This window comes from Pelobates fuscus, chromosome 8 (genome assembly GCF_036172605.1).
Source record: "Pelobates fuscus isolate aPelFus1 chromosome 8, aPelFus1.pri, whole genome shotgun sequence".
Taxonomy (NCBI): domain Eukaryota; kingdom Metazoa; phylum Chordata; class Amphibia; order Anura; family Pelobatidae; genus Pelobates; species Pelobates fuscus.
The window spans coordinates 55079502-55339587 of NC_086324.1; the positions used below are offsets into that span (position 1 = coordinate 55079502).

At 42.8% G+C, this 260086-nt stretch overlaps 1 protein-coding gene across 2 annotated transcripts; it reads right to left on the reverse strand.

Moving 5' to 3' along the window:
• Window positions 1-17843: 17843 nt before the first annotated feature.
• Window positions 17844-238374, reverse strand: CDK15 (cyclin dependent kinase 15). 2 transcript variants are annotated; one of them, XM_063428701.1, is made up of 15 exons: window positions 238132-238374; window positions 210671-210702; window positions 204361-204510; window positions 201553-201650; window positions 171690-171769; window positions 164399-164493; window positions 158526-158588; window positions 155833-155956; window positions 122962-123082; window positions 107660-107753; window positions 106666-106729; window positions 81784-81832; window positions 62888-63027; window positions 30756-30874; window positions 17844-18271 (listed from the first exon to the last, which is right to left on the reverse strand). In XM_063428701.1, exons 1-14 carry the CDS (start codon window positions 238175-238177, stop codon window positions 30765-30767), a joined length of 1266 nt encoding a protein of 421 aa, XP_063284771.1. In that variant the 5' UTR covers window positions 238178-238374; the 3' UTR covers window positions 17844-18271; window positions 30756-30764. The 2 variants fall into 2 exon arrangements, with proteins under 2 accessions (XP_063284771.1, XP_063284770.1); XM_063428700.1 differs by lacking the exons at window positions 210671-210702; window positions 238132-238374 and adding an exon at window positions 205442-205581.
• Between the last annotated feature and the right edge of the window lie 21712 nt (window positions 238375-260086).

Consider the following 260086-nt stretch of genomic DNA (forward strand, 5'->3'; position numbering starts at 1 on the left):
AGAAAAATCTCAAAGGCAAATGTGTTTACCCCATTAGTCAGCTTTCATTGGTGAGTAATATAAATATTCTATTATTTCAATACGGTACAGGCATGACCAGCTCTTGTATTAAACATGGGCATAGCTGTAGAGGTCATACATTACTTAACTATAACACTTGTGCATTTGGTTTCAATTTACATAACACTGAATAACCATACAAGCATATCATGAAACAAACAAAACGAGGAATGAAAGAGGCACTTAGTTTGGTTTGTGGTTCAGAGTTCTGTTCGTCATGATTGTTGGAAAAAAAGATGATCGATGGCTAGGGTACTAAATGTTGATTTTATTTAAAGGGACATTGTAGGCACCCAGACCACTTCAGCTAATGGAAGTAACTGGGTGCAAACTCCCATCACCCTTAACCCTGAGCATGTAATTATTGCAGTTTTTATAAACTGCAATTATTACCTACTAGGGTTAACTCCTTCTCTAGTGGCACTAGAGGGACTTCCGGGTGGATAGACGACTTTTTGTCTCCTACACGACGTTGGACACCATGCATGAGGACCTCCAGCGTCACCGGAATCCCCATAGGAAAGCATTGAATAATGCTTTCCTATGGGGAAATCCTAATACGAGCACGGCTGACATCGGTGGGGGAGGAGCGTGGGCAGAGCCAAGCCTGTGCCGAGGGACATCTCTGCTGGACCCAGGTAAGTGAGAGAAGGGGTTATTAACCCCTTTTGTACCACTTGGGAGAGGGGGGGGGGGGGGGAATTTGACAGAGGGGGTAGCTATAGTGCCAGGAAAACTATTATTTTTCTGGCACTATAGTTTCCCTTTAAAGATTAAGATTAAAGAGTTGGGAATAGTTTTATACTGCTATCAGGATAGAATGGTTGCTATTATACTATTATTACCATGTTTCTTGGTCCCACCAGTATGTTTTGTAATATACTTTTTTTCAGAATGCATAGTATCCTGTTTAGTTATGTTGCTATGTACTTTAGTACATCATTGTGGCGAAACCAACTTCGCCACTGTGAACTGGAGAAGCCTGGTTGCTAGCCTCCTGCCCTGCGACTATGGCCCCTGGACATATTGTACTGTAAAAACTATATTTGGGCATCTAATAATTTATATTGCTGCTACTGGGCCTTTAAGGGCCATCCGTGGACCTATTGGGACTTTTGGGATACTGTACCTTTAAGACTGTGGAGCGTATTACAGTAATCCTGCCTTTAATCCTTTAATGTTATGTATGTATTTATGTGTGCAGTTAACCTGGGTTATATATATGCAGCATTCATCTGATTGTTCGGTAGAATCACTCCATTCATTGTATTGAGGAAACTACCGAACAACCAGACCACCCAGGACTAAGTGTGCCTCCAATTACCGTTTGCAACAATGTTGCAAACGGGTAATTGGCAATCAGTGCAGTGTGGTCTTTGTCCTCTGGGTGGCCGCCATTCGGGAAACGAACACGTGGCGGCGGCCATCTTAAACTACCAAACAGCGGTGTTTTGCCGTCGAGCGTCTGGAACTGAAAACGGACACTCGACTAGGCAAACACCGCTGAGACCTCCAGACTTCCAGGATTTCGTGGGGAAACTACCGAACGGCCCGCCGTTCGGTAGAAAGAAACTCACGAACTAGGGGATTCATGCGAATCCCCCTTAGGCTCCATAACCCAGGCAATTCGTCTGTTTCGTTCCCTTTTCTGTGACCGACCGCAGGGCCAAAATGCATGGAACTGTTTTCGGATACTTTACCCATGCGGTCGGTCAAAACTTTGCCTGCCCATAACTCCCGAACGCTTTATCCGAATGGGCTGATTTTAACATATGTTGTTCCTCCAGACTAGGGCTATCTGGAGATATTGGATTTGTGGATGTACCCCAAGTATTTAGGGTACATCCAAAACTTGGGTAAAACTATGTCCTTGTTAATTGTGTTAACAGATATGTTGGAGGGAGGAGATGTGTGGGTTGTACCTTAAACTGGATTGGTGTACTGTAAACCCCTCCCTTGCATGGGAGAATCTCATATAAGCCTGTGTGTGAATAAATCAGTGTTGTTGCTGTTTAACCCTGAAGCTGGAGTGTGTCTCTTTCTTGGGGGGAAAGGGGACTGTATGCCGACTGCCAGGAGTGTAAGCTGTTCGTATTGCTTTTCCTGTTCGGCTGCTTCCAGTGTTCGTGTGTCTGCTGTTCGAGAGTTGGTGAATTCGTGCAGTTTGGGAGTTCGGGAAGTTGGTGATTATAGTAGCTGCTGGTCTATCTAAAGGGGATTATCGCCTAAACTGATTTTTCCCCTTTTATGCTGAAACGGTCCGCAACAATCATCTACCGTAGTCCTGTTTTATGTTAATTCTCAATTTGTCTCCTTACCAACCTCTACCCTCTTTTAGTTTAATATCGATCCTTATCAAAACAGACAGCCCCAGGAATACAGGTTACACACACCTTTACTGTTCTTAGTGGCAGAATTTTTACTGATTTCTTGGCCTGTGCAGTTGGCAAGCCATTGGGATCTCTATGAGAGCTTCACAACCTGGTGCCAACAATACAATCCTGAAAGCCGTGTAGTGACAAATTTATGTTGTCCTTTGACTGAATGGTAATCCCCTATGGAATTTTTTACTAAACTTCTCTTGTACTCAGACATAAAAACCTCCACACAGTCTTCATTCCAAGGCCAACTATCAGCACTGCGTACATATCTGTGTGATTTATATTATGCTCAGGAAGGAGAACACACTGTTAAACTACTCAAACTGTTCAGAATTTCCCTTCAGAATGTTTGATTAGTATACTTTAACATACCTGTCCTAACTGCCTGAACTGCACTACACCCCCTCATTGTTCCAATATAATGAGATCACAACCGTCACTAACATTGGCAAAGGTGGTAGAATTACACCTGCTTGCAATACTGACTCACACTGACCAGTGTCCATTTGTTGAGATTGTAACCATCCTGGGACCAACTTTTATAATTTCGGAATCACTGGGCCACTCACGGTAAACTCACACCTACAGACACCCTGGACTTAGAGCACCCCATCTGCATATTCCTACCTCCTTCACTAGGGTCCTTATAATTCCCTCCCTCCCTTAGTTCACTATGTTCCCCTCATAAATAGACCGATAAACAAGAGAAAGGGGGGGCGGGAGAAAACAAAACAAAAAACACTAATAATAATCAGCCAAGTAGACCGAATCGGTTGGACTCTATCGTCCTGTCATTTTCTTATCGCCCTCCAACTCTACTTAGCATCTATCCCGCTAACATTCCTATCTCCCTCTTTCTGGTTCTATCTACCGTGGATAGGTTTGTAGATAAATCCTCATCGAAAAGATCTATTACAAATGCTCAATAGCCTGCAAAGAAAGCCCATTCTTCAGACCTATCTGTCCCGCAAACACAACCTACTCAACAATATGAAGTGGAGGATAACCCATTACCACACTTCTCTCAGCACACGTCAATTTCCCTACAGTATTCCGCAACAGCCAAAGAAGTAACAGCAATATTAAAACCCATGTTTGAATCACAGTTCCAACACCTAAAAGGTTCTGTTGACTCGGCAATACACTTACTAGAAACCCATTGCTCTCAACTAACCATTCTAGAATCCTGCCAAAACAATACTGAAGACGATTTATACCATCTTCAAGCCCCAGTCTAGTCTCAACAATCCTCAGTAACAACTTTACAAGACACACTAGACAATTTTGAAAATCGCAGTAGAGAAATAATCGCAGATTCATAGGCATTCATGTATCAATCAGATCTCAAGAACTCCTACAGAACTCCTACAGTCCCTCAAAGCCTGGCTTCCAGAGTAGCTCCCTAGACACACCACTGCCCATTGAAAGAGCCCTCAGGGTGGGCCAAGAACTGACCACCCCAAGGCCTGTTATAGAAAATATTTCCTAAGCTACATTAATGGTATAACGTTCCTAAGACCGGTTAATACTTGGAGGGGATTTCAAGTTAATCCTAGAGCAACACAGAGACAGGTTACATGATAGAAAACACACAGCCACAGATGATAATACTGGCAGAGGTGTTACCTACTAAACACATCTGCGACCATCTGTGTCTCCATGACCCTTGGCATATCTACCATGGTACAGAAAGGGACTACAAGTACCACTCAGCAATACATCACTAGCAGTTCAACATAGAGATGTTTATGGTTTCCAGATGCACTCCCATACTTATATGACATCCATAGAATCCCAATAACTCTAACCCTGCAACATCCTTCTCCCCAACTGTACAGTATATTCCACGTTGGCAATTTCTGTCATACTTAGCTAACAATCTCACCTAATAACTAGTTGGTCAAACTTCAAAGATGAAAACTTGATTCATGCTGATGACCAAAAGTTACTCTGAATGACCTTTAAGGCAAATCATTTCGTATGTAACGGGATTAGCAACACTCAAGGGAGGAAAGAACCAGTAGAATGCAGAATCTAATTTAACGAAATTATGGAGGATGAAAAGAAGTTGCTGATGATCAACAGTGTTGAAAGCAGCAGAAAGGTCAAAGAGAATTAGGAGAGAGTAGTGACCACTGTACTTTTCAGCAATTAAATCATTGGCTACTTTGGATACCAAATTGCTCATAGAATTAGAAGGCAGCGTAGTTTTGGCAGACACAGCAATGCCATGTGAAACCTGGAGTTAAATGATTGGTAGAACATACACTATTTGGCAATCACTTACTGTCAATGCATAATTTAGTAATGCTGCCCTTCTTCCTTTCACCTGCCCCACAGTTCTCCATGCCGCCTCACTTTGTGACTTTAAGTTAGTATATGCCACTTCACCCATTGCCACTTTCTTACTGTTATATATGCTCTCCAGGTATGCACCCAATGGATTTTAAAATATTTGAAAAATAGGGAATTTTGATATATCTATATTTCTTCTGATGGCCACTTCCAAGTCTCCCTAGATACCTTCAAATTCTTTTTTTTTGTTGTTACATGCAATTACAACACCTTGCTGGTCCAACCAAACTTAAAACTGATTGTTACCAACATTTCTGCTATGTGCTTCTTAAGTCTGTGTTATTTGCTAAGAGGAGGATTGAAAATATGGTATCTTCCATCAACTTTGTCACCTTTTGAAAATAAGAAAGTTGTCATACACAGCATGTATGTTCATTACCTCAATTCTTCTTCAACAGTTGGAAAAAAATGATAAACATGTTAAATTATACCTTGGATGACACAATGTGATAGGTACCCAATATGTGACATAAGGTTAACGAGTTATAGTTAGAAAGAACCTGGGACTAGTTCCTACAACTGACCAAAATGATACAAAGTTGTGTTTAGCTTTCTTTCATCATTCAACTGTAAAGTTCTTGTTACGCACATGATTCTGTTCCCACCAGGCAACTCGTATTTAAATTGCAGTACAGTGGAGTCGTTCAGCCAAATAACTCTTCATTGTTACTTTAGTAATATTATGCTTAATTGATGTGCGACTTTAATCATTGTTGGTTCCTCAAGCAATAAAATGGTTCACTGGCAAGGCTATACAAACAAGCTAATATTCATGGACATGAATATAAATCCTGCTCAGATACATTAATTGGGGTGATATGTTCAAAAGTCACTTTAAGTATAAAAGGTTCAGCATCCATAAAAGGATTTAGACAAATGGAAGAAATAGGAGAGGTCATTTTTTTGTAAGAAAAAGCACAAGGACAAATTGTATGTATTTTCTTTTAATTTGGCTTTAGTTCACAGGCTTCCCACAAAAAAAAGAAACAGTCAAAAAATGATATTTAAAAAACAAACAAAAAAAACCCGTCCTCAAAGATGTTTTCCAAACTGTACACTATTACATTGTACATTATTTGTGGTACTGACATTTTTTAAGTTATTAGATATATAAAAATGTTTATGTCGAGGGGCGGAGCCTGGAGCCGGAGCTGAATGGCCGCCAAATCCTCTCACTCCTGAGACTGCTGCTGACAATCCACGAATATCCCCTTTCCACGACACCATCCGACCCCGAAACCGGGGAAACCGACACCGGGACTCACACCCGCATCGCTAGATGCCTTTCTTTCAGAGCCCGAAGACCGGGAGAACGAAACGGCAGACTCGGGCCTACCTTCCAGCGGCATACCGCGACCTGGATTTCCTCCTAGGCGGGACGCCTGAGCAGAGCTGCCCTGCAGTACAGAGCACACCGACCTCTCCCGGCGACAAGACTCCGGTAAATATGGGGCGCCGAACGCAAAAAACACAATCAGGCCCCTCAGCTGAGCATCCAGACATTGGAGCCATGCTACAACGGCAGCCACAACCCAAGATGGCCGCCGCAGAGGCCCCAGCCATACCACCACAACCCCACTCGGGGGCTCAGCCCATTACACAGCCCAGACCAGATCCAGCACAGGTCGAAATACCATCACTGGTGACTCCAGATGATAACTCCCTAGCCACAAAAAGGGACTTACAAAACTGGGTGCTTGACATCCAGAAAATGCTCTCTGCTGACATAGGGACACTTAAAGCTGACATGCAGAAGGCTACTGACCGTGTAAGGGCGACAGAGGATCAAATAACGGATATTTACAACAATATGTCCAATATGAATAACCACATGCAACACCTGCACGCAGTACAACAAACACTCACGCTGCAGATGTCCACCCAGGAGGACCGCGCACGACGCAACCATATTAAAATCCGCGGCATACCGGGTGACATAACTGCGGACGAACTGCCACATTACACAAGGAGACTCCTGGCCACCATTGTACCCCCGGCAACAGCCCGTAAAATCACCCTGGATGGGATATACCGTCTCCCGACTCCGACAAATGCACCTACCAACGATGCCAGAGACGTAATCCTCCGCTGCACCACAACACACGAGAAGACTCAAATTATGACAGCACTTCGCGGCAAAACTCCCCTCACATTTGAGAACTCACAGCTCTCCTTTTACCAGGACTTATCTCGAGCAACACTTCAGTGGCGGAAATCTCTAAGCCACCTTACCAATCAGCTACGCACCAAAGGGATACAATACCGCTGGGGACTGCCAAGAACCCTTACGATCAATCACGCCGGCAATGTCCACAAGATCACCACAGGGGCGGATATCCCTGCTCTGATGTCCACACTGGGACTCACACCGACATCCACGGAGATACCACAGCAGACCACCTCTTGGAACCCTGACGCCGCAGTGTCCTTTGTCCCACGGGCAACAACATCCTTGGACTCACCCACATGACTGGACTTAAAGTCGACCAAACTTACGGCAACATCGAGAGCTGTAGCACAGTTCCTTTTTGTTCGCATTTTGTGTTTTCATTTATATTGTCATTTGTTTTACCATTTGCTGTTAATGCATGCTCACACTAGGGGAGACCGGAATGGTACCCAGGTCCCAAGAGAAAGCATTCATAACCTTCACGGGCAGACCCTGCCCACCTCCTGGAGCCTAACTTGTAAACACCCTAAGCAGCAGTACACATACCCTAATAAGTAACCTGCAACACCCTCCACCCCCCGCTACTCCCTTGGTTAGGAGTAAACACAACTCACAAATGCCCTAAACACCACACGAATAGTGTCTACAAACGAGGAACCACATATAGATGCATTTGGGACCACCCACACAAAAGTGACCGCACTTAACACCTGAACTCCCCACCTGGCACATAACGCAACCTATAGCGAGCTACGCCCAGACACCTACAGTCACGAGGAGTCATGAGCAAACACTCAGGAACATGAGCAAACACTCCGACGCCTGAAGCTCCGAACCCGTGACGCATAGCTATACACCTCACGATAGTGCCTACATAGGAGTTCTTACTTAAGCAGACCATCTAACTTGTTAAAATATAGTTTAATTCTCAAAGCCGTAATGTGACATGTGTTTCATGACTGCAGACCTCTATTCTTAAACTACCTTACCACATACGGCATACCTAACCTGTAACCTACTCCCATAAAAAGAGGCTGCATAACAAATGTATGATGTATGAAAAAAAAAAACACACAAATTACAATTGTAAATGTCTCGTGTACCATGCATATATATGATCGTTTTGTTCACTCATATGCCTCAAAAATAAAAAGAGATTTACAAAAAAAAAAAAAAAAAAAATGTTTATGTCTGCTCATGAGTGAAAAACTATATTTATCGGTATTGACTCTATGAACATCTTTTCTATGCTCATACCCATCTTTCGTAAAAGCTTAAAATTGCTGTGGTGTATAATAGGACTTCACAGCAATAAAACCACATTAATGTGTGTTTAAACTACAATAAAAGTGATTAGAAAGTATGTGTTAATAGGATACTCTGGTGTTGTAAATTAATCAGTGTGGTGCTTCTATGGTGGTGTGGGGGGTGCACCGAGGGTTTAAGTATGGGGCCCAAAGATTTCTGATAACATTCCTGGAGGTATATGTATTTATACAGGATACATAACAGTGAACTGGGTGTAATGGAAAATAAAAACATCAAATGGTTCTGGAGACATCAAAAACCACAAGACAGAAGGCTGACTATGTTATTATAACCATATTTCAGCATTATTTATATTTTATATTACGTGATTATTATTTTTTAATATCCACATCATCTAGAATGCAATTATTGTCCGTTCTCTTCCATTCTAGCTGATGTGTGTATTCCATGGAACACACACACACACAGACACACACACACATAAAGACACAAAAAATATATACACACAAACCCACATTTGTTTAAATTCACCTTCAGGCTGGACCCCCAGTTTCTGCCTCTCTATGCCCATTGATTCTCTCCCTCTCTCCTTACAAACATGCCTCGCATGTAGCTGGAGAGAGTGCAACACCGTCACGGTTTTTCACTAAAGTGAGAATACAAAGGGAATTTAACCCCTTAAGGACCAAACTTCTGGAATAAAAGGGAATTATGACATGTCACACATGTCATGTGTCCTTAAGGGGTTAAATATTAGCCCAAAGTAGCCTTAAATTTGACCTTCTCTTTGAATTTACATTCTGTACATAATGTAAAATAAATGTTTAGTAAAGTTAACATTCCCCTCCATATTACACCAAAACCAGACGCATGTGCTGGAGTGAAATAAGATATATTGCAAATTATGTTCTTTGTAATTTTTATTCTAGTGGTTCTTTCATCCTTCATCGCTTTTCTTTTGAAATATAATCACTTTGCATTAATATGTGTACATTTTAGACTATATAAAATAACTTCTTTGTGATTGACAGTACACTTTTGTGCAGGGGTTTATTCGTACATATTGATCTTGATGCAGATTTCCTTATAAGATGGTGAGTGGGGTGCGGGGGCTATGGAGGAACATATTTAAACCAGGGACTGGGAAAACATACTGGAGGGACATTAGGATGGGAAAACATACTGGAGGGACATTAGGATATCTGTTGATACAACATGTGGCCCACAACTGAGACGAATCCACAAAAAAGGAAAAAAACTGATTGGTACTTCTCCAATATAGAAAACCCTTCTATTGTGATAACTTCATAGGCAAAGGAACGTTTCAACCAGATATGTGGTCTTTCTTAATGACATCCCATCTCCACTTCCTGTTAACAGACCACAGGACTCCTGCCGAGGTGGTTAAAAACCCCCAAATTACAGGACATAATTTATAGATATGCCATTATCCATGGCAATTACAGACCCTTAAAATGTGATCTGCTTGTTAAAATAACCATCAAATCATGGGGTACCATGAATATGTATACATATATACGTTTGAATACAAATAAACACGAACGAAGGTGCACTAAAGTAGAAACATGCTTGGACAAATTGCCACAAATGTACGGGGCATTGGTTTAAAAATACAAGGTCCTTTAGTTAACAATACCTCTGGTCCTTGTGGGGTTAAAGTATGTAAAAGTAACATTACTTTGATCTATTTGGAAATGTAATCCTCCCAGATGCATAGTTGGAAGTATATGAACCTGCTGCGTTTTAATGTTGGTTTCAGTAATTTTGCATTGTCTGTTGGACAGGACATTGTTAGACTGTGGGGAACACACATTTTTATTCAGGTGTGATCAAGAGGTTCCCGTGCCGCTGTCAGCAAGCAGACATGTTCAAACACTAGGAGGGAGAAATCGTCTACAACTTTCTCTCATTATCCCTCGAATATTATTAACGAGGAAGAGGGAAGAAAATGGTGACTGCCGTTTCCGACCACCTGCTGAGGAGGTAATGAAGCAGTGCCATGCAATTGCTGTTTGATGGCTTTTATCTTTGGGATCCCCCAATCACCTTTTAAATCCAGCACCTGTCAACTGTCTAAAATAGGGGGATTTTAATCTTTCAATAGGGCTTCTTTTTCACATCGGCCCCTAACATGCCATTTCAAGTTGGTGACAGAATGTGACAACAAACAATAACAATCTAGAATCCTGCAGAGCGAGATTAACTCCTGGGCCGCTAATGTAGTAATTCACTGTGAGAGTGGATGGGTAATAGCTAAAGCTTCCACGATTGAAATGCATTAAAGAAACTGAAAATGATAACAATATAGTAAATAAAAACGAACGCCAGGGACAAAATCAGCGTGTGATTTATTTATTTGCGTATAGGACCGGAGTCATCGAATAAAGATGGGCAAACATTGGCTCGTATGCAGGAAAAACATGAGTATGGCTTTGGCACAAAGACTCTACATTAACCTCTATGGGTATATATTGGTGTGAACTAAGTTACACATAGCAAGAGCAGGCTTTCATGGTTATTTACTACATCAGAAATTGTGGAGAGAAGAATTAACTGGTCTCAAAGTAGCTGAACCGAAAAAATGCCCAAATCGCCTAAATTCCCATCTTGGCGGTATACTTCCCTTTTCAATTCTCTCAATTCTCTTTTCAATTCTTGTCAATTTATGGTTTTAGTGAATAACTCCACCAGTGTTTTGTGTGTCCAAACAATAACAACTGGCAGGGTTGTTCACTTAAAGGGGCACTATGGGCACTAAAACAGCTTTAGCTTAATGAAGCAGTTTTGGTGTGTAGATTATGCCCCTGCAGTGCTCAAATCTCTGCCATTTAGGAATGAAATCACTTTTGTTTTTCTTTATGCAACCCTAGCCACACCTACCCTTGCTGAGACTCACACAGCTTGCATGAAAGAAATGTTTCATTTTCAATCAGATGTTAACATGTTTTAGAGGTTTATGTCTTGCTCTGTAAATGTAACTTTAATCATACACAGGGGGCTCCTGCAGGGTCTAGAATGAATTTAGAAATTATAAACTAAACTGTACATGCAATAAAGGAATGTTAAACATTAGATCTCTCTTTACTGGAAGTGTTTAGGGGGGCTGTATATGTCACATGCAGGGATGTGTGACTAGAGCTGGATACAAAAAAAGTGATTTAACTCCTTAATGACAAAGAGTTGAACAGAGAAATTGCAGGGGCATGATCTATACACCAAAACTGCTTCATTAAGCTAATGTTGTTTTAGTGCGTATAGTGTCCCTTTAAGTATGAATTGTCAGGAATTTCTCATTTCTAAATTTCAAATTTTAGGCCACAAAGTTAAACAGAAAATATAGATAACGTAAAGCTTTTTTCTTTTTGTTACGGTGTTACAAACAGTTGCAATCTACAAAAAAGTTGCAAACTTAGTCTAAGGCAAAGGAAAGATTTTTTTGCCATAAGAGCAATAAGGATATGGAAACAGGAGCAGGATATTAACACAAAGACCGCCCGCAAATCAAGCCACATCGGGTTAAGATACATATGATTGGACGAGACACACGGCAGGCGGGACCAGGTCGCCGAACTGGCCCACCAGGATACCGGGAAATTTCCCAGTGGGCCGTGGCACCTGGGGCTGGGCTGAAAGCCCTATTCATCACTGGTTAGCCTCCTGTAATCCCGGCCGGCCATTTGCGAGCTGTGCCGCCACACAGGGCCCCATGGAAGAAGGGGGCCGACACAGCTCACACATGGCCGGCCGGGATTTAAAAAATAAATTAAATTAATAAATAAATACATTTTGCGGTGGGGCGGAGCTTAGCGTGTGGTGGGGCGGAACTTACGGTGCGGCAGGGGCCCTGGTAACTGCAGCATGGGAAGCAGGAAGGAGTCCCTGCTTCCCCAACAACCAGTCTCCAGGAGCTCCAAGTGAGTACTTACCCATACAGACACACATACTGATCCATACAAACTGACACACAAACATATTGACTAACACACATTCTCTGACACACATCTTGCCTCCATTGCTGCTCCTATGCTCATCTTGCCTGCGCCTGGCGGCCCATCACTTACTCTCTCAGCCTGCCTCTGCTATCCTCCAGCCCACTTGCCCCCAGGTACAGGGGAAGGGGCGGGAGCGAGCGCTTGAAGCGCCCTCACGCTGCTTTGGCATTAGATGCCTTGGAGGGGGCCTGGCTCTTAAGGCTGATGGATTGGTGTTCTACCAGGCGCTAGTGAGCAGCAGTGTAAGTGCTCCCTAGCGCCCGGTAAAATGGCCGGTGGCACGCTCAAAATAATAGAGGGGCGGCTGTGGGCCAGCGCAAACTTGATCATGAAGTCAGGGCCGGCACCCCCTCTTAAGCAGGGCTGTAGGCGGCCGCCTTGTTGGCCTATAGGAAGCGCCGGCCCTGACCACACACCTTGTATCCCTCACACACTGTACCCCTCACAAACAAACTGTATCCCTCATACAACCTGCCCCCACACACAAACTGTACCCCTCACGCACAAGCTGCCCCACATACACACACACTGCACCCTACACACAGGCACACTGCACCCCTCATACACACACTCCACCCCTCACACACACTACAGCCCCTATCAAAGCAGATCTCAGGTAAGTTGTCAAACTAATCTTAAACAGTTTTACTGCTTACTCTGGGAGGGTACTACAGCACTAGTGACACCATAACCACTACAAAGTGCTGTAGTGGTTATTGTTCCTGGATTGTTTCTTTAAATAATCTACCAGTGCCCCAATATAAGGTTCTGGATCTGCGCTTGAACGGCAATTATTTCTGCCGAACAGGGGCCCAGTATATGCTGCTGCGCTGTACATATATACAAACTAGAACATTTTTTGGGGCGCTTTGTAAAAATATTAAGGGCACCTTGAACCTAAAAAGTTTGGGAACCACTGATCTACCCCATACAATAGACACAAAGCTATTCAACTTGGAGACAGTTCCCAAAAGGCTCCAAACCAGGTGAGCAGTTTTGATTTTGGTATACCACCCTTATCCACTTAAATATCAAATACTGCACCAAGAAGTTTCTTGTCTGTGTTTATTTTCTCAACATATTCAATTGGGAGTGACTGATTTATTAAAGAGAGGTTGTGTATGCCACCTTAAGGCACAAATACCTGTGTGTTTAGAGCCTATACCCTGAAAAGGCTTTAATCTATGTGAGTTAATTTTCACTCACTTCTATCTGTTTTGTTACTTTATACCAGTGGTAGTCAACCTTTTTCTACCTACTGCCCACTAATGCATTTTTGGTTGAAAACATTTCCTTACCGCCCACCAGTTTTCGCGCAAGTGCGGAATATATTTTAGAAAGGAGGGTGTTTTAAAAAAAAATAAATGTACGTACATTTATCTTTTTATTTCTACTTAATGCATGTTTATAATGTTTTTAACTTTATAAAGTTTAATGAGAAAACAATAAAAAAAAATTGAAATTACATTTACTAGTGATTAATGAGATCCTTGAGGTTGATGCTGCAAGACTAAATATTTGATATCTGGTTCGATTTTCGTAAGGAACAAACGAAGGTCTCCTCTTTCGGTGATATTCAGACGACTTCTCTATTTGCGCATAATATGATTTCTCATCTGTGCGTCAGCTCCCCTCCTAACCCTCCTCAATTCCCCTCCCCACCTTTTTCCCCCCTTTTTAAAAAAAATGTTTTAACCTTCCTTATAGCAATGCCCAGTAGGAAGGCTGAGCTAGGTATCCCACTTACTATTACTTACTATAGCCCACTATAACAGACAGGCACACATACATACATACAGACACACACACACACACAAGACACACATACATACAGACAGGCACACACATACATACAGACACACAGACAGGCACACATACAGACACACACACAAGACATGCATACAGACACACACATACAAAGACACACACATAAGACAGACAGACACAAAACACACATACATACAAAGACACATACACACACAACACATACATACAAAGACAAGACACACATACATGCACACATATATACAGACAGACACACACACACACACACACAATACACATACAAAGACACACATATATACAGACAGACACACACAAGACATACAAACACACACAACACATACATACAAATACAAGACCCACATACATACACACATATATACAGACACACACACACACAAGACACATACAAAGACACATACATACAGACAGACACACACAAGACATACAAACACACAACACATACATACAAATACAAGACACACATACATACACACATATATACAGACACACACACACACCCGACACATACAAAGACACACATACATAAGACACACCTACCTTTAAGGTGCAGGAGGGTGACTTTCCCTGGGGTCCAGTGGTGGCTCAGGTGGATGGGAGTCAGAGTTCCCACTCTGACTCACTCCTCCTCCTTCCTCCCGCGCAGGCTCTCTGAATGCTGGGAGGAGTGACCGGGGAATCACTTCCTCCCAGCAGAGATGATGTAATCACAGGGGGCCCAGTCGCGCTGTAAAGCTCCCATCGCTGACCGGGCCCCCTCACAATCCACATCCATCGGGTGGCCCTGACAGCATGGGCCACCCGATGGACCCCTCCATATGCGGCCCCGGTGGTTTGCCGTGCGGGCCGGGGCCGCAGGTGGTGGTGGCGGTACCCGGTCGGCTCGCGCCCGCCCGCTCACCCAATCTCTCAAAATTAAAAAATCCCTAACGCCCACTAGTGGGCGGTAGGGACCAGCTTGACGACCCATGCTTTATACAATACTGCACTATATACGTCTTTTATTTTTCTATTTTAGTTTCAACAATTTGAAAACCACATACTATGTAAGGGGTAAGTCCCAATTAGTTAATAGTGCTGCACTTGCACTTTCTGTTGTTATGGGGAATATCACCCTAAACATTAAGTGTTTGTTAAAAATTAAGGATATGGAATTCTCTGCCTGAAGAAGTGGTTTTATCACAGTCCGTACAGATGTTTAAACAGCAACTAGATGCATAATTTTTCAATGTAGGCTAATAGATTCTTGATCCAATTATAAATCTGACTGCCATTCCTGGGTCAAGAAGTAATTTTTTCCTAGTTTGTTGCAAAATTGGAAGTGCTTCAAACTGTTTTTTTTTGCCTTGATGGACACATATCTCTTTTCAGCCTATGTAACTATGTAACTTTGAAGTCACTACCATTTCAACTTTGTTGCATAATATTGTCTATGGTTTTTTTTTTTTTTCCCCCCACTAACCCAGAAATTGTGGAGAATAGACAAGGAAATTTTACACTCAATCAAATGAGGTAGGGAAAAAGATGAGTTTAAAAATATGCTAATTTGTCCTACCATTTGCTGGCCAGTTCTCCACATCTACTGATTTATTGACTCACAACCCAAGGATTTTTCTACTGAACCTTATTTTTACAGAATAGTTTCTATAGAATGTATTGATATTTTATTCTTTTCAGGTTGGGTGTACTACCTCTTTATATAGCAAGAGACATGTTCACATGCATATCATTACCCAGAACCCTTGTCTGCGCTGGTGATTTGATGACCAGTAGAGATGTTTATTGTAACATATTTAGTAGTTTAAGTCTGGCTCTAATTTGGAATCGATCGTGTGCTGCCAATATCCTTGGGCTGTAGTATGTAAGTAACTCAAGCACACAGGGTCTTATTTTCCACTCTCTAACGATAACCCTGTGGCTTTCATGGAATTTTGTTTATTGAGATTCCAGATGTCATTTGAAGTGACATGGAGACAGGTTCCAATACAATGTTCCATGTACAAAAAATGACTCCTAACCCTTTGAAGATTAGCAACATATTGCTTTGCAGCCTGTCCCTCATTCTGCACTAAAAGATCGAAAACTATTTCATCAAGAGAAAAATGTGTATCTTTGTAAGTTACACCCAAATATATTAATAGTGTTTTTCATTTTTTTTTGCAAAGGTCTTGTTTTTTTTTTAATTTCCTCTTTGTATGGGATGAATTTGGGGTCTATCACAATACAACTTTAGTATCCAATCAAAAATGTTTTCTGACCTATGGTCATGTTATTATTTGTACCTCTGCTGACATAAGAAAACATTAGTCAAAGCCAGTCTTAACCTGTGAAATGTCAATTATCTGTTATATTCAAAATTGATTACGATGCAGTGTGTGCATGCGTTTCTTTAAAAGGATATGCTAAACCTCAAAACAATCGTAGCTTGATGAAGTCGTTTTGTTGTATAGATCATGCCCCCGAAGTTTCAATGCTCAATTATCTGCCATTTAGGAGTTCAATCACATTGTTTATACAGCCCTAGGCACACATCAGCTTGCTGTGAGTCACACAGCCTCCCTACACACTTCCTGTAAAGAGATATCTAAATGTTAAACTTCCTTTATTGCACAGTGTGTTTACTTTAGAATTTATCTCCTGTTCTGCTCCTGTTAGTGCCTGCAGGAGCCTTAAAGTTCAATAAACAGAGCAGAAAATAAAAACTTCTAAACTCAATGTGTAAGTAAACACACTGTGCTATAAGATCTACTTGAACACTAAACTAATTAGTTTCTTGTTGGCTGTGTGAGTCACATGAAAGGTTAGGCTAGGGCTGCACGAACAAAGTGATATACCTACTGAATAGCAGAAATCTGAGCAGTAAGACTGTATGAGCATGATCTGTACACCAATACTGTCTCATTAACCTTTTCCCGATGTTAGGTTGTGCTATGACATCCTACAACGCCATTAGGGTGGCATAGCACGCCCTAAAAAATCGGGTCCTCCCTGCAGCCAGCATACTCATCCTCTTCAACGGATCTGATTGGGGGAGGCCGCCTGACAACCAAGGCAGTCCTCTTGCAGTCAATCCTGCTGGTCCGGGTCATGTGATCCCAATTATACCGCAATCACATGTTTGAGATCTGCCGGATTGCAAGACTGACTGCAGGGGGACTGCCTGGGTTGTCAGACAGATCCCTCAACATACAATTGGTAAAATCACTGTATTATGTATAAATCATTTAGAAAGAAAATTAAATAAATAAAATATGTGAATATTTATGTATTATTTTTGCAAAACAATGTAATTTTATTAATTATATATTGGGGGACCTGCTGTCCGTAGAATTTAATTTGCAACTCCTATATTTGACCCTGTAACTTTCCAAAACCTCATAAAACCTGTACATTGGGAGTACTGTTGTACTTGCGAGACATTGCTGAATACAAATTAGTGTTTTAGAGCAATGTATAATATTGAATATATCATCTGTGAAAGGGCATTTTTTTGTGTGAGAAATGCGAAAAACTAATATGAACACTAACTTTGGCCAGGGTTTGTGACCATGTGGCTACTAAAAAAGACTGGAAGGGAATTGGGGGCACACCCAGAATATGCATCTTGCAGAAATGGTGCTGCCATAGTGACCAAAATGTATACATAATACAAATTAAGGAACAGCTTTAGGACTTGGAATATTGGCAGGTATATGTAATAAGACCAATACACAGCAGATTACACATGTATTATAGTTTATCAGAATATAGTGCATACATCAAAAAGGCTGGTGGCAGGACATAATCCATGTGTTACAAAGGTAACTAGAACCAACTTATTTATTTATTTGTGGTACAATTTCCCTATACATAGGGAATCGATCAGAGGTCAAATAAATATCATGAAGCGTTGTTAATATGTGGCTAAAAGACCACTACTAGATCTTTTTTTTTTCTTTTGTGAGAAGCCATTTTATTAATTACTTTAGTGCCAGATTCAACAGCAATGCATTTGGAAAGCAGAACAATTATTTGGATGTCCCATTGGCACTCAGTTAAAACAATATTCGGCTTTCTATTTATTTGTATATAAGGTGCAATATTCTTCCAGTTGATTCCACGATGGCTTCTTTGTTAAAAAGGCAACAGGAGGGGGGAGGTTTCGTTACGCTGAGCTAACATGGAAAGAGAACTGGTACATTCAATAGGATGCATCCGGAGCGGGACAAATGTCCTAATCTGTAAGTAGAGGGTGAGAAGAACGGTAGAAATACGAAATAACGGCATTCAAATAGGAATATGTGCAGATAAATAACAATAAAACAAAGTAGAGGGTTGTTAAAAGTTTGGTCAAGAGCTCTATGTGAGTAAAAATATATATATTGGCAATATAAGGTAGAATGATGAGAATAAAGGAGAATAGATGGACAGACATACTGAGGAGACTGGTAGAGGAAACACAGATTTGAGAAAGTATCAAAAAGCAAAATGGAAAGTGGATAACTAGCAGGGTGGTGGAAAATAAGGATGTAAAGCATAATAGGACAGGAAAAGAGAGGAGGAAACTAGGAACAAAGAGGCGAGGTGGACAGAAACGAGAGATAGTAGATTAGGAACTGAAGAGAAGTGAGATTGAGACAAGAAATGGACAATGATGAATCAATTGATGAACAAATGGGGACGTAAAGGAGCTCTCCGAACACCTACAGCTTTTTTAGCTTGCTGAAATGTTGTAGGTGCTAATTGCCGGTCGATGCAGACTTATGATATAAAAGTGACAATAAATGACAATAATATCCTTATCGATCAACGTTTCTCTCGAGGAGAGTAGAAGCAGAAAAATATTTTTAAAAAGCAATGCAGCAAGAAAGTGTTTTCTTTAAAATTTGAAATAAAACATTCCTTCTACATCACGTTGTATTCATTACATTCTTTTTTTTTGTTTAAACACACTTTCTCGCTATATCTATTATTTTGTAGACAATTTATTCTGCGACTGTGCATTTCTCTTTTTGTACGGTTTCCAAGAATGGATAACTGATGCATGGAAACACTTAGTAGTGTAATGTGTAGACTGCGTGGGTCCCAGCTGTAAAATGTTTTTCAGGGCTTCCCCCCCAACTCTTCTAAAAACGAGGCACCTTCGTATTCACTTATCTTCCACACAACAGAGGCCTGCATCCCTGACTATCTCGTGGCAAACGAGCCAAGCTTTGTGCTTGCTTGGGACAGATACCTGTCAATGTTCCTTTGCCATCTTTCATTACGTGAATATTGAAGCGTAAAATCGTGCCTCAGTTTCACTCACTTGGCTCAAGTACAGATGTGACGTTACTTGTGGTTTTATCATTTTATGCCAATTGCAAGAGGGCGATCAGTGGTATTTCAATATTAATTTTCAGGTAGTACTGAACTCAATAACTGAGAAATGTATATATTTACATAAAAAACAAAAAAAAGGTTTTAAACTTCATTGGAACGGAAACAATGTTTAATATTTAAAATTGTCTGCGCACCACTTTCTTTTTTTGTCAAACATGACTAATTCAGAAATAATATCACTGACAGGAACCATGAGTCCAAAGGGAATCTGCATTTTAAATGTTCAATTATTTTGTATGGCTAATTGTACTTATTGCATACATCTATTATTTACCAGCAATCCAGAAGTGAAATTATACCCCATACTTTGTTCTGACATCATGCTTTGGCTTTAGAGAGCTGCCAGGAAGTGTCACTACCAATACTGGCAACTCCGAATTCACAGAAGTCTGTGGGAGCGGCTGAAATGTGATGATATTTCAAAGATGGCAGAGGACTCCACTGGGAGTCTTGAATGGCAACGCTATAACAGCTGTTTGGGAAAAGGAAACTAAGACATTTATAAATGAAAATTAAATTTCAGTCAATTAAAATGCCCTTTAATATTTCTATATGTTTAAGCACATTTTGCTTTCGCAAACTTTAGTATGAACATAAGACAGAAAAATAGTCACCTTTTCTCCAAACTAAAGTCAAGGTTTCAAAATACAACACCAGAGGAAAATAACTGTTCCAATTTAACATGGACCCATCTCCAAAAGAAAAATTGCTTTAACCTGTTTTTAATCTGATGAGGGAATCTCGGAAGGGTGTCCAATACACACATTAGAGAGTTAGAAATGTCCACTCAGCCTATCGCCAGTATCAAGGGGCAATTGGCAAAAGAGATCAGACTTACCCTAAGGCACATATCAAATGTTATTTAGTAGTAATGACGCCTGGAGGCTCCTGGGCCATAATCCTTGCTGTGGTAAGTAGCACAACGTGCACTTAATCAGCAACTGAGGTGAGTATCAAAGTATTCAGAAGGGGGTTGTTAAGCCAAAAAATGCAAGGTTGGAAAAATAGGTGAATTTGAGATTTGCAATTTATTTTCAGTTCTCCAAAATTCAGAAATGCATGGTTTAGTGTATAACATAAATTTAAAAGGAAATGTATAAATATATGCCTCTGTTTTGGTTAAATACAGTCATATAATGTATATATTATATATTTCATACAGACGTTGGTTAGATATCAATATCTTCCTAAATATAACCTGAAAACATTGCGCCTAAAAATAGCTATTACTGAAATATAGGAAAATCCTTACCCATACTTACCGGAAATTTTTTTTCCTGTCCGTTTCCATGGCACCATCAGTAATGGGTTAAATCCCCACTCAGCAGTTAGGACAGTATGTATCAGTAAACAAATCTTAATAAATTCCCCTCACTTTGAAAAGCGTCCAGAGAAGGGTGGGAAGTTGAAGCTGCCATGGAAATGGCCAGGAAAAGAACATTCAGGTAGGTATGGGTAAGAATTTACCTATTTCTTAGCCAACATGGCAGCATCACTAATGGGGAACCTCCAAGCATGAAGGGAGACCAGCAGTGCACTAAACATGGCTATGCGTTAAGTAGTATTGGAAATATGGATGAAACTCCAATGAATTTTGATATGGTTGGAAATAAAACTGTCCATCAAAAAGGTGAAAAAACTATTTTAATTAAAACAACAGGACATGAGAAGTCCTGTTTTACAGTGGTACTAGGATGCACAGCTGATGGCGCCAAACTGAGACCAATGATTATTTTTAAAAGAAAAACAATGCCGAAACTCATGTTCCCTGTTGGTTGTTTTGTACATGTGAATGAAAAAGGCTGGATGGACGAAGAAGGGGTAAAGCTATGGCTTGATAATGTATGGCGCAGGCGACCAGGTGGACTTATTCAAAAACGTAGTCTACTGGTGTGGGATATGTTTAGGGCTCATTTAACTCCCAGCACCAAGCAAAGGCTTGCAAGACTAAACACAGATGCGGCAGTTATTCCTGCAGGATTGACAGCGTTGGTACAGCCACTGGATGTGTGCCTAAACAAGCCATTTAAAGATCGCATTCGAGAACAGTGGAATGAATGGATGGTTAGCGGCGAAAAGTCATTCACAAAAGGAGGAAACATGCGTGCTCCACAGTTGGATGTTTTGTGCAAGTTTGTCATTAAAGCCTGGAATGATATTGATGCAGAAACAGTAATCAAGTCTTTCAAGAAGTAAGGCATATCAAATTAATTAGATACAGAATTCGATCCATACGATGACTGCCTTACAAATGTATCACAAGATGTCATTGATGTACTTATGATATCAGATGACGAACAGGAGGATTTTGAAGGCTTTTAAAGGGAAACTGTCACGCCAGCAAAACCTGTAAAAATACAGTGGCTTGCAGTTATGATGGGCGTTGCTAACTCGCCAGGGACTTGCTCTCTCTCTCTATTGTTTGCTATCTTCCTCCTATCATCATCAGTTCCAGTTTGGTTGACAGCTTAGAAAACAAACAGCATGGCAGCTCCCATGGGTTTATTGTCTTATCCTTCCTTTCAGCTTTAGAGTGAATTAGGAAAAGTTGAATCCACTTGCACCGTTTTATGTTGACATGTTTCATGACAAACAGCCTTATGTTTATAAGTGACAGTTTTCCTGCTAAGTACCTGCATGTCATAAGCATTTGAATTAAAATTACCATATTGAAATCAAATCTGATGTATTTTTTATTTTTATTTGGTGTGCGTTGGAAGAGGGGTAGTCTTATACGGTGAGTAATTTCCAAACTATATTTTAACTGGAAAAGTTGGGGGTCGTCTTATACGCCCAGTCGTCTTATACGCCGGAAAATATGGTAAATGTAATGGTGGTTGTAATGACCACAACTCCCAGACACCAGACTAAATTCCTGTGTACGATAATGTCCATGCCCCTGAGAGTTCATTTGCTTCCATATACTTCACTGCTATTATATCAGTGTAGGACAGATGATAGAAAAAAACAGAGCCCGGCATACAAATACTCCCAACAGACAACGGTCACCTGAAAAGACCAAACATTAAGTCCTTACAGGAGAGGGTTAGGTCAGACCCCCAGTCACTAAAAGGGGTACACAAAGGTAGTCACCTTGCAGACCTTTGTTTGCTGAGTCTTCAGGAACAAGAGACTGAACCCTGGCCAAACCTTCAAAAATATTGGCCTGTTGAGCATAACATAAAATTTAAGCATGCTAAGCAGGCTCCTTCCTAACTGCTGGAAGAGGGAATAAAATATAGATAGAAGATCCTACAGGGTGAGGGCAATTTATTAAGTTGTTACTTAATTTGTTAATTGATACTTCCTGTTCTGACTGCGGAGTGTGGTTTTAACACATTAACCCCTCAACGCCGTTACGGCGTTCTATGCCGTCGCGGCTTTAAAGGGTTTTAAAGCCGTTGCGGCGGCGTAGAACGCCGTAACGGCTTGCAGCCCCTGGAGGTCCGGCGGTACTCACCTCCGCCGCGATCCTCTTCTGGGGGGCTGCCTGAGAGCCCAGGCAGCCCCCCTCCGGCAAATGAGGCCCCCGGGGGCCATGTGATCGCTCTCAAAGAGCGATCACATGGCCCCCTATAGCTGGCTATGGATCTGCCAGCAGGGGGACTGTCTAAAATATTAGACAGTCCCCCTGCTGGTAGGAAAGTATAAAAAAAAAAATTAAATACACATGTTAAAATAAAATAAAAGTATTTATATATATATATAATATATGTATATATATTAGATATATATAATATATATACATATTATATATATGTAACGTCATACGTAATGTATTTTAATATTAATATTAGTATATATATTAGTATTAAAACACACTTAGAATGACGTTACATATATATAATATGTATATATATTATATATATAATAGATCTACATATATATATTATATATATATATATACGTATAATTACAATAATAAATAAAATAAATAAATAAATAAATAAAATATTGAAACAAAATGTAAAATAAATTATATATTCATATGTAATTTCATTCTAACTGTATTTTTTTTATTAATATATATATATATTGGAAACAGAATACACTTAGAATGACATTCTATATATATATATATCTATCTATATATAAAATACAAATAACCGCAAATATATATATATATAGATAAATACATATAGTTACATAAAAGATTACATTAGTATACACGTGGAATTTAAATACCTATAAATGCATATATATTAAAATTCTACGTGTATATTTAAGTAATTTTTTAACATAATTATGTAATTTGATTAATTCAAATTTGATTGACATGCCTGACAACACAGGGAGAAAGTGCAGAGAATTTAATTCGCAAGCACTATATTTGACCCTGTAACTCTCCAAGACACCATAAAACCTGTATATAGGGGGTACTGTTTTACTCGGGAGACTTCGCTGAACTCAAATATTAGTGTTTAAAACTGGTAAATTGTATTACAACAATGATATTTTAAGTAAAAGTGAAGTTTTTTTGCATTTTTTTACAAACAAACTGCACTTTTATGGACTATATTATTGTTGTAATATGTTTTACTGTTTTAAAACAGTATTTGTGTTTAGTGAAATCTCCCGAGAATAACAGTACCCCCCATGTACAGGTTTTATGGTGTTTTGGAAAGTTAGAGAGTCGCATATAAGGCTTGCATTTCATTTTTTTGACATTGAAATTTGCCAGATTAGTTATGTTGCCTTTGAGACCGTATGGGAGCCCAGGAATAAGAATTACCCCCATGATGGCATACCATTTGCAAAAGTAGACAACCCAAGGTATTGCAAATGGGGTATGTCCAGTCATTTTTAGTAGCCACTTAGTAACAAACACTGGCCAAATATTAGTTTTTTGCTATTTTCACACAAAAACAAATATGAACGCTAACTTTGGCCAGTGTTTGTGATTAAGTGGCTACTAAAAAAGACTAAACATACCCCACGTTCAATACCTTTGGTTGTCTACTTTTTCAAATGGTATGCCATTATGGGGGTAATTCTCATTCCTGGGCTACCACACCGTCTCAAAGGTAACATTACTAATCTGGCAAATTTCAATTTGAAAATGGAACGTTCTATATTTGACCCTGTAATTATTAAATTTACATCTAAAATGTGAGGCGGAACTACAAATTAAAAAAAAAAAAAAATTCTCACAGTTTTTTTTTTTATTTTATTCATAATAAATTGTTTCATATATAAATATTTTATATGAAATGAAAGCCCTGTTTCTCCTGAACAAAATGCTATATAATAAGTGTGGGTGCATTTAATATGAAAGAGGTGAACTACGGGCGAACAGACATATAGCGCAAATTCCAGTTTTTGTTTACGTTTTGTTTTGATCAGAATGTGTACTATTGACTCCGTCCTGAAGGGGTTAATGATGCTGCCACGTTGGCTAGGAAAAATAAATATGAGGCATGCTTGCTAAAAAAAAAGACCATTATATATTGTAGTATACGTTTTTTTTTTACAAACATTTTAAATTTATATATCCATCTCCCGCAGGGCCGGCCTTAGGCTTCTAGGCGCCCTGTGCGAAAACCCCCACCCTCCTTGTCACAGAGCTCCACAGCAATACAACTCTCAGTAAAGTGTAGTGTATGAGCTTGTCACAGAGCTCCACAACAATACAACTCTCAGTAATGAGCCTATTAGTGTATCACATAGCTCTCCAACTATAAAAGCACAGAGTAATGTGCATTTTGTATGCCAGAGCTCTACTGTAATAAATCTTACTATATTATGATGTAGTGTGTGTGTTGTCTGTGTGTGTGTTAGGCATGATGGTTGTGTGTGATATGAATGCTATGTGTTGGCTGTATGTGATATTTGTAATGGGTGTATTAACTGTGTGTGATATATGTGTGCATTGGCAGTGTGTGATATTTGTGCTGGGTTTATTGGCTGTGTGTGATGGGAACTTAAGTCAGATAAAATTATGCATGTTCTATATGTGAATGCAGGTGTATATGTTTGTAGTCACATGTACACAGTCCCACAGTTATACATATACACTGTCAATTGAAGCCACATGCACACTGTTCCAGGCACATAGTCACACACACAGTTACAGGTATATGGTACAACACACAGTTACAGTCAGTCACACACATGCAGCCACTCACACACTGTTGCAGGCAGACAATAACAAACACACACAGGTACAGGCAGACAGTCACATACATACAGCCACACAGACAGTTACATAGTTACATAGCTGAAAAGAGACTTGCATCCATCAAGTCCAGCCTTCCTCACATATGTTGTTGCTGTTGATCCAAAAGAAGGCAAAAAACCTAGTCTGAAGCGCTTCCAATTTTGCCACAAACTAGGAAAAAATTCCTTCTTGACACCAAAATAGCAGTCAGATGTCTCCTTGGATCAAGCAGCTATTACCCCACTAATTAGAAATTATACCTCTGTATGTTATGTTTTTTGTAAGTATTTTTCCAATTGCAGTTTAAACATCTGTAGTGACTGACAAAAACACCTCTTCAGGCAGAGAATTCCATATCCTTATTGCTCTTACTGTAAAAAAAACCTTTTCTTTGCCTTAGATGAAATCTCCTTTCTTCCAGCCTGAATGTGTGACTTTGTGTCCTATGTATAGCCCTGTTTATGAATAGATCTCCAGATAAAGGTTTGTACTGGCCCCGAATATATTTGTATAAAGTTATCATATCCCCTCTCAGGCGCCGTTTTTCCAAACTAAACAGATTTTATTTTTTGTTTACCTTTCTTCATAACTAAAATGCTCCATTCCTTTTATCAATTTTCTAGGTCGTCTCTGGACTTTTTCTAGTGCCATGATATCTTTCTTTAGAACAGGCGCCCAAAATTGCACAGCATATTCAAGGTGTGGTCTTACCAGCAATTTATAAAGAGGCAAAATTATATTTTCATCCCGAGAATTTTTGCCCCTATTTATACATGACAAAACCTTACTGGCCTTAGCAACTGCAGATTGACATTGCATATTGCTGCCTAATTTGTTGTCTATAACAATTCCCAAATCCTTCTCGTGTGTGGTTATCCCTAATTCACTACCATTTAGTGTGTAAGTTGCTTGTGCATTCTTTTTTTTTTTTTTTTTTAATTCTTTATTTTGGGTGTGCACAGAATAAACAAATAGCTGGAATGCGCCACAACAGCGACATCCAGTAGAATAGGTAGACATTGGCATTACATGTCATGGCATTCGTAATATACGAAAGAAGAAAGGACCACAGGCACTCCAAATTGAAACCGTATGCAGATTTATTAGGAAAAAATGCAACGCCAAGCAACGTTTCGACCAACAAAGGTCTTTTTCAAGCATTCGTAATATAGGCACATTTTTATAGTATTAATAAGCATAGATCAGCTTAGCAAAAATAAAATAAGAGTAACAGTCAGGTAGTACATGCTGTCTAAAAACGGTTTAACTTGAGATTATATTAGTACAGTTGGTCATATGGAAAATAAACATTTAACACTTTACAAGCTAAGGTTTGGTGTCTATCCATTGATTAGAGCAGGTGTAGTCATGTGGAGAGAAATAGTGTAGACATGTTGAATATGTGCTGCTGCTAGGGTCAGGCTGTGCGAGCAAGTGAATGCTAAACATACATGCTAGTTACTGCCATCTTAAACATACCAACAGTTTTAACAGGTGGGGCACAGGTGTGCTCAGGGTTACACTTTGTGTCACTGAAGTTTGCCTGGTATATAGTGATTTGTTCTAATAGCAGTTTAACAATTAACGCTATGTCTAGCAAGAGAGATGACATTTCTTTTACATATGTATTTTCATGTTAAGTACAAGCTCTTAATTCTAACAAGCAATTAGACCCGAGTTTACCCTGCTTAGCTAGAAAGTGTTTAACAAGGTTCCCTGTAGGCATGGCAGTCAGTCAGCAACCTATTATCATTAACTGGACATGAATTCGATGCAAAGCAAACTGAAAACATAAAATTAAAATATAAAATAACATGAAGTGGCATCAGTTCAGATGCATCTGAGGGGTGCGTGCTAGGTAAGACCTGATCAGCAGTGTCAGCAGGGGAAAGTCCAGGCTTGTGAGTGTGAGTGTGAAGGACTGGTGCATCACTGGTGTGTCCCGTTCAGCCGATGCCCCGTTTGTGTGCGGGTGTTGCAGTTGGCGAAGGTGTCTGGCCTAGCTGTATGTGGGAGCGCCGCCGTTGCTGGGTTCTCGGTTTTGGGTCCTCATTTCCTTCACGGCGGAGGTCATCCAGTGGGGGGTGAGTTAGGGCTGCTGTAAGTGGCGTCCGCTGCATCATCTTTGTCTGCCAGCGTGTTGGAAGGTAGGGTGTTTCCTGCGGCTGTTTGGTTCGACCCAGGCAGTTGCTGGTTGTGTGGAGGGTTTGTAGAAACCTGCGTCCTCGCTTAGATGCGTGCGGTCTCTTCTTGTGTTTGTTTGTAGTCGAGGGGCAGTTTCGCCTGCGGCGCCATCTTGGTGCGCTGTCAGTGCGAGGAGTAACTCGCTTACGGCGGGGTTGCTTGGGTTTTTCACTGTGTGAGTGATTGCATGCTTTGAGCTTCCATGCCCTTTTCTTCAGTTTTGCCCAGAAGGCTTTAAATATGGCTGTGAGTCTCGTTGAGAGGTCCGGCACCTCTGAGTCACACTCTGGTACGCACGTGGCGTCCGCCATTATGCTGATACTGGTGTCTAGGTGTCGTGGCCCAGTTGCTGGGTGGTGGACCGGGATAACCCCAGCCGGTCGGTCCTGGGGGGGGTGGGGGTGAGAAGGCTGATAGTCTGTGTCTCCATCTCAGTTACCCCGGTGCGGGATCGAGTGGGCCGCCGAGTGCCTTTTTTACGTTGTGGTCGTCCAAGATGCCCATGTCTGGTATCAAACGATTCGCCAGGGCGCTCCCTATCTGGGTAGCGTACCCCGGCATGGTTTCAGGCTGTGGTTAGGGTCTTGGTACTCTTTTTCCACGATGTGTGGCAGGAGCTCCCTCAAGATGCGACCATGCAGCTTGCTGTTCCTGCTTGTGCATTCTTAACCCCAAAGTGCATAACTTTGCATTTCTCTACGTTAATCTATCCAAATCTCTCTGCAGCAAAGCAATATCCTGCTCACATTTTATTACTTTACAAAGTTTTGTGTCATCTGCAAACACTGATACATGGCTTTCAATGCCTATTTCAAGATCATTTATAAATATGTTAAATACAGGGAGTGCAGAATTATTAGGCAAGTTGTATTTTTGAGGATTAATTTTATTATTGAACAACAACCATGTTCTCAATGAACCCAAAAAACTCATTAATATCAAAGCTGAATATTTTTGGAAGTAGTTTTTAGTTTGTTTTTAGTTATAGCTATTTTATGGGGATATCAGTGTGTGCAGGTGACTATTACTGTGCATAATTATTAGGCAACTTAACAAAAAACAAATATATACCCATTTCAATAATTTATTTTTACCAGTGAAATCAATATAACATCTCAACATTCACAAATATACATTTCTGACATTCAAAAACAAAACAAAAACAAATCAGTGACCAATATAGCCACCTTTCTTTGCAAGGACACTCAAAAGCCTGCCATCCATGGATTCTGTCACTGTTTTGATCTGTTCACCATCAACATTGCGTGCAGCAGCAACCACAGCCCCCCAGACACTGTTCAGAGAGGTGTACTGTTTTCCCTCCTTGTAAATCTCACATTTGATGATGGACCACAGGTTCTCAATGAGGTTCAGATCAGGTGAACAAGGAGGCCATGTCATTAGATTTTCTTCTTTTATACCCTTTCTTGCCAGCCACGCTGTGGAGTACTTGGACGCGTGTGATGGAGCATTGTCCTGCATGAAAATCATGTTTTTCTTGAAGGATGCAGACTTCTTCCTGTACCACTGCTTGAAGAAGGTGTCTTCCAGAAACTGGCAGTAGGACTGGGAGTTGAGCTTGACTCCATCCTCAACCCGAAAAGGCCCCACAAGCTCATCTTTGATGATACCAGCCCAAACCAGTACTCCACCTCCACCTTGCTGGCGTCTGAGTCGGACTGGAGCTCTCTGCCATTTACCAATCCAGCCACGGGCCCATCCATCTGGCCCATCAAGACTCACTCTCTTTTCATCAGTCCATAAAACCTTAGAAAAATCAGTCTTGAGATATTTCTTGGCCCAGTCTTGACGTTTCAGCTTGTGTGTCTTGTTCAGTGGTGGTCATCTTTCAGCCTTTCTTACCTTGGCCATGTCTCTGAGTATGGCACACCTTGTGCTTTTGGGCACTCCAGTGATGTTGCTGGAATATGGCCAAACTGGTGGCAAGTGGCATCTTGGCAGCTGCACGCTTGACTTTTCTCAGTTCATGGGCAGTTATTTTGCGCCTTGGTTTTTCCACACGCTTCTTGCGACCCTGTTAGCTATTTTGAATGAAACGTTTGTTTGTTAGATGATCACGCTTCAGAAGCTTTGCAATTTTAAGAGTGCTGCATCCCTCTGCAAGATATCTCACTATTTTTGACATTTCTGAGCCTGTCAAGTCCTTCTTTTGACCCATTTTGCCAAAGGAAAGGCAGTTGCCTAATAATTATGCACACCTGATATAGGGTGTTGATGTCATTAGACCACACCCCTTCTCATTACAGAGATGCACATCACCTAATATGCTTAATTGGTAGTAGGCTTTCGAGCCTATACAGCTTGGAGTAACACAACATGCATAAAGAGGATGATGTGGTCAAAATACTCATTTGCCTAATAATTCTGCACTCCCTGTAGAAGTTGTCCCAAAACACTTACAGGTAGACACACACAGTTACAGTCATACACACATGCAGCCACTCACACACCATTACAGGCAGACAGTCTCTCACTCACACATAGTTTGACTGTGTGTGTGTGTGTGCGCGCACGCACTACTGTCTTTGTGGCTGTCCGCATGTACCTGTGTGTGTTTGTCATTTTCTGCCTGCAACTGTGTGTGTGCGTGTGACTGTCTAACTGCGTGTGTGTGACTGTGTCACACACAGTTGCAGGCAGGCAATGACAGAAACACACAGGTACAAGCGGACAGTCACATGCATACGTACAGACAGTCACACACACACAGGCAGGCAGTAACACACACACACACACACAAACAATCACACCATGCCCAGACACTCAACAAGCCCCACCCCCGCTGCCATGTTCTTACTTCTGATAGCCCTGAATGGAGAATACTGAAATACTCCACTCGGGTAGCTGAACATGTGTGAGCTGTCGGCCACATGGCACCCCCTGCTGTCAATGGCGCCCTTTGCGGCCGCACCGCTCGCACACCCCTAAGGCCAGCCCTGATCTCCCCTTTTCAGGTTACTATCCATGTTTCTGTGTCTCACCTGTAATATTCACCAAGGCTTGTGATGGGCAGGTGGTTGAGAGCTCTTCTGGTGTGAAAAGAACAGGTCACGCATTTCTGGTTTGAGGCTTAGTCCAGGCACTGTGAATATGGACCGCACTGAAAAAGAAAAAGTATCACTTTAATTCCTTTTCCCCATTAAATAATACTGCATGCAGCCACTCCATTCTACTTCATTGATTTACTGAGTAGCACTCCTTGTGAATGCATTACACTCCACAACTAAAGTAATACTCTGTTTAAAATAAAAACTTCATCTGCACCCCTCAGTTTCAGGGGCTGGATACCGCTGGGAAACCTGGAGATCCGCGCTGAAGGCAGCCTTTGGGGTTAAACTGTTCAAGGTAAGAGAGTGCCCAGGTGCCTCCTGGCACCATAACAACTTCATTAAGTAAAAGTTGTTATGGTGACACTCAGCTTCTTTTACTTTACTCACGGCTCTTTTCGTACCTTTTCACTTCAATGGTCCTTGCACGTCTTTCCTATATTAGTTTGGATTACATTTAAAACTTTCCACAACTTTTTGGAATTTGCAAGGACTTTGCATCCGCACTGTCAATGGCCTTTTCCTTCTCCTTACCTCTGTGTGATTATACTGCCCCAATTTCTCTAGATTAGTGGTTCTTAAAGAGGAATTTTCACTTTTCTGCTTCTATCATCACCAAATATCCAACCAAAAGCTATTGCTTGTGCAAAAGGTTTTTTTAAATGCATTTTTTTTAATTTAAAGTGACACTGTAGGCACCCAGACCACTTCAGCTCATTGATCTTATATCTTATTATATCAAATTCTAATACTGGAAAGCACCTCATTGAGGGGTTTTGCAGAAATATTTTTTTAATGCATTAATACAGACAAAATATTATTCACTGAGCTTATTTTAAAACCTACAGTTTAGGTCCCTAAGCTAAACGCCATGCATACAATTTGGTCCCTTGACGAAGTTATTTAAAATAGATTATCTTTTTGTCTGAATTTATTTCTTATAAAATACTTGTTAATTTGTTCTGTTTGCACACTGTACAATGCTCTGGAAAACAGTGGCACTGATAAATATTGCTACAATTTGAAAAAAAATGTTTTTTAAATTCTTTATTTTAGTTGTCCAAAGATAATACATACAAGCTTACAATGCCACAACAGCTAGAGTAAGCATATCATCAGACAAAAATAAACAGTTGTATCGCATTAGAGAACTGCACATTTTTTATGGAATAATGTAGTTTGTCACAGAGTTACATCCTAATGTCGAGATGTAAGAGAGATAGTGTAATATAGTACCTCAGGTTTAGCGATAGGCTATAATGCACAATACCTTCTTAATATTAGGTAGCTTAGTGGTGAATGGAAAAGAAAATAAATAACTGAGGTAAACATAACTGAATTAAGATAATGGCTGCCTGCTTTTGAGCGGCTTGAGGGTTTAGGCCCCAGTCCCTTGTTCAGAGTCAGGCTATGCCTCTTCATTCCTGCGTATCCATACTGCTAGCAGCCGCTGCAGTCCGTGTTCGTGAGCCTCTCCAGTCCCAGGCTTGAGAGAGGGTCGGCATCGATGCCCCATAGATCTTGATGTTCCCTTATTCCACCCCTTGCTGAGTGAGTCGTCATTCGCTGCTTGCCTCGGGTAATCTTGTGTCTCCGTGGGTGATGGAGGGCAAGCAAGCCCCTTATGGCTGGGTGGAACGAGCAGGTTTTCTACCCTGTGTGTTACTCTGAGTAGGCCTCTTCACCATCCGCTGCTGGACTATCCTGTCTCCCGACTGAGGGTTGACTTTGGTGGCTGAGATTCGTTGCTACAGTTTCAGCCAGAAGCACAGAAATTTTTTGTCAAGCCTCCTCAAGGAATTTGCTGTGGATTCATGCGGTATCCTCTGCATGGGACCCTCAACCATAAGGTTGCAAGGGAGTCATCCGCCATTTTGGAGCATCAAGGTTAAGGCAGTGCAGCCTGGATGTTGTGGTAAGTGCGAGTAAAGTCTCTGAGCTGCCATGAGGGGACCGGGATGACCCCTGCCGGCTGCCGGTCCAGACGGAGGAAACGGGGGTAGGAGTGCCGCGAGTCCAGGCCCTGGCCGAAGCATCTGCTGCTTTCCCTCAGCCCAGCCCCAGGTAGGTTGCAGCAAAGTTTTCAGGTTCTCGGTATGAGAAACACACAGATGAAGTATCGATCAGCTTGCCTGGGATCCCCTGACTTTAGGTACACATAGAGATTTGCATGGCAGCCTGATCTGCTGGGTTATAGCCTTTATCACAGTGAAATAGTTGGGAGTTCCGGCATACCACGTCTTGCTCCCTCGGAGGTCAGGAAATAAATAACTGAGGTAAACATAACTGAATTAAGATAATGGCTGCCTGCTTTTGAGCGGCTTGAGGGTTTAGGCCCCAGTCCCTTGTTCAGAGTCAGGCTATGCCTCTTCATTCCTGCGTATCCATACTGCTAGCAGCCGCTGCAGTCCGTGTTCGTCAGCCTCTCCAGTCCCAGGCTTGAGAGAGGGTCGGCATCGATGCCCCATAGATCTTGATGTTCCCTTATTCCACCCCTTGCTGAGTGAGTCGTCATTCGCTGCTTGCCTCGGGTAATCTTGTGTCTCCGTGGGTGATGGAGGGCAAGCAAGCCCCTTATGGCTGGGTGGAACGAGCAGGTTTTCTACCCTGTGTGTTACTCTGAGTAGGCCTCTTCACCATCCGCTGCTGGACTATCCTGTCTCCCGACTGAGGGTTGACTTTGGTGGCTGAGATTCGTTGCTACAGTTTCAGCCAGAAGCACAGAAATTTTTTGTCAAGCCTCCTCAAGGAATTTGCTGTGGATTCATGCGGTATCCTCTGCATGGGACCCTCAACCATAAGGTTGCAAGGGAGTCATCCGCCATTTTGGAGCATCAAGGTTAAGGCAGTGCAGCCTGGATGTTGTGGTAAGTGCGAGTAAAGTCTCTGAGCTGCCATGAGGGGACCGGGATGACCCCTGCCGGCTGCCGGTCCAGACGGAGGAAACGGGGGTAGGAGTGCCGCGAGTCCAGGCCCTGGCCGAAGCATCTGCTGCTTTCCCTCAGCCCAGCCCCAGGTAGGTTGCAGCAAAGTTTTCAGGTTCTCGGTATGAGAAACACACAGATGAAGTATCGATCAGCTTGCCTGGGATCCCCTGACTTTAGGTACACATAGAGATTTGCATGGCAGCCTGATCTGCTGGGTTATAGCCTTTATCACAGTGAAATAGTTGGGAGTTCCGGCATACCACGTCTTGCTCCCTCGGAGGTCAGGGTCCACCACCTACTATTTATTTGTAATTTTTTTTAATTTCTCTAATATTAAGCGTTTAAAGGGAAGTGGCAAGGGAACGTTTCTGTTATATATTTTTAAGCATATTGTGAGTACTTAAGATTGTTTTAGAGAAATATAGATGTCAAATTTCATAAAACTGTACAATCTGGGGGGGCGGGGCCTGACTGTCCCGGAGGAGAGATGTGCCTGGCTTGAGCTCCTCACTAATCCTGATATTTACAGCTTTTGTCGGCCCCACACAGCTCATATTGAGTGGAATCCAACGACTTACTAGACCTTCAAGGCACACGGTACTCTATACAGTGCTCCACAACTCGACAAGCGACCACTTGCTACATACACGAGAACATGTGGCCTGACATGCACTGCGCAGGGGAGGCGGCTGCTCTCTTGGCCTGGCGATGCCCAGCACCCGTCAACATCGCAAGGCTGCCCTGCCACCTACCCACCCCCTCTGGACCGGTGGGGGTCATCCCGGTCCATCTGTAGGAGGAATCCCTGATCTCACAACATCAAGGGACATTTCCATAAAGAATGCGGGAACTTTTGGCGACTCTAACCAGATGGCGGAAGGCATGCAGAGTTCCGGCATCGCCCCCAAAAAAGGTATCTTGTCCAAGTTAGACAGAAGCTTTGACGTCTTTTGCCAATGTCTAGAAAGCAGGATACATCAACCTAGCCCGCGAGAGTCGGCTGAACACATACCTCAGTGGATCATTATCTGGCAACTGCAGCCCACGCATCCGGAAGCAAACAAGGCGCCAAAATGGAGAAAGGGCAAGAAGCATCTGCCGCGGTTCCGCAAGACGACACACAAAAAGGTATCGAGGCAATTTAGGACCACAAAATGTCTGCGATACCAGAGGAAACCACACTTATGCTATATGGCTCTGCGCGCTGCGCTACATCATGGCTAGAAGACTGGACACTCTACCTTCTACTATGGGACTCTGATAAGCCCCCGGTCGGCATAGGCTGATCTGGACTCCCAGGCTCTTGGCCATCCATCTTGCCCATCCCCCACTACATCTGTTAGAGAGCCAGCTGGATGCCATTTTGTCACATTAATGAATTCATTTTTTTATTTTTTTTACATTTCAGACTTGTACCTGCCATTATATAATTACGTTATTACATATGTAGTATAGGCATTGGTATTCTGTTATCATTAATGTTTTCTCCCTTCCTTTTTCCCCTTGGATTCCCATCCCTTTATTGAGCATCCCAAACAGTGATTTGGGTTCGCTTCTTTCCTAATTAAAGTTCATCAATAGGGATAGACAAAGGAAGCAAGAGGGAGAAAACTAAATTTTTTAGACCTTATCGAACTCCCATTTATCCCCACCCTGTACCATCCCCCCAACATTTCTTTTAGATCCTATTACAAATTCCATTATTTCCATCCTTCTTTATTTATTTGTCTCTTGGAGAGCGAGATCACCATCCTATCTGCTTTACTGTTTTATAATTGAAAAAAAAAATGTTTTATTTATTTGCCAGATTTTTTCCGGGGACAACTTCTTGTCTCTTTATGTTATTAATTGGGAAGCTTTCTTACATATTTGTGTAACAAAGAGATTCGTGTTTCCATTTTCTTTATCCACATGTCCCACTCTTCTATCTGGATATATATTTTTCCCAAATTCATTAAAATACCCTTTTCCATTTTTGCCTGCCAGATGACTTGTGATATTACCTCTTACTTGGGAATTTTCATGTTTTCCAATTTCGTGCTAAGAGTAGTTTGGCTGCGTTTGTAATGTGTAATATTAACATTAATACATGTTTTCTCATTATTGGCCATCCTAGATTTAATAAGATTACTCCAGGTTCAAAGCCTAATTTCATCTCAATTATTCAGTGTATTACTTTTATTATTTTTCCAATAATTGTTTATGGGTATGCATTGCCACCAAATGTGGATTAGGTTGCCTTTGTTAATATCACATCTTCAGCACCTATCCGATGTCTCTGGGTAAATTCTCTTTTACAGTTTCCCTCAGCCCAGCCCCAGGTAGGTTGCAGCAAAGTTTTCAGGTTCTCGGTATGAGAAACACACAGATGAAGTATCAGTTTACAGTAAGGCTGTTAGATAAGATTTAAATGTTTTTTTTTTTTTTTTTTATAAGCAAAGAGAGAGAAAGCCAATGATAAAGGGGAATTCTAAACACCATAACTACTAATGTTCAATGTAGTGGTTAATGGGCAAACAGTCTTTAGACCCAGTCCCCCTGGTATTTATCAAACTGCTTTTCAGCAAATTGACAAACATTAATATCTTCCAGCATATATAGCCTAGACAGCTGCAACTCGGCTAATTATTATTGAAAATACAACGTTAGTTTGGTTGGCAATGGCTGGCTAAAACTTTGCACCTTCAGCCTATTACTGTTATCCCAAGTTGAACTGGCTGAATAATATCAAAATATAAGTCCACCAACCCCCTTGCCTTGGGAAGAGCTGAAGTGGATCCTTTCCCTGGGATCCAGTGTGGGCTTGTGTAGTCTTTGTGCTCTTCCAGCACTGCTCCCTTGCATGCTGTTTAGTGATGCCAAGCCCGGAGTAACATAAAGACCGGCTCCCAGCATCACCGCAAGGTGCGTGAGGGAGCGGTGCTGGAAGATCAGGAAGAGTACAGCTCCCTTGCATATTCCGCCTCCATTCTTCCCCAGCTGGACATCTCCTGGATGGCGCTAGAATGGCTAGCCTGCTACATATTGGCACATTTTGACTTTGATGTGCGTACCCCCACAGTTAAAGTTACACCGTGCCTATTCCACTTGTTCTGCTTAATGCCACTTCAGGTGCCAGGCTGTCACTCTCAATGAGTTTTGTCATCAATCTGGTAGTAAATTCTTTGATTTTTGCATCATGACCAAGTTGATAATTTGGTTTATTTATACATTTATATATAGTTTAAGAATTAAATGATAAACAGAGTTTGTATTTACTAAACACCAAACTGCAGGGAACTGAAAACAGAGCTGTTACGTTGAATAGTTGGTTTGGTACATATTGGCTATTTTTGCCTAAATTTTGGAATTTAGTTTTTAATTCACTATAATTTAATGTTTAGCCCTAGAGAAAGAGTTACACCATAAGCATTGTACACCCTCTGCAAAACAGACCATAACCATCTCACACCTCCTGCAGTACATATGATTAACATCTCGCATTCCCACCAAAATGAGACAGAAGAAATACCTAAAAGTATATACCGTATACCTGAGCTAACAAGGCTAAGAGCATCTGCAGAGAAAATTCTTCTTTTCATAATTACAAGAAGTAAAGTTTTCAGAAATCGGAGGTTAGTTGGGAGGAAATAAAAAATAAAAAAATAAAAAAAAAGTGGAAGATGAAGAAGAGGAAAAATAAGACAGAAAAGCAAACATTCTCTCTCCTGCGATTCCCTATTAACACCATGAATCTGACAGCCTAATTATCACAAGAGTCTCATGCTTTGAATAAATAAATATGCAAGTGAGCGCTTAGCGGTGGGAAGAAGGGAGATTCAGGCACTTCAACGGCAGACAGGCAGAGAAAAGTTTATTTTCAAATTGCATCCGCTTGGCGTCTTAATATCATATCGAACCTAATGAGGCACTTTGAAAGAACGTGAGTCACTCTACAAAAGTGTTTTTTTTTTCTCTTTATATAAGTTTGCAGCTCTGTAGAGTACACCAAATGTCATCAACTCAATACGGTATACAGACTGCAACATTTTAACAGTAGGGACAAGTTACCAGCAGCCACTAGCATATAGGGTTTGTGGTCTGCAGCCAATAAGCACATTCTTATCACTGAGTTAATAGCAACTGTGGTGATCACCACAGTACTGCCAGAACAATTAGCAGAACGGAACACTGTATTTGATAATTCATCACCTGTTTTTGTATTTGTGGCCAAATGTCATTAAAAAAATAATTTTAAGGAGCAATTGGCTAAGTGATTGCGGAAGTCACTCTTTTTGGCAGAAGGACTGCAAACTCACTTGAATTGGAAAGAAAAAAACAAAAAAACATAACATAAAACAAACACAGATAAGAAAGATAAAAGGACATCTATTATAAGAAAAGTACGGTAATATTTTTACTCACATTGGTGTACACAGCGAGCTTATTCAGTTTCTTTATTGGCATGCCAATTTGTATCTTAGCAAAAATACTATCTTTAACCCCTTAAGGACACATGACATGTGTGACATGTCATGATTCCCTTTTATTCCAGAGGTTTGGTCCTTAAGGGGTTAATGGCTGTTGTATATGATTAACATTGAAAATGGGAAAATGAAAACATCCAGGAATTAACGGATTTAATAGAAGTCCAAGAGGGATTTCGTTATTTATAATAAAAAGTGAAATACAAGAACAGGGTGGAAAGATTTTAAGTACAAGAGAAATATTTTATAGAATAGATAGAAGATACAGTACATGGACTAGCCTTAAAGTGGAAGTTCTAAGAAGAAGAAATACATGTTAACACGTTTAAAGCCCCTGAAAATGCTAAATAATATAATGAAGAAAAAAATTATTTTTCCGATGTTTTAAGGATCACCATCGGAAATGTGGGGCCTTGTAAATACCCTAAAATCGGAGTGTCAAACTAATCATTAACACTGCTTCTGTGTTTTGGGCCGCGTACCTCCAGTCTGAGCCTTTTTCATTTACACTTTTATCACTTTGCACTTTTTTTAGTCTCCTCCTTTTGTACAAGATTTGCATCTGTTTATAATCTGGAGTTCAAAAAAGCGTGGGAGGAGGCAGGGGGGTTTCATTATTTTTTATAAACTGGGGTTAACACGGGTTACGCTGCACACGTGATGCATTTCAGCATGTTGAAGTGCTTTATGGGAGTGGAGTGGTCCTTTTAAGGTAAAATGAGCTGCAATGGAAAAAAATCTCTAAGTCAGCTATGCTTTCAGTCCCACTTCCTTGGTCTTAAAATGTTAGCGAATAACCCTGTAGGTGTCTTGCCCAGGGACACTTACTGGTGAGGTGGTCTGACCGGGATTAAAAACTAGATTTCCTGGTTCTAAGGCAGTGATGTTACTACTGCTCTAACCAGATGATATAGAACATCATCCACATGTCCCTCATCTGCCTCTACCACCCTTTCGCATGTCGCCATAAGTGTATGCAATCCACCATCATTTTCTGCCATTATTTCCATATCCCTATAACTCCATGCCTGCCTCTCTATGTCTCGGATAGTTATTTGCCATCCCTCTCATGTCCCTCTTGTGTCTCTTCCATCTCCCCCATCTGATGCATCAATTCATTCCCCTCTATTATCCTCCACATTCTTTATTCCCACATTTGTCTGCTCCATCCTGGCTATGTAAAAGCTGTGAATGAATGCCTTCCCCTCTGCTTGGTCCCTCCATTGTAGTTTTACCACTGGGTAATATCAAGATAGATATGATATGAGGGGATACGAGGTAGCATCATGCTCTGCCCCTTCCATTCACAATGTACTGATTGCAGACTCAGCTCTTCACTGACATTTACATGAACAGTTCCAACTGTTAAATTGCAGCAGAGTTAATAATGTATGTAAAAAAAAAAGCAAAAACGTTGTAGCAGATGAGGGATTTTGGACATACCATGAGGGAAACAAAAAGGTGTGAGGATTTCCAGCGTAATTTAGGAGACCTAGAGTCCATTAGCATCCAGGAAGTGACTTTAGTGGCTGTCTGATTGACAGTCACTAGAGGTAGTCTTAGTCCTGCAGGGATTTATCTAAAACTTCAATGATTTATACTGCAGGTCTAAGGGGGGCATGGACACTGCACCTAAATGACTTAAATGAGCTGAAGTGGTCACTTTAAAACAGAAGTCATGTTACAGGAGAGCTGCTGGCACATACTTCTACCTTGTCATTTCCAGAGATAACATATTAGTAACCTTGCTGTGGCAAGTAACTTCAGGCTTGGCTAGTAGCATAGGACACACACTGTGTCCCTTTTCCCCCCACTGGTGTGAACAGGCAACAAGTTCATGTACAGAATACAGACATTACAATCTGCATTACTAGTAAGAAGATCACAATTAAACCCTTAAGAACCAAACTTCTGGAAAAAAAGGGAATCATGACATGTCACACATGTCATGTGTCCTTAAGGGGTTAAAGTATCAACTTCTTACCCTACCACGTTATTTTCTTAATAGCAGTGCATTTATTTGAAGCATCAGTTGCCTATATCACACAAACATATTAAAGATAGATTAAACAACATTTGTTATATAAATAATTACATTTTTTCTTCTTTTCTCTTTTTTCAAAATTTATTATTTTCCTTTTTGGAGGTTTTACAAAAATACTCTGTGCAAAATGGCATGGTTGTAAATAAACTAAATATTAAGATAGATGACAGATTCTGATTTAAAGAATCGGAGATCGTAACATTTTTTATGAACAAGAGATCGTCAACAGTAAAGATCTTACACTGAGTGGCCCAACAGGAAAATTTGGATTATGAAATAGGTGCATTCTCGGGGGGGAGGAGTGATGACGTAGGACGTGAACGCATGGGAGCGTACGTCCCCGATCACGGAGATGCTGGCGCCCTAGAGTGATGAGCCGCAGAACGCCCCAGACGGACGGACGGCAATAACCCGAGATTGCTAACCGAGCTGGGACAGAGAGGACTGGGACTGAGAAGAAGTTAGAGGAGGGCTGCAGAACTGCCCACAAGACTGAACTGCCGTAAGAGTGCTCACTCGGTAAAAACCCGCCTGAAGTGAAACCCCGCCGGCTGAGGGTCGGAGGAGGTGTGTTCAGCAGAGGGTGAGAGGAAGTCGGCTGCTGGGAGGATAAGTGGAGCGGCCAAACAGCAGTGGTTAGCGTTTGGGCTCCACTCGACATACCCCGATATACCCCCGAGAAGAAATGTAAGAAGAAGAAACGTAAGTGCAGCCTGGCGGGGGGGGAACGCAGAGACCTCTGGAGTAATGGAGGAATAGCCTTACTAAGTTTATTAAGTAACTTTAAGTGCTGAGCAACTTCAGGGGGGGAATCCCCTATCCCCTATACACAAGGAAGAATACACAAGGAAGAATCTCCTTTAAAACCCCCTATAATCTCCTATAAATCCCTTCCGATAAAACCGGAGTAATGGAGAAAGTAATGGAGAAATAATTTCACTAAGTAATTTTAAGTCTCGTGCAACTTCAGGGGGAGAATCCCCTATACACAAGGAAGAATCTCCTTTAAAACCTCCTATAAATCCCCTCCTATAAAAACCTCTTATAAATGTCTTAATCTCCCATTAATATTATAATATCTATCTATACAACCTATACAACAACCTATATAACTCTGAAAATCTCTGAAAAATCAAGACCTACAAATAAAAGAGATAAAGGGAGAAAAGAGGGAAAAGGAGGGGAAAAATATGTATATATACAGATAAGAGAAGGGGAAAAAAAGGGAGAAGAAAAGGGGGAAAAAGGAGAGGAGGAGTAGCTCTCTGCAGGCAAAGGAGACTATGATAACAGTAATATAGGAAGACCAAGCAATTCTGCTGAAGTAAAAGAAAAAAAAACTGAAAAATCCGATAATTCAGATAGGCAAAAAAAAAAAAAAAAACGAAAAAGAACGAAAAACGAAAAAAAGGGGTTTTAACAAGAAAAGTGAAATAAGTAAGGATTCTAAATCTGCCAATCTATCTGAAATAACGAAATACTGTTTTACGACCAGAACCCAGCACAAAGGCTTTAAAAAGTGATTTTAACATCAAAAGGTCCGTCCGAACCTGGTGTTTTTTTTTTTTGTTTTGTTTGTTTGTTTTGTGTTTTTTTTTTTTTTTTTTTTTCCTCTCTCCTCCTCTCTGGTCTGAAATGGCGTCCAGGAAAGGGCAAGAGAATAAACAGCAGATGAAGAGAGAAAGAGAGAAGAAGTTGGAAAGTAAGACAGAAAGAAGGCTTTCCTCCTCAGTTTCTGTGCAAACACAGAAACAAGAAACTGAACAACAAAATTTATCAGATTCCTCATCCCAATCATTTAAAGAAGTAGACAACCCATCTCCAAAAAGGATAGTTACAAATCCAGGCTTAAAAGAATATAATTCGGACGAAATACTTATGCATCTAGAGTCCTGCTTTGAGCGTCAGTCAGAAAAAATCAAAAAAGAGATCCATGAAGGCTTTATGGAATTTAAAATGGAACTATTACAGATGGGAAAAAAACTCAAGCAGAATGAAGAAAAAATAGAATCGCTAGAATTTCAGCAAGCTTCAACAGAAGACACTCTTGGAAAGACAAACAAAAAAATAGAGGAGATGGAACTTAAAATTGCAGATTTGGAAGATCGCTCACGGCGCAACAATCTTAGAATTAGGGGAATTCCTGAATCCATCAACAGTGACAAACTGCAAGATTACATAATGGAGATTTTTTCCCAATTGGGCATACAAACATCAGATCTAGCAAACTGTCTGGAAAGAAGCCACCGTGTTAGGAAACCAGACTTTGTGTCCCAAAGCGAACCCAGAGATGTAATGATCTGCTGCTCGGCATATAAATTGAAAGAACAAGTCTTAAAAGTATCAAGACTTACTAGGCTGAAGGATCCATACAGTGAAATTATGATTTTTCCGGATATCTCCTATCATACTAGGATTAAAAGAAAACCATTTGCAAGTTATACAAAGATTCTACGTCAGAAGAATATTAGATATACTTGGGGCCATCCCTGCAAAATCATCGTTTCATACGACGCAAGGACATATTCCTTTTCGGAGGTTACAGCAATTTCGAAATGGATCAAAGAACAGCATTTTGAATTGGACAAACCAGCAGATGAGGACAAAGGTCGCAGGAGAGAAGCTGAAAAATAAATAGAAAGACTTTCTTTTTTTTTTTTTTCTCTTTTTCCCCCGGAGGCCATGAGACTGACACCTCTCCCAGGGACTCTCCTACAACTTGATTATATAGATTGTAATGATACTGTGTATTAAGAGTAATGCAATTAGAGGGATTCACTATAGTATAGACATAAGTTAATTGAAGTCATATAAATAATTGAAATTTAAGAAGACATGTTTTTTTTTTTTTTTCTCCTCACTTGAAAATGACTACGACATACAAAATTGGGCCACTTAAAATTCTAAAGAACACACAATCACTAGTGTTTTTTTTCTGTTTTGTTTTTTTTTCAATTTAAACTAGTCAGACTGCGGGATGAAGCTTGGGAGCTAAAATTGCCCTAGATCTGATAAATCACAAAAGTGTGGGGATTGAATAACCAAATTTAAAAATGAGAATTATGAGTATTGATATTCACGCTTATAGATATAGTCCGAGAATTTCAAGGCACAATTAGAGGAATTTAAGGTCACAAAAGACATATTGAAAACTGAATGTAAATCATTAGCACTATTTAAGGATAGAAAGACAATGTTGGACATGATATACCAACTTTTGATAGGGGCGGTTTAGACACTAAGGATCACTATGAATTTGATAATAATATAGGTTAACTAGAGATTAAAGCATTAGAAGGAACGGTAGGACGACATAGAGACATGAGAAGAAGAAAACGGGGGGAAGGGGGAAGGCAGAGGATACAGGTATAAAGAAAAAAAAAATTTTTTTTTTTTTTTTTCTGACATCTAGGAAAGCGTATTATCTTGGGGCCGAATTGGAATATCTGGCTCTTATGCTCCCTAAGAGGGGCAGTTCAGCATCACTATACTGATCCTGTATTGGATCTAATTGGAGGTTATGCGAAAGAGGGTTTATCGCAGGACCATCCATACTTCCTTGAAGGGATGTTTCTTTGTAACTGTGTGTGTTAATGTAAATGTTGTGTGGTTCTCTGAATGGTTTAAGTTGACGATGAAAGATAAAATTCAATTATACAGAGGGGGCGTGGCTAAGCGATTGAACTGCATGGCCGCACGGTCTCAGAGCTCCGAGACACATCGAGACAATCACAAACTTTACCCGCAGTACAGCCGACCCGAAACAACAGGAAAGGCAGGCGGTAGACTCACATCTCAATATGGGTCGGAAAAACAAGAAGATAAAGCCCGACAGGCCCCGATCAAGCCATGACATTGGCGTGCTCCTAAGGCAGGCACAACAGGCCGGCGGGCCCAAAATGGCCGACACTCCTGAGGCCTACTCAGACCTGTCTGAAGAACTATCCCTGGAGGAAGACGAAGACGAAATGCCGACTAGATCAGCACCAGCAGCTCAACCGGTCAGCCCAGACAAGGAGCCGGTAACGACAGCGGTGCTGAAAAACCTGCTGGCGGAGCTACAACATAATATCCTGGCTGACGTAGCAAACCTACGTGCAGACCTCCAGGGCCTGACAGGCCGGATCGGAGCCGTAGAAGCGTCCACAGAGGAGCATACACTACAAATTGCCTCCATGCAGCAAACGATACGGGGGCTTCAGAAACAGAATGCAGCGTTCGATACCAGATTGGCGATATTGGAAGATATGCGGCGCAAAAACAATTTAAAAATCCGAGGCATCCCAGAGGCTATACCCACAGAGGAGCTTCCACATATGATGAGGCGCCTCATGACAGCATTGTTGTCTCCACGACAGGCCAAAGCCATGACTATGGAGGACTGTTTCCGCATACCAAAAGCACCGAAAGCACCAGCAGCAGCTCCGAGGGATCTAATAGTCCGCTTCCGCAATGGCAGGGACAAGGCGGCTATGCTCACGGCCTTCAAGGACCGGGATTCTTACACTTTTGAAGGTACGCACATCGCCTTTTATCCAGACCTCTCGGGAGGGACACTGGCGTGGCGGAGATCCCTCAGACCAGTTACCTCCCTCCTCAGGCAGAAGAGCATTCAATACAAGTGGCGGCTGTCACGCACCCTATTAATACTGCACGGAGAATCCCAGCACACAGTCCGCGACTTCACCGAGGCTCAGGCTCTATTGCATACTATAGGACTCTCTATGGACTCACTGCCACCAGACAGAGCCCAAAGGCCCAATCCTGCACCTCCACGCTGGGACCCGGCAAAAGTGACCGCATTTGTACCGCGGAAGCCTCCTCCGGCCCAGCCGCAACGGTCACCACTTGAACTTTTGAACTCTTGCCTCTATTACGGGGTACCCACCACCCGTAGCTACTCAAAGTTACCCTAAGCTACTATAAGTAATGTTTTATATGTTTTCTTAGCACTTACTCATGTTAGGCTTCACCCTGGACGCAGACACATAGGCACACTCTCGTAGAGCGACCCTCTGACCGCACACCAACCCCCCTATACCCGACTGACTCGCACCAACGATGGACACAAGCAGCCCCTTAACCGGGTGCCAAACTCCTGGCCCCTGCGATAGCCCAAGCGAGACTAGCAAACACTGGCAGTAGACACTTAGCAGACTAGTGCCTGGAAGGTACCATGTCTTCCGTGAACACCCACACCTGTGGCAAGAGCTTAGTTGCCCGGACATCACCCTCACCCACAGTGTTTACGGATGGCATAACTCTCTACAACTGTCACATACCATCAGCAGCATACCCGACGCATCAGTCACCCAATATGACCGTTACTATGTTACATATATCCTGCTTTACATAACGACGTTTCACTTACGGTATCTCTCTAAACAAAAAGAATGTGCAGAATTACTGTTAGCCACGTTGGAACTGTATATTAATGTTTTGCCCTGGAATGCTATTGTGGCACCAAGGGCCCATTTGTTCTTAACCGCACAACAAAAATAAAGAATTTAAAATTCAATTATACAGAATAGTAAAGAAAGTTGCCTATCCTGAAGAGTATGTAACCTTGAGTAAGAGGGAAAGAAAAGAGAAAGAGAAGGAGAGGAGGGAAGAAAGAGAGAGCAGGAGGAAAGTAGGATAAAATTCACATGTTAAATATTGTTTCAATCAATGCGCAAGGCTTGAATTCCCCGCAGAAAAGAAGACTCTTATTTGATCATATTAAAAGGGAAAAGGCGCAAATTATAGGCATTCAAGAGACCCATTGGCGTAGAGCAGATGAAGGGAAATTTAGCTCAAATGACTTCCCCAGCTCAGTATACTCTTCTCTTAAAGGTAAAAAAAAGAGGGGAGTAGCCATTTTTTTCTCAGCGACAGTAAATCTTGTGATTAAATATTTAAAAACCGATGCGCTGGGTAGATGGATTATTCTAGTCTGTACAATAGACGATAAACTTTATACAATTGCCAATATATATGCCCCGAATACTTCGCAGATTCAGTTTCTATATAAATTCTTCTCACAATTAACTAAATTTAAACAAGGAAAAACTTTAGTTATGGGCGATTTTAACTTAGTAATGGACCCCTACATGGATAGAAAGTCTGAAAGGTCCAAAACTCCATCGAGGAATGCTTCAAATCTGGCAAAAAAATTTCGAAATATAATACAAAGTGAAGCCCTCCACGATTGCTGGAGGACATTTCATCCTATGGAGGAAGACTTTACATGCTTTAGCAAGACTCATTGCTCATACTCAAGAATAGACTTTATATTTGCTGATCGAAATTTAACGGAAAATGTAAAATCTGCGAAAATAATTACGGTGACATGGTCAGACCATAATATGGTGAAAATACAATTAAAGAATAACTCTCCAAAGCATAGACCAGAGTGGAAATTAAATGACAAGCTATTAATCCCTAAATCTAACGAGGAACAGATCGCAAAGGCGATAGACCTATACTGGCTAGATAATGACAATAACGAAGTATCCTCAATCACAAAGTGGTGCGCATTTAAAAGTGTTATAAGGGGACACCTTATTAGTTTAGAAGCTCAGGATAGGAAAAACCGTCAGGAATCCCTCTCTAGCCTATATATTAAATTAAGTGAGTGCTATAAAAAAAACACTGAGACACCGACAAGAACAATTTCAAATCAAATTAGGATAATAGAAAATAAAATAAATGAAATTCTGATAGCTAAAATAAATAAGAACCTCCAGTATATGAAAATAAATTATTACTATAGGGGGAATAAGGCGGACAAACTTCTTACTAAAAAAGTTAAAAATATACAAAAAAACAAATTTATTACAAAAATAAAACAGGGAAACGAAATAGTATTAGATCCCCAAAAAATTGGAGAAATATTCAGAAATTACTATTACAAACTTTATAACTTACCAGCTACATCCTCTCAGGAGGAGCTAGATAGTTATTTTCTAAATATTCATCTCCCTAGATTAGATGATTCTCAATTAGAACAATTGAATACAGAGATTTCATTTCAAGAAGTACATGACGCCATTGTCACTATGAAAAAAAAAAAAAGCACCAGGCCCAGATGGGTTTACAGATTTCTTTTTTAAAACATTTAAGGATAGGCTGATTCAGAGAATGGTTGATTGCTATAATTTAGCGATGAATACAGGCAAATTTCCTAAAGAAATGTTGGTGGCAAATATTTTACCTATTCTAAAAAACAATAAAAATCCAGAAGAAATAAATAACTATCGACCAATAGCACTTTTAAATAATGACTATAAAATTTATGCCTCTATCATCGCCAAAAGAATTAGGAGTATAATCTCCTCTTTGATTTCAGAAGACCAGGCAGGGTTTATACCGGGCAGGATGTCTTCCAATCATATCAGGAAGATATTAAATATTTTTACAAAGATCCATATGAATAAAATCCCCTTTTTAACGATGGCCTTAGATGGAGAAAAGGCATTCGACAGAGTCGGATGGAACTTCATGCAATCAACTCTAAAGGCTTTCGGATTTGCAGGACGGATTATCCCGGCAATTATGGCCTGCTACTCCTCACCATCTAGCAGGATTGTGGGAGGGGGGATTAAGTCTGATTGGTTCTCGGTATCGAACGGCACCCGTCAAGGATGCCCTTTATCCCCATTACTATATATTTTATCAGCTGAACCCCTGGCATATGAAATACGGAAAAATGCCGGAATAACAGGGATAAAAAAAAGAGATAAACACTTTAAGATATGCCAATATGCGGACGATACACTGTTAATGTTAACTAACCCAATTAAATCAGTACCAGCCGCTATGCAAGCAATTGAAAATTATAGCCGCCTTTCAAACTATAAACTTAATGTTCAAAAAACGATGGTATTGCCCTTTTACATGCAAGAGGCAGATTACCAGTATCTATCTGAACACTATGCCTTTAGGTGGGAAAAAAAGGGATTTGTTTATCTTGGGATCAATATAGTGAAAAATCCGGAAAACATAATGAAGGCTAACGTAAGCCCCTTGATTGAAGAATGCACTCAATTGTTAAAACACTGGAACTCTATGCAGTTATCCTGGTGGGGACGGGTTAATTTCATTAAAGCATATATTTTTCCCAGGTTTATTTATCTATTGAGGATGATTCCGATTCAGATACATCCCCATCGACTTAAGCTTATAAATAAGATTTTCAGAGATTATGTATGGCTTCAGAAGAAACCCAGATTGGGACAGGAGCTTCTATATATGAAATATAAGCAAGGTGGGATTGGTTTTCCAAACATCTTTTTATATCATCAAGCGGCTCAGTTAATGCATACCCTTCCACTAATTAGACAGGATAAAATTTCACAAAGCTGGTTTGAAATAGAGGGAGAAGATATTACCACTCCATATAACAATTTATATCTAATGTGGCCTACAAGAGAAAAAAAACGAAATAAAAATAGAGGGTGTACTACGGACAACATTATAACAAAACCTCTTGTAAAATTTTGGGTCCAGCTTAAAAATCAACTAGACTTAAAAAACAAAATATTGCCCGCTATGCCCTTCAAAGCGTTAGAGGTCTGGCTAGAAAATTTGGATTCAACAGAATGGCTGGAGAAGGGGATCCAAAAAGTGGCAGACATAATAGAAGACGGCAGGATTCTGCCTTTCTCCGAGATTAGGAGAATATATGGTCTTTCAAATGCACAGACTTTTAATTTCATTAGGATTAGGAGTTTTTTACAAAGCTCCCTCAGTAGGATATCAAAGTCATCTTCAGTAGCCAAACTAAATGAATTAATAGACTCAGAGAAGGACATAAAATTATTAACCAGATGTGTTGAGATTATGAAAAGTGTAAAAGGATATGTGCAGCCTCTAGCAAAATGCAAATGGGAAAGAGATCTATCGATAGAAATTAATATAAAGGAATGGAATAGGGCCCTCCAAACAGTATACTCAACAGTACACTGTTTAAACATAAGAGAAGCCCACTATAAGCTTCTAAATCGATGGTACTTGACCCCAAAACAGATTCAGAAATTTTCGAAGGAAGGAACCGCCAGCTGCTGGCGATGCGGCAGTGAGGGGGCAAACGAATTGCATATATGGTGGGAATGCCCTCCAATTAAAGCAGCATGGGATCAATATATGAGACATATTAATTATCTTCTAGACATCACATGTATCTGGACCCCAGATGCTTTGCTACTGCACATAAATCTGCCGCATTTAACTAAAGATAAGAAATGTTTGCTGATACATGCTCTGATGGCATTTAAGGTAGCCATAGCAAGAAATTGGAAGACAACCGCAATTGATTCCTGGCCATCTATTAAGGCGACTATTTTAACTCAATGCAAAATGGAAAGGGGTATAGCACTATACTTAAATATTAATATTCGCTTATTTGAGATATGGGATGAATGGATAAAGGTTCTTGAAAATTCAATCGATAGCTTACTTTCTGACTAATGGGATTTCTCAGCAAAGAGGAAATAATTATGAATCAGGATAGGCAAAAAAAAAAAAAAAAAAGAAAGAAAGACAAACAAATAATGAAATGTCAACTTTACTATTGGTATGTCTGTTTATGAATGGGTACAGTGGCTGTACGTACGAATGTTAGAAGGGGAAGGAGATTCTGACTCCGATACCCTTGAATCCAGCAGAGTTTATATGGGGGAAGAATTATGGAGATTTAAAAATTTAAAAAAAAAAAAAAAAAAAAGAAATAGGTGCATTCTAGTGGATCAGACAATAGACAGTCAGACGGTCTACTACTACATAAATGGACAGTGAATCAGACAGAGGGAGAGTTAACTCTGAAGCCTGTGAGATTACAAGCTGTAGTGGAGGACAGGAATTTTGGAGGAAATCAGGCTCGCTCTATATCAACCCAACACATTTTATCCTGTGGGATATTCCCAGAGGACTTCTGTCCAGAACTCTGAGAGTTTGAAATAATACTGATGGCATCGAACACCCACATCCCCACTAGACTGCGGATATATAGCAACAAGTCTGGGAGAGATGAGTTTGTGTGTGGTTCCATATAAAGTGAAATATTTAATTCTGTGGTTTCACAATGGCTTGAGATATAAATACTGAGCAAGGAGTGTAAAACGTTTTTTAAAAGATTTGGAGAAAGATATTAATTTAAATTGTAAAAACGTGGCCTAGGCAGAAAATGGTGTAAGGAGTCAATTTCCCTAAATACTGCACCAGTCTCTCAATAAGAAGCCAGAGGCCATGTATATGGTTTTATGCCAGACTAACATGCACCTTCTGTGGGCAGCACACTGTTTGCCTTGGTGGGCAGGCCCCGTCTTGAACATCACCAGTAAAGCTTCGCTAGTGTGTGAACAGTGGCGGTATACAGACTGCAACATTTTAACAGTAGGGACAAGTTACCAGCAGCCACTAGCATATAGGGTTTGTGGTCTGCAGCCAATAAGCACATTCTTATCACTGAGTTAATAGCAACTGTGGTGATCACCACAGTACTGCCAGAACAATTAGCAGAACGGAACACTGTATTTGATAATTCATCACCTGTTTTTGTATTTGTGGCCAAAGTCTAAATACCCCTTGAGCTGCAGTATCTGGTTCCCTATTGGACTACCAGATTATGATAAATATGTAGAAATATACACCATGCACGTGGGATTCAGCTGGTATTTCTAAAAGAAAACAAATAAACAAAACATAGTGTGATAGAGTTAAATACAAGAGACACTCTCTGCTATAGATTGCACTCACTATATATTGAAATAAGAAGCGATCCTAGGATGCCTCCCTTAAAGTAGTGGGGGGCTAACATCTCCTTCTCAGTGTTGAAGTTATCACCATAAATCAGGAACCAGCCAGGACTACGATAGTAGCTGAACTTAAAATGGCTTTTATTTTCAATAAAAGTAAAAATGACAATAAAATAATCCGTCTGAATATGTATATTACCTCTGGATATATTTACCCTCGGGCTATTTGTTTATATTTGCTATAAGGCCAAAATTAGCAAGCTCTCCCCTGGATTGGAGGGGAAAGGACAGTCCCGAAGGATTGGAGAAGCATGGCATCAAATAATGTTAAACACACTCTGGATACCCTTAGTGATAATGCATGGATTATCAGTCAAGGGGGTCAAAATATCCAGTAGCTCTTTGAAGTAGCTGTGGCCTTGTTTCTGTGAGCATTAAAATAATACACAATGACTAGTAGTATGACAACGTGCTTATTAGCACCAGTTGTGAATGATTGAAGGTCAGACTTGAACTGCTGTAGATTTTAATTCCTAGCATTCTCACACAGCAGCTGGCTCTTTACACTGTGTTAAGAGTATCAGACATTTTCTATGCCTGCTTGGTTCCATTATGAACGTTACATTTTATTGATCTTGTCCTTGGTCATTGTTGACTTCTTTTTTAATCATTGTCTAGACTATATTTTTTCTTAGAATCTTGGTGGAACACGGGAACATTGAAGTACTTCCCATAGTTCGAAGAATTATGCAATTAGTAGCTAACCCTACATGGCCTAAACATCTTAACTTCCATCCGTCTACAGCCGTCTTGCATTTTCTCCTGTCTGTCTGTGCTCAGTTTTTATCCCCTTTGCTTTCCTCCCCTATGACTCCTTTTTGATTAGATCCCTTACCTGTGGCTTCCAATGATCATTGATTTCTACATTTATTCAGCATCATTTATCTTCATCCCTCCTCTACTTTTTCAGCCACTCTCCAATTCCTGCCTATATTTATATCCTATCTCTCTCCCTCTCTCACCGTTCCTGTCTGCCGTTGCATGCACTTTCATCTGTTCCCTCGGGGACTGGAGATGTCACCGCGGGATTTGCTTGTCCGCCTCTCATACAGTGGCAGAGCCCCATGGCTTTGACAAACCTCATTTAATTGGGAGGAAGCCAGGAGGTTTTGAAAGAACTCACATGTCTACGGAACTCCTTTTATCAGGCATAATTTAAACTCTGCATGAAAAAAAAGCCTATATGTAGAAAAGAAAGTCAAACTCCCTCCTGCTGTGAAATTCCCCCTCTTTCCTCCCCAGATAGGCAGGTTCATATAAGATTCTATCTTTTTATTTTTATAAAAGTGTCAGTGTACATTTATGTTCTACAGCTGTCTGCGGAGAAGGAGAAAAATGTTAAATATCTGTCCCCCTCTCACCTTCTCCCTCTGTTTGCAGCACCCTATTCAATATTTACAAATGACAGAATTAGCAGATTTTTAAGAAGCATCAAATATTTGTAGGCAGAGTAATTACTTTCAAAAGCTATTTAAAATTGTGTGTTTTCTTTCACCACATAGAGCTCTCTCTCAGCACCTAAATCATTTTATCTAATGCCGATTCGATGATTGATGATACATAAAAAGAAAGGTATGGGTAAGCATATCCTCTTAAGACTTGCAGGATTAAAAAAAAGTTCAGAATGACGATGCCCAGTGTGATTATAAATACATAAAAATAAACTGACTCACAATTTTAGAGCACTGTGGAATATGTTAAATAAAAAATAGTTTTATACATAGGTGTAAAAGATGTGTATTTTATTGCCAGAGATAATACCTCCAATAAGAGGCGTAAATCTATTAACTATTGTGGTTTAACAACTCAGACATTCTTGTGCAATTTTATTTCCAGCGATAAGGCCATGTTTATGTATCATGTGTTATCGCATGTGTAAAGGGTGTATAAAAACTCAGATAATGCTGATAGTTTACACCATAAATCTCATTAACACAAGTTGTAAAGCATTTTGCTTGCAAGAAAATAAACCTCAAAGTATCTAGATTGTATTACTATATGTACACTAGATTGTGGTTCCTACACTTTAGTCAAGCACTTCTTTAAGTCCTTGGTATTTGTCCACCTTTTCATGTCCCTTCTTTCTAATGTTATAGTCACTGGTTATTGCCACATCCACCACCACTACAGTCTTCCATTCCTTGTCTACCACTACAGTGTCAGGTTGGTTGGCCACTAATTGCTTGTCTGTCTGGATCTAAAAGACTCACAGAATCTTAGCCCTGTTATTTTCATCAACCCATATTTGGTATATGCCATCTGGACATGGGTCAAGCCCATATTCTGTGCAGATAGTTTGGTATACAATTGCAACAACTTTTGCCAAGCTGTCCCTGCTAACATATGTGCTGGATTGTGTTAGATTCCTCTTTGCACAGCCTGCACCTTGGGTCTTGTCTGGTATGGTAGACCCTCACTTCTATTGATCTGGTGCTGTGTGCCTGTTTCTGTGCTGCTAGGATTAGTGCTTCAGTGATGTCTTTCAGTCATCCATTTTCCAACCACAGGTAAAGTTTCATAATGTGGGCCACATACACTATCTGCCAGTGATACACCCTATATATTATATATTCCTGTCTGCCTGCACCACCAATGCCTCCCCAATCTGTCAGTCCCTATATTGGCTTCCCATAAGATATAGGGTTCGGGTAAAGATTCTGGTACTTGCTTACAAATTTCTTCATATTGCTGCTCCTACCTATCCTCCCTAATACACAAGCACGTCCTATCTAGGCCACTACGATCTACCGAAGACTCTCTGTTCATACTCTCACCTCTATTCATACACTCATCTCCAAGACTTCTCCAGGGCTGCGCCGTCACTTTGGAACTCTCTTCCCTGCTCTGACTCTCACCCAGTCTCCAGTCCATATTTTGAATTAAATAAATTGTTAATAGGTTTCCCTCTCCTGCAACTGTCATCCAAAAATACCCCACAAACAACAAAACACCCCACTAAGTCCCTAGTGAAAACTATTGTAGCAACCTACTTTTCCACCCTACCCTTACCTTTTGTGTCACTATGCCCCACTCCTTCTCGCATGTAAGCTCATTTGAGCATGGCCCTCAACCCCTTCTGTTTCTGTGTGTCCAACTCTTCTGGTTACTTACAAATACTTGTCTGTTGGTCCACTAATTATACAGGGCTGCGGAATTTGTTGGCGCTTTATAAATAATAATTATATATATATATATATATATATATAATTATTATATGTATATACACACTCTCTCTCTCTCTCTCTTTGACATATATATAACATGAAATAAAGAAAATAACTGTCATCAAGACTGAATCATCATTTTAACCTGGCCATGTACACCTGTTTTGTTCAAATTGATGTATTTATTTTTGTGTGAAACAAGAGCCACAGGTGTTCTTTTTCTCATATATGTCTATTTGGTTAGAGACTGCACTGAGGCGGATGCTCTTACAAAGCAGGAGAGAACAAGCATGCATATACGACCACCCATCTAGTACAGATTTTCTATTACACATTTCCTAAAAAGTATGTATTTTTTAACAGAGATTTTAGAGTAGAAGTATTATTGGTGGCACAAAACTGGTGTCCAGCTATTGTAGAAAGATAAGCCCCATGGTTATTGTCCAACTTAAGCATGACAAAGCATCATAGGAGTTGGCGCTTCATAACAACTGGGGCCAATTTTGGCCTCTTTGGATTAAGCAGTATGAATATGTTAGTACAGTAATAGTTAAAGTTGAACCATAGATGTTTGTGGACAACTTTCCAGTGTTACCCAGCCTGTGCTATCCCCAAATAAAGCAAGCAGTGCATATTGGCACTTATCTCCCATGTATAAAACTAAATTAGACTCCACAAACATTGTAGTAGCATAATGAGTTTATATGGTTTGACCAAATACATAGATTACTCTATTACTAAAGGTATTTTCAAATAGCTTTACAGAAATTAATTACGAACACTTTTATTTAAGAGTGAATCAGTACATATTTGCAAGCTTATTTGAGCAGGCCAATCTTCACCTCTTAAACCTGTTAACATCCCTATTATCTGTCAATTGCTTGCTGTTATATACCACACTGTATAACTGTTAACCGCTGCGGAACAAGTGGATACAACATAAATGCTTATAATAATAATAATTTATAATGGAAACATGACAAGATAGTACACTGATAATCTGGACTACACTGGGGAAAGTGACATTTGTACTACAACAAAGCATGTAGTCCTGAAGAATTTGGCTTTCATATCTTTTGATGTTTTTGATATAACTTAATGGTGAACGCATTAGCAGTGCTATGCATTGGCGGATACAGGGGAAGCATCAGGATAACCTGACTTGAAGCAGGGGCTGTATGAGGGGTCACCCCTAATGGCCTCCAGGGCCACCACTTGTTACATCTGTTACAGATACAGGGGAAAGGGCTATTTAATTGATTTGTCAGGCAGGAGTCAGAGTGTCAGTGTTTTAGCAGAAGCTGCATGCTTAGATGTTTGTAGGTATTGGTCACTGTATGCCTATTTGTACATTAGTGAACCTGTGCTTTTGTGAATGTATGTGTCCATCTTTTAGAATTTGTCACAAAGTGCCCCTCTCGGTGGCCCAGTGTTATGTTGCATTACATATTCTGGAGAGTGCTTCCCATTTCTTTTTTTTTCAGTTTGACGTCATCAAGTCAATACACGTACCAGAGAGATTATAGATAAATAGCCAGCATCATTACAAAATGGACAGATTCTTACAAAAAATTTTTTTTAAATAAAAATATCTATCCACATCTACAGCAAATCCACGCATTTCTTTTACAGCTGGAATGTATATATTTAAACTAATTTGTTATCACACAATGTATGTCTCAACAGTTTAGAGGCTGCACCCATTCCTAATGCGAAAGATGAGCTAATACGGTACTGTTACAAAATGGTCGCTGACTCCTGCAGTTCCCTCTAGAAGAATGCATGTTTATTTAGGAATTCGAAGCCCTAACATGACCAGATGGGGAATTGGAATTCTTTCACAGAGGGTCGAACTCTCCAGAGTGTTGAAATCCTACACATTTATAGGTCTACATACAAAGTGAACTGGGCTGTCTGGGATTTAAGAGATAACCCAAATAAAAAGAGTTGGCATGTCAGGAATTTATGTGGTAATCCTACAAAAGGATTATCAAGGGACCTTTGGTCATCATGTGATGAAGACATTGCCATATTGTTCACAATGAAGCTCTGTTGTAATGCAAGCAATATATACATATATGTATTTATGTGTATAAAGGGACACTCCACTGCCCAAATAATAAACAAAAAATGTAAATCCATCTTTAGTAGATATATCATGAATTAAAACATGCATGCATTTGAATATGTATTTTTGTCATTGGGGGTATATCTATAAACAGGTTGCACAGGGGGGCCCGTCTGACCGCTGAGGAAGATGGCAGCATAAACCTGCAGCTCCCTCTTCCCAGTTAACTCAATCCGCAAACATCCGCACATACGAGCGCTAACAAAGCCAAAGAAAGCCCGGACAACAGCACGCCAAACACCCCACGCGCGAAACTAGTCATGGGTGGCGGAAAACAACGGAAAGATCCCAAAGAACAGACCCCGTCGGTCACCACGCTATTCCGCTCACAGCAAGAGCCCGACGGACCGTCCTTCCGCCAAAACATGGAAGGGACAGGAAGAGACGCGGCTGAACCCACTGGCACATCGCCAGATGCCCCTTTAACCCTGCAAGTAATGCGTTGAATGCTACAAGAAGCCACAACGGACATTAAGTCCCACATGGCATCGGAGCTCAATAAGAGACTCACAGGCCTCCTCGAGGATATCGACTCCCTGGCACAGAGAGCAGACGAGACCGAGGAACATATCACCGGACTCACCTCCAAATCCCAGAAGCACTCCCAAGATATCGCCTACCTCCATGCGAAAATAGAAACCCTGGAAGAAAACATGGAATACTTAAACAACAGGTCTCGGCACAAAAATATAAGGATCAGAGGCCTATCTGAAAACGTCACGCCTGACGCTCTACACACCACACTCACAGGCCTATTCCGAACTATCCTACCGGAGGCCTCCCCGCAAGATCTCCTCATGGACCGGGCCCACAGGGCACTCCGGCCACCAACCCTCAATCCCGACTCACCTAGGGATGTTATTGTTCGCCTGCACTTCTTTGCAATAAAGGAACGGATCCTCAACATCTCCAGGGCTAACCCCCCTCAATACCAAGGGACTCGTCTGGCTTTCTTCCAGGACCTAGCCCCATCCACCCTAAAGAAAAGAAGAGATCTAAAACAACTCACCCTCACGCTTAACCACTATGGGGTCCGATACATGTGGGGTCACCCCTTCAAGCTGATCGTCAGAAAAGAAGGTCAGACCCATATCCTGACAAGTGCTGCAGAAATGACCCCATTCACAGAATCGCTGGGACTCACTCTCCTACCGGTCCAGCAAACCGCCTCCATGAACGCGAGGAGCAGGCCGCGACCACAACGAGACAGACTCTCGGACTCCCCCCGCCGAACACCGCGCAAGAGGGCCTCCGCGAGACCTGAAGACCAGAATTAAACGCAGACCTGTAACCTCCTGGATGCACCTCCGACTGACATGATTGAACGCACATGCCCACCGATGACAGACCACCTGGAACTGGCAAACATTCTTCCCCTGTCCCCCCACCCCAGCCCTGTAGCCCAAGATCTCGCTCTCCCCCCAACAAGCGAGCACCTGACACCGGAGCCCTGAAACTCACTATGACGCACCTCACGGCTATACAGACCCCCCCAAGACCCTCAGGTCTTGCGCCCGATGGACAACTGAACACGCTACCACATCAAATCGCGAATGCCTTCCAAAACTACTATGCCTCGCTCTACGACCACGCCCCTGAAACACGACAGGACCCCACCTCCATGAGAACGAAAATAGAGACGTTCCTAGAACGCATCCCCATGCCCTCACTAACGGAAGAGGGACGCCAAACACTCAACACACCATTAACCACTGAGGAGATTGCGCAAGCAATAACATCCCTGAAGCCAAACAAATGCCCGGGCCCTGATGGCTACTCCGGCCTCTACTATTAAACTTACCCAACGGAACTCCTTCCGCACCTCCTAACACTGTTCACCTCCATCATGGACGGCGATCTCCCCCCCCCCAGACATGTTACAGACAAACATCTGCCTAATACCGAAACCCGACAAAAATCACCAAGACCAAGGCCACTACAGACCAATCTCACTACTCAACACTGACATCAAAATCTTCACAAAACTACTAGCAAACCGACTACACCCATTTCTCCCCAAACTGATACACCCAGATCAGGTAGGCTTCATCCCATACCGCCAAGCATGCGACAACACTAGGAGAACGTTCGACCTCATCTGGTTAGGAAACCGTTGCAGGCACCCCACACTCCTCCTCTCCCTTGACGCTGAGAAGGCATTCGACCGCATCCTCTGGCCCTACCTATTCGCAACCCTCGATAAAATGGGCTTCCCTGGGACTTTCATAGAAATGATCAAGGGATTATACTCCCAACCCACAGCAAACCTTCTCATCCCGAACGCCCAACCCCCCACCTTTACGATCCACAATGGCACACGACAAGGCTGCCCCCTTTCCCCTCTTCTCTTCGCCCTCTCCCTGGAACCCCTCCTACAGACAATCCGACAGAACAAAGCCATAACCGGCATCAAACTCCGGGGCGAAGAATACAAAGTAGCAGCCTACGCGGACGACCTACTGCTGACACTGACAGAACCCACATCCTCCCTCCACCCACTACTGGCCCTCCTAGACGACTACGCAAAAGTGTTGGGCTACAAATTAAACCTTAGTAAAACAGCAGCCCTACCAATCCACATCCCTACCAACACACTAGCGGCACTCAAATCAGAATACCCGTTCAGATACGAACCGCAATGCATACATTACCTAGGAACACGATTACCGGCGGAATTGCACTTAACGTATCAACTTAACTACCTCCCACTACTAACTAAAGCGACCCAAGACCTAGACACTTGGCAACACCTCTCCATCTCCTGGCTGGGCCGACTGGCATCAATAAAAATGAACCTCCTCCCGCGCTTCCTATACCTCTTTCAGGCCCTACCCATACCCATATTCAAAGTGGACTTCAAATCATTACAGACTCGTATTGACAAATTCATATGGGCAGGGAAAAAAGCAAGGGTAAAGAGAGCAACACTGTATGTACCACACAAGATGGGGGGGACAAGGCCTCCCCAACTTCTGGGACTACCACCAAGCGGCCCAGCTTGCACAAATCTAGAACCTACACGCCCCTGCGGGGCACAAGATCTGGGTGGACCTGGAGCACGACCTACTCGGACGGGACTTCCCCTCCCTACTTTTATGGCTACCCAAACAAGACAGATCACAGACCCCCCGCACAACCCCAGCACTGACACACTCCATACAACTATGGGATCGGACCACTCGCAAACACGACATAATCAACTCCCCATCCCCACTGACACCAATACTGCGTAACACCCAATTCGAACCGGGAATGACCCCCAAAGATTTTGCAAGGTTCGAAGACAATGACCTGGTCAGATTTTACCACTTTTTCAAAGGGCCACAACTTATCCTCTTTCCGGACCTCCCGAACACCACACCATTCACCACGTTCGACCATTTCCGCTTTCTACAAATCAGGAGCTTCTTGTCCCTACCGTCCAACCACCAAGCAGCCACCACACCAACCACGACCTTTGAAAGGATGTGCATGCACACCCCAATACAAAAGAGGCAGATATCCATCAACTATGGCATTCTCCACAACTCCACCTCCCACGAGGCCCTCTCATACACAGCGGCTTGGGAAAGAGACATAGGACATCCGGAAGACCCCTCAGACTGGAAGGAAGTGTGGGAAGCCACAGCCTCACTCACCATCTGCGTCACACACAAGGAACAGGCTTACAAGACCATGTTCCGATGGTACATTACCCCCCTGAGACTGAAACAAATGCATTTCTCCACCTCAGACCGATGCTGGAAAGGATGCGGGGAACAGGGCACATACCTACACCTTTGGTGGGAATGCCCCTAAATTGCCCCACTATGGAGAGAGATAGCCCAAACAATAAACGGGGCGCTCCACAGTGATATACCGCTAGATCCCTGGATCTGGCTCCTCTCAAAACCACACGAATCCCTAACTCGAGCCCAAAATAAACTCACAGCCCGGGTGGCACTCGCCACACGTAGAACCATAGCCAGACACTGGGGCAGCAACGCCACCCCCTCCATGCCCGAAGTACACCAAAGAATAGAAGAGGCCGTAGAAATGGACAAGCTATCGGCCCTGATCCACGACACGACTAACTCTTTCCACAAGATATGGGACCCATGGACAACGAGAGCGGCAATAATGCCATAACCTCCTTAACACAGAACCCCCATCACCCAAAACCCCCCCTCCCCCCCACAACCCAACCTTTTTTTTTTTTATTTCTGTTCTTCTTCTCTTTCTCTCCTTCCCACCTCGACCCTACCCTCACCCCCCTCCTCCCCCTGCACCTCCCCCCACACAACCACACAGGCACCACAAGACAACAAACCGACGCGCCACGCGCCACAGACACCAACCTGGCATAACCACCCCCCGGAAACACACAACATACAACAGATAAAGAAAAGACGGAATCTAAACACCCCCTTCCCGCCTGGACAAGTTATAAGCAACCCCAAAGCAGGCCAAACCCAAGCAGACACCGGCAAGGAAGGCGCATGCACCGCACCCCCACACCTAGCCCCCACAGCTAGAACCAGAACTCCACATAACACACCCAGCATGAGTAGTTCCACACCCCCGCACCTCAGTACAACCCCAAACACACACACGATCGACCCACGGAACCAAGCCCCGATCACCCATCCCCTCCCCCCAGGACAATATACATCAGCGACGGTCAGACGCAATGACCCGACACTATACACGAACGGAAAAACACACAAATAACCCCACCTAACACCCTGACTTCCGCACCCAACAAGAACAATTAGGACGCAACACACAATCGCTAAGACAGATTTGGTACGTAACTGAAGATGACCAGACTCAAAACCTCCTGGCATCAACACCAGACAGGGTACCCCCCCTCCCCCATTCCTATTCTGTACCCTCCCCCAACCACTAGAGCTACAACAGAAGCAAATGAAACGGACAACCGAATACTTTGTAAGCAAACAATCGCTACTGTAACTAGTGAAGCAAAGATATTAAAACGCTATATATGTAACAAACAGCATAACTATGATTTACAAACTCTGTAACTCTAACCTCACTCCCAAGTTTTTCTTTCTGTACCAAACTCCCGGTGAAAATTTAAAACTGCAAAATAAAGAATTTATAAAAAAATAAAAAAAAACAGGTTGCAAAAGCTGCAGATCTCTTGTCTGCAGCCTTACAAGCCCCAGCCCAAACTTTGGCCGTCAAAACATCGACTTTTTGATGCAGCTCAATGAGAAGTCTTTGCAAGGCAGGTGTTCTGGGCAATTGCTGCCTCTTGAGTTCAGCTCCACTGAGCTAAACAAACCCGGAAGTAACAGGACCAACTGTCTGATTGACAGCCACGGGGTGTAACAAGGTTAATTTATAAACATTTAAAAAGGGCAATTTCTATTGAAATCAGCACTTTCTGAAACATAATAAAAAGAGGACACACTATTCACACATAAAGCATGTCAACAAGCAAAAGTTCTTTAGATGTTTGCACTGTTCCTTTAATTAGATAGCTGACTACTAGTACAGTTATACAGGTATTCCATCTAAGACAAGACCTATAGCATTTAAAACTGTTGCAGAACTGCAGTCAGGTTATTAATGATCTGTATTAATGATCCTTGACCAATCATTTACTCTATTTTATACACTGGTTCCCTATAAGGCCACACATATGCTTTAATCTCCTTATGTCACATTTGCCAAGGGACTCATTTTAAACAGATTTGCAAGTGGCATCATTTATAATTGTCATTTTTAGTAACGATGCTATAATGTTGCTGCATTAAAAATACTGTAGCATTATCAGAGAGATGCTTATAATGGCGGTGTCATTAAAGGAACACTATAGTCACCTAAATTACTTTAGCTAAATAAAGCAGTTTTAGTGTATAGATCATTCCCCTGCAATTTCACTGCTCAATCACTTTGTTTCTGTTTATGCAGCCCAAGCCACACCTCCCCTGGCTATGATTGACAGAGCCTGCATGAAAAAAAAAAACTGGTTTCACTTTCAAACAGATGTAATTTACCTTAAATAATTGTATCTCAATCTCTAAATTGAACTTTAATCACATACAGGAGGCTCTTGCAGGGTCTAGCAAGCTATTAACATAGCAGGGGATAATACAATCTTAATTAAACAGAACTTGCAATAAAGAAAGCCTAAATAGGGCTCTCTTTACCGGAAGTGTTTATGGAAGGCTGTGCAAGTCACATGCAGGGAGATGTGACTAGGGTTCGTAAACAAAGGGATTTAACTCCTAAATGGCAGAGGATTGAGCAGTGAGGCTGCAGGGGCATGTTCTATACACCAAAACTGCTTCATTAAGCTAAAGTTGTTCAGGTGACTATAGTGTCCCTTTAAAGTGCCATGTACATTGCTTAAGTTGTTCTAATGAAAGATTTATATTACTAATTGTGGCTGTTATAGTGTGCATTCTGTATCTTGTATAGATTGACTTTTTTAGGCATAAGAGGGAGTGCCTATATAGTTTGCACCTAGCTGTTGTATAGATTATTTGTTGTCTCTCCATGTGTTTTTGGTTATTATAAAGAAAAAGCATACCATCTGACAGTTGGTGAAGCTGGCATGGCAAAGTACTGAAGAATTTATGAAGAAGGGCATCCTCAGCAGAGATCCTTTCCCGAGGGGAACCTTTCAGCATCTTCTGTGTAAGATCCTCAGCTCCCATTACTCTGCCTAATCTGGGAATTACAGAAAGCATTGTAAGGATAAAATATAATCTACAGTAGTTTTCTATAATAGAGGAAAGGATAAAGCCCATAATGAGATAAAGACCAGACCTGCCATTAACCCTCATGTTCATTTTTATGCATTTTGAGTTAATGAGAAACATTTAACAGTTTACTTTGTACTTCATGATATATACTGTAGCAGTATATATATATTTATACTTTACTGTCTCTTACAGAATATTATAAGCTCTTAACTATAAATAGGAGTAAAATATCTATGGAAAAGTAAAATGTATGGAGAAAGTCAGATGGAAGTTTCATAGAGTAGGTACTCAGTAGAGATGGCAAAGGTTAAGGAAACACATTAACTAATTAATACATGCTTATTATATCTAAATGTACACATAGTTTTAAAGTGCACATAGCCCTTAAAATAATATCACCTTTGGGGGCAGAGCCTGCTATCCAGCCAGATAAGACGCCATTTCAAGCAGCTCCTCAAGACATCTAACAATCCACTACATTTCTAAAAATCTGAAGGCCATCCAGCAGTTACACAAGCCTAGCCTGAACCTATCAGGCAAGCGACATCCATCAATGCCTTTTTTTCCCACCCAAAAGCAGCCGAAGCAGCGACGCAAGACTGCGGCCTACCCCACACCAGCATTCCCTGACCTCGAGGCCCTCCTGGGCGGCATCACTGCGGACAGAGTAGAGGCCAATACATTTCCCGCACGGTCAGACCCGCGAGATAACATGCCAAGTAAGGGGAGCAGATCACAGGAGCCACAAGCCGCTATGGAAAGCAGAGACATTGGTGCCATGCTCTGGCAGCCCAAACAGCATAGGTCAACTCCTGGGGAAGATACGCCATTGGCCGACCCCGACCAGGAGGCTCTGGATACAGGGACAACAGGGACAACACCTTCACAGGCCACGAGGCCCACTACCTCCGAGCTCACTGACAACTCGGCACCAACCACCAGGCACGACCTAAAGGTCTTACTGGCCGATATACACAAGCTACTAGAGGTTGACTCAACCATCGTCAAAACCGCAGTACAAGCGGTCACCAACCGGGTGCATGCCTCAAGAAGAGAAACTGGGTGACATACAAACCAGCATTATCACACTACAAGCCTCGGTCCAACGGCTTCAAGATCACCAAAGAGCCCTATCGTTTAAAATAACGTCCATGGAGGATCGCCAGCACCGAACTCATATCAAGATACGAGGTATCCCCGCCACAATATCAGTGGAAGAACTACCACATTATATTAGGCGCTTTGTGGCCACCATACTACCACACACCGCAACAAGAAAACTAACCATAAATGGAGTATACCATGTCCCCAGCACTGCACCCCCAAGCCAAATCTGGCCCGAGGCGTCATCCTGCGCTGCACAACAGTGCAGGACAAGATACAAATCTTGAACGCCTTGAAAGGCAAAACGCCTCTCCCTGTTGCAGCGAAAAACCTGTGGCCCAGTCACTACCCAACTAAGAGCCGCAGGCTTGGCCTATAGATGGGGAGCCACCGGAACTCTGGTAGTAAACCACTCTTTACTCTATGGATGAAGCACCAAAAGTCCTGAGCACATTGGGACTGACTCTCCCACACACTAACCAGCCTCAACAGCAACCAGAGGCAACTTGGGATCTGACGAATAGTACCCCTTTTGTCCCGCGGACAAGAGACCCGTGAGCACTGCCACCTTGATGAGGACTGACAACAGTACCCACAAACATCGGAAGAGATCCTGAAGATAAAAGAGTCACAAATTGCAAAAATGCCCGGTTTAATATATGCTTATGTTGATGTTTATTATTGTTATTTTTATATTATTTGTTTCCATACATTGTGTACAGCGAGTGGATGCCTCCCTAAGCCCAGCGACATAAACACATCTTAACTTAATACATTCAAGATGGGAGCGCTGCAGACTTCTGAAGTCCCACTTCATTATAGCGCACTTTCATCCCCCACCTCCCTGTCACCCAGTAGGTTAGGGGGTCATCAAACAGGATGCTCAGCCTTCACCCCAATAGCCCTGAGGGGACACTGCTCGACCCTACCACATGTCGGGTTCACCACCCAGACTCCTGCATCCTACTCTCAACCTGTTCCAGCAAGCACATATACTAACCTTTAAGCAGAGGTAATACCTGCTTAGCACAACTCCCACCATGACTCCCTCACCAGGCATAACTGCCACCCTGCCACTAGGGTACTGTCACTACCAGATTACCACATAGCAATGTTCAAAGCCCTCCCGAGGTCCCTAGTTCTTTGTTAACTTGTTATAATAAAGAAAATTAGTGCATGATTTCAACTTTGTACCCTTTATTGATGACTGTTTTATACATATTGACTGCCAAACCTGTGATAAACAATGCACATCAAAAATAAAAAATTAAACTAAATAAATAATATCACCTTCACAAACAAAGCAGAAACATGTCTAAACATGCAATTTTAAGATATTATTACTCAATCCCAATATATATACACATTTTAGTTCTTTATTTTGTGTCAGGCACAAGCAGATTAAACATACTGCATCATATTACAGGGAGTGCAGAATTATTAGGCAAATTAGTATTTTGACCACATCATCCTCTTTATGCATATTGTCTTACTCCAAGCTGTATAGGCTCGAAAGCCTACTACCAATTAAGCATATTAGGTGATGTGCATCTCTGTAATGAGAAGGGGTGTGGTCTAATGACATCAACACCCTATATCAGGTGTGCATAATTATTAGGCAACTTCCTTTCCTTTGGCAAAATGGGTCAAAAGAAGGACTTGACAGGCTCAGAAAAGTCAAAAATAGTGAGATATCTTGCAGAGGGATGCAGCACTCTTAAAATTGCAAAGCTTCTGAAGCGTGATCATCGAACAATCAAGCGTTTCATTCAAAATAGTCAACAGGGTCGCAAGAAGCATGTGGAGAAACCAAGGCGCAACATAACTGCCCATGAACTGAGAAAAGTCAAGCGTGCAGCTGCCAAGATGCCACTTGCGACCAGTTTGGCCATATTTCAGAGCTACAACATCACTGGAGTGCCCAAAAGCACAAGGTGTGCAATACTCAGAGACATGGCCAAGGTAAGAAAGGCTGAAAGATGACCACCACTGAACAAGACACACAAGCTGAAACGTCAAGACTGGGCCAAGAAATATCTCAAGACTGATTTTTCTAAGGTTTTATGGACTGATGAAATGAGAGTCTTGATGGGCCAGATGGATGGGCCCGTGGCTGGATTGGTAAAGGGCAGAGAACTCCAGTCCGACTCAGACGCCAGCAAGGTGGAGGTGGAGTACTGGTTTGGGCTGGTATCATCAAAAATGAGCTTGTGGGGCCTTTTCGGGTTGAGGATGGAGTCAAGCTCAACTCCCAGTCCTACTGCCAGTTTATGGAAGACACCTTCTTCAAGCAGTGGTACAGGAAGAAGTCTGCATCCTTCAAGAAAAACATGATTTTCATGCAGGACAATGCTCCATCACACGCATCCAAGTACTCCACAGCGTGGCTGGCAAGAAAGGGTATAAAAGAAGAAAATCTAATGACATGGCTTCCTTGTTCACCTGATCTGAACCCCATTGAGAACCTGTGGTCCATCATCAAATGTGAGATTTACAAGGAGGGAAAACAGTACACCTCTCTGAACAGTGTCTGGGAGGCTGTGGTTGCTGCTGCACGCAATGTTGATGGTGAACAGATCAAAACACTGACAGAATCCATGGATGGCAGGCTTTTGAGTGTCCTTGCAAAGAAAGGTGGCTATATTGGTCACTGATTTGTTTTTGTTTTGTTTTTGAATGTCAGAAATGTATATTTGTGAATGTTGAGATGTTATATTGGTTTCACTGGTAAAAATAAATAATTGAAATGGGTATATATTTGTTTTTTGTTAAGTTGCCTAATAATTATGCACAGTAATAGTCACCTGCACACACAGATATCCCCCTAAAATAGCTATAACTAAAAACAAACTAAAAACTACTTCCAAAAATATTCAGCTTTGATATTAATGAGTTTTTTGGGTTCATTGAGAATATGGTTGTTGTTCGATAATAAAATGAATCCTCAAAAATACAACTTGCCTAATAATTCTGCACTCCCTGTAAAGTCATTACATGCTAAACCCTATTTTCATTATTACATAACAGAACAAATAAAAATATAATAGTAAAGAATATGTATGGGTATATGTTATTATCAATGCAGGAACACATGAACCTGCTGTCATTTTACAATACATGAGAATCTTGTCATCATTCATGGTATTTCGGAAACTGCATGACACAGTTTACAATCACATATCAAGATAAATGTGAACATAGACCAGAAAGTGCTTCCTAGAGGTATCCGGTAGCATACCCCTGAGTGAGTTGGTGTACTATACACACTCCCCCACTGTCCTTTAAAACAAGGAATAAAAGATAAAAAAAACACCATAAACCAAATAAGACCCTGCATATCAAGGGGAAATAAAAGGAGAAGTTGGATAAAGACCCACGGACCAGCCTCCGATGCATCCACTCCCCTTCTACTCTTCCAGCTTCTTCCAGGGGTCTTAGACCTTTTCCTATGCCTGCATATAGTTATGTACGAGCTTGTCCATGAAATAATTTTATTTTAGTCCATCTCTAACTTCTGACAAACTGGAGACTGTGTTACTCAGCCACACCGCCACCAAGCCCTACGTGCCACCAGTATTATCCTACTAAACAACCTCTAGGAGTGAGCCAGTATGCGCTCCACAGATCTCGTGAGAAGAAAAGCCCTAAGGTTTAAGTCTCTCAAAGTCCTGAGACAGCAGATCTCATACGCCTGCACAGAATGGCACAAATCGTGGGCATTACCACTACTTGTAGGTGTAAGTATCCTTAACCCCACATAGTCTTAAGCAACAAGTCAGAAGTACTTCTACCCATTCTACATAGCTTGATCGGGGTTGTATACCATCTCATCTACATCTTAACCGCTTGCTTCCATAACCCCACACAGACTGAGAGTTTACGTGTAGCTTCCCATATGTCTTGCCACACCTCACCCTCCTGCTCTCCCATTGTGTTACATAGGCATACTCCCGCCGTACTCTATAATAAAGTAGAGATATTTCTATTATAGAGTAGAGATATTAGCCCTTTCTGCCCCTTCCCCACCTCAAAATAAGTGCTCGAAAAAGAAGGGCTTTGCGCGGCCACCTGGCGGTCCTTACTTCTCAAGCCACAGTCCCTCTCCAGAGAAGTGCCGATGATTTCTATCTAAGCAAATATAAAACTGAGTTAGGTCAGAGCCCATGAACCATGATTCCATATCCACGCAGCATCACTCTCCTGGAGGCTTGTGCCAAAGGATCACCTGAGTCATTTGCACAGCTACGTAATACATGTATTACCTGTTCTGCTATTCTATGTCTTTTGCCTCCCCAAATAAATTTATCTATGGTGGTCTGCAGTCCCACCAGATCACTTTTGTTAAGGAGAATCGTGAGGGCATGGAAGAAAAATAGCAAGTGGGGCATAATGTTCATTTTTAAAGTGCACATGTCCTATCCATGAGATTGTTGTTAGTTGAATACCTAAGTACCGCAAAACGTGTGGGTGAATTCTGAACCTGTATTTGGATTAAAGCTACACAACGTCCTGGGCACTCACATGAAAAGGCATGACACAGCCACGCCACCACCTCCATCCAGTAGTGGAACTTTGGAGAAAGATGATGCTGGTAGGTCAAATCCTCTCAGCGGTTCTATCTCAAGATTCTGCAGGAACTTTGCGAGATCCAGCATCTTAAGGTGGCTATGTCAGGTGAACCTCAAATGTTGAGATCACAACAGATCTGCCAGGGGTCTCCACGTCTTTCATCACTGAAGAGTGGCTGTGCATACATCCTGGTATACCTGCAGCACCCGTCCTTGGTACAGCAGATTTGTGGATCTGGCTCATCTGAGGATTGCCTCCTTTGTTCAGTAGTAGTGGAATTTAATTAGGATGTTGAGTAGCAGCACCCTTTTTCCTCCATGAGACTGGAAGGCCCTATGGACTCTATCAGGCAGAGATTTTCAGTTACTCAGGAGCCAGTGGACGGGGAAGCTCAGTACAAGATCTTGTAGGTTCCATTCTCCTGCCTTCTTAGGTATGCCCCAGAGAGGTGCAGGTTGTTGTGACGTGAACTGTTTGACAGGTGTTTGAAATCTTTCAGCACCATTAGGCAGAATTGCATTACCACAGTGCAGTCCACTAATTGGCTGTGGGACTCTACTACTTTTTTCACTCTGCCCTCTAGTTTGGCGGTTCTCTGACCCACTGCCCTGACTTCTTCTTTAATCTCCTTGTGGCTCTGAGAGAATTCCTACGCCAGGTAGAAGTTTAGTTCCCCCATCCTCTGCAGAATGTGTTCTGTGTCTTTCAACACATGGAGTTTCTCCTTTGGTTCAGCATCATGGGAGAGTGAAGGGGGGTCATTACCGCAGGCGCCATCTTGGCTTCAGGTCTGAGGCCTACACACCGAGGCAAAGAGTGTGGCAACTGTGGTATCTTTGTTTGCGTTTTTGTGGTGTAGAGGTGCCTATGGTGGAATAGGCTTGTACTCCAGCAGAGAAAAGCTTTGATGGGTAAATATCTGCTCAGATTAGCACGGATTACAGGATGCGTGGAGCAAAGCTGCTCTCTAAAGCTGCCATACGGCTTAGCATCAAAATTATGCCACCCCCTAAGTCCCAATATTAATCAATATTGTTATAATTATGTGCATAGCTCTCAGATCATACAGCAATGCACTAGGGGACAGTAATTAGTCAGCAAATAAAACTCTTCCATCCCCATGTCAAATGATAAACTAGAAGGATATGTCCCTATCACAGCCTTGTATTCTGTTTTCTAGTATATTGTGTGCTGTCACTTGGTGAATTTAGGGAAGCAAACTACTTTTATTTCAATGGTCCTTAGACAATCCCCAAACCATTTCCTTAAAGACTAACCACAATGGCTAACACTATTTCCTTTCCTTAACTTCAACTCTTACCCAAACTATTATCCTGTAGAATTAAAACAGACCATGAGTATTTAGAATGTTTGTACATGTATGCAGAATGTTAAATGTTTGATTGGTATTATAATTCACTGGTACTGATTGCAGTTTAAAGGGCATTATAACTAAGGCTGAGATGTTGGTGTGGGAGAACTACAACTTAAGTGTGTTGGTGTGATTGTAAACAAGAGCTCTGGGTTTAAAAAAAAGAAAAAAAAGAAAAGAAATATAAAACAATGTTCCTGGAGGCAAAATCCCTAGTACTGAAGAGACGGGACAAAGTGTTTTTCAAATGTCAAATCTGCTTTAGGATCATAGTGAACAAACCAAGTGTTAGGAACAGTATATAGCTGGGCAGGACATGGTTAACTTACGCTGGAGTTGCAATTGTCACCACTCATCAAATGTCACAATTATTTTTTTTTCCTTCTCCATAATTTGCAGCACATGTCTAAATTACTTCAAAATCATGTCATGCATCCTCCACTGGATATAAATTACCAAATGAATGCAGCGTCAACTTAACGCCCAAATTGGTTTGATACACAAACTACAAAGAGTCAAATATTATTACACGCTCTTTGATTTCCTGTTTTCTCAAGCTTTTTTGGAGATTCATGGTGCCTTTAAACTTGATCTCTTAAACAATATATTTATTTTATTTTCTTTTTGCATCGCAGCACCTGATAAGAATATAAATCCTTAAAAAGGCCAAGTTCTCTCTTTGAAGTTGCGGTCTTTAAAAAGGTTTGGCCGCTGGAAAACCCTGAGGGTGTGCATGTTTTTTTGTTTTTTTTTCTCTTTCAGGCTTTTTGCCTGAATGACTGAAGGCCTGATTCATTTTATGGGCAACTGCAGCATACTAGTAAGTTGTCTGCAAAGAAGCAAGTGACAACAAAAACCCAAACAGAGGTCACAGCATCAATTGTGTGACAGTCTTCTGTCTTTCAGTTCAAATACAAAGCTTGTATTATTGGCAAGGACAATTGAAAAGGGGCTCTGAAATTAGTACTTATACTGTTGAGTTCCATTTATTCCCAAACCTACTAATAAACTAAGCTGTTGAATGATAATTTATTTTCTTGAGTGCTGTTTCAGGGCCCCATTAGCCTGTTTTTTGTCGCATACACTTTTTAAGAAAAAGGTTACTTTTTTCTTCCATCTTTAAAGAAAACTCTCCCTTTCTTGAAGTCGGAATAAGATATGTGCTACGTGATGATCATTTTAAGGCAGTCACGCAATAAAACATGTATATTCTTTTGGAATTCAACATACTTTTCAATTGGTACTTGGTATTTTGCTTGAATATTTATTAAATAGGCAAAATTTAAAATTATTGACTTAAAACGTCGATGTTATTCTATGTAGTGGGTGGTTTGATGAACTCTTCTCTAAACGGTTTTTATAGTTTGACTGAATTTTGACTGTAAGAACATTACATGTGAGCTATATTTTGATCTTGCAAAATTTGAAGGGAGATGGTTTAGAATATAGAGCAGGGGGCTACATTTATCCTTGCCCCATCTTCCATCCACTGGTGCTATGACTATGAGATAGGGGTTAATTGTTCAATTGGTCCAGTGGGTCAGCCTCTGTTAATAAACTACTGCTTGCCTAAATTCCTTGTCTTATCTATCATCACTGGGTCAAGGGGTCTCAAGCTACAACAAACTTTGTATACTCCAAGAGCATACCTACAAAGTTCCACTATTTAGGAGGGACTGTTCCTATTTTGGGCATAGATCACCTTGTCCCTCTTTTCCTTCCTACTGTCCCTTTTATCTAGGAGTTCCATATTGTTGGATTATCTGTAAGTCTATAACCGAGTTTAACAGCAATGATACTCACAGTAATGTGTCTTTAATCGGTCTCTGTAAACAAGATACATTGTTCTTGTTCTAAATTACATTTTAGTTGCAAAAATGATTGCTAGTAAGTAACCTAAAGTTTCTCATAACAGTCCACCACTAGCCACACCCCTAAAGTGTCCATTTAAAAATGTTGGGGAGGTATGCAACAGGCCCAAATAATGCACAATTCCATGACCAGCAATACTAGGTTGAGAGTGCTTGGCAGTGCTGTCAACTCACCATTGCCACCTAGTTTGGATGGAATACAACTTTATAATTTGGAATAGAACTTGATGTGGAAATGAGGGGTCTGTTTTATCAGAGAGGCTAAAGCAGAGTCCAGGTATTGTTTCTTACCCCTGATCATCTGACAGAGACGCTGTCTTCGTAGTGTCAGGAGGACTAGGGCAAAGTGCACACGTTTACATGCACTCACCATTGCCACCTAGTTTGGATGGAATACAACTTTATAATTTGGAATAGAACTTGATGTGGAAATGAGGGGTCTGTTTTATCAGAGAGGCTAAAGCAGAGTCCAGGTATTGTTTCTTACCCCTGATCATCTGACAGAGACGCTGTCTTCGTAGTGTCAGGAGGACTAGGGCAAAGTGCACACGTTTACATGAACGTGAGATGAATTACAGAGCATTCCGGATAATATCCGTGCTCTCCAACAATGCTTAGCGTACGAGCAGTCCTGATTGTAATTCTGCTGGGAGTTCATGCGAGAATGTCACCCCATGGAATAATTCCAAAAGTGCTAGTTGAATCATGGGCATGACCACACCTCCCCAAAACACCATTTACAATTGCAGATCATATAATCACCAGAGAATTTATTGACCCTACCCCCTGTTATTTCTGCAACGGATGAATGACTACATGAAAAATTTAAACTGTACACATTTACAGAATAAAAATAGGACAATAGGTCGCCCAGTCTTGTTACTTTTGGCGAAGGGAAAAACGAAGGGGAAAACAATGAATAGGTGTGTCCCCACATATGTTACTTTTGGCCCCCACCCGACACTCATGGGTGGGGGCCGGGGAGGCAGTACGCCCCCCCTTTTGTTATTTAGAGCACCCACAAATCATGGGTGTCCCCTGTCCATTTAATAGCCCCCACTTGCGGGGCACGGTGGGGCCCGGGGAGGACACGATGTCCTCCCCTGTTAATTATTTTAGTAGATGCCCCACCATGGAGGACCTTTGCTAGGTTCCCCTTTATTCGATTCATGGGGGGCGGTTTGGTTTTTTTTTTTTTAGCAGTGAGCAGCCACTGGCTGCTCACTGTTTAGTAGACATACCCCTACCCGCAGCATAGCGGGTAGGGGCATTTGGGAGATTTTTATCTCCCTTATGCTAATATGGAAGTCATATTGACCCTCATAGAATGATATGTGGATGGGGGGAGTTAGGAAATGGCGGCTTCAAATTTCACATATTACAAGGAGGGAGCTGCGAGACAGTAGCCCCCTCCTTGTAATAAACTAAGCGAACGAACAGGTCTTCGTTCATTCGTTTGAAATTTCTATTCATTCATTCATCTTTCTTACGAAAAAAAAGACGAAATTCCCGTACGAATTTCGGACAATAGCGAATGCCCAAGTGTTTAACTGGGCATACGCGAAAATTTCATAGTGCTATCTAGTGTGGGCAGATGGCGATGCACAGGACCTAGGTCTGGGCAAAAAATTAAGTTTAACAAAAAATTTATATGAGGGATCTAGGGGCATTTGGGAGTGACTAGAGGGGTAATTAGATGTAGTAGATTCGAGATGGGGGTTATATTAGATTCCGTAGGCTATCAATAAAATAAATCATATATAGTAAAAAACATATGAGCCTCTCATATTGGAAATAAATCAATAACAATATAACTAATGACACCTAGCCAATGCCACATCAATGTTATTGATTCATTTCCATGGGAGGTTTATATGTTTTTTACTATATATGATTTATTTTATTGATAGCCTCCGAAATCTGATATACGGCTCTATCATAGGGATTCATTTATGGGGATAAGGAGAATACATTTTTTATATATTTTTATATTTATAATCTTTATCGTTATATTAAAGGCATATACATTGTTCATATAGATACAGTTTTTTCTGTTTTCTTTATGCACCTATAGCTTTGGAGCGCTCATACGATATTTTATACATTTAATTTTTTTATTTTAAATCGCTTCCCTGTATGTAGCTGCCATGTCATTTTTAATATATCGGTTACCATTGCTCCAACCTTCTATTTTACGAATTCCTCTAATCCTCAGTATACTGCAGGGATCCACAATCCTCATTAACATACTTGAAAGGACTTCCATTCTCATCATCCACAGGAATACAGCTAAGTTCTTCAATTAATGGGATTAATTATTGGATCATACCTTGAAGTTATTAAGAAGGATAATAGGGAATGCACTTGTCTGTCCTCTGGGATCTGGTTACTTCCAAATCGCTGTATTGGAAGTAACCATTTCAGCTGATTGCTCTTTCCTAAGTTATTTGCATTTATTATTTACTGGAGTCTGTGATATTTAATCAGTGTCTACTTAATTTTATTACTACTATTTATATTGCTGCAGAGGATTATTAAACCGGAATTACCAAAATTCAATAAATTATACTTTCTTAACCCCGTAAGGACCAAACTTCTGGAATAAAAGGGAATAATGACATGTCACACATGTCATGTGTCCTTAAGGGGTTAAAGTGATGGTATCACATTTATTTTTTCACCTGCAGTTGTGTTCCAAATGAAGTTTTTCTCAAAGTATCACAATAGCTATCAGACTGGTCTTTTCAGTATTTGGCTTTTTTTCTTTAGGGCTAAAACCCCTTGTTCTAAGGACAACAACATATTATTGTAGATGTCTTCTCTTTGTCTTATTTGTTTCTCTCTGTAGCCCAACTTTTCCACAAATGGTCACTATATAAGCTCTGACACCCTGTCTAAGAGGTCTACAAAGGGTTAGATGGTATTTATTAGTAACATGGCCTGGATCAGGCTGCATTTGAAGGATGAGCTAAGTAGTGTTTGCCATATGTTTGTAACTGACACAACAGATATCACCTGGTCACTAAAAACACATGTTTTTTTTCCCCTTTTCTCTATAGCCTCTCCTCAGCAGACACACCTGTCCTGGGAGCCAGCACTGGCTGCAACTGATGAGGAGTTTGCATTACAATGTCAACATTTTCCTTAAGCATCTGGACCTACTAGTAGCCTTCAACAGGAACGACTTATTGCAGCTTAGTGCTACATACTAGTGCTGTCACATGATAGCAGACCTCTTAATGTTGTGTCCGATTAATATTAAGTAGGTGATATACTCTACATACTTAATACAACAATGACAATTGGGAACAATTACAATATTTGCTGCTGTAAATGGGCTCCTATCCATTTCCTGTGATATGTAATTCCCCTAGGAATTAGATAAAATATGTCTGTCCAGCAAGCCCTGAAAGATAGACCATGGCACACGCTGAGAAATTTCAGCCAGACAGATGGTGTATAGGCAGGCAGTGCAGGGAATGGATTACCCTGCATAAAGACAGACATTTTGTGCATTTCATTGTGTGCCACAAGTTGCTCACAGTCCTTACATCTTTGCGGTCCTATTTCAGAATATATCTGACAAAATATTTTATCACTTGTGGTCCCATGTCAGCATAACTTTAGGGTGGCATTGGACCGCAAGTGAAATAAATATTTTGTTGGATATATACGCAGGGCAGGGCCGGTGGTTACCGTTTGTGCTGCTCCCCTCCTGCCTGTGTGTAGAATGGCCAAGCGGACTGCAGTCTAAATGGAAGTGCTCACTGAGAGAGCACTACCTATCAGACCAAGTACCAATGAGCAGGTACAGGAGGGGAGGGTGGAGAGAGAAATGGAGGGGCTGAGGGGGAGGGAAATGAGACTTATACAGAGGCTGTGGATGAGGTAAATGAGATACACAGAAACACTGGGCGGAGTGAAATGAGACACATGGAGGGGCTGGGGGAAGAGGAATGAGTAACATGGAGGGGCTGGGGGAAGAGGAATGAGGAACATGGAGGGGCTGGTGGGAGAGGAATGAGACACATGGAGGAGCTGGGGGGAGACGGATAAGACACATGGAGGGGTTGGTGGGAGGGAATCAGACACATGGGAGGGAGAGCAGGGCAATTTTTGCACCGGGCCCCCGTGATTTCTAGTTACACCTCTGAAATTGAACTTCCCCACACTCCTTTTCCTACAGTCCTACTGTCAAGCACTTACTTCTAGTGAACATGGTGAGCCAGCTGCTCAGCAAGTCTGTCCCCCTCCTCTTCGCCCCTCCACCTTCACCTTTTCTGGCATCTGGCACGGAGAATCAGTGGTATAAGAAGGTGGAACACAGGCACCCGGCGTGCGTTCCACCACAAAGAGAGGAAGAGGAGAGACCTGCTAAGCAGCCGGCTCACCTTGTCCCCTAGAAGTAAATCTTCAATTTGGGCGCAAAATGATTTCCTAGAAAATGAAAAAAGACCTGCCGGCGCACTTAGCAAACATTTATAGGACCGCATAGGGTTAAACATGTAGTAAAATATAGTTCATTTGAGCCCACGCACGATTGCTTTAGCACTGCTCAGTTTATGGTCAGACAGGATTGCAAAGCGTCATCAAGTGGCATATACGCATGCTATATGGTGCTCCTATTATGGGCAAGCATGTTGTCCGTGACACAAACTGCATCACGCCCATCCACTGGCCACTCCCACCACTTCACTTTCCCTATTTAAAAAATGCCAGACTTGGCTGGACAGCGATCGGATTCATTATCGTTCTCATAGCTGATAAAATCAATGCCCCTGATTCAGGGTTGTTAAACGACTAATGTTATTCTGCCTCTGGATCACTGTGCTTAGGAATAATAAACTAATACATTAAATAGAAATAAACTAATAAAAGTAATTTTAATCGAAATTTATAGAAATTTTAACACTGAAATAATAATTCTATTTTAACCCCTTAAGGACACATGACATGTGTGACATGTCATGATTCCATTTTATTCCAGAAGTTTGGTCCTTAAGGGGTTAAACCACTCAGTATATTCCCTTTGGCAAGAAAGATAAGTTATTTATAGATAAATAAAGTTGAAAGCATAATCAGTAGGTTAAATGATAAATTGTAATCTAAAAGATTTGTGGCTGAAATAGTTATATTAATTTAAACTAAATTAAATAAATTAAACTAATAAAAAGGGAGATAAATCAAAATGTAAAAACAAAAATAAACTTCAATGAAGGTTCTAAAAGTGAACATAAAATATGATTTGTAAATATAAATCCTTACGCTTGGAGGTGCACCAGGTGCTGTGGTTCTGTGGCCATCAGGGCTGGCCTGTGTACAGGTCATGATGAGGCCATGGCCCCAGGCGGCACTACAGTGGCGGCTGCCCCTGTACACTTTAACTAGCCTGCACGGGCCACCTATTTGCATGAATATATAGCTAATACTACATATATATGCAGTTCCGAGTCCCTGCTGACTTGTCCATTGAAGATTTGACCCAGGTGTCTTACCTTACACCTCCAAGAGAATCAGCCGCAAGAGCATGCATTACATTCTTTGCCACCAGAACATGAGGGAATCTAGGCAGGGAGTGGAGAATAAACATAATTCTAAATTTAAAAAAAACTGTTCTCCCTTTACAGCCCTTATTGAACACCACAAACACACACTACATGCACTACACAGACCCTGCATCCACTACCCACACTGTATATACTACACAGACACTGCACCCACTACACACACTGCACAGACACTGCAAACACTATACAGACAATGGGACAATGACACAAAGGGGGGCTGAGAAGGGAACAATGTCACACTGAGGAGCTGGAGAAGGGGACAATGAAACACACTGAGGGACTGCGAAAGGGGACAATGACCCACTTAGGGAGTGGGAGAGAAAGAGACACATTCGGGGCTGGAGGGAAGTAAGAGACACACAAAGTGCTGAGAGAAAGTAAGACACACAAAGGGGGAAAATAAGAGACACAAAAGGGGCATGTAATTTCACTAAAATTCCAACCCAGTCAAGGGATATACAAGGATATATACAGATTATATAGGGCTACTTCGTCTTTGTATTTCTTCTCCGCCTGGCATTCATAGACTCAAGGCAGAGTCTAAAAGTTAACTCCTGGGAATTGGCTGTGTCTATGGAGGATCCCATAGACTTCAATACATGCGTGATAGTACAGTAATTGGTACCACGTTGGTTCCTGTCGCTTCATTGAAGAGGAGCAGTGAGAGAAAGATGGCGGTGCCCGCGAAGGATAGGTTCAGGTAAGTAATCTCACCTTTACCTGCAAACCAGGACAACTGGACCCCTAACGGCTATGGCACAGTCGGAGTACTTTGCGAATCTGACAGTGCTGCTTTAAGGCCTGGCAGCTGACAGAATTTCAAGGACTTATGTTATACATAATATAAATCAGAGGTATGCAACCTTTGCCACGCCAGATATTGTGGACTACATCTTCCCCAAGATTTAGGAATATGTAGAGAAAATAACCTCAACAGGGTTATTCACCAAAGTGTGAATTGTAAGGAATTTAAAGAGATGACATGGGAATTTATTGTCAATTCAGCTGATATAAAATTCAGTTTGAATTCATTACGATTCTGTGGAAAAAAACTGATCGTTTTCACTGCTTTGCTTTTAACTACACACATAACAGTGCAGTGTTTAATCTTGGCCATAGTGACTTGATCCCGTTAAATTTCACGGAATGTTTTTTGAACAACTAATCATCTTTGGTCTCTTTTTAATAAATCAAACAAAATTATGGTCCAGGCACTCAAGGGTCACTTGTGCAACAAATTTGTTGGAAAAAAAAAATAGGATAAGAAGTGCACTTTTTATCCTGGATTTTCAAACACTTTTTATAATGTTTTTTTCCTCAACAAATCTGTTGCACAAGTGACCGTTGAGTGCCTGGACCATATATTTGTTTGACTCGTGGAGTGGGGTTGGCAAGTCTCCAGGTCTGGCAGCACCAGGACCACCATAAGAGTGTGATTTCACCCTTTTTCTTGATATCTTTTTAATAAATGTGACATTCCATCCTTATATAATCAGGCAGTGTTTTTGCTTCACTTCAAATTGCTTAAACCCCTGAAGGACCAAACGTCTGGAATAAAAGGGAAGCATGACATGTCACACATGTCATGTGTCCTTAAGGGGTTAAAGAGGTCTGCGAGATAGGATACATACCAGTCAAAACCAGAGCATTACTGAGCATGATGAGAGTTTAAATCCATCATAATTTAGGGAACTGACGTTCCTTAGCTCATAATAGTTTAAAACAGAGAATGCCATTAAATTAGTTTTCTACTTGCATGTCATTGGGTTTACAATCTACCAAAGTGATTTAACTTGAAAACCCGTAGAAAACGTGGTTTGGACAGAAACTGCAGATTCTCTCACATGGCAAATGGTTCACAATTGGGAATGTCTCCAGTTTTCTGCTGTTGTCAGATACAAGTTCTTAGCCTTGTTGGCTTTGACAGGCTCAGCTGGGGTTTCTTTTTAAGAGGGATACACAGCCCTCCCTTGCCATCTGTTCATCTGTTTCATGCTCAGCCTAACATATTGTGGTGCAGAGAGTGAGGGATGGGGCACATACTTTTACGGCTGACTGACTGAAGAGACCTGCAGGTGCTATCTTCAGTGTTGTGTCAGGTGATGGGGTGATAGAGGGCCCAGGAGGGACAGGTGTGTGTGCTTAAATGGCTTTAGCTATGTATTGTCTGCCATATGACAATGGGGAAACTTAAAAAACAAACCTTATTTCTCTTTCATTATAAAGACAAAAGTAATTATTATTATTATTAAGTTAGTTATATAGCGCCATCAAATTCTGCAGCGCTTTACAATTCGATACTACTCTAACCATTTCTACATTTTGTGATGAAGCTTTACAAGTAAATAAAAAAAGATTTACTGATTAATATAAATAAATAAAAAATTTCTGAAAAAAATAAAAAATAAAATCAAATATATAGATACTGTTGCGACAGTAATCTACTATGTTAGTAAAACTGCAGTAAAACGTTGTCATCAAGTTTTAAGGTCTGGGTGCGATAATTTGTAATCATTAAAGTACCAGAGTTAAACAAATAAAATATTAAAGGGAAATTATAGTGCCAGGAAAACAGTAATAATGCTAACCCTTTCAGGCACTTACCTGAGTCCAGCGCTGACTCAGCACCGCCCATGCTCCTCCCCTGCCGATGACAGCCGGCCTGGGAGACCTAATGCGCATGCGTAGCAATGGCCGCGCTCGCATTAGGATTTCCCCATATGAAAGCATTATTTAATGTTTTCCTATGGGGATTCCGGTGACGCTGGAGGTTCTGATGCATAGCATGAGGACGTCCAGCGTCGTTTAGACGACCAAAATTGGTCTAAAAACCCGGAAGTCCCTGTCTGGTTGACAGCCACTAGAGGAGGAGTTAACCCTAGCAGGTAATTATTGCAGTTTATAAAATCTGCAATAATTACCACTCTAGGGTTAAGCTTGATGGGAGTCTGCACCCAGACCACTACAATGAGCTGAAGTGGTCTGTGTGCCTAGAGTGTCCCTTTAAGAATAATAAGGTGTGTTTTGGGGGATACAGGCTGTAGGGTGTGTAGAGGGATAGGATCTGTAGAGTTTGTTTGCGAGGGATAAGGGCTGTAATGTGTATTTGGAGAGAAATTGGGTTGGTAGTGTTTGTGTGGGGAGAAACTGGGGTTGTAGTGTGTGTTTGGGGGTGATAGGGACTGGTCTGTGATGGAGGGTGGGGAATTGGGGCTGTTGTGTTTGTGCTGGGGGGACATAAGAAAGCTAACGTGTAATAGTGCTGCTAACATGTGTAATGGTATAATTAAGGTGTTTTAAAGAATTTATTTTGCTTCACATTATGTGAAGGTTAAGAAATAGTTACTGAAGCTAAGCATGGCCCACAACAGGATCAGACTCATTGGCTTAATATGCTTACCTGATGCTCTCTACCAATAACAACAGCCCTGCACTGTCCTACTTAACTTAGATGAGCCAACTGGATTCTCATTGAAGGGCTGAAGCCACGGGCACCAAGCTAAGTTGTCAAACCATTCTTGAAAGGAGAGTGCTAGAGCACTCCTTGCATCATAACCACTATAGCACATTATAGTGGATATGGTGCTTGGAATGTTCCATCAAAGAACGAGTTGTCAAGCAGATGTCTTGTATGTAATTTGGGTCCCTATCAAAAAAGGTTAGGCACCACTAATCTAAAATTAGATGTGCTGAATAAGAAATCCTAGGAAATATCAAAGAGCAGCGCAGATTGCTTGCTTGCAATGGGACCGAAACTGGGAAATTGCTAGAAGGGCTGACAGGGGGTGGAACCCCAAGTGGGTCATTTAATTGTTATCCCCGAGGTCCCTGTAATTCTGATAGAGAAGCAACACTCCCAATTACATAGTGGTAGTGGGACTTTAATAAACCATATTTGGAATTATTTTTTACAACATATTGTGGGGGGATTGCTCTGGGTACAGGGTTAATATGTCACTACTTAAGATTTATACAGCAATTGTGCAGTTTATATATATATATTACTCTAACTTGATTCATAGATGTGGTGTCACAGTGTGATTTATGGAATGTTAGGGTTTATAGTTGGACATACAATGTGGTATAGGGCAGGATTTGGGAGGGGCCATACAATTTTCCCTTTGGCTGAAGGTCCCTGAACTAGCATCCTCCCAGACCAAAATCTATATTGGTGCGATGTGAATCCAGCATGTCGTGAACATTTAAAGCGTATAATATATATTAGTAGTTTGGCTTACCTGTCCCAGACATTTCCAAAAGGTTGACTTTCATATAACGTGACCCATTCTGGATATAAAAGTAAATAAATAAATAAAATCAGTATCACATCTCACAAAATACTAATTTAAAAAAGTTCATAATACAAAACAGACAATAAAAAAAAATGGAACAACTTTTGCATGCATACAGTTAAATGTAAAAATATATATATTTTAATATATTCTTGCATTAAGTAATTGCATACATTTAGTATATACTTGCATTAAGTAATTGCATAAATACAAAATCTATATTTATATGTACTCCATATTCCATGTACTAAAATGCATAAAAATCATATAGTGCTGTACAATTTAGAAAAACACAGAATGTTTCTTTATGTATTACATCAGCTTTCTAAAACCAGTGGAGAAATATCAAGAGGGACAATTGCCCCCCAGACCACTAATATGCAAAGGTTGTGGGCTACCTGCTCACAGTATATTTGGGCGCTGCCAAAATGTCGTTTCATCTGAACACATTTAGGCAGGAAAAAAAAATAGTTTAATCCAAAAACCGAATTTCGTCCATTTGTCCATTTGTCCTCGGGTGAAATTCAGTCATTATTTTCTTTTGAAATTTCATTTGGAAGCACTAAATTCCAACTTGGTCTTGTGTCTATAGGCAACTATTTGGACATTACACTATGAGTACTACTTTAAAAAAATATATATATATATTTGTCTTAGCCATATTTGCTAATGTATGGCTAAGTACATGCTTCCTTAGGAAGCTTCTGAAATATTTTAGAGGTTTTTTTTTCTTACCCATTATTCTACTTTATTTGAGAGGGGCCAGGCAGGATTAACACCTGTAGCATTTACTTTGCACCCGTAGACAATTTTTTACCTCCAAGTTATACTACACCTTTATAGAAAGTTCTTTTTTCTGATCTGTATTTTCACCTAGCCTAAAACAGTTGTTTACTGGGTTTACCTTTTTAGTGAGGGTTTTTCTAGCAGTCTGTTATTTAGGACTATATATCTATAGCCCTCATTGTTTATAGCTGCTCTACCAGGCATGTATGTTTTCTCTCACTCTTTCCAGGGTAGAACATTGTGTTTTGCAGTTTATAATCACTGCACTGTATATTTGTTTTGCCGTTTATAATCACTGCACTGTATATATGTTTCAGTTTATAATCACTGCACTGTATATATGTTTTGCCGTTTGTAATCACTGCACTGTATATTTGTTTTGCAGTTTATAATCACTGCACTGTATATATGTTTTGCAGTTTATAATCACTGCACTGTATATATGTTTTGCAGTTTATAATCACTGCGCTGTATATATGTTTCACAGTTTATAATCCCTGCACTGTATATATGTTTTGCCGTTTATAATCACCGCACTTTATATTTGTTTTGCAGTTTATAATCACTGAACTGTATATATGTTTTGCAGTTTATAATCACTGCACTGTATATATGTTTTAACATGCGCCGCTTAGCCTGGTGTTTATTTGAGGTTCCTTTTTAACTGATCTGCTACTTTAATAAAGATAATTAATAGTTTTTAGCCTTACACCTGTAACCATTCAGACCTTATTGTCTGTTTGGGTCTTCTTTCATTCATGTACTTGCTAAACGGAAGGGAAGCCTGATAAACCACACAGTCTACTATAAATCTTTGCAGTAAGTGGTTAAAAGTCTCCCTCCAACCAAATTAAAATTTAAAATGAGTATACTCCTTTCACTCGATTAGAGTTCACACAGTCAAAACAAAATATACATCTTGTCCATATATGTTGCTTATTTATGTTTTTTTCGTTTTTTTTTCTTCTTTTACATTTGGGTGCATTTCCCTAACAGGAAATAAAAATACTCAGGATAACTAAATGAATTTATAACTTTTCTTCAGTTCTCCATTATTCTTTATTTAGTGAATTAACTTTTTAAGCGCCAGATGAACTGACAATGTATTTCATTTTTCTTTTTTTTTTTTTTTCAATGTATATGTTTTATTGGATTTTACAAATTATAACAGACTTACAGACAGGGGGAAAATAATACAGTACAATACAATAACAAAAGATAAACTGTACAAGGATTAGGAGGTTTAAACATAGTATTACAATGTTTGAGGTAAAAGTTTGGACAGCGACAGATACAACAATACACTACATCGCGGTTAGGTATCTACTTGGTACATCTGCTGTGTCTTACACGGATACTCTTCGGTGGACATTTACAAGGAGGCAACAACTTATTGTGTTACAAGATGCGTGAGTGTAAGCGGCTGTTTGTCAAATGTTGTACACTATAACAATCAAAAACACTTTTAACCTCCTAAGGCAGGTACTCCAGGGGAGTAGAGTGAAGAACAAGAGTACAATGGGATACAAAAGGGGGGAGGATAGGGGAGTGGATGTGGTGCCCAGCATGCTACCCCAAACAGTAAGTTATCAGTACGATTACAATTCTTAGAAGGCCGTTTCTCTGAATGTCTCCCAATCTTGCCATTTGACTAGGAATTTGGCCAGTCCTCCCTGTTTTGCCCATTCTTTTTCGTGGTAGTATGTGGTGTCAGTTCTACGAAGAACCTCTGTTACCGTGGGGCTGGTGGGACTTTTCCAGTGGGTTGCTATGCTGATTTTGGCAGCTAAGAGTATATTAATTACCGCATCCCTTGCAGGCAAAATTTGCAGGTCGTCAATAATGTGAACCAGGTAGCTTTTGGGTGATAATGGGATCTTAATTTTGCAAAGTGAGTGAATGGCGTTTTGTATGTCACGCCAGAAATCACGTATGTCTTCACAGTACCAGAATATATGTTCTAGGGACCCTTCCGCCTTATTACATCTCCAGCACAATGGGGAGGAGTCAGGATATATTTTGTGAAGTCTGCTCGGGACCAGGTACCACCTCATCAGCATTTTTGCGTATGCTTCCCAAAGTGTGGCACAATGCGATGACTTTTGAGTACACGAAATAACATATTCCCATTCATCTATAGTGGGGGCTATACCTAAAGTTTCCTCCCATTTAAGCATGTAGGGCAATTTTGCAAGCTTGTTGATGTCGTGTTGCATTGAGTAACATAGGGAGAGAAACTTACAAGATTGACGAGACATTGTTGCATTGAAGCATTTCCTCCCTAGACTGCCAAATGCCAATGGGTTGATATGTGTGATCGAATTGGAATGAAGTATGTTTTTCAGTCGGATATATAAAAATATATCTCTTGGTGGTAAGCTATATTTCGCCTGCAGTGTTGGAAACGGGTGTAGCCCATTCCTATCAAATAATTTGTGAACATGGGATATACCTAGTGACATCCACCTGTGAGTTGGGAGATCAGGTGAGATACTGGAGAGGGCTGATAGAGGTGCCAGATACAGTGACTCCTCCTTGGACCACAGTGATGTGCTCCACTTTTGCCAAGAATTTAATAAGAATCGGGTTGTTGGGAGCATGGAGGGAGTGGACGGGGAAATGGAGGCCCACAAAGCATTTGGGAGGGAGACTAAGTTGCCGCAGGCGGATTCAAGATTCACCCATACCGGAGTCGTCGTACCCAATAGGAGGTTTAGGCTTTGCGCCAACAGTGTTGCTCTGTAGTAATGTGCAATGTTTGGCACACTGAGCCCGCCTTGTCGGAGTGGACGCCAAAGCGACCGAAAGGCCACTCTCGGTGGCTTTCGTTTCCAAATATGGGCATTAATTGCTGCTTGGAACCGTTTGATAAGAGAAGCAGGCAAAGCTATGGGCAGTGTTCTGAACAAATAGAGTATGTGTGGGAGAATCATCATCTTTACTGAGTTGATCCTGCCTATCCAGGAAGTATACAGTTTTTCCCACCCTGCCATTTGTTTAGTGATTTTGGTGAGGACCGCTATATGGTTCTCTTTTATTGTCTGTGATCTAGAGTGAGTTAGTTTTATCCCTAGATAGGAAAGGGCCTTCGTTTTCCAGTCAAAGGGGTATTTATTTGTCAGCTCCTGTGTCACTTGTTTGCTAACGCCTATAGGGAGGATTTGTGTTTTACCGACATTGTTTTTGTAGTACGATATGGAGCCGTAGGTAGATAAAGTACTTAAGAGTCGTGGAATAGATTCAGTCGGTTTGGCAAGGAAAAGCACAATATCGTCCGCGAAGAGAGCCAGTTTTTTCTCTCCTGTTGGAGTAGCAAGGCCGGGTAAATTCCTGTCCTGTTTTATTATTTTAATCAATGGCTCTAGGCATAGGATGAATATCAGCGGAGACAGGGGACACCCCTGCCTTGTTCCGTTAGATATTCGGAAATTTCTAGATGTGAAGCCAGAATTAAATACTTTAGCAGATGGTGCTGAGTAAAGGGCCAGAACACTGGTCTGAAAGGCTTGTGAAAAGCCGAATGTCGACAGTGTTGCGGTCATATAGTCCCAGTTCAGGCGATCGAACGCCTTTTCTGCGTCTAGCGCCATTAAGACGCCCTGTACTTTATGCTTATTGGCCCAATCGATCAGATCCATACAATACCTAGTATTGTCGCCTACTTGTCGCCCGGGAACAAATCCTGCTTGTTCCTCCGAAATTAGGCTATGTAAGAGGGGTTTAAGTCTATTGGCAATCAGTTTAGCGTACAATTTAACATCAGCGTTAAGTAGGGAGATAGGGCGTAGATTGCTGCAGATTGTTGGTGATTTGTTGGGTTTAGGCAGGGTGATGATGTAAGCTTCTAACATTTCGCCAGGAAATTTGCCTATCAATCTAATTTTATTAAATAGTTTAGTGATATGCGGTGTTAGGGATGACGACAATTTGATATAGTAATAATTGGAGAGGCCATCAGGTCCTGGGGCTTTATATTTGGGTAGGGAACGTATCGCCTGTGCTACTTCTTCCTCAGTGAAAGGTGCGTCTAGTAGTTCATTTTGATGTTCTGTTGTTTGTGGCAGCGTGATTTGGGATAGAAAGTGTGATATCTCAGTAGAGTTCGGTATGTGCGTGGTCCCGTTAGCGGCTAGGTTATATAGTTCTTCATAGTAATGGGACAATTCCACCACAATACCGTTAGGGTTGTAAATTCTGGTGTTGTCTTTGGATAGGATATATGGGATTTTTGTCTGCAAGTATCTGACTTTTAATTGATTGGCTAGGAGTTTCCCTGCTTTATTACCCTGAACGTAGTATGATTGGCGGGTTTTAAGTAGGCGTTTGGCGTACATCTGGGCCTGGAGATTATGAATTTCCTCTTGCAGTTTAGCAATTTGTTTGGAGATAGATTTAGAAGGAGATTTTTTATTGGAGGTTTCCAGTGTCAGGAGATTTTGGCGGAGTGTGGCGTCTCTGGAAATAATGCGTTTTTTGGCCATAGATCCTATTTTTATGAATTCCCCTCTGATAACCGCTTTGTGTGCAAGCCACTGAGTTTCAACTGAAGTGTCTTCAGTAGAGTTGAGGGAAAAGTAAGTATCGAGAGTTGTGGAAATCTGTCGACTATTCTTGGGGTCGTCAAGGATGGCCTCATTTAAGCGCCATTTCCCTCTCCCTCTTGGGGGGTATGGTACCTCAAGTGTGATCAGTATGGGAGCATGGTCTGACCACGTTCTAAGACCGATGGTGTGATCTAACAGGTGGGGAAGTGTAGATTTGTCAAGAAAACACATATCAATGCGCGTATACGTCAGGTGGACGGGTGAAAAGTATGTGTAATCCTGAGCTTTGGGATATAAATTTCTCCATGTATCGTAGAGGTCGTGTGTATGAATGAGTTGAGAGAGTAATTTGCTGTTGTGTGCGGAGGATTTGATGGGAGACTTGTTGTGTGTGCGTTTGATGTCCAGGGAGGGATCTAGGGTGCAGTTACAGTCGCCGCACACGATTAGGTGACCTTGTTTGATGGATGAAATTTTTTTGAATGCCTTGCCTAGAAACGAAATTTGGGCCTCATTGGGGGCGTAAAGGGATGTTACTGTCACCATTATTCCATTTAATTCTCCTACCAATATAAGTAACCTGCCTTCTTTGTCAGTATATTGTTTGTGTAATGTGAACACCCAGTCCGTGTGGAATAATATTGCAACTCCTTTAGATTTTGTTCGCGAGTGAGCAAAATAAGCTGTATGGTATTTCGGGGAACGAAGTTGGGGAGGGTTTTTGCTCGAAAAGTGAGTCTCCTGTACACATACAATAGCCGCCTTTGAGTTATGCATTTCCTGTAATAATTGTTTTCTCTTATAAGGGCTATTGAGGCCTTTGGCATTTATGGAGAGGATTTTCATTGATTTATGGGCCATAATGAGTTAGGATCAATAAGGCTATGGGGCGAACTATCCTGGTGGAAGGTGTAGTGCGAGCTCTGAGTACCTGGAGCCATGAGATTTTTGGGTCTTTCTGAAACTTTGAAGCCATGCAGACAGAACGAGTGGTCACGGGGGGACGGCAGGTAGTACGTCTTTCCTGCAATGGGTTTTCCTGGGAACCATCTAGGTGGGGAACAAAAGGGGGATGGGGGAGGGGAAACACAGAAGAGAAAATATACCAGTAACGAAAGTATTTACATACATAACCCTTGGTAAGGTTAACAAACGTAGTCATTCTCAGGGTAAAACTGTAGTACCCAGGAGTGACACGACGAGGGGCTTTGAGGCTCCTCCCGACCTATGGATTGTAACCTTAAATTGGTATAATACTAACAATAACCACATATGTGAGTTCTGAAGAACCATAACTTACATAATACACAATACACAATACACAACACCCGCTCTCAGAGAGCACTTGATTGGGGCTTAAACAACATTTGGGTATGAACATAACTGGAAGTGCATGGGGTATGTTGGGGTACCGCCTTGCGTAATCACAAGTGGTATGGGTTTAGTGGGCGAGTTGTCAGAGGTTCGTTAAATCCTCAAAATAGCCTTGAGATACATTTTTCAGAGATTATATGGGTTGGAAATGTATGACAACGTGCACCCGGGAATAGTGAGGTTGCTCACTAAGTAACTATAATGCAGGTCAGCTTAGCGGTAATAAAGGAAAGATTGGAAGTGTGAGTTAAATAACGCTGAGTGGGCACCACGTGGCGTGGGCAAGGCCCATGAGGCGTACCTGAAAGTGGGCCTATTTCAAACATAGTGATCATTTAGGGCAAAGACATATATATAGTGCACATATCGGCAAAATAACAACGCTAAGGCAAACCTCAGAATAACATAACCTGCAAGTAGGTAGATATGTTAAAGCGTTCAAGGGGCTTTGGCTGGAGATTTGGCCATTTGCCACTCTGCCTGGAACCTCTTAGGTGGCGCAATCTCAGCGGGTTCTGGTCCTTTGGGCGATCCAGTCCATAGACCCCAGGATGTAATCAGCTTCATACCTTCCTTCGGATCATTCGCCACATAGTTCCGACCTTGTCGCCATATAACCAGTTTTGTGGGATAACCCCATTTGTAGATTACGTTGTTGTTTCGTAAAGTCTTAGTGATCGTGATGAACTCCTTCCTCTTCGCCATCGTGGCCGCCGATAGATCTGCGTACAGAGCGACGTGTTGGTGAGGTTCTGGCAAAGTTGAGAGTTTCCTCGCCGCCAGTAGTAGCGTTTCTTTATGCGCATAATAGTGGAACCTGACAATAACATCCTTTGGGACTTCGGTTGACAAGCGAGCCGGGCGCGGTAGTCTATGCATTCGGTCGTAGGCCCATGCTGAATCGGGCAGGCTCGGGACTAGAGACTTGCACAGGGAAAGAATGTAAGCGGGCATAGCATCGCTGGAGACATCATCCGGTATGCCTCTAAAACGTACATTTTGTCTTCTAGACCTGTCTTCTATGTCCGCCATTTTGGTTTTCAGCATTGCGTTTTCTTCCGAAAGTACCTGGAGTTTGTCCGCTATGTCATTGTGGGCCGCACATAATTCATCCGTTTTGTTTTCCAGGTTATTCGTTCTTTCGCCTAAGTTGGAGATTTCTTTGTGCAGTTCACCAGTTATGCGATGAAAGTCGGCTGTTATTGTCGCCCGGAGTTCCTGCAGCATTTTGTGGAGGCCGCGCTCCGTAACCGGGCCCTCTGAGTACTTGGTAGTGTGCGTTTCGTAGTCAGACTGGCCATCCGACAGGTTAAGCGCATCGTCGCCATCTTGGGTTTCTTTGCGTCGTTCAGATCTTTTCGTTCTGGCCGTTTCAGAAGGTTTTAGTTGTTTAGTTGAGGGCATTGTGTGCCTGTGCATTCACTACGGCAGGGCAGGTGAGTTTTATCAAGTTTTATCGGCAAATGCTGTGAATAAAGTTGCTTTTAGGTCGGGATGTTGGCGGAGCTCCTAAGCCATGCGACCGCTCTCACCGGAAGTCAGACACGCCCCCCCCGTATTTCATTTTTCAATGATGTGGTACCCAGAAAAAGTTTAGAGAAAACAGACCCTTAACCTTTTCCCACATCTTCTCTCACAATTAGACCTTATTTGGAGTAAGAGGGTAAAGTAAAGGCAGTTTCGATTTTTCTTAATTTTTTTTTATTTTTTAATGTAATAAATCTTGCCAGGGGACTGAGCCCCTGTTTGGGCATTATTTGGTCTATTTGGATGTCATAACACCCGTTTTAATTCCAAATCCTAGATGATGAGTTGGGAGCTGTGGACAGGCCTCTGGCTTAGCTGATTAAACTGAACCCTTGCAAATTAGGTTAAAGTAGACACAGGGGCAAAAGCCGCAAACACAGCTATTATGCTGAATTTATGACATTTGTAAAATATGACTGTAATACGATCCCCAATACACATCAAGTGTGTTTATCCCACAGTAACATTTTATTACAAACCAGCCCATTGCTGTCCTCTGAGCCACTGAAGTAGTTAGTGTAGTTAGTATTCACATAGCATTGCTAGGCAAATTTGAGTAGTTGGCTACATTGAAGAGGAGAAGGGTATCCGAATTGCCAATGTGAGCAAAATGTTACCATTAATAATTATACTTGTCAAACGTGAGATATTCATCATCACTGCCATTGATTGGGCTTTATTTTAGCATGCTAGATCTTGCTTTATTCACTGTGCTTGCTAAGAATTACTTGGTAACATAACATGCTATTCAAACCACCTTTTTCTGAGGTTTTATGCCAGAGAGTAATAGAATTAAGTCTGTTAATAAAAAGTATGATCTACAATTACAAATCCACCAAAACCTTTGGTTACAAGACTATTTTGTAAAAAAAAAAAAGGTGTAAAATCGGCCAAAATATTTATATAGTGTTTACAATACCATTTTTGGATTTTTCTTCAGCAATCTCGAGAATCCTATCCTTGGTATCTCAGGAATGCAAAAATAATCATGCAAATACCTTCTAGAACCTATTCAGTGCCAGAGGAGCCAACAATGCCCTTGCCACCTGGAAAGGGTTAACCCTAATTCTTGTAGGAAAGGAAACAATTAGAATCCCTTCTATACCCTCCCCCTTCTTCCTGCTGAATATTTTTTTAGGGTTGTTTGCTTGTCTAGTAAACTCTTACTGCTAAGGTAATCAGAGGTCTGTTTTACATTAGCCTGACTGCTCCAACGAGGCTCCTGAAGGATTTGATTAGCCCTTTTTTTCAGAAATAGAACTTTATGTTTCTTTTTGGAGAATGTGTTTATATTTCTTATTCCTTAAGGCTGGTGACTCATAAAGCAGGGAGAAGACACTGCATGTGTTGTCTGATAGGTAGAACAAAGAGAAAGTCTACACATTATTACACTATAAATGTAGCTCAACGTCAACATTTGGAGAGTCTAAACTTGTATAACCCTTATCTAGAATTGGGAATGAGTGAAGATCAGGCTTTGAGTATTCAGCAATCACAACTTTGTACCAGTCAGTATTGTAACTGAGAAACCACATATGCTGTTGACCACATTTATGAAATAGTATTGTAACAATAAGGGCTGTAAGGGATACAGCTATAATTGTCCCTGAATTTAAAGGGTACAGGGAGCTCTACACCTGCAGTTATCCTATCTTTCAAGCAGCACTGTCAATGTCTGGGGACTTTGCCGATTTCACAAAGACTCCTGATGGTGACAATGCCACTGGGTGTCCAGTGGCCGGAGGGTTGCAGGTAAAGGTGAGTTTTATTTACCTGAACTTGTCCCTCCTGGTGACTGCCATCTTGTCCTATTCAGTTCCTTTTGCTTTAGCATTGAGTGCTATGGAGGATCCCTAGAGACAGCGAGATCCTATATAGAGAGCCAATTCCCTGCAGCTGTCAACCAGACCACACATATCACGAGTAGGGACTATATTTCGAGGGGAAATTTGGACATGGTACATACACAGGCTCTGGCCTTGATAGGCATACTGTCAGTACTGATTCTGGTTATTGTATTGTTATGCTACTACCACAGAGACCTGCAAGTCTCATTGCTACATGCGTGTTGATTTCCACGACTGAAGAAAAAAAACAAAAAACACAATAAAAAAGGTATTTACAAAATAAAAAATCCCTTCAGCGGTCACTGGTGTGGCTATCGGGACGGACACTGTAGCTCTGCCCATAGTTTAAGAAAGTCAGGTGATGAAAAGATACAGGGACAAAGTATATATTTTGGAGGCACATATTTTACCTGTCTCCCCATCCTGTACATCAGAGTTAGGGCATCAGCTATACAGAGATATGAGTGTAAGTGGGATGGAGATCTGGGCTGCTGAAGGTACAGATCACCCAGTTCCCTATCTTGTAAAGCGCTACGGAATCTGTTGGCACTATATAAATGGCGATAATAATAATAATAATAATCAGTGAGAAACTAGGATCAGGATGGTAATTCAAGGGATATGCAGTTGGTAATGTCTTGAGCATGCGGAGGATGGGGGTGGGGATAGTTTCAAAATTCTAATCAAAGGGCCTCCTTTTCCCAAGTAATTTCAAATTAGCCAGCTGTCTAAATTGCCAGGCAGAAGGGGCACTCTTTTAACACTAGCCATATCATACACAATATATTTTAATTAAGCACATTTCTCTAAATGAACAAATGGAAAACGGCTGGGATTACTGGTTTTATTGATTCTGTGCAAGCCCTGCAGATCCCAGATGTTTGTCTAATACGTCATATAATGCTGTAATATTATTTGGGCTAGCAGTAATACCAGATAAGATTAAGCAATATTGGCTGAAATTAATACTGAGAAGCACCATTAGAAGTTTGTATCATAAGCTATACAACTCTTTAATAAATGTTCTCCCAATACATTTTATAAAGATATTCATGAAATCTTGAAATTATGACTAAATTTAGGTTTTCAGACATAATGATACATTTAAAGAAAACAACTTAAGGGGTATGGAAAGCATAGCTTGTCCCCTAAGTAAGAATGACAACATGAAGAAAATAGAATGAATTTTGTATAAGTCTGGAATATTTCTTATAGGAGCACTCTAAGCTCCATAAACACTACAGCTAAGAGTAGTGGATATGTGTGCTAAAGGAGGCTGAGAGTATTGTGGATGGATTAGAAGCGTGTAGTCACGGCCATTCATAGTAGAACTGATAAAGATAATGTGGAAGTGTAAATTCTGCATTAGTAGCCTGACTGGAGAGGGTCATGCTATAGATACTGGAGAGAACCCTGTTTTTAAACAACTGGGTCAGAGCATCTCCAAAAAGGCAAGTCTTGTGGGGTGTTCCTGGTATGCAGTGGTCAGTATCTACCAAAAGTGGTGCAAGGTAGACATGTGCACTTCGGTTCGGTCCAAATGGAAATTCGGCTGAATTTTGGACATTCGGATGCTTCTGAATGTTCAAATGTCCGAAGTGCAGAATTGCGAAGTGCAGAACCAAATTTCCGAAGTGCTTCGGACTTCTGAAAAGTGGCAAAATGGATAGGGGTAGGATTGGGGTAGTATTAGGAGTAGTGTTAGGGTAGGGTTAAGGTTGGGCTAGGAGTAGGGTTAGAGTTAGGGTAGGGTTTGGTAAGGAGTAGGGTTAGGAGTAGGGTTAGGGTAGGGTTAGGAGTAGGGGTACCTCTACCTTTAACCCTAACCCTACTCAGTAACCTAACCCTAACCCTACTCCTTACCAAACCCTAACTCTGCCCTAACTCTAACCCTACTCCTAGCCCAACCCTACTCCTAAACCTGACCCTACCATAACCCTACCCTATCCCTGACCCTAACCCTACCCTAACCCTACTCCCAACCCTTGCCCTACTCCTAACCCAACCTTAACCCTACTCCGAATCCAACCCTACCCCTAACCCTACACTTACCCTAAGTCCCGAAGTCCTGAATTTTGGAAGTGCTGAATTTCGTAACTGCCGAACGGAGCCGAATTGCCGAAGTCCCGAATTGCTGAAGTGCAGAATTTTGGAATGCCGAGCCGAACCGAACTGAATTGCCGAAGTCCCGAATTGCAGAATTTCAGAATGGCGACTTAAACCACATTTTTTTGCCCATGCACATCCCTAGTGCAAGGAAAGATAATCGTTGAACAGGCGTCAGGGTCATGAGTGCCCAAGGTTCATTGATGCACGTGGAGAAGTGAAGGCTAGCCCGAGTGGTGCAATCACACAGAAGTGATTTGATAGTGTAGCTCAAAAATGCTGGCCATGATTGAAAGATGTCCTAACATACAGTGCATCACATTTTTCTGTGTAAGGGGCTACCAGCCGTTTAGATTGCCCATTATGACTCCACCACTAAAAGTGCCTTCAGTGGGGACCTGAGCACAGAACTGAACCACAGAGCAATGGAAGAAGGTTGCCTGATCTGATGAATTACGTTCTCTTTTAGAATATGTGAATAATTTACCAGGGAAAGAGATGGCAGCAGGATGCCCTATTGGAAGGAAGCAGGCCAGCTAAACCGTGTTATGCTCTAAGTAATGTTCTGCTGGGAAACCTTGGGTCCTGGCATTAATGTGGATGTTACTTTGACACGTACCAAGTACCTAGAGATTGCTGCAGACCATGTATACCCCTTTATGGCAATGGTGTTCCCTGATGATAGTGGCCTCTATCAGCAGGATAATGCATCCTGTCACACTGTGAAAATTGTTCAGGAATGGCTTGAGTAGCATGACAAAGAGTTCAAGGTGTTACCTTGGCATCCAAATTCCCCAGATCTTGATCCGATTGAGCATCTGTAGGATGTGCTGATAAACAAATGCGATCTATTAAGGCCCCACCTCGCAACTTGCAGTACTTAAAGGATCTACTTTCTTGGTGCCAGATACCACATGACATGTTCAGAGGTCTTGTTCAAGATTTACGCATCAAAGCTATTTTAGTAGCATGAGGAGGACCTACACAAATTAGACAGGTGGTTTTAATGTTGTGACTGACCAATTTAAGTGAATTAGGGATTTAAAGGGTTACTCCTGAGTTATTTTTAATTGTGTGCAAGGGGCTTGTTGCACTCCCAGCACATGTGAGTTAGACAGTCCAGAATTCTGTTTTGGGCTGCCTAATGTCAATTCTGTGCATATTTTATATACGTCGTCAGTGTACTAGCAACAAAAGTAAAAATCTTCCCCCTTACAAACAGAGCACCTGCAAGGGGAAGATAGCCTTCCCCTCCCTCTGTCACTTACATAGGGTCTTTTTAAATTGTAATTCAAATCTTCATACCCCTCACGTTGCTGGTTCAGATTACACGCATGCACTATGACAAGTGATTGGACCGCTGGAGTGCCGGGATGATGTCAGGAGGTGGTGTGGAAGATAAGAGAAGGGAGCTTCGCTCGGTGCTGGATATCAGGTACGTAACAGGTAACATTTTTTAACAGGTTTTAAGTGGAGGGGGCTAATAGAAATGCCCCATAAAGCACTGTAAATTGAAGAACATTTTTTTTTTTTAAGTTAAAGGGTTGCTGTAACCTTTTAAAAACTTTTTTCCACACTTTATGTTCATTTCAGCTTTTGGCCAAATATTTGCGGCTTTATAAAGTGTGGAGTAATATGTTTGTGCTGTATATATAAGAACATTATTAATACCGGTTCAGTGTTGGAATATAAAACTTACATAAATTACATATCTGCAGTGTGCATGATTGTCCTTTTCACCCTAGTTGCCATTCTGACAAAGGCCTTAATAGACCCTGTGTGTGACAATATGGTTTTTACATTTTTTTATCCACAACACTTTTTACCCTATCCATACAATCAAAATAAAATTACGTTCAGTATCCCCGTTTTAATTGGTTAGGATTCACATTATTTGCATTCTGATTACATTGGCCTAGTCTAGCTATTTGTAATTATGCAAATGTGTAATGTTCTGATTATACGAAAGAGCATTAATGATAGGGCACGTTGGATTTAATCCCAACACATCCAAGAATTTGATGACAGGGATAAGATTTACAAAAATGGGGAACACATAATGTGGAATTTTAATGTTTACTAGGAATGTGTATGAATTTATGGCAAATGCGTCAGGCGGGGATGCTGCCCTGTAGGATGGATATTTTAATAAGGCATCAAAGGAAAATGGAGTGGTATGGCCATCTTAGAGAGAGACACGGAGCATGTACTCTCATTCTATAACAGAGTAACATGAGACAGCACATTCCTGTACCATATTGCAGAGCTGCAACAAACAGAAAGTTATCTGACTGCATTAATAGGGTTCCCACAACCAAACTGTCTCTGTACTATCAACGGTGCTGCAGACTGTGACTCAAAATATGCAAAGGCAGGCATCTGGACGCAAAGTAGCCTACTCTGAAACTTCAGGACCCTCAAACAAGTTTTAAACATTACCACATACTTCTATATTTTAAATATTACTAATTTGCACCAAACATGACAAAGTGCTCTCTTTCGTTTGTCACTGTTGTCACTATATTTAGGTTTGTGCAATTTTTTTCTATATCAATCCCTTTTTTTTTTTTTTCAATTCTTTATTTATGTATCGACAGGCATTCAGTACAACATTATTGCTGGCTTACGTAGAAGCCTAGTCATCCGCTATTGCTCAAATGGTGTTACAGAAAGGAAGGTTAGGTTAGTAGCGTGCATAACATATATTGGTGATACCATTCAAGCGGCTTGCGCAGAAGCCATTGTTGTGGATTGTTTTGATTTGCTGGTCGTGGTTTTTCTTGTACTTTAAGTAAACAGGAAGATATATACAATAAAAGAACAAAATAAAAGAAAACTGTGGGTAAAGCTAGATGTATTACCCTGTATTGCACGAGTGAATATCTGTCTGTAAGTGAGCGCTAAAACGTCTTGATTCTATATATCGTATTGTTCCCAGAGGGCCCATACATTTTGGAATGTGTTGTTGGTGTTGCGGACCTGTGCTGTCATCTTGTCCATTAAATAATTGTCCCTGATTTTGGAGATTGCTAGAGAGATTGGGGGTACTTCGGGCTTAATCCAGTATTGTGCCAATGCTCTTCGAGCCGCTAAGTTAAGCATATTCAGTAGTCTTTGGTCATGTTTGTCTAGTCCCTCTGTTGGTCGTGACAGTAGGCACGCCCAAGGGTCTGGTGTTATTCGTCGTTGTAGGATTCTGGTGGTCAGATCTGCTATTTTTCCCCAATACTCTTTAACTCTGGTGCAGTGCCACTACATGTGGATATATGTACCTTTTTCTCCGCATAGCCTCCAGCAGGTGTCTGTGGGGCTCAGTTGCATGTGGCATTGTTTGACTGGGGTTGTATATCCCTTTTCCCTTTTTAATAAAACCAGACAACGCTGAATTATCTGAACGTCAGATTAGAGTCTTGATGTTACTTAATCCCCCCCATTTATAGCCAGATTTTGATGAAGCATTTTATTCACGCAGCTCTGTCACCTTCTGAGGTCTTTCCATATGTTGCAAAGACCCCTGATGTTGACTTTGCCACTTGAAGTGAGGTTACCGCAGGTGTAGGGAAAGTTGAGTTTTAAAATCAATAATAAAAAATAAAATAATAATATAATATAATGCAGCATAGTGTAGCGTGTTTTTGCAACAATACATTTACAAAATTCCATATCTGGTTTTTTATTTTCTCTTCCAGACTCTCTTGATAACCTCACTTTAAAAAGATTAAAAGCAGGGGGGCGGAATGGACGTGCTGAGAATGGACGTGCCGAGCTTCCAGGCTGAATGGACGTGCCGAGAATAAGCTCCTGACAAATGCTGCACAATCCGGGGCAAAAACCCCATAAAAGGGGCACGTATTTTTTCTGGAGGGTGACAGACGAGTTGGGGACGCCCAGGTGAATCGAGGGCTACCAAGCTTGAACCCGAAACTGACCGGGAACCCGCAATCACAATATGAGGCCTATTTACGATCCTGCTGCTCGCTTGTGGGCAACCTTGCATACAGTCTCCCTAGCTCACTCACCTCCTACCAAACCCTCTCTGGGCGGGTGGGGGTTATCCCGGTCCTCACTGGGCACCCAGAGCACAACGGTGTTACCCCCATGCGGCACATCTAAGATGGCGGCTGACAGCACACGACTCACACAGAACCTGCTCCCACACCAAAAGCGCACCCACAACACCATGCAGCGCCTGAATTAAATATTTAACCGCTTCTAGGACAAGCTATTGGAGAGACAACAAGCAGCCCAGACCTCACAGTGAATCTCGCAGACACCGGGTAAGCAGGGCCGCTGGCAGCAGGGGACAGGGGACAAACCCTCGGGCACAGCATTAGAACTCTCACCTCTTTCCACTCCCCCGAGCCCACCCGGGCTGAAGGCCAAAAGGGCGAAGACTCTGACGCATCGCCCACACCTACGGAGGCTCAAGCGCCACAAGTGGCCGAGGTCCACCAGGCCCTCTGTCACTCCCACACGTCGAGGAAACTTGGGCTTCAGAAGTCACAGATTCTATGGCCATGAGATGCAGGTCTACACACCAGCCTGGGGCTGGAGAGACACCCTCCCAAGCACCTATGCAGCTGCAGCCTCCCATGGCCCACCAGCAGGCTCGTGCCGCTTTCCAACAGAGGGCATCGGTTAACAGAGACTCTCTATCTATCTTTCTTCACCAAGTCCATACCCAATTACTTTAGACCTGTTACTCAGCATGACCAGGACTTTGAAGTTTAGGGAGCAGAATGCCTCTCCAATAGAGCTCAAGACCACAGTGAAATTATCTCTCAGCGTAGCTTGTTCTGACCTATAAGCTGATTTATACTCATATCAATCTATGTTGTTTTATATATGACCCTCACGAGACGACCTCACTACAAAGCACACACACGATGACTAACCGACTAACCCAGCTTTATCCTGACATACTAGTCCTAGCATCTTGCGCATATGTAGAAAGGCACAACTAATGTGACACAGTGCAGCTTAAAATGTTTATTTTACCTCAGAATATTATGCTACATGCATAAACTTGTTATGTTTTTGTTCTTATTATATAAAATTGTGCATGCACCCTCTTTTCCCCAAATGTAAAGCATAATACTGAGAATGAGGACTGCCGTCGGGGTACCTCAAGCGTGACTGTTACAATCTTATGCACTGCAAAAATACAAAATTCCTTTTTTTTTTCTTTATTAATAAAAAAAAAATTAAAAGCAAGGGTCACTGACCCTTGTCTAGGCCGTGGTATCACTCAACCTACCAGTGTACAAAACCAACAAGCCAACTACTGTATGTTAAGTATCGGGAAACACAACGGCTCACAGTGGAGGAAGGGGAATTATCCAGCATCAAAAATAATAAAAAAAAAAAAAAAATAATAATAGTGTTTGAATTGAAGGACTATGGTCATTACAAATTTGACTGTATTAAAGCATACAAGAAAATATAAAAAAACATGTCATTAATGATATTATAGTCATGTTAAACTGGCAAATTCCATACAAAATGTAGATAGTTCTGTAAACTTACAGGTATTGCTTCTGAAAGGAACACTCTGCTATTGCTATAGAATGTGCAATAAATGTAAATCATGTATATGATTCTACCCCTTTAATATGCATATCATGAATGCATCCTGTTTATTACAGCAGGATTTTTTCTGTATTCTATTTTCTGAATCCTTATACATTTAAAATAATAGGAGTAGACTCTTACTCATGCATATACAGTCATATCATACACCACTGTGTTCTCTCTTAAAGGTACAGTGTAAAATAATTCTCACTTTATGGAAAATACCTTTAAAACATGTTCATAGTTTGTGTGGTAAGCTTTTTTTGTCTTCCTCTAGTCGGATTTAATAAAACGATCAGTAAAACATATATTTGTGCAGATACCACCATTATCTATCTATCTATCTTCATTTTATAGACTTGTGAAAAATCTAAGATTCAGAATGTATCTGTAAAAACATGAAACGTAAATGTAGTTATTGGCTGGTTGGAGCAGCGGTAACATCACTGCCTTAGAATATCCTGGTTGACCAATAAGTGTCCTAGGGCAAAACACCTAACAATATCTATCCAGCTACCATAGATTGTAAGCTTGTTTGAGCAGGGCCTCTCTCATTCCTTTCTGTGATTGTAAAGTGCTACCATAGTTACATAGTTACATAGTTACATAGCTGAAAAGAGACTTGCGTCCATCAAGTTCAGCCTTCCTCACATACCGTATATACTCGAGTATAAGCCGACCCGAATATAAGCCGAGGCCCCTAATTTTACCCCAAAAAACTGGGAAAACTTATTGACTCGAGTATAAGACTAGGGTGAGAAATGCAGCAGCTACTGGTAAATTTCTAAATAAAATTAGATCCTAAAAAAAAATATTAATTGAATATTTATTTACAGTGTGTGTATAATGAATGCAGTGTGTGTATAATGAATGCAGTGTGTGTGTATGAATGCAGTGTGAGTGTATGAATGCAGTGTGTGTGTATGAATGCAGTGTGTGTGTATGAGTGCAGTGTGTGTGTATGAGTGCAGCGTGTGTGTATGAGTGCAGCGTGTGTGTATGAGTGCAGCGTGTGTGTATGAATGCAGCGTGTGTGTATGAATGCAGCGTGAGTGTATGAGTGCAGCGTGAGTGTATGAGTGCAGCGTGTGTGTATGAGTGCAGCGTGTGTGTATGAGTGCAGCGTGAGTGTATGAGTGCAGCGTGAGTGTATGAGTGCAGCGTGTGTGTATGAGTGCAGCGTGTGTGTATGAGTGCAGCGTGTGTGTATGAGTGCAGCGTGTGTGTATGAGTGCAGCGTGTGTGTATGAGTGCAGCGTGTGTGTATGAGTGCAGCGTGTGAGCGTATGAGTGCAGCGTGTGAGCGTATGAGTGCAGCGTGTGAGCGTATGAGTGCAGTGTGTGTGTGTGTATGAATGCAGTGTGAGTGTATGAGTGCAGTGTGAGTGTATGAGTGCAGTGTGTGTGTGTATGAATGCAGTGTGAGTGTATGAGTGCAGTGTGTGTGTATGAGTGGTGTGTGTGTGTGTGTGTTGCAGAGCCTTGGTGGGGGATGGGCAATTTTTTTTTTATTATTATTTTAATTTTTTTTATTATTATTTATTATTTTTATTTATTTAATTATTTTTTTTATTATTTTTGTATTATTTAATTTTTCTTTTTTTTATTACTACTAATTTTTTTTTTTTCGTCCCCCCTCCCTGCTTGATACATGGCAGGGAGGGGGGCTCTCCTTCCCTGGTGGTCCAGCATTGGCAGTTCAGTGGGGGGCTGTGGGGGCTGTAAGAGAGTTTACTTACCTCTCCTGCAGCTCCTGTCAGCTCTCTCCTCCTCCGCGCCGTCCGTGCAGCTCCCTCTGTCAGCTCCCAGTGTAAGTCTCGCGAGAGCCGCGGCTCTCGCGAGACTTACACTGGGAGCTGACCGAGGTGCTGAACGGACGGCGCGGAGGAGGAGGAAGCTGACAGGAGCTGCAGGAAAGGTAAGTAAACTCTCTTACAGCCCCCACAGCCCCAGTCTGTATTATGGCAATGCAAATTGCCATAATACAGACTATTGACTCGAGTATAAGCCGAGTTGGGGTTTTTTAGCACAAAAAATGTGCTAAAAAACTCGGCTTATACTCGAGTATATACGGTATGTTGTTGCTGTTGATCCAAAAGAAGGCAAAAAATCTAGTCTGAAGCGCTTCCAATTTTGCCACAAACTAGGAAAAAATTCCTTCTTGACCCCAAAATAGCAGTCAGATGTCTCCTTGGATCAAGCAGCTATTACCCCACTAATTAGAAATTATATCCCTGTATGTTATGTTTTTGTAAGTATTTATCCAATTGCAGTTTAAACATCTGTAGTGACTCTGACAAAAACACCTCTTCAGGCAGAGAATTCCATATCCTTAATGCTCTTACTGTATAAAAACCTTTTCTTTGCCTTAGATGAAATCTCCTTTCTTCCAACCTAAATGTGTGACCTTGTGTCCTATGTATAGCCCTGTTTATGAATAGATTTCCATATAAAGGTTTGTACTGTCCCCGAATATATTTGTATAAAGTTATCATATCCCCTCTCAGGCGCCGTTTTTCCAAACTAAACAGATTACATTTTTTTAACCTTTCTTCATAACTAAAATGCTCCATTCCTTTTATCAATTTTGTAGCTCGTCTCTGGACTTTTTCTAGTGCCATGATATCTTTCTTTAAAACAGGCGCCCAAAATTGCACAGCATATTCAAGGTGTTACCAGCGTTTTATAAAGAGGCAAAATTATATTTTCATCCCGAGAATTTATGCCCCTATTTATACATGACAAAACCTTACTGGCTTTAGCAACTGCAGATTGACATTGCATATTGCTGCCTAATTTGTTGTCTATAACAATTCCCAAATCCTTCTTGTGTGTGGTTATCCCTAATTCACTACCATTTAGTGTGTAAGTTGCTTGTGCATTCTTAACCCCAAAGTGCATAACTTTGCATTTCTCTACGTTAAATTTAATCTGCCATTTTAGTGCCCAGTCCCCCAGTATCAAATATGTTGGTGCTATATCATACCTCCCAAATGTCCCTATTTAGGAAGGACAGTCCTTAGTTTAAGTTCCCTCTGTCCCTCTATCCTCATGTCCATGTTTTCTAGGTGCTCCATATTATTGCTGTGTATGACAGAGCAGCAATAATACTCACAGTAATGTGTCTTTAAACTGCAATAAATATGTTTAGAAATCAGTCTGTGTAAATAAAATACTTTGTTCTTGTTCTGAATTACATTGTGATAGCATAAATTGTAATTAGTAAGTCCCTTAAATGATCACTATAGTGTCAGGAAAAAAAGTAAAGCGGTTTTCCTGACACTATAGTGCGCTGAGGGTGCACCCACCCTCAAGGCCGCCCTCCCGTGGCGCGGAAGGGGTTAAAACCCCTTCAGCAGCTTACCTTTATCCAGTGCGACGCTCCCTCGGCGCTGGTGACCTCTCCTCCCCCGCCAACGTCAGCTCCCTCTGCCGACATCAACGGAGCCGAATGCGCATGCGCGGCAAGTGCAAAGCGCGCATTCAAGCTGTCAATAGGAAAGCATTTGTCAATGCTTTCCTATGGACGCTCTGCGCGATGGAGGCATAATATGCCTCCAGCATCGCAGATGTGCCTCTAGTGGATGTCCGGAAGACAGCCACTAGAGGCTGGCTTAACCCTGCAATGTAAACATGGCAGTTTCTCTGAAACTGCTATGTTTGCATCTGCAGGGTTAAAACCTGAGGGACCTGGCACCCAGACCACTTCATTGAGCTGAAGTGGTCTGGGTGACTATAGCGTCCCTTTAAATTTCTCAAAAATGCCCTGCAGCTGGCCACACCCCACTCACATCACTACACTTAAAGGAACACTATGGTGTTAGGAATACAAAACTCTATTCAGCCCCCTCCAGCGACAAACAAATGGTTACTAGCCCTTTTTTCACTTATCTAATTCCAGCGCAAATATCCTTCAGCACTGGATCAGGCTACTCCTCCATTGGCGTGACAGCGATTCGGAAACCTAATGCTGTGTGCGCAATAGGCCTTCCCTATACAAAGCATTAAATCAGTGCTTCCCTATGGGGTTTTTCAAGACACTGGATGTAATTATGCAAAGCGTGAGGATATCCAGAGTTGTTTCATGGCGTAAAACTCAATGAAACACCATGAAACACCTCTAGTGGCTATCTGACAGACAGCAACTAGAGGGGGAGTTGACCCTCAATATAATTATTGCTGTTTCTCAGAACATTGCAGGGTCAAGGATACAGGGGCACTGCACCCACACCACTTCAATGAAATGAACTGTTCTAGGTGCCGACAGTGTCCCTTTAAAGTGTCCCTCTCTATCTGTCTAAAATTTTGGGAGGTTAACTATATACATACTAATAATTAATCTGCAGGTACATAGTAATGGAGATATACATTACATATGTTACATGATTCAAAAATGTTATAGACACCCAGATCACATAATCTCAATGAAGTGGTTTGGCTGCAGTGCCCTTGTCCCCTTAAACCTGCAATGGAATAAAAAAAGTTGGCCACGTGATATAATGCTTTCCTGTGGGCAATTTTGAATGCCTATGGACTGGACTTGTGATGTCGGCTGAGGAGAAGAGGTAAGTAAATCCTTTTTTTTTGTTCTGGGGGAGGGGGTGCTGCCTACAAATAGGGACATGATGAATACTATAGGGTTAGGCGTACAGATTCCCAGATTCTAAATGTAATAGTGTACATTTAAGTCAACAGCAGGTTGATAACAAGGGATGTGTCATCTTGATAGCATCTGACAGGTTTGATGACTTAAGCTACAGTGAGGGAGTAGCCTAGTATTCCTACTCTAGGGGCTTCTCCATTATGGTTAAAGGGGGATGTTAAACCCAGGATCGTAATGCAAGGCTGTTTTCTCTGCTTGTGGCCAGACAGAGCATTTACATAATGATACAGGCTACAAACAGAAAAAGCAAAGCTGTGAGAGGCCTGACTTTTAAGTTGTATTTATTTTATGAAAATAGGCTAGTTTAAATAAATGTGGGAGCCAAGAGTGAACATGACTACTAAAGGATATTAGTATAAGTCAAACACATGGAGGGAACTACTGTACCCTCTAGATCCTGGGGGCAGCACCTATAGTTTATTTTTATTTCTTTTCTTGCTGTTTGATTTATTTCCCCCCCATCTCCTAATCTGCCACAGTTTAAAGCAGGAGTGGCATAACTATCCATGAATCATGGGACTCCTACCATATGGCCCTCCCTGCTTTAAAATATTGAGTGCTGCTGTGAGAGCAGACGTAGTTGTCACTAAATTGTAGCCCAGACACATCTGGATGTAATCACGTATCAGGAAATACACAAGTAAAAATTCTGTGAGCGGAGATTTGATGCACCAGGGTAACCAGAGTTAAAACTGCTTTCAGATCACGCAGTTGTATTTCCCCGACTTTGGAATCCATCTCCAGGCTGGCTTTGTAGCAAGCATATCATATCTAATATTAAAAGCATATATTAAATAAGGCAAACCCTCACATAACCTGCAATACCACAGGAGCCAAGATGTTGGTGTGTGAACTGGGATATTACCCATCCAAAGGAGATTGCAGCCCAAAGAGCTATTTAGTATGTCTGTTTGCAATAATCTAAATTAGAGACAACCCTCTGTTCTCTGAACCTGCTGCCAAACGCTGGGCAGTCTAAATTATTGATATACTGTAACTAAACTCCCATTATTTTTGCCTAAGTTAGGCGTTTTAAAAAACAAACAAACAAAAAATGATTACATTCTGTGAGCTTCGAAATTTCTGTTTAGTGAATGAGTGAGTGCGCTGGATCTTGTGTGCAGTCTAAATTATTGTGCAGGCGACAATAAGAAACAATATATGTACTTCCAAATAAAACTCCTACACAAATGTATTGTGCATAGCCTGACAGATCAAACATATGATTAGATATAATGCATTATTAATTATCCATAAAAATTGGCAACAAAAATATGTCCCGTACCACTAACTGAAGAAATAGGAGGGGCATCTCGACCTTCCACTCCTTTATGTCCCGGAGCCATACCTCTTACTAGGGCAGACACATTGATTCTGAGTTCAGGCTTCTCTGATTAATGTGTCTCTGCTAATTGTTCTAAAATGGCAGCCTTGAGTCAGTGTAACCAACCTTTTGTGCAGTGCATAGCTGTTCATGTGAAAAAGGCTTATGGGGGTGGGATGAAACTCCTCTAAAACAGGGAGCCCATCCACAGGGTCACAAGCAACACCCTTTTCTTTCAGGTAAAGTTAATATGCTCTGATAAATCCCAAAGCCTTTTTTTCTTCTTCAATGCATCCCATCCTCTTCTGCTTCTAACTTCTCAAACACATCCATTATTTGTTTCCCATGGTTGTAAAGAACTCTTGCGCTGTTTATAGTTATTCTAGTTTGATTTTATGTTTTTGTTTGGTTTTGGGGTGGGTGTGCTAAAGGATATCTGTTTAGTACAGATATACCTGATAATGTATTGCACAATTAGAAGATCCATATTGCATTTGTAAGACATAGTTGATTGGAGGGATAACTCACTATATAATATATAACACATTATCATGTCTGCTGTCTAATGAGAAAATGCAAACAGTTCATGTATTCACAATGTTTGTATATTTATGCTTATTTTTTTAATTTTGTGTCAAATGTTCTCGTTTTGTTCTTACTGACACTTTCATTTTGTTGCGTTGTTCCGTTTTTATGTTGTTTTGTTTTTTTTCTGACAGAATTAGTAGTGCCGTTAATTCCATTCCTATATTTTGCTATATGGTGGAACTAGTGCACCAATGTATAAAAAGTGACAATTATGTTGCAAAAAAATTAATAAAAAAGTAACAGTTTTTATACAAAACCCAAGAAGTACTATACAATAATATGCCCTTACCTTTTGTGTCACTTTACCCAACTCCATCTAGCATGTAAACCCATTGAGCAGGACCCTCAACCCCTCTGTTCCTGTGTGTCCAACTTGTCTGGTTACAACTCCATGTTTGTTAGTCCACCCATTGTACAGGGCTGCAGAATTTTTGGTGCTATATAAATAATAAAAATAATAATAATAATAATAATATAGACTAAATTAGTATAGCTTACCTGTTTTGTAGTGTGGCAGTTGTGATACTCCATGCCATGAATCCTCTGTCGGTGTCCCAATTACCTGACAAATTATAAAAAAAAACTTAAATCATATAGCAAATCACAAATTATATTTGCAATTATGCAAAAAGTAACATTAAAACCAATTAAAAAAAAAAAGTAAAATAAATGCAAACAAAATAAAAAGATACACTCCTTTAAACATCTGTAACTGCACAGCTAAGAAGAGTCTGTCTGCCGCTACGAACAGACTATTCTCTCACCAACAACAGGATCCACCAATCAGGAGTCTCTGCTCTGTGGGATCTCACCCTATCACATGAATCCTTATTCATAAGGGATTTATTGGATACATAGTTTATCGCTAGCAGTAGTTCCACTCTCTACATCCATGCATTAGCGTATACTCAGTCAATCATTGTGGCGGGATCACAGGCGCATTTCCTAGCAGTAGCTGTAGACAGTGTTGCAATCAGTTTTCACTAGTTCTGCATACTCATTTTTTTTAGAAAACTAAAGCAAATGTACTTTTCCTGCAACCACTAAACCTTACCATCTCTCTACAATATTAATGTATTTCCATCAAATGGGCTGTATCCTGGTTACTGTGCTTACCTATTGCATTCCCCATGAAAAAAATGCAATCACGCACATTTTGCAAATGGATTTCATTAATTTGAATACAAATAATCTGAAAGACATACAGAGCACGAAAGCCAATCGGATGTCTACTGCACTCATAGCAGTGTTTCTGACACTTATTTCGATGGGAGCTCATGGACTGGTTGGTGCAAATTCTTTAGCTAGCTTGGAGATATAATTTCACGGTTGTCCATGAAAAAGAATCAGGGCTCTTTCCTAGACATGTATCTGTATTTCGAAATTGGATTTTTTTAGGACTCATCCATAATACATTAATACATGTATAGTCCACATTGGGGTGTCCCTTTAAACAAAAAAAAAATATTTTAAGGAACTGGTTCTCACTTACCGACCATATCTTCTCAAGTTGTTCAGATATGTCAGAAACCCCAGAAAAAGCAGGGTATCCTTGAAGCATTTCAATAAATATGCATCCAGCACCCCTGGAATAAAGCAAATTATACCTTTAGTTTATATATTATGTGTTAGTATTTATTTCCAATAAACTTTTTTTTTTTTTCTAAAAGCAGGAAGCACATTCATTTTAGTTCCTGTATCAAACAGACTTCAAAAACAAATGTCCATGAATCCTTATGGTCATTTAAATGGATGCTCAACACAAACTACCAGGGCCTTTGCGCTCATGTTAATTTCGCTCCTTTGTGTCCATACTACAATGGAATGATCTTTTAAATACTTGTAAAATCCTTAATCATTGCAACATTATTTTATGATTTTAGCTTCAAGGCACCTCCTGTCCAATGCTTTAAAGTGAAATGGTTCTGGAACTTGTTTGGCAGTGTAGATCCCTTGAGCGATATTACCTAGACTTTGACCTTTGATTCTAATTCTCGAAGGAGTATTGGCCTTTAGCTCTGAATGCTAAACAAAGAAAACCCTTTAAATGTCAAAATGCTAATTAGGTGCATTGCACAAATCGCAAGCATCCAAATATGTAACGTGTTAGCTATGTGAACAACATACAGGATTATTTGCTAAAGTGATAATTCTAAATAAATATCATATTTAAGACCAAAGTCGCTGACCTGGAAGCATAGCTGAGTTAGAGAATGTTTCAAATTCGGCTATTATCACCTTTGAATTCCTTGCGAGATCTCTAGACTCTTACTGCATCCACACGGAGAACTAAGCTCACTGAATTATTTGGTTTATTAAAGAAAGTTGTTTGGCAGTTTGTAGTTTTTTTTTTAGTTTTTTTTGGTGAGGTACAATTTTTGAAAGAGCAATGCTATCATATATCCACAAAGTCAAACAATAAATTGCAAGATATTCTACCTTTTTTGTTATAAAACATGAAATAAGTAATCAGGCTTTCCATCATAATGAAGAAACCAGTGAGAAGATAGCTAGACTGTAGATCAAAAGAAGAAGAAAAAAAAGACTGGATATACCAAAAGCTTGTTAGAAGCTAAATAGAAAACACCCCTATAGTAAATGTTTCATAACCCTGGGGTGGGTGTGTGTACGGGGGGATCACAACAAAAACTTGTGATATTTACAATATGGAATGGGTAATTGCTTAGATAAACCAATAGGAGTAGAACGTTCAAACAAACCATATTCGAGGAGTAAACAAAAGAAAGAAAAGACATGGAGAAATAAAATATGAAAATAAACATTGAGCCCTATAAAAAAAAGAACAATCACATAAATGACTGATGCAGACAAACCACCAGGGACATAAACTGAAATACTGTCAACATCCCAGACATGTGATGGTCTGGAATTTTTGCTCAGTGAAGCTGGAACAGATATGAGCAGAGCTTGCAGAGAGCTATCAGCCTCTGACTCTACTCTCCTGTACTATACGACTCTGGTCTAAACTGTCAACATGTAATGACCAAAGATTTCCTAATCTGAACGGGATTGCAGCATACTGTAATGTTTTGGACACCATCTTCAGAGATGCATGACATTATAGTGTAGAGATGCAGAGGTCGTCAAACATTTTTTAAAGAATTTTGCTCCAAAATGAAGAGGAATATGTTCTCTTACTGCATTCAAACATGAATCTTTATCACCATTCGTCTTGAAGTACATGACATCATCTTGTGGTACAGACAGTTGGGCATTTGGAGGTCTTGGAAGGCGATATAACAAATCCAAAAATGACCCTTGGCTTGTTTAGGGGACAGGAGCGTAGAAAAACAAATTCTTATAAACTGGGGGAGTTCAACTGAGTCTACAGAGTCAGATATGCCGCTAACTTTTCACTGCCATACTTTATCCTTAAGTTATATATGAGCCAAACCTGAGTCTTGTTTAATGCGCGCCCCCTGAATGTCCTCCTCCACCCAGTAAAAGTACTAATTTCTTCCTTAAGAACTGCCATTAAATAAGGCGTTGATAGCGACCTTTACATTGGAGATGTCCTTTTTTTTATTTATTTTTTTAAATACTTTATTTAAGGATAAAGCGCTTGACAAATACAGAGGTATACAGTTGACATGGCACAATGTTACAGTCATATTTATGCAGTTGGAATTTTTGGTGTTGATCTCTGTGCCAGGTGTCCCTGTCCTAGGTTCACCCTTGTTTCGCTTTGTCTATGTACCCTGTGTTTGCTGCGTATTTACTATTTTATGGTGCCATTCTACCCGTAAACTCTTATTTACTATCTATGTAACGTGGCTTGTCGCCCGTGTTTATGGAAACTTGTCTGTACGTCTGCTTCTCTGGTTAGGCCCCAGGCCTCCGTCTCCCCTTCCGCTGCCACCGGGCGGAGATGTCCTTTTTAGTAGCACGATCAGAGACAGTGGCGTACTAAGGGGGGGGCGGGGGGGGCGGTCCGCCCCAGGTGCCATCCAGTAGGGGGGTGCCACACTCTGTACCTCCTGCTGGTCGTCCTCTCCCTCGCGGCTCAGGCGCTCAGTGAGTGAGTCAGAGCACAGGGAGGGGATTCCCAGCCTGTGTTCTGAGTCATCACTGAGCACCAGGGATGCTGTTTTGGAGTGTGCCAGCAGGGGGCGCAGAGCGTGCATTCTGCCAGGTTTCTCCCCTGCGGCCACTCTGCCTGCACCTCCTGCACTGCCTGGGCTGGGATGGAGAGAGCCCCTGAATTAAGGTAAGATAATAATATTGTAAATTCACCCTCACCCCCTCCCTCATTCACCCTGTCATCCCCCCTCAGTCACCCTCTCACCCCCTCCCTCAGTCACCCTGACACCCCCCCACTCAGTCACCCTGTCACCAGTCACCCCTCCCTCAGTCACCCTGTCACCCCCCTCAGTCACCCTGTCACCCCCCCTCAGTCACCCTGTCACCCCCCTCACCCTGTCACACCCTCCCTCAGTCACCCTGTCACCCCCCTTAGCCACTCAGTCACCCTGTCACCCCCCTCAATCACCCTCTCACCCCCTCCCTCAGTCACCTCTCACCCCCTCCCTCAGTCACCCTGTCACCCCCCCTCAGTCACCCTGTCATCAGTCACCCCCCTCAGTCACCCTGTCACCCCCTCCCTCAGTCACTCTGTCACTACCCTCAGTCACCCTGTCACCCCCCTTAGCCACTCAGTCACCCTGTCACCCCCCTCAGTCACCCCCCCAGTCACCCTGTCACCAGTCACCCCCCAGTCACCCTGTCACCCCCCCTCAGTCACCCTGTCACCAGTCACCTCCCCAGTCACCCTGTCACCCCCCTCAGTCACACTGTCACCCCCCTCAGTCACCCTGTCACCAGTCACCCCCCAGTCACTCTGTCATCCCCCCTTAGCCACTCAGTCACCCTGTCACCCCCTCAGTCACCCTGTCACCCCCCTCAGTCACTCTGTCACCAGTCACCCCCTCTCCAGTCACCCTGTCACCAGTCACCCCCTCCATCAGTCACCCTGTCACCCCGTCACCAGTCACCCTCCCTGTCACCAGGTTGTTAGGTTGTTTAGTAGATAACTCACTTATTTGTTATCCTTATGTGGGATTGACATATTTAAGGACACCAAATTAGGGAGTTATCTACTAAACAACCTAAAGATTAAAATTAAGAAAAAGGCTTTTTACATTTTGATCTTTTAGCTGTTTAGTAGAGAATTCCCTAGATTGGTGCCCTTATGTGAGATTCCATGTGTAAAGATACCAAATTAGGGTGCTGTTTAGCAGATGGCTCCCTTATTTGGTTTCCTTAAATATGGCAATCCAGCATCTCAGCATCTTGCCAACACTACACACAAACACATCCCTGCATTCCAGTGCAAACACTACATACAAACACACCTCTGTATTAAAACATCACCATTATATATAACCACACCACTGCATCTCGCCAACACTACACACGAAAGCATGCCTGCATTAAAATGCCAACACTACATACAAACACACCCATTCATTCACTCACACTTACTCCATACAAAAGCATGCTTACATTGAAACATGCAAGCACTGCTCAATGCTACATACATTAAAAAAATTGTGGGTGTTTTGTACATTTTAAAGTGCAGGGGGAAAGGGTGTGCCAAAACTAGGACCCGCCCCGGGTGCCATATGCTCTAGGTACGCCCCTGATCAGAGACATTATTTATCACAGCTGGTTTGGGCTGCCTTGTGGACAGCACAGTGTTCCCAACAGATCCAAACTTTCATCGTCTGAGGCAGAGGCCAATGTCATGAATAAAAGGGTATAAACGTGGTTGCTATAGTGGATTATTGTTTACAATCACTCTGAGATCTACAGGTTCTTTAGCTGAAATTCCCCTGGCATGTTACCAACAGACTCTTATTTCGTAGATTCTGCCACCCACCTGTTCTGCCATATAGTTAGTATATTTTTCATTAAAATTAACTGTAGCTCTTGCCACTCATCAAGCTTTCGTGGAGTGCTGGCTACACGTTACACCTCCTAGCTTGGCAAAATAAATTCTTACGGTTAAAGATAACATGATGGATAAACTCACTGCTTATTACATCACACTACCCATTCCTTGTAAGGTGTGGACAGCCTTTATTATTTATGCAACTTAATTTTGCATCTATATTTTGGTTTTCAACTATCTGTTCCTCCGGGCCACCCCACCCCATCTTTTTCATCATCTCTTTACTTGTTTTCTCCTTTTTCTTCTTTGTTTTCTTATTCCTCTTCTCTCATGGACTCACTTTTCCCAATTTATTTTTTTTGTCTGAATATGGCATCATAACACTTTGTTACCGTTACTTGGCATATTCAACTTTATATGCTCCATATTTCAGTTTTTTTCAATTCTTATTATTATAGTGTGAGGCATCTACGTTTTGCACTTTTGGGGTATATAAAAATGTCGGGAAATGTTTTCATGCATCATTGCATGTTATACCTGCTCCTTTTACTTTCATTCACACTTTTCAAAATAAAGAATTTTTTAAAAATATATCAACTGCAGTTGCAAAGGCTGGATCCGTTCTGAATTGGGCAAAACTTGTCCTTAAACTTTAATAGTTATAAATGTGCAAAATAAATTCACTCCCGGTACCTCTGACATGCTGGTACTTACCCACTTAATCATTGAAAGGTTTATTCACTAAAGTGTGAATTTAAACTTTTAGGTTAGCTGAACAAATAACAAAGCTAATTTGGAGAGTGTTTCAATTCGCTATTTTGGTTTAAAATTTGAAATTCATTTTGAATCCACTTCGAATTCGAATAATTCACATTTTAGTAAAGAACGCTTTGGATTGTAAAATGTAGGCAAGCTGTGACTGTAGTGCATTTCGAGAATTTTTAATATTAATAACATTTTGCAATTTGTTTTTCAGTTCAATTCTGTGTTCAGTGAAGTAACCCATATTAAATTTGAAAATGGAACTAGAAGCGGGACAAATAGAGCTGTGCAAGCCAAGAACCCTTATTAAGCTATTATAATAGTTACCTAGCCGTATCACCCTTCTGCTGTGACTGTTTTGTATTCTGTTTGCACTCATTGCTGAGATAAAACAGCCCGTGCTAGCTTTCATCCTGCTTGTGTGTTTCCCGCGAGCTGCAATGGCTTGCTTAGGAATGCTCTGAACATCATTCAGATTCAGACTTAATATATCTATTTCAATCTTTCTTTTTACTGTCAATATTTCCCATGTTTTACATTTTAGTTTATACCCTTCTTTGTCCCCTGCCCTTGACTTTGTTTTTGAATGCTTCCGGGATCAATCTGCCATCTCTTCTATCCCACATTTTGTGAAGGTCAGCCACACTAATTTAAAAATAAACCATTAAACTCTGTTTCCAATGTGTTGTAGCAACAAACACATTGTGCCAATAGCCTATTCACTAATTTAAAAAAATGTCTTTCCATAAATCTATTTTAAAACAATAAGGCAAATAGATGACTCTTATTAAAATTTAAAGAAGCTATAATATGTTTAACTAAGATTTACTCTTGAAGATCAGAACATTTGTCAGTGTGTGGGCGGCCATCAGTGACAGATCCTGCTAAATAAAACGAGGCTTTGGAGAGCATGTGATGTCAGCAGCCAATCAAATCCTGCGATTTGCAGAGTAGCTCCCACTTTTCTACTGTGCAGGAACTGCTCTGTAAAACTCTGATGATGTGCAGCGTCCAAAATGGAAAAGGTTATCTGGAAATATAGTCCATGTTTTTTTCATAAAAAAAGCTGCAGATTGAAAAATATCTATACAGGGTAAAGATGGCTTTGCTCTTTATAAAAAATATAAATCAATTTAAATTAAAAGTGTGCGCAGATACAAGAGTGCTTGAATACATACAATAATGATGAGATGTTACACATAGTTACATACCCATATGGTAAGTGCAAGGTCATGAAGAGTTCATATAAAGTTCTCAGATCATAAACTCTTAATTGTGCCCTCTTCTTCTCACGTTTTTCATTTTTTTAAATTTACTTTTTACCACACACTAAAAATATTTGCAGGCAAGAACAGAATTTATACTAAAAAAAATTAAAGAGAGAGGAAAAAAAAGAAAAGAAATGGGGGGAAAAGAACAATCATCCCAGACATGCCAACTTGGCAGAAAAACTGAGATTGGGACAGCAGCAATTCCAAGACACTTAAGAAGACAAAACAGACCATGGGACACAAACAAAAGAGATGAGAAAGACGGAAGAATAAAGGGAGACAACAGAAGATGGAAAAATAAAAAATAAAACAGGGCGGAGGTAAGTTAGGTAACAGCTTGAGAAAGAAGTCAAGGGGACACATGTCAGGGTACCTGAAGTCTCTACCTCCGAGAGAGGTAGAGACTTAGACGTTCATCCGTCCGGACGCCATGTTTCCTCTGTTCCTCGCGGTCGACCCGGTCACACAAACGCCGGCCGCGAGGGAGTCTCTTCCTTTTGTAGCATGGTGCCCGGAGGCCGACGTCATCACGCCAATCCGGAACGACCTGTCACTCAGTCCGAGACAGACTAATCAGGTTTCGTCGGAGGCGTGTCTATCCTCTCTAGCCAGGGTATTTAAACATACTTCGCCCTGTTGCTCATTGCCCTGTCGTGGTTCTAGCCTGTCTAGTCACACAGTGCTCTGGTGTTTCTCAGTTATCCTTTTGGTTTCGACCCGGCTTGTTTCCTTACTCTGTTTACCTCCGTTATCCTTGACCCGGCTTGTTCCTCGCTTACCTGTCTTCTCGTTCCCTCGACCTCGGCTTGTCTCTGACCATTCTCTATACTCTCTGTACGTTAGCCCGGCCATTCTAAGGACCGGTATACGTACCCTGTACCTGTTTGTACTTTGCGTGTTGGATCCCTGTCCCGATCCTGACATTACGACAGGGCCAATGGATCCTGCAGGTACAAACAGTCAGGTTGGTTCCTCTGATTCCAGGTTTGACGCCATGGAACACAGAATGGACCAAATGGCCTTAGCACTACAGGCATTGTTGTCTCGTGCTAATAATCCTCCAGAGGAGACGCGTCCTACTTCTATTTCCTCTGTAGGTTCAGGTCTAGAGGTAGCTACTGTAGGTGCCTCTTCCCGTGTTACTCCACCTGTACGTTATGGTGGGTCACCTGAGAAGTGTCGTGGTTTTTTAAACCAGATCAGCATTCACTTTGAATTGCAACCTCGCTCCTATCCTACCGATAGGGCAAAGGTTGGGTTTATTATCACCTTACTCATTGAGAAAGCTCTAAGATGGGCTAACCCATTATGGGAGAACGATAACCCGTTGGTATACAATTATACTGCTTTTGTAGCTGCTTTTAGAAGAACTTTTGACCCCCCTGGTAGAAAGGTCAATGCAGCCAGATTACTGTTGCGCCTGAGACAGGAGAACCGAACATTAGTGGATTATGCACTAGAGTTCAGGTCTCTGGCGTCAGAAGTTAAGTGGAATGAACAGGCTTATATGGATGTATTCTTGAACGGGTTATCAGATGTTATCCTTGACGAAATTGCTACTAGGGAGCTACCAGAGAATTTAGAGGACTTAATTTCGTTCATTTCTCGTATTGATGAACGTATAAGAGAAAGACAGAACACTCGAGAGAGGAACCTAAGACCTGCCTTTAAATTAGCACCCGCATTTCTAAGTCCTGAGTCCAATACCTCACTAATTCCTGAACCTATGCAGATAGGCAATACTCATCTCTCAGAAGAGGAGAGACTGTACAGGAGAAGGGAGGGATTGTGTATGTATTGTGGAGTCAGAGGTCATTTACGCCTGAATTGTCCTGTTCGCTCGGGAAACGCCCGCACCTAAGTTTCTCTAGAGGACAGGCCTTGGGTGTTTCTATTTTGTCCTCTACGCATAATTACAAAAATCACAGGCTTTTACTACCAGTTTCTTTAACATGGAGGAGGGAAGTACTTAAGACCGTGGCATTGATAGATTCCGGCGCTGCTGAGAATTTTATCGATCAAGCCTTTGCCACTAAGCACACTATTCCTTCCCAGTTAAGAGAGACCCCCTTGGCCGTTGAGGCCATTGATGGTAGACCACTACTCGAGCCTGTTATTACTCGTGAGACTATATCCATGAGCCTGTCTGTTGGTATCTTACACGAGGAGAGTATATCTCTTATGCTTATTTCGTCCCCTTCCGTTCCCATAGTCCTGGGGTATCCATGGTTAAAGAGACATAACCCTACTATCGATTGGGAGTTAGGGGAGATACTCTCGTGGGGTCAGGGTTGTCAGGAGAGGTGTTTACAGAAGGTATCCCCTTTGGCTGTAATTTACACACCTGACACTACTACCCAGCCTAAAGAGAGACAGATACCTTCTTTGTACATGGACTTAAAGGCAGTATTCGATAAAAAGAACGCTGATACTCTACCTCCACACAGGTCCTTTGATTGTAAAATTAACCTATTACCTGGTACCATGCCTCCTAGGGGCAATGTATACCCTCTATCCACTAAAGAGAATGCTGTTTTAGAGGAGTATATTCAGGAGAATTTAGACAAGGGATTTATCAGGAGATCCTCATCTCCTGCCGGGGCTGGGTTCTTTTTTGTTAAGAAGAAGGATGGGTCACTCAGACCTTGTATCGATTATCGAGGGTTGAATAAAATAACCATCAGGAATGCCTATCCTATCCCCTTGATTACAGAACTCTTTGATCGGTTAAAGGGATCTAAGATTTTCACCAAGTTGGACCTCAGAGGGGCGTACAACTTGGTGAGAATTCAGCAAGGCCATGAGTGGAAGACAGCGTTTAATACCCGCTATGGTCATTATGAGTATACGGTCATGCCTTTTGGTCTCTGTAACGCACCTGCAGTTTTCCAAGATTTGATTAACGAAGTTCTTAGGGAATTTCAACATGATTGTGTTATTGTCTACCTGGATGACATACTCATACACTCTAAAGAGATTGAGACCCACCATCGACAAGTCAGACAGGTATTACACAAACTTTTACAACATGGTTTGTACTGTAAACTTGAGAAATGCAGTTTTGACCAGACCCAGATAGACTTTCTTGGATACGTGATTTCTGGGGAGGGCTTTAAGATGGATCCTGACAAACTCCAGTCTATTTTAGATTGGCCATTGCCTCAGGGACTCAAAGCCATTCAGAGATTTATTGGCTTCTCTAATTATTATAGACGCTTCATTAAGGGCTACTCGTCTATTATTGCGCCCATCACCAATATGACCAAACAAGGGGCGGATACTAAGACATGGTCTACTGATGCTCTAGCTGCTTTCAAGAGTCTCAAAGAACTTTTTGCTTCTGCTCCAATACTAGTCCATCCGGATACGACCTTACCGTTCCTACTCGAGGTCGATGCCTCTGAGACAGGGGTAGGGGCGGTTCTGTCACAAAGATTGGGGGTAGATAAACCATTGCACCCATGTGGTTTTTTTTCTAAGAAACTTTCGGGCCCTGAGAGCAGATATGACATCGGCGACAGAGAACTCTTAGCAGTCATTAAAGCCTTAAAGGAATGGAGACATTTATTAGAGGGAACCTTACACCCTATTACTATCCTGACGGACCACAAGAACTTGTCCTACATTGGGGAGGCTAAGCGCCTGTCCTCTAGGCAGGCTCGTTGGTCCTTATTCCTGACTCACTTCAACTATGTGCTGACTTATAGACCTGGTTCAAAAAATTCTAAAGCCGATGCCTTATCTCGCCAGTATGAACCTTCTACTGTACCTGAGCCGGTCCTTTCCTCTATAGTTCCGAAATGCAATATTGTTGCTAATACGAATCTCAGGATTCATTCTCCGTTACTGGCCGAGATCGTTAAGCTACAACATTTAGCACCTAGACAGACTCCTGTGGGTCGACATTTCGTTCCTCCTGCTCTTCAACTGGAACTGTTGCAGTGTTTCCATAACAGCAAGATGGCGGGACATCCTGGTATTCGCAAGACTTTTGCGTTGATCTCTAAGGATTTCTGGTGGCCTGCTTTACGTAGGGATACTAAAGATTTCATCGCTGCATGTGAGGTTTGTACTAAGACCAAACAACCTCATACGCTTCCTTGTGGATTCCTGCACCCCTTAGAAGTTCCAGAGAAGCCGTGGTCCTGCTTGGCCATGGACTTTATTGTCGATCTACCTATCTCTAAAAAACAGACTGTTATCCTCACCGTGGTTGACAGATTCACTAAGATGGCACACTTCATTCCTCTGCCTAAACTTCCATCTTCTCCCGAATTGGCCGAGATATTCGCTAGGGAGATTTTTCGCCTACATGGGATACCCTCTCAAATTGTGTCTGACAGAGGTTCCCAATTTGTTTCCCGTTTTTGGAGGTCCTTCTGTTCGCAACTTGGTATCAAATTGAACTTTTCTTCTGCCTATCACCCTCAGTCTAATGGAGCTGCTGAACGTACCAACCAGAAAATTGAACAATATTTGCGATGTTTTGTTTCCGAACACCAGGATGATTGGGTCGGTTTGATTCCTTGGGCAGAGTTTGCACACAACAATCTCGTTTGCGATTCTACTCATTCAAGCCCCTTCTTCATGAATTATGGCTTTCACCCGTCTATTCTTCCTTCGGCTTCTCCTTCCCAGGGGGTGCCGTCGGTTGATGTTCATGTTGCTAATTTGAGGAAGTTGTGGGATCAAACTCGGCAAATCCTTACGCACAATTCTATGCTGGTTAAGAAACATGCTGATAAACGTAGAAGGGCGGCTCCGCTCTTTGTTCCGGGTGATAGGGTATGGTTGAGCACGAGGAACATCCGTTTAAAGGTGCCCTCCATGAAGTTCGCTCCCCGTTATATTGGACCTTACAGGGTGTTGTCTCGTATCAATCCAGTTGCGTATCGTCTAGCTCTTCCTGATACCTTACGCATCCCTAACTCGTTTCATGTGTCGTTGCTGAAACCTCTTATTTGTAACAGGTTCTCCTCCACAACAGCCCCTCCTTGTCCTGTTCAGGTGGAGGGTCAGGAGGAGTATGAGGTTAACTCTATTATTGATTCTCGTATCTCCCGGGGGAAAGTACAATATCTGGTCGATTGGAAGGGATACGGTCCTGAGGAGAGGAGTTGGGTACCTCAGGAGGATGTTCATGCTCCTCGTCTCCGCAGGGCGTATCACTCTCGCTTTCCATCTCGTCCCGGTTCTTTCCGCCCGGTGGGCGTATCTGAGGGGGGGGGTACTGTCAGGGTACCTGAAGTCTCTACCTCCGAGAGAGGTAGAGACTTAGACGTTCATCCGTCCGGACGCCATGTTTCCTCTGTTCCTCGCGGTCGACCCGGTCACACAAACGCCGGCCGCGAGGGAGTCTCTTCCTTTTGTAGCATGGTGCCCGGAGGCCGACGTCATCACGCCAATCCGGAACGACCTGTCACTCAGTCCGAGACAGACTAATCAGGTTTCGTCGGAGGCGTGTCTATCCTCTCTAGCCAGGGTATTTAAACATACTTCGCCCTGTTGCTCATTGCCCTGTCGTGGTTCTAGCCTGTCTAGTCACACAGTGCTCTGGTGTTTCTCAGTTATCCTTTTGGTTTCGACCCGGCTTGTTTCCTTACTCTGTTTACCTCCGTTATCCTTGACCCGGCTTGTTCCTCGCTTACCTGTCTTCTCGTTCCCTCGACCTCGGCTTGTCTCTGACCATTCTCTATACTCTCTGTACGTTAGCCCGGCCATTCTAAGGACCGGTATACGTACCCTGTACCTGTTTGTACTTTGCGTGTTGGATCCCTGTCCCGATCCTGACAACACATATATTTTAAATAAACATATAACATTAATGTACAATACAGTACTCGCTTCCTTCTTCTTATAACTATTACAATGTTTCATTCCAGTTTAATCCATCAACAGAGTCCATACATTCTGATTGTTTTGATATTGCTTAGAGCAGTGAACACTGTTCGAATCTTGGTCAGCCACCTCACCAGTAAGTGTCCCTGGCAAGACACCTAATGATTTATGTCTGTCTTGCTCAAATTCTCATAGATTGTAAGCTCGTGTGAGCATGGCCTGCATCACCTCTAAATATCCCCTTTCTATAATTGTAAAGCGCTGCAAAATATGTTGATGCTAAATAAATGCTAATAATAATAATTTGTAGAATTTGTTGAATTTAGATATTCCTTTCATGGACCAACACTTTGTGACAACCTACCCAGAAGATCTGCGGTTAATTCTTCCATATTATAGACAAAGTGAATTTCCCTTAACAGTATTCTGAAATCAGACATCAAATTCTTCCACCAGCAGGTTATGAATAGGCATATGGGCAATGCAAAATGTTATGGTACAGTTTCCACGCTGAACATGGAAGTCAAGGAATGGATAGAACTGCATTTAAAAGAGACATGTTAACAGGGCCTCCCTTGGGCTCATCACAGGCCCCGTTTCCCCCCCTGTGGGCCGGTGGGGGTTATCCCGGCCCCCCCACCGGGGAGGCAGGGCACACTCTAGGGAGCTGGACAACGGCGAGACCAGTCTGGGCCCGCATGGCACAAGCTAAGATGGCCACCGCATAAACTACACGACGGAGCAGAGCGACCGCAGTACCTGAGAGCTGGCTGCATGCCCCCCAGGAGGTCAGTGTGAACGACAGCAATAGCAGAAATCTCCCAAACTGACACTGGGGGGAGCAGCTGGAGAGTGACCAAGCAACACATGAGCGAACCGCAGCAGCCCCCTCACGGGACCCCTACCCACAAGATACCGGTAAGAGACTTCTGCCTCCGGTCACTGTTCGCATGAGCGGATCAGCGGGGACCATTGCAGGACCATGATCCAGCATTTCATTTGAGGCTGGAGCAGGGGGACACTCACGAGAGAGCATAATGCTAGCTGAGGACGAACACCCCAGCAACCGGCAAACCCCGCAGAGATGCACAGCACATGGTACTGACCCATGGATCCAACGCAGCTCTGGGAGTGAACTCCTGTGTGATCCCGGCTCCTTGCATGTCTAGATAGCCCTTGTACTAGCAAGCATCTGCCTTCCTGGAGGGCCTTATTCAGCGAATATCACTAGAATATCACTAGAAATATTAAGCCTAGTTACTGATGTTGTATGTATCTCCCAGCCAGCATTCGCACAACGCAACGATGATTGAGATGCTTAGGGCAATATTGAGGTTTATTAGCTAGTAAGAAACTACTGTTAATCTATGTGTATTAACTTGTTAAAACACAAAACTTTATAATCATAAGCACAACTAATATGATGAGCGACTCTACCCTAGCATGTCTAACAGTGTAGGCGAACTGTTTACTGCATCACATATACTGCATTACCTGTACTATCTATATTGAAACTAACATAGTATACACATGAACCAACCCTGCATAACATATATACTTACGCTTTAATCGATGCCTTAACTAATTAATGCTACTATCACATTACTGTTATGTTTTTTAAGCCTGATAAAACATAAAAAATTGTGCCAGTTAATCATACACCCCGCATGTTAAAACGTGGGAAAAGCCTGAGGATTGCTGTTGGGGCACCTCAAGCTTGTCTGTATCATGCATGTGCACTACAAAAAAAAAGAATAAAAAAAAAAAGAGAGAGAGACATGTTAGGAAAAACTGAATCAAGCGGCTAAGGAACATAAAGATTTCTCCGCACAATGAAGCTACTTTATTGTACTCCCACCACATGTAGTAATATGTGCCTTAAATCCTGAAAAGAGACCTGGGTAAACGTGGCTCAAACTGACTGAATCTAAGTACCACCTTGAAACACACTCCTATCCACTTTCTTTAATAGTGGTATAAATGGAACAAAAGTAGCAATTTTCAAAGATTTTACTACTGTTTCTTTGTTAAATACCTTACCTTAGATCCCTCTCCAAGAGTGTCGAAAAAGCCAATTTGCCCTGTAAGATGGAGTTCTTGAGCATACCTTGTACTCTAGAGATTGCACCTTTTATCAGTATTCTGATATTTGTACATCCGCTTGAAAGGTGTTAGGTTTCATTTTCCACTAGATGCTAGGATACTACACCAGTATTCAATGACAGCAATAAGGTTGCCATGGTAGGGCATTCATATTTATCTTTACAGCCATCGACTGTGGGTTTTTACCAATGTTGTTCAACATATCCAATCATTATCAGGGGTGACAGAACCACCAGGTAAATTCCTTGGGATCCCGCTTACAGTACCCATGGAGGCGGCAGAACTGTAGACTAAAACATGCGCAGGCACAAAACTGTACTCCCAGGTACACATACACATGAAGAATCTAATTCATATACACTGCTACACAATTCCATACACAAATTTACAGCTCCACAATTAGATAGACACAGTTAAACTAAGCTACACACTACTATACATGGCTGGGGCCGCATTAAAGGATTGAGTGGGTCAGAAATTTGAGACACCTGCTCCAAATTATTTAGCAGGAAAAAGCACAATTAGCCTTTGTTTAAGGAGTAAATATTTTTAGAATCTTCTGATATATTAGTGAATGAGCCAACATTTCACTCAGTCCTTTTCAAAGATTCAATGATCAATGAGCAAACCTGTGTACATAGTAGGATATATGTTGAAACCTTACACTGTTGGTGAAGTCTGCAGACAAGCTATGAGGGAACATTGTTTTGCTGTCCCAAGTGAAATCAATTGGATATTTAAATGTGTTTGCACATTGAAGATGAGCTTTGCCACCTGGATTGACCAAGCAATTAACTAAACCTAAAAAAAAAAGTATTTCTTAATTTCTAATACTTTTCCAAACATATCCCAACACATGCCATTTATGCCAACTAGATGTCAAATAAAGTAAGTGAACCTTTTTCTTACCAGATATCTAGGTCCGAGGAATAATCTGTGGCACCCAGAAGCACATCCGGTGGACGGTACCAAAGAGTCACCACTTCTGAAGAATATGTCTGACTTGGAATGGATTTGGCTCTGGCTAGACCTGAGTGAAAAACACAAAAACACAAATGATCCAATTTTAGATAATGATTGGTCATCAATTCAATGGGGAATATTAATCTCTTAGTTGTGTTATAAGGAACAAGCACAGGAAACTATTATGCACTGGCACCAGTCTATCAGTTAAATTATACAAGAGTAAATCACATATTTCTGATGGAACATATTGAGCTTTACAAGAATGCACCTCTCTGTCTGGTGGTTATATCTCAGACTTGGGAATTTTTGGATGAATGTTTGTTGGCTTGGCCTTCCAGATATTTTCTAAACCAACAACCTTGGATTAGTAGACTGTCCTACTACACAAACAATTGGATCTTTTTACAGGCTTTGAACTCTGCGTACAGACAAGCTGATTGCTTTAGTCATGAAATGGACAAATTGCTTTGTAAGATCTGGGACCTCTGGATTTAGGATGCAAGACATCTGCAAATCTGTTTAAAGCAATAAGTACAACATAATAATTATCACACAACAAAAACTAATGTAAAAGGGAAATAAAAGAAAAATCCTTAATAAGGAAAAAGGGAAAGCATGTACATGAAATCCAACGTGAGTATGTGGTGTCTGGGAATAGAGTCAAAATATGTCACTTATAGTAACACTCCATCTCAATGTATTTGTTATGGTACTTAGAGGTCTCGGGCGCCATCTTACCAAAAGGGCTCAAACCATTTACAAACTGTTCAACACAAATCTGCTACAGATGGTTTATTCCTGGCCCCTCTGCCTTCTCCTCTGGCTACCTCACTGAGCACTTATAATAGGCTTAGAGTGCATGCCGACGCGCCATTTGTGCCCTACGCATCTATATTAACATGTAGTAAACCTTGCCTATTCCATTACTGACTTGGGAAATTAAATGAGAAAGTCTAGATTTTTCATTCTTGCAGCTAGCTGGATAATCTGACTATTGTGATTTAACTGATAGAGAGAACAGGTCAGAAATATTTAAACATAGTGCATGAAGCACAACTACTGCTTAAAGAAAAACTTTAGGGATAGGAACACAAAATGTATTCCTGATCCTATAGTGTTAAAAACACAATCCAGCCCCCGTGTCCCCCGTTACCTCCCTAAATATAGTAAAATCCTACCTTTATTCCAGCATTCTAGTGCTGGCTCTGCCCCTGATCTGTCTCCTTGGCTGACATCATCAGAAGTGATTCTCTGAGCCAATCACAATGCTTTCCCATAACACACTGTGCAGTACTGCCCCAGGAGCATCTCTAGTAGCCATCTGAGGAGTGGCCAATGGAGATATCCCTAGGATGTAATGTAAACACTGCCTTTTCTCTGAAAAGACAGTGTTTACTGTAAAATGTCTGAAGGGACTGATTATACTCACAAGAACAAATACAATAAGCTGTAGTTGTTCTGGTGACTATAGTGTCCCTTTAACCCCTTAAGGACACATGACATGTGTGACATGTCATGATTCCCTTTTATTCTAGAAGTTTGGTCCTTAAGGGGTTAAATAAATACTGTAAGCAGTGATGTATCTATCACAAGGCAAACAAGACATTTGCCTTGGGCGGCACTTTGCAGGAGGACGGCAAAAAAAGCGCCCCCAAACGCCCAGGCAGCTCCCTTGTTTGCCTTGTGTCCTGGGGGACTCAAGAGCTAGCCACTTTTGAGGCTCTCTGAGGCGGGCAGCGAGGGAGCATGCTCACCTGAGCTCTTCCTGCTCAGCTTCCTCACGCGCCACTTAATGAAGCCGGGAGCCGGAATATAACGTCACTCTGGCTCCCAGCATCACTAAGCTGCTCGCGTGGGAACTGAGCCGGGAAAAACAGAGCTCCCTCGTCGCCTACTCAGCTTGTCCGCCCCCTGCCTACCCACCCAGCATTCCCACTGGACCACAGGTAAGTAATCCACTCCAGCTCTCCCAGGGAGGCTGGGTGGATTAAAATTTAAAAAATAATATTAATTTGTGAGTGTTGGGGGAAATGTGTGTGTGTATCTGTGAGTGAATGCGTGTGTGTGTGTCTAAGTGTATGTGTGTCTGTAAGTGTGTATGTCTGCAAGTGTGTATGTCTGCAAGTGTGTATGTCTGCAAGTGTGTGTGTCTAAGTGAATGTGTGTGTGTGTTTCTGTGAGTGAGTGTGTATGTGTCGGTTATTGAGTGTGTATGTGTCTGTCAGTGAGTGCGTGCGTCTGTCAGTGAGTGCGTGCGTCTGTCAGTGAGTGCGTGCGTCTGTCAGTGAGTGCGTCTTTCAGTGCGTGCGTCTGTCAGAGTGTGCATCTGTCAGTGTGTGCATCTGTCAGTGTGTGCATCTGTCAGTGAGAGTGAGTCTGTCAGTGTGTGTCCGAGTAATAGTGTGTGTCTGTCTATCAGTTTGTCAAATCAGTGAGTGTGTGTGTGTCATTGTTTGTCAGTGTATATAAGAGTGTGTGTCTGTCAATGAGTGTATGCATCTATCAGTGAGTGTGTGCGTCTGTCAGTGAGTGAGCGTCTGTCAGTCAAAGTGTGGCCTTGACAGGAAGGGTGGGGAAAATTTAAATTAGGGGGGGTGCCTGAGCACCGTCCTGCCTAGGGCAGCACAAATCCAAAATACACCACTGACTGTAAGATCAAAAGACATTCCTATGCAGCCTTATAGCTTGTACGAGATGCATTATCCAGACTGATCACATGGACTCCAGCACTGGAGGGGTGAAGCCTGTCATTGTTTTTTGGCCAGTTCCTTGTGACCTTAATTGAGTACCATAGATCATTTTTAGTACAGTATATCATTTTTTGACATGCTTTATTGATCAGACTGCATTAAAGGAACGCTATATCTATAGGAATGTATCCCTAACACTATAGTGTCTTAGTCACAGTTTAGGTGACCAGCACCCCCCAAGTGTTAAAAGAGAGCGCACAGCCTTTTATCCCAGACTGCGCTGCTCTCTCCAGAGTCTCACTGCCTCTTTGACTGCAATCCCTGCAGTCATGCAATCCAATGCTTTTTACTTGGGTATTTTGAAGGAAACGCCTCTAGTGGTAGTCAGAGTGACAGCCTCTAGAGGTATTTAAACCCTTCAATGTAAACCCTGCAGAACGGCAATGTTTTTACTTGGAGAGTTAAAACTACGGGGACATGGCACGCAGTCTGCTTCATTGAGATGAAGTGGTCTGATTGCCTATAGTGTCCCTATAACATACATTTTACTTGATTAAAGGGTAACTGTGCCTATCACGTTATTTCAACAGACAGATCATGTTTTCAAATCTGGCACTGCACAGTGGGCGACAATATCCATGTATTATTCTCTGCAATCTACTGTTTGAGAGGAGACGTGGAGAAAAAAAATAAAACCGCCTGGTACCTCTACTGGCGTATTAGTATTGGGGGAGAAGCTGAATTAATGGTGACATGAGCAATTAGCAACTACTGCCTGGCAAATACCTCCCATCAATGTAGGGAAGAGCAGGACATATATGTCTCTGTGCCACAATAAAATTGATTGTATCCTAAACCCATTAGTAACCTTAACCCTAGCTCTAATATAAAACAACAACATTATATACAAAAAATACAAATACAGGCACATAGGGTACTACTGATAAGATAACTGGTTTGGATGCGTATATGATTGCACTCACGAAATATAAAAGAAGTGCAAAGCATGCCTCCCTTCAAAGTAAATCCCAATTCTGCTATACAGGAACAGAAGGAAAATAAACCATAGTGTGTACCATTTAAAATGGTTAAAAATGGTTAAGAATATTAAAATGAATTTTAATACTCTTATCTTGTGAGTGTAATATTATTAAAGTGACTTTTTTTTTTTAAATGTTGCACACTGTGTTTTGTTTTTTTCTTTCTATTTTTGCACAAGGAATATTCCTGTATTGAAGAAATAGGATAACCTTTGAAGGGAGACACACTTTTAACTTTTTCTATAATTTGTGACTGAATTCATATACACATTCGAAGTCAAACCAGTTACTGTATATACTCGAGTATAAGTCGAGGTTTTTCGGCACATTTTTTGTGCTGAAAAACCCCAACTCGACTTATACTCGAGTCACTGTCTGTATTATGGCAACTTACATTGCCATAATACAGACAAGGGGCTGTTGGGAGCTGGCAGGAAGCGTTTACTTACCTTTCCTGCAGCTCCTGTCAGCTCCCTTCTCTCACGTCCGGTCAGCTCCCTCTGCAAGTCTCGCGAGAGCCGCAGGGTCAGAGCGTTGCCACGGGTCACCGTGGCAACGCTCCGCGCGGCCGCGTGACTTACACTGGGACTTGACAGGGGAGCTGACCTCACCGTCGCGGAGGAGAAGGGAGCTGCAGGAAAGGTAAGTAAACGCTTCCTGCCAGCCCCCTCCTACACAGCCCATCCACTGGACCACCAGGGAGTGAGAGCCCCCCTCCCTGCCATGTATCAAGCAGGGAGAGGGGACGAAAAAAAATAAAATGTAAATAATAAAATATAATAATAATAAAAAAAATATTACTAATAAAACAAAAAAATTATAATAATAATAATTAAAAAATTATAAAAATGCCCACCCCGCCCACCAAGGCTCTGCATCTCATACACACACACTGCACTCATACACACACACACACTGCATTAATTATATACACACACTGTAAATAAACAATTTAATATAATTTTTTTAGGATCTAATTTTATTTAGAAATTTACCAGTAGCTGCTGCATTTCCCACCGTAGTCTTATACTCGAGTCAATAAGTTTTCCCAGTTTTTTGGGGTAAAATTAGGGGACTCGGCTTATATTCGGGTCGGCTTATACTCGAGTATCTTAATAACGGGGAAAAAAAAGAGTAGAAAAAAAAAAGGAAATAAAAAATTGGAAAATAAACCTTGGAGTTACATGACGACATATCTACTAACCGTTCCTCAACACTGCAGTCCTCCTTAGTTATATTAATTTTCTATTGTTTATCTATGTTTAGTTGTATAACTATTTAATTGCTTTAAATAAGGGAAATACTGTGATGACGCGCATATACACGCTGTACAACTATGTATTAATTTCTATTATTATTTTTTGTAATTAATGCATCATATGCTAACTGCCGGCAATGGCTTCTGTAATTGTACTAAAAAAAATAAAAAGAAAAGATATCTAAAAAAAAACAAAAAACAAACAGTTATCTTATCACTATTACGGGCCTTTGTGCCTGTATTTGTATTTTTTTTTTTTTTTTAAAGAGTGTTTATATTATTGACATTTATATAGTGCCAACTTATTCTGCAATGCTTTACAATATTATAAAGGGGGACATTTAACAATTAATGAGCCAATTATAAAATGTTACATGTACAATAGGCTGAAGATGATTACAACAAGTTTACAATCTAGATCTTTTTGTTTTATATTCAAGTATTGAAGATTTGGAGGAATCTTATACACTCTACATTTGTTTAGGATTTACAAAGTAATTACCTTTTTTGTTTATTTTTTTTTACTGGTGTTGTATAAGGTGGTTACTTTAGCCTGTTCTTAACCCTACCTCTAACCCTAATATAAAGAATACAAAAGAGCATTAAAGGAAAATAATGCTATACTGACATCCTGGAGGCATTCATAATCCATTTAACTTTCAGTCTTATGGTTAATTAGAATTGTTATCATTTATAGAGTGCCAACATAGCTAGCAATGCACTTTACAATTATAAAATGGGGATATATGACAACAAGTAATCTACAGCCAGAATATACAGGAGACAAGACTAAAATGTCACCATTAGGTATCCTCTCTCCAAGGGAGGGATGGCAAGTTTTGGTATTGTGAGGCTCCAGCCCACAATCTCTGAATGCTAGTGGCCCAGGGAGAAATTGCCCCCTTGACTCCTTTGCCAGCCCTCCCAACCTATCTCCGATATCATTATAAAATATCTATAATTCCCAACGGTATTTCTAGTAGCCAATGTGTTCTAGGAACCATACACCCAGCAGAAACCAACATTACTACTGTATTTTTAAAAACGTACTGTGTGCCAAAATTATACATTTTAAAAGTCTAGAGCTGCTGTCTTTTCATTTAAGTACAATTAGCTAAACATATTGGCTATTTTTTTACCAGGTCAACTTTATATACATTGAAACAATAGAAGTTACTTTGTGTAAGAGCTTCAAAAAGACCAAGGTGACACCCAAGCAGCTTAATTCTGTCAATTTTAAGAACATGACTTAGACAGGAAAGACTAGATACTATCTACACATACATATACTAAAATGAAAAAAGTGAACTCAAAGTGAATTTCAAATTTAAGGCCCAAATAGCTAAACTGAAAGCAGAGCTGACTTAAAGAATGTTTCCAGATCAGCTAATTTGACCTTAAATTCTCACTTTAGTGAAGAACCCTGTTAGAATCTACTAACTAAGGAATTGATCATTTTAGGTCAAAGTGGCTGAATCTGTGACATCTGCCCATTTAGCTCTTTTTCCAATCTGATTTATCAAGGCCTAAAATGTATGATATCTTTGGTAATTCTCTATATTCCTGGTTTAGTGAGCACACCCTATGTGAAAGTATCAAAGTGTGCTAGAGAATTATTTACATGACATAACACATTGAATGCTCTTGTATACCAGAGGAATCCTAAACTGGGCCTTCAGGTGATTTCCTAATGAAAATAACTCGGGCTGTAAAATGTAAACAGCATAGCTAAGCTTTGTTTCTTTCTGCACCCGAGGCATAAACATGAGGACTCATATTATTACCTTTCTATTTAGCATTCTGCTTCTACTGTGCTAGATTGAATTATTCTTACATGGCCACTTAATTATTTACAAACCTGCTTTCACTGATTGAGTCACCTCTCTGTAGACATCTATTGTCACCATATGAAGCTGATCGCTTGGTGATATACGCCTAATTACTGTTCACAACATCATTCTCAACCCATCTGCCAGGAAATATTTACTGCTGAAAAATAAGAGTACCTTAAAAAAAACAACTGAAATTAAAGGGACACTGTAGTCACCAGAACCACTACAGCCTAATGTTGTGGTTGTGAGGTCCATAGTCTGTCTTTGCAGGCTTTTCAAAGTAAACGCTGCCTTTTCGGACATAATAGTGTTTACATTGGTGCCTGGTAACACCTCTACTGGCAGTCACTCAGACAGCCACTAGAGGTGCTTCCTAGTCCAACTCAATGCATAGCTATGAGGAGATATCGATTGGCATAGCACGGCGTTTTGCACTGGAAAGCACTGGATTGGCTGAGATCATCAAGGTTGCCATGGAAGCGGGACCAGTCACGGTGAGACTAGTGCGGCGTGAGATAAAATGTGAATTTAAACACCTTTTTACTGCACAGAGAGGGGCTGGATAATTAAATGGCTATTTTAAAATGATGGTGTTAGTAATACATAAGAAGCACTTACCCTGTATTTAAAGGATGGGTTGCAGAGGTAAATTGGGCATGACCCACTACATACAAATTGAGAGAGAACTAATGAGGTTAGATTCCTACCTAAGTCAAGGCGGAATCCAGCCCCACTGGAATTACCTCTAATTAGAAATCATTATAGGGTAATAACCTTTATTGTAAAAAAGCCAATACAAACAGTAGAATAAACACACAAAAGTGGATGTGCACACTATAGTGAAATAATCACAGAAAGTGCCAATTCAAGAGTTAAAAAGGAATGGGCACCTAGTGGAGGTCTGTAGGGCTAATAAGTATATGTAAGTAGATAGTAAATTACTGATTGGACTCTAGAGGAAATAACAATATATATATTTTAGGGCGGTAGCTCTATATTGTTATTTCCTCTAGAGTCCAATTAATAATTTACTATTTAATTACATATACGTATTAGCCCTACAGACCACCACTAGGTGCCCATTCCTTTTTAACTCTCAAATTAACACTTTCTGTGATTATTTCACTATAGTGTGCACATCCACTTTTGTGTGTTTATTCTACTGTGTGTATTGGCTTTTTTACAATAAAGGTTATTACCCTATAATGATTTCTAATTAGAGGTAATTCCAGTGGGGCTTGATTCCGCCTTGATTTAGGTAGGAATCTAACCTCATTAGTTCTCTCTCAATTTGTTAAGAATACATGTCTGTGTTCCTGGCACTATAGTGTTCCTTTAATTGACCAAAAATGCTAGTGGTTTACGCTTTGGCAAGCAGAAAAATAACAGATCTGGAAAAAAAAATCTTTGTAGTTAGTTTGGTCTAAAATTAGCTATTTTTTTACAGTTGTCAATGCTTCCTGGTTTATTGAGTAACCCTACTCATCTTTCCTGTTTTGTTATTTTCTTTTACCATAGCTAATATATCCAGTTCATACTGTATTTAAAGTGGTATCCAAAATAGTTTGTAACTATTTTTGGGGAGATATTGGAAAATAAAAAACAATAAATTGATCTAACAAATACACATTACATAAATTAGCATGATATATCAATGGAGTTCCATTTGTATATTTAAAAGAATACATTTGTTTATCTGATAACTCTTTGCTCTGTTATATTATGCAAAGCTTCTCACTTCTTTCCATTCATTAACCTTCACACCAGGGTCTCCTGGCAATCTTTGTCTGAGAAGTTGTGGCTTTCCGCGCTCCATTATGTAATGAGAAGAGAGGCCCCTTGGCATGCTGGGTGAGCACACTTCTTTGTGCCAGGAATTTCAATGCAAACCGAGTTTTGGAGAAAAACAGCTACTGACTCTTCACCAACTGCCAAGGGACTCTGTTCCTGGTGTCAAAAGATGAACAATGGGACGCAGACTTGGAATTTCAAAGTAAACTCTAGTAATCTGTTATACGTGTAGTTACAGCTCAACAAAAAAAAGTAGCACTATTGAATGAAGATAATTGTTCATGGTTTTATAGTCCTTTGAATTGGTAATTGAAATTAAACAACCATATCGTTTAGCAAACACGTGTAGACTTAAGACTGGCAAAGCATCTTGGGAGTTATAGTCCTCCAAACCTGGGCCCAGGAGATGTTTACTGTATATTGCATTGCAGTTTAAGCAGAACATTAAGAATTGATGAGTAAAGGGAATCACATGCATAATAGACGAAAATTATAGCTATGTTGTTAGTGTCAGAAATATATAGGGATCCAAAACCCAGAGTGTAGTAGAATAGTAACGTGTACCGGACCTTAGAATCCCCGGGCTAACGTCACAAGGACAGAGAGTATTCAGGAACAAGCAGAGGTCAGGGGAGCCAGAAATCAGGAGCAGTAAGAGTTCGAAAGCAGAGTCACAGGAGTATAGAAGGTAGAATAGTCAAACGTAGCCAAAGTCAGAACCAAGAGCTTAAAGGGACACTATAGTCACCAGTGCAACTACATGTATTCCTGACCCTATAATGTTAACACGACCATCTAGCCCCCCTGGGCCCTCATGCCTCCATAAATATAGTAAAAATCTTAATGTATTCAAGCCAGAAGCTGTAAATCTGCATGCTATTAGACTCAGGAAAAACAAGCAGTCTGCTGACATGTGCTAGCCTGATCCAATCACAGTGCTTCTCCATAGGATTGGCTGAGACTGACAAGGAGGCAGATCAGGGGCAGAGCCAGCATGATTTAAACACAGTCCTGGCCAATCAGCATCTCCTCATAGAGATTAATTGAATCAATGAATCTCTATGAGGAAAGTTCAGTGTCTGCATGCAGTGGGAGGAGATACTGAATCACAGGATGCTCGTGCACAGCAGATCTGAGTGGATGGAGACATATTATGCCTCCATCAACTCAGAAGTCCCTCTGGTTCACTCTGAGTGACTGCAACTGGAGGTGTTCCTAGTTTTCAATGTAAACACTGTATTTTCTCAGAAAATACAGTGTTTACATGAAAAAGGCTGCAGGGAGCTATAGTTCTCACCTGAACAACCTCATTAAGCTGAAGTTGTTCAGGTGACTATAGTGTCCTTTAATACAAATATATAATGCACTATTGGGACTATACAGAACCACAACAGGGCAATGAGTCATGTCCTGAACATCCCTTATATACTGTGTTCCTTTAACCCCTTAGTGACCAGACCGTTTTTCAATTTTACCGTTAAAGACCAGGGCTGTTTTTACATTTCTGCGGTGTTTGTGTTTAGCTGTAATTTTCCTCAAACTCATTTACTGTGCCTAAATATATTATATACTGTTTTTCTCGCCATTAAATTGTCTTTCTAAAGATACCATTATTTTCATCAAATAATTTACTATAAATTTTTTTATAAAATATGATGAAAACATTTAAAAAAATACCACCTTTTCTAACTTTGACCCCCAAAATCTGTTACGCATCTACAACCGCCAAAAAACACCCATGCTAAATAGTTTCTAAATTTTGTCCTGAGTTTAGAAATACCCAATGTTAACATGTTTTTTTTGCAAGTTATAGGGCTATAAGTACAAGTACAAATGTATCAATAGTATCATTGTAACAGTGGTGTATTAAGGGGGTGGGGAGGGGTGGTCCACCCCGGGTGTCACTCACTGGGGGGGTGCCATGATGACCAGGGTCTGCTTTAGGATGTGTGAGCTGTGTGACCGACACAGCTCACACAAGCAGGCAGGCGATTTACTGCAAACCACACAGGGCCCACGTTAGGTAAGTGGGGGCAGAGCAAATTAAATATGGGGCGGGACAAAACACAGCTGGGGCGGGGCTTAACACCCGCTGCTGTTACTGCTGCTTATTAGGGGAACTTGGAAGCATTAAGAAATCATGGCCTCCCAACTTGGACTCCCAGAAGGGACTTCAGTAAGTGAGAGAGAGAGAGAGAGAGAGAGAGAGAGAGAGAGAGTGAGTGTGTGTGTGTGTGAGACTGGCTGCATGTGTGTGTGTGTGTGTGTGTGTGTATGAGTGTGTGAGTGTGACTGGCTGCATGTGTGTGTGTGTGTGTGTGTGTGACTGGTTGCATGTGTATGTGTGTGTGTGAGTTTGTGACTGGCTGCTTGTGTGTGTGTATGTGTGTGTGTGTGACTGGCTGCATGTGTGTGTGTGTGTGTGTGAGTGAGTGTGTGACTGGCTGTGTGTGAGAGTGACTGGATCCACCCCTGGTGCCAAATGCCCTAGCTACGCCACTGCATTGTAACACTGTTATCTGTCAAATCTCTGAATCATATCTCACATGTACATATTTTTTTAAAGTAGATAACCCAGGGTATTTAATATGGGATATGTCCAGTCTTTTTTAGTAGCCACTTAGTCACAAACACTGGTCAAAGTTAGCATTTATATTTGTTTGTGTATTAAAAATGCTAAAAACACTTATGAACACTAACTGTGGCCAGTATTTGTGACTTAGTGGCTACTAAAAAAGACTGAACATACCACATTTGCAATACCTTGGGTTGTCTTCTTTTGCAAATGGTATGCCATCATGGAGGTAATTCTCATTCCTGGGCTACCATATGCTCTCAAAGGCAACATAAACAAACTAGCAAATTTTAATGTGAAAATCAAGCCTTATATCGGACCCTGTAACTTTCAAAAACACTATAAAACCTGTACATAGAGGGTACTGTTATACTCAGGAGACTTCGCTGAAAACAAATATTAGTGTTTCAAAACAGTAAAACGTATCACAACAATGATATCATCAGTGAAATTGCCATTTGTGTGTGAAAAATGCAAAAAACGTCACTTTTACTGACAATATCATCGCTGTGATATGTTTTACTGTTTTGAAACACTAATATTTGTGTTCAGCGAAGTCTCCCGAGTAAAACAGTACCCCATGTACAGGTTTTACGGTGTCATGGAAAGTTACAGGGTTAAATATAATGCTAGCAAATTAAATTCTCTGGACTTTCTGCCTGGGTTATCGGGCAGGTGCCGCAAATTGTAATTAATAAAATGACTTAATTATGTAAAAATATTACATAAATATGCCCATAGAACTTAAATATATATACATATATATTTGAAGTCTACGAGTCTACGTGTATATTTATTACATTATTTATTTAATTATGTACATATACATATATATTTTGTTTTATTTTTATTTACTTATATATACATAGATATATATAATTTCATTCTAAGTGTATTTTGATATAAATATATATATATATATATACACCCTGTTCCAAATTATTATGCAAATATTTTTCTCATTTACCTAAATAATTGAAGTAAATAACAGTTAGCATAATTCTCATGTTATCAACTATTAAGAGTACAATTCTAATTTTATTGAACAACCTCCTAATGATAACAGTATATTTTTAAACATAAAAACCTTACAATGCACTGTTCCAAATTATTATGCACAGTAAGTTTCAAAACACTTTATAGGTTGTAAAGAACTGAAAATTGTTATTTGTTGTGTTTGCAGCATATTTACTGAAATCAAAAGCTATTTCAATCAAACTTATAACAACATTTCAACTTTTTAAACATTTTAACAGGTCACGTTACATTTTAACATAGGACCCCTTATTTGATAGCAGCTTCACAAGTCTTGCATCCATTGAACTTGTCAGTTTTTGGACAGTTTCTGCTTGAATTTATTTGCAAGATGTCAGAATAGCCTCCCAGAGCTGCTGTTTGGATGTAAACTGCCTCCCACCCTCATAGATCTTTTGCTTGAGGATGCTCCAAAGGTTCTCAATAGGATTGAGGTCAGGGGAGGATGGAGGCCACACCATGACTTTCTCTCCTTTTATCCCCATAGCAGCCATTGATGCAGAGGTATTCTTTGCAGCATGAGATGGTGCATTGTCATGCATGAAGATGATTTTATTACGGAAAGCATAGTTCTTCCTTCTGTACCAGGGAAGAAAGTGGTCAGTCAGAAACTCCACATACTTTGCAGAGGTCATCTTTACACCTTCGGGGACCCTAAAGGGGCCGACCAGCTCTCTTCCTATGATTCCAGGCCAAAACATGACTCCACCACCGCCTTCCTGATGTCGCAGCCTTGTTGGAACAGGGTGGCCGTCCACCAACCATCCACTACTCCATCCATCTGAACCATCCAGGGTTGCAAGGCACTCATCACTGAACAGGACTGTTTGAAAATTAGTCTTCATGTATTTTTCTGCCCAATGCAGCCGTTTCTGCTTGTGAGCATTGGTTAGTGGTGGCTGAATAGAAAGTGTATGCACAGTTGCAAGACTCTGGAGGACTCTATACCTTGATGTCCGTGGGACTCCAGAGGCACCAGCAACTTCAAATATCTGTTTGGTGCTATGTAATGGAATTCTAGCAGCTGCTCTCTTCATCCGATGCATGAATCTGGCAGAAATCTTCCTCAATGTGCCTTTATCTGCACAAACCCGTCTGTGCTCTGAATCAGCCACAAATCTCTTAGTAGTGCGATGATCACGCTTAAGTTTTTCGTGAAATATCTCATGTTTTCATACTTCGTCCAAGGCATTGAACTATTTCACTCTTTTCGGCAGCAGAGAGATCCTTTTTCTTCCCCATATTGCATGAAAATGGTGCTCTGTTTAATAATGTGGAACACCCTCCTTTAGTAGTTTTCCCTTAAATTGGGCTCACCTGGCAATCTAATTATCACAGGTGTCCGAGATTGTTTTCAGTGATCAAAAGAGCCCTGAGACACAATGCCATCCATGAGTTAAACTGAGAAACAAAATATTTAATCTTTGTGACACTTAAATAGAATTTGCATAATAATTTGGAACAGGGTGTATATATATATATATATATATATATATATATATATATATGTTGTAGAATTATTAAAACCTGCATTAAATTTCTCCATTAACTCCATCTAACTTCATTATATGACAGATTTTCCTAACAGCATTTAGAATATTAGACAGAGAATGTATTTTCTAGAAGAATATGACTAACACCGGAATTATCAAGTTCCTGTAATATGTAACAATGTATGCCATAGTTAGGTCACGAGAAACTGCACTAATGAAATGTTCATTTACTAAAAAGCCTTGAAACTAACCTCGAAGCTAAACAGTGCCAAGTACTCAAAATGGCTGGCTGCCAGATTCCCCCTCCCATCGAGCGAGCCTCGTGCTAATCAACAATGGCGCCTAAATCTTATGTCCCATCCCTGTAAGAGATGACGACAGTTCATGATGGGAGGATGCCCCACTAGCCACTTAAACCCCTAAGCCAATTACTAATATAGATGGGAGGGCATTTAACTTACCACTTAGTACTTGAGCCAATTAATAATATTGATGGGTGGACATTGACATAGCCACTTAACACCTAATCCAATTAATGATGTTTATTTGTTGTTATCTTGATATTCTATGATGATGTAATATTGCCTTTAAAAGGGTCTGCATACCCGCTTTTTAACCAGATGCCATTAAATTTCCTCGAAGTTATTTTAACCTGAACTCCGTGTGTCAGTGTGAATTTACTTCTGCGTATACGCAATTTAATCATCTCAGATTTGGACAGGAACAGATAGACATTTAAACATATTTGTTTATTCAAAATAATCTATATCAATTTGGCGCCCAACGTGGGGCACCGGGCTATGGCCTCTGGCCGGTAAGCCGTCCTATGAAGACGCTGCTGGACGGAGGAATCCTGGGGGAAGGAAAGGAGACTGATCACCTCTGAATACACGGTTGAGTCTGCAGCATCCCGGTATGTTCCAGCCCCTTCGATTGACCCGTCCCAGTGTCTGTGACTGCTACCGGGAGGACTGCTACCTGTTTACCTGCATTTTTGCCTATCTGTTGCCTGGGTGTGTTTGTATTGGTTTGACTAGCTTAAGTGCCCGGGTGGAGTGTTTGTTTGCCCCTTTTTGGGATAAAGGGGGGTGGACCTGTGGGTGTTTGCCTGGGGGTCCTTTGTTTGCCTGTTTACCCCTTTTAGGAGCCACGTGGCTGTGGCTGCAGGGAAAAAGGGGGGTGGACCTGTGGAAGTTTTCCTGGGGGTCTTCTTTGCCTGTTTACCTCTTTTAGGTGCTGGGTAGCTGCAACAGTAAGGAAAAAAGAGGAGGGGGGAATCTGTGGAGGGGTGTAGACTCATTGCTTCCTGGGGATTCCCCATGGTGTCACTTTGATAGCCTAGCTAGCCTCATTGTGCACATTGCTCTGCTTGCAGAGAGGTGGTATCCTCCAGCCTCGAGCGCTGAGGCTGGTGGTATTCCAGTTTTATTTGTGGTGAGTGGATTCGGGCAGGCATTGCTGTCTCCATCACCACGGGGTAGTGAGACATACGGGTGGGTCCGTAGGGGCGCTACGAGGGTGAGGATAGTGGTGGTCACACTTATTGGACCGCTGTAACGGGGGAGGCATACAGATCTCGGGCCGGTGTTAGCTGTTTTCTGTGGCCGCTGGTAGTGAGACTTGAGGAAGTCATTCTCCGAGCAGGGACACTACGAGGTTGAGGGAGGTGGCTTTGGCCACATGAGTAAAGGAAAGGGATTACTGTTGAATTTATTTGAACTGTGATGCATGCACTGTATTTCAATTGAATTGTTGTCTTAATTGGGAGTCATTCAAACTCCTGTGTCTGTCTCTACTTTCACTTTACTTTTACTCTACTTCCTGTGCTATTTGCACTTTCCCCTCCTATTTCTCTTTGTGAGAGAAGTGATTGGTCACACACTTCTCACCTCGCTCCAATCCGTGGCTACCTCGGGTAGGCGGAATAAGTGACTAGTCTACGTTTTGGGAAGACGCACGTGGGGACCCACCCTCAAGTGGCAGTCAAGCATTGTAGACACTCTGTTTCATTTTCCTTCCTCTATATCTGGGACGCCTTTTATAGGGGGAATGGGACAGGGGTTAGATAAGCCCAGTAAGGGCTGGTTAGCGTGTGATCTAGTTGAAGACAGAGAGGGTGAAGAGATGGTTAAGGGAGTTGAAAAGATAGCTAAAGTGTGTAGAATTGCTGTACCTTCATGTGGTAGATTACAGCCAGAGAGCTGGCGCAGATGACTAACAGAGGAGAAAGGCAAGCTTACAGATAATGCTTTGCTGGTACAGAGTAGCAAGAGCTATTCAGCAGGAAGGTTGGGTTGAGGAAGAACTAGATCACAAAGGGTTAAGAATGTATGTATATCGGGGGCGTGGCCTGACGGTGAATGGAGTAAGTCGCACTTCACCGGAGCTCCGCAACCTCGACCCACATAGCCCTCTATAATAGCTGATCTGTCCTCGCAGGATGGGTAAAACCAGACGCGTAGGGACCCCGGGGCCCTCTGCCTCCAGCCCCCCAAGAAAACAAGCCGGCCCAATGGATGATTTCCTCACAACCCCAGATGGCTACCGGGCCACGAGGCATGCCGACAAGATGGCGGCGACATCCCCGGGTGCAGAGAGTGGCGCGGATTCTGAGCCCAGTTCGGCGAGGGGCGACACCCTCTCACAGATCACGATTGAGCTGGCAGCCATCTCCGCCAACATGTTCACCAAACATGACAAAGCCGCCATGATAACGGAACTTAAAGCAGCGATCCGAGAGGAGATAATGGCGGTGCGTAGGGATCTCTCGGCCCTGGAGGTTCGAGTCACTGAACTGGAAAGTGAGAATCTACAGGCCATACAACACTCCCAGGCTACTGACCATGCCACTGCCAGACAAGGCTCCGTGCTCCTGGAGCTCCGCCGTCAGGTAGAGGATTTAGACAATAGGGGGAGACGTAACAATATTAGAATCAGAGGCCTGCCCGAAACCGAGAATGAAGACCTCAACAAAACCCTTGCGCAACTCTTCACCCATATCTTGGGCGACGAGGCACCGGACGAATTCCACCTCGAGCGAGCCCACAGGGCCCTACGCCCCCCTAGGAGTGACGGCCTCCCCAGAGATGTAATCTGCTGCTTACTCTCCTTTCAGCTCAAGGACGCTATTATGAGAGCAGCCCGTACGCAGTCGATCACCTTTCAAGACGCCTCGGTCTCTCTATATCAAGACCTCTCGACCCTCACTCTCGATGCCCGGAGAGCTCTGCGACCGCTGACACGCTTGCTCCAGGAGAAACGAATCCAATACAAGTGGGGCTTCCCATTCTGCCTCCAGGCGAAGAAAGGAAACACGTGGTGCTCCTTGAGATGGCCTAACGACTTGCCCAGCTTTCTAAGGGCCCTTGACTTGCCGCCGGTCACTGTCCGCAATTGGATCTTGGACCAGCCACCACCTCGCCCAACGTACCCTGAGATCCCCGAGTCCCTCCGCACCCAACCTCGCAGGAATGCGCAACCCGTGCGCTGGGGCGGACCGGGTGGATCGGAGGAGTGACTACAACAGCCCAGATCCGAGCCCGGAACCCGAGGACCGCTCCGATCAGACGCCGACCCCAGTGGTCCTACCCCGGACTCATCTGTAATAAGCTAAGTACTTGCATGCGTATCCACGGGGACACCCTAAACACAATTTCAGGGTCAGACACCGGGACACACAGCCTTTACAGCCGCACGACACCCCTGAGACCACACCGCCTCCCATGGCCCCAACTTGACTTTCCGTGGGCTCATGCCATATTTGGGTGGGGAGCGGGTATTTTGCTGCATCACATTGACTTGGGTCGCCCGTGCTACGGTTTCCCCCCCGAACTCTGACAGGGAACGGCCGGAAGAGCCGGATAACCACCCAGGGCTGGGGCCCTTAGGACTTACCTATTACCAACGAAACCCCATCCTTGCCGCAACACATCACCCGGGGGGGTTGCCATGGACTGTCCTGAGGCAAACTGGACCCCATGAGACACCCTTGACTTACCCAACGTCCGCTTCCCCACGTTGCATTAGGTGTTGGAACCTGGGGTCATATAGTTTTCATGGTACCCTGACCGGGGTACTGGGGCCGACTGTTATGCCTATGCTTTATGTTTATTGTTTTATGTTATATGTTCAACTATATGCATGTTTCAAAATGTTGCCACATACCTCGGCCTTTCGAGGTCGGGGACACCATGTGCTATAATATATATTGCTAAACGCTAGGCCCGCTCCATTACACCAGGCGGCTCCAACGGGCGTAGGCCCCTTGGGTCCACCTGACACTGAACGCAGGCGCGACCCCGGGTTCGCGCTTCAACATGCCAGTAGAGCCGTCCATCGCCACACTTGATACAAACCCTGCGGTAACACCCTGGTGCTACCGAGAGTCGGCTCTGCTGCGCCCCGGGGGTTGCCCACATTATGTTTTCATGTACTAAATTTTTGTTGCCAGGAATCTCATGCCGTTAATGTATTATAAAGTTATGCATTGTTCAAGATGTTATTCACTGTCATTCCTCTAGGTGCTTGTGCATACTGTGCTCCCAGGCTTCAGGCCTCCCCGGGAGCCCCACCCGGGTTACTTTCTTCTCCCAAACCGGGGTCCCACCCAGACACGCCTACTCACGGCCGCACATTGGCCTGCCCCCGCCCAGCGGGGTGATACCCCAAGGTCCACCACCCGGCCCAAGACATGACCCACATCAGCCATAACAGTGGCCTATGCGTCCCCACCGGGAGTGCCTATACGACAACTAGGGTTGACTGTCCCTTCTCCTACCCAGAATGGCCCCCTGAGTCGACGCCCCCCCCCTCAAACACTCATCCTGCGGGTGACGCAAAGGGCGCCCCTAGTCGTGGGTCAAGGGTAATCGGACTCCGACCGTATATGACGGACTTCATCTACTGTTATCCATCACCCCCCTGCAACTGACCCACCTGTAAATTAGGTCCTCCACACCCGACCTAGGGCCATAGTTGCCTTTTGCCCTCATTTCCTTGACGGGACTCCCCCCCCCCCCCGGTACAAGGACAGTTCTTAACTACCCACCTTCCACCGCCCTACCCCCCCCACCCCCCCTTTCCCACCCAGAGCTCCTCTCTCCCTCCTCCCCCCCTTTTTCTCTTTTCTCTCTCTCTCTTCTATCTCTACCCGCCTCCCCCCCCCCCCCCCACCTTCCTCCAGACCCTCCTCCACCCCCTCACCCACTCTTGCGTACTACCCCCCCCCACCCCCCCTCGAGGCTCGGCACCCGCCCCCCCCCCCAGGCAGACATGGCGACCACCTTCGCGCCTGCACCCCTACTCTTACACTCTCACAATGTACGCGGCCTCAACGCCCCCGAGAAACGACGTCACCTGTTGAGATCCCTATGGTCTCAGAGGGTCTCAGTAGCGTTTCTACAGGAGACGCACCTTAAAGGGAGTGACGCCCCACAGGTGCGGGACAGGAGGTTCCCCTTGGGATTTTACGCCAACAACCCCGAAGCTAAACGCACAGGCGTTGCCATTATATTTGCTCACACGGTCCCGATCGAGAATACCACTGCTCTGGCCGACCCTGCCGGACGTTTTCTGTTTGTGAGGGGAACGATCGCGGACCATAAGTATACTTTCGCCACGATCTACTGCCCCAATAAGGGACAACACCGATTCTTGGCGAGATCCTTGTCGCAGCTAGAGAAATTCCGGGAGGGTACCCTAGTGCTAGCTGGTGACCTTAATATCCCTCTGGAACCCCGGATGGACACATCCACGGGCACCACCACGATCCCTACCCATTGCATTCGACAGGCCAGGCAGGCCTTGGCTAAGGCAGGCCTGGTCGACTGCTGGAGGGTGGCGCATCCTGAGACCAAAGATTTTACATGCTATTCTGCAGTCCACCGCAGATACAGTCGGATTGACTACATTTTCCTAGCCCAAGAGTTCCTCCCTTTCCTCATCACATCCACAATAGGTATACAACATGAATCGGACCATGCCCCAGTGCAAATCAGGCTCTCAACGCCGCTTCTTAAGCCCCGAGAACGCCAATGGCGATTGAACGAGAGCGTTTTAGCCGACCCTGACGTAACCACCCAAATCACTCAATCTCTGACGCACTACTTCGCGGACAACAACACCGCGGACGTACCCCCACTTACGGTTTGGGAGGCACATAAATGTGTGATCCGGGGCCAGTTCATCAAACTTTGCACCCAACGGAAAAAAGCCCACTCCGCCCAGATCCAAACATTAATACGCACAATAGCAGACTTAGAGACTAGTCACAAGCAGGACCAAACGGACGACATATACTGCAGACTCACTGACCAGCGCAGGCAACTCAGAGACTTACTTGCACAGAAAATGCTTCACACAGTACGTAAGTCCAACAGACACTTCTACGAATTCTCCAATAAGAGTGGGAGACTGCTCGCCCGTACACTGACCCAGAGACAGAGGCAGCGCCACGTACACCAGATCGTGGGGGAGGACGGGACAATTAGGAGGGCCCCATCGGACATCCTGAAAGCTTTTCGGCTTTTCTACTCAGACCTTTACAACATTGACAGTACCACACGACGCGCGGAGTCGCCACGACGCCTACAGAAAATAGAGGCCTTCCTCTCGGAATATGTAGGGGGCAAAGTCCCGAGTGACCTGGCCGAGGAGCTGGAACAACCTATTACCCTAGAGGAACTTGCCGCAGCTCTCAAGGTATCCAAATCAAATAGAGCCCCCGGACCAGACGGCCTGCCGACAATATACCTCCGTAAATTCAAGGACACCTTGCTACCGCAACTACTGGAGGGGCTTAATTCCCTGCTAGACGGTGGGAGGTTCCCGTTAGACTCACTACACGCGACGGTGACAGTCATCCCTAAGGAGGGGAAGGACCCCACCAACTGCGGGAGCTACCGGCCGATATCGCTCCTTAATGCTGACCTCAAGGTATTTGCTAAGACTATGGCCCTTAGACTCGCACGCGTGCTACCCTCCTTGGTTCACCCCGATCAAGTGGGTTTCATACCCGGAAGGGAGGCCCGAGACAACACCATCCGAGCCCTAAACATGATCCACTCCGCCCGATCGACAGGCAAGAACCTGGTCTTGGTATCCACTGATGCCGAGAAAGCCTTCGATCGGGTAGATTGGCAGTACCTTGAGGCCACCCTACGACATATGCAATTCGGACCCCACGTTCGCTCCTGGATCCTAGCCCTCTACTCCAACCCCACGGCCCGTATTCGGATCAATGGCGCGCTATCAGCCCCGTTCACCATCCGCAATGGCACCAGGCAAGGCTGTCCCCTGTCCCCCCTCCTGTTTGCCCTCACCCTGGAACCTTTCCTGGAGGCGGTCAGACGGGATGGGGGCATCACGGGGTACAGTCTGCACAACGTGGAACACAAGGTTGCCGCTTTTGCGGACGATATGTTGTTTTTTATCGACAGCCCGACAGTCTCACTACCCAACCTCCTCCGGGCATTCCGAGAATTCGGTGAACTATCTAACCTTAAGCTGAATATGAGTAAATCTGAAGCCCTGCCGATTTCGCTTGACGCTGAGAGAACCGCACACCTTTGCACACAATTTCGCTTCACCTGGTGCACCTCTAAACTGAGATACCTAGGGATCTGGCTCCCCACAGACCTGGCCCTCCTATACCAACTAAATTTTCTCCCCCTACTGTCAGACATTCAGCTAGACCTCCGACGATGGCAGGGCCTCTACGTCTCTTGGTTTGGCCGCATTAACGCCGTCAAAATGAATGTCTTACCACGTCTCCTATTCCTCTTCCAGGCGGTCCCCATAACCCCACCGAGAACTTTCTTCAACACCATAACTAAGGCCGTACGTAATTTTGTGTGGAACGGGAGGGCTAGCAGGGTGAGTAGGGCGATCCTAGAACGTCCCAGGGCCAAGGGGGGCGCGGGGTTCCCGTCCTTTCTTAGATACTTCCAGGCGGCCCACCTACTGCGGATGGTGGACTGGCACGCACGACCTACGACCAAATTATGGGTTCCCATGGAGCTCACACAGGCGGGTGGCTCTCTCCCATCCCGCTTGTGGCTGAGCCCCCAGGAGACGGGTCCCCTGCGAACTGGAAACCCACTCATAGATGCCACGTTGAAAGTCTGGAGGTCACTGCGGTACTCACACCAACTCACGACTGCCGACGGCCCCCTCACACCCATTACACATAATCCTAAGATTGGTGGGGTGCTCACCCCCGCAGACCTGCGTGCATTCACCGACTCGGACTGGCTATACTTTCGCCAACTTTTACAAGCGAACAAGCTCAAGCCCCTGGCGGATCTCGTTGGGGACAAAGCTCCCACGGGCGCGGACAGCTTTCACTACTTACAAATCCAGGCATACTATAGGTCCTTTCCGTCCACACAACCCCTCCACAGGGAGCCCACTCAGTACGAATCGCTCTGCACACAACGAAATCACCCCGATAAGGGGATCTCCAGACTCTATGCACTACTGCAGACCAGCGAAAACCTTCCGCTCCCTAGATATGTGTCCAGGTGGGAGAGGGAGACGGGGACCACACTCACCAACCAGGAGTGGGAAAAGATTTTTACCCTCACGCATAAATGCTCCATCAGCTCCAAATACCAGGAGACAAACTTTAAAATTTTAACCCGCTGGTATCGAACCCCCGACACCTTGCACCGAATGGACGCAGAGACGTCTGGGGACTGCTGGCGATGCGGATCCACAGACGGCTCCTACCTCCATATCTGGTGGTCCTGCCCAAGTATCGCTCCCTTCTGGACAATGATTAGGGACACCATCCGACAGATCACGGACACTACCATACCGCTCCAACCCCTGTCCATGCTCCTGCACCACACAGACATACCAACCACCACCTATAAAAAGTCACTGCTTAAACATTTGCTGACAGCTGCTACTTCCTTGATACCCACAAAGTGGAAGAAACGGGATGCGCCCACTCTCCGGCAGTGGTTAGACAGAGTGGGAGACATTTACACCATGGAATCCCTCACGGCTACGCTACAGGACAGGCAGGAGAAATGCACGCGCACCTGGGCGCCCTGGCTGTGGTACCTCACGGTGGCAGGGGCGCGGGTCGGGGCCTCGGATTCCTCTCTCTCTCCCCCCCCTCTCTCCCCCCCCCTCCCTCTCGTCTTCCCCCCCCCCCCCTCTCCCCGCCCCCCCCCCCCACCCCATCCCCCCCCACTCTGCCCACAAGACAATCTCAGACGGTCAGACTAGCTGACGCTCAGCCATACGCTCAAACCACTGACGACTATAAACCGACACCCGTATGAGTTACCAGACTTGGACTGCCTTTCTATAGGCCCATCCGTGCGGGACCCACAGACGCGCCTCTCCCATCCGCAGAATCTCCTAGCCACTGACCGTAAGGGCTACAATGCGAAAGACATGATAAACTGCTTGACACCCTAAACTGCCAGCCTGTGGCTACCCTCTAATCACTAGAATACCTGTTAGTCTTGCTGTGCCCCATACGCACCTCGCATGTCCTCAATATGGTAGATAGCAGAGCATGCACCCACCCAGCGGATGCTCTTAGCCCCACAATCTGTGGTCGCCCATGCGATATGGGACATCCTCTACAGTGGCTCCTTTGCGATGATTCAGTCCAATTTTATACTAGTAGCACCCGACAAGCTCCCTGAAGATACTGCTTGACCGTAAACCCGTTCTTGGTAGTTAACTTGTTCTGATACTATTATCATACAGTGTTTCTTATATAAAATGCCCATCATAGCAACCAGCTACACTCTTTGCATGTAAATGTTGCGATTAATTGATGCCATGCTCCCAGATTGTATGAAAATTTTCATTTGTACCCACCTTCTTCTTTCTGTACCCATACCTCTGCCTGAATTAATAAAAATTGATTGACTAAAAAAAAAGAATGTATGTATATCATAATAATTGTGTTACTGGAAGGCTCTCCCAGCCAGAGCCCTGTCATGGCGTCCAGGAGGTGACCACTCCCATCATCCCGTCAGTAATGACCGAAATGTAGCTGACCGCGGTCACCATCCCTGGTCCCCACCCTACCCCAATCTTAAATGCTGTGGGTTGTTTTTTTTGTATTTTGTGTTTTGTGTTTTTGTGCCCCTTTGCTTGCAATAATTGTAATGTAACTATCCTTCTGTCTTGTTACTGTACAGCAGTGACATGGTTAAATCTTATGCCTGTAGATTCTCTCGTCTGTCTCTCTCCCCCTCCCTCCCTCCTCCTCTCTCTCTCTTGCTTCTGGTCTCCGTGCGGAGGTGCGGGGGGGGGGGGCATGCTTGCGATTCAGATTTGTCTCTTCAGTGAAAGTTATGCATAGCTACCGATAAGAATTAGAAATGGAATTAGTGATGGGGGAGATTGGTTGCATTCCGTGAGTTTATTTTGCATCATGTTACCTTGAAGTATATGTTTCTAGAGACAGCTTTACTGGCTGTTAGATGTATGTTGTTTTCAACTGTCTTATTTAATCCGTCAAGTCTGTCCATAGTTTAGTATTTCATTTTGCCGAACAGAATGTTGCTTCTCTGATTTATTTTATTAGGCTATAATATAGTGCAATGTTGAAACGCCCTAAAAGAAAATGGCCCCTAGTACAAAAGAAGGTTGTCCTTAAGTGACATCACTCCTGCCCTTACTTCTTCCCTTACCATATCAGTGAAGTCATTTCCGCCCTTATATCGTGTCACTTCATGGCTGCCTGGATCATGAGACCTACTCCTATCATGCTCATCCTATCTTAAGACATGCTGTTTTCCTTAAATCCCACATATTATGAACAGGAAAGTTATAATTACTAAAGGGAAAACTAGAGAGTTTCAATTATTTAATTTAATGGTAATACAATTAAGGATTGGTCTCAAAATGTTTTGATTTAATTGAAAAGGAACCAGTAAACATTATAAGCCTAACCATTAACAAATGGATAAGGGATAAATGTGTTCCAATCTGTCTTTATTGGATAATGTTTGCCTCCGAGATTAAAGACTGACTAACTTAATTTTTGATGTAAGCCCAGATATTTTATTATTGTATATGCATATAAGTCGAGACTTTGGGCATTATAGTGTATTGATTCCTGACCTGTTACTAGCAGCAAGTGCATTACATAGAAACATGGAATGTGACGGCAGATAGTCTGCCCAGTATTCTAAATACTTTCATTAGTCCCTGGCATTATCCTATAGTTAGGATAGCCTTATGCCTATCTCACGCATGCTTAAACTCCTTTACTGTGTTAACCTCTATCACTTCAGCTGGAAGGCTATTCCATGCATCCACTACCCTCTCAGTAAAGTAATACTTCCTGATATTATTTTTAAACCTTTGTCCCTCTATTTTAAGACTATGTCCTCTTGTTGTGGTAGTTTTTCTTCTTTTAAATATATAGTCTCCGCTTTTACTGTGTTGATTCCCTTTATGTATTTAAATGCTTTTATCATATTTCCCCTGTCTCGTCTTTCCATCAAGCTATACATATTAAGATCCTTTAACCTTTCCTGGTAAGTTTTATCCTACAATCCATGAACCAGTTTAGTAGCCCTTCTTTGAACTCTCTCTAAGGTATCCATATCCTTCTGAGAATATGGTCTCCAGTACTGTGTACAGTACTCCAAGTGAGGTCTCACCAGTGTTCTGTACAATGGCATGAGCACTTCCCTCTTTCTACTGCTAATACCTCTCCCTATGCAACCAATCATTCTGCTAGCATTTCCTGCTGCTCTATTACATTGTACATTGTCATTAACAGCCAGAAATTAAAAACAAGAAAGGTGAATTAATGTATAGCTGTTTATAAAGCTTAACAAAATCTCCATTATCTTTTTCATTTATTTCGCAGAAGACAATGTTATTTGTCTATTTTGTATGTTTTAAAAATACATTATCAGTGAAGAGTAGAATAAGTTTTATCCCTTTTGCGAGACATAAAATTGTGATAATGTATATTTGTGATGTATGCAAGAATTATATTTTGAGATGTTAGAAATAAATAAATAAAATAAAGAACAAGAGTAACAAGAGCGTCTGTCTCCACGGGCACAAGTCTGGTGTGGGAGATGTAGTGGGTTAGCCACTGCGGGACACCCACGGAGTGAAGCGTTCGAGGCCTGTTCAGACAAGATGAGCATGTTAGCCTTTTATTGTTTTTCTCTAGGGAAAGCATAGGGTCAGTTAATAGTTGTTGTACATGGGCTATTTGCAGCCTCCATAGCGGAAGAGAATCCTACCTGCCTCCTAATTTCTACCTAGTCTTGATTTCTGATGTATCCTCCACTGCTACATCACCTGTCTGCTCCCTTACCTGCCCACCCCCGCTTACTCCTTCCACCGATCCCTCCACTTCATCTACAGTACTTCCTACTCCACCTTCTCCTCTTCTCCTCCTCCTACTCCTCTCTCTACTCCACCTTCTCCTCTTCTCCTCCTCCTACTCCTCTCTCTACTCCACCTTCTTCTCCTCCTACTCCACCTTCTCCTCCTCCTACTCCACCTTCTCCTCCTCCTACTCCTCCCTACTCCACCTTCTCCTCTTCTCCTCCTCCTACTCCTCTCTCTACTCCACCTTCTCCTCCTCCTACTCCTCTCTCTACTCCACCCTCTTCTCCTCCTACTCCACCTTCTCCTCCTCCTACTCCTCTCTCTACTCCACCTCCTACTCCTCTCTCTACTCCACCTCCTACTCCACCTTCTCCTCCTCCTACTCCACCTTCTCCTCCTCCTACTCCTCTCTCTACTCCACCTCCTCCTCCTCCTACTCCTCCCTCTACTCCACCTTCTCCTCTTCCTACTTCTCCTGTCCTTCCTACTCCACCTTCTTCCCCTCCCGCTCCATCCGCTACTCATTCCTCCATCTCCCCACCACCATATCTATATCCTTTATATGCTTCCTCCCTTATTATTCCTTACCCATTTCCTCCGCCCTACCCGCGCCCCGCCCTGGCATCTGCCCAAATGGCCTGGCCATTTTTCTACCCTTACCATGCAACTCCGCCATATTCAGCCACTTGCCACTTCCAATATGGCACCCCCCAGTGGTGTGGTACCTCTAGTGCCGGTCCTAATAATTCCTGCTCCTCATGATATTAATTCTATTCTCTACTGCATCCAGCCCTTACTTCTCTAAGACATTTCCGCCCACAGACAACTCTGCCTCTACCTGACAACATTATATTTTGAAGAAAAGTTGCTCCGGCCACTCTTCCGCCACTTCCCAGGGGGGAATACCACACTACGAAAAATTATTCAGACTAGTGGAGGTACACTTCATCATGAATGACCTGTTTTGGGCACTCTCAAGGAAATAGTGCGGTCCTGACCCAGATACCCATGGAAGTAAGACACCTGTATCATCACTGGGAGGTGGCTGTCTCATGAAAGGAACCTGACTCATTAGAACAAAAACATGAAACACTAAAAATCAATATCAGCTCTCTACAGAGGGGGGTCAGCAAGAGAACTGTAAATAGAAAGACAAATACCCCCAATCTCACACAGAAATAGGTGAGAAAACCTCTTCTACTGCTCCTCATGGTTGCTTTGAACAGATGAAAGAAGAAACAAGACACATCTCAACAGGGCATGCAGTAGCTTTGCCAGATCATGATTCCACTCTGTTTGCAGATAAAGAGGAAAGGTACCATACTGGATTTGCTGTTGCTACAGAAGATCAGGTACGTCAAGCATCCTCACTTTCCTCACCCACATCTGCTCAAGACGCTGAATTGACAGCCTTCTCTGTGGCGTGCAAAATGCCTGAAGGAAGACATGCCAATACCTACACTGACTCAAGATATGCCCTGGGTGCGGCACATGATTTTGGATCAATCTGGAAGACAAGAAGATTTCACACAGCGACTGGCACGCCAGTTAAGCATAGCACGGCTATTAAGAAGTTGGTGGATGCCCTACTCCTGCAGAAGAAGTGGCCATACTGAAGGTAAAGGCCCACGGAAAACTGAATTTAGAAGAAGCACCACTCAGCTGACCAAGCTGCCAACCAAGCCACAAGTGCACCAAGGGAAGTGGACGGAAGGGTGTCCGCTGAAGAAACTTCTATACTCACCATGTAGATCCTATCCACAGATCTCAAGCTCCTGAAAGAATGACAAGCAGCTGCTGACCCTGAAGAAAGACAAAGCTGGAAAACAGAAAGGGGCAACCCTTGAAGACGGGCTGTACTCCAACACTCTCAAGTTCTGTTTACCCCAAAAAAAAACATGTACTGGGCAGTGGGCCCATGGATTTTTATACCTATCCAAGACCCTCATGTTACTGCCGATCCTGTGTCATTTGTGCCAAGGACAGCTCAGGCAGAAAAGGAGGAAAGTCCTAAGCATCTAGCTAACTCTCACTATCCCTTTCAAGAATCCAAGTGACTATATCCAGGTGCCAAAGAGCTGCCGGTTCAAATATGCACTAGTTATAATAGACATTTTGCCAGGATGACCAGAGGCCTAGTCGGTCATCAATGTGACAACCAAGACCATATACCCAATAGAGCATTGTGAAAGTTGCCGAGATCACTCAGTGGATTCACTGTTCCAGATTCAAGACTCTCTCTGCAACATGGGAAGTAACATTTGTTGATTTTGACAAACCTTTGACTCTAAAGGAAAAATGACTTGTTAGAAAACAAAAAGATACCAACAAGTAGGTGTTTGATGGCCATAATAATGCCTGACCACCTGCCATCGATGGAAAGCCGAGGACCCCAAAAGGAGACCTCGTGAAGCTAAAGAGATTCAAACGCCAAGCTTCTTCAGGATTATCTGCCCATCCTGAGTTTGTGGTGATATTAATTTTGACTAAATGATCCGAGTCCACCTACTCTGATGTAGCGTGGGACAGGTTTAATACTATGATGAATAAGTAAATGTGCCCTAGCCAAGGTTATTATGTCCCTACACATAATACATGACAAGGTACTCTTGACACACCACATTCATGCTTCAGAACACAAAAAGGAGCACCCCTCTAAAGGGAAGTTTGACACATATATACATATATATTGGTGCCATAGGTGTGCCAAGGGAGGTACCAGATGATTTTGCAGTTAAAGAAAAGTTTGCGTCCATTTTCCCAACCGTCACTGCTATTAATAATATTTTGATTTGCATTTATTATATCTATTGCAACCAACAACGTTTTGTCAACTACACCAGAGATGCCCTCCAGGGCTTGGCCGAACAGTTGCAGGCCACATCCCAGATGACCTTCCTGAACAGAATGGCATTAGACATGATTCTAGCTGAGAAGGGGGGTGTATGTAAAATACTGCCTGTCACCATGACTTGTTGTGCCTATATTCCAGATAACATAGGTCCATATGGTAATGTAAGCTTGTCTATTTTATGATGTCCCTCTGAAGAACTAAGAAGACTTTAAGAACCGTTACTTCATAGGGTTTTGTGCCTCTGGGCTAACATGTCTTCTGGAACTAACAAATAAAGTTTATCTTTTTAGTGTCTAACATTTCATAGGGGGGACTGTTGTAGAATTATTAAAACCTGCATTAAATTTCTCCATTAACTCCATCTAACTTCATTATATGACAGATTTTCCTAACAGCATTTAGAATATTAGACAGAGAATGTATTTTCTAGAAGAATATGACTAACACCGGAATTATCAAGTTCCTGTAATATGTAACAATGTATGCCATAGTTAGGTCACGAGAAACTGCACTAATGAAATGTTCATTTACTAAAAAGCCTTGAAACTAACCTCGAAGCTAAACAGTGCCAAGTACTCAAAATGGCTGGCTGCCAGATTCCCCCTCCCATCGAGCGAGCCTCGTGCTAATCAACAATGGCGCCTAAATCTTATGTCCCATCCCTGTAAGAGATGACGACAGTTCATGATGGGAGGATGCCCCACTAGCCACTTAAACCCCTAAGCCAATTACTAATATAGATGGGAGGGCATTTAACTTACCACTTAGTACTTGAGCCAATTAATAATATTGATGGGTGGACATTGACATAGCCACTTAACACCTAATCCAATTAATGATGTTTATTTGTTGTTATCTTGATATTCTATGATGATGTAATATTGCCTTTAAAAGGGTCTGCATACCCGCTTTTTAACCAGATGCCATTAAATTTCCTCGAAGTTATTTTAACCTGAACTCCGTGTGTCAGTGTGAATTTACTTCTGCGTATACGCAATTTAATCATCTCAGATTTGGACAGGAACAGATAGACATTTAAACATATTTGTTTATTCAAAATAATCTATATCATATATATCTCAAAATACAGTTAGAATAAAATTATAAATATATATATATATATATATATATATAATTTTTTAAAAATCCATTAAAAAATGTTTAATTTATTTTAATTTACTTATTATTTATACTTTATAATATATATAATCCGGAGAAATCTGGCCTCTTAAGCTACACGTGGAAGCTTCTGACCCTAAAAATACCCACAAGATACCCATATGGCTGCAGTGGAGGTAGCAGACCCCGAGATCGGGAGTCTCGGACCCCCTGGAGGCAGGACGAGGCTTTGGAGGCAGTGGTCTACCCAGGAGAGCAGCGAGGTGGATGGCCGCCACCATGCCTCCCTTTCCAGCTGCCACCCACCGACTTCTAGAGTCGCTTGCCGGCTCCGTTCCCTCCCCCCCCCTGCCCCTTTGGACCGGGGGGTCATCCCGGTCCCCAGTGGGGAAAACTTAAGCAACAAGGAGCCTGAGGCGCCTGGAACACCTTGCGAAATGGCGGCGACTCAGGGCACATCACCAACTGCGCCTCCACCACAGAGTCCACAGGAGGCCCAATCTCGCCACCAACCCTGGCGGAGAACCCCACAGCGTGCCCAGCGACAACTCAAAAAGTGAGAGCAAACGACCCGGTACAAGACCCAAGACCCAAATCCCGCATCAAAAGCAGGCCCTCGAGGTGCTCCCAAAATGGCGGTGCGGAAGCCAGGGCTTGCAGAGAAGCATGAGCACAGCTGTGAGGATTATAGCCTCCACTCTGTACAGGACTCGTCCAGAAACATACCGGGAGAGAGGTGAAGCTGCGCCACATATGAGGAATGGTGATCGCCCATCTACAGGCAATGGCTGACAGCTAAGTGGAACTGCCGAGTTGTGGTACCAGATGCCAGTTCATTACACCCCTGATCCCAATCTTGCGGGCACTGCACAGACTAACGTTCTATCTTGGGTTTGACTTACTGCCAGCCTCTAACTAGCCTGTTCTTTTGAAATTGCCATCAAAAACGAATATGCATACTGTGATTCATTAACCCCTGACAAGCAAATGAAATCCGCCTAGCTTACCACTCAGACCCTTTATGAGATCCACTTTTATTAGTCGGCCACTCTTTACTACCCAGTGGTACTACTGCGAATAGCATAGCCAGTCTGTACAGCTTGACACTCTCACGTCTCCATTAGATCACCACAGACAAACTATCTGTCCTTTCACACTGAGACCACTAAAGCAGTCAGTCCAAGTAAAATGTTGACACTAATCTTTGCATGCCTAGCCTGTTAAGACACTCAAGCAACCATATACTAACTATAAAAATATGCAAGCACTAACATACCCTTATTGTTAGAAATGTTTGGAAAAAGCATGAGGATTGCCATTGGGGTACCCCATGCGCATTGTTCTTTCAAATGCACTACAAAAATAAAGAATAAAAAAATAAAATAAAAATACACTTAGTATGACATTTATATATTAGATATATAGATATATATTATATAGATATAATATATGTATATATATATATATACACACACATATATGTATTTATTTATATTTACTAATATATATTTTTATTTTACAAATGCAGGAAGACTGCCTGTCAGAGCGATCACATGGCCCGCGGGGGCCTAATTTGCAGAGGGGGGACTGTCTGGCCTGTCAGGCAGTACCCCCAGACCGGGAGCAACATCGATCGCCGGCGGGGGGAACAGCGGCGATCGGGTAAGTACTAAGGAAAACCGCGGACGTACTAGTCCTTAAGAACCGTTTTTGTTAGACATACCTTAAGGAGTTCATTTGTAGCCATGCCACCAAAACAGTCGAATTTAAACGTTTAATGGGCCGTGACATCATAAAAAGCGGCGGGGCTATCGCGGCCGGCGTGAGAAACGTTGGAAAGAAGAGATGGACTTCTGGAAAGGTCCCCTTCCACTTGCAGGACGTCTCCAGTGTGTGGCACAGCCTGTGTCAACACATAAGGTACCCTGACAGTTAGGAATACAAACAAGTATTACTAACACTATAGTGCTGGAGTACATTTTTAGGTAATTGGCTCCTCTCTCTGTGGAGTTAGAAGGTGTTTAACATACCTTTTTTCCCATTACCGTGCGGGTCTCGCTGCGGCTGGCCCCGCCTCCATAGCTGAGATCATTAATCGTGATGATCTTAACCAATCCAATGCATTCCCATAGGAAAGCATGGGGAGGCTATTGAACATATGCGGCAAAAACGCAGCGGTGCGCCAATCAGCATATCTCGTAGAAATGCATTGAATCAATCCTGATGAAAGTCTGGAAAGACTGAAACGTTGATGAAACATAACTGTATGGTGAATAAAAGTAGAAGTTGATTGAAAGTTCAGTGAGTGCTCTCCTTTGTATTTTCCTATTTTGCTGAGACGGGAGACTGCACCTTGGCAATCATTATTGACAGGTGTGTGCAGGACCGTATTGTATATATATATATATATATATATATATATATATATATATATATTATGTTTCAAACCGCATCCACTGCTAAGGGTATCTGCAGAATTGCAGTATGAAGTTTGAAACACGATGCCTCTCTGTGCTCATTTGCATGTCAAGCTGGGAACTCTGGGATAGTTGTGGAAACATGATTTCTCAAGTTTATATGCCCAAGAAGGACTTCTCAAAGCCCAACCTGAGTTATGCAGGTGATGAGTAACAGTAAATTGTATATATCATGGTTTGATTTGAAATTAACAAATTAACCCATCATCAACAATGCGGGTATGGATTGCGGTCCCTTACTTACTCAGTTCATTGTTAAACCAATCTCATTAGAGTAAACAGAAAAGGGACAAGTATGGACATAACAGTTTTGTGATTACCAAAGTCAGCCAGCTTTAGCTCTCCTAGGTAGCTGATGAGAAGGTTCTGCGGCTTTAGGTCCCGGTGTAAGATGTGCTGGTGATGGATATAGGCCAGACCTCTCAGCAGCTGAAACATGAAGAGCTGGGGAGGGAGATAACAGGATTTAGATCAAAACAAGGGGACTGTTTCTGCTTTGCTCAGAACCACTTTCCCTATTCATTTACAGCTCTGGTTAGAATCAGCAGCACATAACATACTCGCAGTTTAACATTCTTATTCAATTTAACATCCACAAAATATTCCAAGTTACAGACAGGTTTCTTTGAAACCAGCCAGCAAAATAATTAGTTACAGTCGTTGTAATATCATTCTCACAAAATAGATCTGCCATTCCACACACGATCCTAGCACTATTCATATCAATGCATTATTATTAGCATGACAATTCTAAATAAAAACGAGATAGAAACTCAGTAAATGACTTATTTCCAGCCATGAAGTCTACTGATATTTAGCAACAAAAATGCAACCAGCACATGTTCCCAGTGATAGATCTTAACAGAAGGCTGTAAGCATTTTGGGGCCCTTCAAACACATAAAGGTTTTGTGATTGAGCGTTCGAAACATTGTGTTCTTTCTTATGCGTGTACAATAAAAGCAAAATTATTATTATATATATATATATATATATATATATATATATATATATATTGAAGAAAACCTCTGCTCCATTCTTGTGTTTGGAATATTTGGTTATATTTTTTTGTGTGTGTTGTTTACTGTTGATGAGTTTTTGGGGCTTTGAGGACACTCCCTCTTTGTCTCTTTCTGCACCTCAATGAGAGTAGGAATTGAGAGAAAGTGTACTGGCTATGACTAAGTCATATGAATAGTACCCTGTATGTGATTAATTATGACAATATTTAACATTTGTGAACACACTAAACATAAGATGTAAACTAACTACAAATTTTAATGTGCTGGTTAAATGTATACCATGCAGAACTCCAGCTGATGGTCTGTAGACCCCTATCTGCGTAGCAGCAAGAATAGGTCTTCTCAGTAACAGCAGAACGTACTCCTTCTGTCTCCCTGTGCAATATTCCACTCTGGCAGATAGAGGGTGTTTGAACATAAAGTATATAATATATGTACAAGCAGGAAGCAGAGAAAGATTGTCAGAGATCCATCTATGGTTATTCATATTAGTGAGAAATGTTGAGACGTCAAAGTGAATTTCAAATTTTAGACCAAAGTAGCCAAACTGTAAGCATAGCAGATGAGATTTTTTTCCCAGTTCAGCTATTTTGGCCTTATATTTGTCATTCATCTTGAATTTCTGGCAATTCTCACCTTAGTGAATAACCCTGTGAATGTTTTTTTGGGCACATATCTCTTCATGTTGATGGACAGCACTTAAACAGTGTTTTTGTATATGAATTCAACATACTGCAACGTAGCACTTTGCATGTTCTGCCCATCAATATGGATAAATGACGTGTGTCCATTAAAACATGGTAGAAATGTGCCACATGTGAATTTCAGATCATATGCCCTCCCATACAATCTCTTAAAAAAACAGTGACTAAGGGAGAATACTACCATTGACCCCAAGTTGTAGTGGGGCATGGTGTGCCTTGACTGTAACCGTCTGTTTACCTGTGTGTACACCCTGTGAACACAATGTATATAAATACGTTCCGGGGTGGCTGGTAAGAGACTACAAAATCACATGAAACGATTTGCACTCAGCATTGTTGAGGAAATCTGAACCATATTGTTGTTGTTGTTCAGATATTTTTGACGTGCAAACAGAATAAAAGGCTCTTTGAAGTTTTTGGAAGCAATCCTTCTGGAGCTACACTGAACAATATTGGAGTAAGGTTCATAGCACATAATGCTTTGGTCGAATATCTTCCAACATCATTTGCTGTAGATTGTACGAGAGACACAGGAAAAGTTATTCACTAAAATGTGAAATGTTGGGAAATCAAATTGCATTCAAAGTGAATTTCAAAGTTTAGGGCAAAATAGTCAAATTGGAGAGAATTGTCAGAGTATTGCCTCAATTTTAAAATCCACTTTGAATTTATTTAAATGAACACTATAGTGAATAGCTAAAAACATACCCAGCAAGGAGTTTTAAATCCATCTGAAAAAAAGGCTTTTCTGTACTTAAAGGGACACTCCAAGCTCCCTATTCTAAAACGAATTGACAACTACATTGTAGCAGGCATAGGTAACCTTCGGCACTCCAGATGTTTTGGACTACACCTCCCACGATGCTTTGCCAGCATTATGGGTGTAAGAGCCTTATGGGAGATGTAGTCCAACACATTTGGAGTGCCAAAGGTTGCCTATCCCTGCGTGTAGTGCATATGATTGTTGGAGTATCACTTTAATAGGCAATGTTATTTAGTTTGATACAGGAGTAGCCAACATTCCTGAAATGCATTTACTAAACTGTGAATTGTAGAAAATGAAGATACATTTCAAATGAGTCCAAAATAGCAGATTCAGAATAAAATACCCCATTTCAAATTTTTTTTAAAGCTCTGCTATTTTATCCTGAAATTTAAAGAGTCCTTGTCAATCCTTCACAGTGGGCGAATAAATTGTGTTGTAGTCACTTTATTGTCAGACACCTCCATTGTATAACACATTTTTTCAAAGCCCTCGGTGTGCTATATGCTCATAAAACCAAACTCACCCTGATATTGTAGGGAAGCAGCCCCCCTGGATGCTGGGCCATATATTGTGAAAGATCTGTGTGCTGGAAAACAAAAGTGAGATGCATATAAAAATAAATTAATAGACTATCTGCTTTATACATGTGCATCTTCTAATCTAAACTCGTTATAAATGGTAGGTTTGCCGGTTCAAGATTTTTGCTGAAGATTATGATATCTGCATTCTATTTCTATCTGCAATGCTTAAAAATAGTGAATTAAATGTGAATCCTGGTACCAGGTACTTCATTTTAGGCACCAACGTTTTAAAGATTTATAGTTTTTGCACTGAATAATTACCTGTATTTTTCAACATTCTCTTCTTCTGTGTCACCTCGCACAAGGGTAGACATCCTTTAGCAATCCAGATGTTGTGGACTACATCTTAGCTGATGCTCTGCCATAATTGTAGCTGTATGAGGATTATGGGAGTCTGCAACATCTGGAGTTCTGAAGGTTACCTACCCCCAATTTAGCACATTCGGAAATGCCTTCTGATAGTTACTGTACCTGTGCACAGCTCAATTTATGTCTCTCTCTTCTAACCTGCAATGTCAAAAAGCAAAGTTGTGCATGGAATGGAGCACAGCAAAGGTTGCTGGGAGTTGGAGTTCAGCTAACATCGACCATAAATAGAAAGCTGGTAACTAAACAAGTTATATAAACCTCTGCTATGAACCGAAGTAAGCAGTGCATAGAGAACTCTGCAATCTGCTTGTCAGTCCCAACAACTTAGCCCATCACTGCTGCATTAAACATCTGCGACAGTTCTTGCTCCATAAACTGACAGGCCAAATTACTTACTGAAGTGTAAAAAAACTGATGTAATAGGAGGGGATTTGTATAAAACGGAACTTGAAATAACAGTATATTTTTATTATTTTGGATTGGTTGTGTTTGCATATTTTTAATTACAAAATCTATGCAATGCATTAAATAAGAATGTGTCAATTGTAGCCGGGAGTGACCTTTTAATAAGATCCCAACATGAAATGTATTAATGAATCACGGTGGTTCCTTTGAGCTCTGAGCTGTGATTATTTTATTGATTTCACATGGGTAGATAATGAATTACACATAGTGCTGGTCTGTGCTTTCAAGCCCTGCCCAACAGAATACAGAGAAAAGAAGCATCGCCAAAAACATGGCGGTCTAGCAATCCTAGGCAAGTTATTCAAAATGCACAATCCAGCATTAGGAAATACGTCTTTTATTTGTACTAATCATTAATATTTTATGACATACATTCCAGAGAACTCCAGTCTTTGCCAGGAAAAGAAGCACATGTGCCTACACACATTTGGATTGAGTTAATAGAGCTATAATCTCCCAAATGCCAGTTGAGAGCACCCTCTGCTGGTAATCGTGGTAGTGGCAGCCACTTCAAGACACAAAGCAGACAATATAGGGAATTCTAACATAAGAGATGGATTTAATTAAATAGTTGTGGTTGACAGATCACGTGTTACATATTGCAATAACTTAAAGGGACCCTGTAGGCACCGTAACTGCTAATTTAAGTGGTTATAGTGTCTGTTGTATAGTGTCTGTCCTTCCATTGTTAAACCTTTTTTATGATTAAATGCTAAATTAGAGCTCCTTGCAGTCCAACCCCTCTGTGTTCATCAGCTTAATGAGGAAGCATTAGCGCAAGTGGAATCGGCATCAGTGATTGGCTGAGTGTGTCAGCTGACCTTTTTCAGCTGATCACAGCCACTCATTGCTGTATGAATTGATAAACACCCATTGTGCAGCGCTACAGAATCTGTTGGCTCTTTATAAATAGTAATAATAATATAATCAATCCCAATGTAAGTATTCAAGCAATTTTGAACAGTTTTTCTTACCAGAGGACCCCCGCCGCCACTCCCTGTCTGTTTCCTTCCCATCCTGAGTCCGGGCCGTAGGAAGCTTCTCCTAAGCTAAGGCCTGCAGTGCATGGCCTGAGAGTGTCAGCTGATTGGACTCAATGGGTTAAGCCCTGCACTGCCTTAACTCAGGCAGAATATTTTGGGCTCTCACTGAGGTGAGGAGTATTGACCGACAGACTTCCACATAGGAAGTCAAAGTGTTAAAATGGTTTGACATACTATTGGGGTATGGGGAGCACCAGTGCACTCCTGCCACCAAAACCACTACAGCAAACTTAAACTAGGACACAGACTGGAAGATTTCTCCAACTCAGCTATGCTACCAGCTTGTTTATTTAACCCTACATTTTGCCTTTGAGATTTTAAATTGCTACAATTTAGTGGTTTAGTGAATAGTCATGTGTTATTTGCTAAACCTGTGACCAGAAAACTTACATTGTAAAATGTAGGTAACATTAGTCAAGTTCGGGGGGAAATAGCTGAATTTAATGTGTTTTGGCCTAGGCTTTGCAATTTGAGTTTCAGAGGAACTCTCCCAATGAAATGTTACTTCACCCCTCATTTTAAACATCTGTTTTCTATTTATGGGGCGCTATTTCTTAGTCAGTCCACTACATTTTGGAGTAAATCCAGCAAAAAAAAAAAAAAAATGTTCTGCTTACCTTGAATCCAGCACTGCCTTCCACGACTCTTTTGCTGTCACCAGCCTTGCATGATCCAATCAAATGCTTCTCATGGACCATGTTAATGGCTCAGAGCGCATTTGCGTGCTCTAAGTCAGCGAGGAGAGGGAGGGAGGGAGGGAGAGGTGGAGGTGATAGAAAAAAATAAAAAAACAAAACCAAGCACTGATGTTGTAGGGAGATAGGAGGAATCATATGAAAACAGGGAGATATTGGCTTCCCACTGTAGACACGCTGCCTGCAAGGGTGAAGCTCATTACGCCTGTCACCGGCACGCACTGCCGGCTAATATCAGATGTAATTTTTGCACAGGATTAACATTTGGTTACCCAGAACAGCCCCCGGCACAAAACAATAAATATCTCTTTATGTGCGGTTGTTTCTGCTTGAAACGCTGTTTTTTGTTTTTTTCAGTTTCAGAAAATATTCCTACAGATTCCTACCACCATAATCACTTCTAAAATTAGAAGTTGTCATGGAGGTTGAAGTAACCCATTAATGCACTCTAACTATAGCTTACTTTACAGATACGCACTTTATACGCTATATCTGTAACTGTTCATTTTATTATTCAACTTCTTAAGAATCATTGACTGTTTAACAGATAACTTACTTTTTATAATTTACTCCTTTTGTTTTCTTGGTAGTGGTATTGATTTTCACTTTTTCACTTTTTTTTTAGTTCTATGTAATTTGTATCGTCTTAGCTTACAATAAATTTTCACCTCTATTGTATATTTAATAAAATATTAAATTGCAGGTTATTTTGTAGTATTGTAACAATTGGCGTAAGAGCGCCACCTAGTGATCACACAGGACGTTTTCTTGTACAGACAGACAGCCACATAGCGCCCTCCTTTGGTGTATTGTAAGAATGTTTCCCTTTGGTTGTTCAGTACCTCAAGACAGTTGGTGGTAAACAAACGGCATCATTTGATTCATAAGTATACATTTTTGATTTATAAGTATACATTTTTGATTTATAAGTAGTCTTTTCTTCTACCCACCTTTCATAATAATCCCAGCCCTAGCTAGGGATCATACATTAAATAAACTACGCAGTTTTCTACAGTTATCTCTAGGGCGTCTCTATTAGTGGAATGGGATAACCAACTCTTTAAACATGTTTTGTTTTCTTATCTTTCTTAAAACAGTGAAATATATCTTCTTCAAAGCTACACCAGATTTTTTTTTTTGGGGGGGGGGGTTGGGGGGCAGGGGAGATGAGGGATTCATTCTCACCCCCCTTTATTTGATTGCAAATTCCTGTCCTAATGTGTTTTACACCCCACCTCCTATAGAATGTAAGCTCGATCGAGCAGGGTCCTCTTCAACCTATTGTTCCTGTAAGTTTATTTGTAATTGTCCTATTTATAGTTAAATCCCCTCTCATAATATTGTAAAAGGCTACGGAATCTGTTGGCGCTATATTAATTGCAATAATAATAATAAAATAATAACCCCCAGTTCCTACACTAATGCACAAAATGCTCTTATCTAATGTGCCATATGATTCAATAAAATATACACTCAAACAAATATGTCTGGCCTATAACATGCAGATATTGACAGTATTCCAAACTGCAATAGGATTTATATTGGTTGCACCAGAAAACGTCTTAATTTATTTTTAAGTCCCAAGAAAAATGTAAAGTATACTTATCAGTGCCTTAAATGTAATATTATATACACTAAACAAAATTATAAACGCAACACTTTCGTTTTTGCCCCCATTTTTCATGAGCTGAACTCAAAGATCTAATACTTTTTCTATGTACACAAAAGGTCTATTTCTCTAAAATATTGTTTACAAATCTGTCTAAATCTGTGTTAGTGAGCACTTCTCCTTTGCCGAGATAATCCATCCAACTCACAGATGTGGCATATCAGGATGCTGATTATACAACATGATTATTGCACAGGTGTGCCTTAGGCTGGCCACAATAAAAGGCCACTCTAAAATGTGCAGTTTTACTGTATTGGCAGGAATCCAGGGGGGTTCGAAAACCAGTCAGTATCTGGTGTGACCATATTTGCCTCACGCAGTGCAACACATCTACTTCGTATAGAGTTGATCAGGTTGTTGATTGTGGCCTGTGGAATGTTAGTCCAGTCCTCTTCAATGGCTGTGCAAAGTTGCTGGATATTGGCAGGATCTGTAACACGCTGTCGTATATGCCGATTCAGAGCATCCCAAACATGCTCAATGAGTGACATGCCCGTTGAGTATGCTGGCCATGCAAGAACTGTAATTCAGCTTTCAGGAATTGTGTACAGATCCTTCCAACATGGGGCCGTGCATTATCATGCTGCAACATGAGGTTATGGTTGTGGATGAATGGCACAATGGACCTCAGGATCTCAACATTCAATTCACGGGCAACAGCTCTGATGGACATTCCTGCAGTCAGCATGCCAATTGCACACTTCCTCAAAACTTGTGACATCTGTGGCATTGTGCTGTGTGATAAAACTGCACATTTTAAAGTGGCCATTTATTGTGGCCAGCCTAAGGCACATCTGTGCAATAATCATGCTGTCTAATCAGCATCTTGATATGCCACACCTGTGAGGTGGATGGATTATCTCGGCAAAGGAGAAGTGCTCTCACTAACACAGATTTAGACAGATTTGTGAACAATATTTGAGAGAAAAAGGCCTTTTGTGTACATAGAAAAAAATCTTAGATCTTTGAGTTCAGCTCATGAAAAATGGGGGCAAAAACAAAAGTGTTGCGTTTATAATTTTGTGAGTGAAAATTCAACCCTGATGAGTTGAAATTCATCCATGGATCCCCCAGTGTGCCACAGACCCTCCAGGCTTGCAATGATGAATAACTTTTAGGCTTGGCTAGTCTCATAGGATTTGAAATTGTATGCCCTGATGGGGACATACTTAGGACCCCTATACACATAAAAGTCTACCACCAATCAGAGGCTGATGGTAGACAGTGGCTATTTTGCGTTTCGACCATGATAGATACTCATATTGTATTGTGATGAATTTGGCACTGTTTCTGTTAAGATTGGTATATCACATCAGCCCATCAGGTCCACTTAAGATACTTGTTACGATTTCAATGCCATCATTACGTATAACATTTTGATCTATGGAATAATATACATAACTCTAACATCCATATAATAACATCCAGAAGGCATGATCAAATGTTTTTAAATTGTATCCATGTACTTTCTGTCTCGAATATGTAGAGCATTCTATATTTAGCACAACACATATGGACTGCATAGGAAATTAACATTTGAAAGTAGAAATGCTGGTTCAATAAAAAGCACTCACCACGTATTCAAAAACAAACGTTAACGTCTCTCTGGTCTGGATAATGTCGTGCAGAAGGACAATGTTTGCGTGTTTCAAACCTTTCAGGAGAGAAGCTAGAAATAAAAAAAAAATGAGAATTAAAACAGACTGTTTAGAAAACACTTTTTAATTTCAAAAGCCTACCCATCCTTCTCACCTGGTTTTACAGTACATTTAGAATGGGAAAAGAGGAACTTAATGTGTACTGAAACAGAACTAGAGGTAATGGGGTCAGTAGGAGAAGGTGCGAATTAAAGGAGGATCTTGTGTGGAACTTGAAGACAGGTGGAGGTAGTCTTGCGATTAAGATCAAATAAATAAATGTAGGAGGGGGCGTGGCTTGGCTGCCGACCGAGATGGCCGTGTAGCACAGGAGCTCCGCTTAATCCACAACGAATAAAGCACTTACCAAAGGCAACGAGGCCCAGACAGTAGCCCTGCAAAGCAGCAGGATGCCAGGCTCCTACTCCGGCAACAAACAAGCCAGGAAAAAAAAGGACGACGGCAGAGAAACCCCTAAAACCGTCGCCGAAATGCTGACGGCGCCACGAGGCACACAGGCCGGACAAGATGGCCGACAACAGAGCCCGCGGGGAAATCAGCATCCTGAGACCGGAACGGGAGAGGAAAGTCCCGAAATCACAGCAGGAGGAACATCACACATACTGGCCAAATTAACAGAGGTGAGCAACTACCTGGCTGCAGAAATTTCCAACTGCACAAAAGAAGTGAAGGCAGAGATTCAGGCGCTGGGCTGCAGAACAGCAGACCTAGAAACCAGAATGGAACAGGTCACCCAGGCACATAACAAGGTAGTAGCACACTCCAAAACCATGGAGAGACAACTAACCGACCTCGCACTCACCATAGACGACCTGGCTAACCGGTCCAGGCGTAATAATGTCCGGCTCAGAGGCCTTCCGGAGTCCCCCACTGAAGGGAATCTGGTAGCCGCAATGGAGCACTATTTTAAACACCTCATCCCAGACATACCCGAAGAACAATGGACGATAGACCGCGCACACAGGGCGCTACGAGCCCGCAGGTCAGCAAACCAGCCTCCTAGGGACATTATAATTAAATTCCATTACTACCGGACAAAGGAGGCGGTGATGCAGTATGCCAGGAACAACGAATTATCGTACAAAGACGCAGTGATAACCGTCTATCAAGACCTCTCCCCTACCACTTTACAGCATGGAGGCCCCTCACCACGCTGCTGCGGGACAGGGACATAAAATACACATGGGGACATCCGTTTAAGCTGGTGGCGTTCAAGGACGGCACGACACACACCCTGATACCGGGCGCTGATCCTCAGAAGTTCCTCCGGGACATGCGGGTGGACCCACCGCGAGACTTCACCTTGCAGCAGGAACCCATACCCGAGCTGGACACCTTGGCCACAGAATGGAGAACCGTGGGAGACACAGAGGGACGCTGAGCTAAAAACCCCTGAGAGGGGAACCAAGAGACCTCTATGAACTCACATGTCAAGCGAACTGGGACTGGGGAATTAGCAGAACCACACGGGCTTAAGCCATGTCAAGGGGACAGGGGGCATGGAGGAGGGAAAAACAAAAAACTCAAAGCTATCGCCCACGGGCCTAAAAAATACCCACTCATGGTGTCCCGGTTCCCCCAAACAACTCCCTCAACCAATACAGAAGGAGACAAACACTTAGGGACGACAACTAGTAGACAAAGAAGGAATACAGGGGACAGGTCTCTACACGCACACTACACACAACACAACATTCAAGGGCTTACTACAGCTAGGCTCCACCCCCTACGAATCAGATCGCACAAAACAGGAATTAGCGCCCAGGGCGGACGCTGAACTAAGAGAAAGGGATGGGATTGACGGGAAGCTGAGATCCCTAGGAGCGAATAGAAAGGGACAGGGAAGAGAGGCTTGGGATGACGGGGGAGGGAGGGGCATGGTAAAGGGCAATATTATTAAGGGGCTATACCAGGGACCTCGTAAAGAGGCACGGTGGATCGGAGACAAACCCGACCCTGTAAGGAACACACATTGATGGCCTGCAGGGGGGGGACACGTCCCCGTCCGAATCTGGCAAAAAGTAAGACTAGATTAAAAAAACAATATTATAATGTTTATACCGGTTATGAAATGTTTGAATTGTTACTCATTATGTTTTTATTTTCTTCTTCCAACACGAGTGAGACCGCTACCCAGACCACAAAAGAGAGGACGACAACAAAGACTCCGGAGAGAGAACCCTACGGACCCCTGACAGGTATGGGCCCAACTCTCCGCACAGACACGCCACCCGCCAGACTAGTCACCCCATGGCACTAAAAATACTATCGATTAATGCTAGGGGACTCAATACGCCCATCAAGCGCAGGACCCTCCTACGCGACCTAAAAACTAAAAAGGTCGACATAGCCCTAATTCAGGAGACCCATATTCCTAGGGCCGCTCCGGTCAAATTAGGTGACCACACATACACAGTCACCCATGAGGCGAGAGCGCTGCGCAAGCAAGCGGGCGTTGCCATACTCCTCCACAAACACTGCCCTTTTACCCTACTACATAAGCAAACGGACCCGGCGGGCAGATTCATAGTGCTTTCGGGCACGTACCATAACACCAAACTACACCTGGTAAATTTATACGCACCCAACGAACCCGACCAAGACTTCTGGAACACCATAGAATCACTACTACTCACCTTACAGGGGGGTATCCTAGCGGTAGGAGGCGACATGAATGCGGTTCCCTGCCCAGCCCTTGATCGCACCACCAAACCAGGAACACAGAGATCCCAGGGCAGAGGGGGACAGGATAAAATCTTCCACTCCTTCATCCAACACACTGGCTTACTAGACGCATGGAGGCTACAACACCCAGATACATCAGACTACACATTCCACTCAGCCCCACACAACACTTACTCTAGGATAGACAATATACTCCTCAACGGAGCGGGAATGGCCAAACTCATCCAATCAGAAATAAACACCATCACATGGTCGGACCACGCAGACATAACAGTCACACTAGGAAACTTGCAACACCACACTACCTGGACGTGGAAACTCAACACTAGCTTACTAGCCGACGAAGACATTCTCAACGCAACAAGAAAAACAATCACCGACTACTTTAACGCTAATGACACAGAAGACATAAACCCGACCACACTATGGGCAGCCCACAAATCAGTGTTAAGGGGACACCTCATACAAGCAGCTACACATAAAAAACGTGCAAAAACAAAACGCATACTGGAGCTACAGGCAACACTGAGGAAAACCGCCAAACAACACAAACAAAACCCCACCGCCACCTTATATAACCAATTACAAAACATTAGACATCTCATTAGGGAACAAACCCTAGCAGAAATAACCCGCTCCGTACTCTGGTCTAAAAGGCTATTCTACGAAAAGGCGAATAAAATGGACACCATGCTAGCACGCACACTTAGACCCAGACAGGAACGTAAACACATCACCAAAATACGCAACTCAGCAAACCAAATAGACAACACACCGAAAGCTATCAACGAAACGTTTACAGAATACTTTAAGGCATTATACAACCACACGCCTAGAGAGGGGGAAGAACAAGCCCAATACATAAGCCGCATCACCGAATTCCTAGCACACACACGCTTACCCAAAGTAACGACAGGGGACGCCACCGAGTTAAGTGAACCAATCACACAGGAAGAGGTGGCGGCAGCAATCTCCAATCTTCAAAGTAATAAGGCACCAGGACCAGATGGGTACGATATGTCGTATTACAAAAAATGCAGCACAGAGTTACTGCCACACCTCACCAAACTGTTTAACCACTTCCTACAGGGAGGCACCCCGGACCGGGACATGGCCATAGCAAACATAGTTTTACTACCCAAACCCGATAAGGACGCGACCTTAGCCACAAATTACAGGCCTATCTCCCTAATAAATTCGGACCTAAAAATTTTTGCTAAAATCCTGGCACACAGAATGGCTCCATTACTACCCAAGTTAATTCACCCGGATCAGGTAGGCTTCATACCGGGACGCCAGCTGTACGAAAACACCCGCCGGGGGGTAGACCTGCTGTGGCACATGGCAGACACACGAGCACCATCACTGGCCCTCTCGCTAGACGCAGAGAAGGCCTTTGATAGAGTGCAATGGCCCTTCATGCTGCAACTGCTCCACACACTAGGCTTCCCTGACCCCTTCATCACAGCAATACGAGCACTATACACAAACACACGGGCACAAACCATAGTGGCGGGAGCACCTAGGATACCCTTTGACGTAGGAAACGGAACAAGGCAGGGATGTCCATTATCCCCAATGTTATTCGCTCTTGTCCTAGAGCCATTCCTACACGCAGTCCGAAACGACCCAAATATTACAGGGGTACAACTTGGGAACGAACAATTTAAGATAGCAGCGTACGCAGACGACGTACTCCTCACACTTACGAACCCAAGCCACTCACTGACTCACCTGGCGGGACTACTACAAACATACGGGGACGTGTCCGGCTACAAGATCAACCTCACCAAATCCGTAGCACTGCCTTTTCACATAGCCGACCAAGACATACAACTGATTAGACACATACACAAAATCAAAATTAACACGGAAGCTCTCACGTACCTAGGAGTGAAGTTAACGGCAGACACCAACACATTATTTAAACTAAACTATACGCCCCTATTCTCAAAAATAAAATCCGACCTGGAAAATTGGACGGAAAAACCCATATCCTGGCTAGGCCGCCTACATTCAATAAAAATGAATATCTTACCCAGACTAATGTTCCTGTTTCAAGCGCTCCCAATTAACGTAACCAAAAATGACTTAAAGGACATACAGAGGGCAGCAGACGGGTTCATATGGCAGCAGAAAAGACCTAGGATAGCCAGAGCCACAATGTACAACCCAAAATGGAGGGGGGGACTGGGCCTGCCACACCTCCACCACTACTATGTAGCGGCACAGATAGCCCAAATAGCATATTGGCACTGCCCCATAGACCAACGTAGATGGGTGGACATTGAAGCACTGATGACAGGTGCGGACCTACCACAGTTTCACATTTGGACGCCAAGGGAACACAGAGCGCTCCTAAGGACCAGGTGTCCGGCCATTCTAAACTCCATTAGCATATGGGACCGATTCGCACAAAAATACAAAATAGCGGATATCCCCTCACCAATGACACCCGTGCTGCGCAATAGGGCATTCCCCCCAGGGATAAGGGCACAAGACTTCAAAGGAATAGAAGCAACGGGCTTACAGAGATATACTCACCTTTACGCGGACGACCGCATAGTCTCATATGAGCACTTACAATCCCTTGCCCCGCTACAAACCCGCGACTTCTTTAGGTACATACAGCTGCGAGATTTCGCACAAACGCAAGAGGTTAAAACAGCCGCGGCGAAACCCCTAACCTTTTTCGAACAAATATGTCTAAAAGAAAAAATGCCAGAGAAACTAATCTCGCGGCTATATAGCCACATATGCACGACATCAGGAATATGGGGTGCACAAACCTACACGGATAGATGGGAGGAGGACTTGGGGGAAACATTGGAGGGAACAGACTGGCAGGACATATGGGAGGCAAACGCAAAGGTGTCCATCTGCACAACACTACAAGAACAAGCTTACAAAATAATGTTACGGTGGCATACCACCCCAGTGAAACAATATCATATGAAACTGAGCCCTACAGACACATGCTGGCGACTGTGCGGAGAGAGGGGCACATACATCCATATGTGGTGGCAATGCCCAAAGATACAGGAATACTGGGGAAAGATAGTAGACTTATGCTCACAAATTTTAGAACGACGACTGACGCTAGACCCATGGGCCTGCCTCCTCTCGAGACCCACAGAGGGGCTCCACAAACATGATCAAAAACTTCTAAATATGCTCTACCTAGCCGCTCGAAGAGCGATAGCGCAACATTGGATAAACCCAGACACACCCCCACTCACCCTGGTCAAAGCAAAAATTAGGGACAACTACCTAATGGATAAGATGACAGCTCAGGTGAGAAATACCACCAACACATTCCGGAAAGTCTGGGCCACATGGGAACAATACGACATCTAAAACAAATAGAAATGACAGATCAGGGACGGCGAAATCTCACTCGTGTAATGGAACTATTTCGTTTTATTTAAGTTAATTTTCATATGGTTTAATATGTATTGAACTGTTACAACATATGTAAAAAGAGTCAAAAGGAAAACGCTGACAGACACTGTAGCAAACGACACCTTAATAGGCCTCTGCGCAGGCCACAGGCTACGAAACCAAAAAAGGCACCAACAACGCTATGATGCGTGCAATCATACCTACCGCTTAAATACAAAACAGGCTTCTGCGCAAGCCACACATGTCTTTTTTGAATCTGCTCAGCACGAAAAATAAAGAATATATAAAAAAAAAAAAAAAATGTAGAACTTATTCTATCAAGTTTGTACAGGAAGGTAGCAAACAATCAGCAAAAAAGTCTACATGTTCCGTTCAACTAACTTCATCAAGCCTACTCTCAATAAAGTTGAGCAAAACAAAGATACTTTTTTGCTAACTTATTGTAGTCCCAACTGCAGAGGCACTAATACTATTGGCATGGTTTTAAGTCCCCCCCCCCCCCCCCCCCCCCCCCCCGAATGGGTCAATACCTTATTTTTGCTGGACCTATAGGGAGAGCATTGGATCGGCAAGGGGGCGGGCCAAACACAGTTTTGGTCAATCAGCATCTCCTCATAGAGACGCATTGAATCAATGCATCTCTATGAGGAAAATTCAGCGTCTCCATGCAGATGGTGGGGACGCTGAATGGCAGGGCTGCTTACTGTGCAGCCCTGAGCCAGGAAGCACCTCCAGTGGCCATCTAAGGAGTGGCCACTTGGAGGGGTCCCTAGGGGCAATGTAAACACTGCATTTTCTCTGAAAAGGCAATGTTTACATGAAAATGCCTGAAGGGAGCTATTATACTCACCAGAACAACTACAGTAAGCTGTAGTTGTTCTAGTGACTACAGTGTCCCTTTAATGATATTTTGGGGACAACCATCCGAAAACCCATTTAAATTAGATTGTTTTGCTTTAACACAGTCCAATATATAGCTTTACATCCTTCATGAATCAGTTCTACAAATAGACTCTTATCATCTGCTTCTTGATACATCATACATTCCAATGCAGAGACATTTTGGTGGGGCCATTCTCTGTCGTTCAGGTTACAGATAAACGTGTGTTGGGTTACTCACCTTCCCGGATTGCAGTGAATGGCACACCCTCTTCTTCTTTCATGCTTATTACCTTCAGAGCCACTAGCTGTCCATTAATCCTGATTTTAAAAAATGAAAACGATGATTAATAGGACAAAGGAAACAGGTGTCTGCCAAAACACATCTTAAATTCTCAGATTAAAATATAGATAATATACATTTACAGGATTATGCAGTGTGTTAGGTCGTTAACTTTTTTCAGTTTAGAGGTGTGAAAGGATTATGCAAAATCACATCCAATTACCTTGAAGCTCAAAAATACCTTCTTGATCAGAACTACAAAAAGAGCAGACATTTATTTAGATATCCTTAATTGCCAGCTATAAAATCTTCAACAATCTGGGAAATAGGCATATATTCAGTTTACTAAGTAATTTTTCTCAGGATAGAGTTACAATTTGCTTGTGGTGGAAATCTAATCTAAGGAAATAAAAAAGGGTCATAGATTCTAAATTCCCTTCTTAATCAAGATCTGAATTTTTTTTTACAAGATAGATATGCTTAAGTGGGAGTGCATTATATAAACTGGCATTAAAAAAGAACAAACACCTCAAAACCAAAAGAGTCCAATATGGCTTCATGTGGTTATAAAAGCACAAACTAAAGAAATTTGTGCTTTTGGATGTCCGGCAAAATCACAAGAGAAAGAAGACTGACCACAAAGACAAGGACAACTGAATTTTCTCATACATTGCTCTTAAATAAAAGTCATCAAAACAAAGAACAAACCCAGGCAACAATGGTAGGGCTATTCAATAAAGTTTGAATTGTCAGGAGTTTAAAGGGGATTTAAAGTAAAATTTTTGGCCAGAATAGCCAAACTAGAAACATAGATGGAGAATTTTACCAAGTTGGCTACAATGGTTTAACACAGTGGTCTCCAACGAGTGGTCCACGGACCGGTGGCGGTCCACAATAATTTATTGCCGGTCCGCAAAAGCTTTCTCCATGCTTTCACCCGGGGTGAGCCGGCCCTGCTATCTGCCTTTCTCGTGCCGGTGGGGAGATCAAAGTTCTCCCTTACGGGTCTCCTGGCAGTTTGTTAAAGGAGAGGTAGGGAGGCAGGACCCGGGTGACTGCAGGGCAGGAGTAGGACCCAAGAGGCTGTGATCCCCCCCCGCGAACAGGCAGGTCAGAGCATTGCCATGCATTACCATGGCAACGCTCCAGCACAGCGCTGTGCTCGCGGGAAGAAAATAGTGAGTTCAGCCTGCAGCTGGAGGAGCTGCAGGCTGAAGTGCAAACGCCACCACTGGACCACCAGGGATTGCAGTGATAAGTCCCCTCCTTCCAGGCCAGAGGTAAGAAGGGGGGCTAAAGCTTCCCCCCCTTTTAAGTAAATAATATATATTTTCTCCCTGATTACCTCCTCTACCACCCTGCTCCCCTCACACACATGCCCTGCACCCCCTCACACACATGCCCTGCACCCCCTCACACATATCCTGCAGCCCCTCACACACAGCACTCCTCACGCACATACCGTGCACCCCGTCACACACATACCGTGCACCCCTTCACACACCCTGCACCCCCTCACACATAGCTTGCACCCCTCACACACACACACAGCACCCCTCAAACACATACCATGCAACCCCTCACACACATACCGTGCACCCCCTTACACACATACTGTGCAACCCCTCACACACAAACACAACCCTCACAGATACACGCACTGCACCCCTCACACTGTGCTCCAAGACCAGTTCACAGAGGTAGAAAAGTGGATCACAAAAAACAAACTTCCTGAACACTGACAAAACTGTCACAGTGAACCTTGGAACAGTATCTAAATGACATAAATTACAACATTCCCATTTATCCATCAAAACAAAATCAAATAGCACACTGACCGCAGTCTACTCTATCAAATACTTAGGTATGTTGTTAGACCACAATCTATCTTTTGGCCTCCACATAGAAAACTTGCATCTAAACTTTATCCAAAACTAGGTGCCCTGTACAGAAACAAATTCTGACTAAGCCCTACATATGCACCTCCAACGCAAACCCACCTTAATAAACGTAATACATTTTATAACTCGTTCTGCCGCTTTGTGCTACAATGTAATTACATGACCCACCATTGTGACATGCTAAAAGAACTAAACTGGCTCTCGCTGGAATCCAAACGCACCCTTCATCTTTCCAGCCTTGTGTTTAAGACAGGGATCGACAAATCCCAGGCGCCAGGTCGCCATGACGACCAGGAATTTGGTCCTGGCGCTTTTTGCCAACCTGTTCTCCAGCGTGACTTAAAGTGCGTCGAGCATGCGCAATTGCGTCATTGAGAGTGCGCGATCGTCTAGTAACTTGCGTTAAGGAGTGGTAGAATATCGACTTCTGAAGGAGTGTAAAACAGCGATATCTAGGTAAGTCTATTTACATTAGACTTTTGGGTTTTTTTTATGCCCCATTTCCACAATACATTTGTATTGGCAGTAACAATTATAATGGCAGTAATAATAATGGCAGTAATATTATGGCAGTAACAATTATAATGGCAGTAGTAATAATGGCAGTAACAATTATAATGGCAGTAATAATATTGGCAGCAATAATGGCAGTAGTAATAATGGCAGTAATATTAATGGCAGTAATAATAATGACAGTAATAATGGCAGCAATATTGGCAGTAGTAATAATGGCCGTAACAAATATAATGGCAGTAATAATAATGTTAGTATAAATGGCAGTAGTAATAATGGCAGTAACAATTATAATGGCAGTGATAATAATGGCAGTAACAATTATAATGGCAGTAATAATAATGGCAGTAACAATTATAATGGCAGTGATAATAATGGCAGTAACAATTATAATGGCAGTGATAATAATGGCAGTAACAATTATAATGGCAGTGATAATAATGGCAGTAACAATTATAATGGCAGTGATAATAATGGCAGTAACAATTATAATGGCAGTGATAATAATGGCAGTAACAATTATAATGGCAGTGATAATAATGGCAGTAACAATTATAATGGCAGTGATAATAATGGCAGTGATAGTTATAATAATGGCAGTTATGTAGTCATTAATAAAAAATATATAGTAATAATTAATAAAATATAATATAGTAATAATGAATAACAAAAAATAGCAATAATTAATAAAAAATAATATATTTGTGTTCTTAAAGTGAATTAAAACTGATATATGAGGTAATATTGCTATGATAGCAAAGTATGTATTTATTGTATTTATAATGTATCTGTGATGTTATTGTGCTCTTCTCCTCATGGAATCTGCCACCTGACACTGTATAGTGCCTGATGTCACTATTTCCCCACTATTGTTTATCAAAAAACGCACACTTTTTTGACCAGAGTTAAGCCAAGTAAAAGACAATATTATTTATTTGTTTTTTTTAATTTTTTGTTGTTAACTTGAAATGAAGTGATAATGGTTTTCTTACTATGCTATCCCCGTATTAATTCCTTTTATCCATCTTCATAATAATTTCCCCCAAAATAGCCATTCTCAAACTTTTTCCTCAAAGATCATGGATCACTTTATTTCTCCCAGAATGCACAGTAACATACTGCTGTTGTCCAGAAGTACGATATATGTGACACATGCAGGTTGATTCACTGATTTTACATTTTGTAAATCTACTTCGGCGTGCTAGTTAATGGGCAAAAGCTGAGAGGCAAACCTGTGTGTAAACCTCTGTGCCTCTATAAAGGGGTGCTGTGCTTTTAAAAAAAAAAAAAAGGTAAAATAGTAAAAATTTTTTAGAGACCGTGCCATTGCAGAAGTAATAACGTACTAAAATGCATACATCTTTCTTTGGGACTTCAGAAAAAATGAAGCGTGCAGCAATAGCTGCAAAATTAGATGATGCAAAGCAACTGCAGATGACAAATTTCTTTGAAAAGACCTCTTGTTTGGAAAGTGAAGTGGAACTTTTTACTGCAGAACCAACCTGCACAAGAGAAGAACAACCAGCAGAGGAATCCCCTTCAACAAGTCAATCTCAAAAGGCTGGAAAAAGGAAGTTTAAGCAAGATTGGTGCAAGGAACTCATATGGCTACAATTTGACCATAACATGGGTATAGCCATATGTGAGATCGGTGCTTCCTTCCCTGGGATTGCTGACCAAGCATCTAAGTGTGTGATAGGGTTTCCAGGGCCATTTAAACAGGAGACCTTCAAAAAACATGGAAAGTCTCTCCAAAATGAAAAATGTGTAAAGGCAAAACATGCTCTGTTGGCTCCAGAAGCTACGCCATTGGCTGCATGCGTTAAGAAAATGGATCAAGGGATGTTCAACCACATGAACGTTCTATTTAATGTGGCTTGTTATATTGCAAAAAACAACAGGCCATATACAGATTTTGAAGGTTTGCAAGAGCTAACTGGGAAACTAGGGATTGCTGTGAGAGAGGAGTATGCAAATGACAAGAGCGCAAGAAGTTTTGTAGTTTTCAGACAAAAATCCTGAAATATCAGTACTTGCATAACATAAGATGGGTGTAAAGCACTGGCGTACATACCGCGGTCGCAGGGGTCGCGGCTACGACCGGGCCTGTCACTCCAGTGGGCCCGGCCAACCTGCGGACCCCCGCGACCAGGTACCAGCTTCCACGTTTTGTGGCCCCGGCCTGCGCGGCAAAGGGGTCCATCTTTCAAGGGGTCCATCGGGTGGCCCATGCTGTCAGGACCCGTTGGATATGGATTATCAGGGGCCCGGTCAGCGCTGGGCGCTTTAACAGCGTGACCGGTCTCCCTGTGATGACATCACTGCTGGGAGGAAGTGACTGCACGTCACTCCTCCCAGCAATCAGACAGAGCCCACGCGGGAGGAAGGAGGAAGTCAGAGTGGGAACTCTGACTCCCATCAGGCTTGGCCCCTACTGGACCCCAGGGAAAGTCACAAAAGGTAGGAAACAGGAAACATTTTGTGTGCGTGTCTCTGTATTTTTGTGTGTGTGTCTCTGTATGTGTGTGTGTCTCTATATGTTTGTGTGTGTGTCTCTGTATGTGTGTGTGTGTCTGTGTCTCTATGTATGTGTGTGTGTGTCTCTGTATGTATGTGTGTGTGTCTGTGTCTCTGTATGTGTGTGTCTGTGTCTCTGTATGTGTGTGTGACTGTGTCTCTGTATGTGTGTGTCTCTGTATGTGTGTGTGTGTCTCTTTATGTATGTGTGTGTGTTTCTGTCTCTGTATGTGTGTGTGTATGTCTGTGTCTCTGTATGTATGTGTGTTTGTCTGTGTCTATGTATGTGTCTGCATGTATATTTCTGTGTGTCTATGTGTGTATGTATGTGTGTGTATGTGTGCCTGTCTGTCTGTGTTTGTGTGTGTGTCTGTATGTATGTGTTGGGGGGGGGGGGGGAGGTGGCCCACAGACCGGGGGAGAGAGGGGAGGGAAGGGAGGCGAGGAAGGGGCCCACGGATCAGTTACGCACCGAGCCCCATGGAATGTGTGTATGCCACTGGTGTCAAGCAAAGTCAGTGCTCTCTCTACACTTGTCAAAGACTGGAAATGTGTGACAGTCCACCTTGAAAGTGTTGCTGTAGAAAAAGACAGTGCTACTGCAGTTGCACATGGTTTGTTAAAGAAACTAACGATTTTACATTTGTTCACACGCTCCATTTTCTGCTTGACTACCTTGAAATTATTAAGAACCTTTCCCTTTTATTTCAAAGAGAAGAGCTTTTCTTAAGCACAATTGAGTTGCATGCTGTTGGAGAAAGTCTCACTCTGCACCGGACTTCATCCACTATAAATTTATGCTGCACTCTGGCTCTTTCCTCTGCAAAAGTAAATTACTTCAGGTGCAAAGTAAATTACTTTGGTGATTACCCGTTATGCAGACATTTGCTTCCTATTTAGGATCCTCTATTAGATAGTAGCTCTACAATTTTAGATTCCATTAAAGGTATATTTTTTTGTTCTTTGCTACTATCTACTTTAGGTTGTACTAATTCCCATACACCCATCTCCATTGGAGTGGATGTCTGGGATATTGTTCTTCCTTTTTTTTCCATTTTAAATCTATCCTCTGTCCGTACACCCACATCTGATGCTTGACCTAAAGACTTCTCCAGGGCTGCACCTTTTCTGTGGAACTCCCTTCCCTTCTCCGTTAGACTTTCACCCTTCAAAAAAATCTTTGAAAACACACTTCTTCAGGAAAGCATATAATCTAAACTGTTAGCGGATTTTCTTCCCCCCCCCCCACCCCCATGACTACTCTCCAGCAACTGTCAAAAATAACCTACTAAGTTCCCAGTGAATACTTTTCTAGCAACCTATTTTATTACCCCTACTTATACCTTTTGTGTCACTATACCCCACTCCCTCTAACATGTAAGTTCATTGAGAATGGCCCTCAACCCCTCTGTTCCTGTGCGTCCATTTGTTTGGTTAAACGTGTCTGTTAATCCACTCGTTGTACAGTTAAACTCACTCAAAGATGTTTCAAAACAACACGAGGAGAGATTTATCAGTGGAACATCACTTAAAGGACTGTATCAAAACATACAGTTGCATTGACTCAGCCATACTGCAACTTCATCGATCCAATGTGAAAAAGACAAATTGATTCAGCATGGTGTTATATATCTGGAAGAGTGATATCTGACTCAGAGGAATATTGAACGTTCTACAGCAGTGTTTGATACCTTTGCCTGGCCATCGGGAACAGCACTACAAGACTATGGGGTTGATGACATTACAGCATTGGCTCGTCATGTCCAGAAACAACTCTCACTGCCTGAAATGCTAGACAAATGTATGCATGCAATTCACAATGAGTGGTATGAATTTAAAGTCCTTGGCAAAGGGAAGAAACTGAGTGATCTTCTGGACTTGGCACTCTCCAACACAGACAGATCTCCAGTTTTGGGAAACTTGTTGTCTATAGTGTCTGTGTTGCCTGTCTCAACCGCATGTTGTGAAAGAGGGTTCAGTTTAATTAACTTTGTAAAAAATAAGTTCAGATCATCAATGCAGCAAGAAAGTTTAGGTGATTTGTTAATTATCAACATGAATGGACCATCTGTGAAGGAGTTTGATCCTGCAAAGGCTGTTGACCATTGGTATTTCATTCTAAAACTAAATGGCATGTTCATGTCCACAAAAAGCCAAGTGAAAAAAATGATATATTTTATAAAAATAATCTGGTGTGTCACATATATTGAATATATATGTCAATATTTTCATTATCTTGTTAATGCCCATGTCGTTTGGTTCTAGTCTTATTTAATGTTAATTTAAGATGTGTTATTTTTGTTGTTGAAAATAAAGCTTTAAAAGTTTTTTTTTTAGAACTGGCTCCTAACTTTTTTAGCTGGCTCTAAGATTCCAAGGAAATTTGTCAAGCCCTGGTTTAAGAGCTTTTCTGGGAAGCTCCCACCCTACCTGAGCAGAATGCTCTCCCCGGCTGTCCCCACGTCCTATAACCTCCGATCTAGTACCAGCATTTTATTTAGTCTACCTCAATACAAAAAAAAAACAGCCCGATCCTCCTTTTCCTACAGAGCACCGCAATTGTGGAACGACCTCCCGCACAATTTAAATCTTTCCCAGGCCAAGAGATCCCTCTCTACATATCTCAAAACAGAATGCACCTGTCATGGTTGATTATATATTTCCTACCTGTTCTATGTTAAATTTTGTATATATTGTGTATTAATATTGTTCTTGTATTTTACTGTAACCTATTGTATCAATGCAATGTTTTGTGGACCCAGGACATACTTGAAAACGAGAGAAATCTCAATGTATCCTTCCTGGTAAAATATTTTATAAATAAAATAAATAATACCCTGCACCCCTCACACATACTCTCCACCCCTCACACACACTGCATCCCTCACACACACTGCAGTTTTAGATCATTACTCACCACTGGACCACCAGGGTTGGCAGTGCCCCCCCCCCCGCCCCCCACCACCAAAAAGGGGGGACATGAAGCTTCTTTTAATATTAATTTTAAATAAAGATAACAAACAAAAAATCCCTTTTCCCTATGCACCTCCCCCCACACACGCGGAGCACACCTCACACACACAGAGCACACCTCTCTCACACACACAGCACCCCTCTCTCACACAAACAACACCCCTCACACACACAGCAACTCTCTCTCTCTCTCTCTCTCTCTCTCACACACACACAGCATCTCTCTTAAACACACAGCACCCCTCTCACACACACAGCACATACACACTGCACCCCTTTTCCCAATGCACGCAGCTTCCCCTCCCCCCACACACACACAGAGCACACCTCACACACACACAGAGCACCCCTCTCTCACACACACAGCACACCTCTCTCACACACACAGCACCCCACACATACACACTGCACCCCTTTTCCTATACACCCACCTCCCCCCACATACACACAGAGCACACCACACACACACAGAGCACCCCTCTCTCACACACGCAGCACCCCTCTCTCTCACACACACAGCACCCTTCACACACACACAGCACCCTACACACACAGCACAGCTCTCTCACACACAGCACCCCTCTCACACACACACAGCACCTCTCTCTCTCACACACACACACACACACACACAGCACCTCTCTCAAACACACAGCACCCCTCACACACAGCACCCTTTCACACACATCACCCCTCACACACAGCACCCCTCACACACAGCACTCCTCACACACACCACTCCTCTCACACACACAGCACCACACACATACACACTGCACCCCTCACACACACACACACACTGCACCCCTCTCAGACACACCACACACACACACACAATGGACCCCTCACTGCTGTCTGTGTTCAGCAGTCTGTGTGTTTTCAGCAGTTTGTGTGTGTATATTCAGCAGTATGTGTATGTATGTTCAGCAGTATGTGTGTGTATACAGCAGTCCGTGTGTGTGTATTCAGCCGTCCGTGTGTGTGTATTCAGCAGCCTGTGTGTGTATACAGCAGCCTGTGTGTGTATACAGCAGCCTTTGTGTATTCTGCATTCTGTGTGTTTATATTCAGCAGTAATTGTGTGTGTATTCAGGAGTCTGTGTGTTTGTAATGTATGAATGTATTGCATTTGTTGGAGGTACCAATAAATATAAGCGTAATTTTAGCAATAATTTAAATTTTTATTCCTGTGACTGGTTGTGTAGGCAGGGCCCCAGTGCACTGCTTTGCCCGGGGGCCCATACTGTTGTTAAGATGGCACTGTTGAGGGCCCTGCTCAATGAGCTTACATGCTAGAGGGAGTGGGGTATAGTGACACAAAAGGTAAGGGTAGGTATACAATTAGTTGCTTTAGGGGTGTTTTGTGTTTGTTTGTTTTTTATATCTACAGCCATATTTACTACATTATCTGTACAATAGCTTACAAAAGCCAAAATAGCACAGCTGAAAACTTGAGAACCTTTTTGGAAAGAGTACTTGAGTCTGGCAACAGATGCAAATTACAGAAGCACTTGATCATTTTAAAATGGGATTACTTTAAGTGACTGACTGGTTTTAAATCCATGTTTTGGAATGAAGTGCAGTCCCAAGACCTGGACAATTACACAAACATTTTAGGAACCATGAGTAGAATTTAATAAGCCACAGGCCGCAGTGGCAATGTATGTTGGACAAATTTTAGAAATCACATCTTTCCACTGGACTGTGGAAAGGGAGACGTCAGAAGAATGTTATATAATTCAATCACTGTCCTCTTCAGATACCAAGTGCCCACAGGAACCTTCAACAAAACGGCAGATATTAAAATAGACGTTGAATGTCTAGGGATGCATCGGATAGGAATCTGAGAGTTGTGTTACAACTTTTAAATTTGAAAACATAAGCTTTATTTTGGTGCGATTTATTTCTGTCTTGATGACACTGTAACTTCGTCCCAACTTTGTTAAGTACTCCACTTCTTCTCCTAATAACTTGCATTGGCTCATTACCAAGGAGACATCAAACAGCAGCCTTGGTAGATCTTGTTGAGTCTTCTAATTCTCAGGAGAACATGGTTTTCTTTAAATAAACTGTGTGACCAGTCTGCCCACCAGACAAGTAGAAGGAGGGGCTGCATCATCATCATTCAACAGGGTATAAAATATGATATCTGATATATGGCGACAGAGTTTATTCACTAAATTGACATAATCGATTATGACTCCAAATGTGATACGAAGTTCCAGAAAGCCGTAGAGAAAAGAATAGCTTTTTCATCTGTCTATTAATTCAGATCCCACTGTGTGAAATCTCATCCTTCAGTAAACATTTTTTTGGACTTTTGATTCTTGCAGACTGACTATTTTCTTTACAGGAACATGATAGTGTCAGGAATACTATAATCCTTGTATGGCAGTTTAAATCCCTGGCCCCACTCCGATTGAGCTGAAAAGGTCAAAACTTGCTTTTTCTCCCTCGTCGTACAGGTCTCGCCACGGCTTGCTCCGCCTCCATGTTGGAAATCATCAATTGTGATCTCCGCCAATCCAATGCTTTCCCATAGGGAAGCATTGGGAGGCTATTGTGCATGTGTGGCACATAGATATGCATTAAATCAACATTCAGTGTATCCAGGCAGAACGTGGAGATGCTGAACACCAGTGATACACACTGTGCAGCACTGGACTAGGTCTGGACTAGAGGTGTAATTAGAGGTGTAACAATGCACCAATAGAAACACTGCCTTTTCTTTGAAATGGCAGTGTTTACACTGAAAAGCCTACAGGGACAGGCGACAGACACCAGAACCATTAGATTAGGCTGTAGTTGTTCTGGTGACTATAGTGTTATTATTATTATTATTATTATTATTATAACCATTTATTTGTGTTCCTCTAATAGTTGCTGTTTCTGGTCTTCCAACTGAGAACTATTTCTTGTACTGCTTTCTTCCTGGACATTAAAGGTTTCAATTCCAGTCTCTAGTCTTAACCTTGGGATTTTTTCAAGTAAAGTTTCCACCCTCACATTGGCTTCTCACTTTGGAAGTCACAGCTTCCAAATCAAAGATTATCTTTTCAACCTCTTCCAGCATTCTAGACTGCAGCTTCCCCTGAACAGTATAAAGGGACAATCCAGAAGTTGTTATGGTGCCAGAGGGTCCCTGGTGCTTGCTAACCTTTTAGGTATTAAACCATTAACAAAAGGTTTAAACCCAAAGTGCTGAATCCAGTGTCGGTTAGCTCTGTTCTTCTCCCGCTTTTCTTGGATACTTGAATCAGGAAGCCTTGAACAGGGGCGCCGCTGATTGGCTGAGAGCATCAGCCTTCGTTCTAAGCAAATCAGTGGCTTACCATACACATAACGGCTTGAGAAATGTATGAATTGCATTTTTCTCAAACTGTTTTGTGCTGTTTAATAGCAAGGGCAGTAGTGATCTTGAGAGAACCCATTCCCAAACCTGCCCCCAAAATTTACAATAAAAAAAAAAAAAACTACAAGTTAGGTACACTTTTAAAAAATAAAAAAAATACATAAAATAATCTGCCCTGTCTGAAGCTATATGAAACTTAAACTGAAAAGGGATGTCATGTGACAAAACTGGAAATGATTCATCACTATCATTTTTAAATAAAAATGGCATTAGTTGTTAATCTACTGCATTTGCAGAACGTTACATTCAAGAAGGCACCATTTAGTGAGAGAGCATTATAGACTGCAGATACACGAGAAAATGCTGATTGATTAAACTACTACAAAAGAAGATCAATAATCTGAGTTAATTTACTTTCAGCCTAGTTGTGGTTATAAATAGCTAATTGAATTGCTTGTGCTCTCGTCTAGAGTAAATGTTATGGCTGTGATTTAATATATTTACATGTTCGACATCCAGTGGCTGGAAACCTCTTCGTTAATAATTTAATCACTTGTTTGTAATTAGCATTTTTGCAAGTAGACCTTTTGTAGACTCCTGCAGCTTAAGTGGTATCATTTCAACAAATGGATTTTTTTTTTTTCATGTCATTTAAAGGATTCTTCACCTTTCTCAACAAATGTTTAATATCTTTAATATCAATAACTAAATTAAAATGAAAATAAACCAGAACATGCCTCAACAGACTCTTGCCAATGCTAAAAAATATTAAAATGTATTAAAAGACATTAAAAGGTACTCAGAGGGGGGCGGAGCCTGACCGGGGAGCTGAACAGACAGGTTTACTGAGAGCTCCTGAGCCTGATCCCAGTTTTAGGCAAAAATCAGTGGGTAATCGACAATTCCTGCACCCCAGTTCACCTTGCCTTGTCACACAGGAGCAGGGGTACCGGGGGACACCTTGAACGCCTACATGCCCGCTGTGATGCTGAACCGGAGGGCCGAGGCCTACATCTCGCAGAGCTGGAGAGAGGCGGCCGCTCTCCCAGCTCACCGAACCTCACAGCACCCGCAGTATCGGACCTCCCTCCCCCCCAGGACCGGCGGGGGTTATCCCGGTCCCCATCAGCATGTACCATCAGCCCACAAATGATGCAAAAACCGACGACACTCCACAGCAGGTTCTGCACCAGCAGGCTGTAAACCGCAAAATGGCGACCACAACCCTTAACACAGAGCCTGCAGCCACTCAACCCCTCCATGAACGCCTGGATGCTCTGTTGAACAGTTTTTGGGAGAAACTGGAGCAGCGGCAAATACAACGAACCCCCAACCAACCTGCAGTAGTGGGGAAGCGGGAGGCCGCGAGCCGGAGAGGGCAGATCCCGGACATGGCCGCCATATACTCAATGGCGGAGTGCCCTTTTAGGCAGAGGCCCAACAGGAGAATCTCTCCAAAACACCGACCACACCGCAGGAGGGTCGACCACCGCCGGCGGCGGAGAACCATCAGATCCCTCCACAGCGCCCACAAAGGGAAAGACCCGGCCCAGAGAGGTACCCGAGTCTGTGGACACGACGTGTGGGCCCAATGTAAAGCCTGGAGCTGGGGAGAAGCTTCGCACCGCACTCAATCCTTCTTCACGTTTACCCCACTGACACCTACACTGCTGAACAACCGACCATCCCTCCGTCCAACACCAACCTTGATCCTGACCGGCATCGGCTGAATGATTCCAAGATCTCAGAAATAATAGGCCAGACCACAAGCTGACGGACACTTTCAACATGGCGCAATATTACCCCAGCAACCTACTTAAGGGATATGATAGTCCTCAGGTTTTGCGTTACCAAATACTACACTTACGTTTTTACTAGTTATTTAAGTTGTGTAATTCAATCATGCAGCCACCAGGTGGCATTTTCTAGTATCTTTCCGCTGTAATAGTATGTGACGCACCCCTGACTTACTCAAATAGGCATATTACTGGGGGTAAATACTTTGGACTGCTACTGCATCCAGACTAAAACTAAGCTAACTCGAAATTCAGCAGCCTAGGCCGTCGTATGACCTTTTTTCTATGCTTGTGTCCATTCTTTTAAATTCTGCGACCAGGATCGCACCTAGCCATAGTTCCGAGCATCCACCTGCCTAGCCTGCAGACTAACATGCAATTAACTTGCTGACTAAACCTGGATGTTACTCAGGTTTCAAGATTAACCGTTTGGTTTTTGCAAAGCTACCCTCTTAACTACTTCATTATACGTTATTTCAACCTGCCACTTAAATCGCCTACAGCATATCTATGGTGTTATATAGCTTACAGACTCTTTATTTTAATAACTCACCTAGATAGGCACTGTTTATGGTTATATTTGCTATGCCGTTATATACTTGTTCTTCATATAAAAAAAAAATGAGGCTGTCGAATCTCTAAGATAATATGTTTTGCGATGTGACATTCCCGACTTGTACAACTTATTATTGTCTTCCCTTCTTTATTCTGTACCCGAAACCTAATATGCCTCAATAAAACAAAGATTGACAAAAAAAAAAAGGTACTCAGAGATGGATCAAGAAATTTTATGATATTAAATGGACACTGTACGTACCCAGACCAATTCAGCTGATTGAAGTAGTCTTGGTGCTGTGTCCCTTTTGCATTTAGTGTTGCAATGTTAAACATTGCAGTTCCAGAGAACAGCAATGTTTACATTGCAGCTCTAAGTCTTCCCACAGTGGCTGTCTACCAGACAGCCAATAGAGGGCTTCATGAATTGAAACGGACTTTTGGTTCGGTTTATTATTATTATTATTATTATTATTATTATTATTATTATTATTATTATTATTGCCATTTATATAGCGCCAACAGATTCCGTAGAGCTTTACAATATTTTGAGAGGGGGGGGGGGGGGGGGGGGTGATGTAACAATAAATAGGACAATTACAAGAAAACTTACAGGTCCAATAAGTTGAAGAGGACCCTGCTCAAATGAGCTTACAGACTATAGGAGGTGGGGTATTAGAAACATTAGAACAGGAAATATCAAGTAGTGGAGCAGAGCTGGAGGAGAGAGCAAAGCACTGTCCCATAGGAGAGAGCAAGAGACAGGTATGTAAGGTAGAGATTACTCTGGGAGGCCATAAACTTTCCTGAAGAGATGGGTTTTAAGGCCCTTCTTAAATGATTGAAGACTAGAGAGAGTCTGATGGCAGTAGGCAAGCTATTCCATAGGAGAGGAGACGCCCGTGAGAGGTCCTGCAAGCGTGAGTTAGCCGTACGGGTGCGAGCAGCGGTCAGGAGCTGGTCCCGGGCGGAGCGGAGGGTACGAGGATCCATACCTATGGATCAGTGAAGAGATATAAGATGGGCTGGAATTGTTCAGTGCTTTAAATGTATGGGTTAGCACTTTGAATTGACTCCTGTAGGATACAGGAAGCCAATGTAAGGACTGGCAGAGGGGCGAGGTGTGAGAGGACCGACTAGAGAGGAAAATCAGTCTAGCTGCAGCATTCATTACAGACGGCAGCGGGGCAATGCGGCTTTTGGGGAGACCAATCAGGAGAGGGTTACAGTAGTCCATGCAGGAAATTACTAGAGAATGGACAAGCTCCTTGGTAGCATCTTGCGTAAGAAAGGGGCAGATGCGGGCTATGTTTTTGAGTTGGAACCTACAGGACTTGGCAACAAACTGGATGTGAGACTCAAAGGTGAGACCAGAGTCAAGTATGACGCCAAGACAGAGCGCTTGCAGGGATGGACTTATGTGGATATCACTGACTTGAAGGGAGAGCGAGAGAGGAGGATCAGTATTAGGAGGAGGAAAGACAAGGAGTTCAGTTTTAGAGAGGTTAAGTTTGAGAAAGCGTGACGACATCCAGTCAGAGATGGAGGAAAGGCAAGCAGTGACATGTTGCAGGACGGCAGGGGAGAGGTCTGGGGAGGAGAGGTATATCTGAGTGTCATCAGCGTAAAGGTGGTAGTGGAATCCAAAAGAGGGAATAAGTTTTCCCATAGAGGCAGTATAAAGAGAAAATAGAAGGGGACCAAGGACAGAGCCTTGGGGAACTCCAACTGAGACAGGACGAGGGGAGGAGGTATCCTTGGAAAAAGAGACACTGAATGAGCGTTGGGAGAGATAGGAGGAAAACCAAGAGAGGACAGAGTCACAGAGATCGAGCGATTGTAGAGTTTGAAGAAGGAGAGCATGATCAACGGTGTCAAAGGCAGCAGAGAGGTCAAGGAGAATTAATATGGAGTAGTGACCTTTGGATTTAGCGGAGATTAGGTCATTCGTCACTTTGATAAGAGCGGTCTCAGTAGAGTGGAGAGGGCGGAAGCCAGACTGAAGAGGGTCAAGGAGAGAGTTGGAATTAAGGAAGTGAGAAACACGGGTAAAGACAAGTCTTTCCAAAAGCTTTGATGAGAAAGGGAGCAGGGATATGGGACGATAGTTAGAGGGGGAGGATGGGTTTAAGAGATGGTTTTTTAAGGATAGGTAAAACAGTGGCATGTTTAAGGTCAGCAGGAACAGTGCCAGAAGAGAGAGAGCAGTTAAAGATGTGTGTTAGGGTAGGCACAAGACAAGGGGAGAGAGATCTGATGAGGTGAGATGGGACAGGATCGAGCGGGCAAGTTGCCTGTATATTCTATTACCTTGTATTGTTGAACGGATTAGCAGTGTCTTTCTAATGCAGAACACCTCTGATGCTGTGGGCCAGAGTGAAAAGCGGAACCTGAGTGCAGTGGTACACACAGATACACACTAACACACAAACATACTCACAGATACACACTGACACTCACAGATACACACTGAAACTCACAGATACACACTGACACACCCAGATGCACACATACTCACAGATACACACCGACACACCCAGATGCACACATACTCACAGATACACACCGACACTCACAGATGCACACTGACACTCACAGATATACACACATACACACTGACACTCACAGATACACACACATACACACTGACACTCACAGATACACACACACTCACAGATACACACACATACACACTGACACTCGCAGATACAGATACACACTGACACTCACAGATACACACATACACACTCACACATACACACTGACACTCACAGATACATACACACTGACACTCACACATACACACTGACACTCACAGATACAGATACACACTGACACTCCCACATACACACTGACACTCACAGATACAGATACACACTGACACTCACACATACACACTGACACTCACAGATACACACTGACACTCACAGATACACACACATACACACTGACACTGACACTCACAGATACAGATACACACTGACACTCACAGATACACACACATACACACTGACACTCACAGATACAGATACAAATACACACTGACACTCACACATACACACTGACACTCACGGATACAGATACACACAGACACACACACACACTGACACACTGACACTCACAGATACAGATACACACTGACACTCACAGATACACACACATACACACTGACACTGACACTCACAGATACACTCACAGATACACACTGACACTCACAGATACACACACACATACACACTGACACTCACAGATACACACACACATACACACAGATGTACACATACCTAAACATACACACTGGCACACACACAATTTGCAGCTTCCATAATGTTAACCACCCACCCTGCCCCTTCCATACCTTTTGGTTGCAGGGAGGTGACTTTTTGGGGCTGGCTGATCCTGGTGGGAGTCTGAAGCTGCAGAGCTCTCTCTCCTCCTTCCTCCTTCTCTCCCAGCTGCCTCCTCCTTCTCTTTCAGCTGCCTGCAGCCTGTGTCTTCTCAGCCCATGCGGTCTGTAAGCTGGGAGGAAGTAACAGTCACTTCCTCCCAGCACTCCCTGCAACTTTAAAGGGGCCCGGTCTGCCAAAGGGCTGCAGCATCCGACCGAGCCCCTAATGAGGTAGGTCCACAGATGGCAGCTGCACCATTTTCAGGGGGGGAAGGGCAAGTTGCCGGCATTTGGGGGGGCCCAAGGGGGGGCACAGCATGATGTAGGGGGGGGGGGCATGGCCCCCTCTGCCCCCCCCCCCAGCGACGCCACTGGGCCCAGGCTCTGCTTATGGCAAGTCCAGCAGGGTTGTGTGCTGGGAGTCCTGAGTGTAGCTGTTTCAATATTGTATGGGGCTCAGGCTCTGCTTATGGCAAGTCCTGCAGGGTTGTGTGCTGGGAGTCCTGAGTGTAGCTGTTTCAATATTGTATGGGGCCCAGGCTCTGCTTATGGCAAGTCCTGTAGGGTTGTGTGCTGGGAGTCCTGAGTGTAGCTGTTTCAATATTGTATGGGGCCCAGGCTCTGCTTATGGCAAGTTCTGCAGGGTTGTGTGCTGGGAGTCCTGAGTGTAGCTGTTTCAATATTGTATGGGGCCCAGGCTCTGCTTATGGCAAGTCCTGCAGGGTTGTGTGCTGGGAGTCCTGAGTGTAGCTGTTTCAATATTGTATGGGGCCCAGGCTCTGCTTATGGCAAGTCCTGCAGGGTTGTGTGCTGGGAGTCCTGAGTGTAGCTGTTTCAATATTGTATGGGGCCCAGGCTCTGCTTATGGCAAGTCCTGCAGGGTTGTGTGCTGGGAGTCCTGAGTGTAGCCGTTTCAATATTGTATGGGGCCCAGGCTCTGCTTATGGCAAGTCCTGCAGGGTTGTGTGCTGGGAGTCCTGAGTGTAGCTGTTTCAATATTGTATGGGGCCCAGGCTCTGCTTATGGCAAGTCCTGCAGGGTTGTGTGCTGGGATTCCTGAGTGTAGCTGTTTCAATATTGTATGGGGCCCAGGCTCTGCTTATGGCAAGTCCTGCAGGGTTGTGTGCTGGGAGTCCTGAGTGTAGCTGTTTCAATATTGTATGGGGCCCAGGCTCTGCTTATGGCAAGTCCTGCAGGGTTGTGTGCTGGGAGTCCTGAGTGTAGCTGTTTCAATATTGTATGGGGCCCAGGCTCTGCTTATGGCAAGTCCTGCAGGGTTGTGTGCTGGGAGTCCTGAGTGTAGCTGTTTCAATATTGTATGGGGCCCAGGCTCTGCTTATGGCAAGTTCTGCAGGGTTGTGTGCTGGGAGTCCTGAGTGTAGCTGTTTCAATATTGTATGGGGCCCAGGCTCTGCTTATGGCAAGTCCTGCAGGGTTGTGTGCTGGGAGTCCTGAGTGTAGCTGTTTCAATATTGTATGGGGCCCAGGCTCTGCTTATGGCAAGTTCTGCAGGGTTGTGTGCTGGGAGTCCTGAGTGTAGCTGTTTCAATATTGTATGGGGCCCAGGCTCTGCTTATGGCAAGTCCTGCAGGGTTGTGTGCTGGGAGTCCTGAGTGTAGCCGTTTCAATATTGTATGGGGCCCAGGCTCTGCTTATGGCAAGTTCTGCAGGGTTGTGTGCTGGGAGTCCTGAGTGTAGCTGTTTCAATATTGTATGGGGCCCAGGCTCTGCTTATGGCAAGTCCTGCAGGGTTGTGTGCTGGGATTCCTGAGTGTAGCTGTTTCAATATTGTATGGGGCCCAGGCTCTGCTTATGGCAAGTCCTGCAGGGTTGTGTGCTGGGAGTCCTGAGTGTAGCTGTTTCAATATTGTATGGGGCCCAGGCTCTGCTTATGGCAAGTCCTGCAGGGTTGTGTGCTGGGAGTCCTGAGTGTAGCTGTTTCAATATTGTATGGGGCCCAGGCTCTGCTTATGGCAAGTCCTGCAGGGTTGTGTGCTGGGAGTCCTGAGTGTAGCTGTTTCAATATTGTATGGGGCCCAGGCTCTGCTTATGGCAAGTTCTGCAGGGTTGTGTGCTGGGAGTCCTGAGTGTAGCTGTTTCAATATTGTATGGGGCCCAGGCTCTGCTTATGGCAAGTCCTGCAGGGTTGTGTGCTGGGAGTCCTGAGTGTAGCTGTTTCAATATTGTATGGGGCCCAGGCTCTGCTTATGGCAAGTTCTGCAGGGTTGTGTGCTGGGAGTCCTGAGTGTAGCTGTTTCAATATTGTATGGGGCCCAGGCTCTGCTTATGGCAAGTCCTGCAGGGTTGTGTGCTGGGAGTCCTGAGTGTAGCTGTTTCAATATTGTATGGGGCCCAGGCTCTGCTTATGGCAAGTTCTGCAGGGTTGTGTGCTGGGAGTCCTGAGTGTAGCTGTTTCAATATTGTATGGGGCCCAGGCTCTGCTTATGGCAAGTCCTGCAGGGTTGTGTGCTGGGATTCCTGAGTGTAGCTGTTTCAATATTGTATGGGGCCCAGGCTCTGCTTATGGCAAGTCCTGCAGGGTTGTGTGCTGGGAGTCCTGAGTGTAGCTGTTTCAATATTGTATGGGGCCCAGGCTCTGCTTATGGCAAGTCCTGCAGGGTTGTGTGCTGGGAGTCCTGAGTGTAGCTGTTTCAATATTGTATGGGGCCCAGGCTCTGCTTATGGCAAGTCCTGCAGGGTTGTGTGCTGGGATTCCTGAGTGTAGCTGTTTCAATGTTGTATGGGGCCCAGGCTCTGCTTATGGCAAGTCCTGCAGGGTTGTGTGCTGGGAGTCCTGAGTGTAGCTGTTTCAATATTGTATGGGGCCCAGGCTCTGCTTATGGCAAGTCCTGCAGGGTTGTGTGCTGGGAGTCCTGAGTGTAGCTGTTTCAATATTGTATGGGGCCCAGGCTCTGTTTATGGCAAGTCCTGCAGGGTTGTGTGCTGGGAGTCCTGAGTGTAGCTGTTTCAATATTGTATGGGGCCCAGGCTCTGCTTATGGCAAGTCCTGCAGGGTTGTGTGCTGGGAGTCCTGAGTGTAGCTGTTTCAATATTGTATGGGGCCCAGGCTCTGCTTATGGCAAGTCCTGCAGGGTTGTGTGCTGGGAGTCCTGAGTGTAGCTGTTTCAATATTGTATGGGGCCCAGGCTCTGCTTATGGCAAGTCCTGCAGGGTTGTGTGCTGGGAGTCCTGAGTGTAGCTGTTTCAATATTGTATGGGGCCCAGGCTCTGTTTATGGCAAGTCCTGCAGGGTTGTGTGCTGGGAGTCCTGCGTGTAGCTGTTTCAATATTGTATGGGGCCCAGGCTCTGCTTATGGCAAGTCCTGCAGGGTTGTGTGCTGGGAGTCCTGCGTGTAGCTGTTTCAATATTGTATGGGGCCCAGGTATATGATGCTGGACGTTCTCACGCTCTACATGAGAACCTCCAGCGTCAGATTTTTCCCCATAGGAAAGCATTGATTAATGCTTTCCTATGGGGAAACCCTATTGCGAGTGCAGGTGAAGACACACAGCAGCAGAATATTCAAGGCACCAGTGCATGACATATATACACAAATCACTAAGCAGCGTATATAGCTGTACCGCTGTTGAAGGCAGTTACCCTCAGAAGTCAGTTTAAAGGTCAATGATATTTACTATCATGCATTGAAGGCTATATTCTGAGTTTAGCTCATCCGGTGGATCTATTATTTGTGCTAATAAATTCCATAGCCATTGCTGCTGCCAACGATTAGTGGAGTGGATCTATGGCCCTAGAGAAGGTGCCTAGAAAGCACAACGCTATGGAAATAGCAGATATAAACCAATGTTGAAAAAAACAAAAAGAAAGACATGTTAGAGTCTGTGAGATTTTAAGATGTCATTTGAGATACCAGATAAGCTCTCTCACACTGAGAGTGAATCAGCTCTATTCATTAAAAATAAATTAGGGGGGGGCGGGGCCGGACCGCCGAGCTGGACGGTCGCACTTGACACCAGCTCCTGCAAAATATGCCCAAATAGGCATTGAATATGCAATTTGGGGCAGAAAACCGTCCAGCACTGGTGGCCCTCAGCGGGCAGAGAGCCCTGGATCCAGGGAGAGGCTGGCCAGTCAGGCTTCAGTCCCCGGGAGGAGGGTTCCTCATCGACGCCTCAAGGCCTACTCAGGCGACGAGCGGGGTGGACGGCCGCTGCCCCGCCGCCTGCCGATCAGCGTGCAGTCAGGAGTCGGACCTGCAGGGAACTGGCCCCTAACCCCCCCCCCCCCCTACTGGACCGGAGGGGTGATCCCGGTCCTCACCCTCAGGACCCGAACACCACAAAGCACCTGAGGCGCTGCAGCTGGGCCGCCGAGACCCGCAACCCAAGCACTGCAGCCAAGATGGCGGAGGCCATGTGCGAAAGCACCGAGACATAAGCAGAAAGAGACCACCTGCATACACCCTCGAACCCAAATAAGCTACTCACCTCCGCTATGACTGGAGTCTCGGAGGCCCTCTCCCTCCTCTGGGAAAGGACCAAGACGACACACGGATTCGCCTGCTGCGCGCAACCGCTACGCAATGGCGGGGCGCACCGACACGTGGTAAAGCAGCTAAGCAATCACCCCTGCTGTCGAGGAGGCTATCACATGCCGCAAGAACTCAGCTGAGCACCAGCCTAAAGAACAGCACCCAGCAACTGGCAGCAGACTGGGAAACCTGGTACGCCAATTTTGTAGCTGCAAGGGATCTGCATACCAACGGCTCCAAACAGTACTGGCTACACTTGGCACCTCTGGAGCAGAGACTTTCCATCAGCAGAGGACTGTAAAGCAACACTCACAGCCTAACCATTGTAACTGTCTGCCCTAGCATTCTGCACTCCGGTACGCTTAGGCCATGCTCCTATATAGCCTGTCACTTATCAGTATAACTGTGGTATACCTACCTGCCTAGCAACCTACATGTCTTAATTATAAGTCTGTTGTTTCTTTTTCTTCTATATGCATAACCTGAGATGCCAGCAGATTAGTTTAAGCAATGTCCTAGCCTATGTAACGTGTAACACTAATCTCACAAACTGTAAGTTTAAGCTAACAATAATATAAAATTGTGCCGTGTAATCAATTGTCCCGCATGTTTTGCGTGGTAAAACTTGAGGACTGCTCTCGGGGCACCTCATGCCTGCTTGTAACGTTTTATGCGCACTGCAAAAATAAAAAATTTAAAAAATAAATAAATAAATAAATAAATTAGGAATAAATAAATAAAAAATAAAGAAACAAGAGCTAGGGTCCTACCCAAAACAACAAACAAGGATAGGCCTGGTGAAATACCCCATAGACTTTAACAAGCATTCAAATATGTGGCCCATAAGATTGGACATTATGATGCCCATGAGACTCCAAGATCACTGACAGGTACCATACTTGCCCCTGTACTCCAGTAATATCTTCCCAGAATGTTACTATATCTGCGACCAGGACTTTCTGCTGGTCCATCAGAACTGCCTGAGTCACCAGTTTAGCAGAGCCGCAAGTCTGTGCTGGGCACAGCAGGGAACCATTAGAAAGTAAGTCATCTGAGGCAAAGATAAGTCATCCAAGGAATTGGAGCAGTCTTTGTTGTTTGGTGCCATGTGAAGCCTAGTCATGCCACAAGCTTGGTGGAGCAGATTGCATATATCCAGGCTTTGAGAGGATCTCTCTGGTTTTTGTTTTTGAGTTCTGCGTCCCATTCTGCACAGTCAGTTGATGAGAAGTATTTGGACTCAAGGAATTTATTTTAAAAAATATGCTTTAAAAGCCCAAAAACGAGAAAATGAACACAGAGCTAAAGAGATGTGTGTCTGAAGCCATAAAGTGCTAGCTCATCCACCATTTAATTTTTTTAACTTACATTTTAAGCCGCACCACACCTAAGAACACACCAAGCAAATTAATTTAGCGAGTACAGTGCCCCAACGCGCACATGTGGCACTATTAAAGCAATGTCCAAGGGCTCATTCACTTATACAGAATTGTTGCAAATGCCAGAGCATTGTGCGATGAGATCATCTAGGTTCTAGGACATGGAACTGCTGTGGATGTGAGTGTTAAAAACCACACCCCCCCCCCCAACACTCACCGCAGTCAGCAGGTCAACAGTATTTTCAGCAGTGAGAGAATACTCTTCCTTGGATTTTTTTTAAGCATTTGCTAACTAAACACCATATGGCATATTGAGATATTTAGAACCTTAGTAATTATTCATACATCCGATTGCTATTAATTCACTAACAAATAGGCAGTGCTGTACCAGCCAAGACAGCTACTTGGTAACTCCTAGCAACAACCAGCAGCACACATTGCAGTGTAACTAAATTAATGTCTATCTGGAAGGAATTGTAAGTGGTCCAACTTGCATCATGTAGATCAAGTCCTTATACAGAAGAAATTTTAAAAAAGTACAGGAAGGCTTTTTCTGGCCAAGAAATACCATACAAAAGGCCAAAAGACAGAACACAAATGAACAGATAACCAAAAATAATCCTAAATGGATAAATTAGCCAGTGTCAGAAACACTGAACATAATGTCGTTATTCTAGCAGAATCTGAACTGAAAACAGAGCAAGGAACCAGACTATATATATATATATATATATATATATATATATATATATATATATATATATATATATATATAAATAAAACTTACGAGCATACACAAAGGGAATTGTTAAATACCGGTAAATGTAAATACAATAAAAAGGTAATTTCCAATTCAACAATGGAAAAAAAAGAAAACCATATCATCGAAAATGACCATACATAAACAATTTGGCACGGGGGTTCTGGTGTAAAATATTGGGCCATCAACTGAATTGTCTAACTATTTAACTCCTGGAGTCACAAGTACCTGGAGTAATGAGCAGGCATTTTACTGAAATTTTATATATGCTCTCTAGGAAAACTATTGGATTGAGTTTTAATGTGAGTCTTACTGGTTAGTGTCTAGTTTCCTGGGTATCCTGTGTTCTAGAAGTATTTTTGGAAAGCATTAGGGCTAATATTAATGAACTATCCCGATGGTATTCCAGGAATATCCAATTGTGAAAACAAATATCAGAAAGCCTGATCAGACTACTGAATTGTATGTCTATAGAAACTGTACAATCACAAACAAACAGAATACAAGATTAAGTGGATAAAAGCTCTAAAACATCAGTGGGGAATCCCCCTTACCTTACAAATACAAGTAATACACACAAAAAAATAGGTGGAGCTTACACATATATATACTTCACTCTGTTTAGATCTACAGATTCTGCAAAAAAAAACCAAAGAACAGAGAGGGAACACAAATAGTGCAGATAAATCTTACAAATCAGTAAATGTACATAATCTCTGTATAGTACACTCACAAGGGCAGAGCCATAATGATACCTGGCTCTGGTTTGAAGAGCCTTAGGATCCTTAGGGAGATCCACACCCCTATTTTCAGGGCCGTTTGAAGGAATTTGGGGGCCCCAAGCAAAATAGACATGGAGGCCCCCCCCCCCCTCCACGCCCTCCCCACCTTACGCACGCAAAGCCTGTGTCCTTCTTATTCCCCTCCCCGTGTGCTTCTTACTCCCCCTCCCTTCTTATTCCACTACCCCATGTCCTTCTTAGTCCCCCCCTCCCCTCCCTGTGTCCTTCTTATTCCCCCACCCCATGTCCTTCTTACTCCCCCCCTCCCTTATTATGTTATTCCACTACCCCATGTCCTTCTTAGTCCCCCCTCCCCCTGTCCTTCGTACTCCCCCTCCTTCTTACTCCCCCTCCCTGTGTCCTTCTTATTCCCCCACCCCATGTCCTTCTTACTCCCCCCTCCCTTCTTATGTTATTCCACTACCCCATGTCCTTGTTAGTCCTCTCCCCCTGTCCTTCTTACTCCCCCTCCTTCTTACTCCCCCCCTCCCTGTGTCCTTCTTATTCCCCTCCCCGTGTGCTTCTTACTCCCCCTCCCTTCTTATTCCACTACCCCATGTCCTTCTTAGTCCCCCCTCCCCCTCCCTGTGTCCTTCTTATTCCCCCACCCCATGTCTGTCTTACTCCCCCCTTCTTATGTTATTCCACTACCCCATGTCCTTCTTAGTCCCCCCTCCCCCTGTCCTTCTTACTCCCCCCTCCCTGTGTCCTTCTTATTGCTCCACCCCATGTCCTTCTTACTTCCCCCCCCCTTCTTATTCCACTACCCCATGTTCTTCTTAGTCCCCTCTCCCCGTGTCCTTCTTACTTCCCCCTCCCCCTCCCTGTGTCCTACTTACTCTCCCCCTCCTGTTTTTTTTTTGTTTTTTACTCCGACCCTACCCTACCTTAGGTAATTCAGTCCTCCTCCCTTCCCTGGACCCTGTAGCATGGCCGAGCTCCTCGCTCTCTACCTCCAGTCCTGGCTGTCACTCAGTGCGGCCGGGGACCGCGTGGTACAGGTCAGGAGATTCAGACAGTTTCCTGTTCCCGGCCGCGGCCGGACTAAAAGGAAGTAAGCACTCAGTGTACACTTCATGTCAGTCCGGCCGGGAACAGGAAACTGAATCCCCTGTTCCTGTACCGCGCGGTACCCGGCCGGACTGAGTGACAGGCAGGAGGTAGAGGAGGAGAGGTAACCAGGAGTGCTGCAGCCGCCTGAGGCTCTCTATAGAGCGCTCAGGCGGCTGCAGCCTTAAAGGAAGCAAAACAAGCACCGGCTCTGCTTGGGGCCCCGGGCCAGCTCGGGGCCCCAAGCAATTGCTTGTTTTGCCTGTCTGTTAGCAACGGGCCTGCCTATTTTATGATGGTAACATATACAAACTTGGAGAAGTAGGGAAATTCCTCTCAGGTTCCAAGATATAAATCTATTTAGTATTAAAACATATAAAGAAAAATATAACGATGGATAGTCCAATAGTCTTATATAGTCTTATAATATAACGATGGATAGTCGTCTTCTCTTTCTCCACCTCTCACTAAAATTCTCTCTCTCTCCTCTGGGATATTTCCATCATCCTTTAAACATGCAACTGTAACCCCAATTCTAAAGAAGCCCAATCTTGACCCTAACTCCCCATCCAACTATCGTCATATCTCGCTACTGCCTTTTGCATCCAAGATCCTTGAAAGAATTGTGTATGCGAGATTGACTTCCTCGAGTCCAACTCTCTGCAAGACCCGCTTCAGTCTGGTTTCCACGCTAAGCACTCTGTGGAAATGGCACTGACCAAAGTATCCAATGATCTACTCGCTGCAAAATCTCGTGGTCACTACTCTATCCTAATTCTCCTTGACCTGTCTGCGGCTTTTGACACTGTTGATCATCAACAGCTTCTTCTCATCCTCCGCAATATCGGTCTACAAGATAGTGCTCTCTCCTGGTGCTTCTCCTACCTCTCTCAGCGCTCTTTCGGTGTTTCTTTCTCTGGCTCTGCTTCTTCTCCCCAACTCCTCTCTGTTGGTGTCCCCCAAGGTTCAGTCCTTGATCCCCTACTATTCTCCATCTATACTGCCTCCCTTGGTAAACTCATTAGCTCCTTTGGCTTCCAATATAATTTCTATGCAGATGACACGCAAATCTACCTGTCCTCTCCTGATCTCTCCCCGTCCCTCTTGACTAGTGTCTCGGACTGCCTCTCTGCTATTTCTAACTGGATGGCTGCCCACTTCCTTAAACTAAACTTGACCAAAACTGAAATTCTGGTCTTTCCTCCTGTCACGATTCTGGGAACCAAAACACGCTAACATACACACATAAAAGGTGCAGTACCGGACCTTAGAGTGACCAGGCTAAGCACACAAAGAATAGTCAGGAGACAAGCTGAGTAAGGGGAACCAGAAGACAGAATAACGAGAGACAAGCCGAGGTCAAAGGGTAGGAGAAAGTCACAAGGTCGGATAAACAAGCCAGAGAGTACGTAAACCAGAGAGAACCACAAGTAGAACAGCAATACTAAAAAGCAAAGACCACAACAGGGCAGAAAGAGACAGGAAAGGTAAGTATTTAAACCCATTGCTTAACTCTGATTGGATAATTTCCAATCAGAGTTAACAATCACACGTGGGAGATATTTATACCTCCCACTATGATTGAGGCACTGTGCCTTTAACGCCGGGTCAGGTGGCTGACCCCGGCGTTTACAAAACTGGGCGGTCTCCCAGCTTGCAGCGTCATGCATGCTGCCGCTGGGGGACGAAGAGGAAGATGCAGGCGGCATCCGAGGCTGGGAGGATGCCGCTCGCCGAGCGCACGAGGAGAAGGGGACCGCGGACGGCTGGAGGGTGAGTGCTGCGAGCGGACTGCAGCCTCCCCTCGCAGCCGCCCGCGGGATCCTGACACCTCCCTCAAGTGTTGCTACTCCTGTGTCTGTCTCCCTCCAAGTAACTGTGCTACCATCAGCTCCACTACGCAGGCTCGCTGCCTAGGTGTTCTCTTTGACTCAGACCTCTCCTTCAAGCCTCATGCTCAGTCTATCATCTGTTCTGTAATTTCCATCTCAAAAACATTGCGCGCATCCGCCCCTACTTAACGTCAGATGCAACTAAGGTGTTTGTCCATTCCACTGTCCTTTCTCGTCTTGACTACTGTAATCCGCTTCTCAGTAGGCTTACGTGCGCCATTACAGTCCATAATGAATGCGGCGGCGAGGCTCATCTTCCTGTCCGCCCGCACCTACCATGCCTCACCCTTCTGTCAGTCCCTACATTGGCTTCCTATAAAATATAGAGCTCAATTTAAAATTCTGGTTCTTGCTTTCAAAACGCTACATAATGCTGCTCCCACCTATCTATCCTCCCTTATACACAAGTATGTCCCGTCTAGGCCCTCACGATCTGCTGAAGACTTACGTCTATCTTCTGTCCGTACTCCCACCTCTGATGCTCGCCTTCAAGATTTCTCGAGGGCTGCACCATTCCTATAGAACTCGCTTCCCTCCTCCGTTAGATGCTCACCCAGTCTCCACTCCTTCAAAAAAATCGTTAAAAACCCACTTCTTCATAAAAGCGTATCAATTAAACAGTTAATAGATCCCGACTGATTCCTCTTCTGCAACTGTCACTAGTCTAATACTATCCTTACCTTTTTGTGTAATTTTACCCCACTACCTCTAGCATGTAAGCTTATTGAGCAGGGCCCTCAACCCCCCTGTTCCTGTGTGTCCAACTTGTCTGGTTACTACTACATGTCTGTTCGTCCACCCATTGTAAAGCGCTGCAGAATTTAATGGCGCTATACAAATAACATAATAATAATAACCAAAACGGATTTCGCCCTATACAGGCTTCCTCAATTGGTGTATGATCGTGTCCCAGCATCTACAGTGTCTTTTATATATCCCAAATTGGATTTTCCTGTTTTTTTTTTTCCGTCCTTTGGAATGCAAACGTGAGTTCCGTCATGTGATGCTGCGTCCCTCTTCTATGACATTATTCTTTTGGAACGCATCTTGCGGTCCATTTACTCACGTCAAACTGCATAGTGCAAGTGTATACAGGAGTCTTTTATGGACCTCTTAGAAAGCACCCACGCTCTCCCCTCCCCACTTCCACCCGGAACCTCTAAATGGAACACAAATGCGTTCCAAAGAGTTCCCAGGTGTCAGGTACAGGGAGAGAAAGTGCTGGATGCTATTATATCTCTATATAAAACAGTATAAAGAAATCTGATACAAATGCATTATAATAAAACATGCTTTTGCTTAACTTTATGCAAAAAAATTTTTACCAAAATAACTTAACCAACATTAACTTTTAGAGGATGCAAAAATACAAAAAAAAAACATTTTAGTAAAAAGTCGTGAAAAAGTCTTGAAACAAAAGTCATTTAAGAAAAAGTTTTTTTGGGTTGTGGATTGTGTTGTGCTTGTAGAGAGACGAAAAAGCAAAAATTACAAACAACGAAAGAAAAAGAATGATGTCATAGAAGAGGGACACAGTATCACGTGACGGGTAAATGGAACGCACGTTTGCGTTTCAAAGGACGGAAAAAATCAATGGGAAAATCCAATTTGGGATATATAAAAGATGCTGCAGATGCTGGGACACAATCATACACCAATTGAGGAAGCCTGTTTTAGGTGAAACTCGTTTTGGTTATTGGACTAGCCAAAAGGACTTATATATCTCTATCCATCGTTATATTTTTCTTTATATGTTTTAATACTAAATACATGTTTATCTTGGAACCTGAGTGGAATTATCCTACTTCTCCAACACAGAGTGTGTATCCGTTACCATCATAAAAGAGGGGTGTGGATCTCCCTAAGGATCCTGAGGTGCTTCAAACCAGAGCCAGGTATCATTATGGCTCTACCCTTGTGTGTGTACTATACACAGAATATTTACTGATTTGTAAGATTTATCTGCACTATTTGTGTTCCTTCTCTGTTTTTTTGTAGATCTAAACAGAGGGACGTATATATATTTGTAAGCTCCACCTGTTCTTTGTGTATAAAGAAAAAGTACAACCTAAGTATTAGACATGATATATTCCTTGGCTTTTATATTACACTTTAAATCCAGTGTCCGTCTCCTAACAATGCAAAGTTTCATTAGATGATTACTTGAGTGCAGGTTGATTTGTCAAACTGATAACTTTAAATGACAAAAGGGTAAAACTTAAAAAGTGTTGAAAAGCCTCTAATCTGGTCTAATGTGGGTCTAACCTTATCTCATAAACTCCAGTCCATTAGGGTTTATGGGAAACAAAGTTTATCCCCAAATAACAATTTTGCTTATCACGTCTGATGGGTGGAGGTAGTCTCTAAACTTGTAGGAAAAATACCAAAACTACTATCAGTATACACAGAACTCTTCAGTTTTATAAAATTCCATGATCTAAAAGAGAAGAAAAAGAAAAAAGTTGCCTACCTGCTAATTCCCTTATAAACTGTTGCATAGGAACCTTCTCCCAATTTTTCAAGGTTTAGGTAAGAGGATGCTGTGCCGAAGGGCAGTCCCTTTCTCTGCTGTAATGAGATAGATACATTCTAATGTGATCGATCTTAGAATAGATAAGAATGATGTATCTTTGTTGTGCAAACGGACAGATATCTTCTTAAATTCCAGTATGAGTTCTATGCATTCTACCTGTCTACATATTTCAACATATACCAAGCACAACATTTCATTTACACCCACCATGTGCACTGTGCATTTAAAGGAACACTATAGGGTCAGTAACACAAACATGTATTCCTGACCCTATGGTGTTAAAACCATCATCTAGCCCCCCCTGGGCCCCTCATGCCTTCATAAATATAGCAAAAATCTTAATTGTATTCAAGCCTTAAGCTGTAGCTCTGCATGCTGTTTGCCTCAGAAAAACAAGCTGTCTGCTGACATCATCAGAAGTGGTGGCCTGGTCCAATCACAATGCTTCTCCATAGGATTGGCAAAGACTGACAAGGAGGCAGATCAGGGGAAGAGCCAGCATGATTCAAACACAGCCCTGGCCAATCAGCATCTCCTCATATACAATTGTTACTTTGTTATTATATGTTAAAGAATTAAAGGAAAATATGTGGCCTACAGCCCTGGCCCAATCTTGCAACTCATGTGACTTTAAGCAACACGAAGTACCCCTCCCCCCCCCCTCACCCCCCCCCCCCCCTCCGGGTAGTTAGGGGTAATCTTCACTCATGAGCAGCCCACAATACTCTTTAATATACAGCACCTTCTAGTAAAGGCAATTATCTTGTAGGACTAACTCCATTCAATTTTAAGTGGTCCTACATGCTTTATCTTATCACACCTAGTTCTCACCTTATAATGAGCATCATTTCAGATTGGTATCTAGTATATACCACTCACTGTTCAGATTTCACTCTCAACCCCATATATAGCATGTAAAACTCAGCCTAGGAATTCACCAAAGTTAATTCTTGCATTATTTTATTTACTTACAAATTGACTTCTAGAATATCACTCTTGATAGATATACCAAAAAAGAAAAAGTGCAGTTTGTTAGGACAACTCTCTGCCTCAGGAAAATTTTACACCGTATTATTGACATTCTTGTGTCTGCTCAAGTCTCTGATTTACAACATGCATTACTAAAATAAAGAATACAAAATTTAAAAATTAAAGGAAAACAATAGTCAATTAAAGAAATACTGATCTGTTTTTATGCATTATTCACATAAAACAAATAGTTTGTTTATTCACACAGATTCCTGAATTTTACAAAACTTTTGTTGACAGGAGTCAATTCTTTCTATTTTTACTGGCAATCTAACCCAGAAATACTACTAAGGTCATACTTTCTTATGTCAAAAATATGTGTTTTTTTAATGAAAATTAAAGGGTTACTACAATATTATATAAGTGTTATAACAATGGTATATAAATTTCTATATAAAGAAATATAGGAAGCTTAGCTGCGATCCCACATCGAGGCCAAGTTCTTCCTGCCCGCCAATCCACCTCCAGTGACAACACACCCCCAATGCATGGGATGGGGCATCCAGGAAGACAGGCTGAGGGGAGGCACAGGGAGTGAGCGGATCTGTTGCCAGCAAGTGGCTGGCTAATGAAGCTGCTGGAGGTGGAGCTCCACTACCGGCAGCAAAGTTGTCTATCTCTGTATGTGCAGCATTTCACAGTGAAACACTGCCCATACATATTCCATGCACTGAAGTGGTCATGGTGCTTGGAGTAAACCTTTAATAAAAAAATGATTTGACACATTAATCCTACCACATAAAGTTTCACCCTTAAGGATCCATCTGGTCACCATAAATATAGTGGTTATGCTGACAATAGGCAGTTCCTTCGGTAAGCTAACGCATTCAGCCAATGAATGGCATCAAAATATGGATGAAATTAATATTGCTAATGTGGCATTTCAACTTCTGCTTTGGCAATAGTTGAGCAGGAGGTCAGGTGTCTTGTGGGACCCTGTTTCTGCCAAAACGCTTGAAGACGGTTTTATCACGAATGAAGGACATAGTTCACAGCCTAATGGCACCATAACCACTATATTGCCATGTTGTTAATATGATGCCTCGTCTGCCTCTTTAAGAATTAAGATATACCTATTTTACTACGTAGGATTCCACCAATGGAGTTTTGTCATAAAACATATTTGGAACAGGGCACTCCTGGCACCATAAGAGTACAGCGAGCTGATTTTGGTGCAAGGAGCGTTTCTTTAATGACTCCCAAAAAGGGAACAGGCAGGGATGGAGGTAACATACCACTAGAAATTAGATTTTCTTTATACTTGAGACACAAACACATTATGACAAGATATAATGTGTATGTGGGAGGAATTTTATCTTTTTCCCGACAGGTGTTCTAAATTCTAAAAAGATTCAATGTAAGATTCAGAGAAGTAATCGCAGCTGATTGTCATTGTATGGGCACTGAAATATTGGTTTATTTTTAAGAGCACAGCATTACTATCGTGACGATAACATGGGTAACGTTAGGGTAAGGTTTTAGAAAAACGGAAGGTAAAGGAAAGGAATAAAATAATTAACATAAGTGGAATAGCATAAACATACCATTTTAAATGTTATTTTATTGAATACTATATATTCTGTATGTGTAAAGGTATGTCTCCTTATGAACATAGACAGATAGGGTAACAGTTTCATTTGTTTCCTTTGAAGGAAAGGGCTTCCATTTTAAAATCGATTAGTTATAAATATCAACATTTTATTAACCAACACTCACCCACTGCAGTCCTTGACCTAAATTCTTCCCCTGGAGTGGGTCACTATTACTCCGAGCTCTTAATGACCTTATCCTCCTGACCTGGACTGTGTGGTACCACTGTGGGGGAAGTGTTCGTACAGCACATGGGACATCGTTGAAATTCGTAAGCTATAAAGTAAAAGATCTGCAACATCAAACTGAGGGTGGTAGATTTACAGAAAATGTATCATGATCGTAAATATAATCAGTTAAACAACAGACAAAGGATAAAAAAATAAGAATACTATAAATAGTATTATCTTAGATATCTAAGCACAAAAAATAACTGTAGATTAGGCAGAGTAATATATTATCTGGCTGCATTTAAAGCACCAACACATTCTAGTTCTGTACAATGGCCAATGACAACGTAAAAATTATGCACATGTTTAAACCAATAATATGTGAAGGGTAGGAGGAAGCAGCTCATAATCTATGGTGATAACTAGATGTTTCTGAGTTACCAGGCACCCTTAAAATGGAAACGTCACATCTCTGGAATTTACACCATTAAATAAAACATCACCCATCATTTGTGTTTTTTCCATCAGATGTTCAATTTTACTTTAAATTTCGAGTAAAGGTTTAGCAAATTATATCATAATCCAGTTCAGACAAGGCAAGACAGTGCACACATTACAAATGAAGAGGAGATATAGAAACATTTCTATTTATTTTCTCCTCTTCTCTGTATTGCGTTCTCTATGCTGACTGCCAGGTGTAAAGGACAGAGGTTTTTTACATATTATTTGATTTTTCACATCTCATAAATACATATTTGTTAAAACTAGGGATTGGTAAACAGAATATTAAAAATCCCGGGATTATATCATGGTTAGTCATCAATGCTCTATAACAGAGATGCCCAAAAGGTAGATCCCTGGATGTTTTAAAACTACAGCTTCCATGCTGTCATTCTAAAGGTATTTTAAAGGCATGCAAAGCATCATTTTAGGGAGTTGTAGTTCTAAGGTGTGCAGCTATATCGACTGGAAAGAAATGTGTTAAGGGGAATATTGTGACTCCTACTTGTGTAGGGCCTACAGCCAATTTTAAGTACCTCTGGTGTAATGGTCTCCTCGGATCCAGTTGTTGTTTCTGGATGGCACGCAGACACCACTCTTCCAGAGCCACAACAACAGCTGCCACATACAGCACTTATACACAGAACCTCACCCATCATTACCTCCAATGCTTCTACTGCATCACATTCTTTCACTGATTCTACTATGCAAAATCTCTGTTCATATGACTCACATGACACCCAGCTTCCAGCAAGCAGCCCCATGACTCAAACTGCCTTCCCACATTACCCAGGTTTACAAATACACTGCTTTAGTGGCACGTCAATTAACTCAGCTACTGCTAAATAAATCCCTTTATGCTATGGGAGTCATATGGAATTAGAACTAAATGCTCTCAAAAAAAGATTAAATTCCATTAGATATAATAATTCCCATGCCCATTTATTTATTAATAAACAATCCTTTTTAAACAGGCTCTTTCCCCTTTGTAACATTACAATGCAACCTACCATTTAAATGGTATGGTAAGAAAGAATATATATAATTTGCATATATGTTTGTATGAAAAAGAAGACAGTTTTCATAAAGGATATTTAAAGGGACACTATTAGCACTAGAACAATTATAGCTTAATGAAGCAGTTTTAATGTATAGATCATGCCTCAATAGTCTGACCCCTCTGTTTTCTGCCATTTAGGAGTTAAAGCGGGTCTGCCACTGTCTGGTTGTCATGGTGCACGCTGGGTGCGCTCCGGTGCAGCACGTTTTGGCTCGGCTCGTTCACATGTCAGAGTTGCTGCACTCACTCCCATATCCTCAAGCTGCGCTTTACTCTGGCATTCTGACAGAAGTCGGCCGCTGCCAAAGTGAGGCCTCATATAGATCAGAATTCTCTACCCCAATAATTGATGCTAACGTGCGTGCGTTGTGACGCAAATATCAAATGACAGCTGATAATCCTACATTTTAAGCTAATTTGAAACTTGTATCAGTGCCCTGTTTGTATCTCATTATTGGTTATCTGAGAGTGCATTATATTATTGTGTCTTTACACATTTCCTGTAAATTGAGATCTAATGTTTAAACTTCCTTTATTGCACAGTCTATTTAATTTAGAATTTCTTATCTCCTGCTCTGTTAATAGCCCGTAAAAGTCCTTAATGTGTGATTAAAGGCAAACTATAGGCTAGGAATCCAAAATTGTATTTCTAGCCTTGTGCCCCTCTCGCTCACACACAGTCCTTCAAACGCCCCACTCTGCAGAAAGAGTTAAAAACCCTGTTGTCACTTACCTGAATCCAGCGCTGATGTCCCTCGGCGCAAGTTCAGGCTCCACCTTCGCTCCTTCTCTCCCAACATTGGCCGACGGCAGGGACCTAACGCACATGCCCAGCAAGAGTAACAATCGCATTAAGATATACTGATGCATAGCATGAGGATGTCCTGCGCCAGTTAGGCAACCAAAAGTCGCCTAATGACCCGGAAGTGCCTCTGGTGACTGTCTGGTAGACAGACACTAGAGGTGGAGTTAACCCTACAAGGTAATTATTGCAGTTTCTTAATATTAATAATTACAATTGCAGGGTTAAACTGACAGGGACAGTGCACCCAGACCACTTCAATGAGCGGAAGTTGTCTGGGTGTCTAAAGTGACCCTTTAAATGATCACAACTGTGTTAGGAATACAAGTGTGCATTTCTACCTCTATAGTATCCTAGTCACCATTTAGATGACCACCCCTCCCCCCACATGGGTTAAAAATGTATTACTTACCTTTTATCCCATGCCTTGTCGATCTTTTTCTGGCTGGATAAAGCTTGATGATCTCAGCTCAGGCTTTCAGAGTGACAGCCACAAGAGGCATTTAAAATTGTAATGAAAACATTGTCATATAGTGTCCTTTTAAAATCCAATTAACAGAGTAGGAGATAAAAATCTATGATTGAAAATTCAACTATTTTTTTCATGCAGGCTGTGTCAGTAATAGCCAGGGGAGGTGTGGCTAAAGATACATAAACAAAGTGATTTCACTCCTAAATGGCAGAGAATTGAGCAGGGAGACTGCAGGGGCATGATCTATACACCAATGCTGCTTCAGTAAGCTAAAATTGTTTTGTTGCTTAGAGTGTCCCTTTAAACTCTTAAGGACCACATACGTATCTAGTATGTCCAATCACTTCTAAGCCGCTCTAAGGTTATTGCAGAGATGCATCGATGTCGAGGCATACCAGGAGCGATCTCTTTCGGGTTGCCCCACATGGTGCCCGGCAGTGTAGCAGAGCATCAGAAGCCATCGGACAGGCTTCCGATGCTCTGTCTGTGTGCTGAGTGCCTCGAAGGAAAGTGCTACTTGTATCTATTGCCCTATAACTTGCAAAAAAAAGCTAAGAACATGTTAACATTTGGTATTTCTAAACTCAAGACAAAATTTACAAACTATTTAGCAAGGGTGTTTTTTGGTGGTTGTAGATGCGTAACAGATTTTGGGGGTTATAGTTAGAAGAAGTGTGTTTTTTAAAAAAAATTCATCATATTTTATAATTTTTTTATAGTAAATTATATGATATGATGAAAATAATGGAATCTTTAGAAAGTCCATTTAATGGCGAGAAAAACTGTATATAATATGTGTGGGTACAGTAAATGAGTAAGTGGAAAATTACAGCTAAACACAAACACAGCAGAAATGTAAAAACAGCCCTGGTCCTTAACGGTAAGAAGATTTAAAAACGGTCTGGTCACTAAGGGGTTAATACATTATGTCAGTGTGGTAGTGAGTGTGACGTATGTAAAGTGTGTACAAGGTCCCTCTGTCCCTTATTAGGTCAAGTTCTTTATCTCTTTCTGTGTTAGCTCTGTCTGTCTTTTTCTATGTCAACATCTGCACTCTCTTTCAATGTAATGTCACTCTGTTAGTGTTGGCCCTCTTTATTTACTCGATTGTATGTCTCTCAGCACATACTCCCTTTCTCACTCCTTGTCCTCTCAGACAGTTTACTATTTCAGTGCCCCCATACTAATATTGCCTTTCCCCCACCTTGTTTCTCCAAGCCCCCTTATTGTTTCAGTTTCCCTGTCTTTCTTTCTGCTTACTTAATTTCTTGCTGCACTGGTGCCTTCATGTCATACCAGCTAGCCCTGCCTGCATGGTTCCATGTCTCTGTAGGAAAGAGCTTCTTACCAAGAATCACTGCTGCCCTACAGCCATCTGAATTAAAATATAAACCGAGAGAGGACAGAACAGCCAACATTAACCAACATCAGCCAGGCCAGCTTTACACATGCTTCAGACAAGGACTCTTAAAGGGACACTATAGGCACCCAGACTACATTATCTCAATGAAGTGGTTCCAATGCTCCCTCATGCAGGAAATGCAATGTTTACATTGCAGGCTTAAAATGCCTCTAGTGCCTGTCACTTTTACATATACAGACAGAGACAAAGATTACTACACATTGACACACGCTAAGAGCTTTCCTAGTGTATCTGGAGAATCCGTATGAACATAAGCCTCCGGATCCAATTCATTTTATGTGTAAGTCCGTTGTACTATTAGGTGGAGGTCCCTTATGTCACTGTATCAGTTCTCTCTTATATATATATTTTTTTTAAAGGAGGCTTGTAAGGCTGCAAGTAAATGTGACATTTATAATCCACTGATGAAGGATAAAAAAAAGCATGTATGTCATTGATATATGCCTTTGGTTGTAAACCACCAGATTAGGTTACATTATGTTATGCATGGTGTTTATTAGACTTGTGCAGAAATTTGTTTTGGCCAGTTTTTCTGAATCAAATACCCTTTAATCCACATTCAAACAAATCAATCCATCCAGGATATACCTCTAGCCTTGTTCAAATACTAAAACTCCACAGTAAATTCTGGGTGAATCTAATGAAATTAATCTTATGGTTCTAATGATTCTGGGTGAATCCAATAATAAAAGTGTGAAAATGTATGACAATAAAACCATACTACAATACACACATTAGACAACAATCCTGGCAATAATAAACATATTATCAAAAGAATCGTAATAAACATTGAAAACCATAAACCAGGCTAGATCTGTTCTCTAAATTAATAACTTTAGGAATATTTGAGTGGTGTTAAAATCATATATATATATATATATATATATATATATATATTTCTCGTAATATATATATATATATATATATATATTGTTCAGAACTGTTAGTCTAATAAAAACGGTATTACACGATACACATTTTATCTGTTTTTTACATATATATATATATATATTTTGAAAAAAGTCTGCATAGACTGAAACGTCGACTATTGTGTTTATCACTGTGTTTGCTTAATAAAGCAGCAGTTTGAATTTACTTTATCAAGACGCCAGAGTGCTCTCTACTAGGTATATATACACATATATATATTTATAGTTAATACAATGTTAAACAAAAATCTGCACACCAGTCAAGCCATAAGGCTTTTCCCACAGAAATCCCAAATCTGCAGCGATTTCTGTGGGAAAAGCAAGTCTTACGGCTTGACTGGTGTGCAGATTTTTGTTTAACATTGTATTAATTATCCACAGACTTCAGGTGGAAGGGGTTTTCAATCACAATTTCCCACCATAACCTATTTGGATTTTGCTATATATTTATATATATATATATATATATATATATATATAAAGATGCTGTTCCTGTTTTTTAAAAACATTTGAATACTATAAAAGGCCGTTTAGAAAGCTGCAGCAGTAATGACAAACAAAGCATTCAAATATACTTCTCTTTTAAGTTTAATAAGGCTGCCAAAATGAATACATCCAACCTGCTTTTTTAGGGCTACAATCTAACAATACGTTGGCAAAGGATCATGTGAACTATAGTTCTAAAGCTAGGGCTCAAGATTTTGGCAAGCCATGAGTTGCAAATGTTTTAACTTTGGTACTTTTTGGCTTACCTATCTGATAAGCAGTAGTTTGGGATTATATATTACATTCATCACAAATTATGTTGCAAATTCTCTTCCTTTTAAACGGTCAACTGAAGTGATAGTGATCAAAATCTTGAAACCAAGGTTCTGTTTTTTTATCATCATTTCTTTCTTTCTTATCAGCAGTATGCTGTAACACATTGTTATAATGCAATAAGTGTTACTCATTTAGTGTTTATTTACACGCCTCAAAAAAGTGATTTGGGGGGGGGGGGAATCTAAAATACATATATATATATATATATATATATATATATATATATATATTTATTACTATTGCTTTTTCATTCTTACCTCTTCGTAACCTGTATGTTTTTGTTTCAGACCTAGAAGACAAAAATATGAAAAGTTTATTAATATTAAAATGTTATATATATAAAGCACTTGTCCTAAAATGTGGATTCAGATATTCACATTTGAGAAAAATCTGCAATTTTGTAAAAATGTATTCCTAAATTCCAGAGGTAGTCTAATGGAAAGACAACCACCATTTAACTAGTAGTGCATGCCTCATAACATTTCTGATTTAAGTGGAACAATTCAGATTTTTGGGTTCTGTCCTGCTGTCCCGGCTTTGTTCCCAAAAAGTGTAGCGCGAGCACATGATTAGGCACGTTCACACTATGGGCTCTAGGACCCTGCAGAGCTCACTGAAAAGGTGCTCACTACATGTCCTGCACTCAGTGAGCTGACCTGTGGGATTGACAGGTAGACTTGGTTGCATTCATATCAGGCTGTCTGTCAATTATTCCTGGGTGGGTCTGCCAGTGATGCTATTTGCATCACTATGCTGCCCTCTTCTACACCTACACATCGATTTCCCACTTGAAGGGACAAAGAATTTGACAGGTCTAGTAGTGACAGAACCCCTTTTCCAACTCCAATATATGCTAATAAAGCATTTACTGCTGTGAATAGAGCAGTGTAGTTTTTCCACACAGCCACTAGAGGCGCTTCCTGCTGTTTCACAGAGTTTGAACAGAGTACAGAGAGTAGTTGTAAATGGACATGTTCTGTCCTGGGTCCACTTCTCTTCAATCTATTTACAAATGATCTTGAAGTGAACATTAAAAGTAATTTGTCTGTGTTTGCAGTTGACACAAAACAAGGTAAGAAAATACAGTCTCAACATGATATAAGTTCTCTACAGAGGGATTTGGATAAATTGGGGGACTGGACATGCAAGTGGCAGATGAGATTCGATACAGATAAATGCAAAGTCCAATTTTTGGAATTGGAGTAAGGAACTTTTGCGGATAAAAAGGGGTTGTGATTCATGTAATCCAAATATAGTTTTGTCTCTTTACAATCCATGGTAAGGCCCCCACATTGAATATGCGGTGCAATTTTGGGCACCAGTTTTAAAGAAGGACATTGCAGAACTAGAAAATGTGCAGAAGAACTTGATGGACTTTATTCTTTTTTCAACCTTGAGAACTATGTAACTATGTAAGATGGAGATCACAAAGTAGTCAGTGTGAGAAGCAGAGGAAATAATCAAGAAAAACAAGCAAAAGAGGGAAAAGAAAAGAGCATAAAAAGTCACTCTAAGGAAAAAACCCTCCCGCCCACCACCACCCTACTCCCAGACCAGGATCCCAAGCCCTGCCATGTCAGTTGGTGTCAGGCGTTAAGACAGTTTTCAATTTTGGAGGTCATTACAGAAGTCGCCCACTTCTTATAATAGGATTCGGTTATTTCTTCTGCCGAATGGGTCCTTTTATGATTTAGAAAGGTGATTATATCGGGTAATGTAGGTATACAGGATTATACATACATAAGGTGGAGCTGATGAGATCAATAAATGTTCACATTTATAATAAAACCATAGGAAAAAACGAAAATAGTGCAATACTGTCGGAACATAAACATTCAATAATGAATATGATATTACTCACAAAAGCAGAGCCAAACTCATGTGGCTCGCATGTGTAGCATATAGGCACCATTACCAGGATGTCCCCACCCTTCTTCCCTTTAATTAATTCTTGGTTGATGTAGGTGATCTTCAATCAACTGAGCTAAACACAACTTCCTCTTCCAGGGTTATTTACTAGAGGATCTTTTGGATGAAGCATAGACTACCTCCCGTTATTTACACCACAAAGAACCAGATACTGAGGATTCCTGGGAAAGAATCCTAAACATTCCCCATCACCCACATCAACCAAAAAGGAATTAAAGGGAAGAAGGATGGGGACATCCTGGTAATAGTCCCTCTGTGCTACACATGCGAGCCACATGAGTTTGGCTCTGGTTTTGTGAGTAATATCATATTTATTTTCGCATATTTATGTACCAACAATATTGCACAATTTTTGTTTTTCCTATGCTTTTATTATAGATGTAAACATTTATCGATCGCAACAGCTCCACCGTATGTATTTATAATTTATAATTTTTTGGTTGTGGTTTTTGGGGATTCCACCCAAGGTGTTTTAGAGCTTTTGGATTGGTTTCACAAATCCTATACTGCACACTTTATCTATTTTTAGGTATACAGGATTGCCACTTGTGTGTTAAGGCCTGTTTCGCAGCTAAAAACACATGACAACAAAGTAGTTGCGTTGGCCGGTTCAAGTTATCTGGAAACACATGGAGCAGTAGAATCTCGGGGTTGCAGAGGCTATGTATAGTAAAAATATGAACTAGAAGGTTAAAGATCGATTTCCAGAGTGGTATTATTTTAGGGCAACCCCACCAAGTGTAACTGTATGAGTACTGAGATTGAGATTGTTGGATGTGTGCCAATCCAGCTGCACTAAATGCCATAGTAGAATGATCTTATATAACAGCTAAAAAGGGGAGAAATTGAAAGAATCTGTCTCTCCTGGTATTCTGAGTGGAATAAAGTGCAACGAGTACAGAATTTTAGGCAAAACTGTTATTTTCAAGTATTCTGACCAGCCATGACAGGTCAAGTCGTCTCCATTTTAACAAGTCAGAATGTATTCCGGACCATATCCTTGCCAAGTTAAGTGTAATTATAGAATCTATTTGTGAATTCTTATGCCTAAGTAAGTTGAATAATTATCTATCCATTCATATTGGGAAAGTGACTGAAGGTGGGATACCTCTTCCTTCGGGATTCCTATTGGTAGGGCTATTGGCAGACTTAGATAAGTTAACTTTGTGATAAGACACATAATTTAGATAGTGTTTGTTGTAGGGCTGGGAGGGACCTGAGGGGGTTAGTCATAGCGACTATGAGATCATCTGCAAATCAGCCTAAAACTTGAATAGATGTTGGCAAAATAGAATATCCTGAGGTTGCATTAGATTAAGGGGTTTGACCTGATCGCTACAGCCAAGGGCTCCAAAGCCAGGTCATATGCTAAGCGAGAAAGGGGACATGTATAACAGGATACATTAGTGATACAGAATGAAGGGGAAAGAAATCCCGTTTGTCTAACCATAGCTGTTAGGCATGCATATAAAATGTTCATTGCATCTTTAAAAGGGGAAGGAAAGACAAATCTATCCAAAACCTCCACATATACTCCCAAAAGACCCGGTTAAACACCATTTCGGCTGAATGAAATCACTTTTGTTTTTGTTTATGCAGCCCTAGCTATACCTCCCCTGACTGTATCTGACAAAAATGGTTTCATTTTCAATCAGACTTTAACGTGCTTTAGACATTTTAATCTCCTGCTCTGTATATTGAACTTTACTCACACACAGGAGGCTCCTGCAGGGCCTAGGACACTATTAACAGAACAAGAGATAATAAATTCTAGATTAACCCAAATGTACACGTTGTGAACAAACCAAAACGTAAACAAAACCTGGCATTTGCGCTATATGTCTGTCCAACCGTAATTCACCTCTTTCATATTAAATGCACCCCCCCTTATTATATATCATTTTATTCAGGGGAAACATGGCTTCCATTTAATATCAAATATTTAGCTATGAAACATAATTTAATATGAACAAATGGGAGAAAAAAGAAATTGTGTTATTTGTTTAGTTCTACATGACATTTTAACTGTCAATGTCATAATACTGTTTGCTTTTACTGCAATAAAATACACATATTTGTATTCAGCAAAGTCCCACGTGTAAAACAGTACCCCCTATGTACAGGTTTTTATGATGTTTTGGGAAGTTACAGGGTCAAATATAGCACGTTACATTTGAAATTGAAATTCGCCAGATTGGTTACGTTGCCTTTGGGACTGTATAGTAGCCCAGGAATAAAATTTACACCCATAATGGCATACCATTTGCAATAGTAGACAACCCAAGGTATTGCAAATGGGGTATGTCCAGTCTTTTTTAGTAGCCATTTGGTCACAAACATTTGGTCACTAAAAGGAAATAGTCGGTTGAGTTGTGCCGAAACCGATGTATGCTGTAGGCCGGTAAATAAAGTGGGCTTACATAGAGAAAATAAAGTTAATGGGAGTGGAGGGTGGGGCTGTTCGTCTAGACCAACGAAGGTAAGTGAGGGAAAGGGGGGAGTCCCTTAAGTAGGTCTATAGCCCCTCCGACAACTTCAGGCCATGCCTTCCAATTTGTGTTCGGGGCATTCTCATATGATATGGAATACTCTGGTGAAGAGAAATACAATAAAAGGAAATAGTCGGTTGAGGTGTGCCGAAACCAATGTATGCTGTAGGCCGGTAAATAAAGTGGGCAAAAAGAGAAAAGCAAAGTAACCATTTATTCAGCAAACATAAGTACATATTACATATTAAGTAGACATCTTAATGAGAGCCCTCCTAATCTCTTGGACTGGGTGTGGGATGTAGGTGGCATAAGCTGAGGACTTCCAGCGACCCAGTGTCTTTTTTTTTGTAAATTCTTTATTTTCAAGGTTTTGTAATCGTTAGGGTTGGGATACAGAAGGTAAGATAGGGTCTTGTGATCGAGTTCATAGAAATTACATGACAACATTTGGTTATGACATTCATATGTTTGAAGCCTGTTTGGTGTGTTGCGTTTTCTATGTTTTCTATGAGGTGTTTCTTGGGTATTGCTCTATGCATAACCATTGTTACAACACAAGTTCTAATGGTTGGGGATAGGGTACAGAATAGAAAGGTTGGGGTTAGGGGTTCCTAGTGGGGTCTTCTCCGCCCCCCCACTCGTTTAGTTCTCTTTCTCACCTTTCCCCTCAGCTCTCCCACCCAGCTCCGTGTTCGTTTTATCCCCTTGTGGGGTTTCTGCTGGCAGTCGTTCGGGAGACTGGGGTGTGGGAGGAGGGGAGTGGAGGGCAAGCCTGCTTGCCTGTTTGGATTCCATCTCCTGTTAGTTCTGGAGGATGGTTCCCGCCTTTGCGTGGGTGCCGTGTGGTGGTGCTCTCAGGTATCTAGTACTTGTGGTTTTGCTTATTTGTGCAGGCGTACGGCGGTCTGCCGGCCTGTGGGAGGTGAGTGTTCTTTGTAGTGCTTTTGTGGTTGTGAGGACTATTTCCCCTGGTTGCCCCTGTTCGTGGTGGTTGTGTGTGCGAATGTCCTGTTTGGGGCTAGTGTCCGTGGGGTGGTCCTCGTGTGCTTTTGGGCGGGGCGGTGAAGGGGGGGGGATGGGGGGGACGTGGGTATGTAGTAGTTGATTTCTTACATGGGTTGGTTCAGTGGGGGGGGTTGCTCCCCTTCCGCGCCGGCGGGGTCGGGGTCCCAGGTAGGGAGGTGAGGGTGGGAGGGGGGAAGGGGAGTAAGATGAGGAAGGGGTGTCTGCTCGCCGAGTCCTTCAGGCTGGTTTGCGTCTGTTTCTTCGGCGGCGGTTTTGACGTGTTTGAGTTGGTCGTCTTGTGATAAGGTCTGTGTGGGGTATTTGCTTCAGCTCGCTGGGTCCGCGTGTAGGTTTGCCTGATTCATGTCCCAAGGGTCCCAGGTGCGGTGGAACGCTCTGTATGTGTCATTTACCTGTGCTGTTAGTTCGTCCAGGTTTCTTGTTTCTTTGATTTTGTTTATGATGGTTGAGATTGTTGGGATTTTGGGGTCGGCCCATAGGACCCAGTGTCTTAATAACGTGAGCTGGTATGTCTTGGCTAGAGACCGCTCCGATTCTGAAGGAGTGCCCCGAGTAGTTACTAGGATTTAAACCAAGTCTGGTGATAAGCATCCGGACGTAAAGCATGAATTTTGCCGTGGTGAGAATTGCATTGTGTATCAATAGTAGGGGTTTTGAGGGGTGTGTCGGTGTTGTGGCTAAGAAAACGTCCAGTGCTTTCACCGGGCACCAATTATTCCCTGTGGGGTAGTAGGTCATGTGAACCAGTTCCCCCATCTGACTTGTCTTAGTCTTAGGTAGGGTCAGGATGTAGTAGTCTGTATGTTTCGTGAGATACGACGTGAGGAGGCACCCTTGGCTATGGTGTTGGCCACTAATTGTGAATTCTCGTGTTCTAAGAAACCCATAAAAAGCTAGATATATGGCGGTTTTTATAACCGCGTTCGTATTGGGTTCAAATGGTGCCTGGTCGAGTAGGTTGGACAAGGATTTGAACATTCCAATGTCAATAGCCAATCTCTTGAGTGTAGCTGGGCCGTCTGCTTTTGCTATGCCCTTCAGTAGGGTTCGGATGGGGTAAGAGGTTAAGAACCCTTTGTGGTTAGGGAAGGAGCACTACATGTGGTGTTGTATCCCCGTGAGGTAAAGCTTAATAGTGTTATGTGAGAATTTAAGTTTAAGGTGGCAAAAAGATGCAAAAGCTATCAGTGAAGAAACCTCAAACCAGTTGGCTAGGTGATGGTCAGACATGAATCGTTTGTACAAGTGAAAAGCTCTGTGATATGCGTGTTGAGTGCTGGTGGATAAAGCTAATTTAGTGAGAGCGTGGCTGTGCTGAATTATTTCATCTACTCCATGATAAGGTCTTGGAAAGTTGGCGCTGGGGTTGCCACATGAGCTGCCGAGGGTAGGGACAGTCTGAAAGCCTGAAATTGAAAGCGAGATAGCTGGTCAGCTGTCGTAGTGTATATGCCGGGAACATGAGAGCATACAATGTGGAAGTGATGGGTAGCTGCCAGCCATGTCAGTTTCCTAAGGAAGTTCATAATTGCCAAGGAGGAAGAGCGACCCTTGTTGATAATGTGGCATATTGCCAGGTTGTCAGAGAAGCAGCGTACGGACTGCCCTTCCCATAACCTACACCAAGTGACAGCTGCAGCAACTATCGGGTATACCTCAAAGAGGGCTGAGTTAGTGTGAAACCCCTCAATGCCCTGTGTTTCTGTTGGCCAGGTCCCCCAGAGCCATTCCGTGCCGAAAATGGCCGCATATCCCACAATATCCTGCGTCTGTCCAAATGACAGGTGACCGTGAATCAATCTGTGGGAGGAACATGCTCCTACCATTCCAGTCTGAGAGGAATTTGTACCACATCTGGAGGTCAGCGGTTGCAAAACAGTCCAAGGATATGCGGGCATAGTCGTTGGCGAAGGTGGGGAACAGGGCGAGTAGCCTGGAAATGAAAGCCCTGCCCTGGGGGATTATGCGCATGGCGAAATTTAGTGAACCCAAAAGTGATTGTAGTTCTTTACGGTTGCAAGACCCCCTGTGCATGTAGTGGCTAATGTCGTGTAGGATGTGATCAATCTTTATTATAGGGAGGCTGGCCATCATTGTTGATGAATCCAGCAGAATACCCAGAAAGTTTATGATTGTGTCTGGTCCTTCGGTTTTAGTGGGTGACAAGGGGACACCAAGTGAGGTGAATAGCTTGACAGCTTTGTCTAGACTACATGGGGGATTGGCATTGGCTTCGATGAACAGAAAATCATCTAAGTAGTGTATCACATTTGGGCACCTGCAGGTATTAAGGAGGAGCCAACACAAAGCTTCTGCGAACGTGTCGAAAATCCTTGGACTACTCTTGGCCCCAAAAGTGAGTTTTGTGAAAAAGTAGTAGGCGTCTTGCCACTTAATGCCATGCAGGTGCCACAAAGAGGGGTGTATAGGTAACAATTTAAAAGCATTGACAATATCCGTCTTGCTAAGCCAGGCCCCCAACCCTGCTGATCTGATAGCTGCAATAGCGTGGTCAATAGTGGAGTAAACTCTTCAGATGGAATCAATAAGTTTAGGCTGGGGATGGCTGAAGAGTGGGGTGCGAATAGGTCAATGATAAGCCTTAGTTTCTCAGAATTTTTGCTGGAAGCCAGCCCGATAGGGTTAGTTCTCCAGCTGGAAAAGGGGGGGTTACAAAAAGGCCCGATGACAAATCCCTGGTCCACTTCCAGTTGTAGCAAGGTAGTGACTGCAGTAGGGTTATTAGTGGTTGATTGCAAATTGTGACACTCTAACACCCCTGTTGGCATGTAATGAGCCCTGTATGAAAACCCTGGGTGAGACCTGTGCATAAAAATTCCACCAGGTGTTTGGAGGGGTGAGTGGACAGCATATGTTCAAGTACAGGAACGTTCACTGGAGACAAATAAGGTTTCTGGAACATTTTATTTGGGCACATAGATTTCGCATGTGCCCGGAAACAATGTGAGCATACGTGTAATAAGCGGCAGGCGCTGTAACCGCAGGAGCCCTCATTGAAGTTATTGCAAATTTGAGATTTGCCTAGGTACACTACTGGACGACCCTTTGTCTCTGGTCTGTTTCTCAGCCTTTTTACATCGAGCTGGGGGGGGGGGGAGGTAGGGGTGAAGGTTGTATGGGCCGGTTGTGGAGCAGGTCAGCCGTGGACCGGCATGTAGCATACTCATGGTGTGACGTCAGGAAAGTGCCGCGTCTCACCGGAAGTGACGTGACGCAACAGGAAACCGGAAGCAAAAGATGCCGGCGAGTATCCCAGCTGTTCGTCTAGACCCTGTGGAAAGTGGGGAGTCCCTTAAGTAGATCTATAGCCCCTCCCACAACTTCAGGCCATGCCTTCCAATATATATATATATATATGATCTAAGTATATTATTATTTTGTTTTACACTTATTTTAATTAATTTGATTTGATTTCCAGCCAGCAGGGGGACTAACTGTCATTACAGTTAGTCCCCCTGCTGGCAATGCAGCAGGCAGCTAACCCGGCCATGTGATTGTGAGGTCCTCGCAAGGACCTCACTCTCACATGGCCGGGGGGCCCCCAGGTGGATGGACGTGGGATCGCCGGCGACCGGGTAAATAATAAAAAAACGGAGGGCGTACTATTACGCCCGGCGGCGTTTAGAACCGCTTAGTATTTAGGAAGGCTGTGCAAGTCACATGCAGGAAGTTGTGACTAGAGTACCACAAGCAAAGTGATTTAACTGCTAAATAACAGAGAATTGAACAGTGAGACTGCATGGGCATTGTCTATACACCAAAACTACTTAATTAAGCTAAAGTTGTTTTGGTGCCTAGAGTGTTCCTTTAAGATTATTATATTCCCTTTAAGTCTTGCTATACCCTCATTAGTTAAAGAACCCTCAGAAAATTGATATATTGATCTATATAAACATATACATATGTAGAAAATCTCACGAACATATGACATTGATCGAAAATCAATTCATTGTAATTTAAGTCATACTTTAACCCCTAAATGACCAAACTTCTGGAATAAAGGGAATCATGACATGTCACACATGCCATGTGTCCTTAAGGGGTTAAACAAATGTTATACACAACACAAATACTACAGGCATCTAAAAGTACACACAATTACCCTCACACAACCCATTGGCAGGAAAATCAAAATGCAATATTAGGTGTTGACTGACGGAATACAATATATTCCAGGGAAGTAGCAGCAGATAAATTAATGGAATCCAGGCGTACTGTTGGTTTTTGTTTTTTTTACCAAGTTCCATTCCATAATTTGAGGTTTTCAAACACACATTCACATAAAGGAAAAAGGTGCATTCCGATGCAGCTAAACGCTTTCCACTTAACTATACTTGCCAAATCAAATATAATTTATTTTTAGTAAATGATTCAGAATTTCATGTTTGTTCATTTCTAATATTAAGACTGTCATGGGAATCACGCTGGAAAGAGCAAAGCCTGAGGCAAAAACACTACACATATTTGTCTTGTACTGCGAACAGAAGTCACAAACGATACATGACTGGCAATGGTTTTATTTAATTATGCAGTATGCATCACATAAAAGAACATGTTAAAGGTGTATGTCCACATGACAGCCTAGACAACAGATTCCACACATGGAATTTACTAGCCCCTTGAAATATTTCAATGATCACAAGACTATTTCTATAAAAGCAAAAGTGCCCTGTGCAAAAGGCGCTTCTTATTTAGTGAATGTTGTAAATTAGCAGCTACCACACAATGTGAGTCTCTCATTGACTACACATAAAACAAATCGATATACAAAAGTGAACTGGGTGGTCAGAACTACCACAGTGCAAACAGTGGAGCGCTTAAAAAAACCTTACCCTTAAATAATAAGGGATATTTATACAGTAATTTTCTAGATGAAAATAAGAAATATAATATAGTGTAGTATTGAAATTGCCCAAGTGTGTGAATAAATCTATAGGTCATACATTTATTTTCCAAATAAAAGCAATAAAATCAATACCATAACAAAGTCTTAAAGTGCTCCTCGGAGGAGGAGGATTTGGAGCACCTTAAGACTTTGTTATAGTATTGATTTTATTTGGAAAATAAATATAGTTATTTTAATATGCCTACTCTGGTAACTTTAATTCCAGCTACTTTTTAAGCTCAAGAAGAATTGTGTCCCCTTTAGTGACACATATGCTGGCTATCAGGGCTGCCACCAGAAATTTTGGGGCCCCTGACAAAGCACAAGTTCTTCCCCCCCTCCTCCGGCCCGCTCACGAGTCCATCCACAGGACTCCTACCTAGTTCGCTGACAATAATGCAGGACTGAATGTAGTGTGTATAGTGGAAGTGAATTAGAATGTGTGTAATGGATGTAGTGTTTGTGTGTATTAGATGCTGTTTGTGTAGTGAATGTGGAGTGTGTGTTTGTGTAGTGGATGCAGTGTGTATAGTGAATGCAGTGTGTGCCAGTGTAGTGAATGTAGTGTGTGTACAGTGATGTAGTGTGTGTTTGTGTAGTGGATGTAGTGTTTGTGTGTACTAGATGCAATGTGTTTAGTGAATGCAATGTCTGTAGTGGATGTAGTGTGTGTATTAGACGCAGTGTCTCTGTATAGTGAATGCAGAGTGTTTGAATGTGTGGTGGATGTAGTGTGTGTACTTTGAATACAGGATGTTTGTGTAGTGGATGCAGTGTGTATAGTTAATGCAGAGTGTATGTTATTGTAGTGAATGCAGAGTGTGTATCAGTGTAGTTAATGCAGAGTATGTGTCAGTGTAGTGAATGCAGAGTGTGTCTTAGTGTAGTGAATGCAGAGTGTGTGTCAGTGGAGTGAATGCAAAGTGTGTGTCAGTGTAGTGGATGCAGTGTGTCAGTGTAGTGGATGCAGTGTGTCAGTGTAGTTAATGCAGAGTGTGTGTCAGTGTAGTGGATGCAGTGTGTCAGTGTAGTGAATGCAGGGTTTGTCAGTGTAGTGAATGCAGAGTGTGTGTTAGTGTAGTGAATGCAGAGTTTGTCAGTGTAGTGAATGCAGAGTGTGTGTTAGTGTAGTGAATGCAGAGTGTGTGTCAGTGTAGTGAATGCAGAGTGTGTCAGTGTAGTGAATGCAGAGTGTGTGTCAGTGTAGTGAATGCAGAGTGTGTGTTAGTGTAGTGAATGCAGTGTGTTAGTGTAGTGAATTCAGAGTGTGTGTCCGTGTAGTGAATGCAGAGTGTGTCAGTGTAATGAATGCAGTGTGTCAGTGTAATGAATGCAGTGTGTCAGTGTAATGAATGCAGAGTGTGTGTTAGTGTAGTGAATGCAGAGTGTGTGTTAGTGTAGTGAATGCAGAGTGTGTGTTAGTGTAGTGAAAGCAGAGTGTATGTCAATTTAGTGGATGCAGTGTGTTAGTGTAGTGAATTCAGAGTGTGTTAGTGTAGGGAATGCAGAGTGTGTGTTATTGTAGTGAATGCAGAGTCTGTGTGTGTGTTTACTAGTGTATGCATGTTGTATAAATGGAGCATTTTCCCCTCCCCACATTAAATCTAATACATGTTATTCCCCCCTCCCTGCTTCTTACCTGGTCCAGGGAGGGGGGAGATTCCATCTCTGGTGGTCCAGTGGCATGGTGGGCCTCCCGGCTCCCTGTATTTGCAGAGGGAGCCCAGCAGACTGCAGCTGTACTTTACAGATCTTCCCTCTCTCTAAATCCCGCGAGCGTGACATGCGTGCTGCGCGGAGTGTTGCCATGGTAACCCGTGGCAACGCTTTGACGGACGCATGTCTCACGGGAGTTAGAGAGAGGGAAGAGCTGTAAAGTACAGCTGCAGTCTGCTGGGCCCCCTCTGCAAGTATAGGGAGCCGGGGGCCTTTGGCTGCACATATATATAGTGATCATCGCTTTATATATGTGCAGAGAGGGAATGTGGAATTATAAAGCACCTATCTAGCTGTCAGATTGAGGCTTGCTTCCCCCTTTCGTTAGTTCCACTAAAATAATGGATGTTGTAGGCACTCTATACAAGAGCCAGTGAGCTTGTCCACACCAGTGAGCGCATGCTTACAGGGTTCCATCTTACCTGTCCACCTGGCACCTGCTTCCTCTTCCACAGCTGCATTTCCCTCCCAGGCACCCCTTTTGTCATGCACTTTCACATGAAATGCCTGCGCGCACTTGTGCCTTTGAATCATAGGTTTCTCAGTGAGAAGCTCAATGAGTCTGACTGCCCATTCCCCAGCACATACTTTCAGGCTGAAAGTCTTTGCTGGGGTAAAAAGGAGAGGGCTTGCAAAGGCCTAAGGCATAAGAACTGCAGCTCTTGCAAGCTATTTTTGGATATAACCCCAATGCTGACATGAATTATTAAATGCATGCATATTTTGATTGGGAGTATATCTACTGAATAGTGATTTATTTACTTATCAATTTTCATATGGAGTGTTCCTTTAACAGGTTTTTTTTTTTTTTAAGTCCGTTACATTTTACTTTACTTAAGGTGGTCCTAAAACGTTCTAAACACTGAATTGGAGTGAATTGAAACACTGAACAGTGGAATTTAGACAGCAACAATTGATTTCTTAAACATTTTCTAAGTCACAGCCTGGATATTTTAGCTTAAATTTAAAGGGAACTTATGGTGCCAGTGTCAGGATCGGGACAGGGATCCAACACGCAGAGTACAAAGTGTAGTAGGTACGTATACCGGACCTTAGAATGGCCGGACTTAACGTAAGGAGTAAGAAGAGAATGGTCAGAGACAAGCCGAGGTCGAGGGAATGAGAAGACAGGTAAGCGAGAGACAAGCCGGGTCAAAGGATAACGGAGATAAGCAGAGTGATACAAACAAGCCGGGTCAGAACCAAAGAGACAATAGACATACAAGAGCACTGAGTGACTAGACTGGCTAGAACCACGACAGGGCAATGAGCAAATGCAGCAAGCTCTATTAAATACCCCGGTTCTAGGAGGTAATCACGCCCCCGACGAGTCCTGGTTCGTGTTCAGGGTTTGAGTGACAGGTCGAGCCGGCTTGGCGTCATGACGTCGGCTACTGAGCGTCACGTCATAAAAAGGCGTGGATCCCTCGTGGCCGGCGTGTAACCAACCGGAGGAACCGCGAGGAACGGAGGAAACAGCCCTTCTGACCGGGAAAACGTCTAAGTCTCTCCTCTTATCAGAGGTAGAGACTAGAGGTACCCTGACAGTACCCCCCCCCCCCCTCAGAAACGCCCACCGGGCGGAAGCAAACGGGACGAGATGGAAAGCGGGAGTGATAAGCCCTGCGGAGGCGAGGAGCATGAACATCCTCCTGAGGTACCCAAGTCCTCTCCTCAGGACCATATCCCTTCCAGTCGACAAGATACTGTAACCTCCCTCGAGAAATTCGAGAATCGATGATGGAGTTGATCTCGTACTCCTTCTGACCCTCAACCTGAACAGAGCGAGGGGAGGAAACAGTGGAGGAAAATCTGTTGCAAATTAACGGTTTCAGCAAGGAAACATGAAAAGAGTTAGGGATGCGTAAGGCAGATGGAAGTACTAGACGATACGCAACCGGGTTAATACGAGCTAGGACCCTGTAAGGACCAATGTAACGAGGAGCGAACTTCATGGAAGGGACCTTTAAACTAATGTTTTTTGTACTCAACCATACCCTATCACCAGGAACAAAAACAGGAGCCGCCCTTCTGCGTTTATCAGCGTGTTTCTTGAACAACATGGAGTTATGTAAGAGAATTTGTCGAGTCTGATCCCACAACTTCCTCAGATTGGCAACATGAACATCAACCGACGGTACCGCTTGGGAAGGAGAGACCGAGGGAAGAATGGAAGGATGAAAGCCATAATTCATGAAAAAGGGGCTAGAACGAGTGGAATCACAAACAAGATTATTGTGTGCGAACTCTGCCCAAGGAATCAAACCGACCCAATCGTCCTGATGTTCGGAGACAAAACAACGCAAATATTGTTCAATTTTTTGATTAGTACGTTCAGCAGCTCCGTTAGACTGAGGGTGATAAGCAGAAGAAAAATTCAATTTGATGCCCAATTGAGAACAGAAGGATCTCCAGAAACGTGAAACAAATTGGGAACCTCTATCAGAAATAATTTCGGAAGGTATCCCATGTAAACGAAAAATTTCTTTAGCGAATATTTCCGCCAATTCAGGAGAAGTCGGAAGTTTAGGTAAAGGCACAAAATGAGCCATCTTAGTAAACCTATCGACTACAGTGAGAATAACAGTCTGTTTCTTAGAAATAGGCAAATCAACAATAAAGTCCATGGCCAAGCAGGACCATGGTCTCTCTGGAATGCCCAAGGGCTGTAATAGACCACATGGAAGAGTATGAGGTTGCTTAGTCTTAGTACAGATCTCACACACTGCAATGAAATCCTTAATATCCTTTCGTAAAGAAGGCCACCAGAAATCTTTAGAGATTAAGGAATATGTCTTGCGAATTCCAGGATGGCCCGCCACCTTACTCTCGTGGAAACACTGTAAGAGCTCCCTTTGGAGGTCAGGGGGAACGAAGTGTCTTGCCACAGGAGTCTGCCCAGGCGCCAGATGTTGCAACTTCATGATTCGGTCAAGCAGTGGAGAATGAATTTTAAGACTTGTGTTGGCGATAATATTGCACTTGGGGACTATAGAGGACAACACTGGCTCAGACACAGTAGAAGGTTCATATTGGCGAGACAAAGCATCGGCTTTAGAATTCTTAGAACCAGGTCTATAAGTGAGTACGTAATTGAAATGGGTGAGAAATAAAGACCAACGAGCTTGCCTGGAGGATAATCGCTTGGCCTCCCCAATATAGGACAAGTTCTTGTGGTCCGTCAAAATAGTAACAGGATGTAAGGTCCCTTCCAATAAATGTCTCCACTCTTTTAAAGCCATGATAACTGCAAGTAGTTCCCTGTCACCAATGTCATATCTGCTCTCCGGGCCAGATAGCTTTTTGGAAAAAAAACCACATGGATGTAATGGTTTATCCACACCTAACCTTTGGCTGAATGGCCTTGAGTCCCTTAGGTAAGGGCCAGTCTAAAATGGACTGGAGTTTATCCGGATCCATCTTAAACCCTTCCCCAGAAATCACATAACCAAGAAAGTTTGTCTGAGACTGATCAAAACTACATTTCTCCAGTTTGCAGTACAAGCCATGTTGAAGAAGTTTACGCAAAACCCTTCTGACTTGTCTGTGGTGAGTCTCAATGTCCCTAGAATGTATAAGAATATCATCCAGGTATACAATAACGCAGTCATGTTGAAACTCCCTAAGAACTTCATTGATCAAGTCCTGAAATACTGCCGGCGCGTTGCAGAGGCCAAAAGGCATTACGGTATACTCGTAGTGCCCATATCGAGTGTTGAACGCCGTCATCCACTCGTGACCCTGCTGAATCCTCACCAAGTTATATGCCCCTCTGAGATCTAACTTGGTGAAAATCTTGGAACCCTTTAAACGATCAAAGAGCTCGGTAATCAAAGGAATCGGGTAGGCATTTCTAACGGTTATTTTGTGCAAACCTCGGTAGTCAATGCAAGGTCTCAGCGTACCATCCTTCTTTTTAACAAAAAAAAAACCAGCCCCGGCAGGGGAGGAAGATCTCCTAATAAATCCTTTGTCTAGATTTTCACGAATATACTCCTCTAGGACTAAGTTCTCTTTGGTAGACAAAGGGTATACATTGCCCCTGGGGGGCATGGTACCAGGAAGTAGATTAATCTTACAATCAAAGGACCTGTGTGGTGGTAAAGTATCGGCCTTCTTTTTGTCAAATACCGCCTTTAAGTCCAGATACAGAGGCGGTATTTGTACTTCAGTAGGGTCGGTAGACTGATTGGATGCATTAACTATGCAAAGCGGTGAGACTTTCTGTAAACACTTCTCCTGACAATTCTGACCCCATGAGATTATCTCCCCTAATTCCCAATCAATAATAGGGTTATGTCTCTTTAACCAAGAATACCCCAGGACTATGGGAACAGAAGGAGATGAAATGAGTAACAGAGATATGTCTTCCTCGTGTAAAATACCAACAGTTAAGTTAACGGGTATGGTTTCACGGAAAATCACAGGCTCAACTAAAGGTCTACCATCTATGGCCTCAACGGCCAAGGGCGTCTCCCTTAACTGAGATGGAATAGTGTGTTTAGTGACAAAAACTTGGTCGATAAAGCTCTCAGCAGCTCCGGAATCTATCAATGCCACAGTCTCTACTACTCCCCCCTCTCAAGTTAAGGAAACGGGTAGCACAAGCCTATGATCTTTATAATTATGAGTAGAGGACAAAATAGAAACACCCAAGGCCTGTCCTCTAGAGAAACTTAGGTGCGAGCGTTTCCCGATCGATTAGGACAATTTAGGCGTAAGTGACCTCTGACTCCACAGTACATACACAGCCCCTCCCTTCTCCTGTACTGTCTCTCCTCTTCTGAGAGATGAGTATTGCCTATCTGCATAGGTTCTGGAAAAGGTAAGGTTTTGATCTCAGGGCTTAGAAATGAGGGAGCTAGTTTGAAGGAAGGTCTACAGGTTCTATCTCGAGTGTTCTGTCTCTCTCTTAAGCGTTCATCAATGCGAGCGATAAAAGAAATTAAATCCTCCAAATTCAGGAAGCTCTCTAGTAGCAACCTCATCAAGTATTACATCTGATAATCCGTTTAAAAATACGTCTATATAAGCCTGTTCATTCCACTTAACTTCTGCCGCCAAGGACCTGAACTCTAGTGCATACTCCACAAGAGTTTGGTTATCCTGTCTAAGGCGCAAGAGTAATCTGGCTGCATTGACCTTTCTACCAGGAGGGTCAAAAGTTCTTCTAAAAGCAGCTACAAAGGCATTATAATTATATACTAACGGATTATCGTTTTCCCACAACGGATTGGCCCATCTCAGAGCTTTCTCAATGAGTAAGGTGATAATAAATCCGACCTTCGCCCTATCTGTAGGATAGGAACGGGGTTGTAATTCGAAGTGGATACTGATTTGGTTTAGAAAACCTCGACACTTCTCAGGAGAACCACCATAACGTACAGGTGGGGTAATACGAGAGGAGGCACCTACAGTGGCTACCTCTAAACCTGAACTTACAGGGGAGATAGAATTATTACGCATCTCTTCTGGTGGGTTATTAGGACGAGATAATAACGCCTGTAGCGCTAAGGCCATCTGATCCATTCTATGTTCCATGGCGTCAAACCTAGGATCGGAAGGACCAAGCTGACTACTTGTACCTGCAGGATCCATTGGCCCTGTCGTAATGTCAGGATCGGGACAGGGATCCAACACGCAGAGTACAAAGTGTAGTAGGTACGTATACCGGACCTTAGAATGGCCGGACTTAACGTAAGGAGTAAGAAGAGAATGGTCAGAGACAAGCCGAGGTCGAGGGAACGAGAAGACAGGTAAGCGAGAGACAAGCCGGGTCAAAGGATAACAGAGATAAGCAGAGTGATACAAACAAGCCGGGTCAGAACCAAAGAGACAATAGACATACAAGAGCACTGAGTGACTAGACTGGCTAGAACCACGACAGGGAAATGAGCAAATGCGGCAAGCTCTATTAAATACCCCGGTTCTAGGAGGTAATCACGCCCCCGACGAGTCCTGGTTCGTGTTCAGGGTTTGAGTGACAGGTCGAGCCGGCTTGGCGTCATGACGTCGGCTACTGAGCGTCACGTCATAAAAAGGCGTGGATCCCTCGCGGCCGGCGTGTAACCGACCGGAGGAACCGCGAGGAACGGAGGAAACAGCCCTTCTGACCGGGAAAACGTCTAAGTCTCTCCTCTTATCAGAGGTAGAGACTACAGGTACCCTGACAGCCAGGAAGACAAAGTTGTTTTCCTGGTGCTATGGCTCCCCCCTCCCTTGCTGAATGGTGCACTTGATATTTCTAATATCCCTCTGTGCTGGTTTTGGATCTGCCTCCACTCCTCCCTCGCCGGCGAGATCTATAGTGCATGCGCTGTGCTCGCATTAGGACTTGCCCTATAGGAAAGCATCATACACTGCTTTCCTATTGGGGTGATGCTGGATGTCCTCATGCATAGCGTCAGTTAGGCAACCGGAAGTTCATCTAGTGGCTGTCTCATAGACAGCCACTAGAGGTGGAGTTAACCCTCAAAGTTAATTATTGCAGTGTATTAAATGAGCTGAAGTGATCTGAGAGGTGTCTATAGTGTCCCTTTAACAATATGGATTACAATACACTACAATGGCTTTTCCTAATCATGATATTTCCATATCCTTAAAACATACTGAAAAAAATAGATTATTATTAGAGCTGATTTACTGAAAAGGAAATTATACCCTTACAGATGACATGCCAACTATAATGACAGTATAAAAACACATTTGGCACACACCTATACAACATGAGAGAGGCACACTCATCAGTCCTGCTGAATGCACACAGAGTAAGGGAATTATTCACTAAAAAGTGAAATGCAGAGAACTGAGAAATTATTTATAAATTTCAGGCCAAAATAGAAGATTTGAAAAAAATAATCTGAATTATAGTTAGAGATTCTGTTTGTTCCACAGGTCTGGCTCATTTACTGAGATTGTCATCATGATAGCTCTTAGCCCAGGCTTCCAAAAACTTCCCAGGCCCTCCATATGTTGCTGAACTACACTTCCCATGATTCCATGAATTAAATATATAGGCTGATAATCATGGGAGTTGTAGTTCAGCAACATCTGGAGGGCAAGAGTTTGGGGAAGCCTGTCTTAGCAAATGAGTGCCTCCCTGCAAGACAGGCTGTAGTAGTTATGGTGCTTGTAACAAGCATGAGGGGGACAATCAGGTGGCACCCGATGGGCATGTGTCATCTGCAGCCTTTTAACAGCATGACCAGGTCCCTCTCATATTGGAAGCGCTGGTAGGAAGTTAGAGCCTGTCACTTCCTCCCAGCTAACAGACAATAAACCAAATGTGTGGGGAAGGAGTAGAGGGGCATGACCTGGAAAGCCAGCCTTTGACTCCCAACAGACTCAACCAACTAGAGCCCTGAGAAAGACACCCTCCTGCACCCAGGGCCGGACTGGCCCACCAGGATACAGGGAAATTTCCCGGTGGGCCACGGCACCTGGGGCTGGGCTGACAGCCCCATTCATCACTGGCCAGGCTCCTGTAATCCCGGCCGGCCTGAGCAGTGCGGCCGCACAGAGCCCCATGGGAGCAGCTCGCACATGGCCGGCCGGGATTGGAGAAAAAAAGATATATTTTGCAGCGGGGGCGGAGCTAAGCGGTCGGCGGGGGCGGGGCTAAGTGGCAGGCGGGGTCCCTGGTAATTGCAGCATGGGAATCAGGAAGGAGTCCCTGCTTCCCCAACAAGCAGTCTCCAGGAGCTCCAAGCAGGAGGTAAGAAGCAGGTCAGTGTGTATGTGACTGCCTGTGAGTGTGTGACTGTCTGTGTATGTCTGACTGTCTGTGTGTGTTTGACTGCCTGTGAGTGTGTTACTGTCTGTGTATGTGTGACTGTCTGTGTGTGTGTGACTGCCTGTGACTGTCTGTGTATGTGTGACTGTCTGTGTGTGTTTGACTGCCTGTGAGTGTGTGACTGTCTGTGTATGTGTGACTGTGTGTGTTTGACTGCCTGTGTATGTGTGACTGTCTGTGTGTGTTTGACTGCCTGTGAGTGTGTGACTGTCTGTATATGTGTGACTGTCTGTGTGTGTTTGACTGCCTCTGAGTGTGTGACTGTCTGTGTATGTGACTGTCTGTGTGTGTGACTGTCTGCCTGTGTGTGTGACTGTCTGCCTGTGAGTGTATGACTGTCTGCTTATGTGTGTGTGTGTGTGTGTGTGTGACTGTCTGCCTGTGTGTGTGACTGTCTCTGTGTGTGTGTGTGTGTGTGTGTGTGTGTGCGGCTTTCTGTGTGTGTGTGTGTGGCTGTCTGCCTGCCTCTGTGTGTGGATGCCTGCCTCTGTGTGTGTGGATGCCTGCCTTTGTGTGTGTGGATGTCTGTCTCTACCAAACCCTATCTCCCATCAAATCATTATCAAGAGAGAAGACTAAATGAATAAAAGCAATAAGAATATGGAAAATTGATTAAATGTACTCTTAAAGGAGCACTAGAGTGCCAGGAAAACAAACTCGTTTTCCTGGCACTATAGGGTCATTAGGTCCCCCCCACCCTCGTGGCCCCCCTCCCGCTGGGCTGAAGGGGTTAAATCCCCTTCAGCCACTTACCTTTCTCCAGCGCCAGGCTCCCTCGGTGCTGGAGAACTCTCCTCCCACTGTCAACGTCAGCTCCGACTGCGCATGCGCGACAAGAGCCGCGTGCGCATTCAAACCGCCCATAGGAAAGCATTACTCAATGCTTTCCTATGGACGTCCAGCGTCTTCTCACTGTGATTTTCACAGTGAGAACCGCGGAAGCGCCCCTAGCGGCTGTCAGTGAGACAGCCACTAGAGGCTGGATTAACCCTCAGTGAAACATAGCAGTTTCTCTGAAACTGCTATGTTTTCAGCTGCCGGGTTAAAACTAGAGGGACCTGGCACCATCATTAAGCTGAAGTGGTCTGGGTGCCCAGTGGCGTACACATGACCTATGGGGCCCCGGTGCGAAAATTGATCCGTGGGCCCCCCCCCCCCCCGCACGCTTACTCTGCGCAGGCCGGGGCCGCAACACATGGCGGCGGGCACCTGGTCGCAGGTGTTGCAGGGTTGCGACCCCTGCGACCGCGGTATGTACACCAGTGCATGCAGATGCACACACACTTAACCCCTTAAGGACCAAATTTCTGTAATAAAAGGGAATCATGACATGTCACACATGTCATGTGTCCTTAAGGGGTTAAAGGACCACTACAGACACCCAGATCACATCAGCTCAATGAAGTGGTCTGGGTGTCAGGTCCCTCTAGTTTTAACCCTGCAGCTAAAAGCATAGCAGTTTCAGAGAAACTGCTATGTTTCACTGAGGGTTAATCCAGCCTTTAGCGGCTGTCTCACTGACAGCCGCTAGAGGAGCTTCCGCGATTCTAAGACACAACGTCCATAGGAAAGCATTGAGCAATGCTTTCCTATGGGCGGTTTGAATGCGCGCACGGCTCTTGCCGTGCATGCGCATTCGGAGCTGAGCGGCGGAGGGATCCCCAGCGCCAAGGGAGTCCGGCGCTGGAGAAAGGTAAGTGCTGAAGACACACACACTCTCATGAACAGACGCATACACACTAGCTAACAGACACACACATTTACTGACAGAGACACACTCAGCGACAGACATACATACACACTCACTTACAAAACATACACTCTCACTGACAAACACACACTCACTAACAGACATCAAACAGACTCACTAACACAAACAGTAACACACTCACTAGCAGACACACACTCACTGACACTAACACTAACACACGCTAACAATCACAGTAACACATTCACACACAGTAACACACTCACAGTAACACTAACACACACACTAACACTCACAGTAACACTAACACACACACTAACACTCACAGTAACACTAACACTCACAGTAACACTAACACACACACTAACACTCACAGTAACACTAACACACACACACTAACACTCACAGTAACACTAACACACACACTAACACTCACAGTAACACTAACACACACTAACACTCACAGTAACACTAACACACACACACAGTAACACTAACACACACACACAGTAACACTAACACACACACTAACACTCAGAGTAACACACACACTAACACTCAGAGTAACACACACACACACACACACACACTAACACTCACAGTAACACACACACACACACACACACACTAACACTCACAGTAACACACACACACACACACACACTAACACTTTTTTTTTTCTATTTATTTAATCCCCCCAGCCTCCTTACCTTTTGGAGTGCTGAGGGGATTCCCTGGGGTCCAGTGGTGCTGCTGGGCTCCTGGGGGTGGGGGGGGCGGTCACCCGGCAGGCAGGCAGGCTGGCCGGCGCGCGAGGGAGCACTTTCCCCTGAGTGCTTCCTCTTCAGCTCCCTCGCGCGCCGCGTACTGATACCGGCGCCGGAAGATGACGTCATCTTCCGGCTCCGGTATCATTGCGGTGCGCGAGGGAGCTGAAGAGGAAGCACTCAGGGGAGAGTGCTCCCTTGCGCACCAGCCAGCCTGCCTGCCCGCCGGGTGTAAGCAGGGCCAGCCTCGGGGGGCCCGGAGGTGGCCGGCTCCTGGGCCCCCAGGAGAAGAGGCTGGCCCAGAGCGTACATACCGGGTCGCAGGGGCGGCCGGGCCCCTTGGTGGGCCGGGCCCGGTCGCAGCCGCGACCCCTGCGACCCTGGTATGTACGCCACTGTGGGTGCCTACAGTGGTCCTTTAAGACATGAAAAGGTTTGTGGTTTTTGTTACAATTACAATTATTTATATAGCAACAACATATTCCACTGTGCTGTACAATATTTAAAACAAGACAAACAATTAGTTCTAACTAAACATGTTTCACATACTAAAACAGAAGTTAACATTCTAAAGTGTTGAGAGGTAAATAGAAGAGGGAAGTGATGGAATCAAATGATTTCTATAGTCCTGAAAGGATCCGAGCGGTGTTTGGGATGAAGGAGCACAGCAGATGGGAGACAGCAGAGGAAGTATATCAGGGATAAGGATTTAAGGGGTGAGCTAATGGGCTTCTCTAAATAAATGTGCTTTTTAGTATTTTTGGAAGCACTGCAGAGGTGAGAAGAGTTGAATGTGGCGTGGGAGGGCAATCCTAAAAGATGTGGAAAAGTTCTGCAGGTGCAGTACAAGAACGGGACGGTAACAGGTCACTGTTGGAGCGAAGTGGGCAGGTTGGGACATATCTGCTTTTACGGGAGGAAATATAAGCAGGGTCACAGTTATGTAGAGCTTTATAAGTAAGCATGATAAGTTTAAACCAAATCCTCAAAGAAACAGTAAGCCAGTGCAGAGACTCACAGAGGAGTAAGGTTTGAGAGTTGTAGGCCGTAAGGTAGATGAGGCTGTAGAGTTGTTCATTAGGGACTGCAGAGGGGCCAACTTTTCAAGCCAATATATAATCATGGCTGGAAACAACAAAAGCATGGACAAAAATTATGGTCACATCATGAGTGAGAAAGGGGGCGAATGCGAGAAATGTCTTTAATGTGAAAGGATTTGGTGATATATTTTTTATTTAAGGGGTGAAAGAAAGGTCAGAGTCAAAGAGCACACCAAGACAACATGCCTTCATGGCAGAGGTTATAATAGCTCTGCTGACCTGATGTTAAACAGGGACAGATATAGCCTTAGATGGAGGAAAGACGTGGAGTTTTGGAGTCTTGGAGAGGTTGAGCTTTAGGAAAGTCATTCAGTCAGAGACAGAGGATAGGCAGTCAATGACAGGACCCAGCAGATCGGGGAGAAAATTGAAGAGAGCAGAGTTAGATATGGCAGTGTAAATTGAGAAATGAAGAGGTCTTAATACAGAGCCTCGAGGAACTCTAAGTGAGAGAGATACAAAAGAGGAGAAGGAACCAGAAAAGGAGACACTTAAGGAGCAGTTAGAAAGGTAGGAAGAGAACCAGGAGAGCACAATTCCACGAGTCCAATGTTGCAAAGGATGAGGAGGAGAAGCAGTGGTAAACAGTGTTGAAAGCAGCAGAAAGATCAAGAAGAATAAGAAGGGAAAAATGGAGTTTGAATTTTACAGTCACTAAGTCATTAATCACTTTAGTCAGGGCAGTCTTTGTATTGGGAGCAGATGCCAGATTGAAGTGGGTCAAGTAAGGAGATGGAGTTTAGATGTTTATCCTGAAAACTGAATATACACAAACATTTCAAGTAGCTTGGAAAATTAGTAAAATAGATAGGACAATAGCTAGGCAAAAATTCAAGAGAATGCTGTTTTAGTAAAGGAGTGATCAGTCCATGTTTGAAGGACAAGGAAAAGTTGCCAAACGGAAGGTACTGAAGATTTTAATCAAAGACAGGACAGTTGCATTATGAGAGAGATTGAGCAAGGTGTGAGGGAATGGGATCGAGGGGACATTTGGTAGGACAGGAATAAAGGAGAAGCACAGAACCTCCTCTTCAGAGAATATACTAAATGCAGAGGAAGAGGCCAGGTGTCAGTTAGTTGAGGGGAGAAGCAAGCGAGATGATTTCTTTTGGGTGTTGTCAATCTTTTCTGTGAAATAGGGTTCACAATTGACATCAGTGAGATTAGTAGATGGTTGCAGGCGATGTGCATTAGTGAATTAAATGTTTGAAAGAGACACTTTAGGTAGCACAAGAAGGTGGAGTTGACGGCGGTGCGGTATGTTTGTATGGTGAGAAAGGGCAGAGATTTAGGACAGCTGGGAAATTAGTAGATAGATGGTGGAGGTGAATTTAAAGTTTAAAAAGCATTTTGGGTCACGCGAGATGGTGAGGATGAGGGAGGTGAAGCACATTTGTTTGTTGAGAAAGAGGATACAGCTGTAGGAAAGCAACATAAATTTATAGTGCAGGAAGTCAGCAATACTATTAGATTTCCTCCAGTAATGTTCCGCCACCCTCGAGCATCTTTGGAGGTATGAGGTGGATTTTGTATGCCAAGGTTGGCATTTAGTTTGGGCAGAGAGTGGACAGAGCTTATGTAGGATATCGTTATAAAGTGTAGTTTCTATAGAAGGACTTGTGGTAGATGACATGGGTGAGAGGAGAGGTTGGATATCAATGAAAAGCTACTGCAGATCAAGGGATTTCAGCTTGCATAGTCTATGTGTGATATGTGAGGGTGGTTGGGTGAGGAGCAATTTTCTGATCAGGAAGTAGTGATCAGAGAGTCGGAAAGGTGTGTTAGTGAAAAAAAGTAATAGAACAAAGCTTGGAAAAAAACAAGGTCTAAATTGTTGGCGGCTTGATGGGAAGGAGAATTAGTCCACTACTTGAGTCCCACAGAGGTAATCATAGAGAGAAATTTAGAGACCTTGAAGCTGGTTGGTGAAACTATAGTGATGTCAAAGTCTTCAAAAAGAATGGAGGGAATGCCAGAGGACAGGGAGTGAAGAAGCTAGTCGGAAAAGTGTTCCAGGAAGAGGCTGGAGAAGCCTGGAGATTGGTAGATAATGGCACTGCGTAATACGAAGAGGCGAAAATGGCAGATGGCATGCACATCAAAGGAAGAGAAAGAGAGTGAAGGTACAGAGAAATAAGCTGAAAAGTTCAATGAAGTGAGGGAAGGAGACCAACACTGCAATCTTTATGGTAACCAGGTCTGAACTGTTTAATGCAAACACTCCTCTGTGACACCTTCCCAATGTAAGTAGTCAAATTGTTCAATAACAGTATGGCTTCTTACCTGGGGTCTGCCTGCCTCCTTTCAGCCTGAAAGCTCTATTCACGGAGCTATTCATGACAGTTCAGGGCTTAGCCCACTGATTGAGAGCTATGAGCTGATGTTCTCAGCAAATAAGCTGGCCAAAGGGCTTAGCTCAGGAAAGCTGACAGAAGCTCCTCTCAGGAGCTTCCAGCTTTCACTTCTGACTGAGAGGAGGTGGAAAGCAGTGCCCAGTGTACCCCAGGTAAGAAGTTAAACCGTAACCAAACAGTTTGACTACTTACATAGGGTGGGTACCAGGACACTCCTGGTACCATAACAACTACAGTGCGCTCTATTTCCTTTAATTAGATTCAATGTATCTATGATCAGAACTTAAATTAAGAACAAATCACATCTTAAGTAAAAGTAACAAATGAACAGAGATAATTCTGCAAGGTTCAAATGTTCTCAGAGTATCCAACGTAATTTAATGAGCTCCTGCATCTGCTCATTATCTAATTATAAAATCACGAGTAGTGTGTAGTCCTTTGTGTTAGGCTCTGGATGCTGCTAATCTCTAGCACTTGCTATGGGGCTATTATATCGCCAAAATAAGCTATTGTATTTGTTATATATGCCATGGGCTATATAAAAGACTATATTATTATCCAAAGTCTAGTTTCTTTGCGGTTATGCTTTACACAACTAAATGAAATAATGCCACAGAGGCATACAACTAACTGATATTTTTAATAATTAATAATTGAACAAATCAAATAGCTTTAACTCTAGTATATTAGAGCCATATTTTTAATTGGCATTTTCCCTTACTGTACCATCAAGAACAAAAATAAATCCATTGAGGATAGAAAATGAAGATAAGCCATGTGCCAAATTGCAGCCCATTTATTAATATAATCTCTAATAGTTACAGTTGCATCGCAACCTCAATGCACAGATTGTGTTGATAGCTATACTATTTTGTAGCACTACACAAATATATGGGTGCAGGTTCTAGAATCACTGCATACAAAGGCATTTTACCTCTAGAGCTTTATCCCTTGGGCATATAAAAGTAGATTACATTGCTGGGTGTCCATTACTTCATGTAGCATACTATGCACTATGGAAGATTTAAAGGCAAGAGTACTTTTAAGTGACTATGCAATTTTACAGCACAATCCACTCCCTTAACCCTTTCTGGGTCAGAGGGGGGTGCACAGTGTTCCACTGGAATACATTGGGAGTTAGTGCATGGTTTATCAAAACAAAATCCTGCATCATCAGAAAAATTAAAAAAAAACATAATCTTAATTTATAAGCTACATAAATGCACATAAATGAGTGTGGGAAGTATAGGCTGGAAAATTAAAAGCCTCCATGCTTTCAATATGGTTTGCAGTCACAAATATCAAGAGCCCTAGAGCCTCTCTTAATGGATGTTTATGGTTCAACATGAACCTGTCAACTTGAAAAACCCCTGGGATGCAAAATCAATTTGTCGGTCAGACCCTAAAGGAGTCATAGACATTATAATAGAATGCACAAAATTCTTTGTCTCCGCATGTCCCAGACCAAGGACCAAGAATATAAAATATTAACATGTATGGTACTGGGACTCAAAGGAACACATATACCTTCCATGCTTTTTTACAATGATTTACATAATCTCCTTCCTGACAGTATTTTATATATTCACCTTCCCTGGCAATATATCCATTTTTGCTCAGAATAAAGATGGTCATGATTAGCATGTTAACTCCATATTTTTTCTACTAAGGCCTGCATCATCTATTTTTGTGATGCACCAACGGTGCTTCCTTCCCCTCCTGTAAGGGTTAAATAGGCCAAATACAAACATGTTTTGTACAGATGCCTATACCTTACATTACTGTTGTAGTTCACAAATGTTTCAGTCTGTAAATATGTTCTGCTTCCAAAGATACATGAATAGGAATTAGCATCATTTGCTACAAAGCATCTAAAGACATGTTGACAATTGTATTTTAATGCATCAATGGATGGGAGGAGAGGGACTTACCCAGGCGACAAAAGGCCTCTGTGGCAGCCTGTCTTATGTTCTGCATGATGGACACAGAGCGAGGGATGAGAGAAGAGACACAGAGAGAGGGAGATCGAAAGAGAGGCAGTCAGCTGTGTTCATCACTGCCTTAGCTCTAGCAACAGAGAGAGTTGGAAAGGAAGATATTGGTACGCAAGGCAGGAAAGAAATTGTAAATCGCTTCCCTGCACAGAATATGCCGGCTCCCGCAAGCGTAGATGAATTGGCTGATTGTCCAATCCGAGAGTGTTATTCAGACTCCTAGGTGCCTTCTATATGAACTGACCACGAGAGTGTAGAACGTTTTAACTTTTAAAAAGTCGTCCTTAGGATATTACCTAATGCTGTTTGTCATAACGGATTGCTTCTAAGCAGTGACTTGTGCAAACACTAAAATAGAGAAGACAAGGTCAATTTTCTCCCCCTGTGTTCATGCAGAGATTTCAGCTATGGTGGTGTACCAGTGTTGTGAGAATATTATATAGTAAACGGTAACGAGGCAGTTCAGGATTTAGTAGTCCCAAAAGTATAAACCTAATGTTCAAAAACATGGTCAAATTCTGGAGAGTTCCCAAGAATGCCTATTTATGACCAATATACTAGGACAAATTAAATAATGGAGGAAAATCTATTAGCAAACATAAGCTCCTGTAGAACGTTTGATAGCCAAAAACACAAGAGGCTTGCAAAGGTTTATAGGAATTAAGGTCAGGCATCATGCTTCAGGATGATCATGCAAAGGTAAAACTAAACTTTTACTTAAACTCAAACTTTTTACTTAAACTTAAACTCAATTGAAAACTCAACTAACTAAGGCCCATATTGTTTCTATGAATGAAAGTAAAATTAGTTAAGTAACTCACCTCCAGTTATCACCATCTATTATTACTGTCTAATGTTGGATGGCTAATGTCGATGGTCCCTTCTGCAGCAGCATAGTGGCTGGACTAAATTTAGCTCAAGCTATTAGTTGTCTTGGGTAAGGTGCTTAAAGTGCCACTTTTAAAGGACATAAGACTTTATATGCCATAAGGCAGAAAACAAAAGGTATGCTGCTCAGGAAGTAGTACAATAATTAGATGTAACCATGACACCTGAAGTGTATAAAATCTGCAAATTGTTTTGTCGGTAATAATTACTAGTGGCTAGTCTGAATGTTTTGGAGGACTTACTGTTGCTAGTAACATTTAATTCTCTGTTCTCTATGGTCTATATGGATTTGGAGAAGTATGTTATGTTCTTGTCTTGCCTAATTTGCACTCTCTCTCACTTGCTGAGCAGCATTTTGCATTTGAAATATAACAAAAGTTTTATTTCTTGTTTTAGTAAATCAATCTACATACTTCCAAACACTAAAAATGGAGAAAGAGTGACACTTTCCTTTTAACCCCTTAAGGACCAAACCTTTGGAATAAAAGGGAATCACGACATGTCACACATGTCATGTGTCCTTAAGGGGTTAAGGATGAAAGCAATCTCCAGTGAATTAGTTGTAGTGTTCTTAAAAGAGAGGGAGTATTCAAGGGATGTAGGAAATTCCAAAGGGGCTAATGGAGAATGATATAAGGTATGTACAAACTTAACATCGGAGAGAAAGAAGTACATGATAGGTAAAGAGGGTGAGAGCAGAGATATAAAGGAAGGGTAAAGAGAGGTAAGAAGGTGCATTCACGTGTTAGCCAAATAGCCAAGAACCTTCTGAAAAACCTTTTCCAATAAGCCAGCCAAGGGCCGGAGTAGTGAAAGTATAGGATCGTGTCTTTATAGCAATAGAGAGAAGCAGTCAAAACTTGTTCTGAGAGGCAGAGAGTTTGAAATTTTGCATACACACAAATCATCAGTTACAAACAAAGGAATGCTAGTTACTCACTAACTCCCCCTCTACCTTAGTAACACACAGTGAAAGTTTAATTACAAAATAATTATACTGCTAAGCAATTATACTGCTGAGCATACAGTTTTGACTATTAACCCTTCCATTGCCAGACAGCAAGCCTATCCGATATATCAATTAAAAAAAAATCTATGTCACCCAAAACGTAGAAACTTAGCTTAGGGACAAAGTTTGGTGGTACCAGATCCACCTTGGGCATGGACCATTATATCAGTTGGATTATACTGGCTGGCTAGCATTACGTAACTATATGTATATTTGCCGCACATGTGAGGGGAGAAAAGTCGGACGAATAGGTATAAAGTAGGAAAGGAGTGCCCAGATGCTCAAGAACACGAGTAGAGGTTGGATTTATGCTGAAAAATAGCTATAATATATCAAATAGAAGATTTACTGCCATTCAGGTAAGGGTCCCTAATGTTGTGACTTTCATCTGTCATGTAGTTGAGTGGTCAGCCTGTCCACATCTAAAGCATCCACTACTTTTGTAGATGACAGAATCTCTACAAAAATCACTGCAAAATCTCGTGGTCACTACTCTATCCTAATTCTCCTTGACCTTTCTGCGGCTTTTGACACTGTTGATCAGCAACAGCTTCTTCTCATCCTCCGTAATATCGGTCTACAAGATATTGCTCTCTCCTGGTGCTCCTCCTACCTCTCCCAGCGCTCTTTCAGTGTTTCTTTCTCTGGCTCTGCTTCTTCTCCCCAACTCCTCTCTGTTGTTGTCCCCCAAGGGTCAGTCCTTGGTCCCCTACTGTTCTCTATCTGTACTGCCTCCCTTGGCAAACTCATTAGCTCATTTGGCTTCCAATATCATTTCTATGCGGATGACCAAAACTGAAATTCTGGTCTTTCCACCCTCAAGAGTTGCTACTCCTGTGTCTGTTTCCCTCCAAGTCAACTGTGCTACCATCAGCTTCACCATGCAGGCTCGCTGCCTAGGTGTTCTCTTTGACTCCGACCTCTCCTTCACGCCTCATGTTCAGTCTATCGCCAAATCCTGCCGCTTCCATCTCAAAAACATTGCACACATCCGATCCTACTTAATGTCAGATGCGACTAAGGTGCTGGTCCATTCCACTGTCCTTTCTAGCCTTGACTACTGTAATGCGCTTCTCAGTAATCTTACATGCTCCCAACTTTTGCCGTTACAGTCCATAATGAATGCGGAGGCGAGGCTCATCTTCCTGTCTGCCCGCACCTCCCACGCCTCACCCTTCTATCAGTGCCTACATTGGCTTCCTGTAAGATATAGGGCTAATTTAAAATTCTGGTTCTTGCTTTCAAATCTCTACATAATGCTGCTCCCACCTATCTATCCTCCCTAATACACAAGTATGTCCCGTCTATGCCCTTACGCTCTGCTGAAGACTTACGTCTATCTTCTGTCCGTACTCCCACCTCTGATGCTCGCCTTTAAGACGTCTCAAGGGCTGCACCGTTGCTGTGGAACTCACTTCCCTCCTCTGTTAGATGCTCACCCAGTCTCCACTCCTTCAAAAAATCATTAAAAACCCACTTCTTCATAAAAGCGTATCAATTAAACTGTTAATAGCTCCCGACTAATTCCTCTCTTGCAACTATCATTAGTCTAATACTATCCTTACCTTTTGTATCACTTTACCCCACTCCATCTAGCATGTAAGCTCATTGAGCAGGGCCCTCAACCCCTCTGTTCCTGTGTGTCCAACTTGTCTGGTTACAACTACGTATTTGTTCGTCCACCCATTGTAAAGCGCTGCGAAATTTGTTGGAGCTATATAAATAATAACATAATAATAATAATAATAATAATAATGACAGTAACCAGAGTAGGAATACAGCCATTAGGCCACAACTCCCCAATAGCTCTATGAGCAATTTCTGCAGCTAGTTTATTTCCTGCCCTCTTGAGAGAGTCCAGGGGTTTGTATTAGTAAAAGTGCCCAAGGATCCACAGGAGACTTCAATCTGTGTTTTTTTATTTTTTTTATTTTATGTGATATGTTAACAGTCACCATGTGCTAAAATGACTGCTAGTGTTAAATGCCTATATCAAAAAATGCAGATATTTCATCTACTTCAACCAAATTCCTACAGTGAGACATAAAGCTTTTCAAAGAAAAACAACAAACCTTTTGAATTCTTCTGCTGGTCTCCATCAGATAAAGCGATAGATACTAGTACCATGCGCCATTGTAACTTGGTAGTGTTTGGTTGGTTGCCTTCTGCAGGGATTTATAGCAATGGCATATTAGTCGTGGAGCTTTTTGTGTAGCTGTACACTACTGGACTATATATAGTGAACAAAATGTGTTAGCCTTTTAGAAATGTATATAAAAAAAAAACATAGATCTGAAGTATGAATTAGGAGTGAAATTGTAAAAGTATTGAGCTGTGATATTCACTTTAATACCTCTGAAATGTTATCTATGAGTGAAATTGTAATAGTATTGAGCTGTATATTTACTTTATTAGATAGTGACATGCTCACTTGATAAAGTAAAGATAATTTCTTTTTTTTTTTTTTTTTTTTTTTTTTTTTTTAAATTCTTTATTTTTGATGTGCAGGAGATGACAGTTATGCTTGCAATGCCACAATAGCAATTACAAGCACTCCAAAAACACAGGTACATGGCATATGTAGATCAATTGCACATTTTTTAAAGATAATAAACAAAAGTAATAAAGATAGGCTTCATAGTCAGGTCTGGCGTTCATGGCTAAACAAGCTTTAACAAAATTGTCTAAAGTGTGATAATGCTTATGCTTGTACTGAGTAGTCAGTTGATAGAAACACTGTACTATACAGTTATGTGAGGTTTGGACTATAACATGAGTGGCTATAAGTACCATTAACGCAGCCTGGACATATGAGGTTAAAAACAAAACTAGGTGTCAGACAGGGTTTTAGGAGAATAGTTAGAGGGTTATCCAGCTTAAGTATCTCTTGTTGCCTTAGGTCAGGGAGTTTTGCAGTGCTAAACGTCATAAGTGAAAAACAAACAAAGATAAACATTAAAGGCATGGTTCGGTCCTTTCAGGATGGCTGCCCTGCTCCACCTGGAGGATAGTCATCCAATACCCTGGTTGGGTTCATAGCGTCCGCTTGTTTATAACGCATGAGATACTGCATCAAAAAATATTGTGTACGTTATTGTTTAAGATCAAGCTAGCCTGAGAAAACTTTTAACACAAAAGCAGGTAAAGCAAAACATAAAAGTTAGACAGCTGCAGCATGCATGCGTATGTGAAACCCAGTCAGGCTGTCCCGTGTGAGACATATATGGAAGTCCCAGCAGTGTCAACTGGTGTTAGTCCCATGGTGGCCGTACAGCTTTGGGCGGCGGGCGTTAATTCAGCCTATTCCCATGGATGGGAAGTGTGAGTCTTGTGCACTGAGGATGAGGGTGGCTGTAGCTTTCTGATGGCTCTGTTGTGCATCCCTCCAGCCCCAGGCCGGTTGACAGGCCAGCCTCTTCGTGCCATGGACCTGGGGGCTCCTGGGGTCCCTGTTCTCCCCTCTAAGGGGTAAGCAGGAGGATTTGGTTTTAGGTGGCTGCTTGTAGCGGATGATCCTCCGCCTGTGTGGACGGTGCCATGAGGTTCTGCCCCTTGCGGCCCTCGGCCTAGGTGATCTCTTGATGGACGGGGGTTTATGTACTTTAGATACATGAACGATCATAGGGGGCCCCCTTACCGTCCGGTTCTCAGCTTCCCAGTCGTCCACCCGGTGTTGGGGCTTGGCTGCTTTTTGGCGTGCCTCCAATCCTGCCCAGAAACGGGTAAAAATTTCGTCCAGTCTCCTTTGAGTGATCTGTGCCGGGCTTAGAGGCTCCGGCTCGGATTGCTGGGAGTTGTTGTCCTGTAGGGTATGTTGGGCCGCCATCTGATGTGTTTCTGTGTTTCTGCGATTAGCTTAAATTTGCTTGGTGCCAGGTACACGCTAGGGTGGACCGGGATAACCCCCACCGGTCCAGAGGGGGGGGAACAGGGCTGTATTACCGGCTTGGGAGGGCACTAGGTCGCGCAGAGCGGGGGATCGGCCGCCTCACCCGTCCGGCGATGCTTCTAGGCCTCACTCCCGACACCCTCGACGGACGCTCCGTGCACCCGAGGGCGGCAGACCTGGGGGCACTTCGGCTGGCTCCTGAGGTAAGTATGACCAAGCTTCAGGCGTTTTTGTGGGTTCTGGCTGGCTGGAGTGCTTTAATTCGGGCTAGAAAAGAAGATTGAGCTCGGAGCTCACACGAGGCACGTCCAGCCGCCATGAAGCTCAGGCCCCGCCCCCCAGTAAAGATATTTTCATCTCATACCCAAGACAGTGTGAATCCACATAACTTCACAAATTGCACATCAAACTAGCTCACAAAGCAGAAAAAAAAGGATTCTGAAAAAGAAATGGATAGTTTGAAAATGACATAATGTTAATGCTAAAATAGTGTTTTTTATACAGTTGTAATCAAAATTGACTACATTGTCAAAATGTACAGAAATGCAAACCCAAGAATATTACTGAACTGGAAGCCATTGCTCAAGATTCGTCAGGTACACTGCCTGAATGCACGCTGCAAGTACACCATGGCGACACCATGTACCCCATCCAAGATCTTCAAGACGCCAAGAGGCTCCTGCATACCTTGGGTCTCCCATCGGACTCTCTGACTAACACTGGGCCAATAGCACCCACTGCCTCAATTCGGGTCTGGAACCCTGCCACCACAACCCCATTCGTCTCTCAGAGCCTGCGACTGACATCTATGTAGCAGTCACCACTTGAGGCAACCCAGACGGTGGTCGGCTGTGCCAGGCTTGCCTTTTCTCCTTTCAAACCAGTGTTTCATTTTGCATTGATGTTTGTTTATCTTATCAGTTTTCAACAGTCTCTTACACACCGTATATTAACTAGCTATGTTTGAATGCAGAGAGTAAAGCCCCATATAGCCAGCAGACAACTCAAGAGGCCTGCAGTTAAGCCCGAATCAGACCACACGCCCTCAGCACTTGTTTAATCTATGGCCCCGACCTGTAGTTTAATCCAGACAGAATTTTTGAATTCCCCAGTCCCCCCCCCCCCCCCCACATAACCAACTGATATGAACATCCCTATAATTGCAATCCTATCCAAATCTTTACGGCACCTGCATCCCACCTACCGATTAAACTACCTAACTATTACCGATTAAAACTACCCAACTATTAATCTAACATTAGCTTTGACCATCACAGTCACCCGCCGTAAAATGCTTTTACTATAACTCACAGATATGAATTCCCTATAACTTCAATTCTTAGTAAATCTATACGGCACCGACAGCCCAGCTACAGATTACATGACAGATTAAACTACTTAACTATTCAGCTTTGAATTGGCCCACACAGCATACTATCTAACCCGAAGGGGTACACTTCGCAATAGACACACTTTGACCACCTGCTTAGGCTAAGACTTCATGTATGTGTCTTGAATATTTCTTTATTGTATTATATTTGTTTTGTTTTTGACTTTACAACTACTTACCTATGCATGTTGTTTATCACCCTGTGATTTATTCTAAGCAAATTGTGTTTTATTGTTATTAAAAAAAAAAGAATGAGGTATGATCTCTACTGTTAAAATAACTGACATGCTTCATACTGTATACTTTTACATCATTGTACCTGTCATGAAAGCAACTACCTCAATAAAATAAAAAATTATAAAAAAAAAAAACTCCCATAGAAAACAAGGGTAGGGAAAAAAACATAACATACCTGTTATTGGATGGGCTAATATGAGCCTCTGTGTCCTTAATAAAATCATGAAATCTGGTAATTTTATTAAAGGACATGGAGGCTCATAGTATGCTAGTTCAAAGCTGCAAAGTAACCATAGAGGAGAAATGTGATGTTGGACGAATGTAGCATTCTGTAAATGTAGATTCACAAGACTAATCAGCTGCTTGGAGAAGGTGTGCCAACCTACAACCCAAGGAGAATGCTTCAGAAACCATGGCACTTCTAATAGAACGTGCCCTATAAACTTAAGTGTCTTTGTCAGTCAATACCCTAGTCTGTTTAACCCAGCGATCTAGTGTAACAGTAGAGACTGATGATGGGGTTGTCTAAGAGCCAAGAACATGTCGTTGTATGTCGGGTCTCTGAACGGTAAAGCCCGCAATTCATACTCCTGGTGACAATCTACAGGACAAAGATTAACGTTGTGAGGAAAAGAGGGATAGAAGACTGAAGTAGAGTATGATTTTGCACATCTGGAAATATTAAAGTAAACGCTGGTAGGAGTAAAGAAACGTGCGTCAATATCCAGTGCTCGAACACCTGAACACGTTTGCAGGATATCAAGCAAAAAAGCTTGACCAATTTTGCAGAAAGCAGTTTGAGCATGAGTTTCGTATTCCTAGGCCAAGCCTCAAAAAAGTGAAAAAACTAGATTTACCGTATATACTTGAGTATAAGCCGACCCGAATATAAGCCGAGGCCCCTAATTTTACCCCCAAAAACTGGGAAAACGTATTGACTCGAGTATACGACTAGGGTGGGAAATGCAGCAGCTACTGGTAAATTTCTAAATAAAATTAGATCCTAAAAAAATTATATTAATTGAATATTTATTTACAGTGTGTGTATATAATGAATGCAGTGTGTGTGTATGAATGCAGTGTAAAGGACCGTTTCAGCATATGAGGGGTTAAAATCCGTTTAGGCGATAATCCCCTTTTCTCAGAAAGGCACAGCTACTGCAGAACATCAAAACTCACGAATTGGATATAGGTGAATGCATCAAACTCCCGAACTGCATACCAGGGAATAAGATAGCACTCCAAGCTGGAACCTCACGAATAGCTGCTAGCAGATGAATAGGAAAAGCAGACATCAGCTTACACTCCTAGCAATCAATCTCCAACCGCATACAGTGAATCCCCCCAAGAACGAGACAAGGCTCCGTGTTGAAGGTCAAGCAGTGGTCTGAGGTGCTGGGGCACCCAGCCTGGTTTTTATTACAAGAGTACACATACAGGCCACACCCAGGGGGAGGCATAAAACCACCAATAGTATCACGGGTGCAACCCACACATCCCCTCCCCTTAGCCTGAGAGATAATCCACTTATTATACAGTTTAAAACATAACTTTTACACAATATCTATAACTTCAAAACCATACATCACATTCACATACAAATCACATATTCAGACTCAGCATACTTTAAACATAAACACTTCCAAAATTCAGGCAAATCCCTCCAGTGGATCAAAAGTTACACGGAAGTCCTTTTATGACCGACTGCAAGCACATTTTCTTGCCCAAAACAGTTCCATAGATTTGGGCTGTGCGGTCGGTCAATTCCTGGCATAAAAATGGCTGAGTCCCATTCGAAGTGTGCCTGTACTTCGACTTTGGTCGAAGTGGAGTTGATGTTAAGGGTCGGCGGTGTTCGAAGTTCAAATGGCCGCCCCCACGTGGTCCTTTGTCCGATACCGCCCACTTCGACGACTTCGACAACTTCGGTAACTTCGACAGCTTCGACTGTGTCCGAAGTGCCATATACAAAAGTACCAATCTGTCCCCAAAGTATTTAAAGGGCTAGGGACAGTATTATACAATCCACATGCCCAAAAGTAGTTCTTAAAGGGTCAGTACATTATGGTAGCAGTCCATAAGGCCCAATTCAGTCCCTTAAAGGGCACTATCTCCCAGGGACCATAATCACTGGGCAGGAGGCTAGCAACCAGGCTTCTCCAGTTTTCAGTGGCGAGGTTGGTTTCGTCACATCTCTCCCCCTTTCCAAAAAGACTAACAGGGTACCTGACCTCCTGCCGGTCAGTGCCCTTGTTAGTCCAGCAGCCCACCCACAAAGCAGAAAAAACAGTACAGTCCACCCACAATAAATGGTTACTACACCTGGGTAGAGGAGAATCTTGTCCATTTCCAGGTGCCTCACCACGGCTGTGTGGGGGACCGGTAGGCTGCCTTGGTGGGTTGCTGAGTGGGCAGAGACCAGCGGTACTCTGTCCTGGTGCCAGCACTACCACCGGAGTAGTCTGGTTGGAGCCGGGTTGCTGGAGACGGACTGTCTCCCCCTTGGTTGCATAGCTCTGCTGTGGAATGGGGAGACCGGTTGTCTCCCCCTTGGATACACAGTTCTGTCGTGGGGGGGTAGGACCGACCATCCCTACCCCCTGTGTGGTAAGTGCAGAGACCACGGTCCCATCTGCACCGGTGGGGGGCTTACAGTCTCCCCCTGGTACATTAAACTGCCGCTGGGGAGAGGGGGTAACAGGCTCCTCTCCCACTAGAACACTCTGCTGCTGGGGAAAGGAGACTGGGCTCTCTATTCCTTGCTGGACACTCTGCCGCTGGGGAAAGGAGACTGGGCTCTCTATTCCCTGCATATCAATGATCCGCCGCTGGGGAGAGGTGGTAGCAAGCTCCTCTCCCATACATACTTCCATCATCTGTGGAGGGAGACCGACTGTCTCTTCTCCCAATACAGTGTCCTGCTGCTGGGGAAAGGAGACTGGGCTCTCTATTCCTTGCTGGACACTCTGCCGCTGGGGAAAGGAGACTGGGCTCTCTATTCCCTGCACATTACGGATCCGCCGCTGGGGAGAGGTGGTAGCAAGCTCCTCTCCCATACATACTTCCATCATCTGTGGAGGGAGACCGACTGTCTCTTCTCCCAATACAGTGTCCTGCTGCTGGGGAAAGGAGACTGGGCTCTCTATTCCCTGCTGGACACTCTGCCGCTGGGGAAAGGAGACTGTGCTCTCTATTCCCAAAAAATCACGCTGCTGCTGGGGGGTAGGACCAACTACCTCTGCCCCCTGTAACTCAGCCTGCCGCTGGGGAGGGAGGACGCTGCTCTCCTCTCCCTGCACTTCACACTGCCTTCCCGGCATATCACTCTGCTGCTGGGGGGTAGGACCAACTACCTCTGCCCCCTGTAACTCAGCCTGCCGCTGGGGAATGGAGACTGGGCTCCCAATTCCCTGCAGGACCGGTGGAGAGACCTCGGTCCCATCTCTACCGGCCACCTGGGGTTCTTCCCAGTAAATCTCTACAATATCTTCCCAGCGGAAGGGGTCTGGATCTGGGTCTGTCACCTTACTGTCCTGCTGAGCCTTCCCAATGAAGTGGAAGAGATCTTGGTAGTTTTGCTCCAGTTCCCACTCCAGGGTTGCTAGGTGAGCCAGGTCTTGCTCTACCTCATGGGGGTCATCCCACTCATGCCTAGCCTCCCTCTCATAGAAAATGTCCTGCAGTCTGGTTTGCGCAGGGCTCCCGAAGCCAGGCTCTGCAAAGGACTCCCATAACAAGCCAGGACCATCAAATTCTTCTCCCTCTGGCTTGTCATGTTCGGCTGTCCAGGGTATATTACTGTGCCATATACCACCAGAGCGCCTGGTAGGCATCCTCCAGCCATAGCTCCTGCCATACCCGGTGCTCTAGTTCCTTCACCCATTCCTCCAGGGGCTGCTCTCCCAGGAAGGGCATCCGCAGGGCCACTTGCTTCTGCAACCGCTGCTCTTCACTGGGGAGACTCTCACCCCGCTGGTATTGTACATTATCCAGGGCCTGGTACCAGATGCCTTTCCTTATTGCATCCCGGTCATCTATGTCACCCTCATCGTACTCCACTGCTGGTTCCATCCTGGTGCTGTCAGGGTCGCTGTACTCAGACATGCGTTGCCCTCAAATTGTAAATCCAAAGAAATGCTGTTCTGTAGCTGTCCTTCTGGCTGTAGGAACGATCCCACCGCTGCCACCAATTGTAACGGACCGTTTCAGCATATGAAGGGTTAAAATCCGTTTAGGCGATAATCCCCTTTTCTCAGAAAGGCACAGCTACTGCAGAACATCAAAACTCACGAATTGGATATAGGTGAATGCATCAAACTCCCGAACTGCATACCAGGGAATAAGATAGCACTCCAAGCTGGAACCTCACGAATAGCTGCTAGCAGATGAATAGGAAAAGCAGACATCAGCTTACACTCCTAGCAATCAATCTCCAACCGCATACAGGGAATCCCCCCAAGAACGAGACAAGGCTCCGTGTTGAAGGTCAAGCAGTGGTCTGAGGTGCTGGGGCACCCAGCCTGGTTTTTATTACAAGAGTACACATACAGGCCACACCCAGGGGGAGGCATAAAACCACCAATAGTATCACGGGTGCAACCCACACATCCCCTCCCCTTAGCCTGAGAGATAATCCACTTATTATACAGTTTAAAACATAACTTTTACACAATATCTATAACTCCAAAACCATGCATCACATTCACATACAAATCACATATTCAGACTCAGCATACTTTAAACATAAACACTTCCAAAATTCAGGCAAATCCCTCCAGTGGATCAAAAGTTACACGGAAGTCCTTTTATGACCGACCGCAAGCACATTTTCTTGCCCAAAACAGTTCCATAGATTTGGGCTGTGTGGTCGGTCAATTCCTGGCATAAAAATGGCTAAGTCCCATTCGAAGTGTGCCTGTACTTCGACTTTGGTCGAAGTGTCGAAGTGGAGTTGATGTTAAGTGTCGTCGGTGTTCGAAGTTAAAATGGCCACCGCCACGTGGTCCTTTGTCCGATACCGGCCACTTCGACGCGTTCGACAACTTCGGTAACTTCGACAGCTTCGACAGCTTCGACTGTGTCTGAAGTGCCATATACAAAAGTACCAATCTGTCCCCAAAGTATTTAAAGGGCTAGGGACAGTATTATACAATCCACATGCCCAAAAGTAGTTCTTAAAGGGTCAGTACATTATGGTAGCAGTCCATAAGCCCCAATTCAGTCCCTTAAAGGGCACTATCTCCCAGGGACCATAATCACTGGGCAGGAGGCTAGCAACCAGGCTTCTCCAGTTTTCAGTGGCGAGGTTGGTTTCGTCACATGCAGTGTGTGTGTATGAGTGCAGTGTGTGTAAGAATGCAGTGTGTGTATATAATGCAGTGTGTGTATGTATGAGTGCAGTGTGTGTATGTATGAGTGCAGTGTGTGTATGAGTGCAGTGTGTGTGTATGAATGCAGTGTGAGTGTGTGTGATGCAGTGTGTGTTTGTGTATGTGTTGCAAAGCCTTGGTGGGGGGTGGGCATTTTATTATTATTATTTTTAATTATTATTTTAATAATTTTTTTTGTTAAATTAATATTTTTATTTCATTATTATTTTTTAAATATTATTATTTTATTTTATTATTATTTATATATATATATATTTTTTCGTCCCCCCTCCCTGCTTGATGCAGGGCAGGGAGGGGGGCTCTCACTCCCTGTTGGTCCAGTGGCATTGGCAGTTCAGTGGAGGGGACTGGCAGAGAGCGTTTCCTTACCTCTCCTGCAGCTCCTGTCAGCTCCCTTCTCCTCCGCGCCGGTCCGTGCAGCTCCCCTGTCAACTCCAAGTGTAAGTCTCGCGGCCGTGCTATGACCCCGCGGCTCTCGCGAGACTGACAATGGGTCTTGCAGAGGGAGCTGACCGGACCGGCACGGAGGAGAAGGGAGCTGACAGGAACTGCAGGAGAGGTAAGTAAACGCTCCCTGCCAGCCCCCTCCTACACAGTAAATTGCCATAATACAGACACTGACTCGAGTATAAGTCGAGTTGGGGTTTTTCAGCACAAAAAATGTGCCGAAAAACTCGAATTATACTCGAGTATATACGGTACATTCCACAATGAAGTGCATCGCAGTGGGCATGCAAATCTAATGCCTCGGAGAAGACAACAAACCAACAGATGTTTATCTGCAGGGAAGCCACTCAGGCCATGATGCCTTGTGGAAATTGCCGATCGATATACATTAATCATGCGAGAGGCCAAAACTTGGTTATGAAAAAAAGTAAGAAAACGCAAAAGATAACTCACAGAAGCACATACAGAATCCATTTGCTATTCCATTCACCAACTACCCCATGTGTTCCAGGCATGGCGGTAGGATCGTCTTGTTCATGGAGCCCAAGCTCCCAGTCGCTGGTGTCTCTCAGATGCCTAGAATTCCAATCTACTACGGTGTTTTAGAAGCCCGGAATGTACTCTGGCTGCACCTGAGATATTGTGATCTAGGCCGAATTCCCAGAACTCCTTCGCCAGGTCCGTCAGTATCATGGATCTCGGGGCGCCCAGATAATTGTTGTAGCTGACTGCGGAGATGTTGTCCATCCATAACAGGATTGAAAAGTTTGCCGAAAACCCGAGAAGGCTCTACAGGGCAAATTAACCTGCCAAGAGTACTAGATAATTGATGTGCAGTTCTCTCTCTGCTGGGGACCATATTCCCCCTGTGGAGATAGGACCACTATGCGCTCCACATCCGTCCAGGTAGATTATAATACAAATGCCTCTGCTGCGTAGGAGGGTGACCACAGGTTTAAGCAGCTTGGTGAAGCACCACAGAGCCTAAGAAAGACCGAAACGAAGGCACTTGCAACACCACATAGTCAGTTTCCACTGAAATTGAAGGAGGTGTTGGCACTCTTTGGCAATTGGAATCATGAGGTAAGCATCTTGAAGGTCTAGTGTGCCCATCCAATCTCCCAACCTGAGTAGATCCCAGAGACAGTGAATACCAGTGGCGTACTAAGGGGGGGGCGGTCCGCCCCGGGTGCCACTCAGCAGGGGGGTGCCAGGTTCTGTACCTCCTGCTCTCCCGCAGCTCCGGCAGACCGGCGCTCAGTTTGTGAGTCAGAGCACAAGGAGGGGATTCCCAGCCTGTGTTCTGACTCACACACTGAGCTGCAGGGAGGCTATTTCGGAGTGTACCAGCAGGGGGTGCAGAGCCAGGTTGCTCCCCCGCGGTCACTCTGTACAGATCCCCTGCACCTGCTGCCTGCCTGGGAAGGAGCTGCCTGCCTGGGAAGGAGCTGCTGCCCATGCACCCTCCTAAATGAAAAATGGTAAGTAACTTTAATACCACCCTCCCTGCCCTATACCCCACCCCCACTGCCATTATAACCCCCCTGCCATATACCCCACCCCTCCCTGCCCTGTACCCCCTTATAATCCCCCCTCCCTGCCCTGTACCCCCTGCCATTATAACCCCCCCTGCCATTATATCACCCCCCCGCCATTATATCACCACCCTCCCTGCCCTATACCCCCTGCCATTATAACCCCTCCTCCCTGTCCTGTACCCCCCTGCCATTATATCACCCCCCTGCCCTATAACCCCCTGCCATTATATCACCACCCCCCTGCCCTATACCCCCTGCCATTATACCACCACCCTCCCTGCTCTGTACCCCCCTGCCTTATACCCCCCTGCCATATCACCACCCCCCCTGCCCTATACCCCCCTGCCATTATACCACCACCCTCCCTGCCCTATAACCCCCCTGCCATTATACCACCACCCTCCCTGCCCTATAACCCCCCTGCCATTATACCACCACCCTCCCTGCCCTATAGCTCCCTGCCATTATACCACCACCCTACCTGCCCTGTACCCCCTGCCATTATACCACCACCCTCCCTGCCCTATACCCCCCTGCCATTATATCACCACCCTCCCTGCCCTATACCCCCCCGCCCTATACACCCCTGCCATTATACCACCACCCTCTCTGCCCTATACCCCCCCGCCATTATACCACCACCCTCCCTGCCCTATACCCCACCCCGTGCCCTATACCCCCTGCCATTATATCACCACCCTCCCTGCCCTATACTACCACCCTCCCTGCCCTCTACCCCACCCCCACGGCCATTATACCCCCACCCTCCCTGCCATTATAATCCCCCCTGCCCTATACCCCCACCACCCTGCCATTATAACACCCCCTGGCCTATACTCCCACCTCACTGCCATTATAACTCCCCTGCCATTATACTCCCACCCCTCCTGCCCTATACCCCCCGCCATTATACTCCCACCCCTTTACCCCCACACCCCCTGCCCTATACTCCCACTTCACTGCCATTATATCCCCCCTGCCATTATACTCCCACCCCTCCTGCCCTATACCCCACCTCACTGCCATTATAACCCCAGAGCAGCCACCAAATCCTCCTAAATGGAGCCCTCCTAAATGGTAAGGTACCACTATACCCCCCCACCCTATAACCCCCCTGCCATTATAACCCCACCCCCTGCCCTATATCCCCCACCCTCCGTGCCATTATACCCTCACCCTCCCTGCCCTATTCCCCCATGCAATATCACACACGAAGTCCCAGACCCCAATCTACTCTGACCCACCCAGGCACATACAACTGTTCCCCTACTGTCACATAGACACATTACACACAGGCTCACATTCACAAATTACATATGCAGTCACACACAATGCACATACATACGCTGTCACAAACACATTTTTTTTACACAAGGGACAAGGACAGATATATTCTGGGAGGCAGTGAGGTTAGTGCGCGCCCTGCAGTGAACCGGCAGCTGGGATAAGATGGCATCGTCATCACTACTGGGAGCACAAGTGAGCTGTGCAGGAAGAGCGCCCAGCAGCAACCGTTAATCACCATGGGGAAGATCCAAGAGCAAGGTAGGGAAGCTGGGTGGACATCTTAATTACTAAATGTGTGTAAGAATGTGATTTTTGTGTGTGTCTGGGATTGTGTGTATCTCTGTCGTTAAGTGTGTGTTTATTGTGATTAGGTGTATGTCTGGGATTGTGTGTGTATTTATATACACACACAACCACAGATGTACAAGTCTGTGTGTATATAAATGTGTATGTGTTTAGTAGATAGCTCCCTTACTTGGTGTCCTTAAATATGTCAATCCCACATAAGGATAACAAATACGGGAGTTTTCTACTAAACAACTGAAAGATTAAAATTAAGTAAAAGGCTTTAAATTTTGATCTTTTAGCAGTTTAGTAGATAATTCCCTAAATTAATGCTCTTATGTGAGATTTCCATATTTAAATATGCCAAATTAGGGTGCTCTTTGGATCTAAATATGGCAATCTCACATAGGGATATCAAATAGGAGTTATCTGCTAAACAAAGATCGAAGTTTAGAGGTGTCAGCCAGCGCAGAACAGGAAATCTGGGTGGCTAGTATGAATTCTATGCAAATGTGTTGTCTGATTGTGCGTATATATTTGTGTATGTGTATATGTGCATACATCTTAGCATTTTGCCAACACTACACACAAGCATATCCAATGCATTCAAACAACACTACAAACAAACACACCTTTAAAACATCACCATGTTTTTGATATAACCACACCACTGCCCTATACTGCCAACACTACACACAAATGCATGCCTGCATTCAAACGCCAACACTACACACCCTTACATTCACTCACACATTTTCCATACAAAAACCCATGCTTACATTTAGATGCACAAACACTGCTCATTGTAAAAAAATGTGGGTGTTTTTTTACATTTTAAGGGGGGGGGGAGGGGGGTGCCATAAGAAGGATCCGCCCCGGGTGCCAAATGCTCTAGGTACGCCCCTGGTGAATACACTCCATTTTGAAATGGTGGTATTTGTCTAAAAGCATTTAGGGTGCAAAGATTGATAACTGGTCTCACACCAGGTACTAAGAAGAGGTTGCTCATAAAACCTGGTGTTGCGATTGAAACCTTTACAAATTGCATCCTTTGTCACTAGTGTGCAAATTTCTTCTGACACTAGCATCTTGCTGGGAAAAGATGATCCAATGAGGCATGGAGGTTTGAACTGGGTGCTGGACAAACTCGATGTGATAACGTAGAATGGTGTTCAGGTTAACGTGTGCCAAGCATTGAAGTAATGTAACAGTCTGCCCCCCAAATATGACATTGAAGGAAGATGGGACGGTAAAAGACTTACCATAAGGCTGCCGACCATAGAAGGATCCCTTAGTCCCACTGGACTGCCAAGGTCTGCGCCTGACAGGAAAGAAGGACGAAGGTGACTTTGCCTCCTTTGCTGATTACCGAGTAGTGGAGGAGCCTCGATAGCCCCGGTAGGAACCGTGGGTAAGACATCGGGGCCATCTGCCCGGCTATTGAGGTTGCCTAGGCTGGCATTAGGTCCTCTCCCTTATTATTATTAAAATTATAGCCTCCACCCGCCTAATTTTCTCCTCATTTAACACTATTATGGCTCTCACCTACCGCAAATACATGGAAGCCGGGTGGGTGCACTAGATACCCCCTTATCTTATGTGGGGGGTCGGTAGGTTTACAGTGATATGTTTACCATCTATTATCTGCTTTTAATTTCCCCCAACCGACTGGGCAGCAATGATTTTTCTTTAAATCCAGGCCCGAGATTGAAGCATTTGGTCCAATTTTCAGCTGTCCGGCAGTGTTCAGTCCAGTTGTAATGCAGACTAGACTAGCGTGAATTGCAAATTCCGGACATTGTTAAATAATTTTGCAATTTAAATGGCCTCGTATGTAGCTGGATGGATTTGCCCCATTTGTACCCCAAAGTTGAAAAAAAACAAAAGAAAAATAAAAGAAAAAATCTACCACAAATTGTGTGCTCTAAATGTGAGTACGTAAGATAAAACAATTTTAATCAATATCTTGAATATAATAAAAATATGAGAGAGTAACAAAAATGAATAAAAACAACCAAATGGAAATTATGGTCCTCTATCAAAGGGAAAATGTTGGTTTAACACCAGAAATATATCACTAGAATCCTGGAAGTAAACTAAGTATGCAAATGAACATTAATGTAATACTGTCCTGGTTGTTAAATTTCACGGCTTCAAAGGTATAGAGGGAAAGGGGGGAAATGCCACAGAGGTATATCTCAAAATGCTGAGTCTAATGTGCCTACTCTAATATACCGCCACCCACTGTAGCATCTATAGTCTAAGATACAAGCTGAAACCAAATTGATACAGAGTAGCAGGAGGACTGCACGACCATGTGGAACAAGGAAGCTGCTGCTCATACTGTCGGCTGTCTATTATAAGATCAGTAGTAGAATGCTAACACTAAAAGTATGACGAGTGAGCGTCCTGAGCCCCTGATGCGAGCATTTTACCAGAGTGCCACATTTGGTACAGGGTCATTTGGACTTTAGTGAATGACCCTGTTTATCTTTATGAAATATTCAGATTGTTTTAGAAAAAACAAAACAAAATATATATATATATATGTATATATATATATATATATATATATATATATATTATATGCATTATTAATTAATGCAACGTGAAAATGTTTTTTTTTCCAATCAAATAGTCAAAAATGATTTTTTTTGTTTTGACGACTCAGTTTTCATCCATGTGGCATTCTGGCCCAGAATCCAAATTATGATTTGTTTGAAACCTCAATCTCCACCACCTCCCTTTGGTACTACCAGAGAGCAAATAGTTGTGATTTTAACTCTGAATACCGAAACAAACAAAGTAGCTTATCCATTTGCCGTTTATTTTGTTTTGTGATATGTCCATATTGCGTTTCGGAGTTCCAGGTTTCAGATTCGTCCAGAACCTAATATACATGTCTAATATAAACTGCCAGATACTCACTGAAATTCCAATACAATCAAAAGATATCATAATACACAGTTGTGTTATGGCTAAGCCTAAAGTTGACAACATTTGACAAAAGTTGGGGCTTCTGCTGTTTAGTTTTGTACATTGCCATTCCTGTGGCAAACAATGGCTATGAGAATCAGTCATCTGAGCATAACCCCTGACACACAGAAGATCAGCAAAGCATTATGGACCTTGTGGTATGAACCTGGCGGCCGGAAGTGATATATCGGGGGAAGCCTCCATACATCACATCCAGCATATGGACAAGGATACCCACAGAAGTATTGAATCACAACCCATCCATGGGGTCTTATGATTGGCTGAAACATCGTATACGATAATGAAGAGGCTGTCATGATCCCCCTTTAAATCATGACAGCCATGACAGGTTTGGAATTAAAAAAGCCAGTAAAGGCGAAACGCATCTTGGAGGGACAAACCCTAGTTTTTTTTGTATTTTTTTGTATTTTTAAGTTTTTTTTAAATATGTTTATTGGTATCATGTCTTGAGTTCTCTCATCAGATTTTTATGAAAGCAAACAGTCGCCTGCGCAGAGGCTAAGGTATCGGTTCAAAAAGGTCAATGCAGAATATCACCTGCGCAGAGGCGAATTAGTCAGTACATATAAACATATATAAACTTTGCAGGAATGAATTTGCACATATTTCAGCACAGACTGCGCATAATGAACAGATGTATTATGTTACGCTAGCTGCTCGTGAGCGTGAAGCTTCATGGTTATGTATCTTATAACCGCGCTTTGCGGGCTTGAACACATGTTTGCCTTAATAACAATTTAAAGAAAACTAATAGTGCAAAATACTGTATGCATGGTATACACGCTCAGATTAAGGTATCGGTTCAAAAGGGTCAATGCAGAATATCACCTGCGCTGAGGCGAGTTAGGCAGTACATATAAACATATATAAACTTAGCCGGAATGCATTTGTACATACTTCAGCACAGACTGCGCATAATGAACAGAAGTATTATGTTACGCTAGCTGCTTGTGAGCGTGAAGGTTCATGGCTACGTATCTTATAAGCGCGCTTTGCGGGCTTAAATACATATATGCCTTAATAATAATTTAACGAAAACTAATAGCGCAAAAAAACAAACAAACTGTAATTAATCTCTAGTCTTATACGTAGTTAAGTGAACATGCAGGCGAGTAAATTAAGTATACAGTAACTCTACAAAAATAGTTTTTGCTTCAGATAAAACCTAAAAAACTATAGCTTTAAAACTAACAACAAAGAGACTGAATTATGTTGAATAGTTGTGCACTTTATATGCGGGTTGTCAGGCTTAATATGCTGTAAATAAAACTGCTGTGCAAGAATACATAATGGAGCTATCTGGTCAACTAGTATGCAGTAGTAAACGGCTGTACTACAGTTGTAATCTAATAACACTTCAATCAATAAGCATTGCACAAGGGCTCCCACAGTAAAGAGAAGTGGCATGTTTGGCCCATACAGAGCAAACTTAATATAACAACGTGAGTCACTTCACTGGATGGGGCAATATGGCACCCGGTGCGGGGAGACCGTCCAGCATGGCTTTCTCAGCCTCCTAGATGGTATGTCCGCTTGCTCCCCTCTGGTATGGCTGTGCTTTAAGTTCAAACGGGGTAAACGTGCACTTGGTGTGCCAGCTGTTCCCATCCGAGTCCCCCAGGCATCCCCAGTTTCGGCAGGCCCCCCTCCTCTGCCCCCCCAAGGCTTGCGTCCGTGCCCGCGGTAAGCTCCACCGCGCTGTGGGCACTCAGAGACCGCTGCTGTCTGGCGTCCCCCCCCCTCCTGTAGAGTCCGCCATGGCCCCGGCCTCCTGCACCTCCCCAGCTCCGGCAGGGCCTCCCTGGAGCTCCAGACTCGACTTGCCTCACCCGATTCCGGTCACGTACATGGCGCCGGCCACCGGTCCGCCGGGGGGGCCTGCGCGCCCCAGCGCCCCAGGGCTCACAGACGTGGGGGCATATGCTCCGGACCACCTCTAAATCCGAAGGTCATGGCCGGCTCCGTGCCGACCGGTTCGCCGCTCAGATGGGCCCAGTTGCGGGGTCAGCCATTTCGGGGGCAAGGGTGTCTCAGCGGGCTGCTGTCACATTTGCGCGAGGCGCCCTTCATGGCTGTGTGGGCATGTGGGGCTCTGTCGGCCATTTTAGCTCCATGCGGTATGGCATCCCGCACCGGGTGAGCCCCCCCATCCAGCCTCTGAAGCTCAGACTCTTGGGCCGGGATCACCCCCCGGCCAGGAGGGGGGGAAGCGGGGCCGGACCCGGATTCCCACATGCCCCTTGCGTGTTGTGGTCCCCTGCTGCATGCCTCAGGTCTCCGGGGCTCACCGCGCTCCGTTGTTGCTGCCCGCTCGATGAGTGACGCGGTACTTTGTGCCTGGGTACATCACTTCCCGACTGCCTGTCTTATCGCCGGTGTTTAGCGGGTTTTTATGTCGGTTTGCGGGCATTTTATGCAGCTTATAGCCGGAGCCGGTGAGAACGGCTGCCGCTCGGCTCGGCGGCCCAGCCCCGCCCCCTTAAGTTTTGTTTTTACACTTTCTTAATAAATCTATTTCTGCCAGTACCTGGGGGT

Excerpts from the sequence above, each read along its gene's own strand:
- CDK15 (XM_063428700.1), bottom strand. The coding sequence starts at position 205,564 with ATGATGGGTGAGGTTCTGTGTATAAGTGCTGTATGTGGCAGCTGTTGT. Across the intron at positions 171,770-201,552 it reads GTTTATAAGGGAATTAGCAG|GATTAATGGACAGCTAGTGG; the intron begins GTAGGCAACTTT and ends TTTTAAAATCAG. Across the intron at positions 106,730-107,659 it reads AACTTGAGAAGATATGGTCG|GTAATTGGGACACCGACAGA; the intron begins GTAAGTGAGAAC and ends ATAATTTGTCAG.